The 222,462-nt window shown below is 38.8% G+C and overlaps 3 protein-coding genes across 8 annotated transcripts; all 3 read left to right on the top strand.

Annotated features, from left to right (window-relative positions):
* Window positions 1-7,274: 7,274 nt before the first annotated feature.
* On the top strand, window positions 7,275-35,685 carry sestd1 (SEC14 and spectrin domains 1). 5 transcript variants are annotated; one of them, XM_056754744.1, is made up of 21 exons: window positions 7,311-7,369; window positions 7,487-7,548; window positions 10,062-10,122; window positions 10,674-10,758; window positions 12,281-12,389; window positions 13,586-13,676; window positions 16,270-16,383; window positions 23,864-23,977; window positions 24,338-24,432; window positions 25,869-25,943; window positions 26,808-26,863; window positions 27,402-27,628; window positions 28,918-29,040; window positions 31,405-31,599; window positions 31,930-32,044; window positions 32,247-32,406; window positions 32,946-33,027; window positions 33,115-33,237; window positions 33,342-33,533; window positions 33,758-33,879; window positions 34,493-35,685. In XM_056754744.1, the coding sequence occupies exons 4-21, from the start codon at window positions 10,704-10,706 to the stop codon at window positions 34,647-34,649; spliced, it is 2,205 nt and encodes a 734-aa protein (XP_056610722.1). In that variant the 5' UTR covers window positions 7,311-7,369; window positions 7,487-7,548; window positions 10,062-10,122; window positions 10,674-10,703; the 3' UTR covers window positions 34,650-35,685. The 5 variants fall into 5 exon arrangements, with proteins under 5 accessions (XP_056610719.1, XP_056610724.1, XP_056610720.1 ...); XM_056754741.1 differs by lacking the exon at window positions 7,487-7,548 and having other exon boundaries at window positions 7,275-7,369; XM_056754742.1 differs by lacking the exon at window positions 7,487-7,548 and having other exon boundaries at window positions 7,280-7,369; window positions 10,065-10,122.
* A 3,538-nt stretch (window positions 35,686-39,223) lies between these two features.
* ccdc141 (coiled-coil domain containing 141) lies at window positions 39,224-62,912 on the top strand. 2 transcript variants are annotated; one of them, XM_056754739.1, is made up of 26 exons: window positions 39,224-39,611; window positions 41,554-41,676; window positions 42,623-42,814; window positions 44,424-44,532; window positions 45,360-45,613; window positions 46,479-46,598; window positions 47,469-47,663; window positions 48,185-48,357; window positions 48,524-48,659; window positions 49,379-49,498; window positions 49,614-49,805; window positions 49,889-50,068; window positions 50,172-50,351; window positions 50,614-50,739; window positions 50,817-51,005; window positions 51,720-51,881; window positions 52,128-52,277; window positions 55,128-55,268; window positions 55,456-55,653; window positions 55,885-56,068; window positions 56,168-56,280; window positions 56,409-56,471; window positions 56,545-56,952; window positions 57,594-58,405; window positions 58,874-59,046; window positions 62,742-62,912. In XM_056754739.1, exons 1-26 carry the CDS (start codon window positions 39,510-39,512, stop codon window positions 62,783-62,785), a joined length of 4,839 nt encoding a protein of 1,612 aa, XP_056610717.1. In that variant the 5' UTR covers window positions 39,224-39,509; the 3' UTR covers window positions 62,786-62,912. The 2 variants fall into 2 exon arrangements, with proteins under 2 accessions (XP_056610717.1, XP_056610716.1); XM_056754738.1 differs by lacking the exon at window positions 62,742-62,912 and having other exon boundaries at window positions 58,874-60,700.
* A 1,205-nt stretch (window positions 62,913-64,117) lies between these two features.
* Window positions 64,118-220,478, top strand: LOC130427112 (titin-like). Its single transcript, XM_056754159.1, is given in 232 exon segments — window positions 64,118-64,263; window positions 65,801-65,904; window positions 67,141-67,344; window positions 68,099-68,386; window positions 68,597-68,685; window positions 68,784-68,998; window positions 69,274-69,529; window positions 69,719-69,874; window positions 70,087-70,203; window positions 70,613-70,840; window positions 70,931-71,044; window positions 71,835-72,074; window positions 72,400-72,465; window positions 72,544-72,802; window positions 72,994-73,042; window positions 73,154-73,366; window positions 73,461-73,603; window positions 73,899-74,080; window positions 74,207-74,437; window positions 74,535-74,773; window positions 74,889-75,130; window positions 75,219-75,383; window positions 75,463-75,631; window positions 75,729-77,425; window positions 77,529-77,810; window positions 77,915-78,147; window positions 78,149-78,182; window positions 78,463-78,735; window positions 78,826-79,089; window positions 79,195-79,455; window positions 79,547-79,807; window positions 79,948-80,211; window positions 80,309-80,569; window positions 80,833-81,093; window positions 81,171-81,431; window positions 81,518-81,659; window positions 81,752-81,920; window positions 82,016-82,247; window positions 82,993-83,277; window positions 83,376-83,501; window positions 83,599-83,787; window positions 83,994-84,380; window positions 85,101-85,151; window positions 94,267-98,058; window positions 98,778-99,056; window positions 99,206-99,769; window positions 100,060-100,341; window positions 100,431-100,709; window positions 101,007-101,201; window positions 101,204-101,287; window positions 101,383-101,661; window positions 102,212-102,490; window positions 102,599-102,880; window positions 102,974-103,252; window positions 103,359-103,637; window positions 103,739-104,017; window positions 104,152-104,439; window positions 104,903-105,181; window positions 105,274-105,555; window positions 105,646-105,927; window positions 106,023-106,301; window positions 106,379-106,657; window positions 106,746-107,033; window positions 107,171-107,386; window positions 107,697-107,978; window positions 108,245-108,523; window positions 108,597-108,878; window positions 108,973-109,251; window positions 109,355-109,572; window positions 109,574-109,643; window positions 109,760-110,038; window positions 110,127-110,405; window positions 110,500-110,778; window positions 110,888-111,175; window positions 111,294-111,581; window positions 111,845-112,132; window positions 112,332-112,586; window positions 113,012-113,125; window positions 113,239-113,512; window positions 114,255-114,438; window positions 114,585-114,668; window positions 114,818-115,085; window positions 115,167-115,427; window positions 115,710-115,919; window positions 115,998-116,075; window positions 117,215-117,286; window positions 117,729-117,785; window positions 117,941-118,009; window positions 118,572-118,757; window positions 118,959-119,069; window positions 119,377-120,363; window positions 120,972-124,418; window positions 124,711-124,803; window positions 126,963-127,034; window positions 127,255-127,344; window positions 127,950-128,049; window positions 128,112-128,194; window positions 128,671-128,715; window positions 129,070-130,653; window positions 131,254-131,652; window positions 134,158-134,427; window positions 134,507-134,782; window positions 134,874-135,013; window positions 135,101-135,227; window positions 135,333-135,599; window positions 135,712-135,978; window positions 136,120-136,383; window positions 136,460-136,599; window positions 136,704-136,830; window positions 136,944-137,210; window positions 137,296-137,562; window positions 137,652-137,918; window positions 139,210-139,369; window positions 139,594-139,751; window positions 140,554-140,696; window positions 142,020-142,143; window positions 142,788-143,054; window positions 143,140-143,237; window positions 143,360-143,528; window positions 143,615-143,881; window positions 143,968-144,234; window positions 144,331-144,609; window positions 144,773-145,181; window positions 145,271-145,395; window positions 145,601-145,867; window positions 145,956-146,225; window positions 146,313-146,612; window positions 146,706-147,008; window positions 147,095-147,282; window positions 147,668-147,782; window positions 147,869-148,153; window positions 148,259-148,410; window positions 148,521-148,668; window positions 148,769-148,946; window positions 149,092-149,213; window positions 149,303-149,590; window positions 149,720-150,016; window positions 150,114-150,300; window positions 150,386-150,501; window positions 150,615-150,914; window positions 151,023-151,322; window positions 151,421-151,526; window positions 151,663-151,859; window positions 151,943-152,254; window positions 152,348-152,626; window positions 152,711-153,010; window positions 153,122-153,424; window positions 153,567-154,061; window positions 154,251-154,553; window positions 154,646-154,945; window positions 155,051-155,347; window positions 155,499-155,783; window positions 155,897-156,190; window positions 156,290-156,589; window positions 156,682-156,990; window positions 157,671-157,870; window positions 158,000-158,429; window positions 158,520-158,828; window positions 158,905-159,086; window positions 159,177-159,306; window positions 159,523-159,822; window positions 159,914-160,231; window positions 160,328-160,624; window positions 160,725-161,024; window positions 161,521-161,669; window positions 161,768-161,918; window positions 162,000-162,281; window positions 162,484-162,786; window positions 162,876-163,181; window positions 163,268-163,549; window positions 163,650-163,949; window positions 164,047-164,349; window positions 164,606-164,914; window positions 165,036-165,317; window positions 165,456-165,755; window positions 165,853-166,146; window positions 166,258-169,212; window positions 169,316-169,651; window positions 169,753-170,037; window positions 170,160-170,459; window positions 170,542-170,844; window positions 170,952-171,227; window positions 171,312-171,608; window positions 171,691-171,993; window positions 172,080-172,379; window positions 172,466-172,753; window positions 172,857-173,159; window positions 173,277-173,579; window positions 173,668-173,973; window positions 174,059-174,346; window positions 174,444-174,734; window positions 174,887-175,174; window positions 175,266-175,853; window positions 176,141-176,338; window positions 176,441-176,737; window positions 176,858-177,445; window positions 177,532-177,834; window positions 177,938-195,040; window positions 195,159-195,455; window positions 195,557-196,144; window positions 196,229-196,531; window positions 196,640-197,224; window positions 197,423-197,722; window positions 197,803-198,105; window positions 198,187-198,492; window positions 198,605-200,371; window positions 200,481-200,774; window positions 200,871-201,149; window positions 201,239-201,538; window positions 201,632-203,698; window positions 203,782-204,084; window positions 204,203-204,508; window positions 204,593-204,883; window positions 204,972-205,271; window positions 205,359-205,664; window positions 205,814-206,116; window positions 206,214-206,495; window positions 206,582-207,175; window positions 207,270-207,560; window positions 207,653-207,952; window positions 208,032-208,334; window positions 208,444-208,746; window positions 208,850-209,434; window positions 209,542-209,847; window positions 209,950-210,249; window positions 210,341-210,916; window positions 211,028-211,333; window positions 211,504-212,097; window positions 212,238-216,976; window positions 217,034-218,027; window positions 218,105-218,401; window positions 219,172-220,478. Coding segments are annotated over 231 exon segments (97,002 nt in total). The 5' UTR covers window positions 64,118-64,263; window positions 65,801-65,813; the 3' UTR covers window positions 219,471-220,478.
* The last annotated feature ends 1,984 nt before the right edge of the window (window positions 220,479-222,462 follow it).

The following is a 222,462-nucleotide window of genomic DNA, read 5'->3' as shown; positions in this document are numbered from 1 at the left end:
TATCTTCTTTTGTGTTCTGCAGCAGAAAGAAACTCATACAGGTTTGAAATGACATGAGGGAGTGAATGAGGACAGCATTTTCATTTTTGAGTGAACTTTATTGCACCATGTTGATACATTTCTTGGCAACCACACAGGTCAGACTCAGTCTCTAATGGCTTAATGCTTTAAGGATGCTCGAAAAGGTGATTGACCTTCAACACAGAGGATCTTGTGTCGCCCTAGATGGGTTTCTTTTGTGATAATGACTGGCTGGCTGTACACTATCACACTTGTTATATGGTTATTACTGAGCCAACAGACAAACACACATGAAATATTGTTTGTGAGGTTTAGGAATGATACCAGAGGTCACAAGCAGCAAGGTACGGATAAGCTGTCAGTAATACATTCTTTATTTAGAAATATATCACTGCTGAAAACCACAATTCACCAATCCAACGTTTTCCACAGAAATGTAATGAATGATTTTGATCACCATGAATCCATGATTTAATGTTTACTGCCCTATTCATTTACAGAAATGTTGTTTTAATGATGAGCATATGCATTACGTTTGTTGTGGTGATTTTGTTTTTTTGGAAAATGTGTATTAAATCATTCAGCTCAGTGTTGTTTAACTCTTTAATTGGTTTATATTGTGATTCCATAACCTCTTTTCTTTCTGAAGTGCATTCTTCTCATCCAGAATGACTCAAATCATGTTTGCTAATATAAACATCCTGAACATAATCTATAAAGGGTTTATGTCATCTGACATCTTTGAAGTATGTTGGATCGAGGACCGTGGATAATAGGCCGATGGAAGGTACTTTATCCGGCAGGTCCGTAGCTTGATACCCATAAGGTATCATATTCGATAAGGAAATGTTTCTGTTTGTCATTATTTTCTAACGGAATACAAAATATTTGATTGCAAAGCACATGTCCGACATAATCTTAATCAAAATCCGTGAATAAATATTAAAATAATAATAATAAAATTCAAGTTGGAATTTGTAAGTATTTAATATGTCAACCTTCAATAGCTTCAGTAACAGCGTGTACTCGATCTGGCATGAACTGCACAAGTTTGTGCAGAACCTGATGATCCGTGTGCTCCCAGCATGCTTTGAGAATTTTCCAAAGATCATCTTGTGTGCTGCAATAGATGCAAGACAATCTGACCTTTTTGGAGTTAGCATATTAAATGTCACTAAATGTTGCTGTACATTTGAATAGTTTAGTGCTGAATAATAAGTATATCGACGTTTATTTGTTTTAAATGCTAAAACGTCCTAATTCTTTCAGCTTGTGTTTAGTTGTCTTAACCCTTTGGCCCCGAAAACATGCTCCCCGTCATTAAGTCTCTTGTTTTTTATTTACTTTCGGTCTTAATCCAGCATCTCTGTCTGTTACACTGTGACCTCATTTGTCATGATTATTTGACTGTGATTATGTACACAATGACAACCGCGGTAAGACCCAGATCATGAAGTCTAGCTAGTGGATGTTGATATAATAGGACTGCCCTTCACCTCTGTTTTTCTTTATCCTCGTGATGGTAATACTGTCTGACAGATGTCCAGCTCTCAGTGAGGGATGCTTAAAGAGATGAAACCTTTTTGACACGCTCCCACCAAAAACACCAATATGAGCCTATCAAAACCAGCAGAGGCGTCTCTGTTCCGTGAGCGAGCTACACCTCTCCTCCTGACCTTAAGCAATGTCTCCTCTGGCATTAATAAAGTAAAGGTGTTGCATTCCGTGTTCATCTGGAGAGGTGGTAAATTGTAGGTTGTATTTTTGGATGCGTAATGTGGACATCAAATGTCAAAATCGCCTTGGAATTACAGTACAAACTGTACATCTATGAGAAAATGTATCAGTTGAGTATAGGGTCTGAAACAACCAGGTGTCACAGGTAACACATTGACCTTTATACTTCAAGATATTCATATTTTATATTTCATAATTTAATTCAAAATGTATGATATAATATTGAAGTTTATGTGTGGCTCTGGATTTAGTTTTACTATCAGATATCAAGTTTCACTGTCTCAGAAGTGAGTTAAGTCAAATATGCCAAGATTGAACATGCTGTACTTGATGGATTTTATCAGGGTGATAATTGTCTATCATGTGCTGGTAATGATGATAACCATACTTATTGATATTGTGAGCAGTTCCCAGCCAAATTTTATGAAGAATAGGCTCTGTGTGGAATGGGCAGGGGCGGACTGGAAAGCAAAATCGGCCATGGACTTTTTGGCCCACATCGCCCTCCATTAATCTGTACTTTTTCTGTATAACTCAATGCAGGTATTTCAAAATCTTGTTATCAATGTTAAAATAATAAGTGGAACTATTATCGGTGTACGTCACTGGCCACAGCGTCCTCCTCACTTCAGCCTTGTCCAAAAATCCATAAAAAGCTCTTGGCAGTGAAGTAATGAAATACAATACACACTCCCTAATGCCGGCCGGCTGTAAATTCTGTTGATGGACAGTGGGGGTATTTGATCTTCCAGTGTAATGTCAGCTTGTGCACTGCTCCCATCTCTTGTGCTTAAACTGGACCTAGTCTTCGTCGCTGTTGAGTTATAAATCAGCTTAAGAGATCTTTGCTAATGCAGCTCGGAGAGAAAACATTGTGCCTTGGAGACTCAAGTTGTGAACAAGTGCTGATTTGTCAATCAGCTGAAATGAAAGGCCAGATCTAATCTCCTCTGTTTGCTCAGCATTTCAATAAGAACTCAAATCATTCGTCTTCGACGGGATATAGCTTGGGACGTATTACTCATCTGAGTTCTTCTTTACCCAAAGGGAAAAAATTATGCTCTGGTTGCTCTTTTATAGCTCAGAAGAATAGAGCTTTCATTCAGGTATCAGTTTTGATTAAATCACGAAGAAGACATTTCACAGACACACTGTTGACATACAGTTAGAGCTAAAACATTAATGTAGCAAAGATCAGATGCTCTTTGGAGACCAGTGTGCTCATATTAAAATGCCTTGTGATCATAGACTTAATGTCCCATAATACCTGAGCACAATTTGAAACATTGAGATTTCTTCGTTCATTTTAGCAGATACACAAGATACTGCTTTTACTCAAGAGAAAAATCTGTTTATCTGTTTCCTAACAGCTCCAAATTCAACTTTTGCACAATTGGTTCCCACAAATCTCTGCCTCTCGTCTTATGTACTCATGTCAGGTATGAGCACACAGCCTACACAACTTGAAATTGCTTGTATTCAGCTCTCTCAACAAGCACTCTTGAAAATCCTTGCGTACGCCAACATGGTAATGAGCTAAAGTACTGTGACTATGAGACTGTTAGTGTGGATTAAACTCACAGTCACTTTTTGTACTCAAAAGTAGCATTTTTAAAAGAGGTTTTTAATTTTACAGATGAGATCTGCTGCAGGCTATGATTCGATAAAGCATAATAAATGACGCAAATGTTCATTTGGAAGATCCATTTTGTGCATGGATCCCTATTGAATTAAATATACAACATTGCTGAATATTGCCAACTTTTACCACATTACCAAGTTAGGATTGCTATACGCTTTCCTCATCTCCCATATGAGAACGAATGATAGCTGGCATCTCACAACAGCACATTTTTTTGTTTCTGTAATTCTTTTAATGTAATTATTTTTAAGACACTACTTCTTTGTCCCTGCAAAAAATAGCACAGTTGTTTCAAACCGCAAATCCAAGCCCAGTGCCAACCTACAAAATGACATTGAAATCTAGAACAGTCCATATACACATCGCAACACGGAATTGATTTCATTCAGATGTTTGTGAATTTCAATTTCCAATTTAATTCGTAAATTAGATCCGGAGGATAAATTAGAATCCCATGAGACCTGGAAACTGCTGGCTTGTCTGCATGTAGTCATAAAAGTTTTACATGCTGAACTTTTATAGATTCAATTGTTGTAAACAAAAGTCTGTTAGCAGCAGCGTGTTAGTTTTTTTATTTCTTAATTCCCTAATAGCGTTTTATTTCAATTCATTATTTACGAAAAATACTCATTAAAATGTGGTTTTAGTGGGAATGGCTTAACCACATTATGGAAGTTATGACCTTTTGATGTTGCTCAGACGCTAAACAGCGCCCTCTGTTGATAAAATTAGATTCTGCAGTAATTCACACATTCAAATCACAAAATCTGCTGACAAACTTTGAAGTTACATTTATAAATATACTTGAAAACAAATATATTTTTTATATTGTGTGAACAGGAACAACAAATTGTGTGAACAGCAGGACAAAAACATTTAGTTTAATTTGTTCAAATATATTCTAAGTACTATAAATTATTTGTTAAGATCTATGTTCTTGATAATTCATAAGGGTACTTTTCATAAATGTCAAATTGGAGCTATTTAAGTGTAACCTGTCAACAATATTTTTTCCTAAGAAACTACTTAAAGAAACAAAAACAAGTCGCACTGCTCCCCTATTATCAACTCTGCATCTGCCACCTTATCTTTGCAATGCATCACTTTCTGTTTTCCTGCAACTGTATATCTTTCGTACTTTTTAGAAAGTGACCCTAACTAGAGCAGCATGCCATTCACCCAAGAGAGGAAGAGATCCATTGACATGTGGCCAATTTCGCTGATGCCGGAGGAAAAAGAGAACATAGCACTAAAAGTGTCCGGACAGACCGTCCTTCAGTGTAAGCTCCAGTTGGTTCTCCTCTGAGTTCCACATGGGGGTACACAGATGCCCTGCCAGTCTCTGCCCATCAGACTTCTCCCAGGGGCGACAGGCTGTAATTACATATCAGCACAATTACTGCACACGGCGCGATAACAATACACTGATCTGGCCTTGTCTTTAGTTTACATCTGCTCATTACCAGGGTAAAAACCTTCTGAATGTGGAGAGTACAGTTTCATCAGCCAAGTTATTCTGCCCAACAAATTTATTTGACCAACAACAAGTCAAAGTTATTTATCAAATGAGACTGTTGCTGCTACTGAATGTTTATTCACATTTAAAGGCAGAGTTTGTCAGAATTTTGCAGTAAAATATCCAAAAACCACTAGGCCAATGTTATAATGTTTTTTAGCTGAGTACTTACAATATCTCAAATGTTTCCAACTGCTTTTAAATCCTGAGAAAACCACCATTCTAGACAGTGGACTGGGGCCGTTCAGTCGCCTCTCAATGGCGTCATATCCGGGTTACCCTTTGTTACCGCATTTTCCTTAAATTTTCAAATTATAAATTCTCTCAATGGAACTTTTTATTTATACTGATTTTGTTCTATTTTCTATTCCTACTTTTGCTGTTACTCCTAAACAATATAATCTTATAATATACTGTGAAAAGAGTGTCGTATCAAGCATTTGAATATACCATACTCTGCATGAGTAGCAATAAAATGTTATGTGGTGTAAGATTGTTACCGTTTTAATAACTTTGGCTCACACTGTTGCTCAATTTAGAGAGATCTTAAAGCAATCAACATCAAATCCAAATGGAATGTGTTGGGTTTTCTGAATCAAGAATGAAGTATTCATCCGTGAATCACTCACAACATTTTCAGTATGGAGACTCAATGGGCAAACAGAGACATCTAGTGGAACCTTCTTACACCTTCTTAAATCTCAGTAATTAAGTGATGTGTGCACACAGTATGATTACCAAAGCAACTGCATCTCACCATGTGTTTTACTATTTATGGAACCTGGATGATGTCTTATCTTATGATTAATTCTCTTTCACTTCACAAAAATTGCATACTTCTAATTTAGTAATAGTATGTTCTTGCACTTTGAAAACAGTGTAGTTTTCTGTCTTATTTATTATTTGCACATGTTATTTCTGTTGAAAAAATGTTGTGTTCCAATGTAGAATGTATAAGATGATTTTCTTGTGCCATGAACCCTTCAGGACAGATCAATGCAATCCTAAAGAAAGGCAAGATAGGTAGACGAATCCTTTAAAACTCTGAGAATAAAGTAATATTGTAATATAAAACATACGAAAAAGGAAATTTTTCCATATTCATCACAATACTTCAAAACTGCCTATTTTATCACTGTTCAATATTCCACAACATCGAGTTAATAAAACTTTCTAAAGTTTAAAATTTTACTTTCAAGCCAGAGATCCAGAACTGTTCAGCCTATAATTGACTTAATGTAGAGGCCTCTGTGAGTTTGGCTCTTTTTATCACAGTGATTTTTCAGACCACAGTATCCACCAACAATGAAATCTAATGAAGAAAATGTGATTGTGAATGCTACTCTGTTTTCAAATATCCTTTTTTAATGATATTATTAAAGGTTTTGTAAAATGCTATTGTATGGGTCTATTACACAAAGCAGAAACAATACAACTTGTGCAGCGAGATCAGTTTGTCATTGATTGTTATCTTAATGTTTGTGCTGTACTCCAACATCATAATCACATTTTAACACTTTATTACAAATCCTTAACAATACAACAATTATTGTAGGCCTACACATTTCATGTATCTTGCAATCTTAGCACTGTGCTCTGTGTTGTCTTCAGCTTCACTACAAGCTGCTGGCTGAAATGAGAAAAAAGCGACATATATTAAAAAGATACTTCACCCAAAAATGAAAATTCTGTCGAGTTGTTCAAAATCTGTATAAATGTCTTTATTCTGATGAGCACAGAGAAAGATATTTGGAAGAATGCTTCCAACCAGACAGATTTTGCCCCCATTGATTACCATAGTAGGAAAAAGTACAATGGTGGTCAAAAGAACTGTTTGCTGTTCTTCAAAATGTCTTCATTAGTGTTCAACAGAACAAAAAAAGATTCAGTTATGTTTCCTACTATGGGAGTCATCGGGGGGAAAATCTGTCTAGTTAAAAGCATTCTTCCAAATATCTTTCTCTATATTATGTATACAGATTTGAACAACATGAAGGTGAGTAAACGATGACAGAATTTTCATTTTTGAGTGAAGTGTTCCTTTAATACGTTTAGGGTATATCAGGACTAGTTATTATGTTTTAGTATAGATTTATTTAAATTCTGTATAGGCACCTCAAAATATAATAGACAACAGAGTGTAAATCCAGGTAAATAAATGGATAAAGAAAAGGCATAGATCTACGACTTTGCCATATCTGTTTTGAAAGATTATGTGTGAAATGCAATAAAAATTATTTAAACGAACAGAATTTATCCGACACACTATTTCTTTAAAGAAACCCAACACACGCCCCGCCCCGCCACGCCCACTACAGTAGACTGTCCAGCCCGCACTGTCTCTACAGGCGTGGCTACGTTCAGCACGACCCGCCCCTTTCTAACAAAACACAGCGTTGCTACATCTCTTAAGGCAATTATCACACCGACTCCAGTTCTCGATACGGAGAAAGGTAATTTTATTTCTCTTCGCCGTTATTCTCCATCACGCGATGAAAGAAGCGTTGTGCTTGTAAAGTATACCATAGAAACCGCTTCAACTGTATATTCACCCGCAACACTGTCTTTAGCCGGGCCAACAATCACAGCAATTATTATAATCGATAGAGAAGGCTGTTCGCGTCCTGCTGAGGTAAGTCAGTCAGGATTTTTCTTATATTCACCTCAGGAATACAGAGCATGTGTGTTCGCTATAATAAAACCTCCCTACTTCGTGGATCGGCGATCAGTTGCTCGCGCTAGCCAGTAGCCGTGCACGCGCCTTGAAAATGTGCTTAATGTCCACTGAATGAATGCACACGCTGCATTAAAACGCGTCTTTCACATGACAACCAATTCTGGCACGTTGTAGTTAACACGAACGAGTGTTTGTCGTGCAAATGACCTTTATTCTTTACAGTACGTAGGCCAGATAGGTGGGTCCCCCTCTTTGTCTCGCGCCTGACCACCAAAGCAACTTTCAGCCAGCTGTTGGGTTGCCAGACACCGAGATTGCCAACTGTTGTCCTCCTGTAACCAGAAAACCACTTGCCAAGAGCAAGAATCTAAACGTTATTGCTTAAACTGGCCCAGTTAGCCTGTTTTCTGAAACGAGACGAATTCTAATGGTTTCTAGTAACAAATACCATTGAAGCTGTTGAACATCAAAACCATTATATCCTGTATATGGTGTTTCGGGCATCATTCCAGTAGGATTTAATGACATTGGTTTCAATTCACCAGATAACATCCCACCCTACAGAACCAGAGACGCCAGTAAAGACCCACAGAGACTATTATAGTTTCTATAAACATCAATACAAAACCATTCAAATGATTCAATCTATTAGAAATACAGTGATGGTTTCTTTCTTTTTAACTGGTTACACTGTCATGCATCATGGTTCTTTAATTCACGTTAATGACAACTTTGTAATACAGTAAAAGCATGGAGAATTACGATTTGGCATCGTAAATAAATCCCAGATTATGGGACTAGGATTTCGATCTTTGACATCAATATTAAAGATATCAAGGTTATATTTTCGCAAATGTTTTAGGATGATTTTAGTCAGAAAAAAAGTAAATGACAAACAATGACTTTAGCTGGGTTTTTGCTGGCAGGGTCACACGTTTTCATTATGATTTTAGGCATGTTCATTCATTCCAAACAGAGCTGAGGTGTCAGGAGTGTGGTGTAGTTATTTGTCATTCTTTAGCGATGTTTTTTGTAACTACACCAAAGCACAAAACATTCTGTATATTTGCAGAATATGGCATCCCGTATTGGTTTTTAAAGTAATGCTGAAAGTTTAACGTATACCATGACGATGCAGAATCATTTTGATGTCCTAGACATAACCTTTAAGACCTTACTAGAGGAGATTTGCATTACCAGCTGGGGAAATTTGCATGTGGATGGGCCGGTGGGTTGCATAGCAATTCATTTTGCAGCAGTGCGATCTAATAGTCATTCTGGTCCAAAAGTTCTTTTAACTAGAGATGTTACTGAGACTAGCAGACACATCAGCAAACCCTGTGATCACTGCTGAGCTTTTGCTTAGGACGTGATGTGGCGTTTCTGTGCATCAGCTTAATATGTTGTGTTTAGATTGCCAGGCTGTTTTCTTGTGCACTGCTTGCCCTCTTAAATCTTTTGCAGTCGGTTGTTGGTTTGTTGATGAATCTTTTTTCAGGGGCATTTGACTTTAAATGGATATGTGGGCTGTAGAAATAGTGTGTCGGTGATTATTGGATTTGACATGCGCTTTTCCAATCTAAGCAGTTTATGAGGAGGTCTGCTCTGATTAAATCTACATATTGGAAAAATTGCACCGAGATCGGATCTGTTGGTGCTGTGTGCTGGTCCCGATGCCAGAATCCAAAGCTGTTTTTAAGCTTTAGTTCACCCCAAAAGCCTTAAAAATGTACCCAGATACACACCTGCGGAAAATATGAAGAGATTATTTCAAAGTTGTTTTCTGATTTTCTAAATGTACTATGGCCCGCTTTCACAGACCAGGCTTAAGGCTAGTCCCAGAATAAAATGTGTGACCTGTCTTAACTCGTATAACTTTAATATCTTAAAATATATCAGTTTATTTATATAAATGGGACAAATATCTTAATTTAACCAAAGCAAAATCCTGGCTAAGCCGCGTCTGTGAAACGGGTGAAAATTTGTCATTTTTGTTTCATTCTGTAAACTGGTAACAATGTTTCGCCCAAATTTCACACAAAAATCTTGTTTTCATATAGCATTTATTTTCAGAAATTTAAAACGAAACGTGTCAAAATAACAAACAATGCTCTGTATTTTTCAGACATCAAATACTGCAAAGAAAACAAGTTCATATTCACTTTTAAGCAATACAGCAGTTCTATTTCTACATGTATTTAGGAAAAGTTTAAAGAAGAGCAAATTAATTACTATAAATTGTTGTTTGCAAAATAACTCCTTGACATTTCTTTAAAAGATCTCCTTTGTGATACTTAAGCATGTTGTTTCAAACCCATATGCTTTTATGTAAATAGGTCCTGAATTATCATTTTGAGTGATCTCTCAAATATATTTAACAGTTTCTCAGTAACAGTGTTTTCTTTTTCTCTCTCTCTCCCTCTCTACGCACTTTTGTTGTTCCTCTGCATCTATTTGCATTGTTTCAGAAGATGGGCCAGGGGAACGCATGAGAGAGAATGTACTTGATGTACTGCATCACTGTTGAAGGTGAGTGACACAGTCAGCATTGTGACATGTCTAAGACAAGCCTTCATGGAGAGCTCAGATCGCTGTGTAGTTCTTCTAGCACAATGTCATCTAATTATAGTGATTTAACCTACTTTTGAGCTTGTTTGTCTTTTTTGTGTCATTCTGGTATTTTTGGCATAGGGTGGTGTTGTTCTGAACAAGGATTTGTTGGAAGCCATTTTTGTTTCGTGTTTATCATAACAAGTGAACTGAGTTTTGTGTTGGCATTAAAAGACTGCGCTCAAAATGAAATTCTTTCCTTTTTAACCCGCCCTTAAAAAAAGCATAATTTAGAGTCCGTGAAACTCCACACGACTGTCTCAAACATATATAACTGAAGAGCTCATATGCGTTTTTTATTGTGCATTTAATTTAATATTAATCAAACTGCAGTTGGGTTGTTTCGCTCAAGTAATAATAACTCTGTAAAGCTAACTAATCATCCAGTTACCTAGTTAGGTTCTTGTTTAAGCCCTTAATGATATAATGTGAACTGAATCAGAAATAAATTCTTAATTTTCTTGTTGCAGTTATTAAGTAAAGCATAAACCCATTCCAGGATGGAGGCCACCACCATACTGCCCGTGCTGAAGAAGAAGTTGGCTTTTTTGTCAGGTAAAAACTGAGAAAATAGATTTAAGTTTTGTCTTAATGGAGTCATATGAGACAGCTAAAACAAATATAATTTGTTTTAGGTGTATTGCAACGTGTCTACACGATGTAAGGTTAAAAAATGCTTTATTTTCCACATACCGTGCATGTTTGTATCTCCTCTTTGCACCGCCTAGTACAGATTTTTAACAAAGCTCATCGCTCTTAAATGCGAGGTGTGCTATGGTTGGCCAGTTAACCAGTGCGTAGTGATTGGTCGAATACTGCAAGCATGTGATGGAAATGTATCGCCTTTTACCGTATTTGGAACATCAGGTTCAAAAGCTATTGTACTGACCATAGCCGTGGGAACGTGTTTTGAGCAGCGGGTGCTGTGATGATTTTTTCTTTTGACAGGACAGAAGTAATGACTGTACCATGGGTGAGCCGCTTCAGTCTAATTTTAATAAATAACTGAGGCAAATATGAGTTGCTGCTGAGAATAAAGAAGATCCAAGTGTGATCATTGGATTCAGCATAAAAACAAATACATAAACGCAGTTAGCCAAAGCATAAACTTGCAGCTTAACCACCCAAACAAAAACCATGGGCAAACCAGTCAGGCCATTAAACACAACTGCATGCTGCACAGCGACAGCACAGAAATCAACCCGTAACGTTACACATTCTACCTGTAGACCTAGCCACAATCTCAAATAAAGAAATAACTGTCTTACATTACTGCTGGCATGTGAACTTTCTTTCTGGGTTGACGCTGCTCCACATTACGATAAGTTACAGATGGTTGCTGCTTTCCTGCTCTAAAATGTAATCAAAACTCATGTTTTCTGTGATTATCTTTTGTTAAAAATTAGAGAAATTTGACAGAAATAAATATGTATGCATATTAGAGAAACACAGATATATCGGCCAATAATCTATATTGGTTGATAATAGCAATTTTTCAGACTACCGGGTATCAATTCCGTATATAGAAAATGTTATTGTTTTTCATTGATGTTTGATATTAATAGTCATTATATAAATGAACATTCAGAAAGTTGATAAATATAAATTTTCGGTATCTGTATCTGCAGACAGCAGACTGAATAATCTGCATCGGTGGAGAAATTTAGTATCCGTGTCTAATGCATACTGTATATACAAATGAACTGATTTTAAACTTTCATCCAGTATTTTGTTTGCATCATCCCTCAATAATGTGCTATTATATTCCATTTTTTTATTCCCTTAGATGAACTGTGCTTCAACATTTTTTTGTGAAGGTTTTTGATTTTAGAAAGGGAGAGATTTTAATGCGCCGTGTCCTTGAAACTAAATATGTTTCTGTGCGGTAGTTCTTGTACGGTGGATTAATTGCATGTTACAAAATCTGAAGCTCCCACTCCTTTTTTCGTCAATCTTTTCCTTGAAATGTCACGGTCTGATGCTGTTTTTCCATTTCCAGACCACATTTCACACACATTTGCGTTGTTTTTATTTCTGCATATATCCTTACTCGGCTCTTTGCATTTGGATTTTCTAGGAGGTAAGGACAGACGCAGTGGTTTGATTCTGACCATCCCACTATGCACAGAGCAGACCAGCATGGAGGAGCTAAGCACAACTCTTGACTACCTGCTGGGCATTCCCAGGTAAAAACAGAGGTTTTGCTCTTCACGACTTGAGTTATGACCCGTGCTATTGCAACAGCAGTATATCAAATGTCTGTCAAAGCAATTGGAAAAGAAATGGAGCCTTGTTCTAACTCATGTCATTATAATGCACATCGTAGCAGCATTGACACATGGAATTGAAAGAGGCCATAATTCTTGGTCGGACAGACTTTAGAATTAAAATAAAATGTTTTATTGCTTTCTTTGGAAATGTGAGGGTCTTATAGGCTCCAAGGTTCTGGAATGTACTTGGTGTATAGTTCACACTGGGTTGGCCATGAGCTATTTCTATCTGCATACACAGCGGGTCCCCTTGGATGGAATTCGCCATGTTGATTCGACTGTAGCCCTAAATGGACAATCTGCTCTACACAGCGCGTTTTGTTAATATGTTAACTCCTTCGGCAAAGAAGAGAAAGAGTCAGCCATTATAGTGCTTTGAAAAGGAGTGCTGGAGTGAGCTGTTGGTTGCAATTCACAACCTCACAGAGATGCCGCTAAATTATATACATTGGACCTTTAAAAGTGATTTTAAGGGGGTCCTGTAGTTTATTGATTTAATCTGAGCCTGTAATATAAAGTTCAATCAAATATGATTCCCAACCACTGTTTAAACAAGACATAGCCTAGAAGTTGTGTTTTCTCGAAGTGTAATGGGTTATATTTCTGGGTGAACGGTTTCTTTAACATAGTTTGGTTTCAGGGGCTAATTGAGTTTTGACTGACGTTGACATCTTACAGCGAAGACGCACATGGCCCCTGGCATTAACAAAGTCGCTGGGTTTCTGCTCTCTTGTTTTGTACTGATTTCAGTGACATTCACCAAATTACTTTATGCTGACATTTTATAGGAATTTTCCGGGGTGGGTTGGTTGTTCTGATTCCTCCAGGAATGAAACGAAAAGTTCTTCATGCCGATTTTTTTGTTACAAACTGAAATAGAAAGTCTGTGATTGAATAGATGCTTATTGGAGTCTCTATGAGTCACTCTGAAAACTTTTCTTTTCAAACATTTCAGAATGCCACCGCAGAACAAACAAATGAGTCTGTTTAACAACATAGCCACAGCGGAGTCATTATAATTGATTCATGTTATCTGGATCGCCAGCATGCACCGGCCTGTAATTTGCGCTATGTGACTGAATGAATGCCATGTTTTTCTGCTCTTTCTGCAGTGAGAAATGCAAAGCTCGTGGGTTCACCGTCATCGTGGATGGCAGGAAGTCTCAGTGGAATATAGTGAAGACAGTTGTTCTGATGTTGCAGGTAGGAAAACAGATGCATTGCTTGACCATTTTAATTCCTGGATTTTGTTTGATTTGCAGAAAATCCTCCGTGACGTGTGTGATGTGAAATGTACTGTGTGTTCTTGACATCTGCCGCTTCTTTTTTCTTCAATGAATCCTGTTTATATATGGTGCTTGAGTCAACACCTTTCTAAAGTGTGTTTCTGTAACACTTTACAATAAATTCTCATTGATTAACATCTATGCATTAGATTACGTAATATCTTAGTTACTATCAATTGTTGGACTCATTGAACAAAAGCTGGTTGATTCGATGTTGGGTGTGATTTCACATAAAATGTAAATTTAACCTCATTTGTTTTCATCTCGTGGAAAGATGCATTTACATTTAGTCATTTAGCAGACACTTTTATCCAAAGCGACTTACAAGTTGGGTAAACAATGGAAGCAATTGGGTCAACAATTGGACAACAATAAGGAAAAGTGCAATAAAAACAAGTCACACAAAGCCTACTACAGTGTACAGAGCCAAGTTTAGTTAATCTTAGTTTACGTAAGCATGCTTTTTTTTATATACAGATAGAGTAGAAAAGATATAGAAATCAGAAATGACCAGACAGGTGCTGCTGACGAAGAGATGTGTTTCCAGCCAATTCTTAAAGATGGCCACAGAATCTGCTGATCTTGTAACACAAAGGTGGAACTGATCCATAGAAGGATTTTTACCTTTTTGGGATGGCACCACGAGACGTCGTTCGTTTGCAGGGTGTAAGCTTCTGACGGGTACATAAGTCTGCATTAGTAAATGAAGATAAGGGGGTGCCAAACCAGTGGTAGTCTTGTAGGCCAGGAGAAGGGTCTTGAATTTGTTTGAAAGGTTCTTGGAAGACCACTCTTGCCGCTGCATTCTGGATCATCTGTAGAGGTTTTGTTGTCCAAGCAGGAAGTCCAGCTAGTAGCGCATTGCAATAATAGTAATTTTATGACGAGCCCATGAAGATTATTTATGTTTACAACCTTTCCTGGTTTTGTGGTTTGTTGGTGCTTAAGCTTTGTTGATCTGGATAGATGCTCGCTTTGTCCTGTTTAGTTCTCTGTTTATGAGATACAGGTCGAATTTCTGCAAGCTCAGTTGGTCTACGGTTCTTTTTACATTGTGACTTGTGTTGCTCTCTGTCAAAGTCCTTTTAAGGCAAGGCAGTTCATTTCTTGGCAATGTCCTAGGCCTTGTTTTCTAGCTAGGCAGTAGCAATAAAATTTGATGACAATTGTATCATAAGTTCTGCTGATTTAGCTCAAATCACACGAACACCGTGTCTACGGCGGACAAGACACACAGCCTTATTCTAATGGGATTGTCACGCCACATCCAGTGTGGACAAAATGTAAAATTATAATGGTTTCTAATGCGTTCTATTGTCTCAGGTCATGTCGCATTAGTGCCACGTCTAGTGTAGAGACGGCATTAGTTTTTTCAGACTGGTCCCGGTAATGAGAATGTAACTTTCAGAGTTAGAAAAATTCAATATATTCTTTAATATTGGCTTTAGTAATAGGAATTCCATTTCTATAGCTGCTGTATTCGGAGGATTTGATTCTCTCCAATCATGTAATTATATTATTCGCAAGTAGGAATTTATTATGTAACGTATTGAGTAAATGTGAAATAAAATGTTGGCGTTTAACTTTGTTTTTGCCATTAGCTGATTTGTTTTGCATCATTTTGAATAACATAACTTTGGCTTTGAATTCAGTTCTTTTTTATTATGAACTGCAAAATTGCTTTTATTTAAATTAAAAACCTAAAGGGTGCAAGGAGAGCAAGGTGTTGGTTTCTGCTTTTAGTGGAATGGAAGGTTTTGTGTAATTTAGCAAATGAGAGTAAGGAGGAGATCATTCTACCTCAGTGGATCATGGAATGGTTATCTTCAGTACGAGTATATCAGTGGTGGAGATGAGAGGCGTAACTCAATTCTCTGCTCAAAGTGTCCTCAGCCTGACCCGGATTTGTCAGTGGAGACCGAGTGAATTAAATGTTTGTGCTTGGAAGATAAATTCTCTATTTCCACTTGCCTTTCAGATTAAATGAAAGAATCAAGGTTTTTTAGACTTTCTTCCTTTTTAATAGCTTGCATTGGAAGACAAAATATGCATTATTATGGGGATTTCATCTTTGTTTGAAAAATTTTGTAATTTGAAGGGTGCATGGTAACTCCTCTTCTGTTTCTCTGATTCTGTTGATCAATTAAAGTTATTATACTCTTATTTGCAAGTATTCACCGTCCTCAAAAATATTAGGATAGCTAGGCCAAATTTAAAGTGTGATTATTATAATTTTTCCTGTGTGTTCCTTATATGTGATACAAGAAATGCAATAAGTTCCACATGAAAACTGTTTTAAAATGTATATATTGTCGAAGAACAAAAATATGTCCCTTGTTACCAGTTGTTAAAAGTTAACGACTAACCAAAATGATGTTTATGTATTTTGTACCCATTGCAATAACAGTCAGACACTTTACGTGTCCTGTACGTGGCCACTGTGAGCTTTTATGCAGCTGATGTGTGTTGAGATGAGAAACTAACGTTGTAATGTTTTTATGTTCCTGAAGAACGTGATCCCCGCCGAAGTGTCTCTGGTGTGTGTGGTGAAACCTGACGAGTTCTGGGACAAGAAAGTCACCCATTTCTGTTTCTGGAAAGAGAAGGACAGGCTTGGCTTTGAGGTAACAAAGATTAACTTCAGGCTGATCTAATAATGTTCTTCTACAAATATTTAACTCTTTCACCACCATTGACGAGTTATCTCGTCATTAAAAAAAAACTCTTCCCCCGCCAAAGACGAGTTATTATGGCAATCAGTGTTTGTACTGTTGTACAGCAGGTGGCACTATTACACACCTTTGGGAAAAAGTACAGAATCCCAGAACCTAGAAAGTGTATGTTTTAGCGGTTTTTAATGATTGTTTCTGGGCGGAATCTTTGACAAAAAATGTTAATTATCTCAGCTGTTTAATTAAAATGATGCATTTTTGAAGAAACCTACCCACATCTACAGAGTGATAAAAAAACGAACAAATAAATATAGAAGAATACGGTTTCTTTTGTTTAAAAGCTGAGACTCTGTTCTTTCATTTGACATATTGTTTGTCCATATATTCTTTACAGAAAATTTACTGTGAGCCAATAAAGTTGGGTGAAAATGTTAAAAAACGCTGGCGTGGCTGGCAACTTTTTTTTGAAGAGGCTGGCAGCGAATGAGTTAACTACCCATTGACATTGAAGGGAACGGTTTAATGGGCAAATGTGTAAACATAAAGAAATTTATGCTTTTGTGGTAATTGTGATTGTTGTGATTGTTGTGATTGGTTAGAATTGGGTTTACATGGCGGTGTAAAAATGTTCTTTAACCGACGCAGGGCTCTAGACTAACATTTGAGAGAGGTGGCACCAGCCCTTAATTTGGTAGATTTGTTCATGGAATGAGGTAAGAAAAAAGAATCACTAAAACTTCATTTAAATGTGTGTAATAATACATTAATAAATCAATTATTTTCATGATTTAAATATTTTTATTGTATATGTAAACTCTCTTTCAACACTTTACCATATTTAAAGCACATGTTTCTTAAAGCTACTTTCTTCCTTTATTTGTTGTGAACAACTCTTATAAGAGAACACAATTAATACATTTAATAAGGTGTTTTGGGCCCGTCCTTTGTTTGCTGAACATTATAAACAGATATCTTTATTATGCTGGTGCCCCTTTAAGTGCTCGCACACTGTACTGTAAGACACATGTCTTCTGTTTCCCAACTGTTTGGCAGTCGCACCGGTGCGACCATTAAGACAAAGTGGTCGCACTGGCATTAAAATATTTTTAAAATGCAACCATTTGGTCGCAGTCTACAGCCCTGCGATGGAATAAAAAAGAGTCTCAAGCTGCCTTTTCTGTTTTAAATGTAAGCGAGCTTACATTTATTTGCCTTTTATTAAGTTTTATGTACTGCATCATGAAGAAACACGATTGTTCAAAAAGGTATTTTTTATATATGAAATCAGACCATAGCATACTGTTTTGACACTCTCTGTAGCTGCACATAATGAAATCGCAGACTACAGAGTAACCAGATTACTAACACCCAAAGGCTCTCATGCATATAAGGAGGTAATTTCCCACATTGGTTGTGATTAATGACGCTCTATATAATGACACCATGCATCTTTATGTACAGTGGTTTGGGAGTTACTGTGACACGATGCTATTTGTGAAGACATCTTGTAATTGACACTGATGGAATAGCTTTTAAAAGGTTTTGTAAATGGCGACTGCTTGTGTGGTGAGGTCCTGAATTCACCATGGTTTTATGGCTGGAAATTTGACCTTCATTGTCATTTTTCAGTGTTTGTGGGGGGAAATAAGATTTCAGGGGTGTTTTAAAAGCCGTGTAGCACATCAGCATTTGTCTTAACTTTGAAGGGAAATTGTCACTATGTTGGTAAATATTCAAGGTTATTTTTAACACCATTTATGGGAAGCATTTTTGACGCGAATGATCAGGTTCTTGTTAAATAAATGGCACAAAAATGTACAGACTTTTTATTTCACTCTTTGTTCTTCTGGTGTCCTATAGTAGTAGTATTTGTTACGCCCTCATTATTTCTTTATGATGACAGGGTGGGTTTGATATTCTGAGCTCTGAATAGAGCTTTTCACATGTTCATACTTCACCCTGGGGTAAGAATTAATTCTGTTTATTTGCAGATTTTTGTTTTCACACCGATTATAGAGCCTGTGTTTGTTTTGTCGTTTCCATATTTATAAGGCCAATAACAGGGATTGGGAGAATAACATTTTTATCTGCATATTGACATAAAGTCAGTAATGTTGATGAAAATATGAGTGGGCATGTTTTAATAGCTTCTTGGCCATCTAAGTCTCAGGCCGGTTGTTTTAAGTCACTTTAATTGCCTTTATACTTTTTGAGTTTTTTAGGATGGGACGAGGTTTCGATTTCCTAAAGCGACAATATATTTCTCGTTGTTGATTTACCTTTTTTTATCCATAAAAGTAAGAGGAAAACCTAAATGGATCATTCCGTAGTCATGAATTTGCTCTTGAAGGACTTCTTCATGAAAACCGTTTGGTTTGTATCCTTTATATCAGGGTTCCTCAACTCTTACCCTGGAGGTCCGGAGCACTGCAGAAGTTAGCTCCAGCCCTGATCAAACACACCTGAGCAAGCTAATCAAGGTGTTCAGGATCAGTAGAAAATCAAAGGTAGGCAAGTTTGATCAGGGTTGGAGCTAAACTCTGCAGTGCTCCGGACCTCCAGGGTAAGAGTTGAGGAACCCTGCTTTATATGAACGCAATTCAGTTTTCGTCTCTTCACCTAAATGCTTCTCATACATTCATATATCAGAACAGACTTGGGGGGTCTTTCCAGCTTATTAAGCTATAAAACCAAATGCAGATGTTGGCAGGCCGGGCTGCATTGAAGACACAAACTTCAATACTCAAAGATTGGATGTGCATTGAAAACGTAACAAGATCATGCAGATGTGCACTACAGTATGCAAGCTTGCTTGATGCGTGCGTGCACATGGTCTGCTTATTTGCATGGCTGTCCTGCATCATTCTCTCTCTGGGCATGAACTGTTATCGCCATGTTCCCTCGCAACTGTCACGTGAATCTATCCAAGAACCAAATGCTTTGACTTAAGAAGGACAGTCGGACCAGTGTTTCCTAAATGGTAACCTCTGTATGAGTGCGTCTGTGTTAGATTCATTGTGCTGCTTGTGCTCTGATCTAGACCAGCGTGCTCCTCTACAGCCTGAAACTAGCAGATGGCACAGTTTTGGCTGAATGGAGGTCAGTGTATCAGCATTAGGAAGTGGAGGCTTGTGAAAACAGTCTTGACCTACTTGAGGATTCACACTTGAATGGGTGTTTTGTATTTGCTGTTGATCACTGAGGTGCTGGAGGACCGTGTGCTCTGCATTAATCTTCCTGCCTGTGAAGCTCTGCATCACAGGTGCTTGGCTGGTTACAACCAGCCAAGCACCTGTGATGAAGAGCTTCATATGGGAAGGAACAGACCCAGAGGCCTTATTAAATAAGTTGATCCTCCTTCTCTGCCACTCAGCACCCATAGGGCCATCTGTTACAGGACTGCACATTTTCTGTGTTGATTTGTCTTTCCGAGGCCTTCAGGTGACCCTGCGGTAGATCCCTGACCATGCTCAAATTTGTACTCCGTTGGAAATTTAGCCAATTTTCTGCTATCAAATTCTATTAGCTGATATATTAGGGTGGAAAGGACATCTGGCGACAGGAAAGAATATTCAGTAAAGTAAAATATAAACTTTTCTTGCGAAAATATCGAAACGCAAATACAGTTTTGATTTATTTACAGTAGGACATTTACAAAATATCTTCATGGAACATGATCTTAAAATGAATTCCCTAATCTTTTTTGGCATAAAAGAAAAATTGATACTTTGACCCATACAATGGCCAATGCCACAAATATTCTCATGCTACTCAAGTCTGGTTTTACTCAAGTCTGGTTTCGTGGTCCAGGGTCACATTTATTAACATTAGTTAATGTATCAACCAACACGAACTAGCTATTGTTCGATTGTTTGTTAATACAGATGTGGCATTGTTTGTTTATTGTTTGTTCATGTAAGCTCATTGTGCAATAAGAAAGATACAACTTTAGATTTCCCAAATGTATTGCATTTGTAAATGCTGAGATTATCATTATCCGAGATTAATAAATATCTGAAAAAGTATTGTTCATGGTTAATTCATGTTAAAGGGGTCATATGACATGGCGAAAACTAATATTTTCATTTGTTTTCGATGTAATGCAATGTGTATACACGATTTACTGTTCACAAACGCTGTATTCTGATTGTATCTCCTCTTTTGCCCCGCCTTGCCTTTTCTGACACAGAAAAACACGTATTCGCGGAATAGGACCCCTTTACAATAAAGGTCAATTTGTTAAGTGTTTAAGAAATTTCGAAAGTTCTACAAACTGTTAAGATGTATGGATTTGTTCAGTCTCAGGTCATTCTCAACCTGTGTGACTTTCTTCTTTAAAATATATTTTTGTGTGTTCTGCAGAACCAAACAGCATTGGGTCCCCATTGACTTCCAGTGTATGGACTCAAAACCACTGAGACATTTCTAAAAAAATATCTTGTTGTGTGTTCCACAAAATAAAAAGTCATATACAGGTTTTGAAAGAAATGAGGGTGAATAAATGATGACAGATTTTGGATGTAGGGACTTACTGATGTTGTTATTGAAGGTCATGTACTGTTTCCGGCTCCAAACGCTCAATAAGATGAGCTTATGGCGAGCTATAACACTATTGGAAAACGCAATCCTAACCGTTATCTTCATAACGAAATCCCACATGGCCAGTGAGCGATTTATTTTTCATAATTTATTCAAATATTGATGTCGCCGGTGTCTGTTGTGTATACTTAAGTTAATACACATTTCGCTTTAATAGTCAATAGGAGTAAACCGTGCTCGTAAACGACAGTTTAAGCTGTAGCCCTGCTTGAAATGAACAGATGCGTGGACCCGAAAAATGTATTCCTTACGTCAGCACTTAACAACCAAAAAGATTTTCAAATTTTTTCTAATGTGAATACACATAAATGTTATATTGTCTGTTTATATACAATAGTTTGCAGAGTAAACTTTATGTAAAAGCTGAAGCTGGGATTGGGACTGCATCGATTGGAGTGCTTTCGGCAGCTCTGTGTTTAATGTCCTCCAGATAACCTTGCAGATGTGTGGACACAACTGGCTCTCATCCAAGCTATTGCTACGCCATGAGCTTGTGTTCAGGGTCACAGTTCGCTAGGATGATTTGAAAATGCATTACTTTGATTAACTAGGAGTCAGAATAATAGTTTGGTGAGCAGATGGTTTTTAAAGGGATGGGTCACCAATTATTAAAATTCTGTTTTATATCTCCTTCACATTGTACCAAGCCAACATACCGTTGTTTTATTCTGTGCAGCACAAAAGCCACACAGAATGATTTTATACAGCGGTGACCGTTTATATTGTCCGTGGCTGGCAAGCACCTGAAACAGCCCAACGTGGTCCTCTGAGGCCAAGAAACATTACCAGACAAAATAACAGAGAAATGAATAACTTTGAAATGGTATGAGAGAGTAAATGAAGTCAGATTTAAATAATGTCCCAGATTTTATTGAGGCAGCATGACAGAAGAGGTGAAGTCGCAAATTCCCATGTCTCTGAAATCTGACACAAAAATAAAATATTTTTGGTGAAACATTAACTGCATTGTGGCTCATTGTTGAATGAAATTGAGCGGGCAGATACACCAAAGAAGCAAGCATGCCTCTCTGCCTTCCGTTGAGTAATAGACCTCAGACATTACGAACGTAAAATATTTGTCCTGGTCTCCTCCTCTCCGGATGGAACGCAGGCTGGGTTTGTTTGCAGCATAGTCCTGTCCCTCGGTCCCATGTGTTGACTCAGCTGAACACATTTGTAAAAGCAGCTGTGCTGTCTCTCTCTTCCTGTCAACACACAGAAGTGCATCATTGCAGAGAGCAAGAGTCTTTATAACATTCTACAGGAAGTGACCTATCACTCTTCACGTCAAGTGATAATATACATAGTAAGCATAGGACCTGTGTCATATGACACGGCTGAAACGAATATTATTGTTTGTTTTAGATGTAATGCAATGCGTCTACACGATTTAAGGTTAAAAAAATGCTGTATTTTTCACATGCCGTGCATGTTTGTATCTCCTCTCTGAAACGCACAGATTTCTTATAAAGCTCATGGCTCTGAAAAACGAGGTGTGCTATGATTGTCCAGTTAACCAGTGCGTAGTGATTGGTTAAAAACAGCAAGCGTGTGACGGAAATGTAACGCCTCTTACCATATTTGGGACATCAGGCTCCAAAGCAATTGTACTGACATGTACGCCCACCTAACTTGCGTATATTGGTCGGTCTTGGTAAAATCATACCACCAACTGACGTAGATTTGTGGGGTTGTGGTTCATGAGGCGTTTCAGGCAGGACTGGGTGAGCATTCGCTTTTAGATGGAATGCATCTTTTGTTCCGACACTTCTATTTTAGCAATTTTACGTATCTAATACATACATGGGCAACTTATAACACACCAAAGACACAGAAAAACACGTATTCGTGCCATATGACGCCTTTAACTATTTCACAGCCATTGACGAGTTATCTCGTCATTTAAAAAAAAATCGCTTCCCCGCCAAAGACGAGTTATTACGGCAACATTGTTTGTGCTGTTGTACAGCAGGTGGCACTATTACACACCTTTGGGAAAAAGTACAGAATCCCAGAACCTAGAACGTATATGTTTTAGCGGAATCTGGGCGGAATCTTTGACAAAAAATTTTAATTATCTCAGCTGTTTAATCAAAGTGATGCATTTTTGAAGAAACCTACCCACATCTACGGAGTGATAAAAAACGAACACATGAAGATAGAAATTTAAATTAAATTTGGGTGAAAATGTTAAAAAATGCTGGCGTAGGTTGGCAACGAATGAGTTAAAGTGAGTATGTCATGTGACATCTACAGCTCAGGTGATTGATCATTAAACCACAGAACTACTTAAGACAAAGACAAAGGGTTTCAAGTTGTGTACTTTCTACCTTAGCCAGGAATCTGCCGTTTGACATAAATGTCTTTCAATTTGTAAAGGATCATTATTAAATCACTGAGTAAATCCTATCGGTCAGCGTTTTGCTTTTTGAAGCTTTTATATGCTTATTGTAGCCAACTCTGTTTAGGACCCTGCATCGGTTTCCTTTCTAAAAGCTTTGTGGGTAATGAGTGTGACTGACATTATGTGGTGGTTTGTGATATTGACCCAGCAGAAGGGCTGCTTCACCCGCAGAGCCTCTGCTATAGAACTTCAAATATCAAATAAATTATTCATGGATTATTAACCTCGCATGACATTTCTGCCGGGGCAAATCCTTCACAGTTTTATGTTATGCTACATTGCACACACAGATTGTTGTTTAATTGGCTACATTAGTGAATGGTGCAGGCAAGTGTGTTGGGATGTGCATTCTTTTTTTCAGCTCCTCAACACAAATTGTGAAATTGTTTGTCTTCAGTGAGACCTGATGGGTCATTTCCTTCCTTTCAGGTGATTCTGGTGTCGGCAAATAAACTCACACGATACATCGAGCCATGTCAGCTCACGGATGAGTTCGGCGGGAGTCTGACTTATGATCATTTGGACTGGGTCAACAAAAGACTGGTGAGAAACAAAATCTCTGAAATTCACTTAATATAGATGGTTTAATATAAATTGATTAAAATATAAATAGTTTTATTATTGGCCGCTAGCCAGAACGTTAACAAACACAGACTCGAAATGAACTTCAGGGCAGGCGCATACAGCCCATAAAACTGTATATGGGACCGTCTATAGGATGATATTTTTGAAGTGAGGCAATATATAGAAATTATGAAATATTTCTTGTCATTGCGTATGCAAAATACATAAATATTGAGATTCTTATGAACCTAAGCAATTTCAACACATATTTTCTTTGCTGTATCGCCTCATCCTAGTTGTTTAACCGTATGAAATAAGTTCTATTTGTTTCCTGTTTAGGTCTTTGAAAAATTCACAAAGGAGTCAACATCACTACTGGATGAACTTACTGTCATCAATGAGAACGAGAAAGGATTTCAGGCAGACAAGGAGAGGTATTTCATAGAAATATAGTTCATTTAGGCCATGTCCTTGAAATAATGAGCTGAGACATTCACTAGGGGTGTAACGGTTCTCGGCACGCGGCTCATCTTAAATCTGATGACGCGTATATGATATGGTTTGTTAAAAATGATAAAGTGTAAAACAGACTGACAGTTAATGTATGTTTGTCGATGGATACACATTTAATACCTACAAAAAATCAAATAACGTTGAAAAGGACTGACGTATGCTGTATTATAACCAATCGTCTATGCTTTCATCACCCGGGTGTTGTGAGCGCGCGAGTGCAGGTGTGACCTGAACAGCACATGTTGATGTTTAAACTACTCTCATTCAAGCTTTGCCAACTTAAACATTTAAGTGCAAGATGATGCACAAGACAACTCGCTTGCGCGCTGTGAGAAGATCCGAAGCGCGCATAAGGAAAGCAAATATTGAGTTGTCTTTGTAGCCCTTAAACTGACAAATTCACACACGAAGTAGGTCCACATGCCCCCCTTGTCGAGGATCTTAACGCAGTATGTCTTAAGAGAACGGACGAAACAGACGAAAACCAACTTCTGTGTACAGTATCAGTGTAATGGATCTGTTTCATTCCTCTTAAAGCGACAGCAACATATTCCTGCTCTCTGTTAAAGGTCAAGGAAATCACTCACTGCTTGTGACTCGATAGCTTCTGTAACTTCAATTATGATTCATCTTTATTTTATTTGTACATATGCGATGTTATGTTTTATTTGATTACTTGAATCCATTTCTACCTTAAAAAGGTGTATATACACTCACCTAAAGGATTATTAGGAACACCTGTTCAATTTCTCATTAATGCAATTATGGTGGTGGTGTAATGGTGTGGGGGATGTTTTCTTGGCCAACTTTAGGCCCCTTAGTGCCAATTGGGCATCGTTTAAATGCCACGGCCTACCTGAGCATTGTTTCTGACCATGTCCATCGCTTTATGACCACCATGTACCCATCCTCTGATGGCTACTTCCAGCAGGATAATACACAATGTCACAAAGCTTGAATCATTTCAAATTGGTTTTTTGAACATGACAATGAGTTCACTGTACTAAAATGGCCCCCACAGTCACCAGATCTCAACCCAATAGAGCATCTTTGGGATGTGGTGGAACGGGAGCTTTGTGCATCCCACTAATCTCCATCAACTGCAAGATGCTATCCTATCAATATGGGCCAACGTTTCTAAAGAATGCTTTCAGCACCTTGTTGAATCAATGCCATGTAGAATTAAGGCAGTTCTGAAGGCGAAAGGGGGCCAAACACAGTATTAGTATGGTGTTCCTAATAATCCTTTAGGTGAGTGTATATACCGAATCTTATTTTATTTTCTGCTTTGCTATTTTTTTTATTGGTGCTGTTACTTGTAGCTTGATTATTTGTTCTTATTTTTATTTGTCAATAGTCCCTTTTCCCTGAACATAGCACAAACCGAACCGAACCAAAACCGTGACCCTAAAACCGTGGCACAAACCGAACCGTGAGTCATTTGAATCTTTATACCCCTAGCATTCACTGTTAGAATATCTTGTTGGGTTTTTATGGTTTTTGTGCCTGTGAACTCCTGTGCTGTTCATATTTCGGCCAGAAGCTTATTCAAAAGTACACAAATTGTTTTTTTTCACAGCAATTGTCTCTATTAATTAACTTTGCGACTTAATTTTTTCTGCTCTTTACGATGAACTATTAGAACTAAATATTTTTCCAAGATGTACAGTAGATGTATTTGTTGCCTCTATCCAGGCTCTTTCCTGAGCCCATGTAGCGGTGCCAGGCTGCTGAAACAAGCATTTCCTTTCTGCAATCTGGAACCGTTCCTTGTGTTTCCACAGAAGAAAAACACATTCAGTTGTCCGTGATTTCTGTCTTTTTTTCTTGCATGCCTATTTGAGCCACTTAAATCTTCCCACATGGCCAGAAATAAAATGTTTCAATTTTCAACAAACAACACTCTTAAATAAAGGCTGTGATGTAGTCAGTTACATCACTGTTCAGCTGTTGAGTCGCTGGAAACAAGTTGTAGGCAGTTTAAAGAGAGCTTTGCGGTCAAGGATCATCCAGAGACTTAGCACAGAGACCATTGGTTTGCAGTTTTGTTTAACACTGGTGGTGGCACATAAATTATGCGCCGCCCCTTTAAAATTATTCTTTTTTAAATGCTGGTTGCATTGGATTTTATTACACAGAGACTTTGTACAATTTTTTTTTAGATGCTTTTGTCTATTGACTATAGCACATTGAGCTATTCCTGCTTGTTTGTCTCTACAGACAAATCTAAGGGTTTGTCTTGTTGCACCACAGAATGACTCTTGATTTTGTCTAATTTGTATGTTATTACTCATAGGTCTTCGGAGAGCAACAGTCTGCCTTCATTTGATCCTGAAACAGTTCTTCAGACCGGTGAGTGTCGACACATGCATATAGGTTCTTCTGTTTGGAAATTGCGAGACTCTTGTGCTGCCTCGAGGCGTTTTACCAGTTTTGGGGTCAATTTGACAGACTGGTTGTGAAAGCACATTTTTCTGGGGGAATTTGAAGTGTTGTGCTGTATCCAGCGTGTGATGTCAACAGTGAAGCGGTTTTTCCTGCTCAACTGTGAATCTGTGCAATTTTATTGGTGTGGTGAAGAACTTGGCTTTGGTGTTTAACAACTCTAAAATGATTTCCAAGCTCTTGTATTTGAAGCTAAAGTTGGTTAGGAGGATCTAGATTGTGTAAGTACTTAACTGCCCATCCTTTACACCATGCATGGTGCTTAAATGGCTTTAATTTAGAGAACGAGACCACAGTTCAACATCATGTGGGGCGTAAACGGTTTAATTCAGTTTTCATCTGAATCTGTTATTCTGTAGTTTTGTACTTGCCACTTGAGTTTTGCAATTCCATCGTTTTCAGTATTTCTCTTTTGATGCTGTTATTCATAATTTTATATCTGCAGGACATGAGTTGCTCTCAGAGCTCCAGCAGAGGCGTTTTAATGGCTCTGAGGGGGGAGGAGGAGGTGGTGGTACGACCTGGTCGCCCATGGACGATGAGCTGCTGGCTCAGCCTCAGGTGATGAAGCTTCTGGACTCTCTGAGGGAGCAATACACCAAATACCAGGAGGTCTGTCGGCAGCGAAGCAAGCGCTCCCAGCTGGAGGAAATCCAGACCAAGGTCATGCAGGTAAAGGTCTGAGATGGCACAGATGTTCCTACACATGACACAAAATATGTGTAGTGAGCTATAGTGTTTCTTACATGTGGTCATCTGAACCTGATGCTCAAGCTTTGGAGATCTCTGTTTCATAGGCACCTGAAATATTTGATATAAGACAGACATTTATTGTAGATTTCACTAGATCAGTCAATTTGGTGTTTTGATATTGGGCTGCTTTTGGCCCTTGAGTGGTCCAAAATAAAACCTTGAGAAGCTTGAGAATAACTGCCAGGAACTAAAAAAAAATGGAGGTTTATTCCTTCCACAGACAGGATTTGTGTCGCATTATAATTTATTCTCCTGTAAACTGTGTTTTGCTGTCTTGTTGGAAAGTTTATACAAGGCACTCCTACAGACAGTCAGAAATACGGCTCACTGCTTGAACTGTGTTGAGACAATCTCATATTAATGTTGTCTTGCAGATCTTTTATTGCAAAAATTGCTTTTAATGATTGGATTTTGGTTTGGTTTTTGCATGTTTCTCGGGTTGGTCCAGATAACGCATTAAGTGTGCATTTATGAAAGCAATTGATGGCTTTATTAATAGGGCAATTGTCTATTTCAACATGAGCTCCACCTCCTCCTCCCCATGTCTAGTTAGTAAATGTTTTGAAGTAGTTTTTGTAGTTATGCGAGTAATATTGAGTGGGTGTGTATCTTTTTATTAGTAAGATTTTTTCATTTAAAGGGGTGAGATGACACCGCTGAAGTGATTATTATCGTTTGTTTAAGATGTAATGCAATTGTCTACACTGTTTAACGCTGTATTTTCAACATACTGTGCATGCTTGTATCTCCACCTTGCCCTGCCTCTCTGAAACGCGTAGATTTTTTATAACCCTCGTGGCTCTGAAAAGCGATGTGTGATATGATTGGCAAGATAACCAATCCATAGAGATTGGTCGAATACTGCAAGCGTGTGTCGGAAATGTAACGCATTTGACCATATTTGGAACAACACGTGTATAATACACACCAAAGTCACAGAAATACACGTTTTTGTGCCATATTACTTTGATTATATGATGTTTTTAGTCCTAAAGACGTGACTTTGTTGACAAGTAAATATCTAGCTAGATAAATAAATCTAAATTAAGTGATCTAAATGCCTTGTCAGGTCTTGTCATTAGTTCAATTAGTTCAGGTTTTCCCTTGTTTCTGTTGAATTGGTAGTTTGAGTCTGTTCAATTGCTATGGGTCAAGTGTGGAATTGTGTTTGTAATGAAAGATTTCTTTGTTGGTGTGCGTGTGATCAGGTTGTGAATTGGCTGGAGGGTCCTGGCACAGATCAGCTCCGCACACAGTGGGGTATTGGAGACTCCATTCGCGCCTCTCAGGCCCTGCAGCAGAAACACGAAGAGATTGAAAGTCAACACAGCGTAAGTACAACATCACCTCTGAGCCCGGACAACCTAGAGACAAACTAAACCCAACCTCAAAGACATAAATAGATACAAGTATATTAGAACCATTTACCCTGTGAGGTCCACTTACAAAAGGACTTTGTGCCAAAAAATCATGATGTAGTTTTTCATGGCTATTTCATGTTATTTTCTTGTTATCGACTGGAAGGGTATTGTACAACTGTTTTTTCATGCTTGTCAGTTTCAATGAGCTGGCGGATGCTTTTGGACTTTATCTAAACCAGAATTGTTTTTATAGATTACAAACTCTGGATCTGTGGATCTAGGATAAAGCGTGATAACATGCACTAATAGACCTCGATTTGTAACATTACAAGAACGTCTGAAATGTGACATGGTGCAGTTTGTGTTATGCCAATAGGTGGCAGTATTACAGGTCACATGACAAAATCTATTTCAGTGTGTAATTGAATCAGGACTTTGTCATGTTTACAGACTTTAATATGCATTTAATTGATCGGTTACAGTAAAGAAAGGTTTTACCCTGAGACATGCACACACAAACTCAGTTTTCCTCGCTGTTAGCCCACTGGCTGTGTCTCAAGAGTACTCTGTGGTGCGCTCAGCTAGTCTGAAGTTCTTACTAATGCTGTATTTCTTCAAACTTTGTGAGATACTGAACGACTTCTGACTATTGGCATGAAATCTGGTCATTATATCTACCCAGTGCCTTGTAATTATGGTGAGACTAATACAAGTTATTTAGCAGTAGTCAATAGATTAGAGATGGAAGAGCTCTGTAAGTGGGCTGTAAGTGACCTGTAGATTGTGTCCAAGATAACAAATTGTCTCTCTTATTTACAGGCGGTTTTGTTTCACAAAGGCATTGCATTGGTTGTTTTAGAGTTTGCGACGGGCTCTGACTCAGAGGTTTTATGCTTGGTTACACAGTGACCTCTTTGTTACATTGAATCAGGAGTCAGAAAGAGCCAATTATAGACACGCTTGGGTTATGTAAAACTAGTTTTGTGTTAGTCACTGTGCGAAACGTTGCTACAGTGGTGGGCTCTCCTGGAAGATGATCTGTCAGAGATTTATTTTAGTTACTAAATGTATTTTAAAATGTGGATGTTTATAAAGGATTTTATATGAAGGATGCTTACGTGCACTGTCGTCACGTACACGCTGTGCAATTGTTTGAGGGTGTTTTGTGTGGATGCCAGGACATTGCTTGCTAAAGTGTGCAGAGTGGTTTTAGCACATTTGCTGTGAAGTTGCTAAGGTGTTCTGCCTGGTTGTTTACTGGTCGACATCAAAGAGACCTCCCCAAGTGATGCTGTGATACTTTGCTCCCTAGATACAGCTTAGGTGGCGTTTACATTACCCCGTTTTCATTCAAAACAGCGTTTCAAGACGAAAACGATCCTTGTTTCTCATGCCGTTTCCATAAGCGTTTTACACAACCGTCAGTACAAAATTAATATGATGGGGAGGACAAGCGAGGACGCTTTGTGTGGATAGATGAGGTAATCCATGTTATTAGGTTTGTTTGATTTCATCCAGCACCACGCAGACCGATGAACGGATGACATCGCAGTACTGCGAGCACGATTTAAAAGCATACGGCTCTTGATTCTCTCTCGCGTTGCTGTAATGTCAGCATGTCGATCCGTCTACGCAGCGCAGCTTGAAGTCCAACAAGCCTGTTGTTTACACAGTCCTTGGCGTAATGGCTCAGATGACTTAACGAATCAGGGAGGCAGATGCAATGATACTGGCAACCCAATCAGTAAGCGGATGTGGGCAACTACGCCTGCGTATTTTAAAATATCCATTTTGGGGGGTCGAATACATGGGGTATAGTGCAAATGGCAGGCGTAAACATAGCAAGAGTTTTAAAAAGAAAACGCACTAGTATAAGCGCTGTCTTAGACTCGTGCAGACGATAAACTGAGCGAACAAAATCCTACAAAGATGTGCCAAAACACTTCGACTCTATCCTCAATATAAGCAACAATAGTAGTTGGTTTTGCATCGATAGATGTCAGTTTAAATATAAGAACATAACAATAAAAATAATTATAAAAACATAACCCTCCACTATGAAAGGTCTCTGAAGACATAGTTATGTATATTATATTGCATTTCTGTCAATAGATACTCCAAAGAACTAGACGCACTACCTCTAATAAACATGTATGTGAAATTAATAACTGCATAATAAAAAAGTGGCCTATAAGCGTTTATGGGAACGTCTTCAATAGGAGAAGATTTCTTCAAAGGCTGACTACACTGAAAATTTTCGAATATAACAACGTGCCGTGTATTCAGACCTGTTTTTTACCCTTGCATCAATGACCCATATGCTGTTTTCTTCAGGAATGGTTTGCCGTTTACGTTGAGCTGAACCAACAGATCGCCGCGCTGCTTAGCGCAGGAGATGAAGAGGACCTGATGGAGCTCAAGAATCTTCAGCAACAGCTCAGCGACGTCTGCTACCGACAGGCCAGCCAATTAGAGTTCAGACAGAACGTCCTGCAGTCTGCACATGAGTTCCACATGACCGCACAGGATGTAAGCCTTCATACTCTTGTTGTTAACATTGAAATGTTTTCTTCAAATGTAATCAGAGCTCCTTCATTTTTAAAAGCTTTATCGAGGTCCCCTTATAGAGGCAGACATCTTGAGGACACAACCAGCCAGCTACTTTTATTACTTTAGTGCCACAGTGGTTTCCACAATGGTGATCAAAATATAAAAATTGCATCTACACCACTAGGTGTCAGCAAAACATGACTGAGCCTACTATTGTTGGCTTAGGACCAGATGTTGAGTGCTTCCTCATTTGTGAGTGGATCAGTGAATAAATGTAAATAAAACGGCACTTTATTTCTTTTGTGTCAGTTGTCTCAGCAGTTAGACGGGCTACTGGGCATGCTCTGCGCAGACGTCGCCCCTGCAGATGGAGCTGCAATCCAGCAGACTCTAAAACATCTGGAGGAGAAGCTCAAGAGCGTAGGTTAGGAAGACCTGTTTTCCTACTTATACACCACAAACCCATTCATATATAATAAAAAAACAGAGACTTCAGCCTGCTCCTGCCTTTTTATGAGTTGTAAACTTAAATCAGTCATTGAACAGATTGTGAGCAGTAGAGTCAAACACCACACAGACGTTTATGATAAGAGATGTTTAGTTGACTTTCTCTCACTGTTTTCCAGAGGGTGCCTTGCAAAGCCTGAGGGAAAAAGGCCAAGTTCTGCTCGACCAAATGTCTACCCAGACATCATTTTCGTACGGGAAGGATGTAACTATTGAGAACAAAGAGAATGTCGACCACATTCACAGCGTGACGGAGGATATGCAGCTCCGCAAACAGAGGTTCCCTTCTCGTTTGATCTTTTTCTTCAATAATAAAGACATGGTCAAGTCACCTCGAGTCAGGCTTGTGCACTATTCAGAATTGAATTAAGAATGCATTTTAAGTACCAATCCAATTCATTGAATAAACATTTCGTTGTTTATTCAACTTTCGCATGATGTAAAAAATCTCAATTTGGAAAAATTGACCCAAAAGACTGGTTTTGTCGTCCAGGGTCACATTTAGCAAATTTTAAAATTGAAGACCTTTTGTAAATGTCACTTATCTATTTTCTATGTTAATTTTGTGTAATTTTTGTGTGGTTTAATTATTGCATATAATGTACTTTATATATAAACATGCGCATAAAATATTATTTTAGTTGTCATTTATTATTGTTTTATTGCTAAACTTGTGTTGGCTTAATCTAATTCCTGTTAAAAGTCTTTTGAATGCTGTTCACTATAAAATCTTCATCCTGTCATTTCTAATTCACTTGTAAGTTTTTTGGTGTGGCAAGTATAAAAGAAGGCCGTTTGTGTCTGATATTGTTTCATAGGTGTGAGGACATGGTGGATGTCAGGAGACTGAAGATGCTGCAGATGGTTCAGCTGTTCAAGTGCGAGGAGGATGCTTCACAGGTCAGAAATTGAAATGAAAACGGTTTCTTTCTTTGAAGCGGTCTGTGGTTCCTAAGGGGCTGTAACAGTTGTGTCATGTCTCCTCAGGCTGTCGAGTGGTTGGGAGAGCTGCTTGACGCTCTGTTAAAAACCCACATCCGACTGGGGGATGATGCGCAGGAAACCAAAGTGTTGCTGGAGAAACACAAGAAGTTTGTGGATGTTGCTCAGGTATTTGACACACTTCAAAGGCAACTCTTTATGTAGGCAGTATCAAAGCACTAACTGATCCAAACACATATTTTTACTGAAGCAATTTTATGTTCTGCTTTCAGAGCACATATGATTACGGCAGGCAGCTGCTACAGGCCACAGTGGTGCTGTGCCAGTCTCTGCGTTGTACCACACGTTCATCAGGGGACACGCTGCCCCGACTCAACCGGGTGTGGAAGCAGTTCACGGTCACATCTGATGAAAGACAACACAGGCTGGAGATGGCCAGTGCCTTCCACACTGCAGCTGAGAAGGTTGGAGCCGTTGTAGTTCACCCAGAAATGAAAACTCCTCCTCCCTTTACTCATTCCCAAGAAAAATTACTTTGTTCTGTTGAACGCAAAAGAAGATATTTTGAAGAGTGTAGAAAAGCAAACAGTTCAGAGTAAATAAAGGCATATTTTTTATTTTTGTGCGAAATGTCACTTTAATGCTATTCTCTTTCAAGAAACAAAAGTGATTTTGTCGTTGTACGCAGATTTTGAGAGAGAGTCCTGAATCAGCTGAGATGATGGTGGATTTGGAGACATATGAAGAGATGGACACAATGGGAAAATCTCTGCTGGATAGACTCACTGTGGCCGTTATTTTTCCTGACGGGTAAGAGCTAAAAACTCAAACCACTTACTGAAAATGTCTGTTTCCGTTCATATCCATTTGTTTAAATATTCACTTCCACACACACTTGTCTTGACCTGAGTTTTGTATTTGAATTCATACACAGGCTACACATTTTTGAGCAGTTAAGTCTTTAAAGTGATCGTTCACCCTCCCAGAATTATTTATTCACTCTCACTTTAAATCCTGAGTTTGATTCATTCATCTGTGGAACACAAAAAGATATTTTGAGAAACGTCTCTGTGGTTTTGTGTCCAGACAATGGAAGTCAATGAGGGACAATGTTATGTGGTTTCCAACATTCTTCAAAATATCTTCTTTTGTATTCTGCAGAGGAAAAATGTGAGACAGCTTTGCAATGGCATGAGGGTGACTAAGTGATGCACAAATTTTCTTTTTCGGGTGAACTATCCCTTTGAATCAAATGTTTTACAGATTCTGAGAAAAATTCTTTGTCACTTTTAACTGGAACTGCAAGGTTTTTGTTTTCTGATCTTGTATAAGATTACAATGATATCTCTCGGTTATTCGGCAGTCACTGAGATGAAATCATCTTTTGTCATAACTTCCCTCCACCCCTATCACCCCGGTGCAGGAGCGAGCAGTTCTTTGGCAGTCCTGGCGAAATGGCCTCTTCCGCTGAAATCATCCGTGACCGAATGAAACTAGTGGAAGAAAAGCGATTTTTACAGGAAGAGGCGGAGCAGCGGCTTCATGATGATGCTCTGGAGGCGGGGCCCAGGGAAACTTGAGGATCTGATACCCTTCACGGCTCCTCACGGGAAAAGGCGTGGTTTGGCAGCACGGCACCTGATCCTCAAGTACCAGTTCAGAAGTGACCCCGATCACCCGCCATTTCTGATGTACTCCAACTCACCGTGCCATCTTAACTTACCGAGCGCAGTTAAAGATAGACACCCGCAGGCTCGCGTTGCATTGCTTGCGTGGACAGCTGAACTCTAAACCGAACATATTACTTTGAAATTTTGTCTCCCTATGAAGCTTTACCGTACCTGTCGCCTTGCTCGTCCTCCGGTGAGGCACCCTGAGCTTGTGATGGTGCTGCTGAGCCTATAGAATGTACATAAAGTGGCTTCTATACCCCTATTGATACCTAGTGCTTTAAATTTGTATGCCTTTCCTGATTGACAGAAAGCAATGTATTTTATAATTCTTTTAAGTTGCTTTCTGTTAACCTTCGCTAATATAAAGATCCGTGATGGAGGCCATTCGGCTCCGTTTGAAGATGGTGTGTGAAGACGCCATACAGTTAATGACAGAACGACAGAAACTATTTAACTTCAAGCTGAATGGTACAAAACCAATGCAGAGCTTTATAAGTCAATGTAGAGATGTTGTTTAGAGCTTTGTTTTGACAGTGAAATTTGAAATGGAATTATGTTTCATCTCATAATACGTCAGTCTAACGCGTACGCTGCTTGCATATGGATGCATGTTATCAAATATTAATTCCATATTTATTTTATTTTCCTTTGTTGTTTTTTACCTTGACATGCCATTGAAATTGTATAATGCTTTCGCCATTTTAAAGGCTATAGTGTATTTTATGAAAAAAAGTTGTATAAAATAAATGAACAAAAGGTTGAGTAAGAGGTGACCGAAGATGAAAGGTTGTCTCCTTCACTGCACCATAAATTTGGCAGGTCATTACCATTTACAGGACTTTGGTTACTTGGCATATGCTTTGTGTGAAGCTGCCTCATGGTTCAGTGCTGTACAGGAATATTCAAGCACCCATTCAATAAACATGGGAAATACGTTTCATGATTTTTGTGTTGTTTTTTTCAAGATGTTTTATATGTCAAGTGTGTCTTTAGTTGCCTCAAGCATTGCTATTATTTTTCCCACATCAACAGAATACAGCATTTTAGGGCGGGTCTTCTTATTTCCTACAATTTCTTTATTATATTATATTTTCATACTTTCTTCACCCAAAAGCATAGGTTATTCAAAAAAAAACACATGTCGCCATTGATTCTGAAGTATTGGCATTTACTAATGCACAATTAAATAACTTCATAGTGTACTAATACTATAACATTTAGTCATTTTCATTTCCAATGTCTTTTTGTCGTTATGACAGATTTATACAGTGAAATAAAAATGAATAAGCTCTTTCCTCAGGGTAGTTTATATAGTGATTGATGTTTTTTTGCTTCTCATGGTAGTTAATATAATAAAGTTTCGCATTAAGGAAGCCATTGACCACACAAAGTTTTATTTCGTGCATTTTATGATGCATCAGTTTGTACTAAAACTTTATTTTGCAGGAGACTGGGCTTAGATTTTTTTTTATTCATTTATACATGGAATCAATGGCAACCTGTGTTTTTTTTTTAATGACCTGTGCTTTTGGGTGAATCAAGAAAATATAAGATAAACAGAAGATGTAGCATATAAGAACTTAAACAGTACATCGAATTTGGAAAATTGACAATGTTTTTTACCACAATTTTTATTTTATAATTTTGTCATGACAATTCAAGGTCCAGTGTATGAAACCGAGGCATCTAGTGGTGAGGTTGTGAACACTCCCTTTCACAGCACATAACACCGAAATAAGTTGTCGTCACATATTTACAAAACACTCTCTGTGGAGCAGTTTGTTCATTTAGGGCTACTATAGAAACAACTGCTGTGGACACGCAGTGTATGTAGATAGAAATAGCTCATTCATTATGTGAGGTCTTTATACACCTCTGAAGACAGTTATGTATATTGGATTGGATTTCAGTCAATAGATTCAGTCAATAAAAAACTACACCCAGCACCTTTACGCATCATGCATTTCTTGGTATAATTCCTCTTGGAATTTTTTTTTCAAATGAGGTGATCTTCAGAAATGCCTCATTGTCTCACAGTATATACATACTGTAAGTACTACAACAATGTTTTAAATTAATACATTTATTTGGATAATGGGTTGTGCCATGGTCCCTAAATAACGGATTAAACAGTTCCATACATTCCTATAGTTATTAACAGAGAATGTTAATCAAATTCTTCTGAAACGATGTGTCTTTGGGATATTATAATTCATAGACATCATTTTATATTGACATATTATAAAGCATTTGACATCATCGCACCTGTGACAGCTTGACGTTTGTCTTTTGACTATTGTGTTTTCAGGAACATATACAGTGCATTCATGGCACATTTCCAGAGAGTTGAATCACAGTGACTGTGCTTATGTGTTGACCGGGCCAGGAATCGGTTTGAGGAGCCCGAATTTTGTCTATTAATAAACTTGTGAATTTGTCCGGGCCCCTGACAGATGGCACGGGTGTCTGGGGCCTCATGGGTTTCCTTAAGTCCTGTACTGCCCCTTGGTGCTCTTTGAAGGCTTTGAAATTATCAGCTGTCTTTTCAGCTGCTGTGTCTCTTCTCATTTGGGGGATACTGATGGTATGTCTGAACTGTGAGGGAAGACCCGCCCTCTGAGGAAACTACATAAAATAACTTCAAAGTATACTAAAACTATAACATTTAGAAACCTTGTAACATTTCCAGTGTCTTTTTAACTTTATGCCAGATCTATACAGCGAAATGAGAATTTCATGGTTGTTAATGTAGTGAATATTTATTATTTTTTTTCATCTGGTTTAATATATAGACATTCTTCACAAGCAGACTTTTAGTAAAACTCATAGAAACGGTCTTTAACCGACCTCTGTATGTCTCCTGTAATGAACGTCTCGCGAGGTAAAATCAAATGTATAAAAGCCTTTACATTTTTCAGTTGCTTTATACAGATTGCTTTGTACTTTTATAAGAAAGGAAAATGAATTTGGGCTTCTCTCACTGCGAATGATTGAATTATATTAGGATTTATGAAATTTAAATGAAAACAAGTTTAAGCAAATGTTATACTGCTAATTTTTAGATCCGCCCTGATTTTTCCAACTGTATCTCAAAACATTTCCTCCGTCAGGCACAGATAGGGAGACCCCAGAGGCTCAGGACGTTTGCAAACACTATTGTCCTCATTGGAAAAGACAACATTACTCTAACAGTGAGTATTTGGTTTGAAAATGATTGAAATATTCACTCGGTAATTCTTTCCACTGTTTTACCGCTGAGGAAATGAACGGCGACCTCTGAAAAACAGATTTATAAGAAAAATAGTTCACATAAAGTGGGTGTCTGGATACCTGTTTCCATGATTTATGTTAATGTGGGAACACTTTTTGTGACAAGCATATGATTTGTAAACTGCCAAAATATCAAAGACCATGGTTTGATTGTAGTAAAAGGGAAGTAGCCATTAACTTGTGGTGGACTGATCAACATTTTTTAATCATAGTTTACTTAAATATTATGGTTAAACTGTGGTTAGACACACACAGTTAGACAAAATAAAATGTATGGTATTATTTTTATAATTAATCATCATTATTATTAAGTTTATTATGGTACTACAAGTAAAACCCAATAACAAAGGTTGCTATAGTTAAACCATGGTAAGTGTCGGCTTAGGCAGATAGATTTTAGTATTTAATCTACAACTCCGTTGTTGAAATGCCCTCAATGACCAGTTCAATGCAATATTTTTTTCATAGTTTTCTTAGGGTTTTACAATGCACATATTGAATTTTTCATGTATTTTCACAATTGCGGGGTGATCCTCTAAAGTTCTTATTTTGAAATGCCAGACAGTGCTTTTTAAGAGTTGTTTAAGATGTGATTTTAGTCCCATTATTATATTTTAAATGAATATCTTTGTAGAAGTTTGGATTAAAGTGTGTAGAGAACTGTCACTTCTTGATATCAGAACGCTTGGGCTTTGCCAATCCATTGATCTTTGACTTGTAATACACAAGATCATAAACCTCTGTGATTTTTTATAAACATTTTTAAATTTGCTTTTGCAATGTACAGTGCAGTAAATAAATGTGATGCATTTGAATAGACATACAAAGCTCTAGTTATTTGAATAATATTGAAACCATGTATTTAATAGGAAGGAATGCAATGTGGCTTTCTGGCACTCTGTGGTTTGAAACAAGCAGACAAGAACACGACATGCTCATCCTCTTCTGTCATTTCCAACATGAGTATTGATGAAAAAATGCCTCGAAGGGAATGCTGAGAATGACAGTTTTGAAATTCCAGATTAAGTTGTGCTCGATGACAAAATAGAGCGAGAATAAACGATTGTTTCCAATGGAAAGCAAAGGTTAGAAAAAGTGAGATGTTTGCAAGGGGGAGGGCAGAGAGCAACACACGCAAGCCACTAAACAGGGGGTGTGTCGAACTGCTCTCAGCACAGTGTGATAAACCTAGTGGATATTTCTATTTTTAACCTGCCTCACTCTGCCCTGTCAACATAGTCGACTGTGTTTGCGCCATAAACTTGATTCAAGCCTGTGGAGTCTGCGAGAGCCCAAATGCTGAAAGAAGTTTGATGAAAAGCTGTGAGGAGTTTGGATCTTAGATGTGGATGTAGACGCTGTCACTTTAAACGAATCATTCAACTCCAGTTTGTTTGATTTAAACCATCTGCGGGGTCAGAGAGAAACGGTGTGTCCTGAGCTATATTCTGACCTTTCTAAATATTGGACACGTGGACTCGGGGGAAAGTGTCCACAATGTCCGGTGAAGGTGATGCTGGAGGTCAACCGTCCACAACAACAATCAGCACTGTGGCTGTACAGGCTGGATCTTCACAGATCGTTGTATCTGTGCTCAAGGTACTTTGAATTGTTCTACTTTATTCAAACAAAGCCTTCATTTGTGGTCTTAACAAATGAGGCTCATATCTGGTTGATACGTGTCTCTTATTTACTTGATGCAGAACTGAATTCTTAATTATACTGTGGGATCCAAATGTTTAATGTCTTTTGGCTTTTTACTCTATGCAGAACTTATTAAACACAACAACACAATGTCAAAAGAACTGTTTTTTTGCTTTGACACAGCATGCACACGAACTGACATGGACCTCCACAAGTGTGTCTTAAGAAAATTAAACATTAAAAAATGTTTCACAGAGCATCTACAAAATAGTTTACAAACTGTACACATGTCCAGTGATAAGTGGTGAATCTTTTGAAAAGAAATGTATTTAAAAAGTTACTAACATCAAGACTTTTCTTTGTCCATAATCTTAAGCATTTGTAAGGGAAATATGTTCAATATGTGTCATTTTTTCAGACTTTTGAACACCAATCTGTTTAAAGGGATAATTCGCCCAGAAATGATTCACAATCGTGTCATTCATACCTGTATGAATTCCAGGTATTTTGTAGAATGTTAGCAATAAAACAACACTGGACCCCATTGACTTGCATTGTATGGACACAAAACCACTTTTTGGGCATTTCTCAAAATATCGTATCAGTGAATAAATTACACAATTGTTCTTTGTCGCCTGAACTATTCCTTTAAGCTTTCATAGTTGCATTATATTACTGTGGTATAAATGTGTCTTTAAATGCTAAAACTAAAAAACAAATGTGCTTCATGATGCCATACGAGAACCTTTTTGTCTAAAGGGTTCCACATAGAACATCTGAAGGACTTTCTTTGTTGCAAAAAAGTTTTTTAGATTATAAAAAAGTAAGAAAGAGATGGTTCATCTATGGCATCCCTGTGAGAAACCTTTATTTTAACGAGTTTAAGCCTTATTTCATATTCATGGAAGGACACAGTGAGTGGGTTTGGATTTGTGCTGATGAGTGATGTCAGAACTCACAGCCCTGCTGATTCAACAGGCGCTTGGCTTGACCTATCAATAAAACCTTTTAGTTATTTCCATTATAAAATTCAACGGAATGTGAATTTTCAACAATGCCCGAGGTGTAGAGACTTAGTGGAAGTCAAGAAGCCATGAGTAAAACACTGAGCTCTGTGACCATCCATTCTCCTGAAGGCCTGAATTAATCATGATTATTCTCTGGATCTTGTCATTCTCCTGTCTAGCTTTTAGTCTTGCTATTATTGCTTGTAAAACAAAGACTGTTGTGTTCCTGTAGTGCTGGAAACTTGGAAGCCTATTACCTGTTTTTTGGAAAACAAGACATTTTATACGAGTTTCTTCTTTCATGTTCCACTTAAATGCAGCAAACCGGTTAGAGCCTGTGTGTGATTTCTGAATGCTTATTTCTGAGCAAACTGCTCATTTACAAAGGATGTTTCTTCATACACAAGAGTTTATGGCATGTTGGTATCCAGGCATCACATGCCTGTATAATAAACGCAATTCACGATCTTAAAATATACGGCGGAAATAAACAGATAGCAATCAGTCCGCATACTTGAAACTGTATTTTTTGCATTTGTTTATCAAACGGGACGTGCTGCGACAGCTGTTGTAGCTCTTAACATTGCATTCAATCTCAGAATGGCTCGTCTAGTACTTGCAAATTGCGATACGATTTTGGGATCAGCACTATTCGCAGGCCAGCGTGTGCATTAGAGCTATAGATCTGTTGAGAATTCACTAGGGTACTTTGCCTTGAAATCAAATGCTTTTTGGTCAGTGTCCAGTATAGAAGGCCTTTGGAAAATAACTTCTTTCTAGTGTTGTTTTCATTATGTGAAACGCACTTGAGACCACGTGGATGCAGGGGTGCACATGCATCAATGTCAATGTATGTTAACACGTCTTTGGTTTTGACCTTTTTATTAAAGTGTGGAGAACTGGTCCAGCTACAGCTGACTGAAGCACAACCAAACCTTCTGGAGATCGGAAACAACCAGGATGAGACCAAAAAGCTGTTACAGGAACACGAGCAGCTTTTAACAAAACTGAAGGTAAACTCTAGAGCTTTGTTCTTTTGGTTTTGACCGGTTCACCCAACAATGAAAATTCTGTCATCATTTACTCAGCCTCTCGTCATTTCAAACCTGTATGGCTTTCTTTATTCAGCAGAACACAAACAAAGATATTTTGAAGAATGTTGGTAACCGAACAATGGTGGTACCCATTCGCTTCTATTGTATTGACACAAAACCGATGCACATCAATGGGTACCGCCATTGTTGGGTTACCAACCTTTTTTAAAATATCTTCTTTTACTACTTTTCTCTTAATGCAGTTTGAACCTGTCAAGCATCAACCACAATGTCATGGTTTAATGTGCATTGTATATATCCTTTATGTGTATAATCTGGATAGTTTTCTCTATTGTGTATTTCTAGTATTCAAGTGTTAGTACAACACTCTTCTCTGTGAGCCGTGGATGATTTATGATATTGATGATTTTGTTGTCACAGTTTCAGGTCTCATTATAGCACATGAACTTTAACTCTTACCTACAAGGTTTCACTTGAGCCTTGAAATGTGATTGTTAACGGGATGATTGGATTCATGATGAATGTTATATAGATTTGAAGGGTAAGAATCAATGATGTTATGGTTCTTAAATGAAGATAAATAATTCTGAACAGATGTTGCATACTATAATTTAATATTTGTACACTTTAATGATTCCAGAACCAGATACCTGGCTTTATGTTTAGTAAATGCGACTCAAGGGAATGTATTTTAATCTTACAAGGAGAGTTCACCCAATGTTTACAGTATGTTTCATAATTCAGTTACTGTATATGCATCTGCCAAGCAGATTTTTCCAATCGGCATGGTAGCTGTCAATTTTTCCAAGACTAGTTTACAGATTAAATGAAAGATGTGTACAAATATATTTGAGACCTGTGTTTTTTCATTTTATAAAACGTGTGAACTTCTTTTGTTTGTCAGAGAAATGAAGGGGCTGTTTGGGCTTTACTGGAAGAGGCTGATAAAAATGCGATGGAGAAACCGGGAGAGGCGCTGGTGTATGAGGCCATGGCTGTCTCTCTCAGCAAGGCTTGGAAGACGCTGGTGAACCATCTGGAGAAGAGGAGATCTCTTCTGATTTTGGCGTGTCATTTCTTCGAATGTGCTCTGGAGGTAACGGAGAAAAGATGCATCGATTTTCATTTTCAGTTTGCAGAGGAGTCATAGAGGGGGAAGAATACACCAGCATCATGGAGTTTTCTATCTTCAGCTTCCTAAATTTGAGCTTTCTTTGGCTTGCTCTGATGTCTCGAAAACAAAAATCCAAACAATGGTGAAATATTGTAAACTTGTTATTGCATCGGTGCATCTTTTTACAAACTTTAGCCCGAAACAAAATATTCAGTACTGTTATGAACAAACACCATCAGGTTTCTCTAAACAATATATAATACAACAAATCTCGGATGGTTAAATCTGCCACAGGACACTTTGATCTAAGCTTCTTCCACTACACTGTATAGAATGTATTTGTTTAGAAATACAATGGATGTTTTTTGTTTTCACAGCTTTAAAGTGGGAAAACAATATGCTATTTTATACTGACTAAACATACAACACACAATGTTGTCCTAATTGTTCAGTTTATTAAGCTAACAGCTGTTTCCTCTGATCCGAGGGTTGAATCTGTTACATTACTTATTGATATCAGCAACTCATTTCAGCTAGAAACAAAAGAGAGAAGGTGCTGATTCATCACCAGTGTTGTATGCTAGTTTGGGAAAATAAGAACACATATTGAGCATATAAAGCGACAGTTCAACCAAAAATAGAAATTGTCAAATCTGTGTAAATTTCTTTGTTCTAATAAACACAGAGAAATATATATTTGGAAGATATTTGGAAGAGTTCTTGAAACCAAAAGATATTGGTTACCGAAAGACATTTGTAAGAATGCTTGTAACCAAACAGTTCTTGACTACCATAGTAGGAAAAATGACAATGGTAGTCAATAGTGCCCCAGAACTGTTTGCTGTCCTACATTATTCAAGATAATTCACATTTGTGTTCAACAGAACAAAGACATTTATAAAGCAATTTTTCCTGCAGTGTGGCAGTCAATGGTGGCCAAGAACCTTTTGGTTACAAGCATTCTTCCAAATATCTTTCTTTGTGTTCATCAGAACAAAGACATTCATACAGATTTGGGACAACTCGAGTGTGAGTAAATGAAGACAGAATTTTCATTTTTGGGTAACTGTCCCTTTACAGAATAGGTGACTGTGTCTGTGAAAGTCTCACAATCTAAATCTGAAATAATGAGCATCAAGTATGATTAGTTATTAATTTCACTGTGATTTCAATCTTGCCACTCAGTCCATATTAAATATGTCAAGGTTATATTTTCACATAATGCTCTTTACATTATGTATGATGATTTTATGTAGAAAAGTTTAAATCACAAAAAATATGACTTCAGCTTGGTTTTCACATGTATTGTCACTATTTGTTTTGCTAGTGACATTTCAACAGACATCCTTCCTGTTAAATGACTGTTATGATGATGTGCGCAGAATCATCTGCATTCATCCATTGGAGGTTGCTTGTAGCTTTTGTGTAACATGTAATTAAACGCTGTCCTTCACCAGCAGGTGGTCATGTAGAGGACAAACACTGTTTCCGAGCAGATGTTGAATGAATGAAATTCAACGATTGTCATATGATAATAATTGAGCCCCAACACACATATAATATATACACTTTTAACTTTTTCAATTTACAGTTTGCCATCAAGATTGATGAAGCGGAGGACTTTCAGAATGTTGATCCCGATCTGACTTCTGCAGACAACATGAGTGAAATGATTCAGAGACAAAGTACTATGAGAAGAGGTAAGAATTTAACATCTACTTCTGTTCGTAGTTATATTTCTAAGCACTTTACACCAGGTGCATTGTTGCAAAGCAACTTTACTGAAAATAACATAAAAAGAATGAGAAATAGTATTTTGTATAACGGACAGGAATATGTGTATGGGAATGTTTTTGTTACTAAACAATGACAAAGCAACTTAAAGTCCCTGTGAACCGGAAGTTGCGATCGTCTCTATTTTCCGTATTCTGAAACATTTCCAAATGAAAAGGAGTTTCAAAGGAGAAAATAAGGGGGCGTGGCTTGCATGTTTCACTGCGACTGATTGGATACGTAAAAACAGCTGTTGGATTAATTTTGTAATGCTTGCAGCAGACTGACAGTTGAAGGGGAGGAGTTAACGTATGCTCCGGCCAAGCCGTCTAATTTACATAATTTGAGATGGATATTCATTTCAGATTTTAACTGAAGTTTATTGAAGGTACATGAATTTTAAAAAGAAAATGAACCACATTGGTAAGCTGTTCACTATAAATGCTGCAATATTTCATGAAAAATAAGAATTTTCATTTTTTATTTCACTTGAAAGTTACCTTTCAAGCACAAATTAAAACATCTTTCGTGTGATGATGTGAGCTTCAGTATATCAGCATCAGACTGACACTGCTGGTTCTGCGCTTGGCGCCGTGCTGATAACTTTATTAAAAGGGATTATTCTCAGATTTACATCATGACTATTTGGAATATCCCCACAGCCTTTCAGAATATCTGTCATTTTTCAATTATACGCTAACCGCATGAACAATAAAAACACCAGCATTTTTTGAGATGTGCGATTTGTCACCAGGAATGTTGGAGAAGTCAATGTTGGTATTGAATAAAAGTCGTGAGCTGCTGGAATTTCTGAAGGACTTTCAGTTGGAACAGGCCCTGCGGTATGGCAGGGCTTCTCAAGGGGCCTGGAACAGCTTTGGAAAGGTTGAAGGGTTAATGGAGATTCTGCAGGACAGACGCAGGCAAGTGGACCTTCGCATGAGACGACAACAGCATGAGCTGGAAATGGTACATAAGATTTGCCAATGGGAGCAAAAGGAAGAGGAAGTAAGTCATCTTGATGAAAAAAGTATGTTTTCCTTAGCTGTAATTGATGCATAGCCTTTAAGGTGTCAATGGTCTTTTTGCACCGATTCTTGAGATGTGAGTTTGTACAAAGTTGTACTGTAACAAGTAACAGAAGAATCTATAAAAAGCTCTTTCGTTTATCTCTAAAGATCTCTAAAGATCCTCACTGAAAACAGGTGAAAGATGTGATGAGAGAATAAAATACCAGCAGTGATGTGTCTGGACCTTCTCCAAAAAAATCCCAATATGGGTTCTGTTCCAAGTACTTCACGGTGGTCTACAAATGTCTTGCCATTACGTATTGCACATCTTGGTAATGAAATAGTATAATATACAGAGTGGAAACCCTAATTTGTATATGTATTATTTTACAGAATCTTGAATTGTAAAGGGTTTACTTGCAGTCGCTCTGCAAAGACATTTTGATGACCGGCAGTCTTTATAAAAATGTTGAGCTTAAATAACTGCCCAACATACTCTGCACGCTGAGAGGTCACATACTTAGCTTGATACGAGCTAAGCACTTACTGCTCCCAAGGACAATGATTCAGCACTGATTTACATAATAAACATTAGCTTGCCTTAAGCTCTTCTTTATTTTTGTGAAAATAAACTTTTGAAACTATAAAAAATATACAATCGCTGAAATATGAATTTATGCATGACTTTCAATCCACTTTTATAAATATCTTTTTTTAATGAAAGCTATTTATTTTTATTTTATTATTCTTACATATAAAAATGCCTCAGACTTTTGGACTCCACAGTATTTATCAACTAAAGCTGCTTTTATACAAATTAAATGATAGCACTTTATAAAAAAGGGTGCCTTGACTTTAAACAGGTAACACGATGGTTGAAGGAAAATCGTACTTTATTCTTGGAAAACAATCAGCTTGGTTCATCCCTGTCTGAAAATGAGGACTTGCTTCGGGAACACAAAGAGATGGAACGGAAAACCAAGGTACTGTATGATTGCTTAATTTAAAGAGACAGTTCAGCACCCAAAAATGTTTTGTAATTTAATCACCCTCATGTCATTTAAAGCCTGTATATGACTCTTTCTTCTATGAAACACTTAAGAAGAAATTTTAGAAATGTCTCAGTGATTTTGTGTCCTTACAGTGGAAGTCATGGGGGTCCCTGTTGTTTGGTTACCAATGTTCTTTAAAGGGGTCATATGGTGCAAATACGTGTTTTTCTATCTCTTTGGTGTGTTATAAGTTAACCTGCATGTATTAGACACGTAAAATTGCAGTGTCGAAACAAAAGATGCATTCTTTCTAAAAGCGAATGCTCACCCAGACCTGCCTGAAACGCCTCATGTAACCACACCCCCACAAATCTACGTCAGATCGTGTAATAAATGACCGGCCAAATGTATATGCAAGTGAATTGGGTGTACCTGTCAGTACAATTGCTTTTGAACCTGATGTTCCAAATATGGTTAGAGGCGTTACATTTCCGTCACACGCTTGCTGTATTCGACCAATCACTTCGCATTGGTTAACTGGCCAATCATAGCACACCTCACTTTTCAGAGCGATGAGCTTTTTAAAAAATCTGTGCGTTTCACAAAGTCGGGGCAAAGAGGAGATACAATACAGCGTTTTTGAAACTTAAATCGTGTAGACACATTGCATTACATCGAAAACAAACGATAATAATCACCCCTTCGAAATATTTACTTTGTGTTCTAAAGAAAAAGTCATATGGGATTAGATTAAGAACGACATGAGGGTGATTTCAAAATGAAAGATTTTAATTTTGAATCACTCCTATTTTAACTTCAATGAAGCCTTATTGTTTACTGAATTGTGTTTTGTATCTCTAGGATTGGAGTGTGCTGGTGGAAACGTTACTACAACAAGCATCTGAAATGCTCTCCACAAATGATTGCTCGGACCTTCAGCGCTTGTCTGAGAAGAGAGAGAAACTCAAAGCTACACATGGGCAGTTCTCCAATCTGACGATGACTCGCCTGTCTCATCTGCAGGACAGCAATGCTTTTTACAGGAGTGCTAATAAAGTATGTAATGCAGTTACACTTCACATGCTGTGATTAAACTGTGTGTTTGAATAACTGAGCTACTTGAGCCCTCAATGCAGTTTTCTTATCTTCTGACCACACTCATGTGTGGATGTCATTTTTGTTGAACGCACTGCCTCCTAGTGGACATTTATATGGTGCTTATTATGAATGTGACCTTTAAAGGGATAGTTCACACAAAAATGAAAATTCTGTCACCCTTTATGAACCAAATTTTGTTCGAAACCTGTATATGACACTTTGCTCTGTGGAGCACAAAACAAGATATTTGGAGAAATGTTTCAGCGGTTTTGTGTCCATACAATGGAAGTCAATGGGGGCCAAGGTTATTTGGTTACAACATTCTTCAAAATATCTTATTTGGTGTTCTGCAGAAGAAAAAAAAATCATACAGGTTTGGAATGAACGAGGGTGGGTAAACTCTGAAAAAAAGTTTCCTTTATTGTCATGAGTAAAAAAAAAAGACTAACAGGAATATATATTTTTATGACTTTTTTTAGGCATTTGAGGTGCTTGGAGGTCTACAGGCTGCCCTTAAGGAGTTGAAGACCAAATCTCTGCCATTACCAGAGCTAGCTAAGAAACACGATGAGTTTTCACGCAAAATAAAAGAAGCATCCACAGAGGCACTTCAGAGAGGTCAGCTGTTACTACAGAAGCTCAATCCACAAAGGTGAGAAGACAAAAAACAGATCTGGCAGTGTGTTTAAAAATAACTCTTATCACAGCAGATTTCCGGATTCTAGGTTCTGTGGAATGATAAAAGGATTTTGATGTTCTGTTAAGTATCAGACATTGTATATAGAGTGTGTGTGTGAGTTTGTTTGTGTGTTTGTTAGTGTTGGAGGTCTGCACAGGATGCTGGGATACATCAAAGAGAGAGTGGAGGTGCTGAATCTTGAGTGCCACGCACACCGAAAGCTAACAGACAGAAGACAGCAGGTGGTGTCCTCATGTGAAGATCTTGTAGATAAGGTATAAAAGAGTGGTTTGTATTTAAAGTATGAAGTAATGCAATTATAACTACAGGAATTATGGAATGATGTTATATTCAAAGTAGCTACTTTTTGTATAAGCATTTTACTAGCCAAACTCTTGAGGTCTTACACTGGCGTTTTTTTAGGTACTTGTTCTGTGTAAAACACTGATATTGTGTGTGCGCATACCACTGTCTAAAACACTTCTTTGAAACGTCTTCAGAAGTCCTGCTTGCAGTCTCCTTGTCAATCTGCTTGTTTTATTATCCAATTCGATCCGGTGTCATTTTCCTCACCATAGTAGAAAAAAATGCGATCTCTAACCAAGATTGACGTTTGCGTATGCACTAGCAGAACTCCGTTACACTTTGATGGATCCGCATGTTTGTAACTGATGAAGTGAATTGACGCCATTGTTACTGTTTATTGCTAAAAGCCAAAGCTTATGAATTCACGTTCTCCCTTTACTACAGTTTTATTATACTAAAACTATAGTTACCTTGTTTTTTTGGTTACCGATAATTCTTCAAGAAATATCATACATTTCTTGTTGCTTTGATCTTACTTTAGAAAAAGCAAACAATTATGCTTTCTGAATTGTTAATTTTTGTGAAGGTTAAGACAAAGTGACTTACAATCAGGTAGTATGTACTTAGCCTTACTATTTAAACCCATTTGATTTCATCAGTGATTTATCTGAAACATCCCAATCTGCAGGTTTCCAGCTGGATAAAGAAAAGCCACAGTGTTCTCTCAGCTATTACAGAACCTGGTTCAACCTTAAGCGAAGCTGAGGATACACTTAACAAACACGTTGAGCTCCTCTCACAGTCTCAGGTGATGCCATGAGCGTACTCATCCACATTATCTCTGCAATATGATACGGTTGAATTTAAACCAAATCATGTTATTTCACAATTGTTTTAATATTTATTATACTTTTGTTTTGAAGGATGCCATGAGAGAATCTGAGGCTATGGCCGGTTTTATAAAAGAGCTAAGGGGGCTGGAATCCTCTGAGACAGTCGAGTTGTCCAACAAAGCCTCGCTTCTGGCTGAGGAGATGAAAACGCTGGTCAGAATCATTTCAACACACGTGGAGAGTCTCAGACCCTATGTGGACTTCATGCGCTCTGCTGATGAGGTATTGCAACTCTGTAATTTATTCTCTGTTTGTGGACATTATGTGTCATTACTCCAATGAGGATATTTTGTGCGCCGTCGCAGGTTGAGGAGCAGATAAGAACATTGCAGGAATGTTACAAGAACAAGCCAGAAGAAGAGGAGGAAAATGAAGGCACAGGAGCATCCATGAAGGAAATGTTGGATGTAAAGTGGCAGACTCTGCTCCAGAGGTTTTTTTCAATGCAGGACCTGGGCAACAATTTCATCAACTCCTCCAACATGGTAGGACACTTTGGAGGGTATAAAAATGCAACACAACTACTGATAATGTTTGGAAACCTGTGGGGGAATCGGCTTTGCAACCTAATATTTTTGTCATTTGCAGGTCAGTGGCAATCTGAATCTAAATGTCAAAGCAGCAGGGAATGTTGTCGAGAAACATATGGAGACATTGAGCAAGAAAAAATCTGAATTATCTGACCTTTGGACATCTTGGCAACTTCAGTATAGTCAGATAAAATCGGTGAAGAAGCAGTGGAAAAATTTCAAGGATCAGATCAAAAAGGTAACTTAATACACCTATATTTTGCTAATGCACATTTCAAGTATATTCCAAGATATTAGTATATCTGTGTGTGATTGACTTTAAAAACATCTAAACGTATTTCATTGAAATGTAAGGTCTTTCTTTTTGGTTGACGTTACAAGGTTTAAGAAACAATACTAAATGTTGGTCCATATTGATTTCATTTATTTTTGAAGCATATCTGATTTTGTTCATCACAGAAATATATCAGCCTTCGTTTGATTTTGTTGATTTCCTGCAGGTTCTTCATGATTTAAAAGCAATGGAGGAGATTTTTGCTCCGGCATCAAAAGTTGATTTGGGGGGTGATGCTCAGATTGTCTCCAAACTACAAGAAAGCTTCAACATTGCTAAGCCAGAGTTCCAGGTATAAGAAACATTGCTGCTCTTTTTGTAATCTTATATTTTTATCTTTAAGTAATGTCACTTTTGAAAATCTTATAGCGACTAAATGCAGAAGTGGAGGTCTTAGTAAAGACTTCAGAGCTGCTGGCATTGAAAGGAATACCAGTGAAAGAGAAGAATGAGAGAGTTTCTGAGCTTCTTCAGCTGCATCAGCGTGTCAGAGATATGATGAGAGAGTATGAAACAGTTCTCAGCATGGCTGTCAAATTCCATCAGCTTTATCTAGAGGTGAAGTGCAAATTTCATCAGAATCCATAAAAGCAATATTGGAGTCTTGCAATGCATTTTTTAAAACGAGAATTGCCATACACAACACCTTTCTGTCACATTCTGTTTTCTGCAAATTGAGAATAAATAAAAGGAATTAACATTCGAAATAATACAAAATGTAGTCAAATTTTAATTTTGTAATTTATTTTTGAACAGACATAGTTCACCACAAAATGAAAATTCGGTCATCATTTACTCACCCTCAGGTTGTACCAAACCTGTAAAATTTTGATATTTGATATTTGAAGATTGAAGATATTTAGAAGAACGTCAGTAACCACACAGATCTCCTCCCCATTTACAGCCATAGTAGGAAGATGAATACTGTTGGAGTCAATGAGGGATGAAAATATCTTCCTTTATGTTCAGATATTTAATCTGAGGATGAGTAAATGATGACTGAATTTTCATCTTTGGGAGAACTGTGATATGATAAAAAGAAAAATTACAGATTATTCTCATTTAATGATAATTTTCACGTTTTCTTTTAACAATAACAGAACAATACGTTCTCGTTCATGTACATTAGTTAATGCATTAACAAGTAAACGGTGAAATTAAGATTACCTAAAGTTAATCATTTCTAAACTACTTCATTGTTTATTGTTGGCTAATAGTTAAATGTAATTATTGATGACTTTATTTATAAAGTTTTAATGTTTTTTTCTCCAGCTTGATACCATTTTAAAGGCAGAACCGGTGGTTGTGTTTAATGACACCAGTCAGGCCAGAACTCAGCTGACCCAGCATCAGGAGAGACAGAAGCACGTTCACCATCTGTACAAGCTCGCTCTCTCACTGGGTGCTGACATCACCAACACTGTACAGCAGTCGGTGCGAACTGTGCCATTTACTTATTGTATAGAATTTTTGTTTCATTTACCTTGTGTTTTTTATCTTTCCCTATTGTTTTCTCCTTTTAACATTTTGCCACAAGAGCCTAATATTTATATGTAATTTAATACTGAAACATTTATATACTGTATGTAGGCCTATATAATCCTGTAATAATATAATACTAATATACTTGTTGCCATATGAAGCAAGTGATAAAAATGACGTTATCTAACCCGCTTTAAGCGCCAGCTGGTGTTGTCAGTGCAGCGGTTACATGAGAAGCTGGAAAGGCTGGAGAGAGGAATCACCAACTGGATCGCTGAGGCTAACAAGTGTGAAGAGAATTTAATGAGGAACGTCCACTACTGTCTCTATAAGGAAGAGATCAGTGAGGTGAGTAATGTCTGCATCAGTCATGATTACGAAAGTTAATTTCTAATCTGATGAATCCCAGCTCGGAAAGACTAAAATAGATCCCCTGAATGATGTTTATTTGTCAATGTAATGCTCGAGTTTATCTTCTGGTTTAAAATTGTGATGATTATTTTTTTTACATTTTTCCTGATTTTTTTTCATATTGCATATTTGTTTCTATAACTTGGTGTCAATAAATTATCTTATTTCAAAGAGTAGTTTTAATACAAAAGTTATAACATATTTTATATGCTTTAAACTGATGTTTTTTTTCAATTCCTTTTAATTATTTAATCAAAGATTTTAGTTTGATCCTGATGTCTGTTCTTCCTGAACTCATTCACCTGCAGATCAAGGGCTCAGTAACACATGTTTGGCTGTTTCCATCCGCTCTTATTGTTTCTCTGCTGCAGTATTTATGGCATGTCTGCCCTTGTTAAATTTAGTCTGTTGACAAGGTTTATCTCTGCCTGCGGTGAGGGATTCTGCCATTTGTTCTCATCAGTTCTGATAAGACGGAGAATTCCACCCATATCACATATTTACTTCCCGCCCCACTCAATCCCGACAAGGCCTTTATAGGGACAGAAAATCAGATCTCTTACATAGTTATTTGGTAACCAAGAGAGGATCATGATGTCCTCAAAGATACTTTTTATTTTTGGTTTGTTAGTTTGGTGAAAAGGCCCCATTTTTTTAAATGAATAAATAATAAAAATCTGAATGTTCTGACAGCGTTTAAAAAAAGAAATAATCTCTGACTCCCTCTAGTGGACAAATCTCATCTGACTGATGAATTTTGTAAACTGCATTAAACTGATAGTTCACCCAAAAATAAAAATTCTGTCATTATTTACCCCCTTGTCATTTCAAACCTGTATGGCTTTATTTCTTCTGCAGAACACAAATATTTTGAAGAAGGTTGGTAACCGAACAGCACTGGCCCCCGTTCACTTCTATTGTATGGACGCAAAATCAATGCAAGTCAACAACATTCTTCGAAATATCTTCTTTTGTGTTCTACGGAAGTAAGAAAGTCATACAGGTTTGAAATGACAAGTGAGTGAATGGTAAATGATGACAGAATTTTTTATTTTTAGGTGACCTATCACTTTAAATGCTGTGGACAGTCTGAGATTGATCTATATACCAACACCAATGAAGATAGCAGTGAACACATGAAGCTCACGATAATATATGAGTAAAACCAATGCTCAATAAGTTACATTTCTATTTATTTCTCCTGTAGATAAGAATCGAAAGCTTCTTAAACGAATATTCGAGTCACCTATATGTCATGAGATGCCATGCTATTTTCATGCATTACTTCTGTGAGGCTTGAAATAAAGCAAGGAAGGGAAATTTCTAAAAGTAACTGTACTTAAACTCAGTACGCTGTCTGTAGAAGTGAATCTGTCAATGCTGTGGTTTTGTATAGTATGATCATTTTTTTTAATTAAGTTTGGTTTTTGTCATTTTTACTTTAAGTGATAGTTCACCCAAATATGTAGTGAATAGGTGCAGGTTCTGTTCGATTACCAACTTCCTTAAAAATTTCTTCTTTTGTGTTCTGCGAAAGAAAGAAAGTCAAGTCTCTGTTGAATTAAGTGTTTTAGCATTTGGTAGGAAGAGCTGAGTTTTCAAGCTATTTTTGAAGTTTGCATGAAACATAATGGAATGGGTTTTGTGTTGGTGTTAGTCTTAATAACAGTTGTTTTTCAGGACATATTTGATAGGAAGACATTATCTATATTTCATTTAAATAGGGCATGACTCAACATTATGTCTAATGTAATGTGTATGTGAGTCACCATATGTGTCTAACATACCACTCTAAGCTCCGCCCAGTCATAAATATGCATGAGTAAACAATCTGACATTTTTGCTTGGACAGTTGCTGCTGTTCGTCTGCAGGGGTGACTCCATTTCTCTCACCACCCATTCTCAAATTCACTGCTGTCTACCGCTTTAAAAAGATTTTATATGCTACCATATGGATTTGGATTCTACTGTATTTTGCCATTTAATGTACTCAGAAATACGGGTTATAGGGTTTGAGCTTTCGCACTTATTTCCAAAGTACAGTGACAAATTTGGGCTTGGCCCTCACAGGAAAATAAATTAAGCGGAAAAGGTTATAGAAACCATACTTTTCTGGGCTAATTTATCCTCTTCAGGCATTACAGAATAAAAGTGTCATTTAATAAATAAAATATACAGTTTATGTTTTCGGTCAATGTTGGCATGAAGGTACTTGTCAGACCAGATTGCTTATTTTTCTAGCAAGATCAGCCAACAGTAAATTGGGCATGAATAGGACCTAGAGTGCAGAAGCTCCCTCTACAGCACTTTGTTGGAAAAACAAGCAGGGCAGTTATGAGAGAGAGCTATATAACCGGTTCTTATATCAGGGCAGCAGCTGTCTTTGGGATGAAACTTGAGCCTGTCATTACGAGATCTAACACTATTGCAAAAGCCCAACGGGCTGGACAGAAATGGATCTGCATTATAAATCATACACTGGTCCATCATTAATGCTTCTAAAATAATCCCCCTGGACTCAGCCGGACCCCCTCTCTGCTAGATATTGACAGGTTGTGTAAGAACGATGAAAAATCTTCATGCATTTCTTTTCAAAATACTGTAGTTTATTGATAGTGATCACAAAATAACTCATATGTATATTGTAAAGAAATTTGGTGGTATCATGCTTTGTTTGAAATTAAGACCAACATCTATTGGCATTTGGCCTTCAGTGTTACATTTTTTATGCCCTTCATTTCATACTCATAATTTTTATGACAACAGCATTTTCTTGCTTACTTTTAGCTGAGAGAATCCTTTAAAGATCTCAAGAAGAAATTTAACAATTTAAAATTCAACTACATGAAGAAAAATGAAAAATCAAGGAACCTAAAGGCAGTGAAAAATCAGATCCAGCAAATTGAGATATACATAGAAAAGCTACAGGTAATGGTGTCATCTTTTTATTGTTTTTTTAATCCATCTCTCTGGAGTGTTTAAATCATAAAAATGTACGGACTCAGAAGACTTCAACTGTTCTATAATAGTAAAAAAAAGTATAGTCCTATAATGTACATATGTATAATAATAATTTTGATATGATAATCATTATTCAAATTTCTCCCTGTTCCAGGTTTTAAAGAAGAAGCTACAAGTGTTTACTCAGAAGGTCTCTGGCAGCTCTGAGAAGCATTTCATTGGCAACAGTCTCAGAGAGATTGAAGATGCCTCAAATGAGCTCCAGAGACAGGTGGGCGACTTTGACAGGACGGTGGAGGAATACAAACAAAACCTGGATATGAATGTCAAACTCCAGCAAGCTTTAGAGGAGGTGAGGATGTGCCAAAAACATCTAATGAGATAATAAGAAAAGTAACAGGTTCATCTTGCTTCTTTCCAGTTGGTTGGAAAACATTTTGTCTTTACATTATCTAAAACTTTTTAGAATAATAATGTAATATAAAATAATAGACAAAATTTAAAATCGGACAATCACTAATGTTTCCTTTAGTGAACTGGCTCAAAATAAAATCTAACCTCTCACTTTTCATTTTGAACGCAGTACAACTTTTGGTGTGATGAAGCAAGCTCCACTATCGTACGTGTGGGGAAATATTCGTCCCAGTGCGAGACTAAAGAAGCAGTTAGCAGTCTCTACAAACAGTTTGAAAAATTTATGTGGCCCACGATACCACAGCAAGAGGAGAGAATAAACCAGATCACAGAGCTGGCGGTACGCTTACATGGTGAGAAAGTGATCAGAACTCATTCTGAAATATCTGTTGTTGTATTGTTGACCACCCTTCACCCTCAGAAAATGTGACAGCGTTTTTTATTTTATAAAGGTGCTGAAGAAGGGAAAAAATATATGGAGAGAACCGTCAACAAGCACCATGAAATTGTGGAATCGATAAAAGAGCTCTCAAATGGACTGCTGGACCTTGAGGCCAAACTACAGGTGAAAATGAAAGCACTGAACACATAGAAGCAGTTTGGACACACTTGTTTATCTCCAAAACATTTAACTTTACCAACAATTTAGTGCAATTACGTATTTTCATGACACAAAATGTATTGTTTCCACAGTTAGAAATACCCAAACAACCTCTGACACCCGAGGACAACAACAAACGGGACTCTATTGATACTGTAAGAATAAAAAAAGTGTTTTAACTTGCAATTGCAAGCATTTCTTTTTATTAACACTTACTTTATTTTATAGCCTGAGCAAAAGGAAAGTGGTCATACACCTGAGATGACAGGTCCCCACTGTACTAAAGAGATACCCATCAACAAGAAACCTCAGCTTCGCAAGATAAGAAGCCAAGACTTGCCTGACAAACATCATCCAGAGCATCATAAAGTGTCAGAGACCAGAGTTAAAACTCAAGAGGCGTTTTCCAAGACGAGCAAGGTGGAGACCATCACATGCAAATCTGCTGTTGAGAGGAGAGAGGAAATGCACACCACCTTCTCTCACACGCACACGGTGAGCCATTCCCCCGCAGAGAGAGATAAGAGGAGCTGCTCGCTGCAGCAACCCAAGAGAGACTTCCAAGACACCCCACCTCCCCCACCGCCTCCACGAGATCCAGGCCTATCACGACCCGGCATCAGAGACATTCAGAAGGTATGCTTCAGGGTACAGATAAACAGTTCTTATGGTCAAAAGGTTGACTATCATGGCTTTAGCTATCGTAGGAGTAATTCAATGAAACGGCTGCCTTTTCAATAGAACTTGGTCTCTCTGGAAATTCAGATGTCTCTCACTACTCGTTTCCCCATCAGTCATTTCACTATTCTTTTAAGGAATTTTCACAGATTTCACACTGAGGAATAGTCCATACAATAGAATATAATTTTTTGTGTGTTTTGCAGAAGAAAGTCATACAGGTTTAAAATGATAAGAGGAGTAAATGATGAAAAAAAAAATTGGGGGGTGAACTAATGTCGTTCCAGATACGTAGTGTCTAAATTATGCATGTGAAGTATCAAAAGTGCAGAATCTTTTATCATGGTATACTATTATAATGGCACTGAATTACAAAAGCAGGTTGAAAATGTCAGTGTTGTCCTCTTAATACTAAATGTGTCAACTTATAAAATGAATAATTTTTTGTGTCAATCGTTGTATTCCATTAGCTTTGGTAATAAGACAAGACAATGCAAATAATTTTTTTTATGATTTTGCTATACTACAAAGTAATATTTCTACAAATGAGTAAATATTATTCTGTTTTCTCCTTGGTTGTGTATGTTTTATCTATATAGACCGCATGTCGTCACTCTTTAGAGGAGGAATTTCTTCTGCATGGCACACCAGAATCAGCAGCTCCAGCAGGAAGTGTGCCTGAAAGTGACTTCCACCCTGAACTTCTCACGGAGGAATCGCTCTCCAACGACGAATACGAATGTACCTCACCAGACGACATCTCCCTGCCTCCGTTATCCGAGACCCCTGAATCCAACATCGTTCAGTCTGAAAATGACTTGGACGACGGCTACTGCGTGAGCTCTCACAGCCTTCGTGTAAACCAGTACAACCACCAGTCCCACACCCAGCAGAGCGACGCCGTCCACCAGAAGCGAGAGTGGATGCCTAGTCAGACCGAGAGCTACCCTTCTCCCACCATGGGTTCGGGTGCCAGGTTCAGAGCAGAATCGTCATCTTTCATTCAAAGCCCTCTCACAGTTCCAGCTCCTAGTCTCATGTCCAACACCCTCACCAGCATATTAAAGAGCAAATTTGCCAACCCATCGAGCAGCGTTACTGAATGCCACGAAACTCTTTATTCTATGCATGAGAGTCGTACAGAAACACAGCAGTGTGTGCATGATTCCAGTACTCGGTCCAATAACACGCATGCTAACCCATTAACCGCAGAACCGGACTCAGATGTTTGCAAGCCCACAGCCATCCGAGAGGAGATCAGGCGGGCAACTTCCAACAAGGTTATAAGTAACCTGGCAACTTGCTCGGGTCCTAACTTCTGCAAACCCTTGTCTAATGCCACAGTTATGGAGGGATCTCCGGTGACCCTGGAAGTGGAAGTCACTGGATTCCCTGAGCCTACATTAACATGGTGGGTAGCTTATAACAAGCTTGATCAATGAATGATTTCATTCTTTGCTGAATACTGTTATATCTACTGTTAAATCGGAATACATGCTCTGTGTCAACAGTTTATCCTCTAATCAGATTTTGAAAGATTATATAAAGAAGAATTTCCTGTTGTACTTTACCACATGATTAAAACGTAAAACATTTTCACATATTTTGCATGAAACAGGTTTGTTGAGAAAACTGTCCTTCTTTCCTATTCATTTTGATCTGAAACACTTGAAATACTATAACATCGGAAACATGAATGTTGTTCCATGCATAAATTCCATTATACTAACATTTGAACTCATACGTTCCAAAGTTAATTCCACCTTGTTTTTAACCTCTATAAAATAACACCTATTTTTTCCTTCATTGAGTGTGTATTAATATGTATTTTTTTGCCGTGGTGTGAGTGTGTGACATAACAATTCACTCTTTGCTTCAGGTTCAAGAATGGACACACACTGGCCAATGATGAGTACATAGAACTCTCCCATAAAGAAGGCAAGCATGCTTTGTACATTCGGAGCGCTGCTGTGACAGACTCAGGGCAGTACGCGGTCACCGCCTCTAACTCGGCCGGTACTATCACCTCCAGCTCAATGCTACAGGTCAAAGGTAACAACAGCCCTGACTTTGACGTTCTCAAACTGGACTGGCACACCTGCTTTGGCACTCTGTGTTTCTTTTTGTGGCTGCTCTACCTGCTTCTGTTATAACGGACACGGTCATTAACGTACTTGAGGAAAAGCACACAACGGCCAATTTCCACATGTCACTTAACGGCTGGTTTGCACATGATTAACTGTTCACTTTTTCGCTACTGGGTTGAATGGTTCTGAGTTGGGCGAGCAAAGGTTTCAGGTGCATTTCCATCTGTAGGCCTACCTGGACTTCTCGGTACAGTTTGCTAACCATGTGCTGGTAAAAAACATGTTGAAATGTGGTAATTTGGGATTTATAAAGAGGTGGCCATGTATCAGTTGCCAAGGTGATTCTTTCTTAATAGGTGCCTAACTTCGCTTATATTTGGTAAGATGACTGATCAAAAAGGGTCTACGTTGAAGAATGTAATGGTAATACTTGGGGCACTGGGAACAAGCAATAGTTTCAACTGTTGAGACGACAGTTTTGCAACAGGAACTCTTCGGGCCGATGGTGGAAAAGGTGCTACAGTTTTATGATACAAACCACTAGCACAAAGGTAATAACACTGATAAAGGTAGTTGATATGAAATTCTTTTTGTTGTAATGTACTGCAGTATGAAAAGCTAAAAATCTTTTTTTTCATTATCCGTCTGCATTTGTGAGCTATTAATAATTGAGAGACTATAATGGAAAATGTCCTTTAAAATTAATTTGGCTGGTCCATATAAATGTTAACTGTTCACAAGACGTAAGATGAAGACTTGTGTCTCATTCAATTATCCAGATGTTAAAGGGAAAGTTCACCCAAAAATGAATATTAAGTCATCATTTACTCATCTTAGAGTGGTTCCAAATTTGTGTAAATGTCTTTGTTCTGATGATCACAGAGAAAGATATTTGGAAGAAAGCTTATAACCAGACAGATTTTGCCTCCCATTCCATAGTTGGAAAAATTACTTTAAACACAAAAGAAGACATTTTGAAGAATGTAGGACAGCAAACAGTTCTGGGGCACTTTTGACTACCGTTGTATATTTTCCTAATATGGTAGTCAATGGGGAGCAAAATCTGTCTGGTTAGCATTCTTCCAAATATCTTCTTTTTAGGCGAATTATCTGTTTGACAGAATTTTCATTTTTGGGTGAAGTATCCCTTTAAAGGGCACACCCAAAAATTTAATTTACTCCTGTCAAGTTGTTCCAATGTTAGTAACTAAACAGATCTCTGCCCCCCATTGACTCCCATAGTATTTATTTCCCCTACTGACATTCTTCCAAATATCTTCAACAAAGACATTTTTACAGGTTTGGAACAACCTGAGGGTGTGTACATGATGAACGGGGAAACCTATCCCTTTAAATTAAAAATGTCAAGGCATGCGTCAACTAGACTATATATTTTTATTTGACAATAAAACTTACACACTAATATTTGTTAGCATGAACCAAATTAAACATGTATTAAATTAGTCTATGCTTTGTCTGAGTACATATATTATTAGTAGTAATGGATCTCTGTTTTGTATTACACCATGCACATAATTAATTGTTTATTCAGCCTTAAAGTTACACTTCCAAACTAACAAAATGTTCAACATTTGACAATAAAATTATTTATTTTAAAATATTTGTGTGTGTTAAAAATACTGTTTTAAACAGGTTTTAGCTCTTTGTTTGTATAGAACTAAATTATTCTGTATTCTTCATGATTTTCAGTCATATTCATTGTAGAACATTGACTTATTTATCTTGATGAAAACGATAAGGACCCACACATTTTGAGATCAGTTTAACTTGTCAGTTGGTGTTCAATTTGTGTGAGCTTCGTGTCTAATGTGCAGTTAGCATAAAACTGGGAGTGTAGCGAGTGAGGATTGTTGCAGGAGGGGTGATGTCATCACCATATCTTCAGCTTAAAGAGTTTCTGAAATGTGATCTGTGCCTGTTTTAAGTTTAATCTTATTCATATTTTCTGTTGATAGACACTAATAAAGAGTTTTGGTGTTACTGCTAAGAAATATCTAAATGTATTATTTTACATTACATGTTATTATATATTTTATATTATGTGCCCTTCCTCCATGACCTTGGCTTTGCTAGTGCCATGCTCTAACCACTGAGCAACAGGAAAGCTTAGTATACTCCCCTTGATTTTCACATTAAAATGAGCACATGCAAAACTTAACCAAAATATATAGGACAAAAATGTTAAATTTCTTTAAGGTGACTGTTGGGCATGTGACTGTTATCACACAGCATAACTCAGGCCTCTCAGGTTACACGCTTCCACCACATGTCGCTTTACTTCTGTCTGACAGATTTAGGGAAACACTCTCCAGTGCTCTAGATTTCAGTCAAGTTTTAAACGCGTCATACTGTAGTTTTTATTGCTGTTTAACAATAAAGACAGATTTGTGAAACAAAGCTCACAAGAAACAGTTATTGGCCACCGTTGACTGCGTAGTAGGAAAAACCCTGTGCATTTCTTTGTTCTGTTGAACACAAAAGAAGATATTTTTGAAGATTTAAGGCAAACAGTTCTGGGGCACTTTTGACTACCATTGTATTGTTCCCTAGTCAATGGTGGCCAAGAACTATTCAGTGACTCGGTGACAAGCAATCTTCCAAATATATTTCTCTGTGTTTATCAGAACAAAGAAATGTTTACAGATTTGGAACTCAAAAATGAGTAAATGATGTCAGAATTTTTATTTTTGGGCAAGCAGTCCCTTTTACAAATCACATGAGGAGTATAACAACAAAATTGTAGCCTTTTAAGTGGAGATTTGGTAACCAAAGGTTGAAACATTAATATGCATAATGATTCTGGTTTAGTGCACTAAATTAAAATGGAAACTGGTTTTCAGTGAATAGGGCCAATAGCTACTTTCACACCACACTGGAGGTACAAAATGTATTCGTGGAAGAAGAGCTCAAGTCACACTGCACTTATCCTCAAGTGCTCTTCCAGAAAGATACTTAGGTTGCAGCATGTGGTGGGTGCCAAGTAAGTGAAACAATGTACGTATACAGTTTTATATAATGATACTGATCAATATATAAATTGATATGTATGAAAATGTTAAGAAATACACTGCACACTGCTTCATCGGCTCAAATTGTGAGTGATTCGGGGAGCATGAGACATCATTTTCACACATGGATTGGCCACCACAGAGTCCAAGAATTTGCGCAGCCGTCCGACTCTCCCATCATCGAGACAAGATCTTGGCGAAAAATGTATGCAACTCTGGACGGGAATAAATATTGTGCCATTGCAGAAGCATATCGAAAGGATGTGTATGCATGCCGTAATCAAAGCTAAAGGGGTCCAAATAAATATTAGAGTGTGTGACTTTTTTGGAGGGGCAGTGTATAATTGACCTCAATAGGGTCCAAATGTTTAAGACCACTAGAGATCTTTTTGTGCATTCTTTTTTAATACAATTGTATTCATTTGTAGGAAAAATTGTATTTTATTTGATATGTATTATCATTTTATCAATAATTTAAATAAAATTGCCACTTTTAATCACCAACACATTGAGTTTAGCATGGTATTTTTACTAGTGTTTGAATGCGGTGTTTGTAAAATGAGCAGTCTTTAACTCAGAAAACAACAATTGCATGAATAACCAACAGTTGTGTGCATGTGTTTTTCAACAGAGGCCAATAAAGCCATCATGACGGCTGATAATGGTATGCTTTAAAAGGATCCAGCAGAAACTGAGGCCATTTAGGAGAAACAACGTGGACTTCAGCAATCCTTAAATTATAGGATTTTTTCTGGTAAAATTGTTAAGCAATTCTCTCACAAGTGGCACATTACATTTTTTGAGCTACTTTCATTACAAAGCACTAAATACAATTATTTGAATATTTAATTGATCTTAAACCAAAATAAACAATTGAAAATTTTCGATGTTGTTGTTCAGTCTTTGCATTGATGATGATGATGAAATGATGGATTAAAATCAATCCAATAAACACATAATCCCACAATTAAATTCATCATTGACTCATAACCACAATAAAAATAACCATTTTATTGGTAAAGTTCCCTTGGGTAATTGATAACAATATAGTTAGAGTTTTGGTTCCAGAATCAGAAAACACATGTTTTGTATTTTAATATCATGTTTTATTGTGTTTCATTGTGTTAGTTAGCTGTATTTTTTAGTTATTATAGCTTAAATCAAAACAAGCCAACTGCATTAATATATTTTGATTAATATTATTTTTTAGATATCTCATTTTGGAACCAAACTCTTCATATATATATTATCATTGAGATATTATAAAAAGTTAAATGTATCTTTCTATTTGCTTCCTTAAGCCATCACAGTACAGTCTAAAGTTAACCCCACGGCTGCAACTAGTCAGACATTCCACCCTTACATGTCATTGCCTATCTTTAACATATTCCCCTATCCATTTTAGTTACAGCTTCAAATCAGCCGTGATACCTAAGTTCAGAATCATCACATGTATGGTTAAAACGCAATGATTCATTTCAGCTTCACTTTACAGATAAACAAAAGACAAACAAGTGGATTAACACCATTTTGTGATCGGGTCTGGAGACATTTATCTCATCTATATCATGTGTAATACAGGGGGTGGGGGGGTTGACCCTAAGCCTGAGTGACAGTGACAGCCCTTCACCCCATTTGGTTCCACACTTACTGGGCATCATTGATGATCTTACACAAATGAATTTATGAAACAAACCAGGCTTTCACACTTCCTGAGGGTCATTTTCCTGTTTTCTTAAAGGGTTGGGGAGTTTCCGCCACCCTGTGAAAAAGTGTCCTGGGTTATGTTGTGTAAAATGGGTGACAGGTGTGAGGTTGCAAAACGGCCACCATCTCCCATGATGCTCAAGGGGGCTGGCCAGCGGGGCGTGGCAATGATGATGCTCACTACTCAGGGAGTATATAAAGTAAAACCACCATGTTAACACTTTTGAGCAGTTGGAGCATTCCCAGCCTTGCCTCAGGTGTAGGGATTGCAAGGGAAAAAGCAAAACTACACGGCCAAGATCCTGTGTAGTTTTGTTTTGGGGGATATTTCGAGGCTCAACCGTTCTCACACAGTGTTTTTGAAGTCATATCTGGATAAGGACTTTTTCAGAAGACAAACCACTTTGGGCTTCGCCCTTCAATTCAAGGCACTCTTGTGGATACAAGTAAGTACGCTTTGTGCTCTTGTACCCATGTGCCAATGCAATGCCTTCTAATTGTGCTATTGTTTGATAATTGCATGATTCTAACAATAAAGAGAGCAGAAATGTCAAAGCTTATGTACTGTTGAGATGTTTGATGGAAAGGAGACTTAAGCTGAATAACGTGAATAATTATGAAGACATTGAAATGAAGAGTTTTTGTTTTTGAAGGTTATTAAATGGTGCTATGATTTTGGTAATGCCAAGAATAGCCTGTGATAGCATTAGAGTGGTGCCTCAGCTGGGCCGCGATGTCTTTTTAAGGGAATCAGCAGCAGAGATATCAGTTGCACCTCCAGCTATGTGCCACATGGTGACTGTCAATCAAGCTTAGTACAGACTATTTTTAGAAGCTTCCTTTTGTGACACTAGGTTTTTGTTTGCATAGGTAATTTGTTACAGTGTAAATATATTTTATTGATCTGATTGGTTTTAAGAAACCTCAGTCTAGGTGGTTTAAATTTTGAGGGTGATTTAAGAAGTTAATTAAAGATGAATTAAAGATGAATTAATTAAAGATCACATCTTTGGCCTCACCTCCTGTTTACAGGATATTTGGAAGTTGTTTTGTTTTCAAACTTCAAAACTAACAAATAAGAATAGGTTAAGTTTTCATCCATAAAAATCCTTCGATCTTAAAATGTGCAAACAATACAGAAATGTTGTTGCGTTTGTGTATTTGGGAGCAAAGCTAAACTGATTATTTTTTCCTTTTTTATTTGTTTTATTAAATGATTTACAAGTATTAAAACTTCTACTATATGCAAGCTATAGTGTTAACTACACTGTTCACATCATAGTTTCTTTAACAGAAATGAATTGTATTTAAAATGTGAATTTATTAATGCATATTCGTTATTGTTGTTCTTCCTATTTTAGGTAAGGGTCAGCTATCAGTGCCTGTCAGCCATTTTTAATTCTAAATATAAACCTGTTCTCTTTAGCACTTACAGTAGCATTTTATTTTCAGACAAGATTAAATGGTTTCATTGCGAACAATGAGTCTGTGAACTTTAAATTAAACAACTCTAGATGTTGAGATAAATGCCTATGATAATTTATATTTAGCTTTTTTTAGGTGTTAAAACTACTTTGCATGTTTGCAGTTGTTTATTCAGAAGTGTTATTTTAAGGTCATCAAAATTACAGATGATTTCATGACAGAAGATCTGATTATACAGGTCCATGGGACTTAGTATGTTTTAACTGGAGAGTTATTCTGAATTATGTGTCATGCCAGTAAAAGAGTCACGGGCACCAGTTGTTACTGTCATGTCTATGAGCTGTCAGTTGATACCTAGACCAAATGTTTGGCCTAACACCCAGTGGAGCCTTTGATTTCCCAAGTGTCAGATCAACCAGATTTCAACCAGTTAGTCAGGGATTACTCCAATGATTACCTGGTTTAGAAGCAACTAAAAATATGATGTGTAACCTTTGTGTCTTGTGATTTCAAAAATTATGTAAAGTTATTTGCAACTTTATTCTGTTTTTTCTTCAGGGTGCCTTCCACAATGGCAACAAAGGCACCAACATTTACACAGCCGCTTCAGAGCGTTGTGGCACTAGAGGGTAGTGCTGCAACGTTCGAGGCTCAAGTTAGTGGTAAGAATGTTTCCCACTTTGCCGCTCCATTATCCTAACGCATAACTCTTAAAATACTGAAGACTGGTAACAGTTTACCTGAGTGTAAATTAGCAACAGGTGTTGAACAAGATGAAGGTCCCATAAAACTGACCAGCGCATTTTGTCCCTTTGAAAGTGGAAATTTAGGTGTGATGTTTTAAAGTGCTTGTCTCTTTGGGGGGGAAGCAAGAATAAATGTCTTATTAATGTGACACCCATGAACCTTCTTGCAATTTAAAGTAGTTGCAGAAAGCCTCTGGACGTTAATCTATGCAGTACATAATGAGCCATCAATATTTGTGGCCTATTTCCTGAAAAAGATTACATTTATATTTAGTCATTTAGCCGATTACGAATTAAAAAAAAAGTTTAAATCTTTCAAAAATGTAGTTTTGTCAATTTAGAGTAGCCTACATAAGAGTATGCTACCTTGGCTTAAAATCAAATGAACATGGACTAAAATTACAAATCCAATTTTGATAGACTAGGATCTTTAAATAAATGTTTGCATAGTTTAGTAGAATTTTTTATGAAATACTGTCTCCTGCCAATCGCTTTTTGTTAATTTATGTTTGACTTCATGTTATGTATTATTAGACATATTTGTCCCAGTGTTTCCAGAAAAGTCAACCGGTTGACATTCCCTTATCAGATTTAACCACGGAAACTGTAGTGACCATGTTTTTAGTGCATTGATGATCTATAACCACAGTTTTACAACAAACACCATTGGTTAAACTCTAATTGCTGTTGGTAACCACTAAAATACTGCAGTACACTTTAATATTTACTATGGTAAGATTTAAAAACACTAGTATCTAGGAATCTTACTACATTGTACTATAATTAATACTAAAGTATACTAGGCTACTGTATTTTCTACTGTATTAGTTCAGTTTAAATCTACAAAATAATATTTTATTTACAATTAGTTAATATAATTTAGCCTACTTTGATGTCGTACTTTTTAGTATTTAATACAGTGAACTGCAGTGAATTACAAAATAATTTCATGCGGGAGCCATGTTTTTGTCTGTTTATTTAAGCCAGTTAATGTGGTTGTTTTCTTAAGGGAATAGTTTTATATACTACTTTTTTAAGTAAAACATATTCGATGCTTATTAGTGAAGGGAAAAGTAATAGCTATTTACGAACACAATAAATGTGGGTCTACACATGACAAGCTTTACAACACATATAAACGTCTACTCACAGGGAATCCAGTTCCAGAGGTGAGCTGGTTTCGTGATGGTCAGGTTCTTACTGCTGCCGCTCTGCCCGGCGCTCAGATCTCGTTCAGCGATGGCCGCGCTGTTCTGATGATCCCCGCCGTGACAGCCGCACACAGCGGAAGATTTTCTGTCAGAGCCACCAATGGCGCTGGACAAGCCACTAGCACAGCTGAACTGCTGGTTACAGGTATCTAATACATCGTGTAAATATGTTTTCTCGCTATGTACACACACATTTGTTACTATTTTTGCGATGGATCTATACAACATAACGTTACAGTTGAGCGAAATGTCATCGCAGTTGTTTTTGAGCTTCTTAAGATTTTTCAGCAGTAATTGTGGTACTGGTAAACTAAATATATTAGCATTGCTAACTTTTCCCGCCGTTCACTCCCACATAAATAACTGAGGTAAATGCGGTGTAGGCCTACTGGCTTTAAAAACTGTAGTAAAATTCCAGGAAAAACACGGTTGTTTAACCTTACAACACTAATAATGGTAAAGTATAACACAGTATACTAAACGTTTAATGAATTGATACTACAGAAAACTGTTGTATGCATTAAACAAAGTTCTGTAACTTCCATAATAACTTATAGTGTACCATATTAAAAACTAAAGTGTACTAGTACTATATTTTTATATGACTTCGGATAAATACCACTATGTCAAAACACCAAATAATAAGTGATCGCACTCAATATATTAAAATTATAATTGTAATTTTGGCGCCGTTGGTCCAGTCCACTGTTGTGCAAAAACACTGTGGGTTCGAATCCTGGCTCGTGGTCCTTTCCGAGCTCTGGTACCCCATAATTCATGTCTCTCTGCACTGTAGTGTCAGGAAAAACAAATTTTATAATTGTAATGATCAAAAAATTGTCACAAGAAAATGTCATAATAAAAGTCATACAAATTCAGGAAATTTCCTGTATTTTCAGCTGAAACAGCACCACCAAACTTCATTCAAAGACTACAGAGTATGACCGTGAGACAAGGAAGCAAAGTGAGACTGGATGTTCGAGTGACCGGAATCCCTACACCTGTGGTGAAGTTCTACAGAGAGGGAGCTGAGATTCAAAGCTCTGCTGACTTTCAGATTGTTCAAGAAGGAGACCTTTACAGTTTGCTCATCGCTGAAGCTTTCCCGGAAGATTCAGGAACTTATTCTGTCAATGCATCTAACAGCAGCGGACGCGCTACTTCGACCGCTGAGCTTCTAGTTCAAGGTAAGATTTTGTAAAGTATGCCTGGATATACTGTAAATACATTTCAGTTATGCAGTGATGTCCAAAAGCCTGAGACCACTAGTAAAAAAGTTTTTGATTTAATACGTTTCATTTGATTAAAATCAGCATACCTTAGAGTCAAAAGAAGTATAATCGTATTTTTAAATTTTAAAATAGATAGACAAATTTTATTTGATTTTTTCTCTACAGGAGAAGAGGAAGCTGTACCTGCCAAGAAGTCAAAAACAATCATTTCATCCACTCAGATTTCACAGAGCCGTCAGACTAGAGTGGAGAAGGTTAGCGACAGTGTCAACAAGCTTCTATAGCTTTTTCCAGAATGCATCACAACTGTCTGTTTTTCCCTTTTGATCACATCTTTATGTTTCCTCGACAGAGGATGGAGGCTCACTATGAGGCCAGTGCTACGATGAAAATGCAAGTAGAGGGAGGGGTTGTGACCCAGCAGTTGGCACATAAGACCCCACCCCGTGTGCCCCCTAAACCAACCTCAAAGTCCCCTACTTCACATTTGACTAAAGTGGCAGGTCATCGCCACCAGTCTCCCTCTCCTGTGAGGCATGTTAAGGGTCCAACGCCCTCTCCTGTCAGGTAACGTGTCTAAAGTTCACTGATCTAGACATATTATGTGTGTAATAATATTTTTTGACACTCATATTTGGTGATTAAATCCAAGAATGTAGTGTAGTATGAGAGAAAATGCATAGAAGAAAGAAACAGGTTCTGGGTGATGTGGCTGTGTTTTTAGCACACTTCATGCATGTAGGTCGATTAGACCCTGAGAAACCTTAACACAATCTTACTTTTTGAGTTGTAGCATTTTTAACAAAGTCTTAAAATAACCCTTTTCTGTTTTTACATTTCAGAGCTGTGTCTCCCTCCACAAGACTGTCTGTTTCCCCAATCAGACCAGTCAAGTCTCCCGTGATGACCCGCAAACAAGTCACACTGACCACTGAGGTCCTGCCTCCATGGAAACAGGCGGGTTACGCTTCAGAGGCCAGCTACACCAGAATGATGGCAGGAGCAACACAAGTCCAGATGACCTCCACCCAAGTTCAGATTGAACAGCGTTGGGAGGGTTCTGCTGCTATTCAACAACAAGCTGGCTTTGTCAAAGAGGTAAAGAATTTCCCAAGAGGCTGTCTCGCATTGAATATGACTGCATGTTTGAAATAAGAAGACCGTTTTAATGGTGGCAACACCTTTTTCTGTTTATTTACTGTACTATTTATGTTTGTAATGACAGAAATTTCTATTCGATAACACAAATGATATCTTGCAACCTAATTCTACTTGCATGTGAAAAAGGAGCAGCCAAACATGGATGAGAAAAGTATAGCTGTTGCCACTGTGGTAGCAGCAGTGGACCAGGCTCGTTGTCGCGGGCCGCTCGTCGGCTCCGTAGAACAGCCCAGTGTTGAAAGTGGCGTAACTGCAGTACACATTACGTCTCAAAATGATCAGGTAGTTTAGTCACAGTGCTGTGGTGACCCATCCAAACCTCATGCCCCCATTTTTGTGTTTCCACCAACTCCACAAAGATTTTTTTCAAGAATAAATGATATGTACAGTCTCCTTTTTCTTTAACCCATCACTTCATCCTTACCCCGTTTTCAGATATTCAGGTACACTATTTTTTTTAAAACAATTTGGTGATTTTGCTCACATTTTCATAGATGTCACATAAGGAATTCAAAGAGGAGTCAGTCTCAACTCTGATGACTCATAAAATCAATGTTGATGTTTCAACCACTAGTGAGAGATCATTGGAAGCAATCTCAACAGCTGCAGAGGTAGAATCTCAGAGAATTTATCACCGTTTTTAAGCCTTATACTAACTACCCTTTTGGTTTATAGTATAACCACATACATTAGCCTTTTAACCTCTTTGTTGTATTATCCCTAAGTTGTCATAACAGATCACGCATGGCTGTCGTGATACACATGACTGAGAGAATTTGTGGTGTAATCCTCCCAGATCTCATAACAACACTATCCATACCTCCTGTGCAACATACTGTACATGCAGACTGTCAGGAGCACGCTGGCGACGTTCAGATCATCTGTTGTCCATTCACTTTTGCTTTGTTTTGCAGAGAGCACCTTCTGTTTTTTATTTAAGGGCAGCATCTGTGTTTTTAGACGGGGCTGGATTCTGTTTATGCAAATGTGCTTCATAATGATCATGATTGCTTTTGCCAGGGTGATGGGAAAAAGGCAGAGGCAGTGGCTACTGTGCTTGCTGCTGTCGATCTTGCACGTATACGAAAGCCCACGCATGCTGAAGGGGCTCAAATGGAAGAAGAGGCTGATGAAAGACACCAAGAAATGCTAGCCACTAAACAACAGGTCACAAGTAAAAAGGAGATGTTGCTTATTCCGCCTGAAACGCCAATGCCTACCATTGAGAAAAGTGTACATGTCACTCAGGTTAGAATCATTTAACAGAAACGTAAAACAGTGGAGATCAATGTTTTTGTCGGACATCTTTTCAAATGATCCTTTGTTGATCTGTAATAGATTGAAAGAACTACAGAGGTTAGCTCCAAGGTGGAGACAGGCCTTGGACCTTCCCCTGTTCCACATTTTACGGTATCAAAAGTTACTGTACCAAAACCAGATCATAGCTATGAGGTAAGAAGTGGTGATTACAGGCAAGCAAAAATCTCTCTTCGACATTAATAACATTAACCAACTGTATGAACCGTTTAAAATTAATCTGAAAGATCGTCCTTCTTTCTATTTAAATTTGATGTCCTGCTTGCCCGAAACACCTTTTGTAAATTCTAAAGGGAAATATATGTACAGTGGAGTTCAAAAGTCTGAGATAAAAAAATATTTACTTCACAAAATAAAGTATATTAGTTTAAATTTGACAAGTTTTTGCAAAATACGTTTATTTACATGACATGAAGAAAATGTTTGATTTATTAAAGATTATTATGAATTTTGCACTATTATAAGTCTATTTAAATAAGTAGGCTTGTGGCATTGACCATGTGCAAAAGGTAGATATATCCATCACATACCAAATACTTTATTCTGAAATTCAAATGAATTTTTTTAAGATAATATTTAGCTTCACTTAAAATAAAATGCTACACTCACTTAGACTTTTAAACCCCACTGTGTGTGTTGAGCCCACTGTAATCGTAACATTATATCACTATCACTAATTATTCAGGCCAAACATCTTTAAAACACTTCATATTCAAGCTCCACCACATAACATTCTTTCCATCCATTAAACTCTTTAATTAAACCATTGAGTAACCGAGTTGTCTGTAGAATTGCTAACCACTTAATGTCTTTCCATACCACCCTTCTGAAGTTAAAACCCCTGATACTTCATCCCTGTGTCTAAACAAAAGTGCATTTGCTTTGTGGTCTTCTGTGGTAACATTGATCTTCTTGGGTTGGTCAGGTATCAATAGCAGGTTCTGCTATTGCCACACTTCAAAAAGAGTTATCTTCAACAACTGGTGCTCAAAAGATCATCAAGCCTGTCAAGCCACCAACTCATAAGATGGTAGAGACTCATGTGATCCCAGAGCCGACCCCTCCTCCTTTTAGAGACACTGCAGAGAGATATCAGACGCATTACGACACCGAGTTACACAGACAGATAGGCGTTTCGTTTACTGGGGAGGAGTGGTACACTCAGGTTTGTGGTTTGACCCATCACCCGCTTGTAAAGCTAACATTTCTCTTAATATCACTAGAGTGAATCTTCATCTACAAGAGTCTTGTGTGGTTGGACTCTCACTTATTAAAGGATTTGCTACAAAGCTAACTGTTTCCTTTCAGATCTCACCTGATTTGCTGAGGATTCTACCATTTCCTTTTTCTAATCTTTATTAGAATTTTTATTTTTTTTGATACAGAGAAACAACTCCTTCCCTTGTAACAACACTTGTTCCACATCCGCTAACAAAGAAATCATGTAAAAAAAATGCTTGGTGAAAACGTATATTTTTGTTTTCCTGCAGGCTGTTGAGACTGCAGCAATCCCCTCCGTTGTCAAAGAACCTGTCATGCCACCTACCTTGATATCAGTAAGTGTATTTACATAACATTTATATTAAATACCTACTTGACAATTTGCTTGATTCAATTTGGATTGCTTTGTCCAGGGATTGAAGAACGTGACTGTCACTGAGGGAGAAAGTGTGACTTTGGAGTGCCAGATTTCTGGCCACCCCACACCAGCCATTATGTGGTTCAGAGAGGATTACAGAATCGAGAACTCCATTGATTTTCAGATCACTTATGAAAGTAATTTTGCCCATTTGGTAATCCGCGAGGCCTTTGCAGAAGATAGTGGCCGCTTCACATGCACTGCTACCAGTGAGGCTGGAACCATCAGCACCTCCTGCTACCTGCTGGTCAAAGGTAGACATTTGCTTAAAATCAATCTGTTTTATATTAATCCTTGTACTTTTCGTGCTGTGTTTTAAAGAAAACGTGGCTAAAAAAATAATTATAATTTATATATTTATTATAAAAATTGGAACCCTAAAGTTGTTTGCATTCGAGAAACAAAATGAATCATTATTTATGTCTTCTATTTTCCCACTTCACAGTGTCTGAGGAGATTGAGGTCAGAGAGGAGATTACAGTCCATGAGAAACAGTAAGTTCACAACAATAACAAGGGCAAAATGTTACTGACCTTAAAAGGTAAAATTGGTGCCACTTTATTTTTGTAATTAAATTTTTTTATTGTCTCTTTTTCTTCATCAAGGGCTTTCCTTGAAGCCAAAGAGGAGACCGTGTCGGAAGTAAGCGCTGTCTCAGTGGACACTGGAGCTGCTGCCGCTCCTTTCTTCGTGAGGAAACCAGTGTTTCAAAAACTGGTCGAGGGTGGCAGTGTTGTTTTTGAGTGCCAGATTGGAGGCAGCCCTAAACCCCATATTTACTGGAAGAAGAGTGGAGTTCAACTCACTACTGGATACAGGTATAGACTTTGAGCAATTAAGAGTAATATTATGTCAAATAAATATTGTCTCTGTAAAAAAGAATACAACCATACTTTCCTTGTGATTTAACAGATATAGAGTTAGCTATAACAAGGATACAGGGATATGCAAGTTGGAGATTTCTATGACATTTGCTGATGATGCCGGAGAATACACCATCTTTGCCAGGAACCAGCATGGAGAGGCATCTGTTACCTCAAGCCTTCTTGAGGAAGGTTAGTTTTGACAAACCTCAATTCGCTGCTTTAGACATTTTTAAGGGTTCTTATTCTATTAAAGCTAATAAAAGATGTAATTGTGTCATTGTACTTTCACAGTCAGTAATAATTATGTATTAAGTGAGCAAAAGCATACAATAACAGAGTTGGTTAAGTATTTGGCTTGTATGATCAAAAGGTTAGCCACCTTTCGAAATAATATTAAAAATGTTTTTGTGTATTTTTTATAATAAAGTATTTAAAGTAAGGTATTGATTTGAAAAAAAATATTGTGATATTTTTATATTAACAGAGGAATATGAAGCCTATATGAAAAAACAGGAACTGACATTTGTAACTGAAGTGACCGCAATGGTGCAGGAACCCAGAGTGGCGGATGTGCCTCCTGTAGTTGTAAGCGAATATGAAAAAGAGCTCATGCAACGTAGGATGTCTCAACAAACACAGATGATGCAGACCTTTATCTCAGAGACGGTATGAACATACATGATAATGAACCTTGTTGCTGCATGATTTTAATAATTGTGTTTTTCTTTTATGTTGAGAAATAAATCATTTTAAATTGATGAAAAAATAAGCAAGGTATGCAATTTCTTACAGGAATTCCAAATATCTGCCATTGAGCGAAAAATAATACTGGAGATAGAAATCCGCATCCTTAAGATTACTTACCAAGAGCTGGTGATTGAGGATGGAGAGGAGATGATCATGAACGTTGCTGAGCATGAAGCTGTCACATCATCATTTAGCACTCCAGTCAAAAGCTACAGAATTTTGGAAGGAATGGGTGCTACTTTCCATTGCAAGATGGAAGGAAAGCCATTACCAAAGGTAATACATTTTAAGTTCTTTTGAAAGAAAGTTATTTTACAAACATCTAAGGTAGTTTGTTACCTGTTTGCAATAATATGTGATTTGTGTTAAACAGATTGCCTGGTATAAAGATGGCAAACGCATTAGACATGGAGGTCGCTATCAGATGGAAGTTCTACAGGATGGTAGAGCCAGTCTGCGCCTTCCTGTGGTGCTGCCAGAAGATGGGGGAATCTATACTGCATTCGCCAGTAACATGAAGGGCAATGCTGTCAGTTCTGGAAAGCTCTATGTTGAATCCACTGCAGCTGCCCAGCCTTACTTTCCTCAGGCTGAAGCTGTGAGGAGAGTCCAGTGAGTATCTCTTTGCTTTATTCTTTGGATAAGCTGGTATGTGACTGAGATTTATTGAAGTCATGTTACGATAAATTGTCTGGATATTTCACATTTACAGTTCGAATGTTTTCAGGTCTACATCTCCAATGTCTGCACGTTCAACTAGCTACTCGCCTGGACGGTCACCAGCTCGGTCTGTTAGCCGCTCTCCTGCTCGTAGACTTGATGACACCGATGAGTCACAACTCGAGAGGCTGTATAAGCCTGTTTTTGTACTGAAACCATCATCTTTTAGGTGTTGTGAAGGACAAACTGCAAGGTTCGATTTAAAAGTGGTTGGAAGACCAATGCCTGACACCTTTTGGTTCCACAATGGTATGTTGTTATTAAAGTTTATCGCTGCATTGTGTTTCTTTTTCTTGTTTGTGCCTGGTTTTTATTCTAATCATTATCTTTACTGAAGGACAACAAGTGGTCAACGACTACACCCACAAGATTGTGGTGAAGGAGGATGGAACTCAGTCAATGATTGTGGTTCCTGCCATGCCTCAGGACTCTGGAGAGTGGACTGTTGTTGCTCAAAACAGAGCTGGAAAGACAAGTGTTTCTATGACTCTTACTGTTGAAGGTATTGTTTGTTCTAGATAACCCTGTAAGATGTAGACGTCTGTGAAATGTTATGTAAACCCCTTTATTGTGTGTTATAGCAAAGGAAAATTTGGTCCGACCTCAGTTCATAGAGAAGCTAAAGAACCTCAGTGTTAAAGAAGGAAGTTTAGTTGAGTTGGCAGTTAAAGCCATTGGAAACCCCCTTCCTGACATTGTCTGGCTGAAAAACAGTGATATCATCTCTCCTCATAAATACCCTCAAATCAGGTAAGCAATTTGCCTTTAAAACCAAAGCTTTTGGCTGGTTATAGTCAGTTTTATGCTATTTGTTTGTCTTATATAATTGCTATAATTCTCACTTTAGAATTGAGGGAGCCAAGGGAGAGGCATGTTTTAAGATTCCTCAGACTTCCGGCGCTGATAGTGCGTGGTACACAGCCACAGCCATAAACAAAGCTGGCAGAGACACCACTCGCTGCAGAGTCAACGTGGAAGTTGAGTACACTGTACCTGAACCAGAAAGAAGACTTATCATTCCCAAAGGAACATATAAAGCCAAGGAAATTGCTGCACCAGAAATTGAACCACTGCATCTTCGCTATGGTCAGGAGCAATGGGAAGAAGGTGATCTGTACGACAAGGAGAAACAACAGAAGCCACACTTCAAAAAGAAGCTGACCTCAGTCAGGATGAAGCGATTTGGACCTGCACACTTTGAGTGTAGATTGACCCCAATCGGTGACCCAACCATGGCTGTTGAGTGGCTGCATGATGGCAAGCCGCTTGCAGCTGCTAACAGACTGCGCATGATCAATGAGTTTGGCTATTGTAGTCTTGACTATGAAGTCGCTTATTCCAGGGACAGCGGTGTCATTACTTGCAGAGCCACAAACAACTTTGGTGTTGACCAGACCTCTGCAACTCTGATTGTCAAGGACGAGAAGAGTCTGGTCGAGGAGAGCCAGTTGCCAGAAGGAAGAAAAATACAACGCATGGATGAAATGGAAAGATTTGCCCATGACGGTGGTCCCTCAGGAGTTACTGGTGATGACACAGCTGAGAAGACCAAGCCAGAGATCGTCTTGCTCCCAGAACCCATGAGAGTATTTGAGGGGGAATCAGCCAAATATCGTTGCAGAGTGACTGGTTACCCTACTCCCAAAGTTAACTGGTATCTCAACGGGCAGCTGATTCGGAAGAGCAAAAGATTCAGACTACTGTATGATGGCATTCACTACCTGGAAATCACTGATTGTAAGTCATATGATTCTGGAGATGTCAGAATTCTAGCTGAGAACCCAGAGGGTACAGCTGAGCACACTGTAAGGCTTGAGATCCAACAGAAAGAAGATTTCAGGACTATATTGCGCCGTGTACCTGAAATAAAGGGATCTGAAGCACTTGGGCCTGAACCTGGCAGAGTGTCCTTTGATGTTGTGAAGGTAGATAAACTTGCAGAACCTTCGCAATCAAAAGAGGTTGTCAGGCTGAAGAGGGCCGAGAGAGTTGTCCATGAAAAATCTACAGAGGAGACAGAAGAGCTGCGCAGCAAATTCAAACGCAGGACCGAAGAGGGCTATTATGAAGCCATATCCTCCGTTGAGTTGAAGTCTCGCAGGAAGGACGAGTCTTATGAAGGAATGTTGAAGAAGAGGAAAGATGAGCTTCTGCATTGGACCAAAGAGGTTACTGAGAGTGAGAAGAGAAAGGAAGAGGAAGAACGCAAACTTACTATTCCTACAATCAGACCTGAGAAAGTAGCCTTTTCTCCTAGCATGGAGGCTCCAAAGATCTTGGAAAGAATTCAGAGCAAGACAGTTTCATTGTCTGAAGAAGTTTGCTTCCGTTGTAGGGTTGTTGGTAAACCTGATCCAGAGTGTCAGTGGTTCAAAAATGGAATTTTGCTCGAGAAGTCAGAACGTATTTATTGGTATTGGCCAGAGGACCATGTCTGTGAATTAGTGATCAAAGATGTCCAGGCTGAGGACTCTGCTAGTATTATGGTAAAAGCTATGAACATCGTTGGTGAGGCATCAAGCCATGCCTTCTTGTTGGTTCAAGGTATGTGTTGTATGTTCTTATTCTCGTTATCATTGATTACAATTTCAACAATGGTAGAATTTGGGTTAACTTATACTGTTAATGTGTTTTTTTTTTATTGCAGCCAAACAAGTTGTTTCTTTTACCCAAATACTGGAGGACGTACATGCAAAAGAGAAAGACACAATGGTCACCTTTGAGTGTGAGACAAATGAACCATTTATCAAGGTAAAATGGTTGAAGAACAATGCAGAAATTTTCTCTGGAGACAAATACAGGATGCACTCTGACAGAAAAGTGCATTTCCTTTCTGTGCTGACAATTAACATGCAAGATGATGCAGAGTACACTTGTGTTGTATCTGAAGATGACCAAATAAGGACGTCTGCCAAGCTATATGTCGAAGGTAAGCACAATCTGTGAATTTTGTATTTCATCAAATTTGTTTGTGTTTAATTTAAACAAAGCTTTGGGATTTTGGTCAAATGTACCTTGTGAATTGATATGCAGGCGCAGCACTGGAAATCATTAAACATCTGGAGAGCGTTGAAGTGCCCGAGTTGTACTCTGGAGAGTTTGAGTGCGAGCTGTCCCGTGAAGATGCTGAGGGCACCTGGTACTTTGAGAACAAAGAAATTACCCCTAGCCTAAAATTTGTTGTGTCCTCTCGTCGTGGCCGACACAGCCTGTCTGTAAGGGATGTCAAGAAGGAAGACCAAGGAAAATATACTTTCAAAGTGGGCCGATTTGAAGACGAGTGCCACATTGAAGATGAAATGTAAGTATAATTTGTAAATATAATATATAATTGTATTATACACCATTTCAACCAAACATAAGTGAATTTAAATGTAAGCACAAATTTAAGAATTTGAGCCTAATTAGCTGTTGGTTCTTACATTTTCAGTTATTTAAGTGAACTTTGAATGTTTTTGACATGATCTGTCTCATTGCATGGTGATTTAAAACAAGTTTAAATGCATTTGTGCAAGATACAGTAGGGGCAAAGTTTAAAACTTTGTATTATGCAAATAACTTTCTCATCTCTTTATTTTCAGTGCGTCCAGTAACTCTGATGCAGGGGCTCACTGACTTGACCGTTTGCGAGGGTGATATAGCCCAATTGGAGGTGCGATTCTCACAGGAAAACGTGGAAGGAACTTGGATGAAAAATGGTCTGCCTATCTCTGCCTCTGACAGAGTTCACATTGTCATCGACAAACTTGTCCACAAACTTCTGATCGAAAATGTCAACAAGGATGATGGTGGAATGTACTCATTCAGTGTTCCCGTTCAGTTTATTTCTACAAGTGGAAAACTGACTGTTCAAAGTAAGATAGTGTTTGATAGTTATGAATCAAGGTTGTTCAAATATTTCAATATTTATTGATAACAAATAATTGTTTGTATTACGTTCACAGCAATCGAAATCGTAAATCCCCTAAAGGATGTTCATGCCATTGAGGGTACGAAGGCAGTGCTAGAAGCGAAAATCTCTGCCCCTGATGTTAGTTCTGTGAAATGGTACCAGAATGATAAGCTCATCGTACCTAGTGACAGAGTCCAGATGGTTGCCAAAGGGTCAAAACAGAGGCTGGTTTTGAACAGATCATTTGCTTCTGATGAGGGCAAGTATAAACTGGCGGTTGGCAAAGTGGAAACAACTGGTAACCTGACTGTTGAGAGTAAGTAGTTTTGTGAAATGTCCTTATGATTTCTAAATACAAGAATGCTTGTAAAGAAAACCTTTGTGGGTTTCTATTGTTAACTAACATGTTTATGTCTTGCAGAGGTCAGCATCGTCAAGCACATGGAGGACTGTGTATGCACAGAAACTCAGAATGTGACTTTTGAGGTAGAATTATCCCACAGTGGAATAGATGCTTATTGGACCTTAAAGAATCAGCCGCTGAAGGCTGGACCCAAATACAAAATAGAGTCCAAAGGGAAGCGCTATAGTTTAACCATTATCAATGCCATGAAGGATGAAGAGGGCCAGTATGAATTTGCAGCGGGTGAAAAGACATCCAGTGCAAAACTTACTGTGTCAGGTATGATATTTGTCTCTTGTCAGATCCCTCTTGACATATCAAATCTACTGTACATAGACGCGGCCTCACGGTTATGGTTTTCTTCCAACAGGAGGCGCTATAAACAGGCCACTCTGTGATGTGACTGTAGCAGAATCCCAAACTGCTGTGATGGAGTGTGAAGTTGCTAATCCTGCCTCTGAGGGCCAGTGGCTTAAAGATGGCCATTCTGTTGTCTTTAGCGACAATGTAAGGAGCGAGGATAAAGGTGCGGTCCGCCAGCTTGTCTTCATGATCACAAGACCACAAGATATTGGAGAGTATACCTATCAAGTGGCAAACTCCAAAACATCTGCCAACCTTAGAGTTGAAGGTATATTTTCCTTTTTTTAGCGTAATAGTCGCTGAAAATCTACTGGAAATAGCCGTTATTAACGTTCCTAGTTGAATTCCTTTTTCATCTTTAAAATATTTTCCATTGCATATGACTGATTACAAATGTTTCTTTTGTAGCTGTGAAGATTAAGAAGACATTGAAAAACCAGACAGTTACGGAAACACAAGAGGCGGTTTTCAGTCTTGAACTCACCCATTTAGATGTCAAAGGATCCCAGTGGATCAAGAATGGGATTGAAATTGTTCCCAGTGATAAATATGAGATAACAGTGGAGGGAATGGTGCATACCCTGAAGATCAAGAACTGCAACACCCAAGATGAATCAGTCTATGGATTCAAACTTGGAAAGCTCTCCGCTAATGCCAGACTGAATGTTGAAAGTAAGTTCATTGTTTAGTTAAACCAATGGAAAAATAAATCCTCTCGAGAAATTCTCTGGAAAAATAAATCCTAATTTGTGGTTTCATTCTTTTGCAGCTGTTAAGATTGTGAAGAAGCCAAAAGATGTTACCTCCCTGCTGAATGAAACAGCATCATTTGAAATGAGTTTGTCCCATGATGACATTCCGGTTAAATGGATGTTCAAAGGCCAAGAGCTCAAACCCAGTGCCAACATTCAAATAATGTCAGAAAGGAAAGCGCACAAGTTGGTCATTCAGAATGTTGAAGAAGTCAATGCTGGAGAATATACAGCTGTTGTTGGACACTTGCAGTGCAGTGCATATTTACATGTTGAATGTAAGTACAAATTTAAAGATCTTAAATTTACTTAAATAAAAACTAATAGCATTTATTAATGCCCTATTCCTCAAACATGTAACATTTGTCATGAAGGATGGTTGAAGTGTCTTATCGGGTTTAATTTTTTTATTATAAATAGTTCTTGTCTCATAACGTCTCATGAAGTCATGTGTGAACCTTACATTTAAAACATATGAAGGTATATTTTGTCTAATTCACTACTCATTAAAATCATTAAATCCCTACAATACTTGTTCCAGCTTTGAGAGTCACAAAACCCTTGAAGAACCTTGAGGTTCCCGAGACCCAGGTGGCCACATTTGAGTGTGAAGTTTCGCATTTCAATGTTCCGTCCACCTGGCTGAAAAATGGAGTTGAGATTGAGATGAGCGAGAAGTTCAGGATTGTGGTCCAGGGCAAACTGCACCAGCTGAAGATCATGAACACCAGCCGAGATGATTCTGCAGAATACACATTTGTGTGTGGAAATGACAGGGTTTCTGCAACACTGACAGTTAGCCGTAAGTTCTGTTCCTATTATTTTCTAGTACTGAATTTCTCACCGGAAAGGGAAATCCAATGTTTGTTTCCCCCTTAGCTGTCCTGATCACATCTATGCTCAAAGACCTGAATGCTCAGGAGAAGGACACCATCACATTTGAGGTGACTGTCAACTATGAAGGCATCACCTACAAATGGCTGAAGAACGGAGTTGAAATCCGTTCCAGTGACAGATGCCAAACTCGGACTAAACAGTTTAGTCACTCTCTAACGATCCGCAACGTACACTTTGGGGATGTTGGAGAGTACAAGTTTCTGGCTGGATCTGCTGAAACTTCAGCAAAGCTATTTGTTGAAGGTAATATCTGCTTTAAAATGATTGTTATTAAATGCGTTTTGTCTGTTGATAATAATGGAGTTGTTTTCTCTTTTAATACATTTAAGCTCGTGTCATTGAGTTCACCAAGCATATCAAAGACATTAAAGTTACTGAAAAGAAGAAGGCTATTTTTGAATGTGAGCTTTCCGAACCCAATGTCCAAGTAACATGGATGAAGGATGGTCAGGAACTTGAATTAACCGAAAGGTATTCTTAATATTTATAGTTTGCTCTTTAATGTTATTATCTGTCACTTTGTAATTTAGTGTATTGATATAGATAATATCTCTATCCCACAGACACAAAGTCTCCACAGAAAGACATATACATCGTCTGATGATCCAAACTGTCCGTATGTCTGATGCCGGCGAATACTCTGTGGTAGCTGGGTCTAGCGTATCAAAGGCCTATCTCACTGTTGAGGGCAAGGATGTGCGTATTAGTGAACCCGTGGAGAAGGAAATCACTGTAAGTACCAATCTCCCTACTTTAATACCCATTGCTATTTTAATTAGTAAATCATAAACAGTGGGCATCCCATTAAATAATAAATTTCATCATAGGTGCTTGAGAAACAACGAGCTACATTTGAGTTCGAGGTCAATGAAGACGACATTGAGGGACGCTGGCTGAGAAATGGAGTTGAGATTCAATTTACTGTAGATCAGCGTTTCAACTACGTGATAATTAGGAAAGTTCATCGTCTGACAATCACAGAGACCTACAGGAGCGATGCAGGGGAATACACATTCATTGCAGGAAAGAACAGAAGTGTGATGACCTTGCATGTCAATAGTAAGTGCGACCTCCAGAATTTCAGTAGTAGGTACAAATACCAGTTAAATTCCACAGTCCTCATTACCAAATTCGGTACTAAACAAAACACCAGTACATGCTAATTGAAACACAATTTTACTAATAAAGCTTATTGTTGATATAAATGTATAGAAAGCATTTCCATTTTGTATACATGAAGTATAAGTTGATTGTTGCTGAACCTGTGTGTGCTCACTGGGTCTTTCATGCTGATGAACATCCTCCTTAGTCTGCTGCTGTATAAAACAAATAAATAAACTTCAGTAAGTCAACTGACTGAACAAACAAACATATGCAATATTAAAACAAACCTCAGTTTTTATACTGCATTTACACAAGATTACTTACATTAAGGCAGCTGTATATTAAAATAATAAATGCAACAGAGAGACTTAATTAGGTTTAAAATGACAAATTTAAAATAGATTTTATCTATCCAACTTATATCCATAGATTTTGGATAGGCCTATATAAAATAGGTACTGTTAACACCATCCTGTCCTCCCATAAATTTTACCCCATTACAGTTACTTTATAGAAGTATTATGAAAATTAGGTACTGGCAACTTTTTATTTTTAGATACCGACTTGGACCCAAAATACCGGGACTTTTGACAACACTATGTCATAATATTGTAATATCTCATCTAAATTAATATTAGTAATCTGTTCAAGTGATGTCATCTGTTTTTTATTCTTACCCAACATAATTGTATTGTTTCAGTCCCTGAGCCTCCTCAGATAATCAGGCACATGCAGCCTCTGTCTGTTGAGTCTGGAAAACCTGCACGTTTCTACGTGGAGGTGACTGGAATCCCTCAGCCTCAGGTATCCTGGTACAAGAACTCTCAGGCCCTGTCCTCTGGGTTCAAGTGCAAGTTCCTGAGGGAGGCCAATGAACACACATTGCTCCTCATTGAGGTTTTCCCAGAAGACGCAGCGCAGTACAACTGTGAAGCCAAGAATGACTATGGAGTAGCCACAAGCTCTGCTACACTTGATGTGGAAGGTAAAGTCAAACAGACAAATATTAAATTCTAAATAAAGACAGGTGCATCATAACATACACCTGGTGTCCTGTTGTAATATGAATCATTCTGGTTTTAGTTCCAGAAGTGGTTTCTCCTGACACCGGAGCCCCCCTGTCGCCACCTGTGGTGATATCACCAATACACAACACTTCTGCCAATGAAGGACAATCTGCCAGGTTCAAGTGTCGAGTCTCAGGAGAAGGTAATTAAGTAATCATGTGCTGGGATGTACAATTAACTTAATGCCAACTAATTCCTTAATCATGTTCCTAATGTTCCTCTTACTTACTCATGTTTAGATCTGACAATTACTTGGTATTGCAAAGACAAGGAAATCAAGCAGTCGGACATATTCAGAGTGTCTCAGTTCGATGAAAACTGTCAGCTGGAGATTGCCAGAGTTCATACCGAGGATGAGGGCGAGTACACGTGTGTTGCTCGTAACTCTGCGGGAATGGTCTCATGCTCAGCTGTACTGAAAGTGGATGGTGAGTTCAGCTTTCTTATAAACACACAAGTGATAGTGGATTCAGTAATACTAATATTAATTTGCAATTGATTGATTGTTGGCTTTATATAATATAAACAATTATGTCAGCCGAAAGAAAATGAAAATCTATTTGGTACACGGAAGCAAACCTCTTGTGTGTGCACTTCACAGATTAGTTAAGGGCAAATCAATACTTCTTTTCAGGACTAACAATTGCAGACTATGCATCTGAATCGCAGTCACAAGCGTCATCCAGTCTCTTCACAAGAATTAAATCTGTTGAGAAGGAACCTCCTGGCCAAAGACCCGCTTTCGTTCAGCCTATCGTGAGCTGCGAGGTGGCTCACGGAGAAGTGGCCAGATTTCATGCTCGTGTGTCTGGCATGTCAAAACCAGAGATCAGTTGGTTCCATGACCAACAGCCTATAAAGCCTTCCAAAAATGTTGTCTTTCATTTTGATGAGATGACAAACACTGCTACGCTAATCATAGTCGATGCTTTCTCTGAGCATGCTGGACAGTACACTTGCAAAGCAGTCAATATCGCAGGAGAGGCAGCTTGCTCAGCCAGTCTTGCTGTAACCGAAGAAGGTAACTGAGCTCAAAGTAGCTGATGGTTTTCGATTAACAGACCACAAGTATTTTTTTCACATCATTGTCTTTCTAAGTCTCTCAGTGAATAAGCACCTATCAGCGAGTTTTCAGAGCACCTCCACTAACTTCACCTTAGGAAAGCTTTATGAGTGTGATTCACCCTGTAGAATTTCAGGTCTCTTCTGTCATTTGTCACCATTGTTGGTCTTGTACATTGTCTTTGAAAACCACTTCCTCCCTCTTTTGCATTTACAAAAGTTTCCAAGTATTGTCCTAACATATTCTTCTGTATTGAGATCGTGCCCAAATTATCTATAAAATCTGTGCTGCATGTATATGATGATTTCTTTTTAAAAGACAAATTTTTGTTACTGATTTCGTAGTTCTAAGATTATAAAAGAGTCTTCATGTAGTTGGTTCAATGCACAATATATACCAGAAATAAGTGCAGGCTGGCAATGGCTCTAAAGTTTTAATATAAAGTACCCTGTTGATGTCAGGCTGGCAATTGCATGCTCTTTCCAACTTCCACCTTCACTTCTTTTTAACATTTTTACATTAGTGTTACATGCCAACCAACTGAACTTTTCTATTGTATGATTGGTACAGTTATATATTATCCTTAAATTATCAAATGATGCTATTGAGACTGAACAGCTTAATTTAGCTGGAATAATTATTTATTATTCATGTTCTACTCATTGCTCTTTGTTACAGTTGCAAAAATACGAGAGGAGATTGAAGCAAAAATTGAGGAAGAGGTTAAAGGTAGGATCGATTTACAGTATCTTTTTCTAGATAATGTCTCCCTATCAAACTATTACATATAACATTTCCCAAGCATATTGAGGAGGTGACTGTTTGTACAAACACTGCTTGCAAGTGAATCCTTTTAAATGGGAACAGCTTTCATATTTTGTTGGATATGCGTACTGTATGGATGAAGTCAAGTATTATTGGATAGCAAGCAATTTGGTTGATAATGCTTGCTGTGAAGCACTTTTGCAAAGTGGGGTTTTGCATTTATCTTTTCCACTTGAAAAGCATGAAGGATATGGTATCTTTGATTGTTTCTAAAAAAAAAGGTGCAGGATGATTATCCTTTTAAAGTTCCAGACCACAGGAAATCACATTTTAAAAGATATGGAAGTAGCCACATCTTTTAATTGCTTCCTAAGTTTCTTGAATCTGGAACACACCTTCCTGCAAATATTTCTTAGACTGGCTTGCAGATAGCGGTATGTGATTAATGTTGTTTGCTTTTTTAAATAACATGGTTATATCTGTAAACTATATTAGTTCGAATAAACGCCTTATAAAAAAGAAGTATAGGGATAGAGGTAGAGAGTGATGTTTCTCTTTTTACGTATGAAAGAATTTTGTCATTCTAAGGATTAGAAAGGGCGTTTATTCATCATTCTGCAAGTCAGGTAAGGAATATTTTAGGATATTCATGAAGTTAAATTAAAAAGCTTCTCATTCGAACCAAATCAGCATTATTTGGATACATATTAATGCTTTGAAAAGAAAATTATTCTTTGAAGAACTGTCCACAGAAGAAGGAACAAAACATCAAGCGATTTTCGTGTCAGAATCTTTAATAAAGAGTCAAGTCTTGCGTTTATTCGAACAAATATGGTGAGTGAATTTGTTTTTTTATGGCTTTGTGAATTGATGCATGCTTTAATATTTCTATTAATATTCTTTAAAAAATATATTTCAGTTTCTTTTGCACACTGGGAATTTTATTGAAATGTGTCTCCCTTCTTTTCCAGAGTTGTTTTACAGTGAAGGAACTGAATACATGGAAAAAGGAGGACTCCAATACAGTTCTTTTTCAGACCCAGAAGAAAATTTAGATCTTGGTCTTGTAGTCCCCAGTGAGAACATCAAGCCATCCTTCACCAAAAAGCTAAAATTTCTGTCTGTTATAGAGGGTGAGACTGCAGCTTTTAGGTGTAAACTAGTAGCAATGCCATCTCCAACAATACTGTGGTTTCATAATAACCGACAAATACAAAAGGAACACCGTCGTAAAATACATACAGTGAGTAAAATGCATATGCACTTCACCAGTTTAACAATTGAAGGTGTTAAGGAAAAAGACTCGGGCAGTTACAAAGTCATGGCAATTAACACAGAAGGATCTGCTGATTCGAATGCGTCACTCCTTGTGTCATTGAGGGAAGAGCAAGATGTAAGTTATTTGAGTCATTCTAGACATTCCAACAAAGCCTATTCAAGTTCAGATTCATTAGCTGATTCAACAAAGGAGAGAAAATTTAAAGTAGAGTTAAGATGTGTTGGCTCTCCATTTGATAAAACAAGTAAAGGGCAATTCAAAGGTCATTGTAGATCAAAGAACACTTTGGTTCGTACCATGTATTTTAGATCTGCATCCCCTTCAAGAACCCCAGATAAAGACAAGTTGGAAACAGCATCTGAACGTGCACGTTCTCCACCTCTCATGTATGAGAGGTATGAAAGGTTTAGTGATCGATACAGCGATATATACTGTGACAGATTTGCAGGTCGTGATCGATACAGTGACAGGTTCAGTGATAAATTAAGTGACAGGTGTAGTGATCGGTACAGTGATAGATTTAGTGACACAGATAGCCTTCATGGAGAGGTTAAAGCAAAACTTGGTCTCTTGCAAAAGGCTGTAAAAAAGAAAAAGAGACTATCTATATCTACAATGTCCTCATCTGAGTTTGAGTTGGAATCGGTTACAAGTGAGCCTTGCTACACAGATAATGTTGAGAGACTCAAACTAAGGCCATCCACTTTGCCAGAAGTTCAGCATGTTGCTCGCCCTGGTGAGCAAGAAGGTTCCAGAAGCTCAGCAGAATTTCAAAGTAGACTGGAAAGAATAACTGGACTTGGCACCCAATCAGCGGTGCGAAGAAGTAGACACTCTTTTGAACCACAGTCAAGATCTAGGGCACTGCAAATGATGAAGGGCGAACTTCCTCTGCAAGAAGCATTAAGAAAAGAGAGTGAGATTGATGTATCTGATGACACACCGATAGATCGAAGGATAATTTCCAAAAAAGAGTCAGAAAAGGAGATGGAATACAATATTTTAGCACACAAGGATGATCGTTCCAGTAGTCTAAGCCAGTGGGATGAAGAGGCTCAGGTAAAGGCAAAAGAACCATTTGTTCTGCAGTGGTTAGAATCAGGAGTAGCTTCTAAACCCTTGATGAGTACACAGCAGATATGCCCATCACACGAGGTGCCAGAAAACAAAGAGTCCCCCAAAGCAAAGGCAGTGAAGTCAATTAAAGAAAAAATTCTTGGTGATGATGGTCTGCAACATGAAAGTAAAATAGTTCCTGTCCAGAAATTAGAACAGAGGGCTATGTCAGTTGAGAACATCCATGAGAAAAACTTGGAAAGTGAGTGCTTAGAGAGTTCAGATGAATTCTTAGCTCAGCGCATACGAAAATGGCAGCAGGATGTGCAGTGGGATGAAAAGGCCCAGGTCAAGGCAAAAGAACCTTTTGTATTAGAATGGTTGGAGGCAGGAGAAGCTTCCAAGCAAGTAAGCAGCAAACAGGATATCAGTCCATCACATACAGAGCTGCAAAATAAAGAGTCTTCAAGAGCCAAGGCAGTAATGTCAGTGAAAATAGATGATGCTCTGCTTCATGAAAGTAAAATAGGTCCTCTAATGGAATTAGAGCAGACAGGTGTACCAGTGGAAGACATCCTTGAGACAAGACAGGAGAGCGAGTGCTTAAGAAGTGATGATCAATTCTTACCTGAACGAATTCAAAGAAGGAAAATTGAACAGGCAGAGGCTGTTGTGCCTCAGTGGTCTGAGGAAAAAGTTTCTTATCCTCATGAATCTGTTGGTAAAGTTCACAAGGAAGAGGCAGTAATTTCAAAATCTCAGAGGGATTCACAATTGACAATGACTTCAAGATCCCCATTTAGAGAAAGACGTTCACAGGAACGTTCCTCAGAGGGTGTGTTGCATTTATCTAGAGAGAGAATAAATGAGTTAAAAGATGATAGCGAACCCTATGTCAGTGAACAAGAGGCATTAGCCCATCGTATAATAAAATGGCAACAAGATGTTTTGACTGAGCAAGAAACGGCTGTTGAACAACGGGTTGGTGTTTCAGATAGTGCTTTAAAAAGCACAGCATTCAAATATGTTGAATTGGAAGAGATGGACAGGTTGCCACCACATAAAACAGCAAAGGAAAGGTTTTTCAGTGATATTTCTTGTCAGTCGTATGTGACAGAAACACCTAGTAAAACTGATAGCGTATTTGAGGCTGACAGTGAGAAGCTAAGGACCCAAAGTGACTATTTTGTCAGTGAGGAGGAGGCTCTAGCAAAGCGTATTAAAAAATGGCAACAAGACGTTCCGATTGAACAAGAAGAAAGTGTTGAATTAGAATCTAATTGGGCCTTAGCAGAGAATCCACAGTCTTCTGAAATTACTCTGGGAAACACATTGATGTCCACAGCTTCACCAACACCAATAGAGTCGTATAGAACTTACGAAGGATTTGTAGATCATAAAATCACTACAGATATAACTGAAGGTTTTGAAAGGACATATTTGGGCCATGAAGATACAGTTCAGCCGGATCACGGTTATAACAAAGATGTGACGTTGTCTAGACAGGAAACTGCTTCAATTGATCACCAAAAAATCATGTTACATCAGGATATTCCAGGGGCTGCTCCTATAGCAGAGAATATGCATTCAGGAGTATTAAAACCAGGAGCACCTGTCTTTGTAACAACATTAATATCAGAGCTTAAGGTTAAGAGAGGTGAAATGACCGAAATAAGTTGTCAATTTCAGGGAGGTCCATCACAATCTGTTTCATGGCTTAAAGATGGACAACCTGTATTGCAAGACCCAGATTTTGATGTTCGCATCAAAGCAACTTCATCAACCCTGACCATTTATTATCCAACAATTGACCATCAAGGTCTTTACACCTGTAATATTGCAAACAAACATGGAAAAGCAAGTTCATGTTGCATATTTAAAGTAACAGATGATGATCAGCCAATGACCCAGGTTGAGCCTCCTCAAGTATTTAAATTGAAAGACGAGTCATTATTCCCTGAGGAAGACATTATAGTGGAAGAACTTATGGCGTTAATGACTACAGATCTGGACAACAAACACACACTGCAGGTACCTCAGGCAGTCATCCGCATACCACAAACATCACACTCCTCCGTTCACTCCTCACCAGTTGAGATCAGAATAACAGCTCCAACACCAGTGCTAGAAATGATTGATGAGGCTAAAGACACCTGTGATTCCACTGAAAAAACTTCAGAATCTCCTGTTGATGATGGCACTTCTCAATCAGTGAAGCATAAGTTTACATTTTCTTTTGATGTTGTTGGTGAAGCTCCTCAGGTTGTTAGAGAGGTAGAGAACATTAGTGCTTCAGAGGGCCAGACTACTATGCTGGAGTGCATCATAGTTGGTGAACCAACGCCTGAAGCCACATGGTCCCATGATGGCATTTCCCTTGATCTGAATACCAACAAATATAGATTTGAGGTTCAAGATGCGAGACATAGACTTTATATTGATAATTTTACATACCTTGATGCTGGAATATATAGATGTGTTGCATCTAACACTCTTGGACAGGTTGAAAGTATAGCCGATGTGTCTTTTGGTTCCTCTGTTCTAGACTCTGTTTTTTCGTCCTCTGTCATGTCAGAAGTGAATAACCAAACAAGATCCCTTGATTCATCTTCAGAAAATGCTACAGTGAGAACAAAGAATTTAGTAAGTTCTTCCACACCATTACAAGATGTTAGAAGTGCTCCTAAAAGGGAGGGGACTCATGATTATAGTAGATTCTCTGATGAATTTCAGGATAATAGCAAAACCAACGAACCTCATTATCTGCGGGAGGATGTTCCCAAACTTAGGTGCACCAAGAAACCAGCATCGGACATGCCAGTAATAACAGGGTGTGGTTTGCAATCATCTGGAGCAGATGTTAAAGTAGCCAAGTTAAAACAAGCATTTGAAATGCCAACAAGTTTCAGAGATGAGCCTGATGAGATGATGGCAATGTCAAGGGATGTGTCATATTTCCCTGTTGAAGATATTCCTGAGATAGATCTCGAATCTGAGCAAAATGAATTGGAGCAAGCAATTTCACTTTACCCTAGCCAGGAGAACATGAAAGAGTTCAAATTAGATCCTACCGTGACTGCAGCAAAGACCTTCTTTTTAGAACGTCCCTCAGATGATACAGAAATGGTTCTGGATAGCACACATCACACCTCCCAAGAAAAAACAGAGGAAAGAATGTATTTTGTGGACTCGCACCATTTTGTATCTTTGGCAAATGTTACTGAAGTCCAGCATTCACCTACATTGATTAGACCCCAGGCAAGATTGCCAGAGAACATGAGTAAAAGACTCTCAGACAGCACAGTTGAGCAAAGAATTACAGAAGAGGAGGCATATGTTAAGCAAAGTTATGACTTTGCTGAGAGTGGCATTGGTATATCTGCTCGAGAAATTGGACACTTAACTGCCATAGCAGAGCCTTTAAAAATAAGTAATGTTACCATGCGAACCGCAGAAGTACAACCTGTGGACATGCCACAAGATAATGTTAGTTCAGCTGATATGAAGAGTGATACAATGAAAGCCTCAAGTATGGCAACACCGGTTAGTTTAAAATCCAGAATTGAAGCTGACAGAAAATTACAGTCTGATTATTCTTTGTCAGAGAAGACACCCCTTCAACAGGAACAGAAAAATCCTGCCAGGCAAGGTACTGTTGGTGTTTCTAAACTTGAGGAAGAAGAAGTAACTTTCAGTGCTGTTTATGACTACTATAACCAACCATCTGATTGGGGAAGACCCTTGTCACCAGAGTCAGAAATGTCCATAGAAGTAGGCAGCACGTTTAGTGAGGAGATGACTGAAATCGAACGTTTTTACACTCCAGCTTCATCCACAGAAATATCTCAGATTCAAAGGTCACCTGAATGTTTCCATACCCCCTCAGAGACTCCAGGGGCTGTCTTGACACCTCATGAGTATCCATTTTCCCCTGTAGAACATAAGAGACCCCCAACTAGCTCAAGTGATTTTTTTTATTCTCCGGCTACGTTCCTCAACTCTCCAGGGGATGAGAGTATAGAAACTACTCCCCCTGTTTTTACCATAGATGAGGGCATGATACCTTTAGATGGCCGTGGTTTACTAGGATTAGGAACACTTCAGGAAAAAGTTCAAGGAATCCCTCCAGCTTTCCTTAAGCCCCTTACAAAAAGAAGAGTTTATGAAGGTGAATCTTTACAGTTTTTTGCTGAAGTATTTGGACTACCCACTCCAGAGGTGAAATGGTTTAGAAACAAAACTGAGCTAAAGGCTGATAAGAGGACTAGCATTGCAAGAGATGGGGATAACATTGCCTTGGAAATACGGAATGTCACAAAAGCTGACCAAGGGGAATATATTTGTGAGGCTCTGAATTATGTTGGTGAGGCAAAAAGTGTTGCTTTAGTTATTGTTATATCCCAGGAAGCAAGGCAGATGCTACCCCCTCCTTCTGTAACCCATCAACATGTCATTGAGTTTGATGTTGAAGAGGATGAAGATCCTTCAAGGTCTCCATCTCCTCAGGAAATCTTGTTAGAAGTTGAGTTGGATGAAAATGAAGTGAAAGAATTTGAAAAACAGGTCAAGATTGTGACTATTCCAGAGTATACAGCTGACAACAAAAGCATGATCATATCTCTTGATGTTCTCCCAAGCATCTTTGAAGAAGGTGCTGTGGATTTTATCACTCAAGAAAGTGAGGATTTACAAATAGCCTTTGAAGTTACAGAAATGCCACCACGTTTTATAAACCCTATTTATGACATTGAAACTCCAGAAAACACAAATGTAATGTTTGAATGCTCTTTAATGGGTATTCCGTCTCCAGTAGTGTCATGGTATAAAGGCAATATGAAGATTCCCATGGATAGGAAAAAGTACATCTATTCCTCAGATGGTGACAATCACTTTTTGAAAATCCTCATAGCCAACACACAGGACAGCGGCATCTATACATGCAGAGCTATTAATGTTGTTGGTGAAACACTTTGTAGAGCATCACTTATGGTTATGAACCCACAGTTGTTCTCAGGCAAGACAAGGGGAAGGGAATTAACTGCTGTGTCTCTTGGTAGCGCAAAAGTTCAGCCCCAGAAGTTTGACTTGGTTGTGGGGAATTCATCATTTGATGGTGAACCATCATCAGAGATAGAGCTTGAATTTGAGTTTCCACAGGAATCCGATGAGTCTCAGAAAGCGGTTAGACTGGTTGCTATTACAGATAATGAAACAAGTGAGCAAGGGGAGAAATATGTTAGTATTAACTTCGATGTCTTTGCTGAACCATCAAAAGATGACAAAATAGAATTTGATGGTAAATCATCAAACAGTTGTAGTTTTCAATTTCATGTCACTGAAATACCCCCTAAATGTATAATCACACTGCAAAATGTCACTACAGCTGTAGGTACACCTGTAATGCTTCAATGCTTAGTGAGTGGAAAACCAAACCCTACAGCAGAATGGTACAAGGATGGTGCTCCGGTGAAAAATTCTAGGTATATTATCCAGGAAAAAGCATCGGGGCATTTCAATCTCCTTATAACAAACGTTACTCATAGTGATGCTGGTGAATTCAAATGTGTAATCCAAAACAAAGCTGGGTACATTGAAACCACTTCGTTGTTAAAGGTGTTTTAATTTCAGTATGGGTGGTTCATGAATTTCAGAATACTTTGTTTTGTTTACCTCTGATAGATTAAATTTTTAATTGTTTTACTGTTGTAAATTATTGTGGAACTATGTATAGAAACCTTATCTTAACCTGCAGTATAAAAAATAAAATAAAAACCTTTTCATTGATATGTTTTCTTAAATTATTGAGCAGTGAGCCCTGAAATTGTTCTTAGTTACTGCTTTACACCTTTATGCTGCAGCCTTTGACGAAGTTTTTCATTTTACTTTACTAGAAATAAAAATTCAATTAAATGCAACATTTAATCCATAGTCTTGTTTTAAAACAATAAAACAATTGCATTATGTCTGACAATGAATCATAAATGTAGATTTGATCATTTAAATTGCATTTTCTTAAAATGCATGGCCAGTGTTGTTGATATTTATTGGAATATAAATGTTAGACAGATGTTTTTCTTTTGTTTAAGTGCATGAGAGCATTATTTTCGTTTATTTATGATTTCTTCATCCTTAATGTTTTTCTGATCAATTAATAAAAGGTTAAATAAAGGTCAATTTATTAAAAAGAGTTTTCAGATTAGGTGAGAAAATATTAAATTTTCTTTGCATAATCAGATTATTTTCTGTATCGTTATGCGCATGATGATAAAATTATAATTTCCAGTATTAGAATTACATCATAGAGTTTAATTTAATTGTACCCGTTATGTTGTATAGAATTTTTAAAGATCACGGGTAAACTAATATTTAACTAAGTGTAAATACAAATATGAAAAATAGTAGTAGTCAAACTTGCCAAATAACTCTTAGATGGTTATAATAGTTATAGCTTGCATATGATTCCTGATTTTTATTTATCAAAAGTAGTTTATTTAAACAAATGTAGTTCAAATAGTCAATACTGTGAGGGGCAATGTGCTTGTATGCCTTTTTTTAAATTATATGAACATGAAAAAGTAAATAAAATGATGATGAAAAAGTTTACTGGTATACTGCATTCTATTATTTTTAGTCTCTTAAGGGCATTTTTATGTCCGCTTCTTGACTAATGCTGTTAGAACTCGATCATCATCCTTGATTTTGAGAATATTTTGTTGATTCTTTAATCCCATTATTTTCATACAGAATTTTCTAGTTTGACTGTGAAGACCGAAGAAGAGGATGAAACCTACAGCACATCACTGCAATTACCTGAAAAATCTAAAACACTTGAACTCAAGCCAGAGCAAAAGCGTTTTTCTAGTTCGTTAGAGAGAAAAAAGGAAAAACCTGTGTTTGAATCCAAGCTTATGCCTGCTGAAGTTACTGTTGGAGACTCTGTCAGGTTTACTGTCACAGTGTCTGGTTTTCCAAAGCCGAAGGTTCAGTGGTTCCACAATGGTAGGGCTGTTACTTCTTCGTCAGTGTATAAGTTCGTTGAAGAAAGAAGTGAGTACACTTTAATAATAACTGAAGTCAAGAAGGAGTATGAGGGTGAATATTCCTGTACTGCCAGTAATAGATTTGGCCAAACAACCTGCAAGACATTATTAAAGATACAATTAAGTCATTTATCAGAAGCAGAGAAATGGGTGGAACAAATGTTTAAAATACCCGGAGAACCACCACGCTTTACCACACAAATTCAGCCTGTGCAATGTGTAGAGGGCAGTGAGGTGAAATTTCAGTATAAAGTTTCAGGAGCTCCAGTTCCTGGTGTTCAGTGGTTTAAGGGTAATCATCAAATAAAATCAAGCCAGAACTGCACAGTTGTAAGTAACCTAGATGGCTCTGGCTTCCTTGTCATGAGTGACATCCAGCAAAAAGATAGTGGTCTTTACACATGCAAAGCTGCCAATACCTTCGGGGAGGCCAGCTGCAGTGCTGAGTTGGTTGTATTCCACAAAAAAGTATCTGTATTTCATCAACAGCAGTTAGTTCAGGAGCAGAAACGTTATAAGGTGTCCATGACTGAGCAAGCCACTGAATCCCGTTTGTATAGCGTTAGCCTTCCCGGGCAGGCAGGTGCAAGCCTACAGGGAGAGCAGCAGGTAATTTACACCATTGGTACAGAAGACAGGCAAACTATAGAAAGTGAGCACGTTGACACTCTGCACGACTTGGATATTTCTGCTGCAACTGTGCACAAGGAGCAGGTAACTCATCAAGCTGCAGTCTTACAGTCACATGAAGTACATGAAGGTATAATTTCTGCTTCATCCCAGCCAGAGCCAGTAGTAGCAACCCCCTTGAAACAGCTCCATATGGCTGCCATGACCTCAGCAGTTCAGGAAAGTCAAGGCTTCACAGAACAGCACTTTGATCGTATCAAAAGTCCAGAGGTAACGGAGCTTGAAATTGCAAAGGAGCGTCCCTCACAGCTGATGTCTGCCATAACTGAGAGTTTGACTTCACTGACCATTGTAAAAGCTGAGCCATTATTAAGCAGCGAAGGAGAACAGATCAAGCCAGCCCCTGAGCCCAAGTATCCAATATCAAGTCACCAAGTTGAGACAAAACTTCCAATTGTTAAAGAACATTCACAGATTATACTACATACACAGCAGGAGAAGGGATACCAAGTGAAAGAGGGAGTTAAAATTCTTTACAGTGCAGTTTCAACTGAAAAACAACAATTCACAGACGGACACTCTAAAGAACTTTCATTACAAGACAAGAGTTTTCAGTCATCCGTAAAGAGGGAATCTTCAAAACCAGTTATCCTTTCAGTTAATGAGACTACTCAAACCTTATCAAAGGAACAGAGGTTATCTATGCTCAAGCCTGCTGAGGAGACTGCATCTCTTGTTAAAGACAGTGTGTTAAAATCAGCTCTTGTTGCAGAGGAAATAAATCAACTTCAAGCTGATAAATCAAGTTCGATCCCAGGTTTAGACAGTGCAATTTCAGTGCAGTCCCAGACAGAACAGAAACAAGTTCTGCATTTGCAGGTCTTTACAGATCAGGATAGTCTTCTGAACGAAGGTAGATTCAGCAGCGAGAAGCCCTGCCCAGAGAAAGCAACTGCTCAAAAAATCCCAATTCTTAAGCATACAGTCTCAGCAGACGAACAGCAATCTGTGATGTGTGAAGAAACATATCAGTTATCAGCAAGAGAAACCGAACTTAACATACAACCCTGTAAGGAATCTTCTGCTTCTTTGCATCTTCAGGCAGTCCATTTAGAAAATACATTATCTAAAGAAGGTATAATCTCAATGGAGATGCCAAAACAGCAGGTGGCGGTGCAGAGACAGGAAAAAGCCCGCCAACATGTTGCAAGCACAGAGGAGAAAAGGGAGCATACAGCAGATTATTGTACAGATCTTGATTTGTCTGTAACAGGTGTCCAGTCTGAGATAAGAAAAGAACCTAAACCCAAAAGTATTCTTCAAGTATTCTCAGAAACGGTGCAATTACCGAAGGAAGCTCCATTTGTGAGTGATGTTAAACAACAGCGTGCCTTAGTTCAGAAAGAAGATCGCTGGAATATCATTCATGTGCCATCTGTGTCAGAAAGTCAAGATATCGAGGAAGGACATACAGAAAGCATAGCCACAATTGAGAAATATGTTTCTGAAACTAAAGTTGAACCCAAAATTCCATCTGAATTAATTTATATTGAAGAAAAAGAAATCTCAACTGAGAGTAGTATTGTACTTGAGGCCACAGAGCAAGATTTTGCAGTCCAAATTCATGAAGGACAGTCTGTTAGACAGTCAGTTTTAATGGAAGAAAAGCATGTAATCAAAGGTGAGCTATCTCAAGACATTACAAAATCTGAAACAACCACAGCAACTGTCACTAAACAGAGCAGGGGGTCCTATAAAGTATCAGAATCAAGAGAGAGCCAAACACTACCCAAAGAGCTCACTTTTGTTATTCCAGCTCCAAAACCACACACTTTGGACATTAAGCATCAGTTAAAAGATGCACTTGCAACTGCTGTGGCATCTGACCAACCCTTGATCTTGGCAGATGTGGTGGAGAGTTTAGGATCAGTAGAAGTTCTTGAGGTAAAAGAAAGGAGAGAACCCAAATATCTCATGTTCACATATCTTGTTACAAGCGCAAGTGCCCCACTTGAAATTACAATTGCCTTTGAAGGAGAGTATCCACAGACTGCTGATCTTAAGAGTGAACTTCAAGCTGCTCTCAACTCCATTGTCTATAGGGAACAGGAGGTTCTGACCTCTGAGCAGCCAGGCACTATGCAAATTGACAGGCCTCAAAGATTACAGGTTAGTCAGGCTTCTTCAAAAGAACGTCTTTCACCTGTGGTGGAGGTGGTAAGGTTGACAGAAAATGTAGAGCCTTTCACATCACCAAAGTCTCAATCTGCAGCTCTGAAGACTGAGGCCAAAACCTCTTTCCAGTCTGTAACAGCAGATGAGCAAAGTGTTAGGCAGCAGTCAACAATTCATGTGGCAAGTAAAACCAAAATTGAGGTCCAACAGTCTATCCACGTTGAGCAACGAGAAACCAGATCTGTGACAGTAAAAAGACATGAGAGAGATGTAGGGGCTGCAAGTAAGACAACTGAATTGGTCTTGGGGCCAGCTCCAACTGAACAATCTACTATCTTTCTTCGGACAGAGGAAAGGGAGGAATATATATCTGAAGCAATTATGAAGCTAGAAAAAGAAGAAGTTAGAGAAGAGTACCCCATCTTTGAGAGTAATTTGGAAGATATTGTAATAGAAGAACATTCTGAGGCCAAATTTACATTGACAATAAGACACGTAAAGAAAGTGAATTGGCTGTTCAATGGAAAATCAATTAAATCTGGCAAAGAGTTCAAGTGTTCCAAAGACCATGACACTTATACATTAGTAATCAGCAAAGTTATGAAGGATCATCAAGGAGAATATACTTGTGAGGCTGTAGGAGAAGCTGGCAAATCTTCAACATCCTCCCAACTCACAGTGGTCCCAAGAGGTTGGATTTATGGGATTATTTTGCCATCCAATGCTACACGTGACTAACTCTTGCCATTCATTGCTATATTGTATATCATTAAATACACAATTTCTCACTTTATTTCATAAAACGGATCTTTATATTTAAGTGAAGAGACCTTCTTAATGTTTTCTATCTTCATTTGTTCTTCACAACACAATGGTTTTGCCGTCATTTTCACCCCACCAAAGCGTGAGCATGATTCCACATCACTTCTTAACCCGCTGGATCTTTCAGTATCATTCCAATGTTCATTCAGTGTTCCTTCTTCATTTTGCAGAGTCTTCCATGTTTGTCATTCACCTTTGGGAACATATTTAATGCTGCTTTGTGGTTTATCAATCATTAAGCAGCCCATTCTTTCTGTCTTTGCATGCATGTTGGGATGTCAAGTCATAATTTCACCTTCATTCTGTTTTTCTTCCTCATAGCAAGATCATCATACACTTTACTGTCACTTGTGGAATATTTTTTCATTCCATCAAACTGACCACAGTAATTGGCACTTTCTGAAATTGAAACTACGGTTCTGAGCATTAATATATTTATATTGATTTAAGTTGTATGTTTCCGTAGAACATTTTGATTAAAAGAGCCAATCATTGTGGTTTTTCGTGCTCATTTGATTAGTGTACGAAATTTTATTTTACAAGTAAGATAAATGTACTAATTTGTTTTCATTTGTCTGCACAATTCAGTGCCACCTGTTTTCAGGCAGAAAATCCAAAATCTGGAAGCTGGTGTTGGCAGCTCTGCAAGGTTTCAGTGTGAGATCGACGAGGCTCCAGGCGTGACCTTCAAGTGGTTCAAATTTAGTTCTGAGATTAGACATGGTGACAAATACCGGATTATCAACTATTCTCACACTTCATCTCTGGAGCTCCTGAGCCCATCAGTGGCGGACAGTGGAGAATTTTCTTGCAAAGCAACAAACCGCCATGGAACTGACAGCTGCTCTGCTAAACTAAGTGTAACAGGTAAGAAAACTACTTTGTATTGGCTGATGGTCCTCTTGAAGTATGGTTACATACTGAATTATCTGCAGTTGGCATGCTTAGAAATTTTGTACTGTACTGTGTTGCCACAGTTATTGATATATATCTTTTGTTTTTGACTCTTTCTATAGAGGTATTCCCACCAGAGTTTGTATCAAAGCCCGATTCGATGACTTTATATGTGGGCAAGCAAGCGAAATTTCAGTGTGTTATTTCAGGTTCCGATCCCATTACCATTGTCTGGCACAAAGACAATATTGCCATTTCACTGGATGATCACTACAAAACATCCTCTGATAAAAATAAGTATTTTCTTGAAATCTTGAATCTACATCAGAGTGATCAGGGAACATACCTTTGCAAAGCTTCCAACAGTGTTGGTACAGCTACTTGCTGCACTGAACTTAGGGTTGTAGACAAACCCAGCTTTGTGAAGAGTTTTCAGGCAACCGCTGCAGCTGTGGGAAACCCGTTACGCCTAGAGTGTCATGTAGATGAAGACACTGGCGTAGCTGTCATTTGGATGAGAGATGGCAAAAAACTCCATAATACAATGGATTGTAAACTATCTTTTGAGGAAAAAATGGCCATTCTTGAGATTCCAAAGGCCAAACTGAAAGACACAGGTGCATATACCTGTACTGCTGCAAATGATGCTGGAAGCAGCAGTTGCTCTTCTGTTGTAACAGTGCAAGGTAAGAATGAATGATTAATGCCCTTGCTAAATGCAGTATTTGAAGAAAATCTGCATTACTGGGTGTTAATTTTTGTGAGTGTTGGCATATTACTGTATTTGCATTGCTTTGACAAAAGTGGCGAAGCTTACGCATCATTTGATGTGTTATTCCCATGAAGTATTTCATCTTGATTGTTGTATTTTTTTTCTTGGTCTTTTTTCCCTTCGGCAGTTATCTTTTGTCGCTTCTTTCAGTTGTCTTTTTCTTTAAAGCAAAACATTTGACTTTGCTTTACATTTTATTCGTAGAACCCCCAGCCTTTGTTAAAAAACTGGAGCCTAAGATCTTATGGAAGAAAGGAATGTCAGCACGTCTGTCCTGCACAGTTAAAGGATCGCCTGAACTTCACGTGACTTGGTTTTTGAATGACAAGCCACTTAGTTCTTCAGAAAAACACAAAATTACTTTCAAAGGCTGTCAGGCCACTCTTGAGATTACAGACTTGTCAGAGTCTGATGGTGGAAATTACACTTGTGAAGTCATGAATGAGGCAGGCTGTGAAAGTTGTAGCAGCCAAGTTACTGTAAAAGGTAATGCTCATGGTTCTTGCTTCTTTCTTTCTTTATCGTATATTATGGTAGATTGCAGAGTGATTTTAAATTGTTTTGCCTCTTCTTAGAACCTCCTGCCTTTAAAAAGGAGTTGAAAATGGTGGAGGTTGTCAAAGGGTGCACAGCCCTTCTTGAATGTGAAGTCACAGGAACTGCTCCATTTGAAGTGATCTGGTTAAAGAGTAAAAAACCAGTCTCCACTGATAATAAGTACAATGTTGTGTCAAAAGACACAGTTGCATATTTGGAAATAAAATCATTTGAAAGTGCAGATGTTGGAGATTACCAGTGCAGCATTTCCAATGATGTTGGTAAAATTATTACAAAAGCAGTAGCCAAATTGAAAGGTTGGTCAATTTTATATTAATGGTCTAAGACAGGGGTCTTCAATATTTTGAGGCAGAATATTTCTTTGCATTTAAATAATGCATTTTAAGCTTGGGCTATAATTGTAAGTGGTGCCAATTTTAATTTATCAACATACCAGGGAAATAATCATTATTTGTATAGTCAAAGTGTAAGTGTAAAGATAATTTTAGAGAACCTCATGTTGAAGACTTCTTGTCGAGCCAAAGTTTTTGTTGAGGTTATTTTTTTGTACCATGTACAGTATATTGGTAAGTTTAAATATGCTCTCTTTTTAGAACCACCATCTTTTGTAAAGAAAATTGAGAACACAACTGCAGTTTTAGGCAGCGCTGTAAAACTACAGGGATCTCTTAAGGGTTCTGCACCTATTGCAGTTCAATGGTTCAAGGACTCTGAGATACTAAGAAATGATGATCCTAATGCTACCACATCTTTTGAAAACAACACTGTTATTTTGGCAATAGCAAATGTTGCATAAATCATGGTGGAAAATATACTTGTCAAGCTGAAAACGAGGCTGGAAAACAAAAATGCGACGCCAACATATCAGTTCAAGGTTAGAATAAAACCATAAGAGGATTTCAGGATTTTAATTACTTCAGCACATTGTTAGTATTATTTGTTAATTTATGTATGTACTTTCTGTCAAAGAACCAGCTAGGTTTGTTGAGAAACCTCCATCCATCAGCGTGACAGTAGGGGACACTGCGACTCTGGAGTGCACTGTTGCAGGAAGTCCAGATATCAAATTAAAATGGTTTAAAGAAGGCAAAGAGGTAACAGGGAGCCGAAAATACAAAATTTCTTTTAAAGAAAATGTAGCAGTGCTCAAAGTCCTCTCGGCAGACAAGGGAGATAACTGTGAATACACCATTGAAGTTTCAAATCGGGTTGGAAAGGAGCGATGCTCTTGCTCAATCAATGTTCTTGGTTAGTCTTACTCTTACCTTCTTTCTCCTTAACCTGAAAATCTGCTGAGTGCCTGGTTTTCTTTTACATTAAGGTTTTTTAACAATAATCTGTCTTCTTTCGATCAGATAAAATCATACCCCCAACTTTCACAAAAACTCTTAAAAAGGTAGATGGTAATGTTGGGGGAAGTATTCAGATGGAATGCAAGGTTTCAGGATCCCAACCCATAACAATGTCTTGGTTTAAAGAGGGCAAAGACATTACAACTGGAGCTAAATATAAAATCCAACAGCAGGAAAGCACTGCTATATTGAAAATATCTGATTTAGAAACATCAGATGCTGGGGTTTTCACTTGCCGTGCAACTAATCCTGCAGGACACAGTGAAACAAGTGGAACAGTTTCTGTTAAAGGTTAGAAAATTAGCTGTAGATCATATTTCATGGTTTCAATTTTATACTTTGTATATTAATTATATACATTTAAGTGCTAATGGCACTTCTCTGCTGTCAATTTAAAAATACATTTTGTTATTAAACTAAGCTCTTCCCTTCCTCTTAAAATTTAGAGCCCCCAGTCTTCACTTTAAAACTTCAATCCCAAGATGTTGTACCAGGATCTACTGTTGTCCTGAAAGCTGCTTTTGCTGGGACAGCACCTTTTATTATTAAATGGTTCAAAGAAGACAAAGAAATGTTAACTGGAGGAACTTGTTTCATCAAGAAAGAAACCAGCTCAAGTTCACTGGAGCTACATTCTGTGAAGCCATCTCATTCTGGAGAATACACATGCCAGGTGTCTAATGATGCTGGAAAGGTGTCATGCACCGCTACCTTATTTGTGAAAGGTGCCATTTCTTGCTCTTGTTTATTTGTTTCATCCATCTTTAAGTATGATTCTTTTAATGTATTTTTAATCTTATTTTATGAATTTCAATCTTAATCTTCTTTTATAGAACCTCCAAAATTTGTGATGAAGCTTGACTTAACTAAACTTCTATTAAGTGGGAGTCTTGCAACTTTAGAATGTAAAGTCACTGGCAGCCCAGAGATCAGTATTAGATGGTATAAGAATGAGACTGAACTCACCTCAAATGTCAAATACCAAATGACCTTCATCGACTCAGTTGCTACTCTAAATATTGAAAATTGCTTTGTGGAAGACAGTGGAGATTATATTTGCCAAGCGTCAAGTGAAGCTGGCATTGATAGATGTAGTTGCCTGGTAACAGTCAAAGGTTTGTTCTGAGTTCATTCTACTTTGCAAGGATGTCAAAGCTTTTTCATATTGGTTTGAATAACTTGAGCTAATTGGTCCTTTCCTATTGTAGAACCTCCTGCATTTGTGAAACCCTTTGAATCAAAAGAAATTGTTAAAGGCACAGATGTTGTGCTTGAAGGAACTTTGTCAGGCTCAACTCCCTTTGATATATCCTGTTTCAAAGACTCAAAGCAGATTCGAAATGATAGGAGGCACATCATAAGCCTGACAGATGATTTAGCAAAAATTCAGATTCTGAAATTTGAACCTGGAGATGCTGGCAAATATCAGTGCACTGTAGCCAATGAAGTAGGGCAAACGTCATGTGATTTTCAGGTTGCGATGAAAGGTTAGTAAGAACAGGATATTTTTGGGTAACTTTTGTTTTTTTAGTGAAGGTACTTTTGAGTGCTGCATTGTGATAATAAAATCTTGCGTTTATATTCTTTAATTAGAGCCACCATCATTTGTTCAGAAGATGGATAATACAAATGTGGTTCTTGGCGGAGACGTTTCCTTGCAGTGTGTTCTGAAAGGGTCATTGCCTATGACCGTCTCTTGGATGATAGATGACCACGAGATCAAAGAATCTGAGCATGTTCAGATATCTTTTGAGAACCTCACCGCAGTGGTACACATTTCTAGCGTACAGCTAAAACATGGTGGAAAGTATACTTGCCATGCTCAGAATGAAGCTGGTAGTCAGAAATGTACAGCAGTACTGGGGGTAAAAGGTGTGTTGTTTTAAAAAAATAGTTTTTTGATGTATATATTATCAATTATTATGTTTAGTTACAGTTAATATGTTAATTCATATTTTTACTGTAAACTGCAGAGCCTGCAAACATCACAGAGCAAGCAAAGTCTACCAGTGTCACAGTAGGTGATCCTGCAACCCTAGAGTGCAGGTACTCTGGTTCCAAAGTTCTTAAAGCAAAATGGCTAAAGGATGGAAAGGAGTTGATATCAGGCAAAAAATACAAAGTACAGAGTACTCATACAAGTTCTACATTAAAAATCTTGTCTTCAGAAATGAATGATGCTGGAGAATATACATTTGAGGTTTCAAATGATGCTGGAAGCAGCACTTGTGAGGCTGTTGTGACTGTTTTAGGTAAGTAAGCTAAAGAAAAACAAGCCACTTTTCTATTTCATTGATTTGGAGGAAATTTGGGAATTTGAAAATAACATATAATATATGTTTATGAAATAACATATAAATCCTTTATTTCCTTTTCACTGCAACAGATCAAATAATCAAGCCTTCTTTCACAAGGAAATTGAAGGCAGTAGAAAGCATTAAAGGATCATTTACACAGCTGGAGTGTCTGGTCTCTGGATCTCTTCCCATAACTGTTGCTTGGTTCAAGGAAAATAAGGAGTTACAGTCTGATGAGAAGCACAAATGCATTTATTTTGAGAATGCAGCCTCTCTGGAAATCAGTCGTCTTGATAGCGCAGACAGTGGAAGTTATACTTGCATTGCTAAAAACCAAGCAGGCACTGCCCAATGTTCTGGAACGCTGAATGTTAAAGGTTTGCAAATACTTTTTGAGTGATCATTTAATTTGATCGTCTGTTGTGAGCTAAAAAGAACAAGAATTTCTACAGGAAACATGATCTCACCATGAACATCATATTCCAACAACATTCATATCGACCAATCTGTTTTAAGTGTTTTGTTTAGAGTTAATGTTTATTTTGAGTCCATGGACTATTCTTCAATAGTAAGTTTTTCTCTCATTTCAGGAGTACTTTAAAAATCCTGGTTCGTTTTCAACCAATGGTTGGGTCAAATACAGACATTTTCTAGTTTAAGTAAACACTTTTGGGTTTGTCCCTTTTTGCTCTCAGCAATAGGTTAAAAACAATCCAGCACATTTTATAGATTCTTTGAATGGAAATGTTGTTAACACAGAGACACATCTTATCTGGCAATTTAAAAAAATCTATAGTGTAGATCAAATACAAATACCAATGTGTATGCTTTTATATGCAGAACCTCCTTCAATAATTGAGAGGCCTGAATCACAGGATGTTATACCCGGATCCAAAGTGGAGTTTAATGTGCTTATTTCTGGAACGCCACCCCTGACCATTAAGTGGTTCAAAAACAAGAGAGAAGTTTCTTCAGGGGTTGACTGTTCAGTTATGAAAACAGACTCTTCCAGCTCGCTTAAGCTCTTCTTCGCTAAGCCTTCAGACTCTGGAGAGTATGTCTGTGAAATAAGTAATGATGTTGGATCAGATGTTTGCCAGGCAACGCTCTTTGTAAAAGGTTTTCAATTTAGTCATTTTTTACTTAATTTTGGCCTTGTCTAATCCTTTGTAAAATGCTAAAGGTATTTGCTTTGTTTTACACTCTTTCAGAACCCCCCAAATTTACCCGCAAACCGGAAAAAATATCAGTGGTCAAACCTGGTCAATTAGTAGTTTTTGAATGTCAGGTTACGGGTACTCCGGAAATAGATATGTACTGGTTCAGAGATGGAAATGAAATCAGTCAGAGTGACAAGCATCAAATTACTTTTATTGATTCTGTGGCACGACTTGAGATGAGAAACAGCGATATCAAAGACAGTGGAGTGTACTATTGTGAAGCCCGCAATGAAGCAGGGAGTGAGAGCTGTATTATGGAGCTAAGAGTCAAAGGTTAGTACGTGTTGTATTTTACAGGCGTTGTAAAGTACAGGTATATGCTCAGAATGCTTCAGTTTTTATTCCACGTTTTTCTTCTTTCAGAGCCACCAACGTTTGTGAAGTTGTTAAGTCCTCTTGAGGTTGTGAATGGCTCCAATGCATATTTTGAATGTCAGGTGAAAGGCACAGCTCCTTTTGAGGTTACCTGGCAAAAGGATTCAAATGAAATTAAATTGAGCCTCAAGCATGTCATCATGCAGAAAAATGGCTCTATAATGACACTTGATGTGCAGAAATGTGATACTTTAGATGTTGGAGAATATCAGTGCATTGTTGCAAATGAAGTTGGGAGTTGTTCAAGTCAGACTACGCTAAGCATTAAAGGTTAGCTTTGAATTTGTATTGTGTAGTATTTGTTATATATGCTCATGATTTTATAAATCTCTCTTAACATTCCTAAACATTGCATCTCCTGTTAGAGCCCCCATCATTTTTGGAAAGGATTGAGAACGTTGTCACAGTTCTCGGAAAAGTGGCAGAGTTTAAATGTGTTGTGAGAGGTTCACCGCCTCTGTCCATACAATGGCAGAAAGATGAAAACTGGATCATGGAGGATCCTAAAATTGAGAGGACCTTTGAGAACAATATTGCCACCTTAAAAATCCCTGTGTGCGAGTCCAGCCACAGTGGAAGATACACCTGTCAGGCTGTGAATGAGGCAGGGCAAGAGAAGTGTTTTGCCACCCTTCTAGTGCAAGGTTGGTTTTTCATTTTTTTTTTAGCTATCAATTCTGAAGACTTGGTATTATAAATATGTTTATTATGTTATCTTCAGAGCCTCCTCAGATAATTGAGAAACCAGAAGTGATTAATGTCACTGTTGGAGATCCGATCACTTTTGAGTGCAAAGTCACCGGCTCTCCTGAGCTGAAAATGAAATGGAGTAAAGATGGCAAAGAAGTGATACCATCAAGACAACACAGCCTCAGCTTTGTCAACAATGTTAGCCAACTTAAAATTCAGTCTGTCCAGTTGGAGGATAAAGGATCATATGAGTTTGAGGTTTCCAATCAGATCAGTGCCTGCCAATGCAAAGTGACTTTAAATGTCCTAGGTTAGTGCTTTTGACAGTAAATTGATTAATAGGATTCATGACATGGAGGAAAATGTATGATTTTGACATTTCTTTCTCTTGAAAACAGAGCAAACAATTCCCCCATCCTTCATCAAACCTTTGGTGGAGATGGAGGAAATTTTAGGCACAAATGTTCAAATTGGATGCAAAATATCAGGCTCGCTTCCCATAACTGTTGAGTGGGTAAAGGATGGAACTAAACTGTCTGGAAGAACCAAGCATAAACTGCTTCAAGATGAAAACAGTGTGTCTTTGGAGATTGAATGTTTAGAGAAAGCTGACACTGGAACGTACTCTTGTAAACTGACAAACAAAGCAGGCAGTTGTGAATGCAGTGGTACACTGAGGGTGAAAGGTCAGGAGGCTAAAGTAGTATCAGTAGATTTCAACATATTTACAAAGATCTCTGATGGGTGCCAGTTTCTTAACACATGTGTTTGTCTTTCTTTTCCATTAATTATTTAGAGCCACCAAGCTTTGTGCTGGTTCCAGAACCACAGGCTGTCATACCAAATACCACTGTACGCTTTAAGAGTACATTTAAGGGAACGCCTCCCTTCACTGTGAAATGGTTCAAAGATGACACTGAGCTGATCTGTGGACCGTCCTGTTTTATCGGTCTGGAAGGCCTGTCGTGCTTCCTAGATCTCTTTGCCATCGGAATTTCGCACAGCGGAACTTACTCTTGCCAAATCAGCAATGATGCTGGTACCTCTAAATGCACCACAACCTTATTAGTAAAAGGTTGGACCTCTTTAAGTACCCCATCAATGCTCTTCCATAACATGCGTCATTCATGCTTCATCAATTGGCATTTGCATGCTCTTCTCACGCTTTTGTGATTCCATCTTGCTTTTCATCATCATCTTACCTCATTACTGTTCATCATTACGCTTTGGTTACTTTTAGCTATCATCTGCCTTCCGTCATGTGCCATCTTCTTAAACGCATCCTTAATCCTCCATTGCACTTTACAGTGTCAACAGTAGGCTAACTTGTCAACATTTTGGTTTTGCAGAACCTCCAGAGTTTGTACAGAAACTTCCAGCTGCAAAAGTAATAAAGATGGGGGAGCCACTCCAGCTTGAATGCAAAGTAACCGGCACAGCTCCTCTGAAAATCAGCTGGTTCAAAAATGATGCCGTGCTCAGCGATGGTGCCAACTTGAGAATGACCTTTGATGGCTCTGTGGCGATCCTTGAAATTTTCAAGTGCAGCTTTGAGGATAGTGGGGTCTACACCTGTGAAGCCCAGAATGATGCTGGAACAAAGAGCTGTAGTACCACATTCACAGTTAAAGGTTAGATGGTGGACGGATCTTCCATTTTCCAATTTAGTGTTTGTTAATTTAATCAACATGACTGGTAAATGTCAGCTGGAATTTATGTGTGATTAGCACATAAACACTTTCTTTATAGTAGTACATAGTCACATTCACTTTAAGGAAAAATCTCATTAATCTATAATTGTATTTATTGAACAGTATGTCGTTGATTTTAATGTGTCTTACTAAATCAATTTAATATGCATTAAGTGCTCATTTTGAATTGGAATGTGTTTTTGTAGAACCACCAGTTTTCCATAAAATGCCAACGCCAGTTGAGGGGCTGAAGGGCAAAGATGCCAGTCTTACCTGTGAGCTGAAAGGCTCGGTGCCTTATGAAATAACTTGGTTTAAAGATAAAAAGCAGCTTAAAGAAAGTAGGAAGTACAAGTTTGTCTCTGAGGGAGGTTCTTCAACGCTTCACATTCTTGGACTAGAGGCATCAGATGCAGGGGAATATGAGTGCAAAGCATCAAATAACATAGGAACTGATGTCTGCCAGGGCACAGTAAAGCTAAGAGGTTGGTAAGATAGCAAGTCTTAGATATTTTAACAAATGCTCTGTTTTATGACTATTCTCTTCCTGCCATTCAGAACCACCAGCCTTTGTGAAGAAAATATCAAATACAACAGCCATCTCTGGTGAGGAGGTGGTTTTGTTGGCTACAGTCAAAGGCTCTCAGCCTATGTCAGTCTCTTGGGTTCAGGATAAAGATCACATACTTCGAGATGGTGACAACAGGAAAATTACATTTGAAAATAATCAGATCACCCTGAGGATTTTTAAGTCTGATGCTACCACAGCCGGGAAATATACATGCCAAATTAAAAATGATGCTGGTGTGGCAGAATGCACAGCCAACCTAACCGTCCTAGGTTTGTAAGAATGTTAAAGGCTTTTTGGTAGTAATTAATTGATTTCCCTCATACGTTTATAAGATTTAATTTAATGACACTTCTACATTTTTAGAACCTGCAGCAATTGTGGATAAAACTGAATCAATCAGTGTTACAGCGGGTGACTCTGCAACCTTTGAGTGCACTGTATCTGGAACACCAGAGCTTAAACCAAAGTGGTACAAGGATGGTGTGGAGCTGTCTTCGGGCAGGAAATATAAAATCACATTCTCAAAAATGATCTCCAGTCTTAAGTTCTTGTCAACAGAAAGAAGTGATTCTGGGGAATACACATTTGATATTAAGAATGAAGTTGGCAGTGATAGCTGTAAATTGCAACTAACTGTTTGGGGTTAGTAACATTTAATTATCTCATATAATTTATTTTGATTTCAGAAATATATTGATTTTGTGTGAAAAATACAAAGTTGAATGTACGTTCTTTTGTCAAACAGACAAAACTGTCCCTCCTTCCTTCTCACGAAAGCTGAAAGACACACAGAATATTGTTGGCAAAGCAGTTGAAATGGACTGTAAAGCCTCAGGTTCAGCGCCTCTCACCATCTCCTGGTACCATAATGGAGAGGAGCTCAAAAGTGGGCCGAATTATGAGATTACTATTGCAGAGAACACCTGCACGCTGAAAGTGCCGACTTTGAAACTTTCAGACGCGGGGCACGTACAAATGTAAAGCTGTAAACAGTGCGGGGACTGCAGAAACATCTGCTTCCTTAGTTGTTAAAGGTTAGTGTTTAGGTCTTTTAAATTCGCTTTAGTCATATTGGATAATTGAAACTCTCAACCTGTTGCTTCAGGTCCTAAAGCATATTGCAAAATTTTCCTTGTCGTATTTTTTGCAGAACCTCCTTCTTTTGTGACCACACCTCAACCGATAGAAGCACTGCCAGATACAAATGTGACTTTTACAGCAACCGTGGCAGGTAGTGCCCCAATAAAATTGAAATGGTTCAGAGGCAGTACAGAAATAGTGCCCGGTAGAGGCTGTGAGATTGCTCTAAGAGGAGATAATGCAACCCTAGAGCTCTACAACATTGACAAATCTCATGCTGGCGAGTACACTTGCCAGATCATTAATGATGCTGGAAAGGAAAATTGCCCCGTGAACCTGTTTGTTAAAGGTTAGTTTTAATTAAGTTGATTTTAATTTAGCTCTGGCAGTTGTAGCTTATGTGTTTGTCTCATGTACACACAATTTCTTTCATTCAGAGGCTGCGCACTTTGTCAAGAAGCTAAAGAACGCCTCTGTTGAAATGGGCAAATCGCTCGTACTCGAATGCACGTATGCGGGAAGCCCAAAGATTCTTGTGAAATGGCACAAAGACAGCCAGGAGATTTACTCTTCTTACAAGTATAACATTACAACCACTGAGAGCTCCTGCATCCTGGAGTGCCTAAACAGTGACAAAGAGGCTGCTGGGAAATACACTTGTGAGGTTTCCAACGATGCTGGACACGACACTTGCGATGCCGCAGTGTCCATTTTAGGTTTGTTGTTGGGTTCGGTATACAGCCTGAGAGATGAAATGTGAATGTGCATGTTTGTCTTCATGTCTGAGGCAAATGTATTTTTCACTTTTAGAACCACCTTTCTTTACTGAGCGCTTGGAGCCTATGGATGTTACTATGGGCGATGCAGTATGTCTGAAATGCCAGATCGATGGCACTCCTGAAATTAAAGTGTCCTGGTTTAAGGCAGATGGCAAAGTGCGATCTTCTCCGACTTGCAAGATGGAGTTTTCAAAAGGCACTGCTTGCTTAAAACTAGCTAAAGTTACAAAAGCTGATGTTGGCGAATACACTTGCAAGGCAGAAAACAGCATAGGATCTGCCTCTTCCAGCTGCCTCATAACTGTACAAGGTGAAGCTACCGCCATTTCTCTTCAAACTTCTGTATTTGTCCTGTATATGTTTCCGATTGCACTGTACAACTGTGAACCTATGTATTTTGCTATATGTTTTCTTTTCAGATGTAAAAACACCACCATCTTTCCCTAAAAAAATTACTAGCATTACTCAAACCGAAGGACAGCCTGTCCAGTTTGAATGTCGCGTAGCAGGATCTTCTCCTATGGAAGTATCTTGGCTCAAAGACGGTGAACCTCTTAGGATTGATTCAGAATACACAATGATTTTTGATGATAACTCTGCTGTCCTAAAGTTAGCCAAGGGTGAAATGAGACATTCCGGAGAATACACTTGCGTTGCAACCAACAGTGTTGGAACTGCATCTTGCAGAGCCAAGCTTACGCTTCAAGGTTTGTTTCTCTCCTTTTGTATTGTTCTCTGAATAAACTTTTGTTCTTGTTTTATTTGCAGATTAATGTGACCATGCAACTTTGCTGTTATCCCTTAACTTTACTCTTAACTTTTCAGAGCCAAGATATCCACCTGTATTTGATAGAAAGCTAATGCCGGTGGAGGTCTCGGTGGGAGATTCTGTAGAACTGGAGTGCCACATGACAGGATCATTGCCAATAAAAGTCACTTGGTCCAAGGATCACAAAGACATCCGCACTGGGGGAAATTATAAGATATCGTGTGTGGAAAATACAGCTCATTTGACAATTTTGAAGACTGATAAGGCGGACTCAGGCCGTTACTCTTGCCATGCTAGTAATGATATTGGGAAGGACTCTTGTTCCACAGAGGTGTCTGTGAAAGGTATTTCTGGTCACTGCTTGTCAATGTGACTGTATTGTCTTGCACTGGCACTAACCTAGGTGCTTTCTTAAGCTTTTGTGTGTCTTCCACTATTAGTGCTTTTCATTTCTTGTAAATTTCTTGAAATATTGCAGTTTGTCAACAGGTGGCACTGTTGAGCATCTTACAATTCTTTTTTCATGTGCTTGGTCTGCGTGTTTAGATAACAGTAGCTCTATTTTGTAGATCGTCTCTAACAACACATTTGTTTATTCTTTCTATAGAGCGCACAGTTCCGCCCACTTTTACCAAAAAGCCTTCAGCTGTTGAGGACACTGAGGGCAAATTGGTAAAGCTGGAGGGTCGGATATCTGGATCACAGCCTCTGACTGTGAACTGGTATAAGGATGGCACTGAAATCTTCTCCTCAGACAGTTATGATATTTCCTTCAAGACCAGTGTGGCAATGTTGTGCATCAAGAAATCTCAACTGTCTGATAGTGGCACGTATACGTGCAAAGTGACCAATGAAGCAGGAACAGCCTCTTGTGAAGTATCTGTTCACATTACAGGTATACACTGCTTGTTCTTACTGTATGATTTAGATTTTCTATTGTATTTCCATTTTTCAAGGTACAGTATGTGTTATGAATGAAATACAAAAAAATGAACAATATTTGTAAAATATGCCTATGCTTTTATGTCACTATGGATTGAAAGTATGAATCTGGTTCAACAAAATGCTCATATTTATTTTATTTCTAAATGCAGCACAAAAGGTACCACCAAGCTTTGATGTACCTCTAAAACCAGTCACTATGACTGACGGTGAGCCGCTCACCCTCAGCTGCCATGTACGTGGATCACCTCCGTTTAAGATTCAATGGCTGAAAGACAGGCGAGAACTTTCTTCATCACCAAGCACTAAGATCATATTTGTTGATGGCACAGCCACATTGGAGATGGTCAGTGTGTCTAAGAAAGATGCAGGCGATTATCTATGCAAGGCGACCAATGATATTGGTAGTGAGTTCTGCAAGTGTAAAGTCACTATCAAAGGTATTATCCTTTTTTACAGTTTAGCTTTATTTTTTCTGATTTTATATTCCCTCATATGTTTGTCATGTGCTTCATTCTAACATTGCCACTCAGTTGGCTTTTTGTAAATATCAGACTTGACTAATAACTATTACTCTTTAATTAATCTTATTTTGCTTTTCATCTTCCTGGTCACTAACTGAGTATTGTTGTTCAGCCATATTCTTGTTTACAAATCTGCTTTTTTGCAAATCTTGTCTTGCCTATCTTACGTCTCCTGCAGTTGTGCTTCTTGAAAAAAAAAACGTGTTTTTGTTTGAGTAGTCTGAAGATAATTTAAGCTTTGGCTCTTGCCATCTGTAAAGCTAAAAAAATGTCTATATGCCACTCATATATTCCATCAACAATTTTAGAGAAAACAGGAGCACCTCCACCAGCCCAGGCAGTGCCGTCACCACCACAAGCAGTTAAAAAACTGGACAACTTGTTCTTCATTGAAGAGCCTAAGGGCGTTCATATCGTTGAGAGTAAGTGACCTTCATTTTCAACTTTACCGAATAAGAGTTTCTAAATCAGAAAGTTGGGCTCACGTTAAAATGCAGTGTTATGAAACTGTGTGATTTTTTGTATTTACTTGAAGAGGGCACAGCTACCTTCATTGCTAAAGTTGGTGGGGATCCCATTCCCAACGTGAAATGGATGAAGGGCAAATGGAGGCAGATGACTCACGGTGGTCGCATCAACATTGAACAAAAGGGCCAAGAGGCCAAGCTGCAAATTAAAGAGGTGACCAAATCTGACTCTGGTCAGTATAGATGCGTTGCTTCAAACACACATGGAGAAATTGAGTGCAACACCGATCTGACGGTGGAAGGGAAGAAAGATTCTGGACCGGAGGTGGTCAAACTCAAGAAGTAAGATTTTTTTTTTTGTTGTTGTTTTGAGATCTGAAGTGAATTATTGTGTTTCTCAACCTTTTTAAAGTAATGGTCCTCTATTATATTGCTTATCCAGACATTTAAAGACGAAATAAAGCATTTTAGCACAGTTTATTTAATATTTAATTTTAATAAAATATTTAATATTCAATTTTAATTTTAAAAATGACATTTTAAGGTCCAGTGTGTAATTTTTTGGAGAAACTATTGACAGAAATTAGGGCTGCACTATAATTTATCGCAATACCACTAAATCCTATTGTAATCGAGCTGGCTGCGATATGCAGTGTGTCAATATTTTTTATAATTCGTAGCTTGTGCGTGAAGCACGGCTCTGGCATCATAAGGAAATGCTCCTCGATCTAAAAGCAGTGCGAGTTTGAGTCACTTATAATCTGCATTTGAAAAAGCAACACCAGTCAAACATGATCATTATAAATATATTTTATTATCATAAAAATACCTAATGAGGCTTGAGTAACAGTGATAAAAAAATGTCAATAGGCATTTCCTACATTCTAGAAGGTGTTATGGTCTTCTTCTGCAGTACGTAATTGGAATTTCTTGAGGAGGGCGCCCTTTGGCTTTCAGATGCAGCAGCATTTTCCCGTACTTCACTCAAAAACTGTGAATGCAGACCACTAGGGGCCAGTTGTCAATCAATGAATTCCTACTAAACTTCAAGCTCACACAAAATAAATGTTATTGTTTATAACAGGACTCCATCAAAGCAGAAAAGTCCTAAAGAGGAGAAGGAAATTGACATTGTTGAGTTGCTTAGAAACGTTGATCCCAAAGAGTATGAGAAATACGCTCGCATGTATGGAATCACAGACTACAGAGGCATCCTTCAAGCCATTGAGATATTGAAGAGGGAAAAAGAACAAGAAAGTGGAAGACCGGTAAGACTGATTTGTAGAACCCAATTCATATAAATAATTTAGATTAAAGTTCAAGACATTTTCTTCAAACTGATGAAGAATTGCTTCAGAGAAAGTCCAGAATGGCAGTAACTTAAGTTTATTGTTGAAAACTTTGTTTTTTTAAGGAAGTGGAACATGCTGGAAGAGAATCTGAGGAGGATTTGGCCAAACTTGTTTCTGATTTGCAAAAGAGAATGGAACAAACTGAGGTTTAATATTATTAGTTATTACATTGAGTGAAAAGGGGGCATATCCACTAGAATGTTCTGCAAAACCTGCAAAAGTTCAAGTAATTATTTATTGTGTGTAATTTGCAGTCATGGTGTTAATACATGTGTTTCGAATGTTTACAATGCAGCCTGTCACTCTGGTGCGTGATATCACAGACCGTACGACGACCATTCAGAGGGATGCTGTATTTGAATGCGAGATCAAAATTAACTATCCTGAAATCACACTGACCTGGTATAAGGGAACCCAGAAACTTGACAGCGGCGACAAGTACGAAATCAAAATTGTGGGTGATCGTCATACCCTAAAGATCAAAGATTGCCAGACCAGAGATCAAGGCAATTACCGAATTGTGTGTGGCCCACATATCTCTAGTGCCAAACTGACAGTCCTGGGTATGTACCAACATCATTTGATTCTCCTTTAAGTGAATTTCCTAAATGTTTTTACAATGTTGATCCATATTGTTTTTGCAGAGGCTGAAGTTGAAGAGCATTTGCAGGATGTGGCTGGTAAGGAAGGCCAAACTAGTACACTGACATGCCAATTCTCTGTACCTAATGTAAAAACCCAGTGGTTTAGAAATGGGAAGCGTTTAGAGCCTCATGGCAGATATACATTTGCTGTGGCCGGTTATACTCAGAATCTCTCAATCAAAGATGTTAAACCGGAAGACCAAGGAGAATATACCTGCAAATATAACAATCTTGAAACAACTGCAAATCTTTGGGTTGAAGGTGTGTATATGTTCACTCAGACTTATCTTTGCTCCAACTTAAACCATCAACTAACCTCTTCTACCATCATCTGTGACTCTTCACTTCTTACGGAAGAACTCAAAACTCATCCTTTTCAAGAATACTTTGAAGATTTTGTCTCCACATTTTTATACCATTTTTCTAATCGAATTGACTCACATTATGGAAATAAATAGTTTAACCCAAATAAAATTATGCACTAAAATCTAAGTTTCCAACATCACAATCTAATCCACCATCTTGCGTTATATCTCCTTTTAGCTGAGCAAATACATTTCACTAAACGCATCCAGAACATTGTGGTGGGAGAACATCAATCCGCCACATTTGAGTGTGAAGTGTCTTTTGACAATGCTATCGTAACATGGTACAAGGACACGTGGGAGCTTAAAGATAGCCCAAAGTATACCTTCCGAAGTGAAGGACGACGCCACTTCATGATCATCTGCAACGTAACTTCCGAGGATGAAGGTTTGTGGAGCTCCAGCGCGGCCAAATTTTTCGTTGTAATAGTTTGAGGCACATTTAACCAAATCAATAATTCTTTAGGCGTGTACTCGGTCATTGTAAGATTGGAGCCAAGGGGTGAAGCTAAAAGCACAGCTGAACTTTATTTGTCAGGCAAAGGTCGGTACAGGGTTCAAGCATTTTCTTGACTAACATTCTCTAGTAAATGAAGGCTCCTTACATTATTTTTTCATTTTTTCCCTCAGAAATTGATATAGAGAGGGTACCTTATGGTAAGTTTTCCCATTTTTAAGACCACTCCCTTTAATACATAAAGTGCACATTGGAAAACTTTGGCTAATAATTGACAAGTTATACAAAAAAGTAACAGTTTTAAATAATCACACAGATATCCCAGATACATCAATACGAGTGCCTGAGGCACCATCTACATTAACCTTAGAAGGTAAGATTGGGATTTCATGTACAATTACTTTCAAAAATACATAAATCCTAATCCTGAAAATAAGTGACACAGTAACTCATATATTTGCTATTTTTGAAAAGCCAAATCTTCAATGGAATACTATCATTATGAAGAAAAAATGGAAATGCAAGGTAAACTGCACTTTTTACGAGACTAACTTATTAAAAACTTTAGTTTTTAGTTAGACATCCATTTCATTCTCTTTCGTCACCCACTAAACAAAAAAATGAACTGTATAAATATTAATTTCATCACTTAACCATCGTCCTGTTAAAAAGAAAAAGAAATAACATGTATTTTGTGTGTGTTTTGTTTTGTCTATTACCAAACGCCTTGCGTGAAATAACCAAGTAACGTCAATCGAAGAAAACAACTAAAGTATTCGTCTATGAACAAATGTAACAACTTTTTACCCTTCAACAGAATATGTGAGCTGGACAGAGGAGCGAGTTGTAGAGGAAAAATCTGTCACAGGTATTACTCAGAGCTATGGGTCCCACAAAATATAATTATCCGTTCCGTCTAACCCTCTTTGAAACTCTTTTCATGTTTGTTTGCTTATTTGTTTGTCTTTGTGATGTTCATGTTCATTTGTATTACTCCCTTTATCTTTGCCTCACAATTTTAAGTGAATTTGTCTTATGTTTGTCTAAATCTTTGTTGTTGTTGTCTTTTTTTATTTTATTCTATATGCAATGTGATATTTTATGTAATTTGTTATAAAAATACTTGTTTTGACAAGTCTGGTGTAACAAGATGACAAGAAAAACACACGAAGATAGCTTTAATGTGTTTATGAGAATTGTTCTTAAGAATGTCTGTGTTTCATCAGTTCCAAGGATCCCAATTGAAGAGGCTGTTGATAGAAAAACACTAGCAATGAGAGAAGGTGCTCCAACTAAAGGTACCGAATGAGAACATAGCTTGTTGCATTGTAGCTGCTTGTTGGCAAACACGCTTTCATTAGGTTCACTTTTTGCTTGTTAATGTGTATGTGTTCTTGTAGACATTTAGCTATGCTCTTTTGCCTTCAGTGTTGTGTACTGTAAAGTTTATTGTGTTACTCGCTACTTTTGCTGCAGCTGTAAATGATTAAACATTAAAAAATGCAATATAATTTAATATTTTGCGTGAGCATATCCATTTGACATTTTTACATTGCTTTCTTTTGTTATTAGATTCTTAACTTTAATGTTATAATGCTGTTCTTTGTAGTATGTCTCAGTTTGTCCATGTGTACATGTCTATGATATTTCCTTAACACATTGCTTCTGCTTTGAGAGAAGCTGTGTGTATCTAAAACTATTTGCTTCTAACTAAGTTATTGTTCTTAATAATTCTGAAAGATTTCAAAGAGCCTGAACCGAAACCTTCTCCAGCTGTGGAGCAAAAACCTTTTGAAGGTACTCAAATGTCTGTCCTTTGTGCTTCCTTTTTTAAAGATTACTAATAATATACATTTTTATGCTTTATGCTTCTCCAATATCAGTATGTTTTGTGTGATCAAAAAAATCTTACTTATAATGTCAATATTTGTCATGAACATTTCTCCAAAAAGTCAAAGTGCCTGTGGAAGAAATTGTTACCGCAGTAACAGTGCCAGCGCCAAAGAAACCCACACCTAAAGGTATTGTACAGAAACAAATTCTGTCTTGGTTTCATATTTGTTATCTGTTTGTATGTGTGTGTATAATCTACACTTGTATGTACATAAATGTTCATGTTCAGTCCCTACAGTGACCAACTTAATTAACTGTCTTGTTAATATACTTGATCATAGTTTGAATGTTTGGTTTACTGTAATAAATTAATGTGATCAATTCATGTGTAGATATTGATAATTTTTGTGTGTCATATCTATCAATTTTAATCTTTAATCTTTAATTCTCTGTCTTGTTTTCCTTAATTATCATATGTCCACTTACTCTTAAACTAAGTGTTTGTATCTTTATATCTTTAACCTGTCTTGTTTAAACTGTGTCATGTAGTCCCTATTTATCATATGTCTATTTTTATCTATGTGTTTGTAACTGTTGCAGTAACTGTGGTGTCTTTTTAGCGTTTTTCTGTCCTGAGCATGCTCTTTGTTTTGTTTCCTTTACTGCTAAAAGTATAACGAACTGTTTCAAACGTTTTTTGTCGATCTCTTCTGAAATGTTACAATGTTTTAATGCTCCTCTTCATCAAAGAAGTGCCTCAGGCAACTGCTCCTGTGGCTCCTGAAGTTAAACCTCAAGTACCTACACCTAAAATGGAAACGGTACCTGAGCCTAAACCTGATCTTAAGCCTGAGCCTAAACCTGATCTTAAGCCTGAGCCTAAACCCGAGCCTAAACCTACACCCACGAAGAAAGCAGAGTCACGTCCAGCCAAAGGTAGTGTTCATCCCTTTTTCTTAATGTTGTGTATAGTTTTCTTGTCACTTTAGGTTGTTTAAAAGCTTTTCATATTTTTGTTTGTGTTATTGCAATTGTCCAGCTTCCGTTAGGAAGCGCATTGGTATTACGCAATGTGTGTTTTTGAGATGCTTTGCTTCTTGTAATGTGTTGTTACAATACAATAAATGTTCTTTAAAGTTCTTGTGGAGGAAAAGAAACCAAAACCAACAAAGCAAGAACCATCTAAGACAGTGCCGCCTAAACCTGATCAAATAATTGAGGCTCCAAAGGAAGAAGTCCAAAAGAAAGGTACATTCTCAGTTTTTCTGTTGGTTGTTTTATGTCTTTATAAAATAGCCACACTCTTGTGACAAAAATGTGGCGTTTTATTTATGGGAATGTTTTTGCACTGCGTTATTATAAGTTTTGGTGTATGCCTATTTTTAGCTTCTGCTATATCTCTTACGTACATCTCTTTTGATATATTACTAGTGTATTGGTATATCTTATATATTTTAAATGATCTTCATCAACCTTTGGAAGTCTTTCACATATCTTGACCCGCTCTTAAATCAGTGCGATTTGCATTGTTCTTAACTTTAATATTCTTTCGAAGTACCAGAACCTTCTAAGAAACCAGAGGCACCTTCAATACCGGCTGCACAGAGAGGATTTGTGATTGAAGAAACAATTCATGAGAAACCATCTGCAGCTGTTAGCACATTCGAAGAGGTCGAAGTACTTGAAAAAAGAGAGACTGTTGTTATTCTTAAAAAAGAAGAAATTGCAGATGCACTGCCAAAAGAAGATATAGTTCATTTGTCTAAAAAGAAGGTAATTTTACCTCAAAAGAAGGATAGTGTAGCTCAAAAGAAAGAAATCGTTCCTTCACCGACCCCAGAAGAAGTAGTTTCACTTAAACGAAAGCAGACTGTCAGTACTTCTAAAACGGAAGAAACTGTGCTACAGAGGAAAGAAATAACTCTCACACAAACATTAGAGGGCAAAGAAGAAAGTATACTTAAAAGATTGGAAGTTATTGCTGTTCCTGATACGGAAGAAATCGCACAAATAAAGAAGAAAATGTCCCAAACAGTCAGACTAGAGGGCAAAGAAGATCTTTTCTCTAAGAAGGATTCCATTACAGTTTTTAAAACAGAAGAACATGTCTCCGAGAAGAAAATGGTCATTTCTGAGCCTGAACCAGAGAAAAAAGAAGATTTTCAGCTAAAAAAGAAGGAAGTTCTAGCGGTTGCTAAAAAAGAAGAGGTTCTTAAGAAAGCGGTGGTTGTTCCTTATAAAAAGGATGAAGAAGTTGTGCCTCTGAGGAAAGAGGTTCCTCGTCCTCCTAAAGAGGAGGAAATTAAATCTCAAAAGAAGGACGTTCCTCATCCTCCTAAAAAGGAGGAAGAAATTTTGCCTCAGAAGAAAGAGGTTCCTCGGCCTGCTAAAATGGAGGAGGAAATTGTGCCTCGGAAGAAAGTGGTTCCACGTCCTCCTAAAAAGGAAGAAGACATTATGCGCCAAATGAGAGAGGTTTCTCTTCCTCCTAAAAAAGATGAAGAAATAGTGTCTGAAAAGAAGGAGATGGCCCCTGCTAAAGGTACAATGATATTGCTATCTTCTTTGAAATTATTTCTTTACACTTATCTTACACTTCAGTATGTTATTGTCCTGATTGTTTATTCAGTGTGTGTGTGTGTGGTATCAAATGTGTGTAGCTTTCCTCTCATGTTTGACATTTTTTCCTGGTATTTTGCATTTACTAACCTCTTTCCACTCGATAGAGTGACCTCTTCGTCTTGTAAATATACATTTTACAATTACATGCTAATCAATGATTAAATACTCTCTTAAGTTGTGTTGGATTCTATTCCGATTGAGTCTGAGAAAGGAGAGTGGCAAAGACAATTGGACAAAACTGTTTTACTGCCAATGGAACATGACAAGCCTAAAGGTACATCAAAGTCAAACACAATTTATCCTTCTTTCTCTTTTGCACACCGTATTTTCTTCATATCTTGCAGGTGTACTGAGCACAACAACCTTTAATGTCTTTAAAATGAAACCAAACCACAAACCTATTTAGCATCTGTTTAATTCTTGTCTTTAAATGATCCACTTTTGAGAAATGATTTACTTTGGGACTTTTGTCTCTGTCTTAAAATAAATTGAAGCCTAAATCTTAACTTTAATATTCTTTATAAGTAGAAGAACCGTCCAAGAAACCAAATGTCCCTTCATTACCGGCTACACAGAGAGAAGATGTGAATGAAGAAATAATTCATAAGAAACCAACTGCTGCTCTTAGTAAATTTGAAGAGGTCAAAGAACATGAAGAAAAGGAAACTGCTGTTGTTCTCAAAAAAGAAATTGAGAAGGAGGACATTACAATTCTTGAAACAGAGGAACTTGTGTCAGAGGAGATAAAGCTGGTTTCTGAGCCTAAACCAGAAAAAGAAATTCAAGTAAAGAAGAAAGTGGTACCTGTTGCTAAAAAGCAAGAGCCTCTCCACCATCCTAAAGTGGATGAGGAAATTGTTTTAAAAAAGAAAGATGTCACTCTTACAAAAGATAAAAAAAATGTCCTTCAAAATAAAGATGTCACTCTATCCCATAGAAAGGATGAAGAAACTGTGCCTCAAAAGAAAGATTCCATCCTTGCCCTTAGAAACGATGAAGAAATTGTCCTTCAAAAGAAAGATGTCACTCGTCCTCATAGAAAAGATGAAGAAACTGTGCCTCAAAAGAAAGATGTCACTCTTCCTCTTAGAAAAGATGAAGAAACTTTGCCTCAAAAGAAAGATGTCACTCTTCCTCTAAGAAAAGATGAAGAAACTGTGCCTCAAAAGAAAGATGTCACTCTTCCTCTTAGAAAAGATGTAGAAACTGTGCCTCAAAAGAAAGATGTCACTCTTCCTCTTAGAAAAGATATAGAAACTGTGCCTCAAAAGAAAGATGTCACTCTTCCTCTGAGAAAAGATGAAGAAACTGTGCCTCAAAAGAAAGATGTCACTCTTCCTCTTAGAAAAGATGAAGAAACTTTGCCTCAAAAGAAAGATGTCACTCTTCCTCTAAGAAAAGATGAAGAAACTGTGCCTCAAAAGAAAGATGTCACTCTTCCTCTTAGAAAAGATGTAGGAACTGTGCCTCAAAAGAAAGATGTCACTCGTCCTCTTAGAAAAGATGTAGAAACTGTGCCTCAAAAGAAAGATGTCACTCGTCCTCTTAGAAAAGATGAAGAAACTGTGCCTCAAAAGAAAGATGTCACTCGTCCTCTTAGAAAAGATGAAGAAACTGTGCCTCAAAAGAAAGATGTCACTCTTCCTCTTAGAAAAGATGAAGAAACTGTGCCTCAAAAGAAATATGTCACTCGTCCTCTTAGAAAAGATGAAGAAACTGTTCCTCAAAAGAAAGATGTCACTCTTCCTCTTGGAAAAGAAGAAGAAACTGTGCCTCAAAAGAAAGATGTCACTCTTCCTCTTAGAAAAGATGAAGAAACTGTGCCTCAAAAGAAAGATGTCACTCGTCCTCTTAGAAAAGATGAAGAAACTGTGCCTCAAAAGAAAGATGTCCCTCGTCCTCTTGGAAAAGATGAAGAAACTGTGCCTCAAAAGAAAGATGTCACTCTTCCTCTTAGAAAAGATGAAGAAACTGTGCCTCAAAAGAAATATGTCACTCTTCCTCTTAGAAAAGATGAAGAAACTGTTCCTCAAAAGAAAGATGTCACTCTTCCTCTTGGAAAAGAAGAAGAAACTGTGCCTCAAAAGAAAGATGTCACTCTTCCTCTTAGAAAAGATGAAGAAACTGTGCCTCAAAAGAAAGATGTCACTCGTCCTCTTAGAAAAGATGAAGAAACTGTTCCTCAAAAGAAAGATGTCACTCGTCCTCTTGGAAAAGAAGAAGAATCTGTACCTCAAAAGAAAGATGTCAGTCGTCCTCTTAGAAAAGATGAAGAAACTGTGCCTCAAAAGAAAGATGTCACTCTTCCTCTAAGAAAAGATGAAGAAACTGTGCCTCAAAAGAAAGATGTCACTCGTCCTCTTAGAAAAGATGAAGAAACTGTGCCTCAAAAGAAAGATGTCACTCTTCCTCTTGGAAAAGAAGAAGAATCTGTACCTCAAAAGAAAGATGTCACTCTTCCTCTTAGAAAAGATGTAGGAACTGTGCCTCAAAAGAAAGATGTCACTCGTCCTCTTAGAAAAGATGTAGAAACTGTGCCTCAAAAGAAAGATGTCACTCGTCCTCTTAGAAAAGATGAAGAAACTGTGCCTCAAAAGAAAGATGTCACTCGTCCTCTTAGAAAAGATGAAGAAACTGTGCCTCAAAAGAAAGATGTCACTCTTCCTCTTAGAAAAGATGAAGAAACTGTGCCTCAAAAGAAATATGTCACTCGTCCTCTTAGAAAAGATGAAGAAACTGTTCCTCAAAAGAAAGATGTCACTCTTCCTCTTGGAAAAGAAGAAGAAACTGTGCCTCAAAAGAAAGATGTCACTCTTCCTCTTAGAAAAGATGAAGAAACTGTGCCTCAAAAGAAAGATGTCACTCGTCCTCTTAGAAAAGATGAAGAAACTGTGCCTCAAAAGAAAGATGTCCCTCGTCCTCTTGGAAAAGATGAAGAAACTGTGCCTCAAAAGAAAGATGTCACTCTTCCTCTTAGAAAAGATGAAGAAACTGTGCCTCAAAAGAAATATGTCACTCTTCCTCTTAGAAAAGATGAAGAAACTGTTCCTCAAAAGAAAGATGTCACTCTTCCTCTTGGAAAAGAAGAAGAAACTGTGCCTCAAAAGAAAGATGTCACTCTTCCTCTTAGAAAAGATGAAGAAACTGTGCCTCAAAAGAAAGATGTCACTCGTCCTCTTAGAAAAGATGAAGAAACTGTTCCTCAAAAGAAAGATGTCACTCGTCCTCTTGGAAAAGAAGAAGAATCTGTACCTCAAAAGAAAGATGTCAGTCGTCCTCTTAGAAAAGATGAAGAAACTGTGCCTCAAAAGAAAGATGTCACTCTTCCTCTAAGAAAAGATGAAGAAACTGTGCCTCAAAAGAAAGATGTCACTCGTCCTCTTAGAAAAGATGAAGAAACTGTGCCTCAAAAGAAAGATGTCACTCTTCCTCTTGGAAAAGAAGAAGAATCTGTACCTCAAAAGAAAAATGTCACTCGTCCACTTAGAAAAGATGTAGAAACTGTGCCTCAAAAGAAAGATGTCAGTCGTCCTCTTAGAAAAGATGAAGAAACTGTGCCTCAAAAGAAAGATGTCAGTCGTCCTCTTAGAAAAGATGAAGAAACTGTTCCTCAAAAGAAAGATGTCACTCGTCCTCTTGGAAAAGAAGAAGAATCTGTACCTCAAAAGAAAGATGTCACTCTTCCTCTTAGAAAAGATGAAGAAACTGTGCCTCAAAAGAAAGATGTCACTCGTCCTCTTGGAAAAGATGAAGAATCTGTACCTCAAAAGAAAGATGTCACTCTTCCTCTTAGAAAAGATGAACTTTCTGAACTTACATCTAAGAATAAAGAAGACATTATCCCTATAGAGGAGGAAGTAGTTGCTGTGGATGAAAAAGAGGAGGCTATTTTGCCTCGAAAAAAAGAGATTTTTCTTCCTTCTAAAAAGGATGAAGAAATTATACCCCAGAAGAAACAGGTGGCTTCTACAAAAGGTACAATGACAGCCCTTGTCTTGACTTTCCTCTTCTTCAAAATCCTGCTTTCTTTTAAATTATGTTATTTTTTTGAACTTATACAAATTTTTACACTAATATCTTGAGTATGGTACTTTATGTGTGTGGACTCATAGATGTTTTACTTACCCCCTTTTCTGTTTGAGTTAGCGCCTGCATTTTCCATTTTACTAACATCTTACCACTCGCTAGAGTGATCTCTCGATTTAAATATGTGAATTTTCTTAAACCTGTGCTTATAGATAATTAAATACTTTTTTATAAATTGAAGTGGATTCTACACGGGTTGAGTCTGAGAAAGGAGAGTTAAAAAGACAGCGAGATAAAACTCTTTCACATACAAAGGAAGATGACAAGCCTGAAGGTACATCACAATCAAACATCATTATGTTTCTTTTTTGCAATCTTTTCTCTTTTTTTCATCTTTTTCCGTCTTTTTTCTCTTTTTCTTGTATATAGAATTTTTTCTTATTTTGTGGCATTTACTGAGTACAACGTCTTTAATATCTCTCAAATGGCTGAAACTAAACCTTTGAAGGTCCAAGTTGGAAAAATACCATGTATCGCTGACAGTGTAGTTTTGCCGGATAAAGGTACATATTAAGAAAATGCCCCTTAAGAATGAGTGTAGAACTTTTTTAACTTGGCTCTTAAATTATTTTTATTTGTTTTGCTTCAAACGCTCAGACAGAATGAATTTCTCCTCAATTTTCATATTACTGAAGAAATGTCTCAACATAAATACATTCAAAGAGAGAAAGTTATCTTGATCTGAGAACTGCACATGCAACTATATACAATTTTGAAGTGAATATATCTCTAACCAGATCTAGGGTTCATCTTTCTCATGAAAATGTTATCTTCCTATTCACCAATTTCTTGGGTGCTATGTTGTGTGTATACTTCTACACAGCCAAGATCTTCAAGAGCCCACTTTTATCCAAAAGAAGTATGAAGTCACATCACCAGATAATCAGAAATTGTAACTAGATCATTGGTGATGGATGAGACCTCCAAAGAGGATTTACTAGATCTAAAACCTGTATCAAACAAAGAAATACAATATGATGGAAGACATATCCCAGATATTGACAATTTAAAAAAGACTGATGTGGAAGATTCTTCAAAAGAAAATATACTATCTTTAAAATATTTAAAGATCGATAAAATATTATCTGGTGGAGAATATTCTAAACCATATAAAATAAAAGGTAAGACAAGAAATAAATAGAGATAACATAATGATTTTTGAATAATTACAAATAGTTAAGCAAATTCTTCTGCACGTCTGAGATCATGAAGAATTCACTACTGTGCAGAGGAAGGACGAAGTTATATCATCAGTCAATCAGAAAAATGCAAATAGTTCCAAAGTGATGGTTGAAACTTCTATGGAGGATTTCCCACATCAAAAATAAAAACATTATGATATCTCCAAAAGAAGATAACATTTCTTCAGAAGCATTTAGAATAGATTGATGATCTGCTAAAGAGTTTCATAAAGCACATATAATGACAAGGAAGATAGAAAATAATAAACAAAACTAACATAATGCTTTTAAAGTTAAGGCCAGTGATTATGAGTGTAAACATAATGTAAATGAGTAGGATGACTTTTACAATAAAAAAAAATATCTGAGCAAATTATTCTGCACATCCTAAAGAACATCAAGAATCTACTTCTCCCAGAGGAATGATGGAAAATCTCCAGAAAATCCAAAATATAAAAAACTTGGTCAATTGACAATACAGAAATTTAAAAACTGGATGGTTCTTCAAAAGTAATCGCAGTGTTTCCAAAAGATTTTAGGATGAGTGAAATAATTTCTGGTGAAGAGCCGTCTAAAGCACATTTTATGACAGATAAGAAAGTCTATACATGCATATTAGTATTCACAAGAAAAGAAAATGTGAACCAGATAATCACCAGATAGTAAAATGTGAAAACTGTCTAGCCTTGAATCCCAACATTAGACACAAGTAAGCGTTACCTTCGTTGCCTATACGGTCTCTTTTTTTGGATGGATTTTTGAGCAAACTTTGGGGATGCCACTGAAAAATATTGGTTGATATTTTGTTGACCATCTTGGAATTATTTTAATCTTGGATGAAAAAGTGGAATATTTATATGGAAATGGAAGAAACGCTTTACACCAAAAAGGATCTTGCAACACATCTTACGAAGCATTAAATTCTGCAGTTGCCCCAACTCATCAATGCATTTTAATTCTTTGAGCAACCTCTTGTTGTCTTACCGCTACTCATATTAACCATGAAAGAGAAACAACACTAACATTTGCACAAACATGAATGTTCCATCTTGTCTGCAATATCTAGAGGTCATGCCCTTTAATCAACAGTATGTCTATTTGGTATTATGCCTGTGTTTGTCTGTGGTATGTTGTTTGTCTGACAAATATTCTTCAGGAATCGGACATTTGAAAACCTGATGAACAAATAAAGCCTAATAGTAAATTTACCAACATTTGTAGATCATAACACAACTTTATTTGTTATTTAAAGTAGCAGAACCAGAGAAGAAACCTTTGCCAGAAAAGATACCTGTATCTGTGAAAGAAGTAGCTCGCCCAGAAGGTACTAAGGGAATTATATTAACATCAACAATCTTTTTTTATGGCAAAATAAACGTTATGTTGTACTGTTTGTAATATTATGTTGGTCTCTTTTTATTGTTTGTTTTACAAGGCTGTTTATGTTAAGCCAAATGTTGTATGTATTGCATATGTTTTTGTTGCCTAAGGTCTTGTTTGTTTATCAACACTTCTTAACAAATTAAAATTTGTAATTTTCGCAGTTGAAAAGAAGCCATCTGTAGAGCCTTCAGTGGTGCCAAAGGAAAAGACAGTTTTCCCATTAGAAGGTATTTTATTTGTTCGGTGTGTTTGTGATCAGCTTTTAACCTTGTTTTGTCTAACAATGGTATTTGTGTATTAGCATTTAACCTTTACCTCATTAGAGGACCTTAATACACTGTCTATTTGTATTCATTTCTGTATTTTTGTATTTACTGTATGTCTTTAATAATATTCTGTGTATTGGTTGTTAAGATTATGTTGTCTTAATTATATGTTCTTAATTAAAGGTTCATGCTGAACCACACTTTCTAAATATCAGTCAGATGCTGTACCACATGCCTAGAAAGCTGTTGTTAAAGATATTGTTTTAACTGAAGTAGTTCTGTGATTTTGTCCCGGTCTTGTGTGATTTAAGTCTCTTTGGAGTGTTTACATGTCCTGTCAAGTTTAAAGTGAATGTTACATGTTGGATGTTCTTTTCATACATTCTTAACAAACACACTTCTTAATTCTTGTTACATTACAAATCTAAGATAGAATGTTCTAAAGGTGTGTGTTGTATGTCATGCATGTAAAATATGTTTTTTTGTAGAGTCTATTTCTTAACCTCGATAGAGGTTTTTATTTTCCATTCTTTCAATACATTGTGTTATCTTAACATGAATTCTTACATCAAACTTTGCTATATTTTAAGTTAAAGAGCGTGATAAAAAAGCTGAGGATAAAGACATTCCTAAGCCAAAGGAAGAGAAAAGAATTCCAACAAAAGGTATTATCGTCAACATAAGTCTACAGTCCTCTAATGGGCCAAACAGAAATTAGTTTAGAAATCTTATCTTGTGTATAAAATTTCTTTTAAAGTTCCTTCCCCCAAAGAGGCTGAGAAACCACGTCCTGCTCCAAAAGAAGAGCCAGTACCACTTGTCCAACCAGTGGAAGGTACTGATATAGAGATCCATCAACAGGATTATCCTACATTTTATAATAGATCTTTTAAGATGTATCTTTATTACAAAATTCATGTTTATGAATTCACAATTTGTTTATTAAAATGTAAACTTGTGCAAAACGGTCTGTCATGTGGTGTGTTGTACTGTATGCATGTGTAAATGTATAAAAGATGTATGTATATGTATGTGTAAAGAGGTATGTATAATCTTTGAACAATCTATACAACATTATCTTTCCACATTATAATTTAAGTTATTGTGCTAAGAGAGAGGCCACATGTTTCAGAGCCAAAAAAGAGCCACTTTGTTCACCATGAGAAATAATCTAATAGTTACCTGTAAATTTGGTGTTGCCATTAACAAGTGATTTATAAAAAAATGTTTTGCACATTTTTTTTCCATTTTGTATATAGATACTTTACTTTGTTATTGTAACTTGTTTTTTTAACCCCATATTTTTATTAGCTGCTGATAAGGAACCAGTTTCTGCACCCGGACAAGTGAAGAAAGGTAAGAATATTCAAACCTGTTACCATTTGCCACAGGTGGTCTGGGTTTTTAGATGAGATCTTCCTCCCAACTGAATTTGTGATTGTAGGTGAAATTCTGAACGGTGTTATTTGTATTGAAATATGTTGTATGTTGTCAGTGTCCTGTTTGTCCATTTGTCCTTTTATCAGTGTTATGTAGTTTTGTGTATTATGTTTTATCTTGAGTTGTGTTTTTGTGATGTTAAAGTGTGTTGTATTAGGATCCCAAATTGTCAGTGTCCCAAAGTGTCTGCGTGTCTACAGTGTTGTGTTTATAGTTGTTTTTGTGTTTCTTTTGTTCGCTGCGTAATGCAATACATTTCCGAATCTAAAGGCAAAGTTCTTAGAGTGAAGAAAGAAGAGGAAAAGGTTGAAATGCCAGTCTTGAAGAAAGCCTCAAGGGTATCCAAAGATAAAGAGGAAGACAAAGATATGATAAGACTGAAGAAAGTGCTCAAAACACAAGTAGAGGAACATGAAGAAAGCCAGAAAGTGTATGCCGAGGCTAAAACTCAGGTCATAATTACTGAAAGTTATGAGGCTGAAATTCATCTTGAGAGTTATGAAACTATCAAGCGTGTTGAAAAAATGCCGCCTGAGGTTGGCAAAAAGAAGCCCATTGAACTTGCTCTAGAACCACAGCAGGTAAAACCAGAAAGTGAAGCAGATGAAAAAACAAAGAAGAAGATTGCAGCAAAGGTTCCTAAAGAAGATATTCCTGAGGAGCCTAGCCTAGCATTGAAGAAGGTTAAGAAGTTACCTTTGGAAACTAAAGACGAAGAAAGTGTCAAACTAAAACCATTTGTGAAACCTGTGAAACCATCACCTGAGGCAGAGAAAGCCCCTTCATATGATGAAAAAGAAAGAAAACCTATATCTTTTGTAAAACGTAAGGAACCAAGTACATCCCAGGACAGTGAGTGGCCTGAGAAGGTTGATAAGCCAAAAGGACTTGATGTCCTCACAAAAAATGAAGAGCCACCCATTTCTGACAAAAAGGAACCTGATGAAGTTGTAATAAAGCCTTTTACCAGACCTCTAAAAGATGAAGTGGACACCGATACTAAACAAAAGTTATTCAAAGGAAAGAAAATTCCACCTCAAACCGAGGAGCCTGAAAAGGTTCAGCTGAAGCCATTTGCGAAAAAGCCTTCAGCAGATTCACCACCAGAAAAGGTTAGTAAAATACCAAAAGCTAAAATTGAAAGAGAACCAAGTACTCCACAGAAAAAGGATGACACTCAGGAAACACCAGACGAAGTTAAGGAGGGTGAGAAGATGCCAACCATAAAACCTACAGACGACAAAAAGGTGCTCCCCAAGAAGATTACACCTGTAAAGACGGAAGTTACACCAAAGGAGGATGAGAAGAAGCCTATAGTCCTCCAAAAAGGTATTCTCCCTAAAGAGACTGAGGAAAAAGAAGAAATAACCCTAAAACCAATTGAACATGCAAAGAAAGATTTGGAGCCCAAAAAGATTCCTTCACCCAAAGTTGAGAAAACAAAACCAATTGAGCCAGTTTCTGTGGAGAAAAAGCCTAGCAAGGATCTGGCAAAGAAGCCAAAAACGGTTTCACCCAAGGTGTCTCTTGAAGCAGTTACCTTGAAAAAAGTGCCTAAGAAGGTTTCCCCCAAGGAGGACAAAGCTAAAGAAACGCCAACGATTTCTGAAGCTGAGAAAGTTCCAGTCATGAAGGAGCTGTCTCCTGGAGCTGTAGAGCTTACAAAAGTGCCAACTCAACCGGAGGAGGAAGTATTTGAAGAAGAAGCCGAGGCTGAAGCTGAATTCGAAGCTCAAGATGAGGATGAAGCTTGGGCATGGGAGGTTGCTTCTCGAGACAGTTATGGCTCGGAAGGCTCTGAATATTTGGAGGAAGGGGCCCTTGAAACTCCTGGGATGCCAGGAGGCAGACGAGGTGAGAGGGTGGCTATTGACTACATCAATGAATGACTCATTTTCCTGCTGTGGAAATCAGCTCCCTGTTGTTGTTTTTCACACTTGATAATATCCATTTCAACATTCATGTCCATCTTCATAAAACTGCTAAATCTTGTATGCCTTCTTCTTGATCTTCAATCTTCATTGTGGCATGTGTGTGTTGTGTTTAATGTCTTTTCATCTTGTCTGTAGTTTGTGTCTTCATTGAACAACAAAATATAACCTCTTGGGGATAGGAGGGGGTGGTCATTGCACTTTTAATCATAATTTGCCCTCTAACTTCCCATTATTTGGAAGCATGATTTGATCAACTAGATACCATTCCCTTTGTTAATATCTTCTTTTCTCTCCAAGTGTTTCTTAATTATTGAACACTAGATTACCATGAATTAGAAATAATTGATTTTGTTTTTCAGAGGGAAAACCTAAAGAAGAAGTTGGAAAAGGCAGAGGCTTGAAACGTAAGTTCTCTTATTTTTATATACAGTATGCCTCATCTTTGATAAAGTTAACATTGCTCTGAATGTGTTTTTTGTGATGTATACATTTTTCTACTAAACCTTTTTTTGCATAACAGCGAGACAAACTCCTTCTCCTGGGGATGGCGGAAGGGGTAGAGGACTCAGACCTGGCGCTGGAGGTGACAAACCTCCAGGAGATGCTCCAGTTGGGTTCCAACTCAAACCAGTCCCATTGAAGTTTGTGAAGGAGCTCAAAGATATCATGTTGCAGGAAGCTGAGTCCGTCGGTTCCTCTGTTGTATTTGAGTGCCAGATCTCTCCATCTACTGCTATCACCACCTGGATGAAAGATGGAAGCAATCTAAGGGAGAGTCCAAAACACAAATTTACCTCTGATGGCAAAGACCGCAAACTTCAAATCATTGATGTACAGCTTTCTGATTCTGGAGAGTACACATGTGTAGGGAAACTTGGCAACAAGGAGAAGACTTCAACAGCTAAACTTATTGTTGAAGGTAATGCACTGATTATATATAAAAAATCACGCTGATCTCTTAAACACATCTTAAAGACAAAACTTTTTTGCAATTTAAAAGAAATGTTAAAACAAGGGGCTGTCAACTTTAACAGGTTAACGCATGCAATTCGTTTTTTCAGATTTAACGTGTAAAAAATATTTAATGCAATTAACACAGCATCTGTTCGTTTTCTCATCCTTTGTCTAGGATTGCTTTATATAATCACCCTCTTATTCATGTAAAGGCCTGTAAACCATTTAAGCGTGATTTGAAACATTTGCTTTGACGTGCTTCTAGCTGTGGGACGCGGCACAACGCAATGCGAAAGTGGTCCAGTCTTGTGTTTACAGTCACAGGCTAAAGGCTGTGTCAGTGAATCTTCTTCGGAATATGTCAGACAGCGCACCAGTATTAAGTTTTCAGTAACACTTCAGTATAGGGGGAAATTCTCACTTTTAACTAGTTGTTATTAGCGTGCCTATTATTGTCATATAGTCTGTTTATTAGTACTATTAAAGCGCATATTCTGGATTACCATACTCTACCTCCCTAATCCTACCCATAATATAAACCTAATAACTATTAATGAGCAACAAATTAAGAGTTTATTGATGAAAAAGTCATAGATAATGGTTTATTATTAGCGAGAATTGCCGCCTATACTGAAATGTGACCAAGTTTTCTTTCATGCTTGATTGAATAAAAACACACAAGATTAGGCCAGAAAGGCTGTTTTGACTAGCATTTTCGTAAGCACAGACTTCAACGTGTTAAGTGTAAAATCTTGAATGCAAAGAGTTCTGACTGCATCAGACCTGTGTAGAGCGGTAGCTGTTAAAGGGGCTGCATTCTTAAACCTGCTGCTGTAACTGTCATTTTGTTTATCAAAGAACTAAAGAAAAGAGGAATTAAATGTGTTTTGTAGCTTTAATGAAATTTTTTCTGTATTTTAAATATAGAAGTATATTTAAAAACATAATCATAATTAATCACAGAAGAAATGTGTGATTAATTGCGATTATTTTTTCTTTAATCGGAAGGTTGTTTGCACATGATGTCACGGAACTGCGCAAAGTGCCGATGGAGGGGAGCAAGTGATATTCTCCAAAGGAATTGCTTGTTTTGCATTGTTTTCGACTGTTCCAATCGATCAAACAATGACAGGTGTTTTTATTCTACAGCAAAAGTTGATGGTTATTAAGGGGGAAAATGCAAGTATTGACTGAGAAGCAGAGATAAAACCCTAATTGTAATAAACATTAGCTACTGTTAAAAGAACAAGCACTTATTACAGGGATAAGAATAGGCTCATGTTAAAGATGGGGTAACACACAGAAGGTTCTGCCAATCCCATACTAATCTTCAGTATTTATACAATAGTATTGCATACGTCTTATATTCGAAAAGTATTTAGTTTGATCAAATTTGAGATAAAAGAGAGATAAAGCTGTACAATTATTTCCGGGAAAAGACGGAAATACAGCACGAGCACACAATACATCATCACACTATCCCTTCGTGTTTTTATATTGTGCACGTATGCACCGATTGCCGACAAAAAAACGACATACGACTTGGTTTGACTTACCGCATGCAGTTCATGTCCACCATCTTTGAGCACTAGGACTGCACCATCTGTCATTAAAAAACAATCTCCAAATCAAGCATTATATATATGTAGATATAACATCCATCATTGAAATGTTGTGAACAAACTAACACACCTCAACATCTCTCACTATCACAAGAGCCCACACTGATCTTGATGCACCGCAGGCAATCTTGATAAGCGGGTCTTCCTATTGCTCATCGGTTGGCGGAATATTTCTTCACCTCGCCATGGGCTTGCTTTTCCAGGAAAATTGCCCAATAAGGGAATAGGATGCCTGTTATGAAACAGGGATCCAGACTTATAAGAACTTTCCGAATCAGGTTGGAGTGCTGGCGAGTATCAATCATAGAAATACTTCTTTCAACTAGTTTTTTAACAAGTTGACCATCTTAAGCATTAAAAGTCAGCACGTTTAACATTGTAAAGAACTCAGAATGTATGATCTTGTTCTTCATAAAAGATCATTAAAATGAAACCACATAATGTGGCTCAAGGCAGTGTCAAACTGAGAACATACAACTTTTCTGTTATCATGTTTATGTTTTATATCAATGCTAAACAAATGTATTTATTTTGGTTTCCCGTGGTTGTTGTTTCCTTACAATGAAATGGGGAAGATACGCCAGACTTTTCACTTTATCCATTAAATAAGGGCTCATTCTTTTAAACTGAAGCCAGTGTTTATTACAAGTAAGTTTGACAGAAATTTGGGCTTACCTGGTCGTTGTTCAGGTCGTTAAACAGGTACTTTGAGTTTGTGATAGTCAATTTCAGCCGTGCCTTGCGCGTCATAACAACCATGTGATTGCAAACAACCTATTGACAGCACTAGTATAAATATGTTAGCACTACCCATGAATTGACATTTCCTCCTCATTTTTCTTTAATAGAGTTACCTGTAAAATTCACAAAGAATCTGGAAGAGGAAATGTCTGTGATCAAGGGCCAGCCAATGTACCTGAGCTGTGAGTTGAGCAAGGACAGGGATGTGGTCTGGAAGAAGGATGGCAAAGAGCTCAAACCATCTCCTGGCAAGGTTGCCATCAACGTTATCGGGCTGCAGCGTACAGTTACAATCCACGACTCAAATGATGACGATGCCGGTGTTTACACTTGCGAGTGCGAGAACCTCAAGACACAAGTCAATGTCAAGATCATTGGTATGAGGATAGATGCATTTAAATTAATGAATTTTAATGTTTATGTTTCACGGACACTAATTTCATTCTTCATTTACAGAAATAATCAGAGATTGGTTGACTAAACCTTTGAGGGATCAGCATGTGAAACCCAAGGCCACAGCTACTTTTAAGGGTGAATTGTTCAAGGAGACTCCCAACTGGAAGTGGTTCAAGGGTAACGATGAAATCCCAATGGAGCCTTCAGATAAGTTTGAGGTGAAGAAGGATGGAAAAGAAGTCACTCTTACAATCAAGAATGCTCAACCTGGTGATGTCGGAGACTACGGCATTGAAATTGAGGGTCGCAGATATGCAGCAAAACTCACACTTGGAGGTTTGTTATGCAGTCTTGTATATTTGTTAGCTTACTGTGGAAAACTGTTTTTATTCTAATAAATACTCTTAATTGTTTGGTAATAATTTAGAGCGTGAAGCTGAAATCTTGAAGCCGCTTGCTAGTATTGAGGTGGTTGAGAAAGAGGAGGCCAGTTTTGAAACAGAAATTTCTGAAGAAGATGTGGTTGGAGAATGGAAACTTAGAGGACAGGTTCTGACAAGGTCACCGGTAAGAACATACAAAGCTCCAAAAGATGATTTATTTTACGTAGGCTTCTTACATCTGTGAACACTTTCATTCCTTTTTCATCCGCAGACATGTGATATCAGAATGGAGGGAAAGAAAAGATACCTTACGTTGAAAAATGTTGAACTTGACCAAGCTGGTGAAGTCTCTTACCAAGCTTTGAACGGCGTAACAAGTGCAATGCTAACAGTCAAAGGTACGTGAATAATTAGCATATAAAACATTTTTGGAAACAAAATAAAATAGACTGGATGAGGGTGAAAAATAATCCTATTTTGATAACTTGTATTCACACTCTTAGAAATTGAAATGGACTTCACAGTCCCTTTGAAGGATGTTTCTGTGCACGAAAAGAAACAGGCGAAATTTGAGTGCACAATCACAAAAGATGTGCCCAAAGTCATGTGGTTGAGAGGATCTGATATTATAACATCAGACCAAAAATATGATATCATTGATGATGGAAAGAAACATATATTGGTCATAAACCAGTGTGAGTTTGATGATGAAGGAGAATACACTATTGAGGTGTTGGGTAAAACATCAACAGCCAAACTGACAGTTGAGGGTAAGTCTTGGTTGAAGCGATTTCTGTCCCCATGTGGGTCTGCTCACAAATGTTTGGTGTCCACTATGATAACAAGCTAAATTGGTTTTTACAATGGACTTACACATTATAGGTATGCGGCTGAAAGTCATCTCACCCATATCGGATCAAACGGTTAAGGAAGGTAAATTGGCTCGGTTTGAGCTTGAGCTCTCTCACGAGAATGTACCAGTGACGTGGTACAAAAATGAAACCAAACTGCATCCGAGCAGAACTATACTTACTCATGTTGATGGAAAGAAACATATATTAGAAATCAAGGATGTCACTCTAGATGACACTTGCCTGATAAAAGCAGAGGCTAAAGGAATATCCACAACAGCAAACCTGACGGTTCTAGGTAACCTTTTATACTTAGTTTTATATATTGTGGTGGACAGAAGTGTTCAAATTTTAATGAGCTGTCCTACTAATGTCTGTTTATTTAATTGCTGGTTTTCAACGATTCTTTTTTTTAAAAACCTGATTTGTGCTCATACAGAGGGAGATGCATACTTCACAGTCAAACTGCAAGATTATACTGCAGTTGAAAAAGACGAGGTCACGCTCGATTGCGAGCTGAGCAAAGACGTTCCTGTGAAGTGGTTTCACAATGAAGCTGAAATTAAAGCCTCCAAGATGGTTTCTATGAAAGTTGACGGCAAACGACGAATGCTTTGCATTAAGAAAGTGGAAGACAAAGACAAAGGCCAGTATGCTTGCGATTGTGGGACAGACAAAACAGTGGCCATCATTACCATTGAAGGTACGATCGTTCACAAATTGTACTCTTTCAATGGTTTCTGATAAAGCGTGTGCTCACCAATGATGCTTTCTTTCAGCTCGTGACATCAAAGTTGTGCGTCCCATGTACGGCCTTGAGCTCTTTGATGGTGAGACTGCTCGTTTTGAGGTGGAAATCTCAGAGGATGATGTCCATGGCCAGTGGAAGCTGAATGGAGAAGTCCTCTCCCCATCACCTGTAAGGGCTTTAGAAATTTGGAAACTTTGACAGATGTGACATCATACTGACAGTACATCATACTGTATATGATTACATTCTGTGTTTTCTTTTTATTGCCACAGGATGTTGAAATCATTGAGGATGGCGCTAAGCACATCTTGACTTTGTACAACTGCAAAGTACTCCAAACCGGAGAGGTTTCATTCCAGGGTGCTAATGCAAAATGTTCAGCAAATCTAAAAGTGAAAGGTATGTCCTGACAATTTAAAAAAAGACTATTGGGTATTTTTATTGGACAATAGTTTTTGGATTTAGTTGTTGTTTTGTTGATGTCATTGATTTGTTTATTTTATTATGTGCAGAGCTTCCGATTACCTTCGTGACACCTCTGACTGACGTGCTTGTGTATGAGAAGGATGAGGCGAGATTTGAGTGTGAGGTCTCAAGACAGCCAAAGACTCTTCGTTGGTTGAAGGGATCTGTGGAGGTTAAGACTGATGACAAATTTGAACTACTTCAAGAGGGCAAGAGGCACACTCTGGTGGTCAAATCCGCAGCCTATGAAGATGAGGCTAAATACATGTTTGAGGCTGAAGACAAGAAGACATCTGCCAAACTTGTTATCCAGGGTAATTTTTCATTTAAATAAAGGATTTATTTTACAGCTGTTTCACTACCTGCCAAGCTAAATCCCTTGCTTGCAAATTTCCACAGGCATCCGTCTGGAGTTTGTCAGACCTATCAAAGACGTCACCGTTAAAGAGCGTGAGACAGCCGAGTTCAGAATTGAACTCTCTCATGAGAAGGTTCAGGTCACCTGGTACAAGAATGATGTGCGTCTGCATCCAAGCAAAGTCGTGCACCTGTCCGAGGATGGCAAGATCCACACACTTTCCTTCAAAGAGGTCTCTATTGATGACACTTCTCTCATCAAAGTCGAGGCTCTTGGAAAAACATGCGAGGCAATGCTCACTGTACTTGGTAAGTGTTTAACACTTTCATAGACACTCAACTACATAAAAAAATGACTAATGAGGGGATGAACAAAATATTCTCCTGAAAATCAACAGAGGGAGAGCCTTACTTCACCACCAAGTTGCAGGACTACACTGCTGTTGAGAAGGATGAGGTGGTCCTGATGTGTGAAGTGAGCAAATCTGCTGCTGAGGTGAAATGGTTCAAAGATGGGAAGGAGATCATTCCCTCTAAGAACATCCTCATCAAAGCTGAAGGAAAGAAACGCATCCTGACTGTCAGGAAGGCAGAGAAGGCCAACATTGGGGAATATCTTTGCGACTGCGGCTCTGATAAAACAGCAGCCAAACTTAACATCGAAGGTATGCATCTACTTTTCTATGTTAGAATCCTGTAAAGAAACGTTAATCGATTATTTTTTTCCTTTTTCCACTATGCGAAATGTCTAAACCAGTTTTGGAGAAAAAAATGTGCAAACATGTTAGTTTCTTTTATTACAGAATGCATATTTAATTTTGTTAAATGATTTTAGAAATGGACTACTTTGATGAAATAATGAAGAAAAAGCAACCAGTAGGAGCCAAGTTTAAAAAGTATCTCCGGGTGATATAATGTCAAGAGAACATTTGGTCACACTTCAGTATAGGGGGCAATTCTCAAAATAAACAGGCCATTAGCTAGGACTTTTTCGCCCAATAAACTCTTAATTTGTTGCTTATTAATAGTAAGGTAGTTGTGAGGTTTAGGTATTGGGTAGGATTAGGGATGTAGAATATGGTCATGCAGAATATGTGCCTTATAAATACTAATAAACAGCCAATATGCTAATAATAAGCATGCTTACAACAACTAGTTAATTATGAGAATTGCCCCCTATACTGAAGTGCTACCGAACATTTGTGCAAATTTTAGGAAAGGGTAGCTACACACTGTAGAGGCTAAAATATCATAGTTGTGATTTATTTTGGTCACAGCACAATTTCTATAGTTACACTTGTGTTATTCTTTAGTTCTGAACTGTTATTTAAAAATATGGAAAATCTAAATGAGTAAGTGACCCCAAACCTTTGAACAACATTTCTAAAACATTTCTAAAATCCAAATTTCCTTTGCATTTATTCTCAGAAAATTGAAGCGTAATAAACTGGTCAAAAACAATATAAAGATGCAATGTTTGCAGATCTTAAACACTGCAGTGAAAACAAGTTCATATTTATGTTTACTTTAACAACACAATACTAATGATTTTACATGTATTTTACGATCAGTTCAAAAATGAATAAATGGTGGAATAAGCCTAATTTTTTTCACAACTTTCGTGCATTTTGCCTTCTCTCAGTCTTTCACATTGCTGTTGGTGTACTTTTTGTCATTCCTGAGGTTTGTTTCAGGTGAAATTCAACAGACAATGGACTAAAATTGCAACAATTCATGCAGAAATGCTAATTAATGGCAAATTGGAATGGTCTGTTTTTTCTGTGGCTATTTAAAATGTAAAATAAGATATGACTTGTCTGCTTGTTGTTTTATGACATTAGCTTATTGTTATTTCTCATTTGAACCATTTTTAGTACATTATGTGAAATGGCTGTAAAGTGAAATCCAAGGCATTTTGTGTAACTTCCCCCACCTTTCTTGTCCTGTCCTCTACAGAACGTGACATCAAGATTGTCCGTCCACTGTACAGTGTGGAAGTCACAGAGACTGAGACCGCTCGCTTTGAGACAGAAATTTCTGAGGAGGATGTTCATGGAAACTGGAAACTCAAAGAAGGGCCTCTGCACCAGTCACCGGTAATTTCTATTGCAAAAGGGCTTCAAAGTGTTGGTTCTCAATATCATAAAACTCAATGTTAACATAATACTTAATATTGCATAACATAACCTACTGTAGAGCTTCTTTGGACATTTTAGTGTTTATGAAATGTGTTAGATCTGAGATTTGACTAATCGTATATGGCACAAAACATTCCAATAATTATATGAAAATGTGCTATGGTTTTATCTGAAATAATGTAAATTGTGTCTGCGTAATGAGATTTCATGGTTTGTTTATGTTTACTAATCAGGACTGTGAAATAAAAGAGGAAGGCACCAAGCACATGCTTATTCTCTACAATGTGCGCATGGACATGGCTGGTAGCGTGGACTTCAGTGCTGCTAATGCTAAATCCAGGGCACAGCTTAGAGTCAAAGGTAAGAGTGATATAACCACTTCTTACACAAGACATATTTTTAGCCGGTGATATGCTACAGTTAAGGTGGAACCGTACTGTATTTAAAAACAATAACTGTTTAAGTTTCAAAAAGACAAATTTACTCTGCCTTTAGAGTTTGTGAATCAAATTCAGTTAAATAATCAGTCATTGCAGTGGATGATAAGGCCATAAAGTTTGCTGACAGGTATTATGTCATGGTAAGTAGGTGTTAAAAATATTATGGCGGAGATTAATGTTACAGGCAGTTTGGCAGTCGATTAGATTTTTGGTTCGGCTCGTTTCGTTTGTTTAATATTACAAGCAAGCCACTGTTATGAACTGCAATCCTCAGCAATTATGTGGGCATTTTAAAATATTAAGTAACCTACACCCCAACATTCTCCTTTTCCTGGAAAATTCCAGCGGGTTGATTGACAGTAGCAGGTTTCCAAGCCTGATGTCTTTACAGGGGGTGGGCTGGTGGCCAATCAGGTGTTGCGGTTATTTTAGAAGCTACATGCCATATCTAGAGCTCTGTCAGTGATTGGCAGAGGATTACCAGACCTCCCCTCCAAGTTTTTTTCTTACCATATACATCTTAAGGAAACTCAATATGCAAATGAACTAGGTCCCCAACACAAGGTCTTCTCTTGTTAAATCCCACTTGTCCTGGAGGCTTCAGGCTCCAGAGCAACAGCCTGTTGTCAGTGGGAAAGCGCGATGTGGATTCGTAGTTAAAGGATTAACCTGTCCCTTGGAACTTTGGAGGTGACTAACAATGTCTTCTCCTGAATCCAAAGCACGAGTGATAGGCCTCTTGAGGCCTCTAAAGGATGTAACAGTCACTGCGGGAGAAACTGCAACCTTTGACTGCGAACTGTCTTATGAGGGCATACCTGTGGAATGGTTCCTAGGGGGTACAAAGCTAGAACCAAGCGACAGAGTAAGTGCAAATGTTTTATTCTTTATTGATGTGCCTTTTGTAAGTACTAAGTGTTGCTTTGTCTTGTTTTTGTAATCTGTATCGGAGCCGCTGATGGATTATTCAATTCAAGATGGTCGCTGTAGGATTTCAATACATGGTTAATTGCTAATGGGATACTCGTACAGCAAGAAAAATTGTGCTTTGTTTAAAACGCATTTATCTCTAGCATGTAGTTTGAACTATTTGTTTTTTTACGTAATGCTTTTGAAAGGGATCTGTATGTTAAATGCTTTGTTCATATAAGGGCCTTGGGTATCAGGATACCAGTTGAGCATTTGATCTGGGTTTTTAGATAACACACAGTGCTTTTCTGCCCTGCAAGCGTTCCTCTGGTTATTTTTAACTGCTTCAAGACTGTATGTGCAATGGCAGGTGGCAAGAGGCCTCTTTTTACAAACATAGTTTGCAAATGTATGTATACATATGTATGCACAATTGTAGGATATATTTTGCTTAAGTGTGTGCATTTATGTTAATCATGTGAGTTGTGTGTTTATCATGTCTTTTGTAAATAGTATAATTTTGGATAATATTTGTATCTTAATGAATTTAGCATAAAAAATGGTTGCGGTACAAGGCTATACATGGTGTGACAAAAACCTTGATCCAGGATCTGTTTGTATTCCTGATTCTGGTATGTTAAAGATTACTGATTGTAAGAATAGAAGATCATTCGGTTAGAATTAAACAATGAAGCCTAATTTTGACTTTTTAGACAGTTACTGTCATTAGAAAGGAAGATATATACAGTTTTTCTTGTATTTATATCTAATATCCAGCATCTTTATACTAAGCAGGAATGGGTTATCTATTTTGTTTACAAATGCAAAATACTTTGTGTGGGGCGGCATTGTTATTATAATTATTAGCATAATTTAACATGACTTTGTCAGTAGTATTGAGATGTAAATAGTAAAACCCTTGAATTGCAATGATTTACTACTGTTTATGATGTCTCTGCAGTTGTATTTTTATGGTTTTGTTCTGTTTTGTCTGTAAGTTTTTCTTGCTTACAAATCATATACAACATTCAAGTTTCTCTTATTCATATACCTTATCTGTTATATCCTAAGCTCATATTAAATTAAAGCTCCACCAGCCAAATGTAATAGTGCCGAAATTGGCTCTCTGAGAACATGGTGGATAAAGCAAAGGTGTGAAACTGAGAACTGTTCATGTTTCTCAGCTGCTGATGTCTGTTGGCATGGGGCAGTAAATAGCCTCTCCCCACTGTTGACAGGGAAAGGGTTACTGATTTATAAATTGGTTTGATTTGCACAGGTGGTGACCAGAGCAGAAGGTAAAACACACACGCTGACCCTCAGAGATGTAAAGATGACAGAGGCCGGTGAAGTAAAGCTCACGGCAAAGGACTTCGTGACACAGGCGCAGCTCATTGTAAATGGTAGGTGCCATTTGTTGAAAAGTTGAAAGCTTATCTCTGTAATGGGATGTTGTTTACCAGGCCCCTTAAAAGCATTTTTGTATTATATTAGTCCACTAATCTGCAAAAAAAATTATTCTTACTAAGCAATTATGTATTGTTATATAGTACAAAAGCGTAACATTCTTTAATCAAGACGCATTTTTTTGACCAGAAAAGTTACCTTACATATTTAGCCTTGTTTTATGAAATAAAATATACGAATTAGGAAAATGTATGTTTAAAACAAAAAAAAGTTTATTTTTCTAAGCCCATTGGTAGATTTTTTGCTTGTTTTAAATATAAATTTCCTTCATTCTTATATTTTCTTTTATAAAACAAAACTTTATATCTTACGTCATTTTTCCGGTCAAGAAAATGAATCTAGATTAAACAAGCGTTTTTTTTTCCTAGAAAAAAAAGACAAAAATGCTTTTTAGCAGTACCAAAAAAGCGCCAAATAAACATGAACCAGCTTAGACCAGTTTAGAAAATTCATGCAGGACCTCGATTACAAAAATATTACTATATTTATATGATATATAACAAAGTGGGAGACTTTTAGCTTTCAAAATGATAGCTTTATTGTATTGTAACCAAAAAAATTATAATAATTTGCCATACAGAGCCTCCAGTCGAATTCACCAAACCCCTAGAGGACCAGACCGTAGAAGAAGAAGCCACTGCTGAGCTTGAGTGTGAAGTCTCCAGAGAGAACGCAGAGGTCAAATGGTTCAGAGATGGACAGGAAATACGCAAAACCAAGAAGTTTGACATGGTTGTCGACGGCCGTAAGAGAAAACTTATCATCCATGACAGCACACTTGATGACTCAAAGACATATACCTGTGACGCTCAGCAGTTCAAGACTTCAGCTTTCCTGAACGTTGAACGTAAGTCTTTCAAAATGAAAAGCCAAAATCAAGTATTTGAACTGCATTTGTTAGTACTAAAATATTATTATCTTTTCATTTTCAGCTCCACATGTTGAGTTCACTAAGCCACTCCATGATGTTGAGGTCAGAGAGAAGGAATCTGCCAGATTTGAATGCGAAGTGTCGCGTGAAACTGCAAAGGTTTGTGTGTCCTACATGGAATTGGATTCATTTCCTTTTTATTATTCAGATTTTCAACTCAGCTGTACAGATTGTATTGACACAAACAAATATAAAACCCTTCATTGAATTAATCCTTTTAGGTTCGGTGGTTCAAAGACGGAAGTGAAATAAGAAAAGGCAAGAAATATGAGATCATTTCTGAAGGTGTAAAACGTCTTCTCATCATAAGCAAGTCTGTCTTTGATGATGAGGCAGAATATGAATGCGATGCCAGGACCTCCAAAACCTCTGGCATGCTGACTGTTGTTGGTAGGTGTAATTTTTTTACTGAAAACTTTGATGCATAGCTTGTTTTGGCAGCCAATTGATTAAAAAAATGAATTCTTTTATAACAGAGGAGGAGGCTCGATTCACAAAGAACCTGGCTAATGTTGAGGGCACTGAAACAGACAGCGTCAAGCTGATTTGTGAAGTCTCCAAGCCAGATGCAGAGGTTACATGGTACAAGGGTGACCAAGAGTTGCCTGAAGTTGGCAGATATGAACACATTGCTGATGGCAAAAAGAGAATTCTCATCATTAAGGATCTTAAAATGGAAGACGCAGGAGAATACCACTGTAAACTGTCCAGCTCACAATCCACAGGGAGCCTAAGGATTAATGGTAATGTTTAGTTCTATCCAACAGCGATCTACCTTATTGGAAAAATTGCACTTTACCTAATGTGGTAATGTTTAATGTTTCTTCAGAGCTTGCCGCTGAGTTTATCTCCAGGCCTCAAAATCAGGAGGTGGTTGAGGGTGAAAAGGCAGAATTTGTGTGCTCGGTCTCTAAGGACACATATGAAGTGAAATGGCTAAAGGGTGACAACCAGCTTCAGTCAGATGACAAATATGACATCATTTCCGACGGCAAGAAGCGGGTTCTTTTAATCAAGAGCTGTGAGCTTAAGGATGAGGGAGGCTTTGTAGCTGTTATTGGAACAACAAGAGCCCCGGCTGACTTGACTGTAATCGGTGCGTTGACATGCACATTTAAATTTTTAAATGCAGTTATTTTCCTTAAAAATGATGATTCTCATTTTTTGCTGTTCTGTGTTTGCTGTGTTACAGAAAAGCTGAGGATCATTACCCCGCTCAAGGACTTGATAGCAAATGAAGGACAGGAGACAGTCCTCAATTGTGAAGTCAACACTGAGGGCGCCAAAGCCAAATGGCTGAAGAATGATGAGACGTTATTTGAAAGTAGCAAGTTTATCATGGTCCAGAAAGACAATGTTTTCTCTCTGAGGATCAAAGACACACAAAAAACAAATGAGGGCAACTATACAATTATGCTGACCAACCATCGTGGTGAACAAGCAAAGAGCGCCGCCAGCATTACTGTGCAAGGTATGACGCCCTGATAATATGCATTACCCAAACGTCAATTTGATGCATTTTTCACTTTTCCAAAATGTTCCTGGAAGGTTTTTAGAAGTACGTTTTGCAAATGTTTTTAACATAGATTTAGATTCTAGTTTTGATTGTAACTCATATATCTTACACTCTGCAGAGGAAGATCTTAGGATCATTGTTCCCCCTGAGGATGTTGACACGCAGGAGAAACGAACCATCAGCTTTTCATGCAAGGTGAACAGACCGAATGTGACAGTTCAGTGGATGAAGGCCGGTCAGGAGATCACTTTCGGCAAACGTATTGTGTATCGCGTGGACAAGGACAAACACACTCTGACCATTAAAGACTGTACCCTTGCAGACGAGGGTGAATACACTGTAGTCGGCGGAGCTGATAAAGCTTCTGCAGAGCTGATCATCAGTGAGGCACCCACTGACTTCACTGCTCAGCTCCAAGATCAAACCATCACTGAGTTTGAGGATGCTGAGTTTACTTGTGAACTTTCCAAAGAGAAGGCTGAAATCAAATGGTACAGAGACGGCAGGGAGATCAGAGAAGGACCCAGGTGAGATGCTTTCAGTTGTTGTTAGTTCTCCAGCTAGGAGCTTGCTTTTGTTGAATATGTGTAACCTGCATTTTGTGTTTCATTTTAAGATATCAGTTTGAGAGAGATGGTAAGACATGCAGACTGCGCATCAAGGAGTGCAGACCCGATGATGAGTGTGAATATGCCTGTGGAGTAGACGACAAAAAAACAAGAGCCCGTCTCTTTGTGGAGGGTGAGCTTGTTTATTTTTTATGTAAAAAAATTATTTTAGCATTGCTGAAAGTTTTTGATCTAATATGTATATGTTTCAGGGGGCATATTTAAAATGAAAACTCACAGTAAAATGTCAGCCTTAACAGCCCTAGTACATATGTATTATGTTATTCTACTCTATTTTATGACAGGCAATCACTTTCTGTCTTTTCACCTCTTTTCAGAGACCCCAGTGGAGATCATCAGACCACCCGCAGATGTGTTTGAGCCCCCAGGCTCTGATGTTGTATATGAGGTGGAGCTGAACAAAGATAGAGTTGAGGTCAAATGGCTGAGGAACAACATGACGGTTGTTCAAGGTGATAAGTACCAGATGATGAGCGAGGGTAAAATTCACAGGCTTCAGGTCTGTGAGATTAGGCCACGTGATCAAGGCGAGTACAGAGTCATTGCCAAGGACAAAGATGCCAGAGCCAAGCTTGAGCTTGCTGGTAAGAGAGAAAAAAAAGAATGTTTACAAGCAAATCAGATGCAGATTCACTATACGGATGTTTACAATGCCTTTGTGTTTCTCCACAGCTGTACCAACAATTAAAACATTGGATCAAGATTTGGTGACAGATGCTGGAAAGCCATTTGTTATGACGGTTCCTTACAATGCATACCCACATGCTGAGGCCGAATGGTTCTTCGACAGCATCAGTTTGCCAAAGGACAATATTCACTGTTCAACTGACAGGACAGAGTACAGACTCAAGGACCCTAAGAAGTCAGAAGAAGGCCGATATAAAATTATCATCCAGAACAAACATGGGAAAGGGGAGGCCTTCATCAATCTAAAAGTTGTTGGTGGGTTAAATATGATTTTTAAAACATGCAAACAATACTGTTCTTGTTTTGAGAGTTTTTTGCTCACACATGAGTCTTCTTCTGCAGATGTTCCTGGGCCTGTGAAGAACCTGCAGGTTGTTGATACCGCTGATGGTGAGGTCAGCATTGCCTGGGAAGAGCCAGATAGTGATGGTGGCAGCAAGATATTGGCATATGTGGTTGAGAGACGCAATATCAAACGCAAGACTTGGACTCTGGCCACTGACAGCGCCGACAGCACAGAATATTGTGTAACTGGCCTGCAGAAAGACTCAAAGTACCTCTTCCGTGTCTGTGCACGCAACAGAGTCGGAAGTGGACCCAGCATTGAGACTGATAAAGCAGTTCAAGCTAAGAATAAGTTTGGTAAGTCAGGAATGTGTTTTTTTTTAGCTTCAGTTCTGTGCTTCCTAGTCTGTGATCTAATATTACTTTTAACCATGTTTTTACTTTTAATAGATGTTCCTGACCCCCCACAGAATGTCATTGTTGAAAATGTCAATAAGTTTGGAGCCACAGTGTCCTGGGAACCTCCCCTGTTCGATGGTGGATCTGAGATCACGTCATACATTATTGAGCTCCGTGACAGGACGTCTGTGAATTGGGCTCCCGTCATGGTGACCAAACCACATGAACGCACAGCTATCATAAATGATGTCATTGAAAATAAAGAATACATATTCCGCGTCAAGGCTGAGAATAGAGCTGGAATTGGCAAGCCAAGTGCTGCAACTAACCCAGTGAAGATCATGGACCCCATTGGTTAGTGCCTCAGATGCTTTTATTACTTTCAGCACACAAGCCCAAATGCATAACTAATATATCTATTTTAATGTTTTGATTTTCAGAGAGGCCAAGCCCTCCACTGAATTTGACACACTCAGAGCAAACAAAGGACTCCTGTTTGTTGACATGGGAGACTCCTTTAAAGAATGGAGGCACTCCAATCACCGGCTACATCATTGAGAGGTGTGAGGAAGGTTCAGAAAAGTGGCTCAGATGTAATGCCAGGCTTTCCCAAGACCTTGTTTACAGGGTAAGTGTGCCAGCTATGCAATCTGTTTTTGTTATTGTGTGTAACAGTAATTTTGCATTATATTAAAACATTAAGCCATAGGAGCCCATGCATTATAGGCACAATGCAAAACATATTAAAAATACAGTAAAGCATGATCTTGAGTGGCAATCTGCTTTTTGCCAGCCTTTAATAAAAAAAAGTGTCTTACTTTGTTCGTCACTATCAGAATCAACAGTTCTTAAAAAGTTTTTAAGTTCTTAAAAATATTCCTTTATATCTATTCCTATCATATTCTTATATTCCTGAAGGCAGTTTGTGCATATGGAGCATAAATGTGCAGCCGTGTTTATTTGGTCGTTTCACTTTGAACATGATTCATAATGATCCACAACATTTTCCACAGATGTCTGGCCTTAAGTTTGGAACAAAATACAGCTATAGAGTCATTGCTGAAAATGCAGCCGGCCAGTCTGACTCTTCCAACATTGTTGGACCTGTGTTGGTAGATGACCCACACTGTAAGTGATGTCCGCCTCATCAAACTTCACAAGTTTTTTCAGTTTTTACAACTAGCTTACCGTGTAATTTACTTCCTTTAACATAGTTGCACCAACTTTGGACCTGAGTGCATTTAAGGATGGTCTTGAGGTAATTGTCCCCCATCCTCTTGCAATCCGAGTACCTATCACTGGGTACCCAGTGCCCACAGCAAAGTGGACTTTTGGGGAAACTGAACTTGCGGCTGGTGACCGTGTGTCCATGGTTACAAAGGCTACATTCACTGAGCTTGTAATTACCCCAAGTGTACGCCCAGACAGAGGGACATACTCTCTGACACTAGAAAATGATGTGACCAGTGTTTCAGGAGATATTGATGTCAATGTCATTGGTATGTAGAACTTAATACTACATTTTATATATAACACATACTTCAGAAATAACGTTTTTAGTATTTTGGACAAAATTAAGTAGCATCCTATATTTTTTTCTACAGCATCTCCAAGCGCACCCAAAGACTTAAAGGTTGCAGAGGTGACCAGAAGGCATGTTCACCTGATGTGGGAGGCCCCTGATCATGATGGAGGCAGTTCAATCACTGGCTACCAGGTTGAGAAACGTGAAGTTTCTAGAAAGACCTGGGTGAAGGTATAGGCATTAGTAATGTATATGCGCCCATTTTTATGTTTGGTAAACTTTTCTAAGTTCCTCTGTAGTTCGGCTAAAGTGATAACTCCTTATTTATATGTGATTTTTAGGTGATGGCAGGTTTGCAAGACCAGGAGTATACAATCACAGATGTCGTTGAAGGAAAGGAGTACTTGTTCAGAGTTATTGCTTGCAACAAATGCGGCCCTGGAGAACCCGCTTATATTGATGAACCTGTGAATGTGTCATCACCTGCTAGTAAGCATCGAAATTAATGTTTATTATTTATTTTAAAAAATCTGTACTTAAAAAACACAGAACATGGAGTTTAAATTATATGTGCTTGTTTGTTACACAGCTGTGCCAGACCCACCAGAAAACCTTAAATGGAGAGACAAGTCTGCTAGCAAGATATTCTTGGCATGGGAGCCTCCTAAATGGGATGGTGGTACTGGAATCAAAGGTTATATTGTTGACAAATGTCAACGTGGAACTGACAAGTGGGAACCTTGTGGAGAACCAGTAGCTGAGCTTAAGTAAGTGATAATTTTATAATGAAATTAATTATTTTCAGAGAACACGCAAAGGGATAAAATGTAAACTACATTTTGTTGGTCACGAGTAATGACCTGAAAATAAATAATTCATGCAAAACTTAAACCAAACTAACTCTATCAACAGGTTTGAAGTGACAGGTCTCATTGAAGGACAGTGGTACGCTTATCGCGTGAGGGCTTTGAATAGACTGGGTGCTAGCCGACCTTGCAAGGCAACAGATGAGATCTTGGCTGTTGATCCTAAAGGTACATTATTAGATGATGTATCCACATTGTGATGAATATTTAGTATGTCTCAACACTAAATGTCTTTGTTTTTCATTCCAATTTAACAGAACCTCCTGAGATTCAGCTTGACGCAAAACTGCTGGCTGGCCTTACCGCCAAAGCAGGTACAAAGATTGAACTTCCGGCTGATATCACAGGCAAACCAGAGCCTAAAGTCAAATGGACCAAGGCAGACCTAGTCCTGAAGCCAGATGACAGAATAACAATCGATATCAAGCCAGGACATTCCACCTTGTCCATTGCTAAGACCAAGAGGGATGACACTGCAACATACATCATTGAAGCAGTGAACAGCAGTGGGCGTGCAACTGCAACTGTTGATGTCAACATTCTAGGTCAGTTCACTTTCCTTTATACAAACCACAATCAATGACAATCTTGCCATATGTAAAACTGAAATGTTTAATAATACTGGCAGCATTCAAATAACATTTGTACCCAATATAATTGTTCCCTCCATATAGATAAGCCCGGTCCCCCAGCTGCCTTTGATATCTCTGAAATCACCAGTGAGTCCTGTTTGTTGTCCTGGAATCCACCTAGAGATGATGGTGGTTCGAAGGTTACAAACTATATTGTTGAGCGGAGGGCTGTGGACAGTGAGATCTGGTACAAGTTGTCTTCCACCGTGAAGCAGACCACCTACAAGGCAACTAAACTTGTGGCATTCAAGGAGTATGTGTTCAGGGTATATGCTGAAAATCAATTTGGCGTTGGTGCCCAAGCAGAACACGCCCCCATTATTGCCAGATACCCCTTTGGTATGTTCTTTTATTCAACTTTAACATTTCAATGTATTATTGTCTATAATGTCCAACTAAATAAAAAATTATTCACACAATATCTACAATATCTTAGATACCCCTGGACCACCATACAAACTCGATACATCTGATATTGCCAAGGATTCAGTAACTCTGACCTGGTATGAGCCTGATGAGGATGGTGGAAGTCCCATTACTGGCTACTGGGTAGAAAGATATGAGCCAGATCATGACAAATGGATAAGATGCAATAAGCTGCCTATCAGGGACACAAACTTCCGGTAGGAATATGAATTTGTTATAGAATATGCATTTCCAAATGTATGGTTATGAACATGAAATTTAAGAAGCTAATTTTGCTTGTAGGGTAAAAGGACTGCCCACAAGAAAGAAGTATAAGTTCCGTGTTTTGGCAGAGAATCTTGCAGGACCTGGAAAACCAAGCAAAGAGACAGACCAGATTTTGATCAAAGATCCAATTGGTAGGATAACTTTTGAAAAATATCCTTCTTTGTCCATTTAAACTATTAAAAGATAATTAAAAGTATTTTATTCAGAGAGAGCATGTTAAAACAGACATATGAATTTGTTTTAGATCCTCCATGGGCTCCTGGTAAGCCCACTGTCAAGGATGTAGCCAAGACATCTGCCTTCCTCCATTGGACGAAACCTGAGCATGATGGTGGTGCCAAGATCGAGTCCTATATCGTCGAGCTCCTGAAAAGCGGAACTGATGAGTGGGTTCGCGTAGCTGATGGTATTCCCAATCTTGAGCATTTCCTGAGAGGACTGATGGAAAAGCAAGAGTACTCATTCCGTGTCAGAGCCGTCAATGCGGCAGGCGAGAGTGAACCTAGTGAGCCAAGTGATCCGGTTCTCTGCAAGGAGAGACTTAGTAAGTCACACTATTAAAGGCACAGGTCACCCCCAAAAAACGTTTTTCAACAACAACTTCTGTTAAGTTTAATCTTCATGTACACTAACAATTGTCCTCCTTTATCAGATCCTCCATCTCCACCAAGATGGCTTCTAGTTGTTACCAGCACCAGGAACAGCGCTGAATTGAAATGGACAGCACCTGAGAGAGACGGTGGCTCTCCTATCACAAACTACATCATTGAGAAGAGAGATGTCAAACGCAAAGGCTGGCAGGTCGTGGACACCACTGTGAAGGAGCTCAAATACACTGCCAGCCCACTAAATGAGGGGTCTCTCTATGTGTTCCGTGTAGCTGCAGAGAACGCTGTTGGTCCCAGTGAATACTGCGAACTTGAAGACTCTGTTCTCGCCAAGGATACTTTCGGTGCATATTTGAGCTTTACCATCACACCATCTCTGTTTTCTACTTGATTGTGGGATATTCATTGCTTAACATTTTCATGTTGATTTTCCACTTAACAGGTACTCCTGGGCCTCCATATAATCTGACCGTTACTGAGGTGTCCAAGAGTCATGTTGACCTGAAATGGGATGCTCCTCAGAAGGATGGTGGCAGACCAGTCTTGAGGTAGTCACATATGGCCATTGCAGTAGTACAAAACACTGTAGTTAAGGGTCCCAGTGCTGTTCTAGTCCTGCTATTTGCTTTTGAAATCTAAATAAAAACACAGTAAATCTTAATTTTATCATATCTTTCATCCTAGATATGTTGTTGAGAAAAAGGAGAAACTTGGAACCCGTTGGGTGAAATCTGGAAAAACTTCAGGTCCTGACTGCCATTACAGAGTGACTGATGTAATAGAGGGCACAGAAGTGCAGTTCAAAGTCTCTGCTGAAAACGAGGCTGGAATCGGACACCCAAGTGAACCCACTGATATTGTTGTCATTGAGGACCCGACAGGTATAATAACAAGAATTTCTGAAAGTATTGAAGTATTTAAACAATCAATCTTGACTGTATAATCACATTCCGTCTCTTGACAGGTCCACCATCACCTCCTCAGGACTTGCACATCACTGAAGCCGCTAGAGACCATATTTCTATTTCCTGGAAGGCCCCAGAGAAAAATGGAGGAAGTCCAGTTATTGGATACAATATTGAGCTCTGCGAGGCTGGTACAGAGAAATGGATGCGGGTGAACTCTCGTCCGGTCAAAGAGCTGAAATACAGAGCAGGTGAAGAGGAGGGCATCCTGCCTGAGAAGCAGTATACCTTCAGAGTCCATGCTGTCAATTCTGTGGGCGCCAGTGAACCCTCTGACATTTCTGAGAGTGTATATGCCAAAGATTCAGACTGTAAGCGGATTCTCTTTTCAAATATGATAAACTGTTAATGTTTTGACATGTTGCTTCAGTCAACTGAGTGTTCTATGATCCATATCAATGCAGGCAACCCGACCCTCGATTTCCAGACCAAGGACCTTGTTGTTGTGGAGGGTGAAAAGATGCACCTCCCTATTCCATTTAGGGCTGTTCCAGCACCCAAGATCACATGGCACAAAGACGGAAGTGAACTGAAGGCTGACGACAGAATTTTCTTCAGAACAGAGTACACATCCTGCCATCTGGAAATCCCAAGCTGCTTACATGCCGATGGTGGCCAGTACAAAGTTACCCTGGAGAACAGCCTTGGTGCAGCTAGTGGAACAATCAATGTCAAAGTTATTGGTATGTTTTATTTAATAATATTTATTGTATGCAGGATCTCTGGATAAAGCTAACACATTTGTCTCTGTGTTTTTTTTAAATTAGGTCTTCCTGGACCATGTAAGGAAATTGTTGATAGTGAGATTACCAAAAACTCCTGTAAGGTGTCTTGGGATCCTCCAGACTATGATGGTGGTAGCCCTGTTCTCCACTACGTCCTGCAACGTAGAGAGGCAGGCAGAAGAACCTATGTCAATGTTATGTCTGGGGAAAACAAACTAGTCTGGCAGGTTAAAGATCTCATTCAAAACGGAGAGTATTATTTCCGTGTCAGAGCCGTGAACAAGATTGGCGGCGGTGAATTCATCGAGCTTCGCAATCCTGTAATTGCTGAAGATCAGAAGCGTAAGTTATTCTGCATCATTTGGAAATATCTTACGAGCATTTTTTTACAGTTTGTTGTAGGAATTTGATATTTACGTACTGCTTTTAATTACTTATATCATACACATACAGAACGCCCAGATCCACCAATTGAGGTGGAAACACACAACCCTACTTCTGAGTCTGTGACCCTGACATGGAAGCCACCAATGTATGATGGTGGAAGCAAAATTATGGGTTACATTCTGGAGAAGATGATGAAAGGGGAAGATAATTTTGTGAGATGCAATGACTTCCTTGTACCAGTGTTGTCTTACACTGTTAAGGGCTTGAAGGAAGGGAATCAGTATCAGTTCCGCGTATCCGCAGAAAATGCAGCTGGTGTTAGTGATCCTTCACGCAGCACACCTTTGATCAAAGCCATGGATGCTGTTGGTATGAATGTGTTTATTTTCATTACAGCCACTTTAATCCAACATTAACCTTAACAAAGCTAACTCTAAAATATGTAATTTGTAAAGAACCATTATACACAATACCAGTTAATGTTATGTTTAAAAAAAAAATCTGTTTACAGATCGTCCAAAGGTATTCCTTAGTGGAAGTCTTCAATCAGGTCTGATTGTGAAACGAGGTGAGGAGATGCGATTGGATGCCTACATCTCTGGATTCCCTTACCCTCAAATTACATGGACGAGGAACAATTCAAGCATTTGGCCAGAAGCTCTAAAGAAGAGGCCAGAGAAACCTATTAGGAAGAAGAAGGAGGAGAAGAAGGAGGAGGACAAAGAGCCAAAGAAGGAGGAAGACAAGAAGGAGGAGGACAAGGAAAAGAAGGAGGAAGTCAAGGAGAAGAAAGAGGAGGAGAAAGAAGAGGAGGTGGAGGAACCTGAAGAACTCGAAGAGGCATACCACCCAAGCTTAAATGAGCGTCTTACAATTGACTCCAAGAGGAAGGGTGAATCCTTCATCATTGTGAAAGATACCATCAGAGCAGATCATGGTGTGTTTACCATAAAAGTGGAGAATGATCATGGTGTTGCATCTGCTTCCTGTGAAGTAAATATCCTTGGTGAGTGTTCTTTATAAGTATTTATTTGTTGTTGAGGTTTTCATGTTTCATGTTTAGCATAAATCTCTTAAGTAAAATATTAGAAGAAACAAAGTTTGAAACACTTACAGTTAATGCTGAGTTTTCAATGTTTTAGTCTTGTTTTCAATGTTTTAGAGAAAAGAATATCACTTTATATTTTATTTTCAGATACCCCTGGACCGCCAGTCAATTTCTCATTTGAGGAGGTGAGAAAGAGCTCCATCATCTGCAAGTGGGATCCTCCTTTGGATGATGGTGGTAGTGAAATCTTTAACTATACGCTGGAGAGAAAAGACAACTCCAAGGTTGAGCTTGGTTGGATCACTGTGACATCAACCCTGAGAGGCTGCAGATATCCAGTGACAAAACTTATTGAGGGCAAACAGTACATCTTCCGTGTCACGGCAGAGAACAAATATGGTCCTGGAATCCCATGCATCTCCAAACCCGTAATTGCGAAGAATCCATTCGGTATTAAGATTTTCATTGTTTTGTTGAGCACGTCATTTTTATTATTGTGCTTTACAGTTATTCTAATGGTTTCATTGGCTTCATTATTTTAGATCCTCCAGAGGCACCAGAGAAACCAGAAATTGTAGATGTCACCTCTAACAGTATGGTTGTTACCTGGAATGAGCCCAATGACAATGGCAGCCCCATTCAGGGATACTGGGTTGAGAAACGAGAAATTAACAGCACACACTGGGCAAGAGTTAATCGCACCATTGTTCCTGATCTGGAAATAACTGTACTGGGTCTTTTGGAGGGTATGACATATATTTTCAGAGTTTGTGCAGAAAATGTGGCCGGACCTGGAAAGTTCAGCCCACCGTCAGAACCAAAAACAGCACAGGCAGCGATCAGTAAGTGTACACCCCTAGAATTTACTATATATCCGATCGACACATGAGGGATACAATTGTCACTTCAATATGAACTACATTATAATGAATATTATTTCTTTTTAGTGCCCCCTGGTCCACCAATTCCAAGGGTTGTTGACACCACAGACTATTCAATTGACGTTGAGTGGGATCCCCCTGCCGACAATGGTGGCGCAGATATTTTTGGTTACCATGTTGACAAAGTTGTTGCTGGTACTAAAGACTGGTCCCGAGCCACAGAGAGACCACAGAAGAGCCGCACGTTTACTGTGTATGGCGTTAGAGAAGGTGCCAAATACATTGTCCGTGTTGTGGCGGTCAATTGTGCAGGTGAAGGCGCTCCTGGTTTAACTGATGCAGTAATTGTGAGAAATCCAGCAGGTATGATATGAGCATAGAACAATTCAAATTGTTTGACTTTAAACAATATATTTATATTATAATAAGTTAAACAGTATAATATTATATAATAATATTTAATTTTAATGTGAATAATAGCAGAATATTAAACTTGGTTTATTTGTCAAAACAGAGGTGCCAGTCATCGAGCTCGATATCTCTGTGAGAAATGGAGTTGTTGTAAGAGCTGGAGAGATGCTGAGAATTCCGGCACATGTGACTGGTAAACCTTTCCCATCCTTGAAATGGACTAAGGATGATGGTGCAATAGACAAAGACTGCATGGAGGTAGAAGAAGCTGGAAACGACAGCACTATTGTCATTAAAAGCACAAAGAGAAGTGATCATGGGAAATACCATATCCAAGCAGCAAATCCAAGTGGGATAAAATCTGCATCGACCTGGGTTGAAGTTATGGGTAAGCACCCTTGAATTGTAGATTGGGTGGCCAATGTTTAGATTCATTCTGAGAAATATAGGATTTTGCCAGTTCTAGATCATTTAAAATCTCTCATGAAAATATCTCCTCAGACGTTCCTGGACCAGTTCTTGACCTAAAGCCTGTCGTAGTTACCAGAAAGCTTATGATGTTGAATTGGTCTGATCCTGATGATGACGGTGGTAGTGATGTCACCGGGTTCATCATTGAAAGGAGAGAACCAAAGATGCACACATGGAGGCAACCGATTGAGACCCCTTCATCCAAATGTGAGATTGTAGGTATTATCGAGGGACAGGAATACATTTTCCGTGTTGTGGCTAAGAACAAGTATGGATGTGGTCCCCCGGTCGATCTTGGACCTATCCGTGCTGTGGATCCTCAAGGTAATCTTTACATACATACAACCTGTACTTCCACAAACTAAACTAAACAATTTTGTTTGACCATGTTCATTTATTGTCATATTCATTTTTGACTGCCAGGTCCACCAACTTCTCCTGAAAAGTTTCACTACACAGAGAGGACAAAGTCCTCTGTTACCATTGAATGGAGGCCTCCTCGTAATGATGGTGGCAGTCCAATCATGGGCTACATCATTGAGAAAAAGAGACAGGATCAGCCAGCTTTCCAGCGTGTCAACGAAGAGCTGTGCACTGCTCAAATTATGACAATTGAGAACCTTGACGAGTTGCATTTGTATGAGTTCCGTGCAAAGGCTGTGAATGCGATCGGTGAAAGCGAGCCCTCAATTACCATGACTGTTGTCATTCAGGATGATGAAGGTTTGTACGGATTAAATGTTTTATTGTTGATCTCTGTGTTTTCATGATGTCTCAGCGTGCAAATATTAAAAACAATCTTTTGGTCATTATAGTGGCTCCATCTTTGCACATGCTGAAGCATTTCAAGGGCGATTTGATCAGAGCGAGGAAAAACGAACCTATTGAGATGCCCGCTGAAGTCACAGGCCTTCCAATGCCGAAGATTGAATGGCTAAAGGATGATGTTGTCATTGACATGCCCACTGAGAAGCTACTGATAGAAACCAAAGAGATCGACAGAGTGACATCACATTCCAAACTCTCATTCCCTGGTGTTGTGAGACTGGACAAGGGTACATACACCGTTAATGCCTCAAACCGTTTGGGATCAGTCAGTCATCACATCACAGTGGAAGTACTGGGTAAGTTGTGATTTATATATTCTTGGTTCACACTTTATATTAAGTGTCTACTCACATAAGAAATCTATAGGGTGTACTTTGAAATTTACATTTAAAGAATCTGTCCGTACAGTATTTAGACCCCTGATCCTAACTTACTCTTTAAAAGTTTGACAAATCTTTTGATCTGAGACATTTGCTTAAAAATCTGAAATAATTTATCTACACAAAACTATGAAAATGTTTATCCAATAAAAATGTTTTGAATGTATAATGAAGAAAAAGCAGCCAATATTAGCCCAACATAGAATGGAACCCCTTAAGTATTGTTTTAAAAGCATCCCAGACTGATATACTTTACCAAGGATGCTAAAATAAAAAACTTTTTTTAAAGCTAAAAGTTTTAATTTATTTTAAATTTCGTAACAACTTAAATCCTATAGTTTCTTTTGTGTTATTCCAAAGTTTGATAAATTTACTATTTTACTAAAATGTGGAATCTTAATAACCATAAACTTTATGTAAGTAAGTGCGTAAGTGACATGATAAATGATAATATATAATAACTACAATGCATTAACTGCTTTTTATCTTATGTAAGTGCACAGCATTAAAGTCACATAATATAAGGTGGGACATGTGTTGTTTATTTTTCAAATGCTTTAAGGACTCTTATGTGTTGCATTATTTATTTTTTACAGATCGCCCGACACCACCAAGAAATATAGCTTTTTCAAATATCAGAGCTCAGTCTTGCCAACTTACCTGCGATGTCCCACTGGATACTGGTGGCAGTGAGCTTACCAACTACATTGTTGAGATGAAAGATCTTAACGGTGAAGATCCTGAAAAAGCAGAGTGGGTGAACGTTACTAACACCATTATCGAGAGGCGATATGGGGTAAGACCACCAGTTATTTTACAGTTAATATTTGTTTTACAGTATCTATTGAATACTTTGAATGAATGTTTATGTAAAACAAAGTTAACAGCTAAAACTATTTATCTAAATTTTAAATGTCTCTTGCAGGTTTGGAATTTAGAAACAGGTGGCAACTATAAATTCAGAGTCAAGGCTGAGAATAAATATGGAATAAGCGAAGCCTGCGAAACAGAAGAAATTCAGATTAGGGATCCCTTAGCGCTCCCCGGCCCACCTGAGAAGGTCACTATCGCTGAGTATTCCAAGGCCCACATATTGCTGACATGGGAACCACCTATGGACAGTGGTGGATCTATGATAACTGGCTACTGGATTGAGAAACGTGAAAAGGGCACTTCTTATTGGTCTCGTGTGAATAAGGTCATGGTGTCAAAGCGTGGCATAAAAGGCTGGGATTACATGGTTACTCGTCTTATTGAGGGAACTGAATATGAATTCCGTGTGATGGCCTGCAATGCTGCTGGCATTGGACCACCTAGTGCAACCTCACAGTCTGCCTTTGCTGTCGATCCCCTGAGTAAGAACATTAGATTAAATGCTTTTGGATTCTAATCACATTAATTATTTTTTTACCTAATCAGGTCATTATTTTATTTGTGTACAACAGCTCCGCCTAGCATGCCAGCTGCTCCTGAGATTGCTGACAAAACCAGACATAGTGTCACCCTCTCATGGACCCCACCAGGTAAAGATGGTGGTCGCCCCATCAAAGGTTACATCATTGAGATCCAGGATGAAGGCACATCTGAGTGGGCCAGAATAAATGATGCTGACAATCTGCATCCTAGTACACTGTTCACCATTCCAAACCTTCCAGAGCTTAAAAAATACAGATTCAGAATCATTGCAGTCAACGAGATTGGCGAATCTGAGCCGAGTCCCAGAACCACTGAAGTTCGCATAGAGGACATTCAAAGTAAACTCTCAGTTTTATTATGAATTATGCATGTTACTTCTGCACGTTGACCTTACACTGTGTCTTATCTCTACAGCTGCACCAAAGATATTTATGGATATCAGTGCACATGATTTGCTGTCTATTCGTGCTGGAACCCCCTTCAAGATTCCAGCTACCATCACAGGACGGTCCGTTCCTAAAGTCACATGGGAGTTTGACGGCAAAGCAAAAACAGAAAAGAAAGATCGTCTCCATGTCTTGCCAGTGGATTCACAGGTAACCTTTCTCAGACAAAGACAAAAAATTTAATTTAAATCTTATTAAAAAAAGACATGTAGGGAAATAATTATTTGTTTTGGTGATTAGGTGGAGTCTAATGACACAACCTCAACTGTTATTGTTCCTGTGAGTTTGAGAAGTCATTCTGGAAGGTACACAATTACAGCAAAGAACAAATCAGGACAGAAACACGTCAATGTCAGAGTAAATGTGCTCGGTGAGTTGACTTCCTAAATATATTGTATGTACTTAAACTGTGCTGGAAACTGGTGAATTTTAGACTTTGCCCACTGTTGTGTGAGATATTTGGTCACCCTGTATCGACTGCCCACAAGTCAAGGCTATTTACATGCTTTTTGCTTAATATAGGCTTCGGTACTCTATGCAAAGCTACATCAAATGGATGTAACGGATTTATTTAATGTTTTACTAGATGTTCCTGGAGCCCCCAAGGATCTCAAAGTTACTGATGTAACCAGAACTACGATGAGACTCATTTGGAAGCTGCCAGATAATGATGGTGGTGAGAGAATCAAGAGTTACTTCATTGAGAAGAAAGCCGTCAATGGAAAGGCTTGGACAACCGTCAGCCCTGCTTGTGCTAGCATGGCCCTTGTCGTGCCCAACCTCCTTGAGGGCCAGGACTATCTGTTCCGCATTCGTGCTGAGAACCGCCTTGGCTTTGGACCGTTTACAGAGACCTCCGAACCTGTTAGGGCAAGAGATCCTATCTGTATGTCAGCTACCCATATAATTTATAAAGTATCACATATGCCTCCGATATGTTCTATGACACTGTTTGTCCTTTTTCTCTCAATGTGAAGATCCTCCGGATCCTCCAACCAAGGTCAATATTAACCTTGTGACCAAGAACACAGTGACCCTGACATGGGTGCCTCCTAAGAATGACGGCGGAGCACCAGTGAAGCATTACATCATTGAGAGGCTGAGCTGGGATACCAGTGGTCCCCAGAAAGAAACTTGGAAACAGTGCAACAAGAGAGATGTTGAAGAGACTACCTTCATTGTTGAAGACCTTAAGGAAGGTGGCGAGTACGAGTTCCGTGTCAAAGCTGTAAACGAAGCTGGAGCGAGCAGACCCTCTGTGACTGCCGGACCCGTTATCATTAAAGACCAGACATGTGAGTGATAAATAAACATTCTTTTATTTTTGAGAATGTGTGTTGAAATACCATACTTTTTTCACTAACCATGATTGTTTTGTTATCTCTCTCTAGGTCCTCCAAACATTGATCTCAGAGAGGCTTTAGAAGCTGCAGAAGGATTTGATATCACCATTGTTTCCAGGATTCAGGGCTGTCCATTCCCATCTCTTGTCTGGCAGAAGTCTCCACTTGACAAGCCTGATGACAAAACCAGCGTGCAGTATGACAAACATGTCAATAAACTTGTGTCTGATGATAAATGCACGCTGTTGATTCAGCAGTCAAAGAGAGATGATAGCGCAGTATACACTCTAACAGCCACCAACAGCCTGGGCACAGCTTCCAAGAGCATCAAACTCAATATTTTGGGTACGTCAATGAATTATACATTTGTTTTATTGTCTCGTAATTATTGGTGATATGTTGGGTTTAAAAATTACAATTAATGTTCTTACTCTTCTGTTATCAGGACGTCCTGGTGTACCTGTTGGACCAATAAAGTTTGAAGAAGTTTTCGCTGAAAGGATTGGCCTTTCCTGGAAACCACCCACAGATGATGGCGGTTCAAAGATTACAAACTATGTGGTTGAAAAGCGTGAGGAGAACAGGAAGACATGGGTCCATGTCTCTAGTGATCCTAAAGAATGCCAGTACGTTGTACAAAGACTAACTGAGGGTCACGAATACGAGTTCCGTGTTATGGCTCAGAACAAATATGGGGCAGGACCGCCCTTGTACAGTGAACCTGAAAAAGCAAGAAACCTCTTCAGTAAGTTTCCTTCACAAAATATTTCAGCACAGAAATTTTTTTTTGTTTTATTTTGCTTAATACCTGTTTTGCTCTTCCCTTCCTCAAACAGCTGTACCTGGCCAATGTGACAAGCCAACTGTCACAGATGTTGCACTTGAATCCATGATAGTCAACTGGGAAGAACCAGAATATGATGGTGGGTCTCCAGTAACTGGCTACTGGCTGGAGCGTAAGGAAACCACAGCCAAACGTTGGGCAAGAGTAAATCGTGATCCTATCAGAATCAGACCTATGGGAGTTTCTCACATTGTAACCGGTCTCATGGAGGGTGCTATTTATCAGTTCCGTGTTATTGCAATGAATGCCGCTGGATGTGGCCTACCTAGTTTGCCCTCTGATCCTGTTGTGTGCAGGGACCCTATAGGTATGTTAAATACTACTTTCTTTTTAGGCTCCTGAGCTGATTTTATATTTTGAATGTAGTATCTACAACGCTTGTATTATTTCTTAACAGCACCTCCAGGACCTCCAACTCCAAAAGTAACAGACTGTACCAAGTCAACTGTTGATCTTGAATGGATTCCACCACTTGTTGATGGCGGATCTAAGATTACAGGCTATTTTGTTGAGTACAAAGAAGAAGGACAGGAGGAATGGGAGAAGGTGTGTGTATAAACAAAGTCTGGTTACATTAAGCATTTATATATATTATGGTTGTGTACATATATAAACATTTGTTTTGTCTGGTTTGATTTTACTAGGTTAAAGACAAGGAAATCAGAGGTTGCAAGTTTGTTGTTCCTGGTCTAAAAGAGCTCGGACACTACAGGTTTAGAGTGAGAGCTGTGAATGCAGCAGGTGTTGGCGAGCCTGGTGAGGTTGCGGAAGTGATTGAAGTCAAGGACAGAACAAGTAAGTGATGTTCATTTTCAAGATTTTCTTATGTGTGCTTTGCGTGTAATTTTTTTAAGTGTTATTTATCTTTATTTTTAGTTCCCCCTGAGGTGGACCTGGATGCATCTGTCAAGGAAAAGATTGTTGTACATGCCGGTGGTGTAATCCGCCTCCTGGCATATGTATCAGGAAAGCCTGCACCAGAAATTATTTGGAACAGAGATGATGCCGATTTGCCAAAGGAGGCTGTGGTTGAGACCACCTCCATCAGTTCAGCGCTGGTTATCAAAAATTGCAGGAGACAACACCAAGGCATTTATACACTGACTGCTAAGAATGCAGGTGGAGAGAGGAGGAAAGCAATCATTGTTGAAGTGTTAGGTAATATATTTCCCCATTTGATGCTCTATTTTGATACACAAAGCAATCAGTGACCAATCATTATTCATTTTAATAAAATGTAAATAAATATTTTAATAAAAGCCAATATAAGGGTTTTAAAATTTAGGAAATATTGCCTTAAACACACATAGCATATTACTTATTATGCCAGTACACCCTAAATACTTTTGTTTCCTTGCAGATGTTCCTGGTCCTGTGGGTCAGCCCTTCTCCGGTGTGAATCTCACTGCTGACTCTTGTAAGCTGACCTGGTATTCACCTGAAGATGATGGTGGCTCAGCTATTACCAACTACATAATCGAGAAGAGAGAAGCTGACCGCAGAGGCTGGACTTCAGTGACATATACTGTCACGCGACATAATGCAGTGGTCCAGGGTCTTATTGATGGCAAGGGTTACTACTTCAGAATTGCAGCTGAAAATATTATTGGAATGGGTCCATTTACTGAGACGTCAGCACCAGTTGTCATCAAAGATCCACTTTGTAAGTCTTGTGTATTTATTTGTTTCTATCCATGTTTATTTTGTAAATGTACTGACCTTAAATCATTTGTGTTACGTCTTTTATTTTAGCTGTTCCTGAGCGCCCAGAAGATCTTCAGGTCACTGCAGTCACGAACGACTCAATAAGCATCTCATGGAGACCTCCAAAATATGATGGAGGTTCAGAAATCACAAGCTATGTTCTAGAGGTTCGTCTCATCGGAAAAGACAACTTTGAGCGTATTGTAGCAGACAACAAATTAATGGACCGTAAATTCACACATGGGGGTCTTAAAGAAGGTTCTTCTTATGAATTCCGTGTGAGTGCTGTAAATCAAATCGGCCAAGGCAAACCTTCTTTCAGCACCAAACCAGTAACGTGCAAGAAAGAGTTTGGTACGTATTGTTAATTTTTTTAAATGATCTCATATTTAATTAATTTACTGTATATAATTTGTTATACACCCCTTTCTCTTAAACAGAACCACCAGCCCTTGATTTTGGCTTCCGTGATAAGATTGTGGTTCGTGTTGGCGAGACTTGTACTCTTCAAAGTCGATACACAGGCAAACCACAACCAACTATTAAATGGTTCAAAACTGATAAAGAGCTTCAAGCTAATGAGGAAATTGCTCTCACTAGTACAAATAACATTTTGTGCTTGGCTATTGAAAAGGCAAAACGTGACCACAGTGGAAAATACACTGTTGTTCTGGAAAACTCCATAGGCTCACGGAAGGGCATTTGCAATATCATTGTTGTCGGTGAGCTGATCTTTCGGTCAAGCAAACTGTTTTCTCATCTTTTCATTTTTTAAACTCAATAAAAATCCTCTATGTAACATTTATATGTTTGTTGTTTTAGACCGACCACAGCATCCAGAGGGTCCTGTTATCTTTGATGAGATCTGCAGAAATTACATGGTCATTTCTTGGAAGCCTCCACTGGATGATGGCGGAGCGGCTATTTCCAACTACATCATTGAAAAGAGAGACACAAACAGGGATCTATGGATGCCTGTTACAGAATCTTGCACAAGAACATCATGCAGAGTTCCAAAACTGATCGAGGGTAGAGAGTATATCATTAGAATCTGCGCTCAGAATATTCATGGCATTAGTGAACCGTTACTGTCCGCTGATACAAAAGCAAGGGATGTTTTCAGTAAGTGACAGTTTTATATCGAATCTAGTCGAATGGTCAAACAAGTTTTTTCAGGATTGGGATCATTCTCATGTTTTGAAATTTGTGTCATTTACAGGGGTTCCAGATGCTCCTCAGGCACCTGTGGGAAAAGAAATCTATAAAGACACAGCCCTTATTTCATGGATACAACCAGCTGATGGTGGCAAACCGATCACAAACTATATTGTTGAAAAGAAAGAGACCATGGCCAACACATGGACACGCGCTGGAAAAGACCGCATTTTCCCTAACACTGAATACTGGGTCCCTGATCTTCTCAGGGGGTGTGAATATGAATTCCGTGTCATGGCAGAGAATATGATTGGGGTTGGTGATCCCAGTCCACCCTCGAAGCCTGTCTTCGCCAAAGATCCTATAGGTACGGTTCTGATATCTGAATTTTTCATTCAACTTTTCCTTGGGTGCAAGAGTTTTTATTTTTGAGCCTAGGGATGTTGAGTGCTCAAAAATGAAAAAAATGTGCCTGGCAATGTGAGCGCAGGTGTTATCGCATGGATTGTTGTGTTCTAAACAATTCACCAGTTGGTTAGGGTAGCATGTGATTCTTTTTTTACATTTATTGTGTTATTTCCGGTATTCATGTCTTAACTTTTTCCTTTTTGTCTTCCCTGCAGTCATTCCAAGCCCCCCTGTACTTCCAGTAGCAATTGACACAACAAAAGAGTCTGTCACTCTCTCTTGGCAGCCACCTAAAGACTCTGGCAGAGGCAAAATCTTTGGCTACCTCATTGAGTATCAAAAAGACGATAGCGAGGAATGGCTCCAAGTTAATCAGACACCTGACTCCTGCCAGGAAACTAGATTCAAGGTTATCAGCCTTGAGGATGATGCGCTTTATAGATTTAGAGTGAAGGCTGCCAATGCTGCTGGTGAATCTGAGCCTACATATGTTCCAGAGCCTGTTCGAGCACAAGACAGACTTGGTAATTTATGTAACCTTAGATAAATATCATTAGTTACGTAGTTGATTAGTTATTTAGTGATACAAATTATTACTGTAAATCAACTAAAGACAAATTTACAATGTTTTTTTATTGTCTATAGAACCTCCAGAACTTCTGTTGGATATGGGCATGCCTCGGGAGGTTAAAGCAATGGCTGGAACCCACATTAATATTATCGCTGGAATCAAGGGAATACCTTTCCCAAACATCACATGGAAGAAAAATGATGCAGATGTTCCTCCAAAAGCAGATATCGAGACATCTGGAACAGCATCCAAATTAGAGATACGCTATTGCACACGTGCCGACTGTGGAGATTATACAATTTATGTAGAAAATCCAGCAGGATCAAAAACAGCCACATGCACTGTGCTTGTACTTGGTAATTTTATTTTTTTACTTCAATTCTTATCGTCTTTTAAATACATGTCAGAACAATCAGAACATGCTCATCAATGAAAGGAAAATATTTTTCTCTTTCAAAGCTAATTAATTTGTTGTGTTTTCTTTGTTAATGTAGATAAACCTGGACCTGTTCAGAATTTCAGAGTGTCTGATGTCAGAAGTGATTCTGCCCAGCTTTCATGGAAAGACCCCGAAGATAATGGTGGTACACGCATCACTAACTTCGTTGTTGAGAAAAAGGATGGTGCAGCTACACAATGGGTACCAGTGTGCTCATCATCCAAAAAACGTAGCATGATGGCCAAATACTTGATTGAGGGAATGTCATACATGTTCCGTGTGGCAGCAGAAAATCAGTTTGGCAGAAGTGAATATGTTGAGACACCAAAAGCTATCAAAGCAATGAATCCACTATGTAAGTATGAACGATAAAAAAAGTCAGTACCATGGCTTACAAAAAACTTTCCTTCAAATTTTTTATAGTAATTAACATATTCATCTGCATATTTCAGTCCCACCTGGTCCACCAAAAGACTTGCATCATGTAGATGTTGACAAAACTGAGGTGTGGCTCCAGTGGAATTGGCCTGATCGCACAGGAGGAAGTGACATCACTGGGTTCTTGGTTGAGTATCAAGAAGAAGGTGAAAGGGACTGGATTGTTGTTAAGACTGTCAGCATTCCTGAGTGCCACGTGACGGGCCTGGAAGAGGGAAAGACCTATAGGTTCCGTGTAAAGACAGAAAATGCTATTGGCCTAAGCCGACCAGACACCACTGTGCCAGTTCTTTGCCATGAAAAACTAGGTTAGATTTAATTTTATGCCTATCTTCTATGACTATTTAGGTTATATATTTTAATTTTCATTGATAATCATTAGTTATTTAGTTAATCTTTTCTTCTATGTTTCTTAACAGTACCACCCATTGTCGAAGTTGATGTGAAGCTAATTGATGGCATCATCGTGAAAGCAGGAACCACTATTAGACTGCCTGCCATCATGAGAGGCCTTCCGATACCCACTGCTAAATGGGTCATTGATGGAGAGGAAATCAAGAGTGAAGACAACACTAAAATTGACACAGACCACTTCTCTACTGTTCTGAGCATCTCTGAATGCACAAGACACAACACAGGAACCTATATACTCACAGTGTCTAACTCAGCGGGAAGTAAGACTGTTGCTCTGAATGTCACAGTACTTGATGTTCCAGCTGCCCCCATTGGACCTGTTAATATTCTTGAAGTCACTCCAGACTCCATGGTCATTGAATGGCGTCCTCCCAAAGATGATGGTGGAAGCCCAGTCATGAACTATATTGTTGAGAAGAGGGAATCAAATAAGGAAACATGGGGAGGAGTCAGTTCTGGTAGCACAGCCACAAGGCTAAAGATTTCACGTCTACAAAAAGGAGCAGAGTATGTAGTGAGAATTCGAGCTGAAAATAAAATGGGCATTGGTGCAGCTCTTGAAAGTGCACCAACTGTAGCCCGGCATCAGTTTGAGCCTCCTAGCCATCCTGGAAAACCAGTGGCGTCTGACATTTCTGAGGATGCACTCACACTTGGATGGACAATGCCAATGTTTGATGGTGGTAGTCCAATTAGTGGCTATATTATTGAACGTAGACATAAGGGAGGCAAATGGATTCGGGTGAATAAAACACCATGCAAAGAACTCAGATACAGAGTGCTTGGACTTTTTGAAAGCATTGAATATGAGTTCAGAGTATTTGCTGAGAATATTGCTGGCTTTAGTGGACCCTCTCCTATTTCAGATCCTGCCAAGCCTTGCAGACAAATTACTGTTCCTGGACCTCCAATCAACCCGAAGATTAAGGACTACAGTTGCACGTATGCTGATATTGTCTGGATCAAACCGACAAGGGATGGGGGCAGTCCTATTTTAGGATACATAATTGAATGCCAGAAATCAGGTGGGGAATGGGAGAAGAGCAATAAGGATGATCTGATTAAGCAGTGTGCTTATAGAGTGAAGGGATTGACAGAGGGCACCGAATACAGGTTCCGTGTTAAAGCTGTCAACATGATTGGAGAAGGCGAGACACGGGAAGTCCCAGAGTCAGTTATTGCCAAGGACATCCTCATTCCTCCAGAAATTGAGATGGACGCCACATGTCGTGAACGTGTGACTGTTCGTGTTGGACATAACATTAATATCACTGGATATGTGAAAGCAAGACCTGATCCTCAAATCACATGGAGCAAAGGTGAAACAGTTTTGGAAAAAGACAAACGCACAACTCTATTAAACAACTTCCCAGTAGTGCAAATGTGCATCAAGGAGGCTACCAGAGCAGATCACGGAAAGTACACACTTAAGGCTGTTAATGACTCAGGAGAGGCTTCAGCTACAATTACATTAAATGTACTTGATAGACCTGGTCACTGTCAGAATCTAAAATTGACTTATGTTACTAAAAACTCTTGCATGGTATCTTGGGATGCTCCAGAGGACAATGGAGGCACTGAGATTACAAATTACATTGTGGAATGTCGGGAGCCAAGCATAAGAACTTGGTCAATGATATCCTCTGACTGTACGAATCGCATGGTAAAAGCAAAGCTCATGGAAAATCATGAGTATTTATTCCGTGTGTCTGCGGAGAACAAGTGTGGTCCAGGACCAACAACAGAAACAAAAACACCAATGCTTGCAATTGACCCACTTCAGAAGCCTGGTGAGCCAGAGAACTTCCACGTCAGTGACATTGGAAAGCACTTTGTTTTCCTTAAATGGAGAAAACCAGATTATGATGGTGGCAGCCCTAACTTGGCTTATATTTTGGAGAGAAAATCAAAGGATGCTGAAGAGTGGGAAAAACTACATGAGGGAGTCGTAAAAGACACATTCTTCATGGTAGACAAATGTGTTGAGAATCAAACCTATCAGTTCAGAGTGAAATCAACCAACGATGGAGGAGAAAGCAATTGGGTTAGGACATCTGATATTCTTGTCAAAGAAGAAGTTCAGAAGCCAGTTCTTGACCTGAAATTTGCTGGAACCACTGTAGTTAAAGCCGGTGAATCAGTAAGACTTGAGGCTGGGTTAAGAGGAAAACCACAACCTGAGGTTACATGGGTGAAGGACAAGGCTACAGGTGATAATCCCAGGATCAGTGTTGACACTGGACCAGATTACTCTAAATTCCTCATGACTAAAACCAAACGTAGCGACACTGGCAAATTCACTATTACTGCTACAAACTCTGCTGGAACATTCACTGCATATGCAAATGTTTCTGTTTTGGATATACCTGGGCCTGTCAGGGATTTAAAGATTTCAGGCATTTCCACAGACAAGTGCAGAGTTGTATGGGATCCTCCAGAGGATGATGGTGGTTGTGAGGTGGACAGTTACATTTTAGAGAAATGTGAGACCAGAAGAATGGTTTGGTCCACTTACTCTGCCTCTGTTGTCACCAACTACTGTAATGTAACCCGTCTTGTTGAAGGAAATGAATACATTTTCAGAGTCAGGGCAGAAAACAAAATGGGAGCTGGTCCCCCAATGGAGAGCAAACCTATTATTGCTAAAACACAATACAACAGACCTGGTCCACCCGATGCACCAGAAGTCACAAAAATAGGCAAAAATGAGATGACTGTTGTGTGGGCTCCTCCTGAGAATGATGGTGGAAAGTCAATCACTGGTTACATTCTTGAGAGAAAAGAAAAAAGGGCTGTTCGATGGGTCCCTGTCACAAAGAGCCCTATCTCCGAAAGACGTATGAAGGTCACCAATTTGATCCCTAACCATGACTATCAATTCCGCGTCAAAGCTGAAAATGAAGTGGGATTGGGAGAACCAAGCAAACCATCCAGACCCATCACTGCAAAGGATCCAATTGGTGTGTATAGGTTGATAATATCTAATCTAGTATAATGTTTTTTTTTCCTGACAATCTAAATATTTGTGCTTTACACTAATCTGAGATTTTGTTCAACTCTTAGAGCCCCCTGGTCCTCCTGGGAGTCTTAAAGTAGTTGACAGCACAAAAACATCTGTCACACTTAGCTGGGCAAAGCCTGTGTATGATGGGGGTGCACCAATTATTGGATATCTGGTTGAAATGAGGGACAAGGTTGAAATGGAGGGCGAACAGGAAAGAGATCCAGAGGAGGGCTGGACCAAATGTAATACTTCTGGACAGCTTGTCATAACTGAATTTACTATGCTTAACTTGGACGAGAAAAAGGAATATGAATTCCGAGTGTCTGCTCAAAACCAAGTTGGCATGGGTCAACCTTCAAAACTAAAGGATGCTGTTACACCAAAGGAGATCCATGGTAAGGCTGTTTTAAATTGTCACTTGTATCATGGCACCTAATGGGTTTAATTGACTATAATAAGATATATGTGTAAGTTATTTAAAAACTTTTTTCCACAGATTCTCCAGAGATTGATCTTGATGCCAGTCTAAGAAAAGGACTCAATGTTAGAGCGGGATGTCCCATCAGACTTTTTGCTACTATTAGGGGAAGACCAGCACCTAAAGTGACCTGGAAGCGCATGGGTGTTGATAATGTTATTAGAAGGGGCCATGTGGATCAGATTGACTCAATGACCTTCCTTGTGGTACCCGAGTGCACACGGGAAGACTCTGGCAGATATTCTTTGACTCTTTCAAATGCCTCTGGAGAAAAAGCTGTATTTGTTCGTGTTAAAGTCTTAGGTAAGATTCTACTGATATATATATATATATATATCAGTATTTTATGATATATATATATTTACATATTTTAAAATCAAGATGAAGTGAATAGGTTTCTTATAAATGTAATTTATTGTCAACAGATACTCCTGGTCGCGTTGGTGGACTGGAGGCAACTGATATCACAAAGACAACCTGCAAACTTGCATGGCTACCTCCAGAAAATGATGGTGGTAGCCCTATCCTAAACTATGTAGTTGAGAAGCGTGAAGTTGACAGGAAAACATGGACAAATTGCACAAATGACTTAAAGAAGACAAGCTTCAAAATCACAAATCTGACTCCAGGAATTGAATACTATTTCCGTGTCATGGCAGTTAACAAATACGGCATTGGCGTGCCTCAAGATTCTCCGAAGTCCTACCTGGCTACAGATTCCAAAAGTAAGTCCAGCATTGATGTTATAATTTTAAGTATATTTTAAAAAACCTTATAAAATAATATGCATTTTATTTCTTTGTAAAGGTGAACCCGATCCTCCAAAGAAGATGGATGTATTGGAAGTTACTAAAAACAGTGCAACTCTTGGGTGGCTGAAACCACTTAGAGATGGCGGATCAAAGATAAATGGCTACATTGTGGAATACCAGGAGGATGGTGAACCTGAGGAAAAGTGGACATTGTACTCAGTTGTGAAGGACTTGACCATTGTTGTAGCTGGACTAAAAGAAAAAACCAAATATAGATTCAGGGTTGCAGCAAGAAATGCAATAGGATGCAGTTTGGCAAGAGAAGCTGAAGGCATATTCGAGGTCAAAGAACAGCTGAGTATGTATCCAAATATATTGTGTTCTACCATAATTGCTTTGCTCTTTAATCCAATGTTTTTATTCAATTATTCACACTCGGAATAATAAACCTTCTTTGTTTTACAGTGCCACCAAAGATTATCATGCCAGATATTGTTACAGCACAGGCAGGATCTAAACTTACAGTTGAGGCTCTTTTCTCTGGAAAGCCTACACCAGTCACAAAATGGAAAAGAGGAAGTGAAGATTTAGTTACATCTAATCGTCTCATCATACAAAAGACACCAACTACGAATGTACTTATGATCAAGGATGCAACAAGGAAGGATAGTGGTTACTACAGTCTTTCTGCGGAAAACAGTACCTCTGCGGTCAACCAAATCCTCCGAATAATCATTATGGGTAAGTTAAAAAAAATTAAACATACAGTGTGCTAAAAGTATTTCAAGTAAAAATGAATAGTGATAATGTTTTACACTTTTTCAGACATCCCTGGTCCCCCAGAGGGTCCATTAGAAGTTCTTGAGGTGGATGTAGATTCATGCACACTCGCATGGAATTCACCTACTGAAGATGGTGGAAGCAACATCATTAACTATGTTGTTGAGAAGTGTGATGTAACCAGAGGTGACTGGGTGACAATTGCATCTTGCACCAAGACCAGCTGCAGAGTTGGAAAGCTGACTTCTGGCAAAGAGTATGGCTTCCGTGTCCGTGCTGAAAATCGTTTTGGCATTTCAGAACCGATTTATGCTGAGAAAATGATTGCTAGACATCCATTTGGTAAGTCTCGCCAATAGTCACATATAATCGCACGCAAACGGTTTAGGCTTTACTTACACAAATAAAAATTCTCACATTTTAGATCCACCAAGTGAGCCGAGAAACTGTTGCGTCAACAAAATCAACAAGGATTTTGCTGTGTTGTCCTGGGAAATACCTGTGAACGATGGTGGCAGTCCCATCATTGGATATTCCATTGAGCGCAAAGAAAGAAATAGCATTCTTTGGGTCAAGGCAAATGAAGTCCTTGTTCGATCAACTGAATATACATGCTCTGGCCTCATTGAAGGTCTGGAGTACACATTCAGATTGTCAGGTGTCAACAAGGCAGGACATGGCAAACCAAGCAATCAGACAGAATTTATCACTGCAAGAACACCAGTTGGTATGTGTAAAAATGCTCTTATTTATATTTGAAGATAAGCACATAGATAAGCACACATAAATATAATTTTTTGTCTTTCGTTTTAGATCCACCTGGAAAACCTGAAGTCCTTGATGTGACAAGAAATTCAGTTTCTCTTGTCTGGAGTCGTCCAAAACATGATGGTGGTAGCAAACTCATTGGTTATTATGTTGAGTCTTTGAAACTTCCAGGAGACAAATGGGTGCGCATCAATGCAAGTAGCCAAAATGTGCCAAAAGAAGAATATACTGTCCCTGGACTTGAGGAAGGAACCCAATACAAGTTCAGAATTATTGCAAAGACAGCAATCAATGTCAGTCAGCCCTCAGAAGAATCTGATGCTATCGCAATTATTGCAGCGCATGGTAAACTTTATTTCACCATCAGTGTAACAGTTCCCTGTTGCTGGATTACAAACTTTACATTTAGGTCTTGTTTTGTGTTATTTCAGTTCCTCCAAGGGTTGAGATTGGTCTTGAAATGAAGAACTTAATTATTGTCAAGGCTGGAGCAAATGTCTGCCTTGAGGCAGAAGTGTTTGGCAAACCAATGCCAAAAGTCACATGGAAGAGACATGGTGTCCCATTGAAGTTGGTTGAAGGCATGAAAATGACTCAAAAGATACATCTCTTCTGCTTGGAACTGTTCTCTGTGACAAGAAAGGAGTCTGGAGAGTACACCATTGTTGCTGAGAATCCAAGTGGTACCAAGTGTGCTCATATTAAATTGAAGGTTCTAGGTGAGTTAACCTAACTTGCAAAATCTTGTCTTGTCTTGTCGTTCAAATGCAAAGACATTGTGTCTGTTACACGATTTAGAAATTCATTGTTTTGTTTCTGCAGACAAACCTGGACCTCCAGCATCAGTGAAGATAAGCCATGTTTTTGCGGACCGGATAAAACTCAGGTGGGAGCAACCTCTTGCAGATGGTGGTTCTGAAATTACAAACTACATTGTTGACAAACGTGAAACAAGCAGAGCCAACTGGGCCCAAGTCACGGCTAATGTTGGTGGTCAGACAACAGACTGTTCTGTGGAGAAACTGATTGAAGGCCATGAATATGAGTTCCGAATCAGTGCAGAGAACAAATATGGTGTTGGAGACCCAATTATGACTAACTCCGTAATCGCCAAGAATCCATTTGGTAATGTTACATTCTTTATTTTCTTTCAACTTTAAATATTATGTGTCACACATTATCAAATATTAATAAATGTTATTCCAATTCAATCTTCATTCTTTTTTTATTTTCTAAATTCAGATGTTCCAGGACCTTGTGAACCTCCAGTTATAACTAATATTACCAGGGACCACATGACTGTTAGCTGGAAAGCCCCTGCTAATGACGGCAAGGCTACCATTCTTGGATATATGGTTGAAAAGCGTGAAACTCAAGACCTCAACTGGGCTAAAGTTAATAGAAGACCAGTTATTGACAGGACCATTAAAGCTGGAGGCCTTACAGAGGGTTCTGAGTATGAGTTCAGAGTTATTGCCATCAATAAAGCCGGTATTGGTAAACCAAGTGATCCATCTGCCGGTGCACTTGCATTTGACCCAGTGTGTAAGTAAAAAATTCTTGAAACAATATTTGACTAATGACAATATTCTAAATAAATTGTTGAAGCTCACATGTTGTGGTTTCACCATAGATCCACCAGGACCACCTGCTTTTCCAAAGATCATTGACTCTACACACAGTTCAATCAGTTTGTCCTGGACCAAGCCTGCTTATGATGGTGGATGTGAGATCCTGGGCTACCTTGTTGAGTTCAAGAGAGTAGAAGGAGAAGACTGGATGAAGTGCAATGTGCCAAAGAACCTCCAGGCCACAAAGTTTGTTGTTACTGGTCTTATTGATAACACTGAGTACCAGTTCCGTGTTTCAGCTGTAAACAGAATTGGATTTGGCGAGCCAAGTGATGTTCCTGGAAATCATATGGCAAAGGACATCTTACGTAAGTGTTAAAATCTGAATGTGCAATACAAGCTATATTTTCAATACATTTATTATGTATTTTGAATATCATTTTTTCCCCTCAGTTCCCCCTGAAGCTGAACTTGATGCAGATCTCAGAAAAGTCCTAGTTTTACGAGCTGGAGTCACAATGAGAATTTATGTGCCCCTGAGAGGGCGTCCTGCTCCAAAAGCAACATGGACAAAGGTCAATGGCAACTTGAAAGAAAGACAAGGCCTCATGATCAAGACTACTGAATGGGATACCTATCTTTATTGTGAAGATATCAACAGATATGATGCTGGCAAATATGTATTAACTCTGGAAAACAGTAGTGGTACTAAGTCATATACCATTTTGGTCAAAGTACTAGGTAAGATGCCTTTTCTAAAACACAGATTTCTGATTTCTGATTACTATTAACATATATTTAATACAACTTATTTACTATAATTCTTACATTTGCACAGACACACCTGGACCACCACTCAATCTGATTGTTAAGGAGACCTCAAAGGACCATGCATCCATCACTTGGGATGCTCCATTGATTGATGGTGGTAGTCCTGTTAAGAGTTATGTTGTTGAGAAACGTCTGGCAGAGAGAAAAGCATGGACTTGTGTTGCTCCTGAGTGTCCCAAAACATCTTTCAGAATAACAAATCTTGAAGCTGGCAAAGCTTACTGTTTCAGAGTCCTAGCTGAAAATATATATGGCATTGGGGAGGGTTGTGAGACAACTGGACCAGTCAAAGCGTCAGGTGAAACTTCTTTGTTGTATCATGTAGCAGATTACATAATCATAATTAAGTGTTGAACTATCAAATAAATCCAATTTGTAAATGTTTATAAGACTAATTACGCAATAAAGTACAAAATGCATTACTATAATGCTGACTGTTATCTATTACAGAACAACCTGGACCTGTTACAGATTTGAAACCCTCAGAGGTCACCAAGATCTCTTGCACTTTCAGTTGGAAGAAACCAATCTGTGATGGAGGAAGCCATATTGTTGCATATGTTCTAGAGATCTCTGAAGGTGAAGACAAATGGAAGCTGCTCATGAAGTCCAAGCTCACACAGTACACTATGACTGATCTTACAGAAGGAAATGAATACTCCTTCAGAGTCAAAGCCATTAATGAAGTAGCTGAAGGACCCCCAACTGAACTCACTGTTGTGGCTAAAGATCGAATAGGTAATGTAGTGCACCTAATATTTGCTTTTGTGTCTAGATTGTTATGCAACATTGTGCATCAAATGTTTTCATGTTTCTTGTCTCTTTACAGTCTTGCCAGACTGCAATCTAAAAGGCTTTCCTGACTCTAGCTATGTGGCCAAGGAAGGAAGCACTGTTCGTCTCAATATTCCTATTATTGGTATTCCTGCTCCAGCTGTCACATGGAAAAAGGGTGATGTTACTTTATCAGACAGTGGTAGAATCTCAGTTGAATCAACTGCAACAAACACAACTTTGCTAATTCGTGATTGTCATAGAAATGATGCTTGCCGATTCACCATCATTTTGAGAAACTGTGCTGGAACAAAGGAATCAGCTATTGACTTCAATGTTGTTGGTAAGCCTGGAATCTGCACAGGTCCAATTAAGTTTGATGAAATCACAGCGGAAGGAATTACTGTAGAATGGGCACCACCCATAGATGATGGTGGATCAGAAGTTACCAATTATTTTTTGGAGAAGAGGCAATCTACTGCTAACAAGTGGGCCACAGTTGCTTCCGCAATTCAAAAGAACACTATGAGGGTTACAAGACTTCGTGATGGAACAGAATATATCTTCAGAGTTTGTGCAGAAAATAAATATGGAGTTGGGGAGTTCCTCAGGTCTGCCCCTGTGATTGCTAAACACCCATTCAGTAAGTATTTAAAAGAAGATGCAAATTGTTTTTATATGGAAGATATTTTAAAATGTTTTTAACAAATAAACTCTATTACACTCAACAGATGCACCGGGGGCTCCAGCGCCACCTGAGGTTGTGAGCATTCGCCATGAGTCTGCTATTCTAACATGGTCTGACCCAAAAGAAACTGGAGGCTCACCTATTACTGGTAAAAACATTTTTTACTATCTCCTTGTTTCCCATCATTTTGTCATGTATTGTAAGATGTAAACAAAGTATTTTCTTTTTTATTCATAACATAGGATATTATGTGGAATTCAAAGATAGAAATAGCTTGATGTGGAAGAGAGCCAACAAGACCCCTTTGAGAGTTAAAGAATGCAGAGTGACTGGTTTGATGGAAGGTCTGGAATATGAGTTTAGGGTAATAGCTATGAATATTGCCGGACTTGGAAAGCCAAGCAAACAAACAGAATCTCTTGTTGCGCTGGATCCTATTGGTGAGTCTGCTTTCTTTTAACAAATATGTGGTATTTACACTAATTCAAAAAAAACAATAATCATATTTGTTATATTTTACTATTTAATGTGTTTTTCATTAGATCCTCCTGGAAAACCTGATGTGATTAGTATCACAAGAAACAGTGTTACACTCATTTGGACTGAACCCAAATATGATGGTGGCCACAAACGGACAGGCTATATGGTGGAAAAATTAGAGCACCCAGGAAAGGCCTGGATGAAGGCTAATCATGTGAATATCCAAAGCTGTGCTTACACTGTAACAGACCTACAGGAAGGCTGCACCTATGAGTTTAGAATAAGAGCTAAGAATGCTGCTGGAGCTATCAGTGCTCCTTCAGAGAAAACTGAGACTCTAGTCTGCAAAGATGAATATGGTAAGATATTTATATGTTTATAAATATTTATATTTATATCTTGGTATATATATTTTAATGAATTATTGTGACTATCTATAAACATAGCAATTTTGATCGATACCTTTGTACTATTTTTAGAACCACCTACTATCACAATTGACCCTGCAATGAAGGATGGTGTGACTGTGAAGGCTGGAGAAACAATTGTCATAACTGCATCAAGCATTCTTGGCAAACCACCTCCTAAAGCTGTATGGTCTAAGGGTGGAAGAGAATTTAAATCTTCGGATGTTGTCCAAATTACAAGCACTCCCACATCTTCAACTTTATTGATTAAGTATGCCAACAGAAAGAACACCGGAGAATACACTATTACTGCAAGCAATCCCTTTGGTATCAAAGAAGAAAAGGTCAAAGTCAAAATCCTAGATGTGCCTGGACCTCCAGGTCCAATTGAGCCAACCAGTGTCTCTGCTGAGAAATGCACATTAACATGGTTGCCACCAGAAGAGGATGGTGGCAGCAGTATCAAATCGTATGTAATAGAAAAGAGAGAAACCAGCCGCCTTCTCTGGACAAAGCTTGCTGAAAATGTTATGGATTGCCGCTATGTTGCCAGCAAATTGATTAAGGGCAATGAATACATATTCCGTGTATCAGCAGTCAATCTGTATGGTGTTGGTGATGCATCACAGTCTGGACCAGTTCAAATGGTTGATAGCTTTGGTAAGCTTCTTCTAAATACAAAATCTATCAATTAACTTTCATATTAATATCATAAAATCATAAACTTATTTTCATATTAATTGCAGGACCTCCTGGACCACCATCAAAACCTGAAATTGATCATGTCAGTGGAACTGCTGTAACCATTTCCTGGAAGAGACCAATTGTGGATGGAGGATGTGACATTAGAGGCTATAGTGTTGAAAGAAAAGAGAGAAGAGGTTTAAGATGGGTGAGAGCTTCAAAGAAGTCAATTTCAGATCTTCGTTATAAGGTTTCAGGTCTGACAGAGGGAGTTGAATATGAATTCCGCGCAACTGCAGAGAATAAGGCTGGTTTTGGAGAACCAAGTGAACCATCACAACCTGTAATGACTAAGGATATTGCATGTAAGTAGAAAAAAAGAATCCAATAAGTTCACATATTTTTCTTATCGGTTAGTTACAAAGCAGTTTTTTGCACTTGCTTATTTCTTTTCTGTTTGTTTTCAAGATCGACCTGGGCCACCATCTAATCCACGAATTACTGATACCACCAAAACAACTGCTACATTTAACTGGGGCAGACCTTTCTATGATGGTGGACTCGATATTACAGGATACATTGTTGAGCATAAAAAGGAAGGAGAAGATGACTGGGTTCAAGACACACCTACTCCATTAAGAATAACTGAATTTGTAGTTTCAAATCTACAATCAGGAGGAAAATATAATTTTAGAGTTAGTGCAATAAATTCCGAAGGACTTGGTGAACCCTCTCAAGTTGAGAACTTTGTAGAACTTGTAGACAGAGAAGAGATTCCCGACTTTGAACTTGATGCTGAGCTTAGAAGAACACTTGTCACCAGATCAGGTACTTCAATCCGCATATTTGTCCCAATCAAGGGCCGGCCAGCTCCGGAAGTGACATGGTACAAAGAAGATGCTCCTCTCAAAGGACGTGCTCACATTGATACTACTGAATCATACACTCTAGTAGTCATTCCTGAGTGTACAAGATATGATGCTGGTAAATATGTCCTCACATTAGAGAATGTTGCTGGAAAGAAGACTGGATTTGTCAATGTTCGTGTTGTTGACACTCCAGGGCCTCCAATAAATTTGAAACCAAGAGAAATCACAAAACATAGCATCACTCTACAGTGGGAGATTCCAATTATTGATGGTGGATCAAAAATAAAAAATTATATTATTGAGAAACGTGAGGCAACAAGAAAGGCTTACTCAGTCCTTACGACAAACTGGCAAAAATGCTCTTATAAGATTCCAGACTTAGAAGAAAGTGCTGAATATTACTTTAGAGTGTCTGCAGAAAATGACATGGGCATTGGTGAACCAGCAGAAACCCCTCAACCAATCAGAGCTTCTCAGGCTCCATCCGCACCCGATAATCTGATTGTTTCAGATGTGTCTAGGGATACAGCAACTCTTGCATGGACAAAACCAAAATATGATGGTGGGACCCGAATCACTGGCTATGTTATAGAAGCTCAACAGAAAGATTCTGATCAGTGGATCCATGTGACAACAATTAAAGCTTTGGATTTCACTGTCACAGAATTGGTGGAAAATGCAGAATATGTGTTCCGCATTTTTGCTGTAAACAGCTCAGGAAGGAGTCAACCTCGTGAAAGTCGACCAGTTGTTATAAGGGAGCAAACCACACCTCCAAGCTTTGACCTTAGAGGTGTATACCAGAAGACTGTTGTAGCCAAGGCAGGTGATAATGTTAAAGTAGAGATTCCTGTTATGGGTCGTCCAAGACCACATGTTGTATGGAAGAAAGAAGATCAGGAACTTAAACAGACTCAGAGAATCAACACTGAAAGTACAACCACCTCTACAATTCTCAACATTAATGAAATTAAAAGGAAAGATGGAGGACAGTATTCAATGACTGGAAAGAATATCTTAGGAACTGTGACTGAAACCATTACTGTTAAAGTACATGATATTCCAGGACCTCCAACTGGACCAATAAAACTGGATGAGGTTTCTTGTGACTATGTTGTAATTTCATGGGAAGGTCCTGAAAGTGATGGAGGAGTGCCTATTAATAACTACATAGTTGAGATGCGTGAGACCATTGGGACATCCTGGGTGGAACTGGCTGCAACTGTTATCCGCACAACATTCAAAGCTGCACGCCTTATAACTGGAACTGGATATCAATTCCGTGTTAAAGCTCAGAACCGCTATGGAGTTGGGCCTTACCTAACATCGGAAGCTGTTGTGGCTGCTTATCCATTTGATGTTCCAGGACAGCCTGGAATTCCACAAATAGTTGCCTTTACCAAGGATTCAATGACAATCAGCTGGAATGAACCATCCTCAGATGGTGGTAGCCCGATTTTAGGATACCATATTGAGAGGAAAGAGAAAAACAGCATACTCTGGCAGAGAATCAGCAAAGCATTAGTTGTTGGTAATATGTATAAATCATCAGGTCTGATAGATGGTATTGCATATGAATTCCGTGTTATTGCAGAAAATATGGCTGGACTCAGTAAAGCAAGCAAACCTTCTGAGATGACATATGCACTTGATCCTGTGGACCCTCCAAGTCAACCTGTGGCACTTAATATAACCAGACATGAAGTAATCCTTCAGTGGACAAAGCCTGAGAATGATGGAGGGTTCTCAATAACTGGATATACAGTAGAAAAAAGAGAGCTGCCCAAAGGTCGCTGGCTCAAGGCCAACTTTAGTAACATACATGAGACAAGTTTTACTGTAAGCGGTCTCACAGAAGATGCTTCTTATGAATTCCGTGTTTTGGCAAGGAACTCAGCTGGAGCTGTTAGCAAACCATCCAAACATTCAGAGGTCATTGTCTGTAGAGATGATATTGAGGAACCAAAGATCAATGTTGATGCAAGTTTCAGTAGTGTAGTAGTTGTGAAGGCAGGAGAGGTGTTCAATCTAGATGCAAATGTTACAGGTCGCCCAATTCCATCATTGGTTTGGACTAAAGATGGGAAGGAGCTGGAAGACACAGGAAAACTAGAGATCAAAACAGGAGATTTCTATACTTGTTTGATTCACAAAGATTCTCAACGTAGAGATGGTGGTGCATACACTTTAACCGCTAGCAATCCTGGAGGATTTGCAAAGTTTGTTTTTAATGTTAAAGTTCTTGACAGACCTGGTCCACCTGAGGGACCACTCAATGTAACAGATATGACAACAGAGAAATGTATTCTATCGTGGCTGCCACCACTTCATGATGGAGGAGCAAAGATTGAATATTACATTATTCAAAAGCGAGAAACTAGTAGACTTGCTTGGACAAATGTAGCCACAGATTTACAAGTCAACCGTTATAAGGTTACCAAATTGCTTAAAGGAAATGAATATATCTTCAGAGTCGTGGCTGTCAACAAATATGGAGTTGGAGAACCTCTTGAATCAGAGCCTGCTGTTGCCACCAACCCGTATGTGCCCTCTGATCCTCCACAGACACCAGAAGTAACTGCCATCTCAAAAGATTCAATGGTAGTGTGTTGGGGACATCCTGAAAACAATGGAGGAAGTAGTATCAGTACCTATATCATTGAGAGGAGAGATAAAACTGGTCTTCGTTGGGTTAAATGCAATAAAAGGACAGTTACTGACTTGCGCTTCAAGGTCTCAGGTCTAACAAATGGACATGAGTATGAATTTAGAATCTTTGCTGAAAATGCTGCTGGTTTAAGTGCCCCAAGCCCATCAAGTCCGTTCTATAAGGCTTGTGACACAATATTCCAACCAGGACCTCCTGGAAATCCTAGAGTTCTGGATTCAACTAAGTCATCTGTTACTATTGCATGGAATAAACCAGTTTATGATGGTGGATCGGAGATCACAGGATATATTGTTGAAACTTGCCTCCCTGAGGAAGATGAATGGACAATTGTCTCTCCAAGGGCGGGACTGACAGCAACATCATTCACCATAACCAACCTTGTAGAAAACCAGGAATATAAGATCAATATTTCTGCTCTTAACTGTGAAGGTGTTGGTGAACCAGTCCCTGTCCCTGGTTCACCTAAAGCAGAAGATAGACTTCTTCCCCCTGAAATTGAGCTTGACTCAGACCTTCGCAAATTAGTTAACATCAGAGCATGCTGCACCTTAAGATTATTTGTGCCAATTAAAGGAAGACCTGCACCAGAAGTTAGATGGTCAAGAGAGAATGGCGAACCCCTTGATAGAGCAGCCATTGAGATTACACCATCCTTCACTACCCTGCGCATTGAGAATGTTGACAGATTTGATGGAGGAAAATATATGCTTACAGTGGAAAACAGTTCAGGAGTTAAATCAGCTTTTATTAATGTTCGTGTACTTGACACTCCTGGTGCACCACAGAACCTAACAATCAAAGAAATCACAAAAGGTTCTGTTTCCCTTATTTGGGATCCTCCTATCATTGATGGAGGATCAAGAATCAGACACTATATTGTTGAAAAACGTGAATCCACAAGAAAAGCATACGCAATTGTTAATGCTTGTTGCCCCAAAACCAGTTGGAGAATTGGAGATTTAAAAGAAGGAAACTTGTATTGCTTCAGAGTTTTGGCTGAAAACGAATACGGTGTTGGTCTTCCAGTAGAGACGCCAGAGGCTATCAAAGTCTCAGAGAGGCCTCTTCCTCCTGGTAAAGTGACTCTAAATGGAGTAACTGGCAACAGTGTTACATTGTCTTGGGAGAAGCCAGACCATGATGGAGGAAGCAGAATCACTGGTTATATTGTTGAAATGCAAGGAAAGAATAGTGAAAAATGGACCCAAGTAATGACTGTTAAAATAACAGAGGCAGTTGTTGTTGGTCTGACACGAGGTGAAGAATACTCCTTCCGTATCTCAGCAATTAATGAAAAGGGTTCCAGTGATCCGCGTCCACTAAATGTCCCTGTGGTTGCTATGGATGTTGTAATAACTCCTTGCTTCAAACATTTATTCAGCACATACAGCGTTTTTGCAGGTGATGATCTTAAGATTGATGTGCCTTATGTTGCTCAGCCAAAGGCTGCAGTCACCTGGCATAAAGATGGCGTTGCTCTGAAAGAGACAACAAGAGTAAATGCTGAAGTAACAGAGAAACATCTTCACCTTGTTATAAAGGAGGCCACACGAGATGATGTGGGCAAATATACTATTAAACTGATAAACCCAGTTGGTGAGGCTACAACAGATATCAGTGTTATTGTACTTGATAAACCTGGCCCTCCAACTGGACCAATCAAAGTAGATGAGGTAACTGCAGATAGTCTTACTCTTTCATGGCAGCCTCCAGAATATGAAGGTGGATGTTCCATTAATAACTACATTGTGGAAAAGAGAGACACATCTACAACAAACTGGCAGATTGTGTCTGCAACAGTAGCTAGAACAACAATTAAAGCTGCAAGATTGAAAACTGGCTATGAGTATCAGTTTAGGGTTGCTGCTGAAAATCGATATGGAAAGAGTTCAGTTCTTCTTTCTGAGTCTGTTGTTGCACAATATCCTTTTGAGGTCCCAAGTCCACCTGGAACTCCCTCTGTACAATCTCCAACCAAAGAAAGTATGGTAATTGTGTGGAACAAACCTAACAATGATGGTGGAAGCAAGATTTTAGGATACCACATTGAGACTAAGGAAAGAAACAGCCTCTTGTGGGTGAAACAAAACAAAACAATCATTCCAGACACAAGATTCAAGATAGGTAACCTTGAAGAGGGGATTGAATATGAATTTAGAGTTTATGCTGAAAACATAGTCGGTCTAAGTAAGGCAAGCAAAGTATCAGAAATCCAGGTGGCAAGAGATCCTTGTGATCCACCAGGCAAACCTGAAGCAGTAATTGTCACAAGAAGCTCTGTAACACTCAGATGGACACCACCACAGTTTGATGGTGGGAGCAAGATTACTGGATATCTCATTGAGAAGAAAGAGTTGCCCACTGGCCGGTGGATGAAGGCCAGTTTTACTAATATTATTGAGACTGAATTTGTTGTCAGTGGCTTGGTAGAGGACCAGAGATATGAGTTCCGAATCATTGCAAGAAATGCTGCAGGAGTATCCAGTTGTCCATCGGATAGTACAGGTGCAATTACAGCAAAGGATGAAGTTGATCCACCGCTTATTGACTTGGATGCCAAATATTCTCAAACTATTGTTGTTAATGCTAGTGAATCATTCAAGATTGAAGCTGGGATACTTGGCAAACCCATCCCTTCAGTGCATTGGATCAAAGCCTGTGAAGAACTTTCAAATACTGCTAGGCTTGAAATCAAGAATACTGACTTCACAACAATTCTCAGTGTGAAAGAGGCTATTCGTGTTGATGGAGGCCAGTATACTTTGTTGCTGAAAAATGTTGGTGGAGAGAAATCAGTAACTGTCAATGTCAAGGTTCTAGACAGACCTGGACCCCCAGATGGCCCAATTTCCATCTATGGAGTTACCAGCGAAAAATGTTGCATTGCTTGGAAAGCTCCATTGCATGACGGTGGAGCTGAGGTGTCTCATTACATTGTTGAAAGAAGAGAAACCAGCAGATTAGTTTGGACTGTTGTGGAATCTAAGGTGCAAACCCTTAATCTCAAGATAACTAAACTACTGCCTGGAAATGAGTATATTTTTAGAGTTATCCCTGTAAATAAATATGGATTTGGTGAGCCTCTTGAATCGGATGCAGTGATTGCAGCAAATCCATTTGTACCACCTGATGCACCAAGTAATGTTGAAGTGTCAAATATAACAAAGGATTCCATGGTCATTACATGGGACAGACCCACTAATGATGGTGGCAACACAATTTCAGGATACATTGTTGAAAAAAGAGACAAAGAAGGCGTTAGATGGACAAGATGCAACAAACGTGTAGTGAGTGAACTACGCTTTAGAGTAACAGGACTTCTTGAAAACAGAAGTTATGAATTCCGTGTGTCTGCTGAGAATGCAGCTGGAGTTGGTAAACCAAGTCCACCCACAGTGTACTTCAAGGCAGTGGATCCAGTTTTCAAGCCAGGTCCACCAAACAACCCTAAGGTTATTGATGTCTCAAGATCATCTGTTGTGCTGCATTGGGGCAAACCTATTTATGATGGCGGCTGTGATATTCAAAGCTATATTGTTGAGGCCTGTGAGGGCACCTCTGTTGAATGGATAATGTGCACACCACCCTCAGGAATAACAGAGACAAGATTTGAAGTTAAAAAACTGCTTGAAAAACATGAGTATAAATTCAGAATATGTGCAGTAAATAAGGTTGGTGTCGGAGAAACTGCTGATATACCTGACTCCATCCTGTTAGAGGATAAACTTGAGGCACCAGATATTGATCTTGATGCTGATTTGAGAAAGATGATCACTGTTAGGGCTGGAGGCTCTCTTAGACTGTTTGTTCCTATCCGTGGCCGACCCACTCCTGAAGTCAAGTGGGGAAAGGCTGAAGGTGAAATCAATGAGGCAGCAAACATTGACATTACCAGCAGTTACACTTCCCTTGTAATTGAAAATGTTAATAGATTCGACAGTGGAAAATACATTTTAACGCTGGAAAATGCTAATGGAACAAAATCAGCATTTATTAGTGTCAGAGTATTGGATACTCCTGATGCACCTGACAACTTTAGAGTAAAGGAAATAACAAAGAATTCAGTCACTCTCACCTGGGAGCCACCTTTACTGGATGGTGGTGCTAAAATAAAGAATTACATTGTTGAAAAACGAGAGAGTACAAGAAAAGTATACTCTCCTGTTGCTACCTGCAACAAGATGACATGGAAAATTGAACCACTGCAAGAGGGAAGCATCTTTTTCTTTAGAGTTCTTGCTGAAAATGAATATGGTGTTGGATTGCCTGCGAAGACCCTAGAGCCAATTAAAATCTCAGAGGTGCCACAACCCCCTGGTAAAGTTTCTGTAGTGGATGTTACACAGAAGAGTGTGTCTCTAACCTGGGAAAAACCAGAGTATGATGGAGGCAGCAGAATTACCCACTATGAAGTTGAAATGCAGGCAAAGGATCAGGAGAAATGGTCTCTTTGTGCTCAAGTGAAATCCCTTGATACTGTTGTAACAAATTTAGCCCAAGGTGGGGAGTACAATTTCAGAATCATTGCAGTTAATGAAAAAGGAAAGAGTGATCCCAGACTCCTGGCAAATCCTGTTTTTGCAAAAGACCTCACTATTCATCCCTCAGTCAGAACAAAGCTTAGTACCTTCAATGTACAGGTTGGACAAGATTTGAAAATTGAAGCACGAATTACTGGTCATCCAAAACCAACCATTACATGGAACAAAGATGGTTCCGATCTGAAACAGACTACAAGGGTTAATGTTGCTGACACTGCACATCACACCACCCTTATCATCAAAGATGCAACAAGAGAAGATCGTGGTATGTATAACATTGCTGTGACTAATGTACTTGGTCAGGCGGAAGCGACCGTTGAAATAATTATACTTGAGAAACCTGGCCCACCAACAGGGCCAGTCAGAATTGATGAAGTAAGTGCAGAGAGCATAACACTGTCTTGGGACCCACCCACATATATTGGGGGCTGTCAGATTTCAAATTACATTGTCCAAAAAAGAGATACCACTACAACCAACTGGGTCATTGTTTCTGCAACAGTGGCAAGGACTTCACTCAAAGTTGGCAATTTGAAAACCGGTGCTGAATACCAGTTCAGGATTTTTGCTGAGAATAGATATGGTAAAAGCTATGGCATTGACTCAGAACCAGTACTTGCTCAGTATCCTTTCAAAGAGCCTGGGCCTCCAGGAACCCCGTTTGTGTCTGCATTTACAAAGGAATCCATGGTTGTTGAATGGCACAAACCAGTTTCAGATGGTGGAAGTGCCATATTAGGATATCACCTTGAGAGAAAAGAGAAAAATAGCATTCTTTGGACAAAGATAAATAAAACACTTGTTCAAGACACCAGATATAAAACATCTTCACTGGAAGAGGGCATTGAATATGAGTTCAGATTGTATGCTGAAAACATCGTTGGAATAGGAAATTGCAGCAAAATCTCTGAGGGTTGTGTGGCACGTGACCCCTGTGATCCACCAGGCAAGCCAGTGCCAGTGATTGTGAAAAGGCACTCAGTAAAACTCAGATGGACACCACCAGAATATGACGGAGGAAGTCTTGTCACTGGATATGTTGTGGAGAAACGAGACCTTCCAGAGGGTCGTTGGATGAAAGCTAGTTTTACAAACATTCTTGAAACTGAATTTACAGTCTCGGGTCTGACAGAAGACTGCAAATATGATTTCAGAGTTATTTCTAGAAATGGAGCTGGATCAATCAGCAGACCCTCTGAGAGCACAGGCTCAATTACAGCTAAGGATGAAGTTGAACCACCCAACTATGAGATTTCCTCAGAGTACAGCCAAATTTTGACACTGAATGCAGGAGAAACATTTACACTGGAAGCCTCTGTTCAAGGAAAGCCAATTCCAACAATGCAGTGGTTTAAGGGTGATGTGGAAGTTGAAAATTCAGCAAGAGCAGAGATTAAAAACACAGATTTCAAAGCAATTCTTGTTGTAAAAGATGCCATTAGAATTGATGGAGGACAGTACACATTGCATCTCTCTAATGTAGCTGGAACTAAGTCTGTTCCCTTCAATGTCAAAGTACTTGATAGACCTGGCCCTTCTGAAGGGCCATTGACTGTCTCAGGTGTAACATATGAGAAATGTTCATTGTCATGGCTACCTCCAAGGCATGATGGTGGCAGCAGTATTTCCCATTATATCATACAGAAGAGAGAAACAAGTCGTCTTGCTTGGACTGTAGTTTCGAGTGACTGTGCAGCAACAATGTTTAAGGTTACAAAGCTTCTAAAAGGAAATGAATACATCTTCCGTGTCATGGCAGTCAACAAGTACGGTGATGGTGAACCACTTGAGTCTGCACCGGTAATTATGAGAAACCCTTTCGTTCCACCTGGACCACCCAAAGACATAGAAATAACAAATATTTCGAGAGACTCAATGACAGTGTGCTGGACCCGTCCTGACAGTGATGGGGGCAGTGAGATTGCTAATTACATCGTGGAAAAGAGAGACAGAGCTGGAGTCCGATGGACAAAATGTAACAAACGCAGAGTCACAGACTTGCGTTTCAGAGTCACAGGCTTGACAGAGGATCATGAATATGAGTTTAGGTTATCTGCAGAGAATGCTGGTGGTGTTGGACTACCAACTCCACCAACAATTTATTACAAAGCTTGTGATCCAACATTTAAGCCTGGTCCACCAACTAATGCACACCTTGTTGACACTACAAAGAATTCAGTCACTATTGCATGGAGTCGACCAATATATGATGGCGGTTTGGATATCCAGGGCTATGTTGTTGAGATATGCAAAGCTGATGAAGAAGAATGGATCACCTGTTCTCCACCCTCTGGATTAAATGATACCAAATTTACAATTACTAAACTAACTGAACATCAAGAATACAAAGTTAACATATGTGCATTGAATAAATTGGGTGTTGGTGAGCCAGTAGCCATCCAAGGAACTGTTAAACCAGTGGATAAGATGGATGCCCCTGAAATTGAGCTTGACTCTGAGTTGAGGAAAGGTATTGTTGTGCATGCTGGAGGATCTATGAAAATATGCATACCTTTCAAGGGACGCCCTACTCCTGAAATAAACTGGACTAAGGATGAGGGAGATTTACCAGATAAAGCCCAAATAGAAAAGGAACCAGATTACACTCAGCTATCAATCGATATATGTGATAGAAATGATGCTGGAAAATATACTCTGACATTAGTAAATAATGCTGGTACCAAGTCAGCTTTTGTCTCAGTAAAAGTACTGGATACACCAGGTGCTCCACTGAACCTCATAGTGAAGGATGTTACAAGAAATTATGTCACCCTCGTTTGGGAGCCTCCACTCATTGATGGGGGTTCAAAAATAAAGAATTACATAGTTGATAAGCGTGATTCCAAAAGAAAAGGATTTACAAACATTACTGCCAAGTGCACCAAGACTAGCCTCAGAGTTGGTGATCTTACTGAGGGTGATATTTATTATTTCAGAGTCATGGCAGAAAATGAGTTTGGAGTTGGTTTGCCTGTGGAAACAAAAGAATCTGAAAAGACAGCAGATCCTCCTTTGTCTGTTGGTAAGGTCACTTTGACTGATGTTACAAAAACCACAGCATCACTCTCTTGGGATAAACCAGATCACGATGGAGGAAGTAGAATCTTAGGTTATTATATTGAGATGCAGCCAAAAGGATCAGATGAGTGGACAGCAGCTGCAGTCACCAAGACATGTGAGGGTACAGTCACAGGACTCAGTTCAGGACAAGAATATCTCTTCAGAATTGTAGCCTTCAACGACAAGGGAAGAAGTGATCCAAGACCATTAGCAGCTCCTGTGATTGCTAAAGACATAACTATTGAACCAAGCCTCAAATTACACTTCAACACTTACAGTGTTCAAGCTGGTGAAGATCTTAAAGTGGAAATACCATTCAAAGGACGTCCAACTCCAAAGATTGCATGGTCAAAAGATGGACAAGCACTGAAAGAGACAACCAGATTAAATGTCTCAAGCACTCCACAATTATCCGTTCTTAAAGTTAAAGAAGCTAACAGAGAGGATTCTGGAAAATACAAAATTACGGCGACAAACAATGTGGGTACAGTCACAGAGGAGATTGGCATAATAATCCTAGACAAACCTGGCCCACCAGTTGGACCAATTAAAATTGATGAAGTAAGTGCCACCTATGTTATTATCTCTTGGGAGCCACCAGTATACACAGGTGGTTGTCAGATAAACAATTACATTGTGGAAAAACGTGATACAGGCACTACCAACTGGCAGATTGTATCAGCAACTATTGCTCGAACCACAATCAAGATATCTAAACTGAAGACTGGTTCTGAATATCAGTTCAGAGTGTTTGCTGAGAACAGATATGGAAAGAGTACATCACTGGATTCAATACTAGTTGTTGTCAGTTATCCCTTCACTGAGCCTGCAGCTCCAAGTGCAGCATTGGTTTCATCAGTGACAAAAGACCACATGGTAATCGAATGGAAACCCCCCAGCAATAATGGGGGAAGCCCTGTCATTGGATATCACCTAGAGCGCAAGGAAAAGAACAGCATATTATGGACAAAACTTAACAAGCTCCTTATCACTGACACTAGATTGAGAACAAATGGTCTGGAGGAAGGAATCGAATATGAATACAGGGTATATGCTGAAAATATTGCAGGAATCAGTCCACCAAGTAAAGTCTCAGAAAGTGTTGTTGCACGTGATCAATGTGAATCCCCAGGAATTCCTGAGGCCATTGTTATTACAAGAAACCTAATAACTCTTCAATGGGATAAACCACAGTATGATGGTGGCAGTGTAATCACAGGATACATCATTGAAAGGAAGAAACTGCCTGAAGGACGTTGGATGAAAGCTAGTTTTACAAATATTATAGACACACAATTTACAATAACTGGACTAGAAGAAGAACAAAGATATGAGTTTAGAGTAATTGCCCGAAATGCAGCTGGTATTTTAAGTGTACCCTCTGAAAGCACTGGACCAATTACTGCTCAGGATGAGATTGAAGCTCCATCAGTCTCCATGGATTCCAGATTTAAAGATGCCTTGATTGTAAAAGCAGATGAGACCTTTACTATCGATGCTGAGATTGCTGGTAAACCTCTCCCTGATATTATGTGGCTTAAGGATGGAAAGGAAATTGACAGTACCACACCCAGAATGGAGATTAAATCCACTATCACACGGACAGTTCTTACTGTCAAGGATTGCATCAGAGTGGACGGTGGTCATTTCGTCTTAAGTCTAAGTAATGTTGGTGGAACAAAGCAGGTACCCATTAATGTAAAGGTTCTTGATAGACCTGGTCCACCTGATGGCCCAATGAAAGTAACTGGTGTCACAGCAGAAAAATGTTATTTGCACTGGAGTCACCCATCACATGATGGTGGAGCTAGTATTTCTCACTACATTATAGAAAAAAGGGAAACTAGCAGATTGTCTTGGACAGTAGTGGAACCCAATATTCAAGCAATCAGTTACAAAGTCACCAAACTCTTACCTGGTAATGAGTATATATTTAGAGTTATGGCTGTCAATAAGTATGGCATAGGTGAGCCACTTGAATCTGATCCTGTCCTTGCAAAAAATCCTTTCAACAAACCTAGTCCACCTTTAACTCCAGAAGCAAGTGCAATCACTAGAGACTCAATGGTCTTGACATGGGAGCGGCCAGAGGATGATGGTGGATCACAAATCGATGGTTATGTTCTTGAGAAACGTGATAAAGAGGGTATTCGATGGACTAAGTGCAACAAGAAAAGACTAAATGACTTACGTTTCAGAGTCACTGGGCTGACAGAGGGACACTCTTTTGAATTTAGAGTCTCTGCTGAGAATGCTGCTGGTGTCGGCAAACCAAGTGAACCGTCTGAATATTACAAAGCTTGTGATGCAATTTATCCACCTGGTCCTCCTAACAATCCTAAAGTGACAGACCATTCAAGCACAACTGTTTCTTTGGCATGGAGCAGACCAATTTATGATGGTGGAGCACCAGTCTCAGGATACATTGTTGAGATGAAGGAAACTAATGAAGATGACTGGACTGGGTGCACTCCACCAACTGGTGTTCAAACACCTCATTTCACTGTCAAGAAACTAAAAGAAAATGCAGAATACAACTTCCGTATTTGTGCAATTAATATTGAGGGGGCAGGAGAGCATGTTGATTTCCCAGGGTCTGTGATTGCATCTGAAAAACTTGAGGCGCCTGAGATAGAACTTGATGCAGATCTTAGGAAATGTGTGACTGTGCGTGCCAGTGCAACACTTCGCTTATTTGTTACTATAAGGGGAAAGCCTGAGCCTGAGGTCAAGTGGAAAAAGACAGATGGCACCTTATCAGAGCGTGCTCAAATAGAGGCTACAAGCTCTTACACAATGCTGGTCATTGACAATGTTAACCGATTTGACACTGGCAAATATGTTTTGACTCTTGAAAACAATATTGGCACAAAATCTGCCTTCATTAATGTAAAAATCCTTGACTCTCCAAGTGCTCCAGTGAACTTTGAAGTTAAGGATGTAAAGAGAGATTCAGTCCAGCTTTCTTGGGAGCCTCCACAAATTGATGGCGGAGCCAAGATCACGCATTACATTGTGGAGAAACGAGAATCTAAAAGAATGGCATTCACAACTTTGACAAATAACTGTGTAAGGAATTCATTCAAGGTTGATGATCTACAGGAAGGAGGTCTTTACCACTTCCGTGTATTGGCTGTAAATGAACTTGGAGTTGGTCTGCCTGCTGAAACCACAGAGGCAGTCAAAGTCTCTCAAGCACCCCTACCACCTGGAAAAATTTCTGTAGTTGATGTAACCCGCCACAGTGTTACTCTTTCATGGGAAAAACCTGATCATGATGGTGGCAGCAAAATCACAGGCTACACTGTGGAAATGTTGACTAAAGGATTAGATAAATGGACTGTATGTGCTACAGTAAAAGCGCTAGAAGCTAAAATTGAAGGACTTACAACAAGAGAGGAATATAGCTTTAGAGTTACAGCTCTTAATGACAAAGGAAAAAGTGATCCGAAACCACTTGGAGAATCTGTTGTGGCAAAAGATATTACTATGGAACCCATTATTAATTTGTCATTTAACACATACAGTGTTAAAGCTGGAGATGATCTCAAAATAGACGTTCCATTCAGAGGCAGGCCTCAGCCAGAGGTCACATGGAAAAAGGATGGTAATTTACTGAAGCAGACAACAAGAGTAAATGTTCTGACATCAAAGACATCATCTAAGATTGTCATCAAGGATGCAACAAGGGAGGATGTAGGAAAATATGAAATAACATTAACCAATTCAATTGGTGTTAAATCAGCAGAAATATCTGTCATTGTTCTTGATAAACCAGGTCCACCAGGTTCAATCAGAATGGATGAAGTAAGTGCTGATTTTATTTCATTATCATGGGACCCTCCTATTTATGATGGTGGCTGTCAAATTAATAATTATGTGGTTGAGAAGAGAGATACGACCACTACAACATGGCAAATCGTTTCAGCGACAGTTGCACGAACATCAATCAAAGTCATCCGTTTGACACAACGAACAGAATATCAATTCCGTATTGCTGCAGAGAATCGTTATGGGAAAAGCCAAGCTGTTGACTCTCTCCCAGTAGTTGCACAGTATGCCTTTACACCCCCAGGCCCTCCAACAAGTCATCAAGTTTCTCAGGCCACTAAATTGGGAATGTTAGTAACATGGAAGAGACCAGCAAGTGATGGTGGAAGTCCAGTCATTGGATATCACTTGGAATGCAAGGATCAAAGCAGTATTCTCTGGACAAAGATGAACAGAGGTCTTATTACAGAAAGTCAGTTCAAAGTAACAGGCTTGGAGGAAGGTCTTTACTATCAGTACAGAGTATATGCAGAGAATTTAGCTGGAATTGGACCCTGCACAAAGGCATGTGATCCTGTTGCTGCTAGAGATCCATGTGATGCTCCAGGTCAGCCAATAGTTATGGACATAACAAGAACATCTGTTTATTTGTCCTGGAATAAACCTGAGTACGATGGTGGGGCCAAGGTGACTGGTTACATTGTTGAAAGAAAAGAACTTCCAGATGGCCGGTGGTTAAAATGTAATTTCAACAACCTCCAGGAAACATTCTTTGATGTGACTGGCCTGATTGAAGATCAAAGATATGATTTCCATGTTATTGCCAGGAATGCAGCTGGTTTACTAAGTGAGCCATCAGAGGGAACCGGACCTGTAACTGTAAAAGATGATGTTGATCCACCACGCATTACAATAGAAGATAAACTAAGACAATTGGTCGTAGTGAAGGCTGGAGATATACTCAAAATTGATGCTGAAATTTCTGGGCGTCCAATTCCTGTGATATCATGGGCAAAGGATGGAAAAGAAATTGAAGCTAAAGCCAGAGTTGAGATTTCTTCAACACTCACTAGTACAACATTGATTGTAAGAGATACAATTAGACGAGACTCAGGACAATATGTTTTAACATTACACAATGTTGCTGGCACCAGATCTTTAGCAGTGAACTGTAAGGTCCTGGACAGACCTGGTCCGTCATCTGGGCCTCTGGAAGTAACTGGTTTAACTGCAGAGAAATGCACATTGACATGGGGACCACCTCAAGAGAATGGAGGTGCTGAAATTCAGCACTACATCGTTGAGAAACGTGAGACAAGTCGTCTTGCCTGGACATTGGTCTATGCAGACATGAAGGCCACAACATGTAAAGTAACAAAACTGCTCAAAGGTAACGAATACATATTAAGAGTTCGCGGAGTTAACAAATATGGAACAGGTGAAGTTTTGGAGAGCGATCCTGTTAAGGCAATGGATCCATTTACAGTACCAGCTGCACCAGCAAATGTTGAAGTCACCAGTGTAGCAAGTGAAGCAATGACAATCTGCTGGGAAAGGCCTGTTTCTGATGGAGGAAGTAGCATTTCTGGCTATGTAATTGAAAAACGTGAGAAATCTGGTCTTCGTTGGGTCCGTGTCAACAAAAAGCCTGTTTATGATTTAAGAGTCAAAGCTTCAAATCTTCGTGAAGGATGTGAATATGAATACAGAGTCTTTGCAGAGAATGCGGCTGGTTTGAGTGCACCAAGTGTGCCTTGCCCACTTACAAAGGCAGATGATCCATTGTTCCTGCCATCACCTCCAGCTAAACCCAAAATAATTGATTCTTCCAAAACATCAATAACACTATCTTGGATCAAACCACTGTTTGATGGTGGCTCTCCAGTTACAGGTTATATGGTAGAATACAGAAACACCAATGATGAAGACTGGACAGTTGGTGTTAATAACACTACAAGCACAGAGTTCACAGTGGTGGGACTCACTTCAGGGGCAGAATATGTCTTTGTTGTTAAATCAATTAACAAGATTGGCCCAAGTGAACAAAGCCCTGAAACTGATCCACAGATTGCAAAGGACAGAGAAGATGAGCCAATTTTCCTCATCAGTAATGAAATGAGGAAGACACTGACTGTCAAAGATGGCAGTTCATTTACCCTTAGAGTGCCATTCAAGGGTAAGCCTGTACCACATGTAATGTGGAACAAACCAGATGTTGATTTGAGAGTGCGGGCAACTATTGATACCACAGAGACCTGTACATCTGCTACAATTGAGCAAGCAACAAGAGATGACTCAGGAAAATACACGGTAACCCTTCAAAATGTTGCTGGGACTGCTACACTGACATTGAGTGTTAAAGTCCTTGATTCTCCAGGACCACCGGCACGTCTTGAAGTAAAGGAAGTCACTAAGAGCTCGGCAACTATTACATGGGACATCCCTGAAAATGAGGGTGGTGCCCCAGTCAAGAACTACCTTGTGGATCTCCGTGAGGCAACTAAAATGGGATGGACTAGAGTCACAGACAGTTGCCCCCGACTGACTTATAAAGTCAATGATCTTCAAGAAGGATGTGTTTACTATTTCAGAGTAACTGGCGAAAATGAGTACGGTATAGGAGTGCCACTTGAGACCAAAGAAGGAACCAAGATTACAGGTAAAATGAAATGAATTCATTTTTATTCAATTAATGTATAAATATTTTTTTATTTAAAGGTATGTGCTGTTTGTTATTTCAGACTGTTTAATAAATCACATTTTACTTTTAATTTCAGAAAAACCAAGTCCACCACACAAACTTGGAGTCACTGACGTCACAAAAGACTGTGTCTCACTTGCATGGCTTAAACCAGAGCATGATGGAGGTAGCAGAATTACAAACTACCTAGTTGAGGCCCTTGAGAAAGGACAGGAAAAGTGGATAAAGTGTGGCTCAACCAAATCAACTAATTTTGTTGTCTATGGATTGAGAGAGAATGCAGAGTACTACTTCAGAGTTCGGGCTGAAAACCATGCTGGACTTAGTGATCATAAAGACACGGTTTTACCTGTGCTTGTAAAGGACCAACTAGGCAAGTCATTACATTATTTTTATGAACACAAAATGTGTGATTCGTTTTTCATGATGTTCTGTTAATTTTTTTGTAATTTTGATATTTTCTTTAATCAACAGAGGCTCCTGAGATTATCATGAAGGACTTCCAACGCAACACTGCCTATGTTAAGGCAGGTTCAAATCTAAAGATTGAGATCCCTCTCACTGGTAAACCACTACCAAAAATATCTCTTTCTAAGGATGGACAGGTTTTGAAGTCAACCATGAGATTCAACTCTGAGGTGATGGCTAACTCGCTTATCATCACTTTGCGTGAGAGTGTTGCTTTGGATGCAGGCAGATATGATATCACAGCCTCCAACTCCTGTGGAACCACAAAATCCTTTGTGAATATTGTGGTCCTTGACAGACCAAGTCCCCCAGTTGGCCCTGTTGAAATGTGTGATGTTACAGAAGACAGTGTGAGTCTGAAGTGGTTGCCTCCCACATATGATGGTGGTAGCCCAATCACCAACTATATTGTTCTCAAACGCGAGACCACTACTGCAAATTGGATAGAAGTATCTTCTGCTGTTGCAAGATGCACAATCAAGATTATGAAGCTAATTACAGGCGTTGAGTACCAGTTCAGGATCAGGGCTGAGAATCGCTTTGGCATCAGTGACCATATTGATTCACCAATTGTTAATGTCAGTCTTCCATACAGTAAGTAAACTTATTTCTGTGCATCATAAAACAAATGTGTCAGTTGAAATGTATATAACTAAAACATAATCCAATTATTTATAGTAATTCCCCTGGAACCTTCACAACCATGGGTGACAGCTGTAACAAAGGAAAGTATTACTGTTAGCTGGAAGGAGCCACCTTCAGATGGTGGAAGCAGTGTCTTTGGATACCATCTTCAGATGAAAGACAGAAACAGCATCCTTTGGCAGAAAGTTAACAAAACAGTTATACGTGCAACACACTTCAAAGTAACAAATGTGAGCCATGGGCTAATCTATGAATTCAAGGTTGCAGCTGAAAATGCTGCTGGTATTGGTCCAGACAGCAAGCCCTCAGATCCTGTACTTGCAATTGATGCTTGTGGTAAGCATTATGTTTCATGTGATTTAATTGTTCCATATAGTTGATTCATCAGTATTAAAAATACCCTTGAAATAAATTTTATTAATCACAATTGTTTTTTCCCTGCAGAGCCTCCAAACAATCTTAGGGTCACTGATATCACGAAGAGTTCAATTAGTCTTGCCTGGCAGAAACCGTCATTTGATGGAGGAAGCAGAATTACTGGATATTTAATTGAAAGAAAAGACTCTCCAAAAGGCAGATGGTCAAAAGCTAATTTGACAAATGTTGCTGACACAAAGTATTCAGTATCAGGCTTGACTCAGAATGAATCCTACGAATTCAGAGTCTTGGCTAAGAATGCAGTTGGCTCCATTAGTAACCCATCATCAACTGTTGGACCAGTAACATGCGTAGACACATATGGTGCCCCTGAGATTGAACTTCCCCAAGAATATCTTGATGTTCTCAAATACAAAGCAGGAGCTAACATCGATCTTAAAGTGGGTGTTATTGCTAAACCTCAACCAACTATTGAATGGTACAAGGATGGAAAAGAGCTTGAGCCTGGAGCTCAGATTTCCATCTCAAGCACCTCCGACTCTGCATGCATCTCAGTCAAGGATGCCACACGTTTGAATACTGGAACATATGAACTCAAAATCAAGAACTCTTTAGGCTCAGCGTATTGTGCTATCAGAGTACTTGTTCAAGGTATGTGGCCTTATACAGCTAAATAACTAACCCTATCTTATAAGCTAAACTCTTATCGATCTTTTGCTATGTTTAAATTAGGGCAAATTTTGATATGATCTGTAATAAAACATTTTATTAATTACATTCCATGAAATTAACTTTGACACCTCTAGTAAAAATTTGTGTTCTCTGTTTCACCCCCCTCCCCTTCATCAGACAAACCGGGACCTCCTGCTGGAGAGATACAGTTCAAGAAAATCACTGCAGATACTATAACTATCATGTGGGATCCTCCAGCTGATGAAGGTGGTGCAATGGTGACACATTACATTGTCGAGAAACGTGAGACAAGCAGAATTATGTGGTCTATAATCTCAGAGAAGCTTGAAGAATGCATTGTAACTGTCCAAAGGCTTATTAAGGGCAATGAATACATATTCCGTCTTCGTGGTGTAAACAAATATGGTGTTGGAGATCCTCTGGAATCAAGACCAGTTATTGCCCAGAATTCCTTCGGTAAGAAGTTATTCTAGAGTTTGATAAAGCATCAATACAATATCACAAACTAATGCATTAATACTATGTTTTATGCACAGTTCATCCTAGTCATCCCTCTAAACCTCAAGTCACAATGATAACCAAGTCAACAATGACTGTGGTATGGGAAAGACCAAGTTTGGATGGTGGAAGTGATATTGATGGGTATTACTTGGAGAAACGGGAAAAGAAGAGTCTACAGTGGTTCAAGGTTATTAAAGATCCAATTCGTGATACCAGACAGAAGGTTAGCAACCTCACAGAGGGAAATGAATATCAGTATCGTGTCTGTGCAATCAACAAAGCTGGAGCAGGCCCATATTCTGATACATCTATCTTTTATAAAGCTTATGACCCCATTGGTAAGTTTTTATTTTTTATATCCTCAAACCTAGTTATTTATTATTATGAATATTAATGTTATATGAATATTCTCATTTTAGACCCACCAAGTGAGCCAACAAAACTCAGAGTTGTTGATTCAACAAATACATCTATTACCCTTGACTGGGTGAAGCCTGTCTATGATGGTGGCAGTGAAATCACAAGCTACATTGTTGAACAAAGAATAGCTGACGAAATGGAATGGGTCACTATAAGCTCTAAAGGTGAAGTGAGGACAACTGAATTTGTGGTGTCCCACCTAAAACCTGGAGTGTACTATTTCTTCCATGTCTCAGCTGTTAACTGTGTTGGAGCCGGACGGCCAATTGAAATGATGCAGCCTGTGCAAGCCAAAGATATTCTGGGTTTGTCTTTTCTATCTCTTTAAACAGTTAAAATATTATTTAACATTGATTAAACAGTCAGTGTCATACGACTATAAACCTGATCTAATTCTCAACTCTTTCATTTTAACAGAGGAGGCGGATGTTGATCTTGACATCTCAATGTCCACTCAGTATGTAGCAAAGGCTGGCAGAGATGTGGAAATTGTCATTCCTCTTAAGGGTAGGCCTGCTCCGAATGTAACATGGAGAAAGGGGGACAAGAACATCAGTAGTGACACAAGATATAACATCAAAAACACTGAATATTCAACTACTCTCATCATTCCCAAAGTCACCAGGGATGATACAGGGAAATATTTTCTTGAGATTGAAAATGGAGTCGGAGAGCCAAAAACAATTACAGTGTCTGTTAAAGTACTGGACACACCATCTGCTTGCAATAAGTTGATTGTGAAGAATGTGACACGAGGTAAACTCACTCTGAGCTGGGAACCACCTCTTATTGATGGTGGCTCTCCAATCACAAATTACATTGTTGAGAAGAAAGATGCTAAATTGAAGGCATTCACTGTTGTGACAAATGAATGCGCCAATACAACATACAAAGTTGCTGGTCTGGCTGATGAAATTTCTTATTTCTTCCGCGTTTCTGCTGAAAATGAATACGGTGTTGGTGATCCTTGTGAGACTGTACAACCTGTCAGAGCAACTGAAATGCCAGGTCCTGTAAAAGATCTTGTGTTGGTTGACTCATCTAATACATCTGTAACTCTGGCTTGGACAAAGCCTGATCACGATGGTGGCAGCCACATTTCAGAGTACATTGTTGAAAAGAAAACAAAGGAAGAAGAGACTTGGAGCATTGGTGGCACATGTAGACGTTGCCAATGTGAAGTGATACAACTAAAAGAGCTCTCAGAAGTCATCTTTAGGGTGTTTGCTCAAAATGAAAAGGGTCGCAGTGATTTCTCTCAAATTGGACCGATCACTGTAAAGGACTTTATTATACCACCCGAGGCCAACCTTATTGACTATCCAAATGGGGAATTAAGTGTTCGCATTGGACAAAATGTGAATATCGATTTGCCATACAAGGGTAAACCCAGGCCAACTATTCAGTGGATGAAAGACGATGTAGTGCTCAAAGAAAGTGAACAAGTTCGTTTCAGGCAAACAGAGAACATAGCAAGTTTGATTGTCAGAAGTTCTAGAAAGGAAAATGCAGGAAAATACACATTGGTCCTTGATAACAAACTTGTTAAGTCTTTCTTCGACATCAAAGTAATAACACTTGGGCCACCATCTGTGCCTGTAGGCCCAATACGTTTTTGTGAAATTAAAGCTCAGAGTATTATCATTTCATGGGATGAACCACAGGAAGATGGTGGAGGAGAGATCACTTGCTACAGTGTGGAAAAGCGAGAGACATCCCAAGCAGCATGGAAAATGGTTTGCTCCAGTGTTGTCAGGACCACATTCAAAATACCCAATTTGGTTAAGGGTACTGAATACCAATTTAGAGTGCGTGCTGAGAACAAATATGGAGTAAGCGAGCCTCTAAACTCATCAGATGTGGTTGCTCAACACCAATATAAGCCACCAGGTCCTCCAGGAAAACCTGTGGTATACAACGTGACAAGTGATGGCATGACTGTTCAGTGGGATGCCCCAAGCTTTGATGGCGGTTCACCAGTCACTGGATACCATCTTGAGAAAAAAGACAGGAATAGCTTACTGTGGACAAAAGTAAATTCCAATGTCATTTCCGGAAGAGAATACAGAGTCATTGGACTTATTGAAGGTCTGGAGTATTCATTCAGAGTTTATGCAGAAAACAATGCAGGCATGAGTCCAGTCAGTGAGCATAGCAAGCATAAACTGGCAATTTCCCCTGTTGGTAAGTCATAGTATTCTCATTTTTGTCACTGTCATTTCAGAGATTCATCCATGATACCTGTTTTGTGTTGAGTTTATTGTTAAAAAATCTATACCTATTTTTTCTTTAGATCCTCCTGGCACACCTAACTGCATTGATGTTACCAGAGACTCTGTAACACTTCAGTGGGAACCACCTAAACGGGATGGAGGCAGTAGGATTGTGGCATATAGTGTGGAAAGGCGTCAGGGAAAAAGTCGTTGGCTAAGATGCAATTTTATTGACATCAGTGAATGCCAGTTCACTGTAACAGGCCTTCCTGCAGGCGACCGCTTTGAATTCAGGGTAATTGCCAGGAATGCTGTTGGAACAGTTAGTCCACCTTCTCAGTCATCTGGCTACATCATGACCAAAGATGAAAGTGGTATGGACATCCAAATCCATTTTTAGACATTTATTGGTGTAAATTTAATACATTTTGTGTTACATAGGCTGGTTCTAAAAATCTAATTTCTTTCAGTTATTCCTGAGATTGAGTTTGCAGCCGAGAAGACCCTCACCATTAAGGCAGGAGAAAATGTTAAACTCAACTGCAGTATAAGTGGCCGTCCTGTACCTCAAGTGATTTGGTATAAGGATGGAAAGGAAGTTGACAAGATGCTGGTGGACATCACAACTGTTATTGGATCAAGCTCACTCTTCATTCGAGATGCTGACCGCAATGATCGTGGTATCTACACAGTTGAGGCCAAGAACAGTTCAGGCACAACAAAAGTGGATGTTCTGGTCAGAGTACAAGGTAAGTTCATATATTTTAATGTGAACATGGAATTAACATTTATTTATGTGGATGTAGCAGATTTCAGATGCTTTTGTGATGTCATTCAGATACCCCTGGACCACCTGAGGGCCCACTGCGCTTCACTAATATATCTGCTGAGAAAGCAACTCTTTGGTGGAGCCCACCTGAAAATGATGGCTGTGCACCTATCACTCATTATGTGATTGAGAAGCGTGAGACTTCCAGAATTTCATGGGCACTTGTAACATCCAAGTGTGAAGCCTGCTCATTCAACGCCACAAAACTGATTAAAGGCAACGAATACCAGTTCCGTGTGTCGGCTGTCAATAAAGTTGGTGTGGGCAAGCCACTAGAGTCGGATCCAATCATAGCTCAGATGCAGTACAGTAAGTAAAAAATGGTCTTTGTTGTGCAAATAATTTATAAATACTGTACATGTGGTTCTTTAATCTTAAAAATTCTTATTTTAAATCTCACAGCGGTACCAGAGGCTCCCGGAACACCTGATTGCACACATGTAACAGGAAACAGTATTACTCTATGCTGGACGAGACCAAGACATGATGGTGGAAATGAGATCAAGCAATATATTCTTGAAAGGCGAGAGAAGAAAAGCTTAAGATGGGTGAAGGTTTCAGCAAAGAGACCAATAACTGAGCTTAGGCATAGAGTAACAAATCTTACAGAAGGTAATGAATATGAGTTCCGTGTTATGGCTGAAAATGGTGCTGGAATTGGACCTGCAAGTGGAACGTCGAGATTGTTTAAGTGCAGAGAGCCAACAAGTGAACCCAGTGCTCCAACTGCTGTAAAGGTCATTGATTCCACCAAGACATCTGTTACCATGGAATGGACCAAACCTGTGTTTGATGGTGGTTTGGAAATCATTGGTTACATTATTGAGATGTGCAAGGCAAGCCTTGAGGAATGGCACAGAGTCAACAACCAGACATGTATCCATACCAAGTACACAGTTACAGATTTAGAACCTGGTGAGGAGTATAAATTCCGTGTGTGTGCCATCAATGGTGCTGGAAAGGGAGAAACCTCTGAGACACCAAATGTAGTACAAACAGTTGATCGTCTGACATCACCAGAAATAGATATAGATGCAGACTTCAAGCAAACACATGTTGTGAAGAATGGCGGAACAGTCACTCTTCACATTCCCTTCCGTGGAAAACCAGCCCCCCTTGCCACATGGACAAAAGCAGATGGAGAGCTTGGTGTAATGGTAGATATCCATACTACGGAAACATTCAGCACTTTGACGATTGAAAATTGCATCAGATATGATGCTGGCAAGTATACACTGTCTCTTGAAAACAACAGTGGCCGTAAATCTATTACATTAACAGTAAAAGTGTTGGACACACCTGGACCACCAGGGCCTCTCTCATTAAAAGATGTGACAAGAGGTGCTCTCACACTCATGTGGGATGCCCCAACTAATGATGGTGGTGCTCGTGTCCATCACTACATTGTTGAGAAGCGAGAAGCGAGTCGCTTGAGTTGGCAAGAAGTCAGTGAAAAGTGCACACGCCAAATCTTGAGAGTGACCGACCTTGCTGTAGGTGTAGCATACTGCTTTAGAGTTACTGCTGAAAATCAGTATGGCAAAGGTGAACCATATGAAATGACAGAACCTATTATAGCCACAGAAGAACCTGCACCTCCCAAGCGATTGGATGTCATTGATACTACATCATCAACTGCCACCTTAGTATGGATGAAACCTGAGCATGATGGTGGAAGCCGCATCACGGGGTACATTGTTGAGACTAGAAAGAAAGGCTCTGACCGTTGGGTTGTTGGTGGTCAAACCAAATCTTTGAAAATGGTTCTCGAAGGCTTGGTTGAGAACACAGAATATGAGTTTCGTGTCAAAGCCCAGAATGATGCTGGTGTTAGTCACCCACGAGATGCCTTAGCCTCTGTAATTATAAAGGAACCTCGTATTGAGCCAACAGCAGATCTTAGCAGCATTGATAAACAGCTCATCTCTTGCAAAACTGGAAATTCCTTTACCATAGATATTCCAATCAGTGGCAGACCAGTCCCCAAGGTAACATGGAAACTTGAAGAGATGAAACTCAAAGAAACCGACAGAATATCAATTAAAACCTCAAAAGACAGAACCACTTTATTTGTGAAGGACGCCAAGAGAGGTGACAGCGGCAAGTATTATCTCACTCTTGAGAATGCAGCTGGATCAAAGACGTTCACAGTGACCGTTATTGTCATTGGAAGACCGAGCCAACCAACTGGACCGGTTGAAATTTCTGGAATCTCATCTGAATCCTGTGTATTAAATTGGGGAGAACCTGCAGATGATGGTGGGACGGACATCACCAATTATATTGTTGAGAAACGGGAATCTGGATCCACAACATGGCAGGTTGTAAATTCAAGTGTAAAACGGACCACTATAAAAGTAACTCATCTTACCAAGTACATGGAGTACACGTTTAGAGTCTCTGCTGAAAACAAATTTGGTGTTAGCAAGTCGATCGATTCTCAAGCTATTGTTGCTGAGCATCCATTTGGTGAGCATATTATGTATTACATGAACTTCTAACTGGTTAATGAAACAGACAATGATACTAATATTAGATTTTTTTGTTTTTAGTCTCACCAAGCCCACCAACTCGCCCAGATGTAGTTTCAGTGTCTGCTAATGCCATTGCTATTCGCTGGGAGAAGCCATATCATGATGGTGGAAGCAAAGTCACTGGATACTTGATTGAGAAGAAGGAGCGTAATACCATCCTGTGGGTGAGGGAGAACAAGATTCCTTGCCTTGAATGTCACTACAAGGTCTCCAATCTTATCGAAGGCCTTGAGTACCAGTTCAGAGCATATGCATTGAACATTGCTGGTCTGAGTAAAGCAAGTGAACCATCAAGGCCAGTACTGGCTCTAAATCCAGTTGGTAAGGTTCTTGTTATGTTTTTGCTATCATGAATACATGGAATTGTTTTGATTAATGACTATATATATATATATATATATATATATATATATGAAATTATTTTTGTTTTCATTTTTAGATCCACCTGGCAAACCAGAGGTTTTTGATTTAAACAAAACCTCAGTGTCTATTAGATGGTCTGTGCCATTCAATGATGGTGGCAGTAAGATTGTTGGATATGTTGTTGAACGCAAAGCTACCAGTGATGATAATGAAGCTCGCTGGTTAAAGTGCAACTACACTACAATCACAGAAAATTTCTTCACCATAACATCACTTAGTGAGGGAGAAGCCTATGAGTTCCGTGTTATTGCCAGAAACGGTGCTGGAGTCCACAGTACGCCATCAGAGTCGACAGGACCCATTACATGCAAAGATGAATACAGTAAGACATTTTTTTTAAACGGTGTACAAACATACAGTTTTACATAGAAATCTATTTTAATACACATTTTATTATTTATTTTAGCACCACCAAAGGCTGAGCTGGACAGCAAACTTGTGGGTGAGACTATCACTATCAGAGCTGAAGCAGACCTTGTTCTTGATGCTGCAGTTGGTGGAAAACCTGAGCCCAACGTTTTCTGGTCGAAGGGTGATAAGGAGCTAGAGCTTGGAGAGAAATACTCACTAACCTACACCAGTACAAGAGCAATGGCCATCATAAAGTCATGTGATAGAAATGATACTGGAAAATACATCCTCACTGTGAAAAATGCTAGTGGAATCAAAACTGCTGCTGTCAATGTTAAAGTGCTTGGTAAGAACAAATCAAATGATATATGTTTGTTTAATTCAAAATACCTGGAATTCCTGGACATTTTATGAGAATTGTTTTTATATTTTAGATACACCTGGACCACCTGAGGGTGTAATCACAATTAGCAGGGTTACAGAAGAAAAATGTACAGTTTCCTGGAATATTCCTCTGGAGGATGGAGGAGATACTGTCACTCATTATATTGTTGAGAGACGCGAGACCAGCAGACTCAACTGGGTTATCATGGAAACTGAATGCAAATCTCTGTCTTGTGTCAGCACAAAACTGATCAAAAACAACGAGTACATTTTCCGGGTCAGAGGTGTAAATAAGTATGGTCCTGGAGTACCCCAAGAGTCTGAACCAGTTATCGCAAGAAATGCATACAGTAAGTATTAAAGTATAAAGTTAATTTTATTATGGTTTATTCGTTACAACTCTGAGTCTTGAGATTTATTTGTGATTTACGTTACAGCTATTCCAACACCTCCAGGAGCACCAGAGATTACTGCTATTGGAAAAGAACATGCAATCATTGAGTGGCTGAAGCCGGAGAGTGATGGTGGCAGTGAAATCAAAAATTACCTTGTGGATAAACGTGAGAAGAGCAGCGTTAGATGGACAAGAGTAAACAAAACATACACCATTTATGATACACGGCTCAAGATCACTGGTCTCCTTGAGGGCAGTGATTATCAGTTCCGTGTTGCAGCTGTCAATTCTGCAGGAACCAGTCTCCCAAGTGATGCATCTCAATATGCCCACTGCAGTGAGCCAACATGTGAGTACTAATAAACAACTCCCATTTGATGTATTTCGTGGAGCAAATTATTTTAGTTGTCCATGCCAACAAACAAGAATTGTCTGAAAAATACAGCAAGTGCTTCCAAACTCTCTACTAAATGCCTACACTGACCTCTCATTTTACAGATACCCCAGCACCACCATCAGTTCCTCGTATTACAGATACCACAAAGCATAGTATTAGAATCACATGGACCAGACCAATGTATGATGGCGGATCTGATGTCACGGGCTACATTATTGAGATTCTGGAGGAGGGAACAGAGCAGTGGTACAGAGCCACCCAAAAGATCTTGAGCAGTACTGAATACACTGTACCTGGCTTGACAAGTACCAAGAAATACCGCTTTAGGGTGGCTGCTGTCAATACAATGGGCACTGGAGAATTTAGTGAAGGCAGTGTTGAGACCGCACCTTCAGAGAGAGTTGGTAGGTTTTTTAAACATTCACAGCTATAATCACTTTTACTTTAGCGAGATGTCAATATGCAGTTACTAAATACAATCTTGTATGGTTATCTTTTCAGAAATACCTGATATTGAACTACCTGATGAATTGAAGAAAACTGTTTGCATCAGGGCTGGCAACACTTTACGCCTTCATGTAACTACAACTGGCAGACCTGCACCGGTTATTACCTGGAGAAAGCCTGGAATTGACCTACAGTGCCGTGGCTTCATAGACACTTCAGAAAATACTACAACTTTAATAGTGGAGAAGGTGCATCGCTACGATGCTGGAAAATACACAATTGAGGCAGAAAATCCATCTGGCAAGAAAGTAGTAACTATTCTTGTTAAGGTTTATGGTGAGTAAAGATAAGTTTACAAATTAACTTCAATTACATATAATTACCTTAAAAACTGAACAACTTAACAAATATTTTTTTTCTAGATACTCCTGGATCATGTGGTGCAGTAAAGGTTAAGGATTACACAAAAGAATCTGCTGTAATCACCTGGGATGTGCCAACTATTGATGGTGGTGCTCCCATCAACAACTACATAATTGAGAAGCGTGAGGCTTCAATGAAATCCTACAAAACAGTGACAACAGAATGCAAAAAGACGTTATACAGAATCACTGAGCTGGAAGAAGGAACACAATACTTCTTTAGAGTATTGCCTGAGAACATATATGGTATTGGAGAACCTTGTGAAATTAGTGAACCAGTACTTGTTTGCGAAGTTCCATCTGTTCCACAAGATCTGTATCTTATTGATATCACCAATTCTACTGTTGTTCTTGGATGGGAAAAACCATTGCATGATGGTGGCAGCAGACTTACTGGCTTTGTCATTGAAGCCTGCAAAACTGGAACTGACCGCTGGTTGGATGTTGCCCGTGTAAAATCATCTGTGCGGCAGCACACGATTGATTCATTATATGAAAATGAGCAATATCTCTTTAGAATCAGAGCTGAAAATAGCAGAGGTGTCAGTGAGCCAAGAGATTTTATGACTCCTGTGACAATACAAGAACAAATAGGTAATATATTATTAGCAAAAATCAACAAGAACAAAGGGTTTACATTTTTCGTTACTGTTTGAAAATTAAATTGTATTTCCTATTGTCTTTATAGTCATGCCCAAGATTGACCTGGCTGGCATCCCTCAAAAGATTGTCAATGTGCCCGCTGGTAAGCCAATTGTGCTCAACATTCCCATCAAAGGCAGACCTGCACCGGTCTGCTCTTGGTTCTTTGGTGGAGTCAAAATGAAGGACAAGCTTGACCGTATCAAGATTGAAACGACTGCTAAATTCACCAAACTGACAGTCCGTGAAACAACAATCGATGACACTGGTGACTATACTCTTGAAGTAAAGAATGTCACAGGAACTGCAACTGAGGTCATCAAAGTTATCATTCTTGGTGAGAAACATTTTATTTTCCTAAAGGTTTTTGTTTCTGTAATGTACATTTAAAGGGTATTTTAAACTGATCAATCATGTATTCTGCCCTAGATAAACCTGCAGTACCTGTTGGCCCTATGAGAATTGAAGAGGTTGATGCCACATCTGTTACCTGCAGCTGGGAACCACCAGAGAAGGATGGCGGTGCAAATGTTAGTGGCTATGTTGTTGAGCAGCGTGATGCTCATCAACCGGGATGGCTGCCTGTCTCTGAATCTGTCACAAGACCTACATTCAAATTTACCAGACTTATAGAGGGAACTGAATATGTATTCCGTGTAGCTGCAACAAATCGTTTCGGCATAAGTGGTTTCCTGCAGTCTGAAGTTATTGAGTGCAAGAGTGCCAAAAGTAGGTTATTTCCCCTCTAATGCCTAATTTTTTTATGTTTTCAGAGCAAATTATTAAATGTATCTTTTCCCCTTTGTAGCTGTACCTGGAGCACCCAGCACACCTGAAATATTTGATGTGTCTCATGATGGCATGACTATAACCTGGAGAGCGCCTGAGGATGATGGTGGTTCCTCTGTCGCCGGCTACATTATTGAGCGCAAAGAGGTTGGATCAGACAGATGGGTTCGCATTAATAAGAATCCAGTGACAATGACAAGATACAGAGCCACAGGACTTATTGAGGGTCTTGAATATGAGTATAAAGTGACAGCCATCAACTCTAGAGGCACTGGAAAACCAAGTGCAAACTCTAAAGCCGCTATTGCAATGGACCCTATCGGTGTGTACCAACATGACCTTGAAAAAAACGCATCAAGATGTGTTTATAGAACATTTAAGAATGTGCCTCAATATACATGCTAACATTTTTTTAAATTGTTTTTAAACAGAACCTCCTGGTATTCCACTGAACCCAAGAGTCACGGACACAACAAGAACATCAGTTTCACTTGCTTGGTCTACTCCAGAGGAAGAAGGAGGTGCAGCTGTTACTGGATATCTTATAGAGATGCAGAAGGTTGACCAGGTCGAATGGACAAAATGCAACACAACACCAACAAAGATCTGCGAATATACTTTGACCCACATGCCCCAGGGTGCTGAATACAGGTTCCGTGTGATGGCATGTAATGCTGGTGGAGCAGGAGAACCAGCTGAGATCCCAGGAGTGGTCAAAGTTATAGAAATGCTTGGTAAGATCAAACATCTAAACAACATATGTAAAATAAACATTTATATTTCCTGCATTGCTTTGTGACAGTACATAGTTGTAATAGATTGTTGTTTTGCTTTCAGAATATCCTGATTATGAACTGGACAAAACATACCAGGAATGCTACATTGTCAGACAAGGTGGTGTCATCAGACTGTCTGTGCCCATCAAGGGCAAACCCTATCCAACATGCAAGTGGACAAAGGAAGGCCGTGACATTTCTCACAGAGCTATGATTGCCACCAGCGATGAACGTACTGAGCTTGTAATCAAAGAAGCCCACAGAGATGACACTGGCACCTATGATCTTGTGCTGGAGAACAAATGTGGCAAGAAGGCTGTGTATATTAAGGTTAAGGTTATTGGCCGTCCAGATCCACCTGAGGGTCCTCTTGAATTTGACGACATTCAAGCACGTTCCGTAAGAGTAAGCTGGAGACCACCCTCAGATGATGGTGGCTCTGATATTCTGGGTTACCTTGTAGAGAGGCGTGAGGTGCCTAAAGCAGCTTGGTACACTGTGGACTCACGCGTAGTTGACACATCACTGGTGGTCAAAGGGCTGAAGGAAAATGTTGAATATCACTTCAGGGTTTCGGCAGAGAACATGTTTGGCATCAGCAGATCCCTAAAATCGGATGAATCTGTTACCCCGAAAACTCCTCTTTGTAAGTTTTTTTATCATGTAATATTTAACTTTCCAATAACATGTTTAATAACATACAATTATGTTTATGTATATAATGTTATATTTCTGTATTTGCTTTGGATGAAGGTCCTCCAGAACCTCCCAGCTTCCCCCCAGAAATCATGGATGTTACAAAGACCACAGTTGGCCTTTCTTGGTCAAGACCAAAGGATGACGGTGGATCTCGTGTCACTGGATACTATGTTGAGAGAAGAGAAGTTTCCACTGAGAAATGGGTTCGTCATAACAAGACTCACATCACAACAACGATGTATACTCTCACTGGACTCATCCCTGATGCAGAATACCAGTTCCGTGTGGTTGCTCAGAATGATATTGGTCAGAGTGAGCCAGGATCTTTATCAGAGTCAGTTGTATGCAAAGATCCATTTGGTAAGTAATCAGCAAACCATATCCCCTTTAATCAAACTTTTAATTCATCCTACTTAAGAAAATATGAAATATATGCTTATTTCCTCTTTTGTGGTTTAACAGATAAACCAGGCCAACCTGGCGAGATAGACATAATCTCTATAGCCAAGGACTGCATAACCATTCATTGGCTACGTCCTGAATCAGATGGTGGAAAAGAGATCCTTGGGTACTGGATTGAGTACAGGCAGGCAGGTGAAAGTGCCTGGAAGAAATGCAACAAAGAGCGTTCAAAGGACAGGCAGTTTACCATGGGTGGTCTCATGGAGGCTACAGAGTACGAGTTCAGAGTGTTTGCTGAGAACGAAACTGGACTGAGTAGACCAAGACGAACCGCTATGGGTATTAAAACCAAACTAAGTGGTAAGTCAATACAATGTTTTTGAAAGTATGTATCTGACGTGGACATTAAAAAATTATGGATGATAATTTAAATATTCACTTTTTTCTAAAGTTGGAGAGGCTCCTTGCCTGAAAGAGGAGATCAAAGAAACCACCACTAAACTAGGCGAATCTGGAACATTGACGTGCCAGATTATTGGAAGACCTCTTCCAGAAATCAGGTGGAACAGATATGGAAAGGAGCTAATCCAGAGCCGAAAATACAAGATGAGCTCTGATGGCCGAAACCACTCTTTAACAGTTTTAACAGATGAACAAGAAGATGAAGGCCTGTACACATGCAGAGCCATCAATGAGGCAGGTGAAATTGAGACCAGTGGCAAGCTCCTGTTGCAGGCTGCACCACAATTCCACCCAGGATTCCCATTAAAGGAGAAGTACTACTCAGGTTGTGGAACAAGCCTCCGTCTCCATGTTGTCTACATTGGTCGACCTATTCCACAAATCATGTGGTTCTATGGCAAGAAACCTCTGAATCCATCTGAAAACGTCATCATTGAAAACACAGAAAGTTACACTCACTTAGTTATCAGAAATGTCCAGCGTAAGACAAATGCTGGAAGATATAAGGTGCAAATGAGCAACAAATTTGGCACAGTTGACACAGTCCTCCGTGTTGAGATCCAAGGTAAAATGAAATCTAATTTAATCAATGACATACACTAATCTGCCAATGTATATATATTTATAGACGTACATGTGTTAACCAAAGTAACAAATAACTTTCCTGTCCTTTTAGATAAGCCTCTTATGCCTGAAGGACCAGTCATTGTTGATGCTCTCTTGAAGAATTCTGTAATCATTAGCTGGAAGCCACCAAAGGATGATGGTGGATCAATGATCACAAATTACATTGTAGAGAAACGTGAAGCTAAGGAGGGTGAGCAGTGGCATCTTGTATCATCAGCCATCTCAGGAACCACATGCCGTGTTCCAAACCTCATTGAGAGTTCTGGATATTACTTCCGGGTCTCTGCACAGAATCAGTATGGCATCAGTGAATCGCTTGAGATTCCTTCTGTTCTCATTATCAAGAGTCCATTTGGTAAGTTTCATTGTTTCAAGTATTAGTGCTTGGAGTAAGTCTAAAAAACTGCATTGTAAATTTTTGTGACAGATTTAATTAAAATATATGTTTACAAATATCTAAAAATGTATATAGTTAAGATAAGTTAATTCCTTTTTCTTATTCATCTATTACAATCGATAAAACAGAGAAACCTGGAGTCCCGCAACAGCCTGTTGTTACTTCTGTAACAACGGATTCATGTGTCGTTTCTTGGAAATCCCCAACCAGCGATGGAGGGGCTAAAATTAAGAAGTATTACCTTGAGAAGAGAGAGAAGAAACAGAACAAATGGATTTCTGTTGCAACTGAAGAGATTCGGGAGACATCTTACACTGTTAAAGGCCTTCTTGAAGGTTTTGAATATGAATTCCGCGTCAAATGTGAAAATATTGGTGGAGAGAGTGATTGGAGTGAGATTTCAGAACCAGTCATACCGAAATCAGACACAGCTCTTCGTGCTCCATTCTTCAAGGAGGAATTGAGAGACACGTGCGTCAAATATAAGTCAAATGCAACATTTGTCACTAAGGTTGTTGGACATCCCAAGCCAGCAGTTAAATGGTACAAAAACGGTAAAGAGATTTTGCCCGATGGAGAGAAAATAAAGGGGCAAGAATTCAAGGGAGGCTACTACCAACTTGTTATCAGCAATGCTGATGATAATGATGCCGGTGTCTACCAGATTAGAGCTACTAATCAGCTTGGATCAATTTCCACAACTGTGGCGCTAGAGGTTGAGGGTAAGTATTACTGGTTGTTTGTTAATAACATATCATTTATTCAAAATGGATACTTGATTAATGTTTTGTCTTTGTCTATGCATATTCATAATACTATAATTAAAATTTTGATATTAAATTTTGTCATGTTTTTTTGTTAGTTCCTGCCAAGATTCATTTGCCATTACATCTCCAAGGCATGGGAGCAGTTCACGGCATTCGTGGTGAGGTGGTTACCATCAAGATTCCAATTAGTGGCAAACCTGATCCTGTAATCACATGGCAAAAGGGACAAGAGATGATTAATAATACAGCGTATCATCAAGTAATCATCACAAGATCATTTACCTCCTTAGTTTTCCAAAAGGGTGTGCAAAGAAAGGATTCTGGCTACTACATAATTTGTGCCAAAAATCGATTTGGTGTTGATAAGCAGACAGTTGAACTTGATGTTGCTGATGTCCCTGATCCTCCAAAGGATGTCAAAGTTAGTGAAATTGGTAGAGATGCAATCACCCTTACTTGGAATCCTGGAAATGATGGAGGAAGTGAAATTATCAATTACATTATTGAAAAGTGCCCTACCACTGGTGACAGATGGATTCGTGTGGCTCAGACGTCGGAGTCCCAGTACACTGTGATAAGCCTCTTTGGCAAAACAAAATACCAGTTCCGCGTGATTGCAGAGAACAGATTTGGCCAGAGTGGTCCATCTGCACCAACAGATCCTGTGACAACAAAAGAAGACAAGTTAGCCATTAGAAACTATGATGAAGAAGTGGATGAAACAAGAGAGGTTACAAAGGAGGAGGCACCACATTCTAAATTGAAAAAAATTTCTTCTCTGTACAGTATCTCTGAGGAGCTTGCTCGTAATGGACAGTTTGGCATTGTACATCGTTGTATTGAAATTAGCTCCAAGAAGACATTCTTAGCAAAATTCATCAAAGTTAAAGGTGCTGATCGAGAGCTGGTTGCAAGAGAAATTGAGACACTTAATATTGCAAGACACAAAAACATACTGTATCTTCATGAATGTTTTGATAGCCTGGAAGAATATGTCCTGATCTATGAATTCATGTCTGGTATGGACATCTTTGAGCGTCTTGGTACAAACTTTGACCTCACAGAGCAAGAAATTGTTCGGTATATGAGACAAGTTTGTGGCGCTCTGAAGTTCTTGCATAGTCACAACTATTGTCATTTCGATATCAGACCTGATAACATTGTTTATTCCACAAGGAAGAGCAGCACCATTAAGATCATTGAGATGGGTCAAGCCAGGTTGCTTACACCTGGAGAAAACATCAGAATCCAGTTCACAGCCCCTGAGTTCTATGCACCTGAAATCCACACCAGTGATTTTGTGACAACTGCCACTGACATGTGGTCTGTTGGTGTTCTTGCATATGTCCTCCTTAGTGGACTCAATCCATTTGCTGCTGAATCAAGTCAGAAAAGGATTGAGCACATCTCAAATGCAGAGTATGTGTTTGATAGTGAAGCCTTTAAGGAAACCAGTCTTGAAGCTATGGACTTTGTCGACAGGCTTCTAACTAAAGACCGCAAACTGCGTATGACAGCCTCTGAAGCTTTGGAACATCCTTGGCTAAAGATGAAACTGGAACACGTTAGTTCAAAGGTTATCAAGACTTTGAGACACAGACGATACTACCAGACACTGGTGAAAAAAGAATGGAGCACAGTAATTTCTGCAGCACGTGTTGCATATGGTGGTGGCTACAGAAACCAGAAAAACATTTTGATTGGAAGAGTCAAAGTTGGACATCCTGAACAAGGCTTGAGAGCAGGTCCAGTCATGCACGGCTCTACTGAAGAGGGTGGACATGTCAGATTTGTCTGCTGCATTGAGAATTATGACCGAAACACAGAAGTGACCTGGTACTTTGGTTCTCGCAAACTGACAGCAAGCCATAAATATGAAATCAACTATGCTAATGGATTTGCAAGCATCTATGTTAAAGACATTGAAGAATGCGATGATGGAGTATACAGATGCAAGGTAGTCAGTGAAGACAGAGAGGACAATGCTTATGCCGAGCTGTTTGTTGAGACTGTTAGGTCCCATCGTGAATACTATCTGGGACGCTCACTCAAAAAGCCAAAACGCAGAATTGACAAAACCAAACTTTTGCAGAGGCCACCTGAGTTTACTCTGCCTTTGTACAACCGTACAGCATACATTGGTGAAGATGTTCGCTTTGGTGTAACCATCACAGTCCATCCAGAGCCAAGTGTGACATGGTTGAAGGCTGGGCACAGAATCAAACCAGATCCTGCTAAATACACTTTCACAAGTGACAAGGGTCTTTATCAGCTGATGTTTCACAATGTTGAGCTTAGCGATGATGCTGAATACACTGTTGTGGCAAACAACAAGTTTGGTGAGGACAGCTGCAAGGCACGTCTCACTGTTACACCACATAAGGTTGTTGAAGACACCATGAGACCAATGTTCAAACGTCTCTTAGCCAATATTGAGTGCGTTGAGGGGCAAAGTGTCCACTTTGACCTGAGAGTATCAGGAACTCCACAGCCAACTCTAAAATGGGAGAAAGATGGCAAACCTCTTGAGTTCAGACCACAAGTTGAAGTTGTTCAAGAGGATGTAGATTATCATGTTTTGCACATCAGAGAATCCCTCATTGAGGATTCAGGCACATACAGAGTCACTGCAACAAATATAGCTGGATCAGCAACTTGTCTAGCTACTCTCAAGGTTGAACGCCTAACATACACAAGGAGAGAGTTCAAGAGTGAGGAAGAGAGGCAGAAGTATGTACACAACCAAATAGAAAAGACTCTAAAGATGGCACAACATTTTTCCAAGGCAGAAGTCATTACATTTAATCCTGTAGCACAGGAAGCTTTGAAGGAAGCTGGAGAATTATATAAGCCTGCAGTGAGCACCAAGAACGTGCAGGGTGAGTTTGACATCTCTGACAAAGAAGATCAAGAAATAAAGAAAATTAAAGATGAAGACAAGAGGATACGGATGCCTTATGAAATCCCTGAAGCACGTGTACATGATCCATCTGTTCTCAGTGAAGATAAGGTGATCAAACACTTTGTTCCCCTATCTGATATGAAGTGGTACAAGAAGCTTCGTGACCAGTTTGAGATTTCGGAGCGCATGGAGAGAATTGTTCAAAAGAGACAGAGACGTATTCGTCTTTCTAGGTGGGAGCAATTCTATGTTGTGCCACTGCCCAGAATAACTGATCAATACAGACCAAAGTGGCGCATTCCAAAACTTACACAAGACGATTTAGAGACCGTTCGACCTGCAAAGAGATCACCCTCTCCCATGTCAGAGCTGTCCTTCAGACAGAGAAGGCGTTCACTTGGAAATCTCTCAGATGAGGAGTTCCTTGAGCCCGTTGAGGATTACATAGCACTGAGGAGATCTGAAAAAGAAAGACAAGCGCTTGAAGATGAATTAGAACTTGGATTTTCTGCCTCCCCACCCAGTGGAAGCCCTGTCCGCTTTGAGCTTTCTGCACTGCTCCATGCATCAGCTAGGCCCGTTCAGAAAACTGAAGTAAGAAGCAAGGTGGAGATAAAACATGTGACTACAACAGAGCAGGCACGAGGCTCTCCACCTCCCATTTCCCATTTCATGAGGAGGAGGAGATCCTTATCTCCAACATACATTGAACTGATGCGTCCTGTTTCTGAACTCATCAGACCACCACGTGCACGTGTCTCAACAGATGCCGAAGGTGAAGTCATTGAAAGAAGATCACCTACCCCTGAGAGGACACGTCCTCGTTCTCCAAGTCCTGCATCCAGTGAGAGAAGATCATCCAGATCCTCCTCTAGATTTGAAAGATCTGCTAGATTTGACATCATGTCTAGATATGAGGCAAGAAAAGCTGCTCTTAAATCTGAGCGAAAGTACCAGGTTGTGACACAGCAACCCTTCAGCCTTGACCATGCTCCTCGTATCACAGTAAGACTTCGTTCTCACCGTGTACCATGTGGTCAAAATACTAAATTTACTTTAAATGTTCAGTCCAAGCCAGATGCTGAAATCCAGTGGTTCCACAATGGACAACAAATCCAAGAGAGCAGCAAATACCAATTCATAAACATGAGTGGAGTGCTGTCTCTCCAGATAAATGATTGTCAGGCTGATGATTGTGGAACATATCGTGTCCTCTGCACAAACCTAAAGGGTGAGGCCTCAGACTATGGAACTCTTGATGTTTCAGAGGGTGCTTTTTGTACATATTCCTCAAGACGTAAAGATGAAGAGGCCCCAACACCATTTGTGCCTGAAATTACAAAAACAGATTATTATCATACAACATCCATCAGAGCATCTTCTGCCTCACAGACTCATTTGGAGATCAAAGAATCTAAAACTAAACTGACAGAGAGACATGAAGTATCTGCTTTTGAGCAGTATGAATCCCAAAAGCTTGCAACATCTCCTATTAGATATGCATCCACTGAATACTTATCATCAGCTTCATATTCATCATCTGAAAGATTTACATCTGAAAAACATGTATCATCTGAAACCAAGGTGAAAGAATTAACAGCATCTGTAGTGTCCAAGAAAGCTAAAGCTAGTGTTTCAGCCAAAATACTCACAAAACCACAGTCTTTAACTGTATCTAAGGGGGACTCTGCACGATTTGTCTGTGATATTGATGGCGAGCCAGCACCAAGTGTCAAATGGATACATGAAGGAAGAACAATCGTCTCGTCACACTCTGTACATGTGACAACAACGCAGTACAAGTCCACATTTGAAATTTCCTCAGTTGAGTATTCAGATGAAGGCAGCTATACTGTAGTTGTAGAAAATTCTGAAGGAAAGCAAGAGGCAAGGTTTACTTTGACTATTCACAAACCAGCACCTATGGAGGAAGTGAAAACACCATTACACTCATTCAAGTCACCAGAACCCTCTGTGAAATCTCCTGAGCCTACTGTGACATCCCCTGTACCATCAGTTAAATCTACAGAGCCTTCTGTGAAATCATCTGTGCCATCAGTAAAATCTCCAGAACCCTTAGTGAAGTCTCCTGTGCCATCAATTAAATCCCCAGAGCCTTCTGTGAAGTCACCTGTGCCTTCAGTTAAATCTCCTGACCCTTCAATGAAATCGCCTGTACCATCAGTTAAATCTCCAGAGCCTTCTGTGAAATCGTCTGTGCCTTCAGTTAAATCTCCAGAGCCCCAGATTAAATCACCAGAACCCACTGGTTTTAAGTCTCCCGAACCTCGAATTAAGTCCCCGGAAGGTATTAAATCACCTTTCAGAGTAAAATCACCAGAGCCAATCACCTCTCCACAGAGGATAAAATCTCCTATTAAGTCTCCTGAACCAACCACTCCTCAAAGGGTAAAGTCTCCAACAGCCCTGAAATCACCTGAGCCAATAACATCGCCACCCAGGGTAAAATCTCCACCTCCAGTGAAGTCCCCGGAGCCAGTCACCTCCCCTCTCAGAGTTAAATCTCCAACAGGACCTCCTGAACCAGTCACCTCACCTCTGAGAGCCAAATCTCCGCCAACAGTCAAATCTCCTGAGCCGGTCATGTCATCTAAAAGAGTTAAATCTCCACCCCTGTCCAAGGAAGCACCACCAAAGATCATTCAGCAACTCAAAGCTGAAGCTTTTGAAGACAAATTTAAGATGGCCTGCGTAGCTGAGAGCTCTATCACAGAGGTTGTGTGGTACAAGGATGGCAAAAAACTGACTCAAAGCAGTCGTTACCAGATTCAAACATCTGCTGATGGAATTTGCTGTTTCTATATATCTGATGTTTCTGAGAGAGACCAAGGCGAATACACCTGTGAAATTATAAGTGCTGGGGGAGCAGTGGCAAGATCATCATTTTCTTTTGTTGGCCAAGTGTTTCAAACCATCTACAGAAAAGTAACTGCATTTGTGTCTACACACAAGTCTGTTAAAGGTGAATTTCTCTTAAAATAATCATATTTGTTTATGACTCTTCAACACTACAATAATGACTTTTTTCTTGCTTTTTAGAAACTGTGTCCTCCCAAATACATGGAGGAGCTGAAATGCTACTTAAGAGAGGGAGTGCCGCTGTTAGCAGCATGCACGAAAGTTTTACTTCAAAATCCGTCCACACAGAGAGCACAATGCAAGAAACATCTTTTAGCAGTTCCGCAATGGCTGAGATGAAATTTGAAACTATGTCAATGTCCAGCATGTCCTCTATGACATCTGAGTCAGTATCTGCTATGAGTACAAGTAGTATAATGTCAAGTCACTCACATGCTGAAGGAACTACAATTAGAGGAACCCTCCACAGTGCTCAGGGTAAGAGTAATTTTGAACAAGAATAAACAAGCACGGAAAAGTCAAGAGTGTACATTTTTGGAGGACCTATTGACAGAAATGCATTATAATATACATAATATACATAATGAAGCTTTATGTTTTTATTACCTTAGAATGAGCTATTTCTGTCTACATACAAAGTGATTACCCTTGCGTGGAATTCGCCATGTTGTTTCTACAGTAGCCCTAAACCAGTGGTACTCAACTCTGGCCGTGGACCTGAACAAGCTAATCAACGTCTTCACAAATAGACAAGCTCAATTTAATGCTGGGTTGCGCAGATTGCTTGGCGTATTACATATAAATTCTGCGAGTGCAAATTAAATGCATACAGAGCAGTCTGCAATTGAATCGCTGTCGCTGTACTTTAAAGTCATACACCGATAGATTTGCGCATATATTAAACATGTCTATTTCTGAAGATGTTGATTAGCTTGTTCAGGTGTGTTTTATCAGAGTTGGGGCTAAAGGGAGAATGGATCTCTCGGGCCAGAGTTTAGAACCACTGCCCTAAATGGACAAACTGCTCTCCTTCGGCACAGAAGCGAAAACGTAACGACATCTTAGTGCTTTGTAATGCTCTTAGGGAGGCGTGGAGTTAGCTGTTGGTTGCATTTTGCAACCTCACATCTAGATACTGCTAAGTTTAATACACTGGACCTTTAAGGAACTATAATAAATACTTATAAATTATTTGGACAAGCTTTATCACATAAATATGTATAATTGCATTAATTTATATTTCATAGGCTCAGCTCCAAGAATTGAGGCTCTTCCTGAAGATATCAGCATTGAAACTGGAAAGGTTCTAACGGTAGCCTGTGCTTTCTCTGGAGAGCCCTCACCTCGTATTGAGTGGTCACGCGGTGGAAGGACACTGCCTAGTGAGGAAGAGAGCAGCAGGTTCCATATTGAGACCACAGAGGACCTGACCACACTCATCATCACTGGTGTGAAAGAGAGCGATGCTGGAGCATACACACTCAGACTTTACAATGACCATGGATCTGACACAGCAACTGTTACCATCAGCATTCGATCAAAGTAAAAGTGAAAACCATAATTTTTACCCCCGTTCCCTCATTAAGCGACTTTTTTGTATTTATTAAATGAACAGAAAAAAATCTTAATAAGTACCTGTTCCTGTAAATATAAACTATTTTTATACCAAACTTGACACCAATTTATGCCAAAAGGTCTAAAGTTATTATAGAATGTGCCATATTGGATAATTATGACTTCTGATTTTTTATCCATTTTTCTGTGACGTGTACATAATGTATATAGCCGAATTTAACGGTTATGGAAAATGTATGAATTGTTATTTATAACAATATGAACTGAAACAAATGGAACTTAATGTTTATCAGGAGAAAGTTTCACATGGAACGAATACCCTGTTAAACCTGAAACTAAACTCTGTGCCTCAACAGTAAGTTGAAGTCTTAAGATTGCCTCAACAGGTAGAGAGGCTCCCTGTTGATGTTACACTAAATCTGAGAGACAAAGTTATACCTGCACGTTTACACGTGCAGTGGTATTACCATACTCTTATGCATTGTTACTCGAACATAAGACCTTGAGTGCTGTTTGCATTTTACCCTCATGTAAGCAGGACAACTAGGTCTTGTGTTCAGACTGATTATGTCATATCACCATTTTAATGACATGCTCAAGGTGCGAGCGGCCTGCACTTTATGAGCAAAATGTTTAATGTGCTCTGTTACTGGCAAGGGACTGCTTGAATAGACTTTAAAGATTAACATCACCTGACCATTAAGTAAAGTATATCTTGCACTTCCTTGCAGAAGCAGAGCCTCCTCTCGGAGGTTTGCTTTGGTGCATTGTGTGTTTGTGTGTTAGCTTTAGAATATACCTAGGCAGTTGTCGGGCAATCAAGAAAGTCTGCCACAGTGACACCATCTGTTGTGCAATGGAAAAGCGGTTTGGAGTCTAAATGCCCTCCCCTTTGGTTTGATTTTATGTAGAATTCTAGTATTATATATATCTGCAACCTCCTCGAGTATTAATGATTCAATAAAGCATGTTCTCAGCACAATAATTGTCTTGTCCTTCAGTTGTGTCATTGTGTGAATTTATGGGGTGCAATAATTTGTTTTGATTTTCAAAAATTGATTTTATACAAGAGGGACAAGCCAAGCGGCCTTGTTGTCAACCCGAAATTCAGTGACCGACACCAACAGCAATGTTTTGACCCAAAGCGCCGTGTATCAATTAAACAAGATTAGCGTTACTTTAAAAGACTTGTCTTTGGAAATTATGTGTTGCCGCAGACGTTTGAAATGTTTATTGTAAATGTGAAATCGCACAACAGTGTATTCATTGCCAAGATGGGTACACACTCATCAGTGTTGTAATGCAACGAAGTGAAAATACTTCATTTCAAAACTTAAGTATTGTTGGGAGTATCTGTACGTATCTTGAGTTTTTACATATCCGCAAACTTTTACTCAACTACATTTCCTAAACATAATGTATACTTTTACTACGATACATTTCCCCTATATTTTGTTAAAAAAAAGATTTCGAGAATCAAGTCAAAATGTTACGAGAAAGAGTCAATTTTATAAATAAACTTTTTGATATTTTGAGGAAAATAACAGAATTGCTAGAAACGGTTCTGGAGGATTTGGGTAAATCTTACTTTAGATTAGGATTTAGCAATAAGGAAATTCTTTGTCTTTTGGCGCATCATCACAGAGTTATAATTAGTAAAAGGACACTGCAGCGGTTATGTAGGAAACTGAATTTATTCAGAAGAAAAAATCAGACATGAACTAAGAACAAACTCACTGGTTCAGATGACGTGCTCAAACATAACTTAAACTCATAAACTACAACTTTCACGTAAACAAAATACGTATTACGACGAGCTTATTCTCGTTACATTTCGACTTTATCTCGTAACATTTCGACTTTCTCGAAACAATTCGACTTTATTCTCCTAACATTTCGACTTTATTCTCGAAATCTTTTTATTTATTTATTTTAATGTGGCACTAAAACGCCGTCGTATTTGGTTACTACAAAAAAGCGAAAAACAATTAAACAGAGACTATTTATAGACCAATCAGCGATTTGCCGCAGTTTCACTTCACTTTATAAGAGAAGCAGAGAACGCAGCAGCACATCCTACTCCCAGGGGAAAGACGATTGTAACGAGGACGAACACCCATGGCAATATACCATAAAGTTATATTGGGTCAGATATATAACCATCAACATTAGCCAACCGTTGCTGCTGTGTTGTTGCTCTCGGGAGTTTGTCAGTTCCCACTTCTGAAGTATTGATTCCGAGCTGGTTATGTTCATGTGCTTGTTGTCGGAAAAAAATGGAAGACGCAAGATTCATGCTTGCGTGTATCTGGGGAAAGTCATATATGGTAATAGTTTTAAACCTATTAACATAACGTCAACATAATCTTATGACTCTATACATTTTCGACAAAAAATAGGGGTCATTTCAAGAAAACCAGACTTTCCCATGTTTAAGTGCTAAAATCAGGTCTCTGGTGCATATGCCAACTCAGAAAACCTGAAAAATGAAAATCCAGTAACTTTGCTTATGTGGCCCTATCACTGCAAGCCTGTGAGAAGTTCGAACACCATGGAAAAAGTAAGCAAAGTAAAGCATAGCAAAGCATGCTAACTGTTCTGTTGTTGGCTGCACAGACCAACACAGTACACGGTTTCCAGCCTCACAGAAGACAATAACGCAATGATTTATTTAGTTTTCGATGGAAATACTCCACACTGAACGACGCAAAGCTGCAAATAAAGACACTGTAAGTACCGGTGCTTATAGAAAACAATGTGTTTGGTGTTGAAAGACGAGTTGGCTAGTGCACTGCAAAAAATGACGTTCTTACTTAGACTTTTTTACTTGTTTTCCAGTAAAAATGTCTACAAATTTTTGAAACAAAATGCATTTTCTTGGTGAGCAAAGTCTTGTTTTTAGTAAAAAAATATGAAATTTCAGTGAATTTGTGCTTAAAACAAGCAAAAAAATCTGCCAATGG

This window comes from Triplophysa dalaica, chromosome 8 (genome assembly GCF_015846415.1).
Source record: "Triplophysa dalaica isolate WHDGS20190420 chromosome 8, ASM1584641v1, whole genome shotgun sequence".
Lineage (NCBI taxonomy): Eukaryota > Metazoa > Chordata > Actinopteri > Cypriniformes > Nemacheilidae > Triplophysa > Triplophysa dalaica.
The sequence above is the reverse complement of the archived record's forward strand: the minus strand, read 5'-3'. Positions and strand labels throughout refer to the sequence as shown.

Excerpts from the sequence above, each read along its gene's own strand:
- sestd1 (XM_056754741.1), top strand. The coding sequence starts at position 10,704 with ATGGAGGCCACCACCATACTGCCCGTGCTGAAGAAGAAGTTGGCTTTT. Across the intron at positions 16,384-23,863 it reads AGGACAGGCTTGGCTTTGAG|GTGATTCTGGTGTCGGCAAA; the intron begins GTAACAAAGATT and ends CCTTCCTTTCAG. Across the intron at positions 26,864-27,401 it reads TGAAACAGTTCTTCAGACCG|GACATGAGTTGCTCTCAGAG; the intron begins GTGAGTGTCGAC and ends TTATATCTGCAG.
- ccdc141 (XM_056754738.1), top strand. The coding sequence starts at position 39,510 with ATGTCCGGTGAAGGTGATGCTGGAGGTCAACCGTCCACAACAACAATC. Across the intron at positions 51,006-51,719 it reads TCCATCAGCTTTATCTAGAG|CTTGATACCATTTTAAAGGC; the intron begins GTGAAGTGCAAA and ends TTTTTTCTCCAG. Across the intron at positions 56,953-57,593 it reads GCATCAGAGACATTCAGAAG|ACCGCATGTCGTCACTCTTT; the intron begins GTATGCTTCAGG and ends TTATCTATATAG.